Consider the following 288,358-nt stretch of genomic DNA (forward strand, 5'->3'; position numbering starts at 1 on the left):
GGATGGGGGGGAGCAAGGACATGGTACACTCAGGAATCTTGGTAGCAGCAGGATGGATGAAGCAGTCAGCAGGAATACAAGAAGGCCAAGGATGATGGAATAAACAGGATTAGAGTCTTGAATCACAATCCAAAGACACAGGTGTGTGTCCGAATGGGTCTTAAATAGGATCATGGAGATGATGTCACAGATCCATGCCGGGCAATCTGCAAAACCTGACGTGGAGCACAACAGAGGGCAGCAGCCCCAGGAAAAGGGAGTAAAGCAAGGGATAATTGGGACATATGTGTAACATTGTCTAATGTGACTATGCTGGGACCTTCACGGTCGCTGGGTCCCTTCCTGCTATTCGAGCGCTGGAGCAAAGGAGAGCAGCAGCGCTGGAGAGCTGAAGTGCCAGACCTGACTGGGTTACAGGCAGTGCACCAGGTTGCCTTTCCTCTGTCCCCTGTGGATCAGCAGGTATGGGAATTTCTAGTAAAACTTTGTATAAATTAAGGAGTTTTCTCAGTGGCTCTTAAAGGGTTATTTCTAAAATAATAAACTTAGGATTCCAACTGCTGGACTCTTCAGAATCCCTTCTTGAATTTACTTATTTTACTCACTTATATAGTGCCATTAATTCCACAGCGCTTTACAGACATCACCATCATTGTCCCCATTGGGGCTCACAATCTACATTCCCTATCACTATGTCTTTGGAGTATGGGAGGAAAATGGAGAACCTGGAGGAAACCCACACAAACATGGGGAGAACATACAAACTGCTTGCAGATGTTGTCCTTGGTGGGATTTGAACCCAGGACCCCAGCGCTGCAAAACAACCTTACTAACCACTGAGCCACTGTGCTGCCCAAATAAAGCAGAAGTGTGCATATGCCTGACCTCTGCTCCACTCATTATTTATGGGACTGCCAAGATAGTGCCAGTGGTCAGACACCCCCCCCCCTCCCCCCGATCAGTTAGGTGCTCTCATCCTTATGGAAAAAGCTATAGTTGAATTCTATGGTGAAAAATCCATATAAATAAGATAAGAATAGCAATAAATAAAAATGCTTATGCTTAGTGTCTGCACAAGTCGGTCTATCTTAGTGTGGAAGACGTAAAAGGAAGTCCATTACATACATAAACATTCACATGGATAATTCATATAAAAATGAATTAGTAAAATTAATATACACATTTGTTACGTAAAAACCTTTAAGAATAAACGCATACGGTCCCAATTTCCCGGTATTCCGATGCAACAAGCGGTCAGATGACTGCATGTGTGCGATCTGCATACTTGTGATCACTTACTGACTAGACTTGTCCGCACCTCGTCAGCAGGTGATCACAAGTATGCAAATTCAAACTCAAACGGCAAATGCCCAGGAACTGTGACAGTGAGACTGCAGACTTTTATCTGGACAACCCCTTTAATTATACAAGGCATTTATGTGATTATTTGTGTTGCTTTTGTTTAAAGAGTATTTTAAGTGTTTTCATTTTTATTTCATAAATCAATGAACATGAAAATAGGGAACGTTGTAATATATTTTATCAGAGGGATCTGCTCCTCTCTTCTCCTAGCCTGATCATTCATTCTCTAAATTCTCAAGTCAGGGTAAATTCAGTGTTCAATTCATACAGATGTTCCCATTCCTGAGATAGGAGATGACAGCTGGTTCTCTATAGAACTTATAGCACAATGTCTGTCGGGCTCTCGCTCCTCCCCTTTCTATAGACACTTATGTGCACCCAGCTGTCATCTCCTATCTTAGCCGTGTAAATATTTGATTTACTGAATACTGATTTTACCCATGAATTGAGAATGATAGGTCAATCTAGGAGGAGAAAGAAGCAGGTTTTTCTGATATGAAAATAAGCAACTTTGCAATATATCTCATGTACCACTGATTTATGACTTAAAAATTAAAATGAATGTTACCCAGTCAAGCCTTTGGGGAACAAGGTGTCCAGTTGTTAAATCTGTTTTGGATAGAGGGAGGTTTCCGATCTATCATTACAATGGAAAAAAATCTCCAAAGTTTCCTTGATGAATCTGAAGGCAGTGCCGCCATACTCTGTGTAGCCAAAACCTGTTGTGGACATTCGATTGATGCTTGTTGAGCCGGGGCGGATCTGGTTGTGTAGTTTCCGTACAGAATGAACATCATATTGTTTTTGATTAGATATATCATATGATCAGCGTGATACCTCGATAACTCTGTTCTGTACGAGAAGAATGTATCCAGCTTGTGGATGTTTCTTGTTTCACCAATTCAATTTGCCCACTGAGCACTTTGTCATATCTTGATTGACTGCACCCAAGCGAGTGGTGCCTGAACTCCGCGGTTTTGCACCTCCGCATGGAAACTGCAGGGGTCCAGCCGTGTTCAGTGTCACTGTGTGCTGTAATCATTGGTTCCTGTCTGCAGCACCAGGTGGCGGCTGCACCCAGGAGCCAGCAATGAGAGCCTTCACTGACACCGAGTACAAATGGGTTCGAAGTATCACTGCAGAGCAGCTAATTGAGGTCAGACATGACTTACTTGAGAGCTGTCAATCAATATATGACAAAGTGTTCTGTATGCAAAAGGTGTGGGATAATGGTGCACTGAGCCCTTGGCCACACCAAGAGTGCACTGGAGCCTCCTCATTTGCATACAAAATAATTATTTTTTCCAGGCAACAAAATCACTAATATTTAAAGTACAGGTATAATTTTTATAGGGGCTAGGACCCTTAAATACTTGGATAAATGGTTGAATTCGAATTTTGGGGGCGACAGACTCCCCTCAAGTGGCTACTCTGTAAGGCCTCACTCAGACATTCGTTTTTCATAGATGTGTTCTGTTTTTTTCACGGATTGGACACGTACCCATTATATTCTATGATGCTGTTCACACATCTCTCTTTTTCATGGACTGTGTATCGGCAAAAACAAAATCAGAGACATGTTTATTTTTGGTAAATAAACAAAAAAGCAGCCTCATCGTGTATTCCCAACCTGTGTGATCTTTTAAATTATTTTGTAATAAATTGAGGATTTTAATTATTTTTGGGACTCACCAAAATTATTTTCGTATGTTTATTTTTGATCTGAGTTAAGCAGTGTTCCTCAACTCCAGTCCTCAAGGCCCACCAACAGGTCATGTTTTCAGGATTTCCTTAGTATTGCACAGGTGATGGAATTATTTTCTGTGCAGGTGATGTAATTATCACCTGTGTTATAATAGTAAGGAAATCCTGAAAACATGACCTGTTGTTGGGCCTTGAGCACTGGAGTTGGGGGAACACTGGAGTAAAGGATCAAAATCACCTTGATTACAGTTGCCATCCATTTTTAACATTGTAAGGGGTAGGAGAAGCTTTGTATTTTTTGCGGCACTGCTAACCAACACCATATTGAAAGATTTAGAGTCATATTGAACCCCTTAGGGACACCATTTGTACTGGGATTGTCTCTGACAACAGAGAATAGCGACGATTGTGTTTTTCTTTGTATGGCCTTTTTTTGGCATACAAGAAAATCACTGATGGTAAAGTAACATATACTAACAGATAAAAATCAGATCCAGCACACAGTTGAAAAACTCTCAGTTTTCTATGGTAAAACCACTCCCAAATGGATGTCTTAATGAGTTTGTTGAAAACGCGGACAACCGGGTCATTGTAAGTTTTGATAAAGTGGCCATGGTCTTCTATAGGATAAAAATTTGAATGTGGATTTAGATTGGTTGTTGGATTCCTGTGGAAGTTTGGCATATTTCTTGTTGGGTTTGATTGTAAGAGATTTTCTATTATGTTTATCCTGTATAGTAAAAAGTCTCAGGATGGTTAGATGGTGTTAAGGGGACGGTTGCAGACAACTTTATTATGATGGAACGCAGCCGAACACGATGCAGCCTGATGGACTGCTGCCGAACACCTTCTGGGTGTGAAGGAAAAACTAACTGAATAACTACCCTCTCCGTGTTACAGCACACTGGAACGGGTATAGGAATTTGCACTCTCTCCGTTAGCAGCACGAGAGATATGCGGTAAAAACTATGTGTAGTCCTGTTACAGCACAGGCACTACACTGGCGGCGCTAGGATGCGTGTGTGACTACGCCGACGGATACACGTGCCTCCAGCCGGCGTGCTACCGGACTGAAGGGTAATACTCCACATGGCTAACCGTGGATAGGACGTCTGCAGGCTGCTCGGGGTGTTAGGCGACCCCTTTGGCAGAGCCAGACTGCTAGACGAAGCTACCTGCCTATGGAAACTACACATGGAACACAGTCGTCCACACAACAGCATCACTGCTCAATGATCAGAGCGCGCCGCCATGTTTGTGGGTGGGTCTTTTAAAGACTAAGCCCTGCCCACCTTCGCACTATTGGTGGCGTCACCCGCAACCAATCAGGCGGTGCCAGGTCACCGGATCAGCTGACTCCCAAACCACCAATCACGGTCCGCCATGTCACAGGCATGCTCAGTACCGAGAATCCTGGACTTAGGCTCCAACAGCCCTGTCTCCCTCCGCAACCTATGCTTAACATTGCTAGGCACAAATACCCAAGAGACAATCTGTACATCTCGTGGACCAGCTAGGCGTTGGGCTGATGATGATGCTGAGCAGCATCAGCCCCAGCTGGACTGGAATGGGAGACCACAGAAGGTTCTGGACCCATTTCAAATCCAGCAATAGCCCAACGCCTAACAGATGGAGTGTAGCATTCTAACCTAAAATCAGTTGGAAGCTGTTAGCTTGATTTATGGGGCAAAATAAAATTCTCTTTATACGTGGTAATTTGAATTATTAAAATTTTTGCATGTAATATATGGATTCAACCCCAGGGATACAGCAGCAGGCATCAATATCTTGGTTCACAACTACACCTGCAGGGTTGCCCTATGAAGCGCTGTTTGAAATTAGGCTTGAATGACAGAGACCGTGTAGAATATTTAATTTTACTAAAATAAATGAATTTTAGCCGGTGGGAATTGCTAGTTAAAGGGGTATTCAAAGTGATGCCTGAAATCAGAAGTAATAGAAGCAAATGTTTATAAAGTTTATAATGCAGTAAACCTTAATTTACACTTTTGGTGGTACCAGCTGGTTTCAGTTTTTGATCTCAGCAGACATGCAGTGGCCAAGCTTTCTAATTCTAGTTCTGTTTGAATATCCAAGAATCCCAAAGTACCAGAGCATAATCCTTAAAAAGTTAGATCTTTATTCCATATATCTAAAAATACAGCTATGATGAGGCTTGAGAAAGGCCAGATATGATCGAAACGTTGCCTTGTCTTCCTACATATGGTCGAAACATTGCATTGTCTTCCTAGATATGGTCGAAACGTTGCCTTGTCTTCCTAGATATGGTCGAAACGTTGCCTTGTCTTCCTAGATATGGTCAAAATGTTGCCTTGTCTTCCTAGATATGGTCGAAATGTTGCCTTGTCTTCCTATTATTGTGATTATTTTAATATTATGGGATAAAGATGTAACTTTTTAAGGATTATCCTGTGGTGCTTCGGGAATCTTGGATTATCCTGTGGTGCTTCGGGAATCTTGGATATTCTACTGTTTTTGGGCCTAGTGGGAGCAAGCACAGAGTTTATAAATGGTGCATGGGACTTGGACACTGGATTTATTAATTCTAGTTCCATTTGTTACACTTCACTTTTCAGACCGCTTCGCTATATCATTCTCTGTGTTCCTTCGGATGAGACTTATAGACGGACTCGCTTCTCTATCACTGGGAGCGCATTCAGCAGGACTCACAGCTTTCATAATGGACAGAAATAAAATACCGGTATATGTTTTTCTATAATGTCTAGTATGTAAGCTCATAGGGAAAAAAAGCATGCATTTCAATTGCATTTAAGGGAACGTTCCCAATGAACACAAATGCAGCAGATATTTAGTCTGGATTTTCATGTTCATACTCAAGAGAATTTACACAACAGATCTGAAATCTGCAGCTCAATTTATGCTGTGGATACATCTGGCTGCATCATTTTCAGAAAGAAACGTAGCGAAAAAGGCCACCCAAAACAGATAATTGCGGAGCGTGAAACCTACCCTTAATCATGTTCACTGTATTTCTTAGCATTATGGATTATGTGCATTTTTAAAAAAATGTCTCCCCAATGCAGACTCAGAATATGAACATACCTGACAAATGAGTGTGGTCTGTACCCACAATACATTTATTTTAAATGTTATAAACCATTTCTATAAATATTACAATTTATATTTAAAAGCAAAATTTGCCATGTGCTCCAGAATATTCATGGTGTAATATTTTAGCACTTTCACGAGGAGAAAGAATTGTTCTGAAACTAATTCCCAACACACAGAGGCTTCTCTCATTAGTTGTACGCAAACATCTGATGAGTAAAAGTAAATATGACGCATAAGGCTATCACATGTTTGCAAGAAATTGTTGGGAGGACCTAAGAAAAATGCCACCATCACTCCAACAAGGAGAAGACAGACAGCAGCTACTCTTCGATAAGAGAATGAAAATTTCTTTTTCTGTCTTTCCTGCTTTGCGGGTGCTTCCTGTGGCAAACACAGCTTATCCACCTCTCCTAGTTTTATGTTATCCCACATATGAGTATCAAAATTTTTCATGTAGGACAAGACAGTCACATCAGAGGCTGAAGGTAAAGGAACCTTAAGGTAGTCAACTTTTTCTCTAAATTCTTCTATCTGCTGGAGGAATAAAAGTGGATCACAAATATCCTTAAAATTTTTGGCAATGACACAAGCCCTTCTCTGCTCGTTAATAATGGTGTTGAGCTTATTGATTTCAGGGTCATAAGCCTGCAGGACCTCAAGCCTCATGGTCTCAAAGTCAGAGAGGATTTCGTTTTTCTTCTGTTCTAATAATTCCTGCAACTTTTTAAAATGATCCTTTACTCTGTCTGAGTCTGTGGTCAGCAAATGAAGGGTGTTCTTCTTGTTAGTCTCTAGGGTTTCCAGGCGAGCAGTCACATCTTTGCACTGAATTTCCTCAAAACTCTGAAAAAAAAAGTCAAACGAACTTTTTTCCTGCTTGTAGGCCTCATCGATGGAGGAGAAGACATGATCTCTGTGATTGCCATTAGTGGCACAAAAACCACAGATCAGCTTCAGGTCTGTAGAGCAGAAGATGTTCAGAGGTTGTCCAGTGTGGACCTTACACACCAGTGTCTTTGGAGATGCCTTCATCTTATTGTACTTCTCCACAATTCCTTTCAATAAGTAATTCACTTGAGGACTATTCACATCCATTGTAGAGATTTCTTTTCGGCATGTTGGACATTTGAACGTTGGTCTCCATATCTGTCTGGAACTTCCCTCAAGCACACCTTCTAGGCATTTTTTACAGAAGTTATGTGCACAAGGTAAAACCCGAGGATCATCATAAAGGCTGCAGCAGATGGGGCATGTCAGCTCTTCTTCCAGTACCTCCATCACATCCTAAAGAAAACACATAAAAAAGTCAACAATGAAAACATCTGCGGTCTTCTAATAACAAAGACAACTCCTAAGAGTCACGTTGGGAATGTCTCATCATACTTCCTTGTAACTTCTAAGGCTGTTCAACCCCTTATAAACCCTTTAGGCATTTATAAATCTTCCCTATTTGACATCGTATTTGTCCTTGTGCACTTAGGCCATCTAGATGTGAAAGAGTGTGGACCTCACTACTTATGAAGTAGAAATAATGAAATGAGTGCCCCCCTTCAGCTTTCCTAAGAGAGAACTACTGGTGACCATAGCAGAAAGACCTGTACCATTGTGACACCCTTGATGCAACTTTCATATCTAATTACTTTTACATATCAGAAGTATACATCTGGAGCATTACCCAATGAATACATTCAACGTATCAAGAGGCCCCCATTAACCCAGAGTATAGAAAATGTGTTGATGGGCCAGTATTTGTCACCGTATATTTTTTTCACTGTTCAGGAAAGCATAGTCTACTATGCTTTCTACAAAGGGAAGCTAAAAAAGGTACAGCATAGTAGGCTTAAAACAAAAAGAAGGAGCCTATGGTCAATGTATCCCACTGTATGCCTATATAAAAAGATACATTGGGGAATCCTCCAAAAGTATACCTGTAAGGTGATTCTTTACAGTTAGAGCAGTCAGTCCGACCACAAGAGGTAGAAGCAGCAGCCACTATATCAGCACTGTATCAGCTTTCCTCATAACAAACAGCATTAATAATCTAGTGATAGATAATGTATTCTTCATTCAAAAAGGATGAACTTGTACCATTTTCAACCTACTGTACACAACTATGGGCTCATTCACATGTCGGTGATTTTGTAGTAAGGGAAAATCGGTTTGAGTTTCATAAGAGTTTGGCAAAAGTTTCATGAGTTTTTCTCAGATGAGATATAAAAAAAAAACATTTCTCCATGAAAAACAACAGCACTTAAATGGCATCCGAATGCTGTCCAATTTTTTCATGGACCCATAGAATAGCATGGCCGATTTTGATCAGACACTTTGATCAAGATCTGACATGTCCCCACAATTTTGCGTGAACCAGTCAATCTGCAAAAAATCATGGATATGTGAACAGCCCCATAAACGTTCATATTATTAAATTAAATTATTATTTAAATTATTAAAAGGATATATTCCTGGGTTCAAATTTAAAAAAAAACCATCATAAATAAGCAATACTGCCTATTTCCATCTAAAGTAAAGAGGAGCTTCCAATCTTTATATATTAATACAAAGACAAAAATCATCTCCTCCACATCTGCATCTAAATAAACCCTGCTATCAACGTTTTTTTTTCATTAAATGTGTGTATATGTATGTAATGTAGTGTCAGTGTATTAATATACTCACCTACCACAGCTCTCCCCGGGATCCAGAGCCATTCTACTCTGTTTCTCAGTGATGTCACCGCTTTGCAGACTCTCCAGGTTACACTGAACTCTTCTTTAACCGGAAGTTGCTTTTACAATGTAAGTCTATGGAGCATCAGAAGGAGGTTCTACAGACTTACATTGCAACAGAGACTTTATGCGTGAGCCGGAGAGTCTAAATTGAGGTGACGTCACTGAGAAAAGGAGAGAAATCGCGCTGGATCCCAGAGAGTGGCGGTGAGTATATTAATACACTCACACTATACTTCATGCACATACACAGTACAGACCAAAAGTTTGGACACACCTTCTCATTTAAAGATTTTTCTGTATTTTCATGACTATGAAAATTGTACATTCACACTGAAGGCATCAAAACTATGGATTAACACATGTGGAATTATATACTTAACAAAAAAGTGTGAAACAACTGAAAATATGTCTTATATTCTAGGTTCTTCAAAGTAGCCCCCTTTTGCTTTGATGACTGCTTTGCACACTCTTGGCATTCTCTTCATGAGCTTCAAGAGGTAGTCACCGGAAATGGTTTTCACTTCACAGGTGTGCCCTGTCAGGTTTAATAAGTGGGATTTCTTGCCTTATAAATGGGGTTGGGACCATCAGTTGTGTTGTGCAGAAGTCAGGTGGATACACAGCTGATAGTCCTACTGAACAGACTGTTAGAATTTGTATTATGGCAAGAAAAAAGCAGCTAAGTAAAGAAAAACGAGTGACCATCATTACTTTAAGAAATGAAGGTCAGTCAGTCTGAAAAATTGGGAAAAATTTGAAAGTGTCCCCAAGTGCAGTTGCAAAAACCATCAAGTGCTACAAAGAAACTGGCTCACATGAGGACCGCCCCAGGAAAGGAAGACCAAAGAGTCACCTCTGCTTCTGAGGATAAGTTTATCCGAGTCACCAGCCTCAGAAATCGCAGGTTAACAGCAGCTTAGATTAGAGACCAGGTCAATGTCACACAGAGTTCTAGCAGCAGACACATCTCTTCAACAACTGTTAAGAGGAGACTTTGTGCAGCAGGCCTTCATGGTAAAATAGCTGCTAGGAAACCACTGCTAAGGACAGGCAACAAGCAGAAGAGACTTGTTTGGGCTAAAGAACACAAGGAATGGACATTAGACCAGTGGAAATCTGTGGTTTGGTCTGATGAGTCCAAATTTGAGACCTTTGGTTCCAACCACCGTGTCTTTGTGCGACGCAGAAAAAGTGAACGGATGGACTCTACATGCCTGGTTCCCACTGTGAAGCATGGAGGAGGAGGTGTGATGGTGTGGGGGTGCTTTGCTGGTGTCACTGTTGGGGATTTATTCAAAATTGAAGGCAAACTGAACCAGCATGGCTACCACAGCATCTTGCAGCGGCATGCTATTCCATCCAGTTTGCATTTAGTTGGACCATCATTTATTTTTCAACAGGACAATGACCCCAAACACACCTCCAGGCTGTGTAAGGGCTATTTGACCAAGAAGGAGAGTGATGGGGTGCTATGCCAGATGACCTGGCCTCCACAGTCACCAGACCTGAACCCAATCGAGATGGTTTGGGGTGAGCTGGACCACAGAGTGAAGGCAAAAGGGCCAACAAGTGCTAAGCATCTCTGGGAACTCCTTCAAGATTGTTGGAAGACCATTTCCGGTGACTACCTCTTGAAGCTCATCAAGAGAATGCCAAGAGTGTGCAAAGCAGTCATCAAAGCAAAAGGTGGCTACTTTGAAGAACCTAGAATATAAGACATATTTTCAGCTGTTTCACACTTTTTTGTTAAGTATATAATTCCACATGTGTTAATTCATAGTTTTGATGCCTTCAGTGTGAATGTACAAGTTTCATAGTCATGAAAATACAGAAAAATCTTTAAATGAGGTGTGTCCAAACTTTTGGTCTGTACTGTACATAGATTTAATGAACAAAAAATATTAATGGAGGGCTTTTTTAATTAAGTGCATGCCATATAAACCTAACACCACCACATTCAGGTTTAGTCAAATGCAAGTAAGATGGTAATAATGGTGGGTGTTAGTAAGGAAAGAAGGATTTTTTGTCTGTAGAAAGAATAGTGGACAGACAGAAGGTTTGCAGGCCAGCAACAGAAGGACAGAAGAGACACATGTAAATAAACTAATACACTATTCAACACCCCCAATGTACCCCAGCTCTTGTGGAAACATATCCTTTTACATATGGATTTTCTTGATTTTGGGTATCATATTGGGATGTGCGAATAGCATTACTATGCTGACTTCTTGGTTTCTACTACTCTGACCATCGGTTGGGTTGTAAGAATCATCTCGTAATCTTTCAGTGTCAATCTAATTAAATGATGATGGTAAAGAGATTTGCCTAGTACATAACGTAACTCTCAGCCCATCTGGGTTGCTATTGGCCAGACTGAATGGCCTTTTTGTAAAGCATTCACACATTGGGTGCGGTCCCCAACAATAGGGGCAGTTGTGGCAGTAGCAGCGTTTGTCAGCTTACACTATTCCTCATTAAATGGGCAGCACGGTGGCTCAGTGGTTAGCCTTGCAGCGCTGGGGTCCTGGGTTCAAATCCCACCAAGGACAACATCTGCAAGGAGTTTGTATGTTCTCCCTGTGTTTGCGTGGGTTTCCTCAGGGTTCTCTGGTTTCCTCCCACACTCCAAAGTCATACGGATAGGGAATTTAGATTGTGAGCCCCAATTTGGACAGTGCCCATAATGTCTGTAAATCACTGTGGAATTAATGGCCCTATATAAATGAGTAAAATAATTAAATAAATAAAATTAAATGAAAAACACACTGCTTTCCAAAAGGATCCCTGACAGGTAGACATTTGCTTGAACCTCAATTATCAACTTTTTCTTATTCAACTTGACTACATGCTCTACAGCTGATGATTAAAGAGATAATATATCAGTGTACTCATTGTACCAAATCTTCTCCTTCACTAAAAAGAAAGACAATGGATAAAAGTACTGGGACACCTCCACATTATTCCTGCATGAGCTTTTATGACATCCTCTTCCAAAATAAATCATTAATGTGGAGTTGGTCCTCTGTTTGCAGCTAAAATAACTTATTCTGGGAAGACTTTCTGCAAATTTTTACCCATTTATTTAGAAGAGCATTTGTGAGATCAGACACTGATGTTAGGGAAGATGGGATCACAACCTCCGGTGTAGTTCTTCCCAAAAGTGTTGGATGGTGTTGAGGTCATGAATGATAAGTCAAGTTCTTCCACACCAATCTCACCCAACCTTGCCTTTTTATGGACCTTGCTTTGTGCAGTGGGGCAGTCATACTGGAACACAAAAGGGCTTCCTCAAACTGTTCACACAAATTTAGACCTTTTAGGATAGTCCAGAGTGTCTTGTTATGCTGTAACATTAAGAATTTTTAAACAAAAATGTTCTTTATTGGAGCAAAGGGTCCAAGGCTGACAACTGAAAAACAACCCATAGCATTATCCTTTATTCATCAAACTTAACAGTTGGCACAGTACAGTCAGGCAGGTAACAGTCTCCTGTCATTTGCCAAACTCAGACTCATTCATAAGACTGACAAAGAAAAGTGTGATTCGTCACTCCACAAAACATGTTTTTATGACTTCAAGGCCCCGTGGCCATGTGCTTTACACCTCTCCATCAGTCACTTGGCATTGTGCTTGGTAGTGTAAGGCTTGCATGGAGTCAGGGTCGAACAGGCCCACCAGATAATCGGAGGATCCTCCGGTGGGCCTGGGCCCAGGCACCTTAACACTGCGTATCTGTGGTGTAGATCCTACACTGTGCCTGCCCGATATCGCGATCGCATGCACCACTACTCAGAGAGCAGTGTGCCGTGCGCTTTATTCTGCACCCAGCTGCACTGCTCATCGGCACATGTTGGCTTATATATTGATTATCATCAGTCACAGCTGTGCGGCTGATCAAACACAACTGTCAACTCACTTGTGCAGTGAGTCTCCGGCTCCTCTTCCTATTCCCTGGACAGCAGCTCGGTTGTCCTTAGCCTAACAGTGATTGGTTGCAGTGCAGCCAATCAGTGTTAGTTTTATATGTGTGACCTCATAAGCACAGCTCAGGCAAGGAGCTGTGATTGGTCAAGCGCCTGCCCCAGCATATACTATGATTTTCAGATGGAGGAGCAGAGGGAGATTGAGTGCTGCTCCCTGTTTCCTCGTTCGCTGGCTGGAGTATGTGAGTTAAAACATGTGCTTGACTAGTTCTCCAGCTCAGCACTACCATTAAGTGCCCTCAGGGAGTTATTTGGGGGGGTCTCATGGAATTATAGGTGACACAGGGAGGAAAGGGCCCACAGTAAATAAGAGGTGACAGTGGGGGAGGGGGCCCGCAGTAAATAAGAGGTGACAGCAGTGGAGGGGGCCCGCAGTAAATAAGAGGTGACAGCGGGGGAGGGGGCCCGCAGTAAATAAGAGGTGACAGCGGGGGAGGGGGCCCACAGTAAATAAGAGGTGACAGCGGGGGAGGGGGCCAACAGTAAATAAGAGGTGACAGCGGGGGAGGGGGCCAACAGTAAATAAGAGGTGACAGCAGTGGAGGGGGCCAACAGTAAATAAGAGGTGACAGCAGTGGAGGGGGCCAACAGTAAATAAGAGGTGACAGCAGTGGAGGGGGCCAACAGTAAATAAGGTGACAGCGGGGGAGGGGGCCAACAGTAAATAAGAGGTGACAGCGGGGGAGGGGGCCAACAGTAAATAAGAGGTGACAGCGGGGGAGGGGGCCAACAGTAAATAAGAGGTGACAGCGGGGGAGGGGGCCAACAGTAAATAAGAGGTGACAGCGGGGGAGGGGGCCCGCAGTAAATAAGAGGTGACAGCGGGGGAGGGGGCCAACAGTAAATAAGAGGTGACAGCAGTGGAGGGGGCCAACAGTAAATAAGAGGTGACAGCAGTGGAGGGGGCCAACAGTAAATAAGAGGTGACAGCGGGGGAGGGGGCCCGCAGTAAATAAGAGGTGACAGCGGGGGAGGGGGCCCGCAGTAAATAAGAGGTGACAGCGGGGGAGGGGGCCAACAGTAAATAAGAGGTGACAGCAGTGGAGGGGGCCAACAGTAAATAAGAGGTGACAGCAGTGGAGGGGGCCAACAGTAAATAAGAGGTGACAGCGGGGGAGGGGGCCAACAGTAAATAAGAGGTGACAGCGGGGGAGGGGGCCAACAGTAAATAAGAGGTGACAGCAGTGGAGGGGGCCAACAGTAAATAAGAGGTGACAGCGGGGGAGGGGGCCCGCAGTAAATAAGAGGTGACAGCAGTGGAGGGGGCCAACAGTAAATAAGAGGTGACATCAGTGGAGGGGGCCAACAGTAAATAAGAGGTGACAGCGGGGGAGGGGGCCAACAGTAAATAAGAGGTGACAGCGGGGGAGGGGGCCAACAGTAAATAAGAGGTGACAGCGGGGGAGGGGGCCAACAGTAAATAAGAGGTGACAGCAGTGGAGGGGGCCAACAGTAAATAAGAGGTGACAGCAGTGGAGGGGGCCAACAGTAAATAAGAGGTGACAGCAGTGGAGGGGGCCAACAGTAAATAAGAGGTGACAGCAGTGGAGGGGGCCAACAGTAAATAAGAGGTGACAGCGGGGGAGGGGGCCAACAGTAAATAAGAGGTGACAGCAGTGGAGGGGGCCAACAGTAAATAAGAGGTGACAGCAGTGGAGGGGGCCAACAGTAAATAAGAGGTGACAGCAGTGGAGGGGGCCAACAGTAAATAAGAGGTGACAGCAGTGGAGGGGGCCAACAGTAAATAAGAGGTGACAGCAGTGGAGGGGGCCAACAGTAAATAAGAGGTGACAGCAGTGGAGGGGGCCAACAGTAAATAAGAGGTGACAGCAGTGGAGGGGGCCAACAGTAAATAAGAGGTGACACAGTGGGAGGGGCACTCAAGCAATTAGGGTGAGTACATGCTCACGATCAGTATTTGTAGCGTTTTGGACGCAGCTCACCTGCGCTGCGTCCAAAACGCTGTGTTCTACAGTAGAAGCACAGTAGGTGGGATTTATAGAAATCCCATGCCCACTGTGCTTCTATTTGACGCCGCGTAAACTCCGCAACAGGAATTTACCCAATAGAATGTATAGTGTGCATTAATTCTGCATGTGTTCAATTACCTGTGTAATCAGACACAGCGCTTTAGAAGTGGCTATAGACTGATCGTGGGTACGTACCCTAATAATTTAAATGTTGCTGTCAATCTCTGAGAGTCTCTTAGCATGACATGTGCACTTACTCTCGTCATCCCCTGGTGATCCGATCACAGGTAATCGGCAGCTGAGGGCCTACTGAAGACCCCTATAACTGCCATCTTGGTCATCCTGTGAAGCCCATTCCTCTAAAGTAAGTAAAAAAATAATAAAAAGTTTTTTCCTTTTTAAAAAAAAAAAAAAAGTGAAAAATCTAAAAGTTTCAATCACACCCCTTTTGCAATTAAAAAAAATAAAAAATATATGCATATTTGGTGTCGCTGCATTCATAAAAGTCCAATCATGGTTTAACCCGTTTCCAACATCCACTGTACATGTACGGCGCAAGTGAGTAGCGGGTGTATGAATCAGGCTCACAGGCTGAGCACACCCCATATTCAGCAGGTAATCTCTGTGTATTACAGCTAGGACTTGCTTCTAACAACAGTGGGTGGAGTGAAGCGCCGCCCGCAATTGTTAACCTATTAAATGCCGCTGTCTAACTTTGTGGTGTTTGTTGTGTCCCGTGCGGTGCAGTATATAGAGGATGCGTCCCGTGCGGTGCAGTATATAGAGGGTGCGTCCCGTGCGGTGCAGTATATAGAGGGTGCGTCCCGTGCGGTGCAGTATATAGAGGGTGCGTCCCGTGCGGTGCAGTATATAGAGGGTGCGTCCCGTGCGGTGCAGTATATAGAGGGTGCGTCCCGTGCGGTGCAGTATATAGAGGATGCGTCCCGTGCGGTGCAGTATATAGAGGATGCGTCCCGTGCGGTGCAGTATATAGAGGGTGCGTCCCGTGCGGTGCAGTATATAGAGGGTGCGTCCCGTGCGGTGCAGTATATAGAGGATGCGTCCCGTGCGGTGCAGTATATAGAGGGTGCGTCCCGTGCGGTGCAGTATATAGAGGGTGCGTCCCGTGAGGTGCAGTATATACTGTAGAGGATGCGTCTCGTGCGGTGCAGAATATAGAGGATGCGTCTTGTGCGGTGCAGTATATAGAGGATGCGTCCCGTGCGGTGCAGTATATAGAGGGTGCGTCCCGTGCGGTGCAGTATATAGAGGGTGCGTCCCGTGCGGTGCAGTATATAGAGGATGCGTCCCGTGCGGTGCAGTATATAGAGGATGCGTCCCGTGCGGTGCAGTATATAGAGGATGCGTCCCGTGCGGTGCAGTATATAGAGGGTGCGTCCCGTGCGGTGCAGTATATAGAGGGTGCGTCCCGTGCGGTGCAGTATATAGAGGATGCGTCCCGTGCGGTGCAGTATATAGAGGGTGCGTCCCGTGCGGTGCAGTATATAGAGGGTGCGTCCCGTGAGGTGCAGTATATACTGTAGAGGATGCGTCTCGTGCGGTGCAGAATATAGAGGATGCGTCTTGTGCGGTGCAGTATATAGAGGATGCGTCCCGTGCGGTGCAGTATATAGAGGGTGCGTCCCGTGCGGTGCAGTATATAGAGGGTGCGTCCCGTGCGGTGCAGTATATAGAGGATGCGTCTCGTGCGGTGCAGTATATAGAGGATGCGTCTTGTGCGGTGCAGTATATAGAGGATGCGTCTTGTGCGGTGCAGTATATAGAGGATGCGTCCCGTGCGGTGCAGTATATAGAGGATGCGTCCCGTGCGTTGCAGTATATAGAGGATGCGTCCCGTGCGGTGCAGTATATAGAGAATGCGTCCCGTGCGGTGCAGTATATAGAGAATGCGTCCCGTGCGGTGCAGTATATAGAGAATGCGTCCCGTGCGGTGCAGTATATAGAGGGTGCGTCTCGTGCGGTGCAGTATATAGAGAATGCGTCCCGTGCGGTGCAGTATATAGAGGGTGCGTCCCGTGAGGTGCAGTATATAGAGGGTGCGTCCCGTGAGGTGCAGTATATAGAGGGTGCGTCCCGTGAGGTGCAGTATATACTGTAGAGGATGCGTCTCGTGCGGTGCAGAATATAGAGGATGCGTCTTGTGCGGTGCAGTATATAGAGGATGCGTCCCGTGCGGTGCAGTATATAGAGGATGCGTCCCGTGCGGTGCAGTATATAGAGGGTGCGTCCCGTGCGGTGCAGTATATAGAGGGTGCGTCTCGTGCGGTGCAGTATATAGAGGGTGCGTCTCGTGCGGTGCAGTATATAGAGGGTGCGTCTCGTGCGGTGCAGTATATAGAGGGTGCGTCCCGTGCGGTGCAGTATATAGAGGGTGCGTCTCGTGCGGTGCAGTATATAGAGGGTGCGTCTCGTGCGGTGCAGTATATAGAGGGTGCGTCTCGTGCGGTGCAGTATATAGAGGGTGCGTCTCGTGCGGTGCAGTATATAGAGGGTGCGTCTCGTGCGGTGCAGTATATAGAGGGTGCGTCCCGTGCGGTGCAGTATATAGAGGGTGCGTCCCGTGCGGTGCAGTATATAGAGGGTGCGTCTCGTGCGGTGCAGTATATAGAGGGTGCGTCTCGTGCGGTGCAGTATATAGAGGGTGCGTCTCGTGCGGTGCAGTATATAGAGGATGCGTCCCGTGCAGGGCTTCCATATTGCATTAGTGGCATATTCACAGGGTGTGCCATAATAGTAGATGTGGGTCTCACAAATGGGACTTTTATCTGTTTTGCAGCAGCGTGTGACGGGGCCCTGTCATCAAAATAGATGCAGGTTCCATTTATGGGACTTATACTTTAACAGAATGTACCTTGAAAGTATTTATTGTTGCGTTATGCCACTTTATCTAAACGCAATAAATGAGATATAACTGTTTCTCTTTTGCCTGGATGTTTGTTATTCGTTAAGTTAAATTGGATATTTATTGGTTAATAAACACTTTGTTTGATATTATACAACAATATTACCCCATTTTACAACAGAATTGGGGCCTTGTTTTATTTCTATATAATTGCATGGTGGGTCCCAATAACTATTTTTCTCTGCTGGGCCCAAGGAACTCCAGTCCGACACTTCATGTAGCTCCTTGGCCATGAAGCTTGTGGTGCACAATTTTTGCGCTGATGTTAAGGCCAGAGGAGGATTAGATCTCTGCAGTCATGGAGTCAGCAGAGTGTTGGGGAGCTCCTTACACTATGCTCCTCAGCTCTCGGTGACCACGCTCTGTAACTTTACGTGGTCTCCACTTCTTGGTTGGTTTACTGTGGTAAGTAAATGCTTCCATTTCTCAATAATATCATTCACAGGTGATGCAGGAATATTTAGGAGGGAAGAAATGTCATGATCTGACTTGTTACGCTGGTGACTCCTATTACAGGACCACGCCGGTATCTCTTAGCTCTTTAGAACGTCCCATTCTCTCACAGATGGTAGTAAAGGCAGGCGGCATGGCGAGGGGCTGGGATATTATACACCAGTGGAATGGGACTGAATGAAAAACCTGAATTCGGTGATTAAGAGGTGCGTCCTAATACTTTTCTCAATATAGGAGTATGTCACATGTCAGAACCTCTTTCACGCTAGTTCAGATACACCAGAACCTTCTTCAATAGATGGTCTCCCAGACCCCAGTGCTCTGAAATTCCCTGAAGATTTCTCCCCAGAAAATTACTAGCACCAGTGCCGGTTCCCTCAGTCCTACCAGCCCACACGTTGGCCATAGTGTTACTGCTAACCACATTTCTGCTCATAAAATCAGTGAATAAAACAATTCGATGAACGGACAGGCTTAGAATCATTAGATAGCACAGAAGCTTTCTCACCCACGACACTCCTTGGAGAAATCCCAGGCTGTGGCTACATTCTGTGCACCCAGTATCACAGGCAGTGCTTGGGCTGGTGTTCTCCTACAATGTGTCCTCTTCCTGCTCTGTGTGGAAGGCGGGGAACAGGGGTTTTTTACTCCTCCTGCTCCCATTCTCTGGTACTGCCTCCAGTGCTCATCACCCTGTGGGCTGCTGCAGCTCAGATGCTGCTATGTCACTGCTAGCTGCTCCCTCCTCTCTGTGAATAAGTTGCTTCAGAAGCTCCTCCATGGATACTGACACTTCCTCTTCTTGATCCTAAGAAGAAAGCTTTTTAGGTTTTTCACTTTGAATTGGGATTCACCTTCATTGGAATTGATGATCAGTAGAGATTAGTGAACCCGAACTTAAAAGTTCAGAGTTCGTACCGTTGCTAAACTCCGAACACGGACTTCTCCCGGGAAGTGAGAGAGAGAGAATTTTCCAGTTCCAAAGTTCGGATCCCCATTGTTTTCAATGGGGTTCGGATTCAGGTTGAAGTTCGGGTACCTGAATCGAACTTTAGTCCAAAGTTTGGGTTAGGTATCATTACTCAAACTTCCATGGGTCCACTCATCCCTAATGATCAGTTATAACTCAGTTGCCTCAATTGGAAAAATTAGAGTTTGGGTAATGTTGGAGGAGTGAATATTGTATTCATTTGGGTCTCTCTTTTTTCCTCACTCGCTAGTCAGCAACACTTTCTCTCTGTCCACTGTTGTATCTATGGAGAGACTGATCCAGCTTTCCCCGCTAAGGCCCCTTTGGTCAGATTTTCTTGTACATATGTTATCCGTGTTTTCTACAGATAAACACATACCCCTTACAATCTAGGGTGCTGTTCACATGTTCATGTTTCTTTTGGACAAACATGGCATCAGTTTTTTTTAAATGCACCCATTGAGTTTAAAGGGTGTGTCTACGCTGGAAAATGAATCGGACTGGGGTATGCTGGGAAAAACAAAATGAGCAAATACCCTGTAGTAAGTAAATAAGTTAATACGAATAGTACATGCAAATAACATTAACATAAAGAACTTTGTTAATGCTATTTTGATGAAAATGGCTGGGCATTTTGTCTATGTAGCTTTCCATGGGCAGGTGTCTGAAAAGTGAAGTCTTGGTCCTGCTCTGCCCCCATCTATTTTGAAGTCTGTTGACACAGTGAGGTGAACTACAAGAGATAGGTACCGCCTGATTGGGTACACCTTGTCGCGGTGGGATGGCTTTTACGCTTTTTTGATCAAAATAGTGTTAACTAAGTACCCTATGTTATTTTCTTGTACTATTATCATAATATTTCCTCATTTTATTTTTATTTTAGGTCTGTCAGTTAAATGGCCACAGTGTGAATGTGCACTTGCACTGACATATATTCCGGCTCATTTCTTTCATTTCGCTTTAGTGTATGCTGTGATTTCTTTTATATCTAGACCATCTGTCAGTGTGTAAAGTAGTTAAAGGAAAGGCAGCAGCACTGGCAATTTGAAGGGGGGGTGGGTGCATGTCTCGAAGGGCTTGATCCAACAGCCACCAAATATGGAGAGTGCGCAGCACATCCAGTGAAATTAACCTTTTATTAACCCATGCCACGTTGCAGCTCCAGTGAGCTTTTCTGACATTCACTAGAGATGCTTGAGAAAAGCTCATTGGAGCAGAAACGTCACATGGGTTAAAAACCTCGCATTTCTTTGAATGTGCTGCCTCATTCTCCATATTGTCAATGTGTAAAAATATTCATGTGAACTAACCCATTGACTTACTGGTCAGTGTGCTGTCCATATCAGTTTTGCGTATGGACAGCACACGGACCGATTATACACTCGTATGAACGAGTACTAAACCTGATAAGTTTATATGGCATTCATTTGATTAATATCAAGTGTGGCAAAATATGAAATTTGTATGATTTCCTCATTTTCTTGTATATATAAAAAATGCAAGACCCTCTTTAGATTATAAGGAAATACCTAGTATCATTTATAGTGTTCATGGTTTGAAAGTTGAACCCAAGTGTTATCCCTTTAAGACTATGTGATTCTGGGTACTAGAAACTTGGGTATTAAAAGGCACCTGGAGAATATATGTTGGCCAACTTTAGTTTAGAGTATGTAAACTGAGTATTGGGGTGCTACTTGAGTCAAAAGAGCTGCAGCCTAAACCCAAATTTCCTGGATTCTTGATTTTATTTTGCTTTGTATTTTGTTCAAAATAAATAGGAGCCTTGATTGCCAAAAACAAGATGCATGAATGATGGCAATCTATGAAGGCAGGAGTGCTTACATTTCAGCATATGGTGACAGCAGTGGAACTGTATCTTGTATTGGACTATGCACAATGGTCTACTCTGTTCATGACAGGAAGAGAATATGCCAGGAGATTAGAATGGACCAATTCTCTTAGACGGTCTCAGCATACCAAGACGTCTTCATTTTCTATACTGGTAGGACACCTCCAAGCAGATCAAGCTAGCCCTATATCCAAATGGAAACCAACTGGACTGAGGTGTGTAACCCTATGTGGTATTCACCAGTCCAGGCTCCTGTATCAGGCTCTCCTTTCTCCTCCTCTGGAAGCCAGCTCACTCTGCTCCTGTGCCTGTCAGGTTACAATGGTAACCTGGTGCACTCCTCTGATGCCAAGCTTTTAGGCTGGCTCAGATGGCTCACTGCCTGAGTATTCAGGTAGTTTGGCATTTTCACCATTAAACTCTGTGTGCCACAGAGCTCTGATTAATTGCTTCATGTAAGTCTCCTGACACATCCATCTCTGCTATCCCACTCTGCTTCCTGGTGGCATCCAGCATATCCAGCTCTGCTGCCAAGGCACTGTTTGGCTTTTCTGATTGCCGTTCCAATCCATGCTACATATCCAGACCTAACCCTTAGAGAATCCAAATTCCAGAGGAGGGTGATGCAGCTGGGAATGGTACTGATCCACCTGTGAGTGCAACTGCTCAATGAAATACTAGGAGTAACTCTAGAAGGTTGGTCCATTGCCAAGAGTTAAGTGACCAGTATAGAAGGAGCAATATAAAAAAGAAAATGAGGAGGAGCATCGTAAATGTGGGTGGCAGCAAACAAGAATATAAAAAAAGAGGGGAGATGACCTGTTTTATTGGGTGCAGCTGAAAATTTATAACTTACCAAACTAACAGAAATTGATGATAGAGTCGTATCTGAAAAAGTGGCCCAAGCTCATGAGTGGCTTGAAGAACAATGGGTACTTCATGTAGCACCATTTCTCACTAGCAAAGTTCAGCAGTCATACTGGCAAATGAGGACAGAGAATGCTCAAAGCTACCATTTTGAGACACTACAATATGGAAGCAGATTCATCTTGTCAAATGTTCTAGACCAACAGATAACAAGTTGAGGAATGACTTAGAGAAGCTCAGACTCAATCACTGAATTATGCTTTTAGTGGATTTCTCTCGATGCAAGACAGTTCAACAGGTGCTGGAGAATATTCTCCTTCAGCAATTCCTGGAAGTCCTTCCTGTACTAATCTGGGAAAAGAAACATTAGCCTGCCCGGGGAGAGAGCAGTGGCAATTCCAGAAAATGACTTGCAATATACTACTACTGTCGATAAGCAAAGACTTGAGTGTAAAATACAAGAGTTATTAAGAACTGGCTTATTTTGTCTGTGGTAAAATTGGACATTTTGATGAAGTAAGAAGGCAAAGGGCTCAGCAGTAAATTGTGTTGGCCTTGTTAAAGCACTGTGGCCCAATGCATTATTGCATTTTTGTCTATTTTATGGTGTCTTTCATTTATGTCTTATTCTTCTTTTAATTTGTGCTTTATTTAAAAGTCCATTTTATATTTTCATCTGTTATTATTATGTTCGTCATTGCAGGTGGGATTTTTTTTCTCAAAAGGACTCTAGTTCCCCCTTAAAGTGATTTTATGTAAGCTTGCTCAAATTTTTGCTACATTTTAGCCTTACGTGTTTTTGTGCTACTAGTAGTCACGAAAAAGGCTAATGACAGAAATAAAGAGTATTCTTTATTTTGCGCAACATTCATGAACCACATGCACCATTTTGAACAATTTAGTGGAGAAAACATCAAAGAATACTACAAGATTAAAAAAAAAAACTGACTTTGAAAACTCTGCAAATGATGAATAGGTCCCTGTAACTGCGAATAGGGTAATTCCCTGCAGATCACTCTGTGGGGATTCAGGTCCTGAGACCTTCCCTGATTGTTGAAAAGACCATTGAGAAGTGTGCAGTCCAGAAGGACTGAGCGAGCTCACAGAATTAAGTATGGACTCAATGAAAAGTATGGTTATTTACAGATAAAGCTTCAAACGATCAGTCTAGCTCAGATGTAACATGGCGCGGGGCAGCAACCGTGGGTGAGGTACTCTTCTTTCACGCCCCAAGACATTGCATGAAGATGGCGGTCCTGGCTGGGTGCGCAGATTTTGTCTAAAGGGGTGCTATGCCCTTGCAGGTGACATGATGCTGGTGACTTCGGCTGGCCAGGACCAGATGTTGAACAGTTCAATGAGGGAGACCACCACTCAACAGTCTTTTACTTAACAGTATCTTGGTGGGAACCATGCACAATAGATAGCAGGTGCATAACTTCATGAACGTTTCTTTCACAATACGGAGCATCTTCATACACAATGTCTCTACCTCTTCAACTTTACTTGTTCTTGCGTCACGTTTCTCTGTCTTCACCACAGCTGAGCTCAGTACTACACAGTCCACTTAGTGAGAGTCCTATTGTCAATGTGATTTTCTGGATTTTTTTTTTTAAGATTCTGCCTCTTCCAGTTGAAGTGTACCTACGATAAAAATTATAGACCTCTCCATTCGTTGTAGGTGGGAAAACTTGCAAAAACTGGCAGTGTGTCAAATACTTATTTTCCTCACTGTACATGTGACGCGCCCCCTGGGCCTGTGTGTGCGGGGAATACCCGGAGCCGGATCGCTGGGGGTTGTAGTCTCCGTGGCGATGACCCGGTCCGTGCCCAGGGTGGTCAATTCAGTGGCAGTCTTATTAGTGAGATAATAGTCCGACTACGCCACCCGTGGATTGCGGTCAGTGGGGCCACCGCTGCAAGGCAGACCGCTGAGGCCGGTGTTATGTGTGCAGCTAAGAATGGGATGACTCCCCACGGGAGAAGTATAGCCTCAGGGCAGTTAGTGTGGATGATGGGAGTGATGGTGCACGAGCGTCCCAGCACTGGTAGTGCTGGTGCGGCGAAGAAGCACAGAGACGTGTGGTTGCAGTTTCCAATGCTTTACTCACAGTTCTTTACTGGTCCTAGTCACCTCGGTACCGGCGGTGACTGCCCAAGCCGTGCTGCGTCCACCAGGCAAGGGGCTCGACCAACTCCCAGGCAATTCCAGAGCGTGGCACAGGGCTCCCTTCTCTTCCCTTCTCTGGCCGTGCCCCACCAGTGACTCTACGTTTGTCCGGCTGCCTCGGGCCTTCTCTTGGTACGCTGATCTCTGCGTCCCTGACCCTATGTGGTGTGCCTTCCTGGTAGGTGTAGTGAGGGGTCGCACCGAGATATAGTCACGACCGCCGGTCTTTGGCTGAGGATTAATCGCCTCCACCAATTTGGGATCCGGTACCCTGTTCTGCCAACCCGTCACCCGCAATCTCCTGGGCCTATGGGGTTCCTTCTTCTCTCGTGTCTCTGGTCCTCTCTTAATGTGCTGTTCCTTGTTTCCTTTCTCTTCTGTTCCTGTTCTCTCTGCTGTTTCTGGCCTCCACTCCAGGCCTGCCTCGTGGAGCTGGGCCCAGACTGAGCCACAGCTCCCTGTCAGCCCTCACTGGCTGAAATCCTCTCTGAACAGACTCCCTGGACTGAACACTGTTCTAAGATGGTGCCCACCTTATATACCTCCCTCTATGTGTGAGCCCAGGTGACTAGCAACGAATGGGCTCCTACCTTTGCCCAGAGACCCACCCCTATCTGCTCCTACACCACTGGGTTTTCCTCCCCCTCCCCACTCCAGCCAGGGACAGATGCTGTCGTGCCTACACTTCTGTCTAGTGGGAGCACCGTTGAGCTGTCCCTCGGAAATGGGGTGTGTGTGGTGCATGCAGCCTACCGAGTCCTGGTCCACAATCCATCCTTACCCGGGAGTGGAATATCACACCTCTGGTTTGAGGTGCAATACCCCTGTAGCAGCCGAGCCCTCGGGGTGCTACACATGTGTCTTCAAAGGAGAATGTGGGCAGTATGTCCATCTCTTTACACAGTAGTTCTTTCTGCAGTTTCTGTTGCAAGAGGACGCATGCACCAGTCTTTGTACCAGTGTTACTACTGGTTGTGTCGAATGACAAACTTCACTTTATCCAAGACCTGCCAATCCTGTAGAACCTCGGATACAACCTTAGCTTGTGCTGCTCCTGTGCTGTTAGGTATCTCTGGGAACGACAACAACTTTCATTGCGGGTCTGGCTTGCAAACTTTTCCCGTCCCAGTGTACAGTCAGTGGACCACTGCTATTGAAGGACGTTTTGATAGCATTTGCAGCAATCTCTCGATGCTGGTGACGAGCCTGTCTGATAGATTCCCTATTCAACGTGAGACTGTCTGGATCATGGCCAAGAGACTGAGAAGCAGCAGCAAGCAGGTAGGTCGCTTTTCTTTCACTGGTATTAAATCATAGAATGTTAGAGTTGGAAGGGACCTCCAGGGTCATCATGTCCAACCCCCTGCACAATGCAGGATTCACTAAACCATCTCAGACAGATGTCTGTCCAGCCTCCGTTGAAAGAGAACTCACCACCTCTCGTGGCCACCTGTTCCACTCATTGATGCCCCTCACTGTCAATTTTTTTTTTCTAATATCTAATCTGTATCTTCTCCCATTCAGTTTCATGTCATTGCTTCTACAGTCATGGCCAAAAGTATTGAAAATGAGACAAATAGTAATTTTTCCAAAGTTTACTGCTTCATTTTTTGTAATGGCAATTTGCATATACTCCTGAATGTCAAAGAGTGATCAGCTTAACAGCAATTACTGTACTTGCAAAGTCAATATTTGCCCAGAAAATGAACTTTAACCCCCAAAACTCATTTCAACATCAATGCAGTCCTGCCTTAAAAGGAGCAGCTAACATCGTTTTAGTGATTGATCCATTAACACAGGTGTGGGTGTTGATGAGGACAGGGCTGGCGATCAATCAGTCATGATTAAGTAAGAATGACATCACTGGACACTTTAAAAGGAGGCTGGTTCTTGGTATCATTGTTTCTCTTCAGTTAACCATGGTTATCTCTAAAGAAACACGTGCAGCCATTATTGCACTGCACAAAAATGGCCTAACAGGGAAGAGTATCGCAGCTACAAAGATTGCACCTCAGTCAACAATCTATCGCATCATCAAGAACTTCAAGGAGAGAGCTTCCATTGTTGTCAAAAAGGCTCCAGGGCGCCCAAGAAAGACCAGCAAGCGCCAGGACCGTATCTTAAAACTGTTTCAGCTGCGGGATCGGACTACCAGCAGTGCCGAGCTTGCTCAGGAATGGCAGCAGGCTGGTGTGAGTGCTTCTGCACGCACTGTGAGGCGGAGACTCTTTGAGCAAGGGCTGGTTTCAAGGAGGGCAGCAAAGAAGCCACTTCTCTCCAGAAAAAACATCAGGGACCGACTGATATGCTGCAAAAGGTACAAGGAGTGGACTGCTGAGGACTGGGGCAAAGTAATTTTCTCTGATGAACCCCCTTTTCGATTGTTTGGGACATCTGGAAAACAGCTTATTCGGAGAAGAAGAGGTGAGCGCTACCACCAGTCTTGTCTCATGCCAACTGTAAAGCATCCTGAAACCATTCATGTGTGGGGTTGCTTCTCAGCCAAGGGAATCGGCTCACTCACAGTCTTGCCTAAAAACACAGCCATGAATAAAGAATGGTACCAGAATGTCCTCCAAGAGCAACTTCTCCCAACCGTCCAAGAGCAGTTTGGCGCCCAACAATGCCTTTTCCAGCATGATGGAGCACCTTGCCATAAAGCAAAGGTGATAACTAAATGGCTCATGGAACAATACATAGAGTTTTTGGGTCCATGGCCTGGAAACTCCCCAGATCTTAATCCCATTGAGAACTTGTGGTCAATCATCAAGAGACGGGTGGACAAACAAAAACCAACAAATTCTGGCAAAATGCAAGCATTGATTATGCAAGAATGGACTGCTATCAGTCAGGATTTGGTCCAAAAGTTGATTGAGAGCATGCCAGGGAGAATTACAGAGGTCTTGAAGAAGAAGGGGCAACACTGCAAATATTGACTTGCTGCATTAACTCATTCTAACTGTCAATATAACCTATTGGTACTCATAATATGATTGCAATTATATTTCTGGATGTGATATAAACATCAGACAAACACTAATAAAAACCAGAGGCCAGCAGATCATGTGAAAATATAATTTTGGTGTCATTCTCAAAACTTTTGGCCATGACTGTAGTCTTTCTTTGTGCAAATGAGAATAAAGCTGATCCCTTTACAGTGTGACAGCCCTTCAGATATTTGTAGACAGCTATTAAAGAGAATTTGTCATCCCCTGGGACCTATCTGACCTCTAATATGGACATACAGGTGATAGAAATGTAGATCTATACCTACAGTACCTGTATGCCTCATAATCGAGGTCTTGTTGCTGTGAAATGTCTTTTTATTTCTACAAGTTTCTGATGTGTTCCAGTCTCTGAGCCCACAAGGGATCCCCGCATCCTGTGTGAATTATAATGTTTCTCCCCTTCCCTGCTCGTCACAGCGCACTGTGACGTGCAGTCACCGCGGCCAAATCCTGCGCCTGCGCACTTCACCTTTTACGCAAGGCGCTCTTCTTCCTGCCGCCTATGTTCATTGTAGAGCAGGGACCTTGTACGCAGGCGCCGTGAAGTCAGAGTTTTTTGCAGGACGAGTTTCAATTATATAATTCTTTTAGTGTCTGTATGATGAAAAAGCAACATTTTGTTTTGGCGTTTTTATGAGATAAATAATGGGACACTTTTATATATCGGGTCATTCTGAACTTTACAATATCACTTATGTGTAAGTTTTCTTGTTATTCTTTTTATATAAAAACTGCATTATTAGTGGTGAAACAGGTTTTCAAGTTTTTTTTTTTTACAAATTTTATTGAACTTTTTTGACTTCATCTCAATATGGGAATCATACTTTTATTGGTCTGATATACTGCAATACTTTTGCAATGGAGTGCATGAGACCTGTCAGCTTTACACGCACAATTGACCAGTTAAACCAGGCTTATGGCAGGGCCTAACAAGCCATCGTATAGCAAGGCCACCATTTGGCCTCAGGTTGACATTGCAACTATCAGGAACCTGTGATCGCGGGTTGCCGATGTGGTTAAACTAAGAAATTAGGAGAAGCTAATGAACATTAGGTCTCTTTAAAATACATTGCTTATTAAAAGGAAGACAACACTAAGAGAATGACATTAATTACTGGGCTTGTTGGTTATTAGAGCAAGAAATATCCCAATGGTATGGGTGTGCTCGAGAGGTTTGTATTTAGCAACAAAAGGCATGCTCATATTGGGCAGAATAACTCATCATTTTGTTGGAGTTTATTAATAAATTGCTGTTATTAGTTTGCTATTGGACGCTGATTCTTTTCTAGTTTTTGAGATAGTTCATCCATGAAAATAATGCATTCCCCAATGCGACTTGTGTGTGATAACAAATGCAATAGCTTTTGGTATTTTGACTCTAACAGTGTCTTATGTAATGAAATATCCCATATAATTATTTTGTATTTCAATTTGTAGCCTCACAATGCTATAAAAGCCACTTTTTGAAGCCAGAATTCTACTGTAATTAATTAACTATTAAATATCTCAGAAAGTAGAGCCAATCTGGCAAAACCAAAGTCATATTCTTAATCAGCACCATAAACTTAATATAAAACAGTTCAGACATCTTTGGCACCAAAATCACTAAAAAAATGTTAGCAACTTTTCAGGTCAAAGACTATTCATTAGGTGTGATAGCTGTGAAGACAAAAGGAAACTCTTTGGCCTTGGAAAAGAGCACGTGTTGCAGTGTGCACAGCCTATTCTTGCACAAATGTGCTCAGTTATCTCATATGGATATCACAGATGAGGGGTGCTCTGCTCAGGAGAAAATACCAAATCCCGGCCCCCTCAATCATTCAGTGGGACTGTCTTGAGTTTTGGGAGCGTTCCCAGGAGGTCGGGCGTATGTTTCCACTTCGGCTGCATCTGTGTCCTCAGGATACAGATACAGCTGTGTATAACTGAGGCAGATAGCGGACAGGTCCTTCCTCCACCGTCCAGATTGTGTAAAGACTGACGGTCCTATTAGGACTTTTGACTCACGTGACATTCTCAGGTGATGTGACTAGATATTGGAAAAGAGGAGCAAAACAAAGGCAAGGTTTGGGGGGCGGTTAGTGGGGGGCATGAGAATGTGGGGAGAATATACTGTGGAAATGTGATACTGTGTGTGATGGAATGCAGTGTGAGTGCATTATAGTGAGTGGTGGGCACTGGGGGGGGCATCAGACTGTGTGCATGGGGGAAATGTACTTTCGAGACATTACACAGTGTGTGGTGGGCATCTGGCTGTGTGGGGAGGAATGTATGGTGGGACACCATACTGAGAAGGCCATGAAAAGGGTACTATACTGTGTGGAATATTAATGTGCTTTAATGGGAAAATATTTCTCGGTTGGCACATATTAAGGATTGGACAAGGCTAGGGTACTGGCTTAGCGTAAAATAAAAATTGCCGGGGTGTTTTATGCAGTGTGTCCGTATTTTGTATCAGTTAAATGTTACGGGTCCGGGTGGTGGAACCTCTGTGCTTCGGTGCAAGGAGGGACCAGAGGGGCGTAACTAAGTGCCTACTTGGCCTGACAAAGGTCGCACGGCGGCTCAATTGACTCCGTGAACCAGGGAGGGACCGAGCAGGGGGACCAGGTGCCACTCTGGGACCGACCTTGGGTGAGAGCAGGTGACTCCCACGGGTCAGATGGCAGGAACTGACCAGTACAGCGGATGAGCACGGCTGGAAGGCTGACGGGTGGTCCGGGTAGACAACCTAGGCGGCACAACAGGTAACAGGCAGGTGCTCCAGGTAGGCAGGCAGGCGGGCACAACAGGTAACAGGCAGGTGCTTCCAGGTAAGCAGGCTGGCGGGCACAACAGGTAACAGGTGCTTCCAGGTAAGCAGGCTGGCGGGCACAACAGGTAACAGGCAGGTGCTTCCAGGTAAGCAGGCTGGTGAGCACGGCAGGTAACTGGCAGGCAGACTGGCGACCAGGACTGACAGGCAGTGGGACCTGAGGGCTGAAGCAAGTGTTAGCACATGGAATAACAACCATTGCACAGGCACCTCCATATTGGAGGAGGTGCTTTAAATAGGGGGAAGTCCTCCGGCCATTGGTCGGGGACTTTTTAGGACGGCGCGCGGCCCCTTTAAGAGGGAGGGAGCGCGCGTGCCCTAAGCACAGTGCCTGGGAAGCTGCGCACAGTGCGCGCCACAGTAGCTGCAGGACGGGAGCCGGAAGATGCCGGACCAGGGCCGTGGCGGTGAGGGGAACGGCGTCTCTGCCCGGCAGGAGGCAGAGACGCCGATGCTACATTAAAGGTAGGAGGTACGGACTAGCCGTATAATAGCTAGCCAGAGTGGAGAGCTGCTGCAAAGCAGCACCAAGAATTAGAGGACCAAGAATTGGATGTACATCCATTTACAGAATACTACAGTGCGATGCATGTTGAGAAGGTCTTGCGCTCAGTCTACAGCATGCAAACTGTTATTATGCCAGGATGCAACAAACTACACTTGGGTGGATCAAAAGTATCAGTAAAGCTAAGCACACTCATAAACTTCTTGTCTACTTACATGAAAAAAGTAATGTCTTTTCATGTTGGGTGACAGAGAACTAGGAGTATCAGTGGGAGGAAGTTTAGAAAGAAGACATTCTTAGTTAAGTGGGTGGCCAGAAAGCCCTTTTGGCTCTGTTCATTGTAGAGATTGTGGCCTGTTTTTTAGATCTGTTCTAAAAAAAAAATGTCATCAGATCAGTAAAAATTAGACTGAAGTGAAAAGAATAATTGATGTAAAAAATAGCAGTTTGGCATGAGGTTATTTACTACCCATAATGCCTATAGTTGATAACAAAATACATTTTTGCAATAATTAGGATAATGTCGCGGTTTCTATTGCCATTGTGGCCATTCCGTGAATGTAATCTTGAAAATCAAGGAAGTTCTGAGGACTTCTGGTCAAAAGTAGGAACTGATCCCAAAGGATGGTTTTCTGGTTTTCCAGTGATGGGATCCAATCTTGTTTGTGGCAATAAATATACAGTTGGCTTTAAAGACTACAAATCCTCCCCCCACACACGCACACACACGCGCGCACACACGCGCACACACACGCGCGCACACACGCGCACACACACGCACACACACACACACACACACACACACACACACACCTAAAAATATGATTGCCAAGTAAGAAAGATGTTTCCTGTACAGTGTTTAATATGGCAGAAAAAAACAACTCCAAACAGCATCATGACAATCAGATGAATTTTAATACAGCAACAATCCAACTCCAATGAATCTTTCACAAGCAAATGAGTATAGTGTATAACGTAGTAGATAAAGCCTGTATGACATCATTATAATTATTATTCAAAATGGTGCATTACATAATGCGATAACAGATCAAAGTGATTCACATACTGGGACGGACAAGCCGTGAAGCAGGGTAGTCAAACATTCCAGGGTCAGATACAAAGAGAGCACGTCATAAACTAAAGGGGAAACACAAAGGCGTTGTCAGGTCACAGTCTGAAGTCAGAATACCAAGAAGATAGTGGATCAAAGCAAAGGGGCTAGGCAAATGGATGGTCAGAACGAGGTCCAAGGTAAGGCAGCAATAGATCAACAAACAGAGCACAGGTGTCACAGGCATATCGCAACAGAGGGGCCAGAAGATCGCAGCGTCTGGTCACACAAAATCCTGCACTGATTAGAAGTTCTTCACCATCCTATTAAACAGTGCAGGTTTTTCCTTGCTCTGTCATTGCAAGGGTTAATCAGTTCAGTAAATCCCCTAGTGTAAGAGGGTGACTGGGACAGTCATGTTCTTCTCCCTTGATTCGAAAAACGGTTATAAAGTGTGTATGCGAAAAAGTGTTTTATTATTCATAGAACCTTATAGGCACAAAGTTAATGTATTGCTATAATTTGTGGATGACTCGATGTGTTCTGATAAATGTATTAGATATAGGGAAAGGATGAGATTAGTACATAGGACATATGTTTAGATTTAGCTATAAGATAGTATTGGTAACAGTGCATTGGTGGGCACAATAAGTTCAGGAAGTAGACAGGTTTAGGATAGAAACAATTAATGTGTGCAGAAACAACCTCAGTGTGGGAGGGCCAGGGTCAGTTAACAAGGGGAGCACTTTCTGGTTAGTGCAGTTAGAGTGAAAGATTATGTGGAGAGAGAGCAGCAGTTGGAGGTCTTAGGCCACGAAGAGCATGAGCTGTTCAGCAGCAAGAGAACTTCAGCCATAAACTCTGAGCGGGGCTTAAGGTCTAACTGAGGCACTGAGAAGCGTGCCTCAATATCTTCCTAGGAGAGGAAGTCGGACGAGGAATCGCATAAGGGAGTTGGGTTGGGACTCATGGAATCTGCAGAGCCAGATGGAGTATCCCAAGGGCCAGAGGTGCTGTGCTATGGACTTTGAAAATGGAAAAGTTTGTACCCAATACTGCGTGTTTCAATATGATGAAAATGGACAGTTAAGTAAACTTTTTTATTTTAAAATTAATTGGATATCCCCGGATGTGTGTGTGGCAGTTCCTGAAGTGAAAGAACCGGATCCAGCAGAGGACTGCGACCAAAACGTGAGTGTTACACACCACTCGCATAGCACAGGAGAATCGAGACACCGTTTATTTTTAGGGGGTCAGGGTGTAGGAACACAACAGCCCCTTGACCACAACTGCTGCCCTGTGCACCTTACACTAGAGCTCTCCATCCTGAATTGCCTTAGATTTTCTGTGTTGGCCACTCACCTCTGGCACTTGGGAATTGCCAGTGATAGTTTTTACTTCTTGGCTAGGTGGAGGAGAAATTCAGTGTTTGGAGTAAGTGTCTGGAGAGTTGTTCAGGATATTTATGCGTGGAGTTGGTTTGCATGTTTATTATCATCCTCTCCTATTTGGTTAGTCCTACTTATCCCTCCTCTGTGTTCCACTCTGTTTTGGGAGTATATTTGTATGATTGTAGTTTTCTTTCATCCCTGTCTGTCTTCCCTTGTCAGTCTGATTTGTGTAATCCTATAAATTTCAGCCTCACACCTCCTGGGTGGGGGAGGGAACAGATAAGGTTTAAGATAGGAGCATAGCAAGGTAAATGACCCACCTTCCAGGGTAATCTCGGTGTAGGGGGTCAGCCCTTATTGGACATTGAATGATACTGTGGCTTTAAGAAATCATGCTCCCCTCTGATTATTGCTCTTGGACTAGTCGCCTTTTCACCCTGTTTTTTTGTGTGTGCTGTTGAAGGGAGAAAAAACAGGAAGTGAGATAGACCTCGTGTGTGTCTGAGGTAACTGTGTCCTGATAAGGAGAAATAATATGAAGACCTGATATTCCATGGGGAAAAGATAAAGACTGGACTATTGCAAGATTGGTTGTCAGGACTGTGTCCCAAAGTAAAGAGCTGCATCGCTCCTCCGGAACAGCTTCCCTGAAGATTGGTGACCTGAGGTAACGGATAACACAGAGTGTCAGCTATCCCTCATCATTGAGGAGGAAATAAGACTTGCCTGACTGGAAGAGAAAAAGAGACCAAATCTACAGGAGAAAGAACTCCAGCATAACTCATCCAGCTCAGCTACAACAGAACCATGCAACAGCTGCATACCTAGTCCTGAACTGCGCAATTGTGAGTGAAACACTGGTACAGTACTGTGTGAGGGTGTAGCTCAGTTTTCTCTTTAGTTAGGATACTGTAGCAGCATGGCCCGATTAGCAGAAAAGCCAGATAGTGAATTAGCCGAGAGTAGTTTGTAAACTCTGTATTGCACTGTCATTGCCATAGCTGGGGCATAGTTTTTGTGATATACAGTACAGACCAAAAGTTTGGACATACCTTCTCATTTAAAGATTTTTCTGTATTTTCATGACTATGAAAATTGTACATTCACACTGAAGGCATCAAATCTATGAATTAACACATGTGGAATTATATACTTAACAAAAAAGTGTGAAACAACTGAAAATATGTCTTATATTCTAGGTTCTTCAAAGTAGCCACCTTTTGCTTTGATGACTGCTTTGCACACTCTTGGCATTCTCTTGATGAGCTTCAAGAGGTAGTCACCGGTAATGGTTTTCACTTCACAGGTTTGCCCTGTCAGGTTTAATAAGTGGGATGTCTTGCCTTATAAATGGGGTTAGGACCGTCAGTTGTGTTGTGCAGAAGTCTGGTGGAAACACAGCTGATAGTCCTACTGAATAGACTGTTAGAATTTGTATTATGGCAAGAATAAAGCAGCTAAATAAAGAAAAATGAGTGGCCATCATTACTTTAAGAAATGAAGGTCAGTCAGTGCGAAAAATTGGGAAAACTTTGAAAGTGTCCCCAAGTGCAGTTGCAAAAACCATCAAGCGCTACAAAGAAACTGGCTCACATGAGGACCGGCCCAGGAAAGGAAGACCAAGAGTCACCTCTGCTTCTGAGGATAAGTTTATCCAAGTCACCAGCCTCAGAAATCGCAGGTTAACAGCAGCTCAGATTAGAGACCAGGTCAATGCCACACAGAGTTCTAGCAGCAGACACATCTCTACAACAACTGTTAAGAGGAGACTTTGTGCAGCAGGCCTTCATGGTAAAATAGCTAATAGGAAACCACTGCTAAGGACAGGCAACAAGCAGAAGAGACTTGTTTGGGCTAAAGAACACAAGGAATGGACATTAGACCAGTGGAAATCTGTGCTTTGGTCTGATGAGTCCAAATTTGAGATCTTTGGTTCCAACCACCGTGTCTTTGTGCGACGCAGAAAAGGTGAACGGATGGACTCTACATGCCTGGTTCCCACCGTGAAGCATGGAGGAGGAGGTGTGATGGTGTGGGGGTGCTTTGCTGGTGACACTTTTGGGGATTTATTCAAAATTGAAGGCATACTGAACCAGCATGGCTACCACATCATCTTGCAGCGGCATGCTATTCCATCCGGTTTGCATTTAGTTGGACCATCATTTATTTTTCAACAGGACAATGACCCCAAAAACACCTCCAGGCTGTGTAAGGGCTATTTGACCAAGAAGGAGAGTGATGGGGTGCTTCGCTAGATGACCTGGCCTCCACAGTCACCAGACCTGAACCCAATCGAGATGGTTTGGGGTGAGCTGTACCGCAGAGTGAAGGCAAAAGGGCCAACAAGTGCTAAGCATCTCTGGGAACTCCTTCAAGATTGTTGGAAGACCATTTCCGGTGACTACCTCTTAAAGCTCATCAAGAGAATGCCAAGAGTGTGCAAAGCAGTCATCAAAGCAAAAGGTGGCTACTTTGAAGAACCTAGAATATAAGACATATTTTCAGTTGTTTCACACTTTTTTGTTAAGTATATAATTCCACATGTGTTAATTCATAGTTTTGATGCCTTCAGTGTGAAAGTACAATTTTCATAGTCATGAAAATACAGAAAAATCTTTAAATGAGAAGGTGTATCCAAACTTTTGGTGTGTACTGTACTTCAGCTATTTCTCCTTATATTCAGGTTATTAACATCATTGTTATAAAAACTGTTATTTCTATCTTTTGGCATATATCCTTTTTTACTTAATAAAGCTGGTGTTTTGTTTCTGCCTCCTTGTCTGCTGTGCTGTACTTGAATCCTGCCTTGCGGTGTTCTTTGGACGCCGCTACATGGGGACAGGGATAGACTAGGGCGTCCCCTAGTTCGAGGCATAGCCTACAGTCCCTAGTCACTACGTGACAACAGAAATACAAGGCAAAGCACCACCGAGCAATTGAGATCTGGGACTGACAGCTTAGGCAAGTAGCTGGGTAATCACTTAGAACAGGGAACCCCTGAAGGAAGCTCAGTAGTGATGAGTGAGCATGCTCTTTACTCGAGATTTACAAGCATGCTCGGGTGTTTTCAAGTATCTTCAGTGTGCTCGGGTGTTATGTACGCATGATTTGCGACTGTTTGACAGCTTTATTACATGTGTGGAATACCTATTTCTTAGGCATTCCTCACATGTATTAAAGCTGTCAAACAGTTGCAAATCATGGAAACGCAGTGACTAAAACATAACACTCGAGCATGCCATAAATACTGGGCGAGTACTAAAGCTCAGCACCTCCCAGTCTGAGATTAGACCGCTGAACTGTCTATCAAAATACAGGCAGCTCAGCACGCCCCTGCATTAGACTGGACAACTGAGCTATCACTCACTGTGTCCAAGACACACTGAGCGGAGGAATCCTGATCCATACAATGAATATGATATTGATATGTTTGAAAACTAATGTTATAGTACGTGATCACTGGCATGTATTATCTTATTATGTAATGTCATGATTTGAATAATAATTGACATTTTATATTGATGTATTTGTGAGCTGGAGCCGGATACCGCCTGACCATAATAAGGTGGATACTTGATCTACAATGATATATTCTGTGCTGCGGACACTTCTTTTAATCCTATACAGTGGTTCATTTCCTCCCGGCAGCCGGGCTCTCAATGTGGGCACCAGGCAGCTTCAGAACGCTATTAGCCTGCAGATTGACGCCACACCTGCACATTAAAGAGGTGCTCCACTACATGGTATACATCCCCAATCGATTTAAACCTTGTAAATAAGTCTTTTTTTTTCCAGATCTCCTGGATTCTCCCAGGCGTGTCCCAGTTGCATTCATCCAGTGTGCGCTTGCGACCAATGAAAGCAGAGGAGAGAGGGAAAGAGCGCTCTGGATACTGGGCTGTGACGTGCGGAGAAACGCCGTCCACAGCCCAGTCAGTCAGGGGGGTGCCTGCGACTGGGTGACGCCTGGGGTAATCCAGGAGATCTGGAACTTGATGTGATCAGCGGCTGCAGCCAAGGTCACGTGATGCAGAGTGAGCGGTTAGCTATGGGGGTATTATACTATGTAGTGGACCACCTCTTTAATATCGTTTTTTAAAGGACAGATTCCCTTTAATGACTCAGCCCTCTTTTTCCAATCTTTGAAATGCTTTTACATCTTCCAGTGGTTCGGAGACTGTTTTTCATGACATATTGACATGACATGCTATACTTTGTTAATAATAACATTTTATCTTGATGTTAAAATTTAGGTCAATATATTGCGTTTTGAATAAAAAACAAAAAACAAAACATAAAATGATAGAATAAAACAGTTTACATGAAGTTTGAAACCGTTTGGACTTTTGTGTCTGTCCTTAAACCAGACAGTCATACCACACAAAATAGGTATTAATAATCAATTTCCTATAACTACTTTATGTTGGCATCAGTTTTTGCACACGTCTATTTTTTTTCAGATATTAAAAGTTTTGCAACAATTTTTCACATTTTCACGAAACTTTCAAAAACCTATTTTTTTTAGCTGCAATTCAGTTCTCAAGTGCCTTTGAGGGACCTATAAATTGGAAATTCCTGCAAATCGCACCATTTTAGAAAGTGCACCCTTGGAAGGAAATAAATCACCAAGTTTTTGCTTCCTCACCTGAGAACATAATTTAGGGCAGAGACCCCGATTCCAGTGATGTATCAGTTAATTTACAGAGTGCTGCTATTTTAATTAAAAACTTTTATTTTGGCAGATCGCAGAGTACTCTGAATGCCTCAGCACAACCCCACCCACACCATTGATTGGCAGCTTCCTATGTACACTATGCATAGGCAGAAAGCGGACAATCAGTGGTGGGGCATGGTTGGAATTCCTGGCAGCAGGTTTACTAGTCCTCTAGTGATAATCTCTTATTGATAAACAATGATTTTATCAAAACTACAGCAAGCAGCCCAGTGTCATATCGCTGTAATCATGGTCTCTGCCCTTATATTATGCTGCTCTCAGATTAGGTAGCAAAAACCTGGTGACAAATTCCTTTTAAGGTATTTAAAATATTATTTAGGAAGCTTGTTATCCCTTTAGGTGCTTGCCCGGAATTAACACAAAGTGGAAAAAAAAATGAAAAATGTAATTATTTTCCATTAAGGCCTCATTCAAATGTTTATTTTTCACATACCCATACTATCTGGTCATTTAACGTATAGAACACATTCATTATAATCTATGGAGTTGTCCACATGTCCATGACAGTGTGTCCACAAAAATATAATGAAGACATGTCCATTTTTGGTCTGCGTTACAGATCAAAAATACTCATACATCTACGGTTCCATGAAAATCATGGACATATGCTGATGACACTCACATCTACCTCTCTGATCTAGACTTCATCTTTCTGCTATCCAGAATCCCAGAGTGTCTATCAGCCATATCTTCCTTTTTCTCCTCACAATTCTTAAAAGTCAAAATTGACAAAACCGAACTCATCATCTTTCTTCCATCCCAATTAACTCACCCACCTGATATAGCTATCACAATAAATTATATCACATTTTTTCCTGTTCAGGAAGTCCACCCTTGACTGTGCTCTGCCCTTCAAACTACACATTCAAGCTCTTACCATCTCCTGTTGACTCAAGCACAAAAATATTTCTACAATTTGTCCTTCTACAATTTGTCCTTCTCTCAACCCTAAATCTACTAAAATGTTGGTGCATGCCCTCATCATCTCCCACCTTGACCACACCAATATCCTCCTCTGTGGCCTCCCTGCTAACAACATCCTCTGCAAATCCCTTCATTGGCTCCCAATTCCTCAACATATCCAGTTCAAACTACCAACATTGACCTACAAGGCTGTCTATAATCTGTCTATTCCATATATCTCCCGCTATCTCCCTACACGTACTTCCAGTCCTCTCAAGACCTCCCTCTCTCCTCCACACTTGTACGTTTCTCACCCAATCGCCTCCAAGACTTCTCCTGTGCATCCCCACGTCCTTTGGCATTCCATGCTCAAACATGTCTGATTATCCACTACAATTGGAACCTTCAGATGGAACTTGAAAACTCATCAAGAAATTGCAGTCACCATTGGCCCCAATCTCCTCCCTCCCATGTCCTGACTCTGCACTGAAACATTATAATGAAACATTGCAGAGTGTCCTGGATGAAGATGTACCTCCTACACACAGAACAACTCGGCACAGACTGTGACAACCCTGGCACACGCTACAAACACGTTTTCTCCAGCAGTGCTCTAGGTGCGCTGAACATCTGTGGAGAAAATCCAACCTGGCTGAAGATTTCATCCGTTATAAGTTTATGCGTAAAACATACAACTCCGCCCTTCACCTCTCCAAACAAACCTATTTCAATACCCTCATCACCTCACTTTCAAAAAATCTTAAACGCCTCTGACACTTTTCATTCCCTCCTCCATCCAAGAGTGAAAGCCCCGACTACCGATCTCAGCGCTGACTATCTGGCTAATTATTTCAAAGAAAAAATTGACCATATCAGACAGGACATTTTCTTTCAATCCCCTAATACCATGCACGGTCCTCCCTCTCCCATTGCATCTAGCTCACTCTCTGTCTTTGAACCAGTCACGGAAGAAGAAGTGATCAGGCTCCTTGCATCTTCTCGCCCTGCCACCTGCACCAGCGACCCTATTCCCTCACATCTCCTTCAGTCTCCTTCCCCACTCACCTAACTAAAATATTTAATCTTGCTCTCTCATCCGGTATCTTTCTCTCCTCATTTAAACACTCCAGCATACATCCATTAATTAAAAAAACATCCCTCGACCAAAACTGTGCTAACTACAGACCTGTATCTAATCTTACTTTCATCTCTAAACTCCTGGAACGCTTGGTCTACTCCCGTCTCATCCGCTATCTCTCAGATAACTCTTCTTGACCCTCTACAATCCGGCTTCCGCTCTTTACACTCCACTGAAACTGCCCTCACTAAAGTCTCTAATGATCTACTAACAGCTAAATATAATGGTCACTACTCCCTGCTGATTCTCCTGGACCTCTCTGCAGCATTCGATACTGTGGATCACCAGCTCCTGCTCACTATGCTCCGCTCTATCGGGCTCAAGGACACTGTTCTATCCTGGTTCTTCTCCTACCTCTCTGACCGCTGCTTCACTGTATCTTTTGCTGGCTCCTCTTCCTCCCCTTTTCCTATTACTGTCGAGGTTCCTCAAGGATCGGTCCTAGGCCCCCTCCTCTTCTCCTTATACACCACCCCTATTGCACAAACAATCAGTAGATTTGGTTGTCAGTACCATCTCTATGCTGATGACACCCAATTACACGAAGTCTCCTGACCTAACCCCTGAATTATTACAAAACAAGTAACATTATGTCCTCCCTCTAACTGAAACGGAATCCGTCAAAAACTGAAATTCTTGTGTTTCCTCCCTCCACTAACCTACCTATGCCCAACATTGCTATCTCCTTGTGTGGCTCCACCATTACTCCCCAGCAACAAGCCCGCTGTCTAGGGGTTATACTTGATTCAGATCTTTCCTTCTCTCCCCAGATCCAATCACTTGCCCGCTCATGTCATCTACACCTCAAAAACATTTCTAGAAATTAACCTTTTCTTACCTTTGACTCTGCAAAAACGCTTACTGCCGCTCTGATTCATTCTCATCTGGACTACTGCAACTCTGTACTAATCGGTCACCCTCTTACTAAACTCTCCCCTCTCCAATCCGTCCTAAATGCAGCAGCCAGGATCATATTCCTCGCCAACCGCTACACCGATGCCTCCACCCTGTGCCAGTCGTTGCACTGGTTACCGATCCGCTACAGAGTTCAATATAAACTCATCACCCTTACCCACAAAGCGCTCCATGCACCGCCCTACATCTCCTCTCTCGTCTCAGTCTACCACTCTACTCATGCCCTCCATTCTGCTAATGTCCTAAGATTAACATCCTCAATAATCCGGACCTCCCACTCCCGTCTCCAAAACTTCTCACATGCTTCGCTAATTCTTTGGAACGCACTACCCAGGACTCTTCGCTTAACCTCCAATACCCACAGTTTTAAGCATGCCCCAAAAATGCATTTCTTCAGACTGGCCTATTGCCCCACCTCCCTTATCTAACTACCCCCCCCCCCCCCACACACACACAAAATTTCCTTCCAAACCAGGTCCCTCGTGTCATCTGTTCACACACCCCCATGTACTTAATAGATTTATGTGTCTATACTTGTTCACATACTGGTTGGTGACTGGTTCATTTCGCATTAGGTCATTACGCTATTCATTACACTGATGGTTGACCGCACAATACAAGCAATTGTTACCATCCACCTTTCGTGTTTCCCCTATTTCCTCATAGATTGTAAGCTTGTGAGCAGGGCCCTCTCTCCTCCTGGTATCTGTTGATTTATGTGATTACTGTTATTCTCTAATGTCTTATTGTCTGTACAAGTCCCCTCTAAAATGTAAAGTGTTGCGGAATATGTTGGCGCTATAGAAATAAAAATTATTATTATTAGTGAACATATTGACCCAGCAGATTGACCTATTTTTCAATTTTTACAAGAGGTAATAAGAAAAAATATACGCTGTAATTTATTACACAATTGCTTCTGAGTATGGCAATACTATATATAAAAAATTATTTGTGTGTCACCATATTCTAAAAGTCATAACTTTTTATTTTTTTGGTGGAAGGGATGTATTAGGGCTTATGTTTTGAGAGACAAAATTTACTTACACTGACCAGAAAATAATAATGGCTCCAGTTTTTTCCATTACGGCAGGCTAAAGGACATGCTAGTTTTATAGTTTGGATGGTAACGGATGCAGCGGTGATACCAAACGTGTACTTTATTATTATTTTTTCTATAAAAAAGGACTTAAAAAGGGAAGAGGGCAATTTACTTTTTTTGCATTAATTTTTATTTTTCTAAATATCTTTTTACATTGTTTTTACTTCTTCCCAGCATGAGCCTTCAACATTGCTGGTGTAATATACTGCAGTATTTATCTGCTTTTGATTTTATTACACCTGTCAATTGTACTCAGACACATAGCCTATTAGACCCTGCACCTTGGAGGGAGAAGGGGGGGCTGAAGGAGGGTATAAAGGGATTCCCCTCTGTATATACATTATAAAGATGCCACTGTTGTTACTGACAGGGCATCTAGATAGTTAAATGGCCATGGCTGATTCTTGCTGTAGTAGTGTGGATACCCAAAAGCAAACAACGACAGCAACACCCTGGATACACACAAAACTCACATCCAGCCTGTATTACAGAGAGGGACACTCCCACAAGAGAAAAATCTGAAACATGGAACAGGCTGCAAACTGCATATCAAGGGGTATGAAAATGAAGAAAGGAATGAATGAAGATTGCAGACTGAAACTTACTGCAATTTCAATAACTAAAGGTAACCAATAACATATGTAAAAATCTTTTTTTTTCCATGTCAGGAGTCTCTAGAGGCATTCGTGTATGTTACTATTTAGCACAGCTTGTATATCCTCTATATAAAATGTTGTGATAGGCTAAGTGCACAATCCATGTATGCACTTAGATGAACAAATATGCTGAGAAAAGCTATCATTACACATTTGATGATTTGTGTAGTCCCCGATTTAAAGACCACTAATAATGTAAACCAGCCGGCTGTGCTGACACTGAGCCAGCAGGGGATGCTATGAAATTATAATGAACTTGTGGGATGGCAAAAAATAAAAATACTCGCAACTTCACAAAACTACAAATTTCAGGAGGACCCCTTTCACATTCCCTATGTATGCACTAGAAGGCCATCTTGTAAAACAAGATTTGCCGGCCCCTTGTGGTAACATGCTTGATCACATGTAAACTCAAATAGAGTCGGCTGCCCCAACTTAACCAGCTTTTGAGGACTACATCTGTAAAGGAATACAATTAATGGGTAATTATTATTTTCCTCTGGATAACCCGTTTAGCTCTGAAACTTGCAGAATTGTGAATAGACCTCTGAAGTATAATATTGGCTGTAAATCAGGAACAACATAAGATAAGGCTAGGTTCACAACAGGTTTCTGCCATATAAATCTGTGCCTGTAAGAAAAAAAAAATTGACTTTTGAGACTGGGGGTTGTGTACACTGGATGTCGTATATAGTCAGGATTGGACTGGCCCACGGGAGAACAGGAGAATCCTCCAGTGGGCCACCACACTCCTATATGAGCACTACCTGGCACTATATACTGTACTTGAATCACTATGTACAAAGGCAGCATCTTACTCATGTAACAATCTACCCAGGTCATTGTTATATAAATTTGTGGTTGAGGATAATGTCACATTTGCATTTCGCTGAAATGGGGGGCTCTGGGGTTGGTTACTGGTGGGCCCTTGGCGTCCCAGTCCAACACAGTAGTTAATTGAAAAAGGTATCTGACTGTGGAATCATATGCATAGCAGTCTGCGTGTTACATAAGTAGGATTCCCCCACAGCAGTTGTTACAACCTCTACTGGAAAAGGAATGGGAAGAGCATTCCCCACGCTAACCCAAGCCAGAGTCCTAGGGATGATCAGACGAAGACACATTTAGCACTGGGCTCTGATCTGTCATGAGGGCACAAGCACCAGCAGTGACTAGAAGTAGCAGAGCCAGTCCGACAGGTTGTCTTCTGGCAGCTGAAATTACAATGCAGTGCTGGATTTAATTAACTATAAATAGATCTACACCAACGACTTAAAGGAGCAGTAAATAAAGTACAGATCTCAGGAAAACCTATGAACACTTACTTATAACATTTACACATGTAAGGAAAAGTTTACCAGAACTGGAACTGTGGCATATAGAAGTGATCACGTGGGTTGATATTTTCCCAGACTTCATGTTTGCATCTTCAGTGCAGGGGTTCCCCTCTTTCAAAACCCCTGTGCCCTGTGCTGTACTTTCCCCAGGTCCTGTGCTGTATGGAGTTTATAGTTATCCTAAAATAACTTGGATGGGTTCTTCTTTAAGATCAGGGACATGTATGACAACGCTGGCCCAATCACCACTGTGCAGAAGAAATGCCATAGGGATTCCACTTGTTTGGGCTGCAGAATTATAGCATATCTCAGTCATTTGCATTGATGGGAATTGCCCTTTAACCATAAATGAATGCAATAAAAATAAGAATTTATATAATCATCTATTACTTTATATAGTAGTTACATTTATTAAAGATTTAAGGGGAGAGAAAACATACATTGTGCTGGTAGGTAGAAAAGTCTGTTCATTACATCACTAGCATTTACTCAGGAGTACATTAGTGGTCGGTCTGTAATAGACCTTGGAGAGCACTAAACTTAAAGGGATTTTCCATGAATAGTGTTTTTCACCCCAGCGACCTGCACTTGGTAAAAAGAATAAAAAAATAGCTGTTCTGCACCATCCCCGGGCCCAGTGCTACCTCTCTACCGCTGCTCTGGTGATCCTGAATAGGCTGCAGTGGTGATGTCATGATGACAGCATACATTACCACGGCATCCAATCACGGAGCTCGCTGCTCTATGCTGGATACATCTGCGGTGCTCGCTGTGGGAGGATTTCTGGAAGCCTCAGCAGTTTCTATAATTGCTCTGCCTTTCTTCCTCCAGCTTCTCCCCTCTCCATAGGCTTTTACAGGCAGAATGCTTAATTTGCTCTAATCGGTCTACAGTTCTGTCTTCATTAAGGGTTCAGTGTTTTTTTAAGTGAATTATCAGTTCAGCAGACAAGTCATGATTATTAGGATATGCCGACACTAGCGTATATTCTCTCATGTGAGAAAATCAGGTAGATTATGCTAATGACACTCTGCTCAAACACTGTCAGAGTTTGAGCAGAGCATCATCTTACTGTGATCTGATTGCTTCGCATGAGAGAATCTTATCACAGGTGTGGAGAAGGTGGAGAACTTAATATCTCCATCTTCTCCATGTGCGTACATCGGACTGCACTCAGATGATATCCGAGTTTAGTCCAATGTTTTACAGGCACCCATAGACTTCTATGGGTGCGCGCGGTCCGATTTGCAGAGCCAAAATAACCACAGATCTGCACTGCCCCATAGTATAACATTGGGCCGAGTGCTATTTGATAAAACATAAGAGAACACTCCACCGTGTTACACGCCAGTGTGATCGAGCCCTTTAGTGGATAAGGAAGCAACTTTCTCTAATAAAATTATTGCATAGTTATTTTCATTATTGGTTTATAAAAACGAAAAAAAGTGTTACTCTTTATGGTGTAAAAAGCAAACAAACAGTCATTGCAAACAGGGAAGTACCGGGGCCCTGAGAAAGCAAGTGAGCCCCCCGCTTGTTCAGGGCCCAGGTACTTTCTATACTTACCTCTCCCTGTTCCTGCGCAGCTTTGGTGTCTTCTGACACTAATGTGTCAGGGCAGAGGGCGCAATAACATCACTACAGTGCGCCCTCTGCTCAGACAGTGCAGAGAGCCGGAAGACGCTGAGGAGTCCTGACCTGCCACCAGTGAGGAGAGGTATTTGATTTTTTTTTTTTACATATGGAGCAATATATGGGGCCCATACTGTATATGGAGCAATATATGGGGCCCATAATACTGTATGGAGCAATATATGGGGCCCATACTGTATATGGAGCAATATATGGGGCCCATAATACTGTATGGAGCAATATATGGGGCCCATACTGTATATGGAGCAATATATGGGGCCCATAATACTGTATGGAGCAATATATGGGGCCCATACTGTGTATGGAGCAATATATGGGGCCCATACTGTATATGGAGCAATATATGGGGCCCATAATACTGTATATGGAACAATATATGGGGCCCATACTGTATATGGAGCAATATATCTGTATATGGAGCAATATATGGGGCCCATAATACTGTATGGAGCAATATATGGGGCCCATACTGTGTATGGAGCAATATATGGGGCCCATACTGTATATGGAGCAATATATGGGGCCCATAATACTGTATATGGAACAATATATGGGGCCCATACTGTATATGGAGCAATATATCTGTATATGGAGCAATATATGGGGCCCATAATACTGTATGGAGCAATATATGGGGCCCATACTGTGTATGGAGCAATATATGGGGCCCATAATACTGTATATGGAACAATATATGGGGCCCATACTGTATATGGAGCAATATATGGGGCCCATACTGTATATGGAGTAATATATGGGGCCCATAATACTGTATGGAGCAATATATGGGGCCCATACTGTGTATGGAGCAATATATGGGGCCCATAATACTGTATGGAGCAATATATGGGGCCCATACTGTGTATGTAGCAATATATGGGGCCCATACTGTGTATAGAGCAATATATGGGACCCATAATACTGTATGGAGCAATATATGGGGCCCATACTGTGTATGGAGCAATATATGGGGCCCATACTGTACATGGAACAATATATGGGGCCCATAATACTGTATGAAGCAATATATGGGGCCCATACTGTATATGGAGCAGTGTACGGAGGACTATACTGTCCAGTCTGCACTGTGCGTTGTGAGGATTCGCCGGTTTCTGAGCAATTGTAGAATTTACAATAGATATCACTCATGTAATGTAAGAAGTGAGTGAAATCTTCGGCCTTGTACTATATATGTATTTCTCTGCTGTATCTGTGCATCATGAATGGTTGGATGTGTTAAAGGGGCCACTGAGACTCTTTCGCCCATGGCCCACGAAAACCTGGAGCCGGTGCAGCTCTTCAGTGCTCAGTGACACTTTCCCCATCCATCAAAACCTGGTGGTCACATGAGCGCGGCTTCTTTCACTCAAATGAAATGTGAGTGCTGCAGCGGATAAGCAGCTGCTGATTGCCTGCATTGTTTGTGTGAAGCCCCCATCATATTTTGATATCAGGGGATACAGTGTCGGAGATGGAGGAGCAGTGCTTGTGGGGGAGTTTTTTTTTCTTTCTTTTTTTACAATTTCCTGGGCCATTAATATGTTGTCGAATAGTGGACAATCCTTTTAACATTTTTTCAATGAAAAACCATCTGAGATAGTGAAAAAACATTTGTACTTTCAAAAAAATAAATAAAAAATAAAAGCTTAATAAAACATTCCAAAAATACAAGCTAATATGAAGCTGCATATTTCTAATGTATCTAAGTCCCAGTTCTCTCATCGTAGTGGAAACATTTGGCACTTGCACGCCTCAGGAATGGTGTTAGCTGCATTCATTGGAATACGAAATGCCGGCCAAGGAAAGGCAGCTCCGCTCACAAGATATTACTTACATGTAAAGTGCAGTCTCACAAGCAACTGGACTGGAGTCATTAGTTCAGGGAAGAGGTCATCTGAAAGCTATGTATGCCCCTCCATGCTGTGTCATGTGTCTCATTCAACTCTATACGTCTGTTCACACCTTACAGTCATATTGTTGGTTTTGTCAACTCATGAAAATGAAAAGCTGCGTGACTGCAACATGTGAATAGACCCTATTCGTTTATGCTGACGGTTAGGTAAAGTTGTGATTTTTAGCAAAAATCAGTTGCTACAAAAAAAACACAACAAGGAAAACCTTGATCTGAGCATAAAATGAGAAGAATTAGGAAGGAGAAGAGAGAAACCCTAAAGCCCTATAATCAACACTTTAATGCAGGAGGTTATTTGCAGCACAGTGTTACTAAGGGCTCATGCACATGACTGTATTTTCGGTCCGAGCGCTATCCATTAAAAAAAAAAAATGGATTGCACTCAGACCAATGTTATTCCATGAGTGCAGATGAACGATTTTTTGAAGTAACTGACTGTATGTGTGTAAAAAAAAAAAAAATAATAATTATATATATATATATATATATATATATATATATATATATATATATATACACTGCTCAAAAAAATTAAAGGGAACACACAAATAACACATCTTAGATCTGAATGAATGAAATATTCTCATTGAATACTTTGTTCTGTACAAAGTTGAATGTGCTGACAACAAAATCACACAAAAATCATCAATGGAAATCAAATTTATTAACCAATGGAGGCCTGGAGTTGGAGTCACCCCCAAAATTAAAGTGGAAAAACACACTACAGGCTGATCCAACTTTTATGTAATGTCCTTAAAACAAGTCAAAATGAGGGCTCAGTATTGTGTGTGGCCTCCACGTGCCTGTATGACCTCCCTACAACGCCTGGGCATGCTCCTGATGAGGTTGCGGATGGTCTCCTGTGGGATCTCCTCCCAGACCTGGACTAAAGCATCCGCCAACTCCTGGACAGTCTCTGGTGCAACGTGACGTTGGTGGATGGAGCGAGACATGATGTCCCAGATGTGCTCAATCGGATTCAGGTCTGGGGAACGGGTGGGCCAGTCCATAGCTTCAATGCCTTCATCTTGCAGGAACTGCTGACACACTCCAGCCACATGAGGTCTGGCATTGTACTGCATTAGGAGGAACCTGTTATGATCTGCAAAATGTACTAAGGAAAGATAGGGGAAAACTGTCCCTACAGTAAGACTAAGCTGAATCCCTACAATGTAGCGGGCTGCCTGTTCCTACCGAACAGACCCGCATTAGTCCTCGGCTAGTCTGAACGAAGACCTATAGCATAAAGGGAGGGGTCCCTAAAAGAACTAAGTACTGGGACAAAAAATGGGACACCTCCTAAACAGAGAAGTTGTTGCAGAACACAAAAAGACAAACTGACAAAAAGGTACTAGAGGTCCCAGAAGGACCAAACGAACTGACAGAGAAAGGCACAGAAGCACCTGGCTAGCAAAACAAACACTGAAGTCCAGCACAGCCAAAAGGGCAAAGCTGGAATATAAAGGCAGATGGTCACGTGACCGCAAAACACAAGATGGAAAAAACAAACAGGAGGGTTCTAACAGAATCCAGGGCCAACCGCACCAGCATATGGTCTCACAAGGGGTCTGAGTATCTCATCTCGGTACCTAATGGCAGTCAGGCTACCTCTGGCGAGCACATTGAGGGTTGTGCAGCCCTCCAAAAGAAATGCCACCCCACACCATTACTGACCCACCGCCAAACCGTTCATGCTGAAGAGTGTTGCAGGCAGCAGATCGCTCTCCATGGCGTCTCCATACTCTGTCACATGTGCTCAGTGTGAACCTGCTTTCATCTGTGAAAAGCACAGGGCGCCAGTGGCGACTTTGCCAATCCTGGTGTTCTGTGGCAAATGCCAAGTGTCCTGCACGGTGTTGGGCTGTGAGCATAACTCCCATATGTGGACTTCGGGCCCTCATACCACCCTCATGGAGTTGGTTCCTAACCGTTTGTGCAGACACATGCACATTTGTGGCCTGCTGGAGGTCATTTTGCAGGGCTCTGGCAGTGCTCCTCCTGTTCCTCCTTGCACAACGGAACGGCGGAGGTAGCGGTCCTGCTGCTTGGTTGTTGCCCTCCTACGGCCCCCTCCACGTCTCCAGGTGTACTGGCCTGTCTCCTGGTAGTGCCTCCAGCCTCTGGACACTACGCTGACAGACACAGGAAACCTTCTTGCCACAGCTCGCATTGATGTGCCATCCTGGATGAGCTGCACTACCTGAGCAACTTCTGTGGGTTGTAGAGTCCGTCTCATGCTACCACGAGTGTGAAAGCACAAGCAACATTCAAAAGTGACCAAAACATCAGCCAGAAAGCATTGGTACTGAGATGTGGTCTGTGGTCCCCACCTGCAGAACCACTGCTTTATTGAATGTGTCTTGATAATTGCCAATAATTTCCATCTATTGTCTATTCCATTTGCACAACAGCATGTGAAATTGATTGTCAATCAGTGTTGCTTCCTAAGTGAACAGTTTGATTTCACAGAAGTTTGATTTACTTGGAGTTATATTCTGTTGTTTAAGTGTTCCCTTTATTTTTTTGAGCAGTATATACAGTACAGACCAAAAGTTTGGACACACCTTCTCATTTAAAGATTTTTCTGTATTTTCATGACTATGAAAATTGTACATTCACACTGAAGGCATCAAAACTATGAATTAACACATGTGGAATTATATACTTAACAAAAAAGTGTGAAACAACTGAAAATATGTCTTATATTCCAGGTTCTTCAAAGTAGCCACCTTTTGCTTTGATGACTGCTTTGCACACTCTTGGCATTCTCTTGATGAGCTTCAAGAGGTAGTCACCGGAAATGGTTTTCACTTCACAGGTGTGCCCTGTCAGGTTTAATAAGTGGCATTTCTTGCCTTCTAAATGGGGTTGGGACCATCAGTTGTGTTGTGCAGAAGTCTGGTGGATACACAGCTGATAGTCCTACTGAATAGACTGTTAGAATTTGTATTATGGCAAGAAAAAAGCAGCTAAGTAAAGAAAAACGAGTGGCCATCATTACTTTAAGAAATGAAGGTCAGTCAGTGTGAAAAATTGGGAAAACTTTGAAAGTGTCCCCAAGTGCAGATGCAAAAACCATCAAGCGCTACAAAGAAACTGGCTCACAAGAGGACCGCCCCAGGAAAGGAAGACCAAGAGTCACCTCTGCTTCCGAGGATAACTTTATCCGAGTCACCATCCTCAGAAATCGCAGGTTAACAGCAGCTCAGATTAGAGACCAGGTCAATGCCACACAGAGTTCTAGCAGCAGACACATTTCTTCAACAACTGTTAAGAGGAGACTTTGTGCAGCAGGCCTTCATGGTAAAATAGCTGCCAGGAAACCACTGCTAAGGACAGGCAACAAGCAGAAGAGACTTGTTTGGGCTAAAGAACACAAGGAATGGTCATTAGACCAGTGGAAATCTGTGCTTTGGTCTGATGAGTCCATATTTGAGATCTTTGGTTCCAACCACCGTGTCTTTGTGCGACGCAGAAAAGGTGAACTGATGGACTCTACATGGCTGGTTCCCACCGTGAAGCATGGAGGAGGAGGTGTGATGGTGTGGGGGTGCTTTGCTGGTGACACTGTTGGGGATTTATTCAAAATTGAAGGCATACTGAACCAGCATGGCTAACACAGCATCTTGCAGCGGCATGCTATTCCATCCGGTTTGCGTTTAGTTGGACCATCATTTATTTTTCAACAGGATAATGACCCCAAACACACCTCCAGGCTGTGTAAGGGCTATTTGACCAAGAGAGAGAGTGATGGGGTGCTATGCAAGATGACCTGGCCTCCACAGTCACCAGACCTGAACCCAATCGAGATGGTTTGGGTGAGCTGGACCGCAGAGTGAAGGCAAAAGGGCCAACAAGTGCTAAGCATCTCTGGGAACTCCTTCAAGATTGTTGGAAGACCATTTCCGGTGACTACCTCTTGAAGCTCATCAAGAGAATGCAAGAGTGTGCAAAGCAGTCATCAAAGCAGAAGGTGGCTACTTTGAAGAACCTAGAATATAAGACATATTTTCATTTGTTTCACACTTTTTTGTTAAGTATATAATTCCACATGTGTTAATTCATAGTTTTGATGCCTTCAGTGTGAATGTACAATTTTCAAAGTCATGAAAATACAGAAAAATCTTAAAATGAGAAGGTGTGTCCAAACTTTTGGTCTGTACTGTATATATATATATATATATATATATATTATTATATTAATATATATATTATTATATACACACACATACATATATATTATGCAGATATATATTATGCATGCAGTTTTCCTTCCAACATTGTCTGAGACCCAACGATTCAAGTCTATGGGTGCGAGAAAAAAATAAATCAGATGGCACTTTAAAGAATCCATTTTTTTGCGCTGGCTGCCGCCATTTTGGGAATGTAAATTTCAATGTGACACAGAAATTACTAAGTCAGTATGTAAAACAGTAGGCATGTCACTGAAAGCACAGTGACCTGTCACAAGGCACAGATAGGAATACATTAATACATCATAAGAGCACAAGAGCACATGCATATCATTATGGCAGAACTGAAAATAAAGATTATAAAAGAACCACTGGACGGATTTCATCAACAAAGGTATCATTTTACTCAGTGTAACGGCGTCCACCTGATAGTGAATGTGGTTTAACAAGCACAATCCTGCTGACAGGTGCGCTTCAACTTTTTTCACAAAAATTTAACTTTAGACCCATTTTTTTTCCCGCAAGGGTAACAGGAAAAAATGGACCCCAAAATTTGTTGTGCGATTTCTCCTGAGCATGCAGATACCCCATACGTGGAGGAAAACCACTGTTTGGGTGCATGGCAGAGCTCGGAAGGGAAGGAGCGCCAATTGACTTTTTGAATGCAAAATTTGCTGGCTTGATTAGTTGACGCCATTTCGCCTTTTGAGAGCCCCTGATATGCCTAAACAGTGGAAACCCCCCACAAGTGACACCATGTTGGAAACTAGACTCCTCGGGGATCTCATCCAGTTGTGTGGTGAGCACCTTGAACAACTCCCAGGTGATTCACAGAAGTTAATATCGTTGAGCCATGAAAATAAGTAAAAAAATCACATTTTTCCCACAAAAACGTTTTTAGCCCCAAATTATGCATTTTTAAAGGGTAACAGGAGACATTGCACTGTGCAATTTCTCCTGAGTATGCTGATACCCAATATGTGGAGGAAAACTACTGTTGGGTGCACGGCAAGGCTCAGAAAGGAAGGAGTGAAGTTTTAGAATGCAGACTTTGATGGAATGGTCTGCGGGTGTCATGTCGCATTTGGAGGGCCCCTGATTGTCATGGGTGTGTCAAAGGTGACAGACAGTCGCCCTGCAGTGGGTTGCAGGAGATCTCTACTTTTGGAATTGCAGACAGCTCCTTAGATAAGAGGGTGTCTTTAGGACAGAGCGGCTAACTCTGGTGTGTCTGAGAGGGAGTCGACGGTTATACTCATTTCCACTTGTGAAGCTTAGCAGGAGCAGTACTTTGAGGCCATGTGCTTATTTGGAGTACATCTAAAGCTAAGCAGTTTTCCCCGTTTTGTCTACCCTTGTTGTCTATTGAGTTTAGCTGAGGTTGACTAGTGCTCATCTCCTCCCATCCTTATCCGTAGCCATACGCCAGGGAGAGTAGGGCGACATAGGGACGCTAGTTGAGACAGGGTGACGCCAGATCAGACAAGGAGGTCTCCACTTCCCCTTTTCCCTAGTGTCTGGGCTCCATTTCCCTTTTACCTCTGTGTTGCACTAAGTCCTTCCAACACCTGGCGTGACATTATAAAAAAGGGAACTGACTTTTTTTTTTGTGTGTGTGTGTTTTTGGGCATGCAACTTTTTATTTTTTTCCTTTCTCCTTTGGGTATTGGTTCAGTTGCAGAGCGGCTGCACAGGCCGTCTCTGGAGGTGAATGACCTCTGTGGTGAGGTACAGCAGCAGCATCAGCGGTTACAAGTCGCCAATATGGGGGTCTCTGCAGGTAGGCCTGTCCAGCCTGAACCCAAGGTTGCCCTTCCCGACAGGTTTTCAGGAGGTAGGGACAAGTTTTTTGCATTTAAGGAGGCATGCAAATTGTATTTTAAACTTTGTCCCTACTCCTCCGGTAATGAGGAGAAACAGGTTGGTATTGTGATCTCTCTATTGCAGAGCGATCTTCAGTCATGGGCGTTTTTGTTACCGCAGGACTCGGTTTATCTCCAATCTGCGGAGGGTTTTTTCGGAGCTTTGCCCCTCATCTATGATGACCCTGACCGAGTCGCCTTGGCTGAGTCTAGACTACATCGCCTTCAGCAAGGATTCGGTCAGTGGAAACATACAGTTCGGAATTCCGTAGATGGGCAATGGATTCCAAATGGAATGACTCAGCCCTTAGAAGTCAATTTTGTGCGGGGCTTACTGAAAGGTTGAAAGATGCCTTGGCTGTATATGAGACCCCTCAGTCCTTGGAGGCTGCCATGCCTTTGTCCATACATCTGGATAGATGCCTTCAGGATAGACGGGTGCGACCACCTTCTATGGGGCCTTATTGCCGGGGTTGTGTACCTCTGCCAGGGGAGCGGTCTTGGGGTGAACAAGAACTGGGGGAGGAACCCATGCAGTTAGGGGGTGTCTCTACATCATACATCTCCCCGATGCTTCACAAGAAAAAAGGCATATTTTTTTTGTGGTAAAAAGGGAAACTTTGTTGGGACCTGTCCTTCAATTCCTAAACAAAAGGAGACTCGATTAACTCTTGATAGTCTGGAGTTGGATAAACAAGGAGTGGATTTGTGGCCAAACTGCAGTTCCCGCTTTGTCCTGTCAGCAGAGGTGGTGCTAGGGAGAAAAACCGAAAAAATTTCTGTGACAGTGGAGCCGGAGTCAGCATGGTTGATGCCAAGTTTGTGAAAATTCATGGTTTTACTTGCTGTGCTTTAGCTGAACCTATTCCCATCTTTGCCATTGACTCGGCGCCACTTGCACAGAAAGCATTTACTCAGGTTGTCCATAATGTAAAACTTAGGGTGGGGCAATTTCATTGTGAAATCATCCCTTGCTATTTTCTGGACAATCTTCCCACTCCGATTGTCTTGGGTATACCGTGGCTTGTTAAACATAATCCGTTGGTGGATTGACAAACCGGGGAGATTACTACCATGAGAACTGTCAAGATATTTCCATTGCTACTGTCTCTATGGAAATATTACCTGCTTTTCTGTCTGGTTTTGAGGACATTTTCTGGGAAGGGGAGTCAGGATTTGCCTCCTCATTGTGCTTATGACTGTCCTATTAACCTGACCCCTGGAGCTAAACTACCAAAGTCCAGACTGTATAATTTTTCTGGCCCTGAGAGACAAGCCATGAAGGATTTCATTGTGGAAAGTCTGGAGAAGGGATATATCAGACCCTCATCTTCGCTCGTGGTGGCAGGGTTCTTCTTTGTGAAGAAAAAAGATGGCGGTCTATGTCCCTGTTTAGATTTCCGGGAATTAAATCAAATTACCATCCGTGATCCATACCCTCTTCCTCGGATTCCTGATTTGTTCAGCCAGGTTGTGGGAGCTAAGGTATTCTCCAAGTTGGATTTAAGGGGAGCCTACAATCTGTTTAGAATCAAAGAAGGGGACGAATGGAAGACAGCGGTCGTTACCCCGGAAGGACATTGAGAGTCTGGTTCTGCCTTTTGGTTTGACCAATGCACCTGCGGTATTCCAGCATTTCATAAATTATATTTTCCATCATTTGGTGGGGAGGTTTGTGGTGGTCTATCTGGACGATATTTTGGTTTATTCACCTGATTTTGAGACTCATCGGGGGCATGTTAAGCAGATGCTTCAGATATTAAAGGAAAACAAACTTTATGCCAAACTAGAAAAATGTGTTTTCGCTGTTCAGGAGGTGCAATTTTTGGGATATTTGTTGTCATCTTCAGGTTTTCGGATAGATCCGGAGAAGATCTGTGCAGTTCTTGACTGGGAATGTCCCGAGAACCTGAAGGCTCTACAACGTTTTCTGGGTTTTACAAATTTTTACAGGAAATTCATCCAATATTACTCTGTTATAGTGAAACCCCTTACTGACATGACTATGAAGGGGTCTGATTTTTCCAAATGGTCGGATGCTTCCCTCCAGGATTTTTCTTCCTTAAAGAATCATTTTTCCACTGCACCTATACTCAGTCAACCAGATGTTCCTCAATCCTTTATTGTGGAGGTCGATGCGGCGGATGTGGGGGTTGGGGCTGTGTTGTCTCAAGGTTCGTCCCCTGGTAAATGTCTTCCATGCTCCTTCTTTTCTAAAAAAATGTGTTTGGCTGAGAGAAATTATGACGTGGGTAATAGGGAACTTTTGGCGATCAAATTGGCGTCCGAGGAATGGCGACACTGGTTGGAGGGGGCTGTCCATTCTATTACTGTTATTACTGACCATAAGAAACTGTCATATCTCCAGTCAGCTAAACGTCTCAACCCTGGGCAAGCCAGATGGTCCCTGTTTTTTACTAGGTTCAATTTTGTTGTCACTTTTCGTCCAGGGGTCAAAAATGTCAAGACTGATGCTTTGTCCTGGATCTTCCCTGGTGGTGGTGACCATGAGAACCCTGCCACGATATTACAGAAAGGGGTAGTCATTTTGGCTTTTTATCCTGAACTGGAGGGTGAGGTGTTGGAGGCTCAGGGGGACGCCCCTGCCCCCTGCCCTTCAGGAAAGTTATTTGTACCATCTGATCTGCGTCGCAAAGTAATCAAGGAACATCATAACTCTGTGCTTGCTGGGCATCCAGGTGGTAAGGCAACCGCGGACCTCTTCTCTCGTTTTTGGTGGCCGGCGTTGCATCAGGATGTAATTGAACATGTAGTGGCTTGTAATATTTGCGCACGTACTAACGTTTCGCATACCTGTCCGTCTGGTACTCTTCTTCCGCTACCTATCCATAGCAGGCCATGGACACACTTGTCCATGGATTTTATTACTGACCTACCGGTTTCTGCAGGCAAAACAGTGGTTTTGGTCATAGTAAATAGGTTCAGTAAAATGGTTCACTTCGTCGCATTTCCTGCACTTCCCAATGCCAAGGCACTTGCTCAGGTGTTCATAAATGAGATTGGGAAGCTTCACGGGGTTCCCTCCGATATGGTGTCTAATCAGGGGACCCAGTTTGTTTCCAAGCTCTGTAAGGCATTCTGTTCTCAAGTGGGGGTGCAGCTGTCCTTTTCCGCTGCCTTCCACCTGCAGTCGAATGGTCAGACCGAACATGTCAATCAGAACTTGGAGACATACCTCAGGTGTTTTGTCTCCAAAAATCAGGAGGATTGGGCATCCTATTTACAGCTGGTATAATTTGCCATCAATAATCATCGTCAAGAATCCACTGGCAGGTCACCTTTCTTCAGTGGATACGGTTATCATCCACAGTTTGGTACCTTCAGTGGGGGAGGAGCTTCAGGAGTTCCTGAGGAGGAACCGTTTGCTTCGTCGCTCTCCTCGGTATGGCAGGGTGTTCTGTGTAATTTAAAGACCATGGGAGACAGGTATAAACGTATGGCTGACAGAAAACGCTTGCCAGGTCTGGACCTGAATGTGAATTACTTTATGTGGTTGTCTACTAGGAATATAAGATTGAAAGTTCCTTCTTGGAAGCTGGGACCTAGGTTTATTGGTCCCTATAAAATAAATGTAGTCATTAACTCAGCTGCGTTTAGTCTTGAACTTCCTCAGGCCTTAAGGTCCACAATGTATTCCACAGGTCCTTATTCAAAAGGCATGTGGAACCCCTTGAGCCCTCACCTCTTCCACCGCCCCCCGTAATGGTTGATGGTAATCTGGAGTTTGAGATTTCGAAGATTGTAGATTCTCATCTACAACATGGTTCTCTACAATACTTGGTGCACTGTAAAGGCTATGGTCCAGAGGAGAGGATGTGGGATTCAGCGTCAGAGGTGAACGCTCTCAGATTGGTTCGTTCATTCCACACCTCTTCCTGAGAAACCCGGTCCTGAGTGTCCGGGCGCCACTCTTAGAGAGAGGGGGGGGTACTGTCACAGGTGTGTCAGAGGTGACAGACAGTCGCCCTGCAGTGGGATGCAGGAGATCTCTACGTTTGGCATTGCAGACACCTCCTTAGATAAGAGGCTGTCTTTAGGACCGAGCGGCTAACTCTCCCTTGTTAATTAGCTCTCTGGCCTGGGTGTATATATACCTGGTGTGTCTGAGAGTGAGTCGCCGGTTATACTCATTTCTACTTGTGAAGCTTAGCAGGAGCAGTACGTTGAGGCCGTGTGCTTATTTGGAGTTCATCTAAAGCTAAGGCATTTTCCCCCTGTTTTGTCTACCCTTGTTGTCTATAGAGTTTAGCGGAGGTTGACTAGTGCTCAACTCCTCCCATCCCTAGCCGTCGCCATATGCCAGGGAGAGTAGGGCGAGGCACGCGGGCGCCGATTGCCGAAGAGGCAATATAGGGACGCTAGTTGAGACAGGGTGACACCAGATTAGACAAGGAGGTCTCCACTTCCCCTTTTCCCTAGTGTCTGGGCTCCCTTTCGCTTTTCCCTCTGTGTTACACTAAGTCTTTTCCACACCTGGCTTGACCCTGATGTGCCTAAACAGTGGAAACCCCCGACAATTGACCCCATTTTGGAAACTAGACACCTAAAGGAATTTATCTAGACATGTGGTGAGCACCTTGAACACCCCCCCCAGGTGCTTCACAGAATTTTACAACTTTAATCTGTAAAAATATATATTTTTCCCACAGAAATTTTGTTTTAGCCCCAAATTTTTTCAATTTCACAAGAATAACAGGAGAAAATGGACGCCAAAATTTGTTGTGCAATTTCTCCTGAATTCACAGATACGCCATATGTGGTTGAAAACTACTTTTGATTCACAGTGCAAAGCTCAGAAGGGAAGAAGAGCCATATTGCAATCCAGATTTTGCTGGACTAGTTTGAGGGTGCCATGTCACATTGGCAGTCCCCCTGAGGTGCCAGAACAACAGAAACCCCCCCATATGTGACCTCATTATACAAACTACACCCCCTTATAAATTGATCTAGGGGTGCAGTGATCATATTGACACCACCTATGCCTCAGAATTTTATACCATTGGGCAGGGGAAGAAATAATAAATTACATTTTTACCACTAAAATGTTGTTTTAGCCTTAAGTTTTTAATTTTTCTAAGGGCTAATATGAGAATTTTTTACAAAAAACTGAGGTACATTTTTTCCTGAGTGTGCCAATACATGTAAATCGGGAAATACGTTTCAGGCGCAGTGCAAAGCTCAGAAGGGAAGGAGCGCCATACTATAGTGAAGATTTTCCTGCTATGGTTTGTGAGTGCTGACCCACTGGAAGAGCCCCTGAGGTTCCAGAACAGCAGAACCCCCTATAATAGACCCCATTTTACAAACTACACCTCTCTGTGAATTCATCTAGGGATGCAGTGATCATATTGACAAAACAGGTGTGTCATAGAATTTTATACCATTGGGCAATGAAGAAAAAAATATTTACATTTTTACCACCAAAATTTTGTTTTTGCCCCAGATTTTACATTTTCACACTGGGAAATGGGTAAAAATGGCACAAAAACTTGTCCCACAATTTCTGCTAAATGTAGAAATACCCATATGTGGCTGTACAGTACTGTTTAGCCACACCGCGAGACTCGTGAGAGACTGAGTGCTATTTGCCTCCTTGAGCGCAGATTTTTCTAGAATAGTTTGCAGACTCCATATACAGAGCCCCTAACCCCCCTCAAGTGACCTAAAGTTTGGAAATTATACCCCTTTGGGAATTTATCTACAGGTGTAGTGACAATTTTGACTCCATGGGTGTTTTCCAGAAACAAGCAGTAGTGGAATGTTGCTGAGTGAAAATTGGAAACTGCCGTTGTAGTGACCAGTACGTTGTGCCTCATGCTTCTGGAGACATGCACCTGTAAATTAGGCGAGCTCTAACCGCTACAAAAATGCTAAACATGTGGACACTAAATGGTTTAGGCACACTGTGGAGGCTCAGAAGGAAGGGGGACATTCGGATTTTGAAGTGCAGCATTTTTTTTAGGGGAGCAGAGGCCATTTTGCGTTTCCAGAGCCTTTGTACTATCAGAAACGTGGAAGCCCCTATATTTTCGATGACAGACCTGAGTTGTTGTTTTTTTTTCCTGTGGATTGATTTGAAGCTTTTGTTGGGAACATTTTACATAACATTTGGGATTTATCCTGTGCTCTCGCTGAACACTTTCATCGGGGCTTCCATCTAAACCTCAGAATTACGTGACTCAAATGAAACCCCTGAGGAATTCATTCGCTATAATGAGGCAGCAGAGTTACTCTGGACTCTGTCTGGCCTTTTTTTGGCCGTTGTTCAGTAGTGTCTTTTTACCCCAGAGGTGCACAAAACTGTGGCCAATGGCACTTTTATGCACGCCTAAAAATACGGACACCGCCGGATCACCGGTCAGACTGCGTCCACGGTGCCTCCATCTGCCTCATAGGGAATCTTCCGCTGGGGGCTCTGTCTGAATCACATATTTCAGAGATTTACACGAAAACTCCAGTGTAAGCGCTCAGCATATACTGCGATCTTTGGGAGGCAGAATGAACAAATTAACGCTGTTCCTCGTGCGGTTTCCCTGACGAAGGGAAACACCGAAACGCGCGTCGGGGCATCCATATCCCTGCTCCGCACGTGCCGACCCCAGACGGACCTATTACTCCTTGGCTACCCCCTGACTGTTCCGTGCTGAAGCCTGACATCCCTGGTACATATACAATGGTGACTCTAGCAAGTCACTCCTAGCTCTATTCAGTACATGATAGGGTATTTACATCCAGCACGTATAGGACAGTGTGGGTAATCTTGCATATATGCTGTACTATAAAACTATTTATCTATAGATTACCCTCTCTGCAAATTCCATAGAGAGGATAAATAACAGAATCTTTTGTATGGCGATTACCTTTTGTGTATTTGGACATTTTCTCTATATCTATATATATATATCTCTATCTATCTATCTATCTATCTATCTATCTATCTATCTATCTATCTACACACACACATACATATATAATTGAATACTTGTTGTGTCCTGAATTGGGTCTGCCGTGTGTAGAGGGTTGTTGCGGTTTTTTACCGCCTCATTCTTTTTCCGCACTGATTCCTTTATCTGTCTGACCATTTATGTATTAATTAATAAATTTTGATATATACTATTTTTGCAATACTATGGGCTCCTTTTTCGTTTCTTTCTGGTTTGGTTTGTGAATTTATGGCGATGGAGCCTTATGATGTCCGTAATAGGGTAGTATTGAATACAGTAATCACTTAGGTCTATAATATTTGATATGATATATACTACCTGGTCATGATTAGTATGTATTATGGTATAAGTAATTAGACTACTTTATTCTTAGGGTTGGTACGATTACATAGATTCCATATTTATATGGGGGTTTTTACGTTTTGCTGCACAAAAACACGCTTTTTTTCGCAAAAAATAGTTTTTGCATCCCCATATTTTGAGAGCTATAATTTTTCCATATTTCATTCGACAGTCATGTGAGGGCTTGTTTTTTGTGGATGATTTGATATTTTTATTGGTACCATTTTTGGGCACATGACATTTTTTGATCGTTTTCTATTCAGATTTTTGGGAGGCAGAATGAACAAAAACCAACAATTCAGGAATTGTTTTTTTTTTTTTTGTCGTTCCGTTTGTGGTAAAATTGATAAGGCAGCTTTATTCTTCGGGTCAGTATGTTTACAGTGATACTACATTTATATTTTTTTATGTTTTGGCGCTTTTACACAAACTATTTTATAGAAAAAAATATTTTTGCGTTGCTTTATTCTGAGAGTTTTAACTTTATTTTTCTGCTGATCAAGCTGAATGGCAGCTTTTTATTTGCAGGACAAGATGACGTTTTCAGCGGTACCATTTTTATTTACATTCGTCTTTTGGATCGTGTTTTATTCCACTTTTTGTTTGGCGGTATGATAAAGCATAATTTTGTGTTCGTTTTTTACGGTGTTCACTAAAGAAGTTAACTTGTAGGACAGTTTTATAAGTTGGCTCATTCCAGACATGGCTATACCAAATGTGTACTTTTTTAAATTTATCTTTTCATAAAAATATTTATTTATGTGTACAATATATATTATTTTCTTACTTTTCTACTTTGTCCCACCATGGAACTTCACTTTTTTCAGGTTGATCGCTTGTATAGTATAGGAATGCAGCATTCCGATCCTATACAAACGGTCAGCGCTGCACTGACAAACTTGCTAGATCATGCACTGCGCATGATCTACCAAGTTTGCTAGCTCTGGTCACCCGGATGTAGTCACCGGGTCACCATAGCAACGATCGGGCCCCGCGATGACATCATGGAGGCTCCGACCCAAGAGCAGAGGGGCTTCTGTCCCTGTCAGCTCTCTAAATGCTGCAATTGCAGATTTAGGGGGTTAAAGTGCCGGAAGTGGTGCGGGCATCACTCCTGGCACAGAGTGCCGGATGTCAGCTGTCAGAAGCAGTTGATACCCGGTGGTAAGTACCTATTGACCTGGACGTATGGATATGGCTAAGGTTGTGAAGGGGTTAAAGCTACTGCTGTGAAAAACAAACAAACAACGGATCGCACATGGATAAGTGAGAAAAAAAAATGATTCCACTTTTCTGGATAAAACTCTGAATGATCTTTTATATATTCATGTAAACCTACTTTAAGGATCACTGTGCGGTTGCCGTGGCAGTTAGAGGCTGCTAGCAACTCCTGCAAATCAGATCACACGCACCCATTCAAGTCTATGGGTCCGTGTAAAACATTGGACTGCACTCACATGGCATCTGAGCGCAGTCCAATTTACACGGACACAGACAATGGAGAAATTCTGTTTTTCCATCTTCTCTGCACCTGTGATAGGATTCTTTCAGCTGAGAGAATCGGATCACAGTAAACGGACGACACTGATCAGAGTTTGAGCTGAGTGTCATTACCATAATCGCTCCGATTCTCTTGGAATCTATTCAGCTATTCACATGTCCAATTTTTTTTTTTTGCAGACCACGTATGTATATATATATATATATATATATATATATATATATATATATATATATATATATATATATATATAAAAAAAAAATCACGGGAGACATGACTGCCTTTGATCAGAGTTGCGGATCAAAAATTACCAATACAAATCTATGGATCCATAAAAATAAGACAGCACATGGATGGCATCAGAGTACAATCCATGAGCTGATCGTGACCAACATTGTAAAGTATAGGAGAAGCGTTGCAATTTTTTTTTTTTTTTCCTTACGTGAAAAATCACTGATGAAACTGTTGGGAAACTTTAACACTGATGAAACTTGGACTATTTATTCTGTACGTGAAAAATCACAGATGTCTAAATGAGACATGACTTTCGGTGGAAAAAAAAAATGTGTCTGGGTCATGTGATACATACAAGCACACAGTATGTTCCTGTAGTTATGAGAATTCAGTCTTGTGCTATCATGCATTTGCTCAAATCTGTACAAGAACAGTTTTAACCAAACAAAAAAATGAATGGGATGAGCAGACATCTTAATTGGTACAGAAAATTGTGCATTTAACTATACAATAACCTTTAGCTACCAAAACCTTTCGTAGAACTTTCAAGGATAGGTTGACTCCTTGCGTATTTAGTGCTGAATATAAATATAGTTTTTTTGCTGCATGGTTGTATATAATAAGGCACTTGCGTTCTTTGTACAGAATCGTCTAGGACATCTATGTCAAACTCTGGCCCGCAGGGTGATTATATTTGGCCCGCGACACCAGAACCGCGACCCCAACATGGGGCCCATCACTCTGGACGGAGGACTACGTGGGGCCCATCACTCTGGACGGAGGACTACGTGGGGCCCATTATACTGTATACTGGTTGACCCGTGACTTTGTCCAAGTTTTTAATTTCTGTGTGTGTTTGACAGATATGTGGTATGAATTTTTCCACAGCCAATGCAATGTCTGAACCCAGACTAAAAGGAACACTTAGTGCTTGTTCACACTTATTTTTTCTGTGGAAAAAAAGACTGCACTTTACAACACCACAAAGTGAATGAGATTTCTGACATCTCATGCTAATTATTTTTATCTTGAAGATTTTAACCTTCAAAAGAAGTTTTTTTTTCTTCTTCAAATCTGCTTTCAACATTTTTGCAGTACTTTTTGCCCAAATGAATGGGGGGTGGTCAGTAATCCAAGTAAAAATGCTTAAAAAAACTTGCATATTTTACACCTTTTTCCTGCTAAGGCTATGTGCCCACGATGCAGAAATGAAGCAGAAAATTTCTGCATCTCCCTGGCAGAAAAAACGCATGCGGATTGTACATGCGTTTTTCCTGCGTAATACATGCGGATTCACATGCGTTTCCGCATGCGGATTGACAAGCGCTTTCCAGGCGATTTTAGCATCACTTTGAAAGTGCTTGACAACTAGGTCACACTATATAAATCCATGCAAACAGTATGGATTTATATAGTGTGACCTTTAAATGGTTAAAAATAAAAAAAATAAACCTGATACTTACCTTCCGATGGCCCGGGGTGTGCTGCTGGGCTCGTTCCTGGCTGCCGGGATATCGCGATGCCGTGTACTGAAGGACCTACCGTCACATGACTTTGACGTCACCGCAGGTCCTACAGTCCAACGCGATGTGCTGGCAAAGGATAAGGAGCGCAGCGCGGGCCATCAGAAGGTAAGTATAATCTTTATTTTATTCTTTTTTTTTTTTACAGTTTCTATGGTACCTGGGTGTGGAGGAGAGTCTTCTCTTCTCCGCACCCGGGTAGCATCCGCACATTAGAACGCGCCAGTTACGCAAGTACAGATGCAGTCTTGCGTTATTGGCGCGTTCTAATGCAAGTCAATGGCGGCGAAAACGCTGCGCTTCCGCAAAATTAATGGACATGCTGCGGATTTTTGAGCGCAGCATAAACGCTGCGGAAAAATCCGCAGCAGGGGCATTGAAAGTGCGGAATTCATAGGGGACCATGGCAGAAGGCTTACCATGCGTTTACGCTGCGGAAATTTCCGCACCAAAAACGCATGAAATACGCATCGTAGGCACACAGCCTTAAAGTATTAGGAAAGGTCTGGAAATTAAAATATAGTTGTAAAGAGACAAGAAGGATTACAAGACTGAAATGTTTTTTTATTTAAATAAAATAGATTTTTTTCCAGTTTTGTTAAATGGCAAGTCATTGCTTAACACAAGCCTGATGGACCAAGTGGGTGAATACGATTAAAAAAAATTCTAAAATGGTTACAAAAGTGGAAAAAGCAAAAACGCACAAGTAAGCAACAAATGTAAAGGTTTAAAAGTAGCAAAGCTTTTCAGTCCATTCCACTTGTGGATCACACTGAATATGACCTGCGTCTGCTCAGTGCTTTCCACAATAGTAATGGCTGTTCCCAGGCAACTCGTGGACACTGTTTAGTTTATGGTTGCCAGGCACAGGGCCTTTCTTCAGTGCAGTTTGCTGGAAGCTCATATTGGGAACTTTCTAAACCTGTGGAAGGTTGTCCAGCATGAGTAATCCTGAAGTAATTACCCTCAATGTGGGAGGCATGAAGTTTACCACCCTGCCATCAACCCTTCTGCGATTTCCAGAGTCAAAACTTGCACATATGCTGGATGGCAGCGATCGGGACTTTAGGATAGTAAATGGACAATATTTTGTGGACCGGGATGGAACTCTGTTCAGCTATGTTTTAGATTATCTGAGGACATCACAGCTGACTTTGCCTTCAGACTTTTCAGATTATGAAAGACTTCTGAGGGAAGCGGACTTCTACCAGATTTCATCCTTGGCTGAACAGTTGGGTCAGGAGAGCTTTTATCGGCCCAGAATGGAGATCTTAGAAGTGCGTTTTCTTCTTCAGGAGACTCATTCTTTATTCCGTGTCTTTGGTTCGTGTAATAGCACTATCGAAGCTCTTGCTGATCGTATTGTAATGTATGTAGAGCAGCCGATGGGAGTTCAAGGTTGGAACTTCCCATATTCCTCGCAAAAACCCATGGCTCCAATACCTCTACAGCGACCATCACATCATGACTTGATGTTTCAGTGTGGGACGGACTACTCAACCGGAGACCAATTTGGAGCCAGGTAACGTTCCACTTATATTTTGTAGAACCAGCAGCTAGACACATCTCATGTCAGATGTAGCGATGCTACACTGATATCATATTCAGCCATAACTTGCATATACAGGTGCTTCTCACCAAATTAGAATATCATCATAAAGTTAATTTATTTCAGTTCTTCAATACAAAAAGTGAAACTCATTATATAGGAGTCATTACAAACAGAGTGATCTATTTCAAGTGTTTATGTCTGCTAATGTTGATGATTATGGCTTACAGCCAATGAAAAGACAAAAGTCCTTATCTCAGTAAATTAGAATACTTTATAACACCAGCTTTAAAATCTGAAATGTTGGCCTACTGAAATGTATGTTCAGTAAATGCCCTCAATAATTGGTCGGGGCTCCTTTTGCATCAATTACTGCATCAAAGCGGCGTGGCATGGAGGTGATCAGCCTGTGGCACTGCTGAGGTGTTATGGAAGCCCAGGTTGCTTTGATAGCAGCCTTCAGCTCGTCTGCATTGTTGGGTCTGGTGTCTCTCATCTTCCTCTTGACAAAACCTCATAGATCCTCTATGGGGTTAAGGTCAGGCGAGTTCGCTGGCCAATCAAGCACAGTGATACTGCTGTTTGTAAACCAGGTATTGGTACTTTTGGCAGTGTGAACAGGTGCCAAGTCCTGCTGGAGAATGAAATTTCCATCTCCAAAAAGCTTGTCGGCAGAGGGAAGCATGAAGTGCTCTAAAATTTCCTGGTAGACGGATGCGCTGACTTTGGTCTTGATAAAACACAGTGGACCTACACCAGCAGATGACATGGCTCCCCAAACCATCACTGATTGTGGAAACTTCACACTAGACCTCAAGGAGCTTGGATTGTGTGCATCTCCACTCTTCCTCCAGGCTCTTTCCAAATGAAAAGCAAAATTTACTTTCATCTGAAAACAACACCTTGGACCACTGAGCATCAGTCCAGGTCTTTTTCTCCTTGGCTCAGGTAAGACTCTTCTGGCGTTGTCTATTGGTCATGAGTGGCTTGGCACAAGGAATGCAACACTTGTAGCCCATGTACTGGATACGTCTGTGTGTGGTGGGTCTTGAAGCAATGACTCCAGCAGCAGTCCACTCCTTGTGAATCTCCCCAAAATTTTTGAATGGCCTTTTCTTAACAATCCTTTCAAGGCTGCGGTTATCCCGGTTGCTTGTGCACCTTTTTCTACCACACTTTATCCTTCCACTCAACTTTCCATTAATATGCTTGGATACAGCACTGTGTGAACAGCCAGCTTCTTTAGCAATGACCTTTTATGGCTTATCCTCCTTGTGGAGTGTGTCAATGACAGCCTTCTGGACATCTGTCAAGTCAGCAGTCTTCCCCAGGATTGTGGAGACTACTGAAATAGACTAAGGGACCTTTTTAAATGCATCGGAAGCCTTTGCAGGTGTTTTTTATTATTCTAATTTACTGAGATAATGACTTGTGTTTTCATTGGCTGTAAGCCATAATCATCAACAGTAACAGAAATAAACACTGTAAATAGATCACTCTGTTTGTAATGACTATATAATATATGAGTTTCACTTTTTGTATTGAATAACTGAAATAAATTAACTTTTTGATGATATTCTAATTTAGTGAGAAGCACCTGTATGTACCCTGATGCACAAAGCTTTATGTGCACGGAATTGGTGCATTTCTTTATCTCTATTGCTTTCTGGGGTATAGAGTCTGATTCTACCCCAAAAGAGCTCTGCCTCGGAGTTGGTGGAAATGTACAGTTCTCTAGCTTTATAAAAACAACGTCTTATGCTCTATAAAGCTAAAGTCCCTATTTGGCCAAAAAAATGCTGATATGGTTAAGTTATCTACTGAAGTAAATTACTGCCACTTATGAACCCTTTACAATTATGTCTTGGCTTACAAGCTCCACAATCCTTTACAATACAGAGTCAGCAACCTTTGGTGCATGTGCAACAGCTGGCACATTGCTCATGTATGCCTGGCACACAGTAACACACAAAATCCAGCATTTATTGTAGCATCGACCAGTGGGTATTTTGGCCTCCGTGAGACAATCAGATTTTAAAACCTCACAATTGGCCATCGCTGTGGTCATCTTTGCCCGTTGGTGGCCAATAGGTGCACAATTTTGTTGGCCATAGCATTAGCTGGGTGCTCTATCCCGATAGCAACATTAAGGCCACGTGCACACGTTGAGTAATTGGGAAGTTTTTTTGTCTCAGTATTTGTAAGCCAATAGTAAGCCAGGATAGGAACAAATCAGAGGAAAAATATAATAGAAACACGTCACCACTTTTGCATTTCTCACCCACTTCTGGTTTTGGCTTACAAATACTCAACTTGTGCACCTGGCCTTATCAGCAAAATAGCAGGCTGGAGAGGAGCATAATGGCCAAATATTTTTCTAGTCATCTCAAACTTATTTACTAAGCAAGTGCTTCTGAGCAGGGAAGATGTGAGGAGTCCATGAATGAAGGAACCCTGGGGCAGATGTATCAAAACGGTCCCATACACAGGAGCGCTCCTGTGTTCTCTGAGAAAGCTGCTGACCTGTCAGTCCACGGCTTATCTCACAGAGAACAATGATCGGCAGTCTGAAATCAGACAAGCACAAGCCACATCTCTCCCGACTATCAGGCCATCTGCCAAATCCATTGATATACACTGCTCAAAAAAATAAAGGGAACACTGAAATAACACATCCTAGATCTGAATGAATGAAATATTCTCATTGAATACTTTGTTCTGTACAAAGTTGAATGTGCTGACAACAAAATCACCCAAAAATCATCAATGGAAATCAAATTTATTATCCAATGGAGGCCTGGATTTGGAGTCACCCCCAAAATTAAAGTGGAAAAACACACTACAGGCTGATCGAACTTTGATGTAATGTCCTTAAAACAAGTCAAAATGAGGCTCAGTATTGTGTGTGGCCTCCACGTGCCTGTATGACCTCCCTACAACGCCTGGGCATGCTCCTGATGAGGTTGCGGATGGTCTCCTGTGGGATCTCCTCCCAGACCTGGACTAAAGCATCCGCCAACTCCTGGACAGTCTGTGGTGCAACGTGATGTTGGTGGATGGAGCGAGACATGATGTCCCAGATGTGCTCAATTGGATTCAGGTCTGGGGAACGGGCGGACCAGTCCATAGCTTCAATGCCTTCATCTTGCAGGAACTGCTAACACACTCCAGCCACATGAGGTCTGGCATTGTCCTGCATTAGGAGGAACCCAGAGCCAACCACACCAGCATATGGTCTCACAAGGGGTCTGAGGATCTCATCTCGGTACCTAATGGCAGTCAGGCTACCTCTGGCGAGCACATGGAGGGCTGTGCGGCCCTCCAAAGAAATGCCACCCCACACCATTACTGACCCACTGCCAAACCGGTCATGCTGAAGGATGTTGCAGGCAGCAGATCGCTCTCCACAGCGTCTCCAGACTGTCACATGTGCTCAGTGTGAACCTGCTTTCATCTGCGAAGAGCACAGGGCGTCAGTGGCGACTTTGCCAATCCTGGTGTGCTGTGGCAAATGCCAAGCGTCCTGCACGGTGTTGGGCTGTGAGCACAACCTCCATCTGTGGACGTCGGGCCCTCATACCACCCTCATGGAGTCGGTTTCTAACAGTTTGTGCAGACACATGCACATTTGTGGCCTGCTGGAGGTCATTTTGCAGGGCTCTGGCAGTGCTTCTCCTGTTCCTCCTTGCACAAAGGTGGAGGTAGCGGTCCTGCGGCTGGGTTGTTGCCCTCCTACAGCCTTCCACATCTCCTGGTGTACGGGCCTGTCTCCTGGTAGTGCCTCCAGCCTCTGGTCACTACGCTGACAGACACAGCAAACCTTCTTGCCACAGCTCGCATTGATGTGCCATCTTGGATGAGCTGCACTACCTGAGCAACTTCTGTGGGTTGTAGAGTCCGTCTCATGCTACCAAAAGAGTGAAAGCACAACCAACATCCAAAAGTGACCAAAACATCAGCCAGAAAGCATTTTTACTGAGACGTGGTCCCCACCTGAAGAACCACTCCTTTATTGAGTGTCTTGATAATTAGCAATAATTTCCATCTATTGTCTATTCCATTTGCACAACAGCATGTGAAATTGATTGTCAATCAGTGTTGCTTCCTAAGTGGACAGTTTGATTTCACAGAAGTTTGATTTACTTGGAGTTATATTCTGTCGTTTAAGTGTTCCCTTTATGTTTTTGAGCAGTGTAGATACAGTGACAACCAAAAGATTTTCTTTTTTATTTTGAAGTGTAATTACTTCTGTCTGGTTGTTGTGATGCCATTTTCCTGGGGATTTTAGTAAACCGGAAGCAAATAGTTGTCAGCTATAAGGACAAAAATTGTTTTATCCCCTTATGTTAGTTTTCAACATTTGCTGGTCCAAATGTTTTGCATATTTTGTCATGGGCAGTAGACTTGCCTAAAAAAAAAAAAAATAAAAAAAAAAATAATAAATTTTGGACGTTTTTAGGTTAAAACATGGTAAAGACCAAGCCAAACTTATCACCAGATGTCAGGAAGCTTATTATTCTGAGAGTGAAGTCAGGCAAAGGCCAGAGAGGAAGCTATGGCATTCACCTGTTCTCAGAGTCAAGTGTCACGTATATTAAAGATAGAAAAAGAAGGTTATGGAACAGCTGACAAACCTAGAAGTGGTCGACCACGGAAAACTTCCTCCATTGTTGATCACATTATTAAGAAAGTCAGGATATGATGTCCATAAAAGTGCTGTACAGATTTTGCACGAAATGAACGAAGAATATGGGGTCAAAGTGAGTCGCCAAACTGTGGTGCAACGGCTAAGAGCAGTAGGGTGGAATGTACGAGTTCCAGTCAAGAAGCCTTTCATCCCTGCAAAGAACCGGAAGGTCCAACTTGAGTTAGCCAAAGAACACAGCCAATGGAAAGAGACAGATTTGTCTAAGGTGTTGTACTCGGATGAATCCAAATTCAATCTGTTTGGTAGTGATGGCAAGCACTATATATACACCGCCTAATTGGAAAACTTAATGATGTAAGGTACCAAACACCTACAGTGAAACATGGTGGTGGCAATGTCATGGTTTGCAGCTGCTTTTCTGCATCTGTCATTGGCCCTCTGCATAGAATTGATGGAAATATGAATGCTACCATGTACAAGGATATACTGGAGAATGTAATGCTGCCAAATAGTAAAGCCAAAATAGGCAGGGGATGGAAATTCCAGCAAAACAATGATCCTAAGCACACATCCAATTTAGTCAAAAATTGGTTAGCAAAGAAAAATGTTCGCCTGTTGCAATGGCCAGGCCAATCACCTGATGTAAACCCTATAGAGCACCTTTGGGATGAGTTAGGGCGACAAGTTGGGGCCTGTACCCATAGCAATAAAGAGGAATTGTTTGCAGATTTGCAAATGGAATGGAGTAAGATCCCTCAAGATGTCTTGAATACCCTAATGGCTTCAATGCCCGTCGATGTGGTACAATAATTAAAGCAAGAGGTTATGCTACAAAATACTAAGTTATGGCATTGTAAACAATGAATTACTCTCTATGTTGTGATCAATAAATAGTATATGCAAAACTTTTGGCGGTGAGTTTTCTTTAATTAAATAACCATACCTATATGCAAAGCATTTTGGTTAAAATTAAGGTCTTGCATGATGACAACTTCATGGACTTTCAATTCATCACCAGGGAAATGGCATCACAACAACCAGACAGAAATAATCACACTTTTCTTTTTAAAAAATATAAAACTTTCGTTCCCCCACTCTATTTAATCTATTGTGTATGGAGGCCCTAAAGCTACGTTCCCATGATGAGCTTTTGGTGCATTTTTGATGTTGCAGAATTTCTGCACCTATTTAAATTAGGTTATTTGCATTTTTCAATAATTTTTTTGTCTCTTGTTGGTGTATCATGCTTTAAATAAAGCCGCTTTGTTTTTGATACTTTCAGGCATTTGGCTTTAACAAAACTATTGATATAGGCATCTGCAGATCACATGCGTTTTTTATGCGTTTCAGCTGCAGAAACGCACTAAAAACACGTAAATTTTTTACCTGTGGATTTTCCACACCAAATGCAAGTATGGGGAAATTCCGCACATAAAACTCAGCGTACCCACAAGAGAAATTGACATGCTGCGGATTTGAAACACGCACCGCAGGTCAGTTTATGCAGTGTTAAAAATAAGTACAGTGAGCATGAGATCATATAAATCCCATCCACATTGACGCAGCAAAAACACACCAAAAGCTCATGGTGGGAATGTAGCCTAAGGGTATGTGGATATCTTAAAAGGGAACCTGTCACCAGAAAACCAGATATGGGTTTATTCTGCAGGTTAATAGCGTTATTAACCTGCCCGTTACCCACACGGAGCAGAATACTGCAGGGAGAAAATTAACTTTATTCTCCCAGCAGCGTTCGGGTTTCAGTCACCGCTCGGTGGTTGTAATTGAAGCCCCTGACCCTGACTGACAGCCGGCCCCAATGTCGAGCTGCTGTCCGTCATTGCCAGGAGCGTGGTGACAGCCACAGAGTCTGTATTCTCAGAGCGGTCATTGAACCAGCGCAGGCACCGCCCCTGTGACAAATCAAACACTGCTGGGAGGAATAAAGTTTCTCTTTAAATGAGGAAAAAAAGAAAATTGGATTAAATCTCCCCACAGCATGTGGCTAAGTGCGAGAAGATTAATAACACAAATAACCTGCAAATTAACCCCATAGCACAGGTTAATAGCGTTATTGCTGGTGAAAAGTTCCCTTTAAGTGTTTGTAGCAAACATCCGGAACTAAAAACTTGTCTCTTGGCAGGAAAAAACATGTGAACAAGTACTAAAGGGAAAAAAAACGTCCATAGCGACCAGAGCTTAGCTTTCATTTTTTAAAACATATCTAGTAAAATGAAAATTGTACTAATTGTTTGTTATGGGCAACAAAGTTTTATTTTTTTTGACAGTTATAATAATTGATGCTCTACGTATGCAGCACTACGGCTGACACCGAGCACACCCCTATTCTTCCTCACCAAGTAACTTCATTTGGCCATAACTGGTATTTCCCCTCTCTGACAGCAAATTCCATTTAAAATTATATTATGGGAAAAAAAAAACAAACTACAATGTCTTTCAGGTAAGAAACAGCAACCACATACAAATGCCATCATAACCACAAGGCAGCCTGCTAGCCCAATATTGCAACATGTAATACCCATAACTGATTGTTGCAGGACTTTCATATCCAATGCCACACTGATCACTACGGGCATTTGCAGTTTGTTTTTTTCTTTTTTTCTTCAAAAAGGTGCATAAGGTTGTACAATATCAAAAATGATTGTTATTTTTGTCTAAACTTTTTAGCAGTTAGTCAACCTAATAAGGTCACGCAAAAAAAACCCAAACACTCCAGATGGTAACTAAAGTGAATGAGCACAGAAATGTTTTAGACATTAAAGATACCAATTGATGAATCAGCCAGAAACATCTGGAAAAGCCTCAGACCCTGCCCACAACAGAGAACATTAAAAATAAACAAAAACCCAGGCGAACGTTAAAATAGGCGCAAATTAAAAGATCAATGAAAACTTAGCCAAAAAATTAATTAAAAAAAAAAAAAAGTAAATACAATGATGCAAGATGCAGTAATGAATTGGGCCTTCCATTCACTATTTTTTTTGCCTGCATGCTGCACAAAAAATGTTGCCAACCCCTGTGGCGAATAGGGCTTTGCTCAGTCAGTTCGATAGCCAATACAATGGTAGGGTGCAAATATGACTAGTACTCAATTCAATGGTGGGATATGGCGCACAAATCGCATTAGTTTAAAGAATATACACCATCTATCCGGTTAGGAGAAATGTGGTTTGTGGGCAAAACATTCATTCATCGGTGACTGGAGGCTCCCATGACGTAACTGACATCATTTTGCAGGAACCCCTTCCCGACCATGACGTACAGTTATGTCGTGAAAGAGTTTTAAACAGTTGCTTTCTGCTAACGCGCTGCCAGTCACTATATATGTCGAGTGCTGTTCTTGCAGCCCAATCTGTTGATATCACTTTACTACTCTACAGCCCTGATCGTTAGTGCAGCAATATCTTCATACACACTTTTGGCAAATAGGTTTTGCTAGTCGATAATAGCTATAAGCATCGGGGATTCAGTGCACTTAGACGAGTTCTGATCAATGTAGAAGAATAAGTAGAATACCAGGTTGTGTTTTTGGTTAGCACGGACTGCCTTACTGGTGAGCAATACATTAGCTTAGCTCCTTACCTACTGACAAAAATGCATTCATCCTATTAAACTAGGGTTGAGCTTGTTTTTAATTGTGCCCCATTGTAAACCAACGTGCACTTGACAGATTTGCTTCTTTTTAATTACTAAAAGTGTGTTCCCATAACATGGGAATTCCTTCGTCCTTTGGACAATTGGTTTTATAATCGTTCGTTCAGTTATTCCTACCATGTAGCAAGGGATTTTTTTATATTCTTTATTTTAGAATTGTGATATGCTCAGGGCTGTGGAGTCGGTAAGCCAAACCTCCAACTCCCTCACACACGGCTCATGTTTAAGTGATAAATTTACTGTAGCACAGATTCATCTCAGCTAAAAGTCTAGACCCTTAGATCAGGAATAGGACAGACATTTATAGGACATTTCATAACTTTCCCAAATTCTTGTGAAAAAATATTCCCACAAACTGCATTGAACTACTGTACCCAATTTATTATATGTTTTAGTAGTGGGTCTGTTTTATACTGACTCCACAGCCCTGGATATGCTGCTGTTATTCCTCCTGCAAATGCATAAATTGACAATGGAGCTTGTCCCAACACAAACCCTGTCACCAATGAACAGTGCAGGAATAGCATTTGGGGTGTAATCTATTAAAAACACTGCAAGGAGGAATAACACAATGCAGAAACTGCACAGCACTTCCTTAACTTCCATTCACTGCTACAGGAGTTATGCAAGCAGCATAGCACAACATTCTTGGCAGGTTTAGTGATCATATGGACCCCTGGCCATCAGACAGATATTACCCTCTCAGTTTATTAAAGGGGCTTTCATTGCTATTACTTAATGGCGTATTTAACCACCATTTTTAAACTGCTCCATCTCATTGATACATTATTCATAACACAATGTTTTGTAAATCACAAACCCAGTAAATCAGGACCCGTTACCAGGTGAAATCTGGGCAGGTTTTGCCCTTGCTTTATTGCCGCTGCTCCCCCGAGTATTTTGTCTTTTTTCCTCCATTATACAGTTCCAGATTTATGAGCCTTCTTATTTTGTACAAGATTTTATGGTCTTTACCAAGGGGTGTTGCTCGCAGGATTCTCTGCAAAACAGGTTAAAGACATGCCCCCAGAGAATCCTGCAAGCCACACCCCATTGGTAAAGACCATAAAAATTCATCTCTCTGAAACAACAAAACACTGGCCCCACTCTTGACCTGGAGACAGCTTAAGATAGATACCATTACCTAGACATTTAGCATAAAAACTGCATATAGTGGGAAATATATACTGATGCCAATATGAACAGGGTCTTAAACTGCCTTCATCGTTCTTTTAACCCCTTAATGACTGCAAATACTACTTAAAACGGACCTGCGATATAAAGAGACTAACATCCCCCGATGTCAGCTATAGTGTACAGCTATCAGCTGTACACTATAGCTGACAACTTGCTGCATCAGCCACGATCAGTATTGGAACCGACCATGGCCGTTTAACCCCTTAAATACTGCTGTCAAGTGACTACAGCATCTAGATGGTTAACAGAGCGGGGGGGGTCTCCCTCTTTAACCCCATCGGCACTCTGAGATCATGATCGTATGGTCCTGATGTTTGCCATGGCAATTCATGGCCAAATAACGGCCTTAGAGTCTTCCAGCTATAGTGGTCTGTTCAGAAGTCAGAAACATTTAGGTGGTAAAAATAAATTTTTTCATTCCTGTCATGTCACTTTGCATTAATTCCTGAAAAGCATCTAAAGGGTTAAAAAACTACCTGAAAGCCATTATGAATACGTTGAGGGGCGCGGTTTTTAAAATGGTATCACTTTTGGGGGTTTTCAATATATAGGACCCCCAAAGTCATTTCAAAACTGAATAGGTCCCTAGAAAAATGAATCTTGTAAATTTTCTTAAAAAAAAAAAAAGGAAAAATTACTGCAAAATTTTTAAACCTTCTAAAATGCTAACAAAAGAAAACATTTTACAAAGGTGCTGATTTAAGGTAGACATGAGGGAAATGTTATTTATTAACATTGTGTGCTATGACCATCTAGATTAAAAGGATAAACATTCAAAGTTTGAAAATGGCTAAAAATTTTTAATTTGTCATATTTCATATTTTTATAAATAAATGCAACATAACCTAAATTTACCATTATCATAAAATATGTGTCATGAAAAAAAGTGTCTCATAATCAATGGGATATGTTAAAGCATTCCAGAGTCCTTACTATATAAAGTGACACCTCAGATTTAAAAAAAAAATTTGGCCTGGTCATTAACCCTTTAGTGACCTGACCAATTTTTTAAAATCTGATCGGTGTCACTTTATGTAGTAATAACTCTGGAACGCTACAACATATCCCATTGATTTTGAGACTGCTTTTTCATGACACATTATACTTTATGATAATGGTAAATTTAGGTTGATTTTTTTTTTTTAAATAAACGCAAAAACATCAGAAATTTGACAAAAATGTTTTAAAAATTGCAATTTTCAAACTTTTAATGACTATCCCTTTAATCCCGATAGTTATACCACACAAACATTAATAAATAACATTTCCCATGTCTGCTTCACAGCAGCACCAATTGTAAAGTGTTTTATTTTGTTAGCATTTTAGAAGGTTTAAAAATGTAGCAGTAATTTTTCATTTTTTCATGGAAATTTACAAAAAAACACTTATTTTTTATAGAGACCTGTTCAGTTTTGAAGTGACTTTGGGGGTCCTATATGTTGGAAACCATTCAAAAGTAATACATTTTAAAAACCGCACCCCTCAACATATTTAAAATTGCTTTTAGGTAGTTAATTAACCCTTCTGGTTCTTTTCAGGAAGAAATGGAAAGTGGCATGACAAGAATGGACAAGTTTATTTTTACCAGCTAAATTTTGACCGCTATAGCCGGCAGAGTCTAAGGCCGTCATCTGCCGAGGCAAACATCAGGACCACACAATCAAGATCTCAGGGTGCTGATGAGGTTAAAGAGGGAGCCCCAACATTGTTATTTAGATTCTGTAGTTAGTAAGGGGTTAAACGTGCATGGTCGGTGCCAGCACTGATCATGGCTGATGCAGCAAGTTGTCAGCTATAGTGTACAGGTGACAGTTACAGGATTGTCACTTGTAGGGGAACGCTAATCTTATATCGCGGGTCAGTAAAAAGACGTCTAGTGATCACTAAGGTATTAAAGTGTGTTGCGTTTTTCTTTATAAGTACGCTAACATTAACGCAATCCGGTTTTCTGCAGGTATGTCTCCATAAAACCAGACCAGAGGAAATTACTACATGGGAGCAATGTGCTGGGCCTGCTGCTGGACATCCTGCTCAGAGATGGCTTCAGGCTGGTGAGCACCAGGGCCGTGTCGGCAGAAGACAAAGTAGAGTGCTATACATTTGAGAGGAAGAAAAGGGCAGAAGTCCTAAGCATCACAGAGAACAACTCAAAACTAGAGAAAAATGTAATCGTGCAAATGAAACCGGTCAAATCAAACAAAAAGAAATGAGCCAAAGAATCAATGATACAAGAAACAAATTTTGGATGCTGTTACGCAGTGTAAACTTTAAAGGGAGCTATCAGGATGTACATACAGGCCGATCTGTGGACAGCACCGTGGAGAGCAGAAGGAGCTGAGCAGAAGGATATCATTTTGTGATAAAAAATTCAGTATAACTTGTGTTATTTATTGAAATCCCTGATATGTGTGTGTATATAATATAATATATCCCAGTGGGTGGTCCTATTCGTGATTAACAGCTATGTCTTCATGCACAGAGAAAAACCATCAGGACCGCTCACTGAATATGTATAGGCTGTGTGCACATGTTGCAGATTTGGTTCGTTTTTTGCCATGCAGATTTGCTAGCAAAACCTGAAGTAATTGAATGGGAAACTGGAAGTGTCATGCACACGGTGTTTATTTTTGACTTGCAGATTTGGTGCAGAAAATCTACATGTCAATTCTCTGAGTTTTTCACCATTGACTTCACACACACAAAAAAAAAAAGGGCAAAAATGCGCGAAAAACTGGTGTTTTTGCAGCTGTGTTTTTCCTGCCAAGAGATACAGAAATTTTACTCTACGTGTGCACATACACATACAGGGGATTATGGTGAATAAATTACAAGTTATATTGAAACTTTTCCCACATAAAAAGGTATATAATCTGATCCGCTCCTCCTGCTCTAGAACACCCGGTCTGCAGGTCACATACCATTTTCAATGACAGATTCCCTTTAACACACGCAATGTTTCAGGTCTTAACCGATGCATTTTTTTTGCATGTACTTGTCAGTTTTTTATTTTTATGTTCTTCTGTGGTTTTTTTGGGCCATGTAGGGCGTTAATTATTTACCAGTTAGCATTTTACTTTCAGATAAAAGGCCAATAATAAATTTAACTGGAGAGAAAATGTAAAGCACAATGGGGTCTTATCCATGTTATACAGCATGTTATGCTCACCTGATGGGGTTGTGTGACAATCATTAGTATTGTGAAGATAACAGCTGCTGAAGCATTGTGTTGAAAGGATACCAAGGGAAGTGGCTCTATTCGGCAAATATCAGAGACCAAGATTGGAGAAAAAGGGTTCATAGTCAACGCGTTTCAAAGTCAATCCAGTTTCTGCAGTGATAAGACTACTAGGCTCTTGCGTTTGGGTCCGGAGACCTGCGGCCTCTCCGCACATGATGGTCTGTACACTGTGCGCTTCCCCGGACATCCGATTCTGTCAGTACAGGCGCTCAGTGCTATATGGCCAAGAAGTTAGATGATAAACAAGTGGGTGGAAGGTGCACCGTTTGCACCTTCCTTTGGCTCCTGTAAATCCAGAACCATCAATGAAGACAAATGTGGAGAAAGATACATAAGTAGATGGGAAGGAGCGCTCAACTGTTTGGCCACTGAAAGGGTGCATAAGCGTCTGTCTGTCATAAATTATATATATATGTGCACACATATACACAAACATACGTGCATTTAACTAAATTAGAATATCAAAAAGTTAAGGTAATTTATTTCAGTTCTTCAATACAAAAAGTGAAACTCTTATTACACTAGTGGCCAAAATTGAGGCAACACCCTAAAGATTTATGAATTTTTAGCATTTTGCCAAAACAAATACAAATTTCATGAATGTTTTCACAGTAAAGTTTTCACGTAGAAATAACAATCTCATAGAAACACAATATTAGCAGGAAATTTGTTCATTTGTCAACAAACTGGACACTATTGTCACTCAGATGACTAAGAAAAGCCATTTATTTGTCCTATTTTCATATCTAACACTAAAAATGTTACTCAGTTGGATAGCCCTTGATAATGGCCTGGCATCTTCTTGGCATGCTATCTACCAGTTTGTGTAAATCAGATGGTGTGACGATATGAAACCATGATTTGATGATGGCTGCAATGAGTTCCTGCTTGTGTGAAGCCCGCTGTTTTGACGCTGCTCTTTTGAGCCGAGCCCAGAGATTCTCAATAGGATTGAGATCTGGGCTGTTTCCTGGCCAATTCAATAGCTGGATGTTTTTGTCCTTGAACCAAGAGAGACATTTTTTAGCTGTATGGCATGTGGCTCCATCTTGCTGAAAAATAAACTATGTCCCTTCATCAAATACATCACGTGCCAAAGGAATGAGTTTAGGCTGAAGGACTTCCTTGATGTACTTTTCAGCATTAACTGTTCCTTCAATTACCTGCAGCCGACCAACTGCATCTCTGGACACGCAGCCCCCTACCATAACAACACTCAGAGAATGCTTCATGGTGGGTACTGTACACTGTCAAGCAATCCTTTCCAGGTCGTCGAACGTAGCACCGTCGCTGCCACAGATGGATATGCGTGTCTCATCGCACCATAAAACATTTCTCCATTGTTCAATGGTTTATTAGAATGTTCTTTGGCCACTGCAGACGTTTGACGCTGTGAGGCAATCAAAAATGGCTTTTAATGTGGTATTCTGGCTCTTAACCCCGCCAATCGACGTCGAACCGTCCAATCGGACACTGTCACTCCAGTTTTGACAAGCTCCTGGTTGATGTCAACAGCAGTGGATTTCCTGTTATTTAGGGCGATTCTAACAATTCTATCAGTCTGAGGAGTTGTAGCCTTCTTCCTTCCTCTACCTGGTTTATTCTTTATCGAACCAGTCTCTTGAAACCGCTTACACACTTTGAGAACGCTGACCGGTGATATCTCTTTTCCAATTCGTGCTGCAATTTCCCGGTAACTGTACCCTTCTCTTAAAAGTAACAGCTTTGGCTCTCTTCCTAGGTGACCACTCCTGTCTAATACTGCTGGCCATTTCAAAAATCTGAAATTTAAATGAAAAAATTGTGAAAATCACTTAATACACGTCATTATATCACACTGTTAAATAGCAAATTTAATTAATTATTAAAAATTAAGCTGCGATTTTAATTTATTAGCTGGTTACCGTACAAAGATGCAGTCATTAAAGGGGTTTTCCCACAAACAAAAGTTCATTTTAAAAATTGTCTGTCTGACCGTGTACGGAACATTGTCTGATCATACCACAGCTCCTGGGCAGGGGAGAAGGCAAAGGACAATACAGATATTACAGCAGGGGATCACAGAGGATTCATTTTGTGAGATAAAACATTGTTTAACCCCTTTAGCCCCAAGGTGGTTTGCATGTTAATGACCAGGCCAATTTTTACAATTCTGACCACTGTCACTTTATGAGGTAATTACTCTGGAAAGCTTCAACGGATCCCCCTGATTCTGAGAATGTTTTTTCGTGACATATTGTACTTCATGACTGTGGTAAAATTTCTTCGATATCACTTGCGTTTTTTTATTTGTGAAAAAAAAGTTTGGCAAAAACTTTGAAAATTTTACAATTTTCAAAATTTGAATTTTTCTGCCCTTAAATCAGAGAGATACATCACACAAAATAGTTAATAAATAACATTTCCCACATGTCTACTTCACAATTTGAGCCCAATTATTTTTTTTTTTTATTAGGGAACTAAGGGTTAAAAGTTGACCAGGGATCTTATTTTTCCAACAAAATTTACAAAACCATTTTTTTTTTTTTTTTAGAGACCACATCACATTTGAAGTGACTTTGAGGGGTCTTTATGACAGAAAATACCCAAAAGTGACACCATTCTAAAAACTGCACCCCTCAAGGTGCTCAAAACCACATTCAAGAACTTTATTAACCCTTCAGGTGCTTCACAGGAATTTTTGGAATGTGGAAGAAAAAAAAATGAACATTTAACTTTTTTCACAAAAATGTTATTTTAGACCCAATTTTTTTTATTCTCGCAGGAGTAACAGGAAAAAATGGACTCAAATTTCTTGTGCAATTTCCCCTGAGCACGCAGATACCCCATATGTGGAGAAAAAACACTGGTTGGGCGCACAGCAGGGTTTGGAAGAGGAGCGCCATTTGACTTTTTGAATGTAAAATTTGCTTGAATAATTAGCGGACGCCATGTTGCATTTGGGGAGCCCCTGATGGGCCTAAACAGTGGAAAACCCCCACAAGTGACACCATTTTGGAAACTAGACCCCACAGGGAACTTATCTAGATGTGTGGTGAGCACCTTGAACCCCCAGGTGCTTCCCAGAAGTTTAGAACATTGAGCCGTAAAAATAAAATGTTCACATTTTTCGAACAAAAATGTTTTTTCAGCCCCCAATTTTGCATTTTCATAAGGGTAACAGGAGAAATTGCACCATGCAGTTTATTGTGCAATTTCTCCTGAGTAAGCAGATACCCCATATGTGGGGGAAAACCACTGTTTGGGCGCACGGCAGGGTTCGGAAGGGAAGGAACACCATTAGACTTTTTGAATGTAAAATTTGCTTGAATAATTAGCGGACGCCATGTTGCGTTTGGGGAGCCCCTGATGTGCCTAAACAGTGGAAACCCCCCAGAAGTGACATCATTTTGGAAACTAGACCCCTCAGGGAACTTATCTAGATATGTGGTGAACACCCTGAAGCGCCAAGTCCTTTACAGAAGTTTATAACATGGAGCCGTGAAAATAAAAAAAAATAATCAATCTTTTTTCACAAAAATTGTTTTAGCCCCATTTTTTTTTTTTTATTTTCAAAAGGGTAAGAGGAGAAAATGGACCCCAAAAACTTTTGGGCAATTTCTCCTGAGTACGCCAATACCCCATATGTGGGGAAAATACAGTGTTTGGGAGCACGGCAGAGTTCAGAACGGAAGGAGCACTGCGTGACTTTTTGAACGCAAAATTGGCTGGAATCGAGAGCGGATGTCATGTCGCGTTTGGAGAGCCCCTGTTGCGCCGAAATAGTGGAAACCCCCCACAAGTTACCCCGTTTTGGAACCTACACCCCTCAAGGATTTTATCAAGGGGTATAGTGAACATTTTGAACCCAGAGGTACGACACAATTTGATAACATTAGGTCATCATATTGAATAAGACATTAGTCTTGAGCGCAAGTGCTCGCTACTTGAGTTTGCATCGGGTACTCGGGTATGCACCATGTATCGCGGGTGCTTGAGTGACATGCTCGAGTCCCCGCCCGCATGTTTCATGATTAGACACCCCCAAAAAATATATGCAGGGATCGCTCGTGCATGGCAGGCAATCACCGCGAGGTTTTTTATGGCCGTGAAGCATATGGAGCGGAGACTCGAGTACCCGCGATACTCAGTGCATACCCGAGCACCCGATGCAAACTCAAGTAGCGAGCACTTTCGCTCAATACTAGTCGCCATAATGTCATATTTTTTTTTTTTTACTTTTGAAAAAAAATCCCAACCCTAGCCCAACCAGAGAGTTTATTTTTTACGCCGTTCCTCGTGCGGTATAAGTGAGTAGATGACTTTATTCTTTGGGTTGGTGCGATTACAGTGATACCAGAATCATATCGGGCTTTTATGATTGACATCTGTCACACACTAAAAAGACGCATTTTTTTGTAAAATCTAGTTTTTGCATCGCCATATTTCGAGCTATAATTTTCCATATTTTGGCCGACAGTCATGTGACGGCTTGATTTTTGCGGGATGAGTTGACGTTTTTTATTGGTGCCATTTTCAGGCACGTGACATTTTTTGATCGCTTTCTATTCCGATTTTTGGGAGGCAGAATAAAACAAAATTCAGGAATTGTTTTAAATTTTTATTATGCTGTTCCGCGTGTGGTAAAATTTATAAGGTAGCTTTATTCTTTGCGTCAGTACGTTTACAGCGGTACCACATTTATATCGTTTTTCTATGTTTTGGCACTTTTACACAATAAAAGCTATTTTATAGAAAAAAATTTTTGCATCGCTTTATTCTGAGAGCTATAACTTTATTTTTCAGCTGATGGAGTTGCATGGTGGCTTGATTTTTTTGCGGGACAAGATGACGTTCTCAGCGCTACCATTTTTATTTCTATTCGTCTTTTTGATCGCGTGTTATTCCATTTTTTGTTTGGCGGTATGATAAATAAACGAAGCAAAAACAATGCTTTATTTATTTTTTTAAACAGTATTCACTGAAGGGGCTAACTAGTGGGTCAGTTTTATAGGTCAGGTCGTTCCGGACACGGCGATACCAAACGTGTGTACTTTCAAACGCATAGTGGGCACACAGCCTAAGAGTTTCCGCAGCGGCAATTCCGCTGCAGAAAAGCTTAAACGCTTGGTTGAAGGCCTGCCATGTTCCTCAATGATAATAAGCATGTGCTGTGTACATGCTGCGGAAATTTCCGCTGCGGATTATCATTGCGGAAAAATACGCAGCACTACCAGTTATTTTGCGGAAGCACTGCGTTTTCTCCGCAATTGACTTGCATTGGAACGCATGGAATCCGCATCACTGCATCTGTACATGCGGAATCCATGCGTTTCAATGTGCGGATGGTACCCGGGTTTGGAGGAGAAGAGGACACTCCTCTGGACCCGGGTACCATAGAACCAGTATATTAAGAATAAAAATAAATATTATACTTACCTTCTGATGGCCCCCGGTGTGCTTGTCTTGGCTTTCCGGCAGCTCGCGGTAGACTATAGGACCTGCGTTGACGTCATTTAGTCATGTGACGGGTCACGTTACCCCTGACGTCAGCAGGTCCTTAAATCTACCGCGAACTGCCGACAAGCAGAGACAAGGACTCCAGGGGCCATCAGAAGGTAAGTATATATTTATTTTTTAACATTCTTTCGGTCACAGTATATAAATCCATGCTGGTTGCATGGATTTATATAGTGTGACCAAGTTGTCAAGCACTTTCCAAGTGATGCTAAAAAATCGCTTGGAAAGCTCTTGACAACCCGCTTGCGGAAATGCATGTGAAGAACGCTTCACTTCCGTTTGTCCCTGGCAGGAAAAACACATGTGAAATCCACATGTACAATCCACATGTACAATCCACATGTACAATCCACATGTACAATCCACATGTGTTTTTTCTGCCAGGGAGATGCAGAAACGCTCAGGAAAAATCTGGAGCATTTCTGCATCGTGGGCACATAGCCTTATTGTTTTTTTTTCTTTTTTTCATAATATTTAATTGATGGGTACATTATATTTTTATTTTTGGTGGATTATTTTTTTTTTTTTCACTGACTGTTTTTTACTTTAATTCTTTGTCCCACTATGGGACTTTCATTTTTTTTATTCTGATCGACTGTATAGCTCAGGGATGGAGCACCATCCCTGTGCTATACAGGTTGTCAGCGCAGCAGATGCAATAGATACTTTAGTCATGCACTGCGCATGACCAAAATATCTTCCTGCTGTCTGGTGACCCAGACATTGTCATGACGACATCATGTCGTCATGGCAACATCCGGGAAGCAGCAGCAGACCGCGCTGGAGGCCGGCAGGAGAGGCGAGTATCCTGATCACCTCCCCTTGCCCCCGCAATGCTGCGATCGACTTCGATCGCAGCATTGCAGGGGTTAATGTGCCGCTCCCAGCACATTGTTTCAGCTGACACCCAGCGGCGATGGCACATACTAATACGTATCAGGCTCTTAAAGCCCAGGGCGCAGATACGTATTAGTACATCTTGGGCTTTAAAGGGGTTAAAAACAGGCAGCGAAACATTTTTCCTCAAAGTGAATCCTCTGATCCCCTGCTGTAATATCTGTATTGTCTTTTGCCTTCTCCCCTGCCCTTGAGATGTGGTATGATCAGACAATGTTCCGTACACTGTCAGACAGACAATTTTTAAAATGAACTTTTGTTCGTGGGAAAACCCCTTTAATGCTGCACGTGGAATAAAAGTTAAGCAAATGCGCGTCAATTTTCTATCATAAAATTCAGAGACAGTATAACAGAATAAAAACATGCAATTGCTTACCTTTTGATGACAAACTGGCTTTAAAATATAAAAACCGCCATTTAAATCGCACAATATCGGCCTTAAATCACACCCCGGTCACTATAAACAAACAGAATACATATCGCAGAAGAGGGCGTGTGTTCAAGTATGTCAGTCAGTGAAAACTTTCATTAAATATTGGTGAAAAACTGCAGGTGTTGCCTCAATTTTGGACACCAGTGTATATAGTCATTACTCTATATGGCTGTAAGCCATATCATCTACATTAACAAAAATAAACACTTGAAATAGATCACATATACATATATATACACATATATATATATACATATATATATATACACATATATATATATATACACACATATACATATATATATATATATATATATATATATATATATATATATATATATACATACATACATACATACACATACATATATATATATATATATATATATATATATATATATTTATTAGAGTTATTCACCAGTATATCCACACAGGTGAATAGGTTTATGTACAGCAGAAGTAATCCCTGGCCAGATTAGGTTGTAAACCCGCATGATCAGATTCCTCTGACAGAAAATTAGGGAATTATAAACGTATTTTGGCTCTTTCTTTGCTGACAACTCCGTTCAAAAAAAAAAAACACGCACGCGGCACCCCCGCCGATCAGCATCTATCAGTGCCGGTGGCAGCAGCCACCGGCCAGAAGTCCTTACCTGCAGTGCTTGGCAGTCAATTGAATGAGAGGCGGATGTGCAGTTACAAGAGGCGGCCACTACAACTTGACGGCCATGCACCGCAGGCAATGACTTCCGGCCGGCGGCCGCTGCCACCGATAACAGCTGATTAGTGGGGGTACCGCGTGCGGGACCCCAGCCGATCATACATGATGCCCTATCCTACGAATAGGGCATCAATGTCAAAGTAGTGGACAACTCCTTTAAGCATCCCTGTCCCTATAAAACAAGCGAGATTCTTACAACCCAGTAGCATTAATTTTATATTTAAATAGAAGTATTTTTGAATAATACCCACAAATTACTACATGCCCACTGTTTCTGCAAACTGAAATCTGTTCAGGAATTGTTTTATTGAATGTCCCGTATCCAATAGCAAATTAATTATATTAAGAAAAACAAATACTAAAAATGTGTTCTATGGAGGCAGAAAGAAAAAACAGCATACAGATTGCCAGACTAATAACACTTTATTACATCTTATAAATGTACATTATATGTCATATCAAAAATGTTCCAATACAGTGAATAACGTTACATTATCTGCCCTAGACTTCATATTACAGAGGGGAGGCTTGGTTAATGATAAAATACTTCACTGGCTAATATATATCACGGGAACTATTAATTTCAGCGTGAATGAAGCAGTAGTCTTATGGGAGTGGTGGCCACTTGTGCACACTGCCATTGTTTTTGCAAATGGACTCCAACAGATTAGTTAAAGTGGTGATCTGGCACCTAATTTTTTTTTTTTAAACTATCTTTACATCCAACACCCTACACTTTTTCCTATCTACCTAATCTCCATAATGTTTCTTTACTGCACTTCCTGTGATGTTTAGTTTGAGAAGAATCGCAAATATGATGTCACAGGAGGTAGGAGCAACACTAACACCCTGCAGCGTCCATTGCCTCATAAGGGGCAGCACTGAAGTTGCTTACTAGTTTCTTGTATCACTGTTACCTGAAGACGTCCTGGATGATGGACACTGTGGGAGAATTGAGTGCAGCGCCAGCTCTCTGCTTCCATCTCCACTGCCAAAGTAGCTTTTAACTGAGAAAGACTTATTCAGTGGATAGCACTGATATCACTCACTGCTTATATCACAGCTCCCCCACCCCCGACTCATTGGAGGGCAGTGCTAGTGTCACTCACTGCTTCCATCTCCGCTGTTTGATGACATCTTCTTTCACAGAAGCTACAGTGCCAGAGTCAGAAGCAGAGTGCTGGCGCTGCACTCATCTCTTCCACAGTGTCCATCACCCAGGACACTGGGGCAGCGATGCAAGAAACTAGTAACTGCAGCGCTGCCCCCTGTGACCTCCTGTTCCAGGAGAAGCAATGAACGCTGCGGGGTGTTAGTGCTGCCCCAGCCTCCTGTGACATCATGTTTGAGACTCAAATGAAATGTCACAGGAAGTACAGTATAAAAAAAAAAACAAAAAAACACAGATTAGGTAGATAGAGATAAGTGTAGGGTGCTGTGTAATCAACCTCATTACAGAAAGTGATTAGGGTGTAAAGCGATACTTAAACAATACATTTTAAGTACCAGACCACCCCATTAAGTTTCACGAAAAGGGAAACTTACCGGAGTTTCACTTTTAATTTCTATTCTTCACACAAGGACAGAAACATACCTTTTTGCCCCATTAGAAGTCTAGCAGCAGCAGTAGTACTAGTTTTGGCCACTCTGGCTCTACACTGTGTAAACATTCAGTGGTTTTCTTCACAGAAAACAATCTTTAATAATTTAATATCTGCTATAACATTCAGGAAAAATTATATAAGCCGGAGACACAGAATTACATGAGTAAAGGCACAACACTATCCACTTGATGGCGCCCTTCTTGAAGCTTTCTTTGCAAGCCTGGTAATGGTTAGCCTTACTCTAGCAGCACTGTTCATATTGGAAAGATATGACGAGTGAACTCCAATATTTACGTGCTGCTAAGGTACTGCCGACATCTTCAATCACAAACGATGGCAACTTTTTTGGGAGGATGCAACCCTTGTGTTTTGGCGGCAGCACAATATGGCCTGCACCTCTGTGTAATCCACAAACCATTATGTGCTGCTACTGTACGTCAAGGTAAATTAACACTCGGCTCATCACGATTCCTGGGAAGACACAAAACATACGTGGCCTCATTCAATGCGTCATACGTACAAAGAACAGCTCGCCAGTCCCCCAACCAGGACATACACAGATTTGTAGCCAGGTTTTGGTTTTCGATACCTGAAAAATAGAAGAGAATATTTAACAAGTCATGAAGTTATTAAAAGAGCAACTTCATGCAAAGACCAAGAAATATGTGGCCTGTTCTGTGTGATAAACAATTAAGGAGTGGGGGAGAGGAGGTTACATGTTGTATTGGTGGGAGACGACCCCCTTGCCACTCCATTCAACTTTATTAACAGTACAGAATCGGTCAAGGGATGGTCAGTCCATACAAACCCTACTAGTCTGGCTGTGCAGGAAGGATGGGGGTAGGAGGGTGGGGGAAGAATGACACTGTACCCCTTTTTACAAAATTTCTGCAACTTGGATAGCCATTTTTTTTTTTTTTTTTTAAAGACAGCCACTAATGTAAATTAAGAAAAATATCATTGTGCACCTCCCCTCAGCTATGTAGTGAGGACCCTCCTGCAGCACTCCAGTCTTAGTTTAAAGGTAGGTGGCAGATGACTGCTGCAGCGGTCACATGTTGCACTACTGGAATTACTGTTTGACGATGGGAGCCATGTTGTCAGCAATAGGGCACGTGACCACTGTGCTGCCTGGGGGGAAACGAAAAAGACTAGGACGCTGTAGAAGGGTCTGGATCATTAGGGAGTGAGAATAGAGGAGTAGTGAAGATTTTGTTGTTTTACGATGCAGAGTAGCCAGATGACCACCTTATTTAGGACACCTCATTCGGATGCATTTTTAGTGTACATAGCAGGTTTTTGAGATTTGCATAATTAAAAGCTCCATGTGAATCGTTACAGCAGACCATGGTCTCTCCTAGAAACACTTTACTGCTTCTCTGGAGAACATGAACTTCGTGATGCAAAAGTTCTCAGGAAGTTTTTGTTTGTGTCAACCACCACACTGTTAATCTATTGTGTACTTCACCATAACTTGATTCTTCACTATTATACACGTATAAAAGCAAACTAAGCCATAATGACTTCTGGACTTAAAGGGGTTGTCCAGCCCGGCCTTACTATGTGACTACAGACTTGTGAATCCTCAACGCATGCAAACTATGCGGTTTATATACTTTCGGCCCCATTCACGAGACATCTCTGGCCTCTAGCAATACATTTGCATTAAGCGAGGTTACGCACATCTAGTCGGCACATAACTGCATGATGGCAAATCGCATGCTGTCACGCGCCTGCAAGCTCCCAGTGCCAGAGAATCCTCGCAGTGCGAAGTGCACACGGTGTGAAGATTCACAAGTCTGCAGTCACATAGTGGCAGCAGACTTGTAGCCTGAGGCCGGAAAACACCTTTAAAGACGACGTGTCAAAAGAACAGTGGACAGTTTTTGCTCTAATTTTCTTCATCACTACTCAAAGAAAAAAAAAAAAGTATTCATATTATTGCTGATTTTTATTGTTTTCACCAAGCAGGCGGTGCTCACAGGGCAATTATGCAAAGGAGCCTAAAGACATGCCACCAGAGAATATACACACACACAGGGGGGCAGCGGGAATAAAAAGAGCAAGATCTGGTCACTTGACCTGGTGACTGTTCCTCTTTTAACCCCTTTATGACGTGTGTTGTAATAATACGACACACGTCATAACCCCGTTTAATGTGGGCTCCAGCGCTGAGCCTGCACCGTTCCGGGGACATGCAAGCTGACATGTGCCCGCAACAGCCGCGGGTGAAATCACGATCCACCTGCGGCTGTTAACCAGTTACATGCCGCTGTCAATCTCTGACAGTGGCATTTAACTCGTGCTTCCAGGAAACGAGGCATTGGCCCTGCCCATCGGCAACCACATCAGATGATTGCAGGTCGCCGCTGGGTCACCCGGGGTCTGCAGGAGACCCCTGTGGTTGTCTCTACCAGAGTGCTATGAGCACCACCCAGCGGTCGGCGCTCATAGCAAGTGAACAAATCTGATACAGGTGATGATCAGATCGCCTGTGTATGTAATACAGAAGATTAGACAAGTGCTGCTTCTAGTCTTCCATGGAGACTATTGAAGCATGCAAAAAAATAAAAAAAAAATATTTTTTTTTTAAAAAAAAAAATCACCCCCCTTTCGCCCCATTCAAAATTAAAACAAACAAACAAAAAAAAAAACACATTTGGTATCGCCGAGTTCAGAATCGCCTGATAAATATATAAAAAAATTAATCCGATTGATAAACAGCGTAACGAGGAGAAATACAACACGCCAGAATTACTGGTTTTTTGTCGTCGCAACATTGCAATAACGGTCGATCAAAACATTGCATCTACCCCAAAATGGTTATCAATAAAAACATCAGCTCGGCGTGCAAAAGTAAGGTGAAATATGGCCTGTCTCCTGGTAGCGCCTCCAGCCTCTGGGCACTATGCTGACAGACACAGCAAACCTTTTTGCAAGAGCTCGCATTGATGTGCCATCCTGGATGAGCTGCACTACCTGAGCAACTTCTGTGGGCTGTAGAGTCCGTCTCATGCTACCACTAGTGTGCAAGCACAACCAACATTCAAAAGTGACCAAAACATCAGCCAGAAAGCATTGGTACTGAGATGTGGTCTGTGGTCCCCCCACCTGCAGAACCACTCCTTTATTGAGGGTGTCTTGATAATTGCCAATAATTTCAATCTATTGTCTACTCCATTTGCACAACCGCATGTGAAATTGATTGTCAGTGTTGCTTCCTAAGTGGACAGTTTGATTTCACAGAAGCTTGATTTACTTGGAGTTATATTCTGTTTAAGTGTTCCCTTTATTTTTTTGAGCAGTATATATATATATATACACTGATTAAAAGGTTCCCTTTAAAAATTGTATGAATATCACAGGTCACTAGTGTGAAAGCAATGCACATAACCTGCCAACTTCACCCTCCGAAAGCCCTTACATTAACATTAGTTGGCTGTCTGCCACATGATGGTTCTTTTAAGGCTGTGTGCCCATGATGCAGATTTAATGCATTTCCACGGCTGCATTAAACACATTAAAATCGCTTGTTAAGAGGTCTGCCATGTTACCCAATGATAATCCACATGTGCTGTGCACATATGCTGCAGAAATTTCCGCTGCGGATCATCATTGCGGAAAAGTCCACAGCGTAACCAATTTGGACGTGATTTCGCTGCGAAATCACGCCCATAGACTTGCATTGAAATGCAGCAATTTAATGATTTGCTGCGGTTCAATGCGCGGATGGTACCCGGGTCAGGAGAAAAGGAGACTGCTCCTCTCATCTGACCCAGGTACCATCGTACACACAAGTTAAAGAATTATGAAGTAAAATATAAAAAAAATTATTCATATTCACCTCTCCGGCAGCGATCCTCTCTCTTCTGATCGGTGACATCAGCGGTCAGCTGATGGTCGTGTGACCATCAGCTGATAAATGATGTCAAAGCAGTACACCGCAGGCCGCCAAGGAAAGAGTATCGCCGCCGGGAGGAGACCAGGGGCTGCCGGAGAGGTGAGTATAAGTTGTTTTTTTTTTTGTTTGTTTTAAATTCTTTTAATTTACTATAGATGCAACATTTGAAATCAGAACTCTCCTCATAAGTTGGTCACACAATATAAATCCATGCCAGTTGCATGGATTTATATTGTGTGACCAACTTATATTGTCAAGCCCTTTTCCAAATGCATTTGAGTAATGCTCAAAATCGCTTGGAAAACCGCTAGAAAAAAAACATGCATAAACGCATGTAAAATCCACATGCGTTTTCTGCCAGGGAGAGGAAAAAAACTCAGGAAATTTCTGCTTCAAATCTGCATCGTGGGCACATACAGACCCAGAAAACTTGATATAGACAAGGCTATGAAAGACAACAAAAAAGGAAATCATTGCTTTAGTACTTTCAGATGCGCAACACTTTCCTATCTAAGAGTCAAATCTGACAAGAAGAGGAGGCAGGTCTCACAGTATTATGGGCACAAAGACAAGACAACAGTGGCCCGTGATGGCATCCAATCATTTCCCATTCTGACCACGGTAAGCGATTGCACCCATGCTACGGTCAGCCTTTAGTGAATTCAGGCAATGTTTAGACTGGAGCTCAACACGGGTCAGCAAGTGACTACAGTGCGTCATAAACGTCTCAGCAGCTTCCAGCTACTAGCCACTCCGTCCAGCATTAAGCCAAGTTTCTATTATCTGTTTAACGCCTTCCTGACATGGCTATTTTTCAGCTTTTGAGTTTAAATTTTTACCTATTATTCCAAGGGCCATAAGGGCTTATTTTTTTGCAGTACAAGTTGTACTTTGAAGGACAAAATTCAGTTTATCATGTGATGTACCGGAAAGGGTGGGGGGAATTTTAAGTGTGGGGAAATAGAGGGGAAACCCAAAAACGAAAATCTGCAATTGTGTTTTTTTTTTACCATGTTCACTATAATGATAAAAATGACCAGACAATACAATTCTCCAGGTCAGCACAATTACAGAGATACCAAACATGGATATTTAATTTTTTTTCTAACGTGCCCAAAAAATTAAAATAGCTTGTTTCGCCATTTTTCACGACATGCAAGGTTCTCAAACTTTGATCGATTAAGCACTTTGTTTTTAATGGGGGAAGGGGGGGGGGGGGGGGGGGTAATTTTAACATTAAATATATACATTTTTTTTTTAACAGAAATATAATTTTTTTTTTAAACTTTTCACTGTACTAATTAGCCCTCAGTCAGATGATGGTTGAATATCAAAGCCATCATCCGCTGGGAAAGTCAGTAAACCAGAAAATGACAACTGTAGGTCATCAGCTCAAAATTGGCCAGATTTTGCTCTTGTATAATTCCTATTGCTGCCCTGATTAATGCAACTGGGAATTTTTTAGGATGTCCCTTTACTCTGATGGGCGAGTCTGTTTCTTCAGCCTTCATTTATAGTGTCCATGATATCGTATGCTCATCTCTCCTCTTTTTGGACCACTTGGGATATACAAACGATATTGAACTTCTATGATGCCTATGTTTAATTTCTGAAATACAAAGCAGAATCAGAACTATGTTTAAAACATTTGACACGCATTTAGAAAGAAAAAAAAAATGGTTAGAATTACTCTAAAGTCGCACAATGTAAGGAGTACAATCCAGAGGTATAATTCTCATTTAATGATGTTAAAAGTTAATTTTTAACTTCACATTTTTGGTCAATCTCTAAAATGTTCGTAGTGGGTTGAAATGCACTATATACTTCACCTTGGCTGTATTTGGTTTATATTTCAAGGAGGCGGAGCCAACAGTAACAGCGCAGCCGTGATACAAGCCCCCAGAGTATCCCACGAGACACCCCCCCCCTTATAAAGACTGTAAAACATTACCACTAAATAAAAAAGTCCCACATCTCAAACCGTATGGCAGAATTTATATTAAAAAAAACCCCTACAACATGCATACTCAGAGTAGGGGGCATAAGAAAAGCAAAAACTGCCCAATTGACCTGGTGATAAGTCCTACTTAAATGAAACATTGTTGGTTGAGGAAATTTTCAGTAATATAGCGATGCATGAGAGACGTGTATATGACAGATTTTCACCCACCTCAAATCTGTGCTGTATGTAGTGCCGGAGACTTGAAAATCAGAAAGACACTTAAATCTGTGCTGCTATATCCATACTACGTCAATGGGATTTCAATTAGCCCTATTTGCTAGCATATTACTATACTTCACTAGCATACTTCTGAACTTTTTATGCAGAAATTGCAATGAAACTGCAACATATCAGTCATCAGAAATCCTTATAGGGAAATCTGTGCAGAAGAATATTTGTCTTCAGGTAATTTATATGTAGTGCAAATCTGGACCAACATTGCATGCTGAAATGGATAGTTACAGACTTTTAAAAAAAAAAAAATTATATTATATATATATATATATATATATATATATATATATATATATATATATATATATATATATATATATATATATATATATATATATATATATATATATATATATATATATATATATATATATATATATATATACACACACACACACTGCTCAAAAAAATAAAGGGAACACTCAAATAACACATCCTAGATCTGAATGAATGAAATATTCTCATTGAATACTTTGTTCTGCACAAAGTTGAATGTGCTGACAACAAAATCACACAAAAATCATCAATGGAAATCAAATTTATTAACCAATGGAGGCCTGGATTTGGAGTCACCCCCAAAATTAAAGTGGAAAAACACACTACAGGCTGATCCAACTTTGATGTAATGTCCTTAAAACAAGTCAAAATGAGGCTCAGTATTGTGTGTGGCCTCCACGTGCCTTTATGACCTCCCTACAACGCCTGGGCATGCTCCTGATGAGGTTGTGGATGGTCTCCTGTGGGATCTCCTCCTAGACCTGGACTAAAGCATCCGCCAACTCCTGGACAACCTGTGGTGCAATGTGACGTTGGTGGATGGAGCGAGACATGATGTCCCAGATGTGCTCAATCGGATTCAGGTCTGGGGAACGGGCGGGCCAGTCCATAGCTTCAATGCCTTCATCTTGCAGGAACTGCTGACACACTCCAGTCACATGAGGTCTGGCATTGTCCTGCATTAGGAGGAACCCGGGGCCAACCGCACCAGCATATGGTCTCACAAGGGGTCTGAGGATCTCATCTCGGTACCTAATGGCAGTCAGGCTACCTCTGGCGAGCACATGGAGGGCTGTGCGGCCCTCCAAAGAAATGCCACCCCACACCATTACTGACCCACTGCCAAACCAGTCATGCTGAAGGATGTTGCAGGCAGCAGATCGCTCTCCACGGCGTCTCCAGACTCTGTCACACCAATTCTGGTGTTCTGTGGCAAATGCCAAGCGTCCTTGCACGGTGTTGGGCTGTGAGCACAACCCCCATCTGTGGACGTCGGGCTCGCATACCACCCTCATGGAGTTGGTTTCTAACCGTTTGTGCAGACAAATGCACATTTGTGGCCTGCTGGAGGTCATTTTGCAGGACTCTAGCAGTGCTCCTCCTGCTGGGTTGTTGCCCTCCTACGGTCCCCTCCACGTCTCCTGGTGTACTGGCTTGTCTTCTGGTAGTGTCTCCAGCCTCTGGTCACTACGCTGACAGACATCAAACCTTGCCACAGCTCGCATTGATGTGCAATCCTGGATGAGCTGCACTACCTGAGCAACTTCTGTGGGTTGTAGAGTCCTTCTAACGCTACCATGAGTGTAAAAGCACAACCAACATTCAAAAGTGACCAAAACAGCCAGAAAGCATTGGCACTGAAAAGTGGTCTGTGGTCCCCACCTGCAGAACCACTCCTTTATTGAGGGTGTCTTGATAATTGCCAATAATTCCCATCTATTGTCTATTCCATTTGCACAACAGCATGTGAAATTGCTTGTCAATCAGTGTTGCTTCCTAAGTGGACAGTTTGATTTCACAGAAGTTTGATTTACTTGGAGTTATATTCTGTTTAAGTGTTCCCTTTATTTTTTTGAGCAGTGTATATTTCTTAATACGGTCTTAAAAAAATATATAATATACACATTTACACACACACACGTCACTAGCCATTGGTGATCACAAAAAAAAGGCATATTACCAGTCACTAAGGGGTTAAAAGTGGAGCATATAGATGTGTTAATGTGATTGGTCATTGCCTTCACTAACTGTTGCTTTGCAGCGTTTGCAAGGTCACATGAGACCCGTGAGCTGTCAGCATGTAGGGAACGCTGGTAAATTATGTATTCATGACGAGCAGCCATATACAACAGATGAAATATATCCCAACATTATACAGCGGGAGGCCCAAAAAGAAAAACTGAACTCTGACAAACAAATCGTTCCTAACATTCTGTGCACATGGCACACAATCTATGATATTTTAAGCCACAGGATATGAAACTTGCCTGTTAGCATTTTACTTCACAGCAGAGAAACTTCATGTGCTTTTACACCTCACTGTGAAACATGTACAAAAACCAGGGACATGACAAGTGACAACTACAACAATCAACCTTGCTGCTATGGACTCATATGGGAGGAAAAAAAAAATAGCCGTTGTGTCCCTAAATGTCATTTTTATTTATTAACATTGAAAAAAATACAACAATTCATATTAACTGGTGAATGTCTAAAGAGTATGCTTACATGTAACACTAAATGAAAATGATGTCCGCCCGACTGATACGAGTCAAGCTTTACATTTGAGGCCTCTGACAATCAGACATACCCGGGAGATTATATATTTAATACACACAGGCAGATATAACCTATATAAAGTGGTGTAAAAACATCACAACCTTTAGATCTGGTAAAAGGTATAAGTAAATATATCAGTACCATGAGCAGAAGATACACCATTTAACATTAATGACATATTTTTTTGCTTTTGTTTTTTCCCTTCCTTTCTTCCAATTGTTATTTTGCTTTTTCATCTACAAGGACATGAAAGCTTTTTTTTTTTTTTGCAAGAAAAGTTGTAGCTTTCAATTCCATTATTAATTTTCCCATAAAGTGTACAGCAAACTAGGAAAAAAAATATAGACGTAAATCCACCATTGCTTTTCGGGGTTTTGTTTTTATGCATTTAATGTGCAATAAAAATGGCCTGGCCACATGATTCTGCAGGTCAGCAGGATTACAGAAAAATTCTAACTTGAGGTTTTTTTTTTTTTATATATTCAGTGGTAAAAAAAATGAACTTAGAAAATTCTTGCACAAACAATTTTACAAGACCCATAACTTTTGAATTTTTTCATCCATCAATAGTTTATTAATATTTTTTTGGTACATGACATTTTTTAGGTCTTTCTTAAATACAATATTAAGCATGGTGAAGGAAAAAAAAACAAAACCCCTGAATACTACCATTTTTTTTTCTTTTTTGCATTTAACGTGAAGTTTAACCCTTTCATCCCAAGGAGTTTTTCAGATTTTCCTCCCCTTCTTCCAAGAGCCATAGTTTTTTATTTTCACACCCACATAGCCGTGAGGGCTTGTATTTTTTGTCGGACGAGCTGTGCTTTTGAATGACCTCATTAATTTTATCATGTGATGCACTGGAAAGCGGGAAAAAAGTGCATTGAAATTGCATAAGAAAGTGCAATTTCCCATTTTGTTTTTTTTTAGGGGGAGGGGGTTCATTTATCATGTTCACTATATGGCAAGACTGACCTGGCAATTTTATTATCCAGGTCAGTACGATTACGCAGATAAAACTGAAAGCTATGCATGTTTTGTATTTTTTTATTTAACTGGTAAAAAATATTTTGGGAAATTTGTAGAAAAAAAATAAAGACGTTGGTAGTGCCACCATTTTCCGAGACCGCAACACTTTAAATTTTCTGGATATGGGCCTGTGTGAGGACTTGTTTTTTGCGCACTGGGTGAACTTTTTTTTACCGATACCACTTTGGCGTAGATACGATGTTTTGATTGGTTTTTATGGCAGTGCTGCTGCGTCCTTAAAAACAAAAGCAATTCTGGAGTTTTGATTTTTTTCTCACTATGCAGTTTACTGATTAGTTTAATTTACTTTATATTTTGTTAGATCGGACTTTAACGAACGCGTGTGTGCTATTTGAAAAAGGGGGCAAAAGAGGGGCGATCTGAACGAGTTTTATTTTTGTCTTTAACAATATTTAATAGCCCCCCCTTAGCGGATTTGAAGCGGTGATCGCCTGATCAATTGTGCTATATATGACAGTGAATCAACAATGATGTATACAGAAAATCACACACAATCTCCTGTGAGAACCAGTGTTTAGCTGATGTTCATAGGAGAATCGTCATGACAAGCACGGTGGTCTTCAGCAGACCCCTGGCTGTCATGACAACCCATTGAGGGACCCGCGATACCATCACGGGGGTGCCTATGGGCGCATGGAATGACATCTGCCCCTTTCCAGGCACGTGTTAAATTTTGCTGTCGGGAAAGATGTGGGCTCGGTGTGTAAGCCCGCGTCAAAATCAGGGACACTGCATTGGACGCAAACGTAAGTCATATGCCATGAAGGGTTAACTTTTGTATTTTAATAATTTGGTATGTTTGTGTTCGAATGTTTTTTGTTTTCATTTAGATATGTTTTGAATAGGAAAAAGGGGATTTACGCACATAAATATATATAAATTTTAGTTCTTTAGATATTTTTATGATGAGCCTTTTTTTTTTTTTTTTTTTTACTCTCGGGGACGAAAACATTTAAAAAGTCGGTTGCCCCCATTGCGTACAACCCCTTTAACTAGTGCAACACCGCCCCGGAAAAAAAAATTATATTCTACTACAGTTCCCACAGAGCATCACAATGGACTGACCATTCCTGCTCTGAAGAGATCACAAATTCATCCATCTAGCCATCACACAAACCATGATCCACCACTAACTTAAAGGGACTGTCAGCACAGAAATATTAGACATGTCAGGGTGCACCGAGCGTCTGTACTTGGCTTGAACAATCATTTAAATACACCTTCCCACCAGCTCCACCCTCCGCCTCTTTGGTTGACAGTTCTGGCTTTTTAGAGCTAGAGGATGGTGGAGACAGAAAACGAGCAGGTGGGAAGGTGTATTGAAATGTTTGGCCGCACCCTGATGCACATAGTGCCTGTACTTGGTGTGAACTGTTAATCACTTGTTTTTAAAGGGACTGTCAGCATAGAGTATCACAAGTGATGATCTTAGTGCTTTTACAAAAAAATATTGTATTTATGTAAAACTTTGTAAAAGGAAAAAAAAATAAATGTATGTTTTTGTTGCCATTTGCTAAAGGGAATCTGTCAGCAGATGTTTGCTATGTAATCTGAAGAAAGAAAGAGGTAGGGGTTAAAACACTGAATTCAGGGATGTGTCACTTGTCAAAGTGCTGCCATTTACTAACTTATCACTAAGATTAACATTGCTGGCCTAGCCGGCAACTAAGCAGCTCACTGTCTATGGACTTTTTACATGGAGAGCCTGGTGTGGGAGGGGTTAGCTTTCTCAGCTCTACTTCATTCTAAATATAAAAGCTGATTGAATCCAATGATGTATCACTTAGATTAATAGGTGCAGCGCTAATGACACATCATTGGATTCAGCTTCTCTTTACCTACATCAGGCTGCTCTCAGATGAGGTAGCAAAATCCTCCTGACAGATTCCCTTTTAGACCGGTATCTTCATTTTTCCAACAGAACTGTATGAGAGTTGTTTCTTGCGAGCCAAGTTGACGTTTTAATTGACACATAGGGTACAACGCTTTGAGCAAAGGCGGTCAGCTAGATTACTTTGAATGAAAGGCTTCGCCTACAGTGAGGAATTAGAAAAGTTGGGCTTGTTTAGATTAGAAAAAAAAACAAAAAAAACCCCAACATCTCAGGAGATCTCATTTACATGTATTAATACAAGTGTGGTCAATACAAAGAACCAGTACATGGCTAATTCCTTTCAAAGATTGAACAAAGGACCAGGGCGCACTCATTACGTGTAGATGAAAGGCAATTCCAGCAGCTAAATAGGAAAGGGTTCTTTACAGTTAGAGCAGTCAGACTGTGGAATGCCCGACCACAGGAGGTAGTAATGGCAGATACTAGATAAGTACAAAAAAAAAAAAAAAAAAAAAAAAAGGCCTGGATGCCCTTCTCACAACAAAATGGCAATATGGATTAAAAGACAATCTAGAGATAGATAATCTGTAACTAATGGAGAAAGGCATAGATCCCTCAAGCTATAACTTTTTTTTTTTGGGTGGGGGTGTTCACCATATGGGATGGAGGACAGGGCTGTGGAGTCGGAGTAAAATAGACCAACTCCTAAAATATATACTTGGTGCAGTAGTACAGTGCAGGATGTGCTGTAAATGTTTTCATAAGATTTTGGGAAAGTTATGAAATGTCCTATAAATGTCTGTCCTATTCCTGATTTAAGGATCTTGGCTTTTAGTTGAGATGAATCAGTGCTACACTTTATGTACACGCTCAGTAGTGAGGCAGCGCTGTGGAGTCAGGAAAATTGATGTCGGTGGATTGGCTTATCAAACTCCACAGCCCTGGTTGGAGGATGTAAAAAAAATTACAATTTAATATAAATATGATTTATTCATTCTCCATCACAAAAAAAAAAAAATCACTGTCATTGCGTCAGGCTCTGGAGTTATGGCAGCAATGTTTGAGTCCTTTTAAATGCTGCATCACGCTTGACCGAAAAGTCGTATACTGGCTTAGGTAAATCCCCAACAATGTGGTAATGGTGCAAAAACAGACCAGTATACAGAACTACTTCGGGTTTTTTGACATTGTAAACCTGAAAGGAATGTCCCATTATGCCCCGTCTTGTAATATCCACCTACAGTGGGGAGGCGAGGGCTACTACACAATTACTGCTAAATTATAAACCATTAACTAAAGCAAAACTGCATACACAAAGCAGAACACTAAACAGACATATAGAAAATGTTATACAGCTTTCTTCTTATTCCCAAGGAATGACTAAAGGCTTTGTTTATGCGTTTTTCACTTTTTTTTTAATAAAAAAAAAAAAAAATCCAATCTCTGGCAGGTAATTTGAGCTGAAGAGAAAACTAGTCTCAGAGCCTAAATCAAGTCTGTTAAATTTTACCATTATTTAAAAAAAACAAATACATTGTCCTATAATTATCAATCTCCACTCACTAATATATTAGGTTCACAAGAGCATATAAAGAGTCGTCCAGAGCTTCACCCTGAAACGTGGGACGAGTTTCTCATTTGTCTTCTGTATGAATTTTTTATTTTTTTTTTTTTAATAGCAACAGCTAATAATTTCCAGTGTTACAGAATTGCAATATATCTGTAAAGATGATATTATACTGTGGCTCCGCATCCGTTAAGATTGAAGAAACTAGTACATGCTGTGATTTTTTTCACTGTCTGTGAAAGTCAGTGAAAGGGAGGGGTGGGCACAAAATCCACAACTTTTTATTGTCTTTGACCCCCCCCCGCCCCCCCTCCAAAAAAAAATTCCCAGCAAAATCCCTTCCAAAATATAGGTCATAAAAATGCAGCGAGTCAGTATTGCAGTTGCACTTAACCAATTGAATCTGTAGACAATTTTTTATTTTTCCATCCCTTTCTTTCAAGAGCCAGAACTGTTTTTTTCTATCGACATTGTCTGGTAAAATAGATGGTGTCATTCAGAACTATAACTCATCCCACAAAATCCAAGCCCTCACAGCAATTTACTGAAAACCAGGAAGATGACAAAAAAAATAAATAAAATAAAAAAAAAATCTGCTTTTTAGATTGTTCATATTGTATTCATTGTATAAGAAAAATTACCTGGCAACATGATTCTTCAGGTCAGTATGATTACAGCAATATAAAACTTAAGTAAATGTTTTTTAAGTTCAATTTGTGTAGAAAAAAAAAAAAAAAAAAAAATCAAAAAAGTTTGTATCACAAGTTGTTTTTTTCCTGTGTGGCCATTTTTTTTTTTTTTTACCAATTGAGCTATGCGAGGGCTTTGTTCTTTTTTTGGGGTGAGACCTTTTATTCATACCCAGTTGAGGTACATACAATTTGTAATGCAATTTTTTCTTTTTGCAGGGCGGGGGATGGATGGTGACCGAATAACAATTCCCTCACTTTTTTCCTCCTTAAAATTAACTCTTATGGTAAATGCTGTATATATTGATATCTGATTTTTCTGGACAAAGCAGTATCAAATATGTAAGCTTCTTATATTTATTATTGAGGGAGAAGAGGGATTCAAAATTAGATTTTTATTTTTTAATTTAACCTTTTACTTAATTTGTTGGTCCCCTAGGGGGACTAGCACTTGCAATCATTTGATAGTTTCCACTATATACATAGCCATAATATTACTCTATATAGCAAGTATATACACACACACACACACCCACCCATCTATTTACACACACACACGATCTTCTAATTTAGTGAGATGAACATCAAAAAAAGTTAATTTCAGTTCTTCAATACAAAAAGTGAAACTCATTATATAGAGTCATTACAAACCGTGATCTATTATGAAAACACAAAAGTCATTATCTCAGTTAATTAGAATAATTAACAAAAAACACCTGCAAAGGCTTCCTAAGCATTTAAACGGGTCCCTTAGTCTGTTTCAGTAGGCTCCACAATCATGGGGAAGACTGCTGACTTGACAGATGTCCAGAAGGCAGTCAGTGACAAACTAAGTAATGCAAAGTAAATTTTGCATTTCATTTGGAAATCAAGCTCCCAGAGTCTGGAGGAAGAGTGAAGAGGCCACAATCCAAGCTGCTTGAGGTCTAGTGTGAAGTTTCCACAATCAGTGATGGTTTGAGGAGCCATGTCATCTTCTGGTGTAGGTCCACTGTGTTTCATCAAGACCAAAGTCAGAGCAGCCGTCTACCAGGAAATTTTAGAGCACTTCATGCTTCCCTCTGCCCACAAGCTTTTTGGAGATGGAAATTTCATTCTCCAGCAGGACTTGGCACCTGTCCACACTGCCAAAAGTACCAATACCTGGTTTAAAAACAACAGTATCACTGTGCCTGATTGGCCAGCAAACTCGCCTGACCTTAACCCCATAGAGAATCTATAGGGTATTGTCAAGAGGAAGATGAGAGACACCAGACCCAACAATGCAGATGAGCTGAAGGCTGCTATCAAAGCAACCTGGGCTTCCATAACACCTCAGCAGTGCCACAGGCTGATCGCCTCCATGCCACAATGCCGCATTGGTGCAGTAATTGATGCAAAAGGAGCCCCGACCAAGTACTGAGTGCATTTACTGAACATACATTTCAGGAGGCCAACATTTCAGATTTTTCAAATAATTTTTCAAGCTGTTATAAAGTATTCTAATTTACTGAGATAATGACTTTTGTGTTTTCATTGGCTGTAAGCTATAATCATCTACATTAAAGGGGTATTCCCATCTCCAAGATCCTATCCCAATATGTAGTAGGTGTAATAATAATATTAGCAAATACCTCCAATTAGAAATGTAGTATAGTATTTTTGATTCGCTATGCCACTTACCTCATGTACAGGCATTGCAGGACCTTAGGTATCCATGGTTACGACCACTAGCAGCTAACTAACTCACTTTATCAGTGGACGTAACCATGGATACCTAAGGTCCTGCGATGCCAGCACATGAGGAAAGACATAGCGAATCAAAAATACTACACTAATTTCTAATTGGAGGCATTTGCTAATATTATTATTACACCTACTACATATTGGGATAGGATCTTGGAGATGGGAATACCCCTTTAACAGAAATAAACACTTGAAATAGATCACTGTTTGTAATGACTATATACGAGTTTCACTTTTTGTATTGAAGAACTGAAATAAATTAACTTTTTGATGAAATTCTAATTTAGTGAGATGCATCTGTAATAAATTAGAGATTATATATAATAATATCCAGAATGTTCCCTCTGTAGAGCTGGCTCTGCTTCTGAGCCCACCCTAGAGTCCCTGACAAACTTCATGACATAATAGTATATTGTGGAGTGTGAAGTGGTTAAACACGACTCTTTGGTTTTGGAAATTGTTCCTTATCTTTGCTATAACTTTATTAATAGTCATGTGCCGATTACAAGCGGTTTTAAACGTTTCCACTGTGGAAATAAATTTGCATATTTTACACATCTCCTTTAAAAGGGGTATTCCCATCTCCAAGATCCTATCCCAATATGTAGTAAGTGTAATATTAGCAAATGCCTCCAATTAGAAATATAGTATAGTTCTTCTGATTCACTATAATCACTTAGCCCATGTGTAGAGCATATGCAGCAGCTTAGGTATCTACGGTTACGACCACTAGCAACTAGATGTCACTATACAAGTGGTCATAACCATGGATACCTACACTACTGCATATACCCAACACATGGGGTAAACGATTATAGAGAATCAGAAGAACTATACTAGATTTCTAATTGGAGGTATTTGCTAATATTACTACACCTACTACATTTTGGGATAGCATCTTGGAGATGGAAATAACCCTTTAAATCTAAAGGTGAAAGTCTGAAAATAAAACAAATTCTTGGCGGTATACATACACGTTACAGATATCAAAATCTCTCTGCAGGTCAGTTTCCGCAGCGTATATATAAAAGAAAAAAAAAAAGCCATCAGATTTCTATAAATCCCATATACACACTTTGCAAAAATTGCATGAGAAACAAACAAAAAAACCCCAGTGGCTTAGAGTTCCAGCAGAGGCCACTGAAGCTTTTTTAGCCTCATGTCCTTTCAGAAGTTTTCAGCAGGCTCTTTATTATCAGAGGCAGGATTAAAAGGACAGGCAACACCTCTAAACAGCTGGTAACAAAGGATCCACCTCTCAATAGGTGATATCACAGCTGATCCTGCTTGTCCTCGCTTTACAATGAACTTTGACCTTATTTCTGAGCATGTGCAGTGTGTGTTCATTGTGACTAATGTACTCAGTTTCCTGAAACCGTAAGATTGAAGAGAAAAAAGAAAAAAAAAAAACACAAGTGACCAGTGCGAAAATTGCAAGATTTCCATATTTTTTTTTTTTTTAATATAGAATGTGATTTTGCAATAAAACCTTATTTAAAACAGATACTTAAATGAAAGTTATCATAAAATTAAGCAGCAGCATTTTCTGCATATCCGCATCTTCGCTTATAACCTTGTGAGCTGGGTCCGCACACCTCCTGCTTGAATTATTTAATAATGTATTGCTGGGCAATGTCATATTGTCGGTACAAGTCCCCTCTGATTTGGAAAGTTCTGTGAAATATGGTGGCGCTATAGAAATTATTTTGAATGTAAGACTTCCCCCGCTCACCCCCATAACAAATGGGGTTTTAAAGAAGTTGTCCACGACTTGGACAACAACTTCTCACTCCACGCTTGGCCCAGATTAAACTTTTTTTTTTTTTTTACTCCTCTCCCGTGCAGGCACCGTTCCCGCGGTGTCAGCACTCGCTCTGCCCGGGGCTCCTGTTGCGACACGTGACCCCCAATCAGCGCTGGCGTCACTGTCCCCGCCTGTCGAATTGAACATGAAGCGGAAAGCAGATCAGCTGCAGCCCGGACTTCCTCTTCATGTTTGATTTGTCCAAAGGCGGAGACCGTGACTCCAGCGCTGATTGAGCGCCGGGACCACCACGGGTCACAACAACCGCACAAGAGCCCAGACATTGCTGGAACGGTGCAAGCACAGGAGGAGAGTACAGGCTTTTTTTTTTATTTTATTGGGGCCCAATCATTTAGCTCAAGAAGGTGTTGTCCAAGTAGTGGACAACCCCTTTAAGAGAGAGCATTTCATTTTAGCAGTACATTTGATTTTTGTTTTTTGATTTTTTTAATTGGAGGGTGGGGGATGTAATTTTGCCTATTTTTTAAATTGTTACTAAATAATTTGCCTCTAGTCATTCAAAACAAAACATTTTAATTTTTCAGTATGCAAAGCTTGTTTGTGTGAGGCAAATAGTTCCTTTTTATCTCAGTTTGGAGTTAGATAACTTTAATCACTCGGCTTCAAATTTGGAAAGCGGAAAAACTGCCGTTTAGGCACATTTTAGTTTTACGCAGGTCACTATGCAAGGTAAACATTTTAATTCAATCATAAAGGCAAGAACTGATGTGCTGTTAACGTTACTCAATAGTTTTGTTAATTTAGAATTAAGCTTGTTTTGCAGATTAGGCAAAAATGAAAAAAAAAAAATACACACGAAAATCATTTACATATATGGTTTTTATATATGCAAATATAGATTTACATATATATGAATTTTTTAAACATTTTTTATAGTTTTTTTAAAATGTATATATGGGTTATCACATACTGAATATTATTAGAACAAGGGATGTGACCCTGTGATACTCCTGCATTGCAAGGTATTATAGCTTTGTGTGCATGGCATAGCTGGGTTGTTAACCCCTTGTGTCCTGACACTGCAGCAGCCTATTAAAAGGCTCAGTAGTGATGCTGAGGTAGATGTCTACGGCACATGACGTCACTGCTGCAGCCAAGTCAAAGAGCAGGGGCAGCAATGCAGTGGCGATCAGTGAGTAATCCCAATTGTTATTCTTTATTGTTGCTTTTTTTTAATTTTTTTAACAAGGCTAGTGTATGGACTATAAAAGTTAAAATGGACAACCCTTTAAAACCTGAGAATATCTTTCAAAGCATATGCATGCAAAAGTCCTCAGTGCGCAACCCATACTTCAATGTTGCTTTGTTATTTGCCTACTGTTCCTCCCTAGAAGATGAACCATATTGCTAATGAGTCAATACTAATGACAAATGGATATCACAGGATCTGTATTCTGCCTATTGATGCATATACTTGAGATGCTTGCAGAATAGAATAGATTCCCAGTCACAGTGCATGCCCCAAACAACTGAACTCGGACCTGTATGGCAGAATAGCCACAAACTAAAATGGGCAACATGTAGTCAAATGTTTATCACGTTGTATCGCATTTTTTAGATTTAAAAAAAACAAAAACAAAAAAAAAAACACATAAAAACCATAATTGACCAGCATGTAACTTTTTTCTCCGTTATTCTTGATGGGAGATGTATTTTCCCCTTTTACATGCATTCCTCCTCAAAATCCAGGGGAGTAAATCACACCAAGTATTTTTTTTTCTCTGTACTAGTAAAATCTTGCTTAATTTAAAAAAAAAATAAAATAAATAAAAATTGTACACAAAAAAAATCTCAGATTTACCACATGTGAAGATTCAGACATACATAGGTCGACATATGGTACACTCCTGCATAAGTTTTTGACGTATACATCATAGCTGCAGACCTGCAAATGTGAATCTAGCCTAAAGACTATTTTCCAAGGTTTCTTTTTGAAAACTTAAAGGATACTCCGACTTGCCTCTGCACTGAAGTAGTTAAATTCAATTGCGTTTTCACCCAAAACAAACCAACAGTGGGATAATACAAGCTCATCTCCGAGCGCAGAGGAGGAAGGATTTTTGTAGTGTAGGAATAAGGCAGCACAGTAACACAAGCAGCAGAGCTGCCTACATACATCTCCACCAGCTTCTCTCCCACACTCAGCACTACATGACACCTTACATGTAAAATACACAAAACAAACGCCGACACATCCAAGCCCATGGTAGGATGAAATGACTCATTTACTATTGCCCACATCAGATTACTGGGCAGTATTGGTGGAAAGTGAAAGGCTCGTAGTTTTGAGATGAATGCTGTAACGTGTAATATCGTCTGATTTCTCTCTGCAGCTAAAAAAACACAATAGTCGAGACAATACAAAATCAATCAGCCCTTTGTAGAAAGATTCAATACCTTACCTGAAGTGGTCAATTTCACCTGCACTACTTCAATCAGGAATAGGAAAAGCTTCTTTTTTTCTACATTTGGGCATCTAGAGGAATAATTAAAAAAAAAAAATAATAATTAAATATAAATTGTACTCCATATTAAATCGTAAGCTTGCGAGCAGGGCCCTCACTCCTCTTGCTATGCTTTTAACTTTGTAATGTCTGATATTGTTTGTACAAGTCCCCCCTCTGAATTGTAAAATGCTGTGGAATATATATATATATATTTTTTTTTTTTTTTCTTTTCACTTTTTAAATTAAAAATATAACATGCATGCAAAAATGCAAAAACTGCATAGTGTGGATAGGTAGAGTCCAAAAATCTTTTTACTGGTTATAATCTTGACTATTGCACATACCCCACAGCAGTAACACCTCCACATTTTAAATATTGAAAGGTCAAAACCTGCAATGAAAACGCCATGTAACATAGCAAGATGACACTCAACAGATTTCAGAGCCCAGGATTCAAGGATTCATTAGCGATCCTCCAACACAGTGACCTGAGGTTATATGTGAACACTTGACATTAAAATCACATTTTTTTTGGAGTGTTTTCCTCTTTTGTTCAACAAAAACAGCAGCTGTGGATTGTGGAATTTACGGATAACTGTTCATTTTGCAGGGCAAAAAACAACTGCATTACACAATTAGATTCTAGTACTATCGTATGTTAATAAATAATAAAAAAAAATAAGTTTATATCGATGTTTGGTATTTTTTTTTAAATTATGACAATTGTAAATTAATAGGTTGATATGGGGGGTAGTAAAGTGGAAAAATATAAGACACGCACAAATTTAATTTCACTGGCAAAAACTGAACTAAGCTGATCTCTGGTATACTGTACAAAATGTATGTAAAATATCACAAACTTAGCTGCAAATACCGGTATATCCTGTGCTGGATAGGCCCAAATCTACACTGCACTTCAGCTTTTTACAAGGTCACGGTGGAGAACTCGCCCGAAACATTTGACTTTCCAGCAAATATTAACCCTTTTGGTGCATGAGAAAGTCAGTTTCACTCATACTGCTCCAAAATACAGATAATCATTTTTATTTTAGTTTCCTCGATAGTCAGTGGTGTAAAATCCATTTTCAAACATTCAGATGGATCACAGATTATGGTGTGTATTTTGTGTGTTTTATGGAAAAAATGTCTGTAAATTGTCTGAATTGTAAAGCGATGCGGAATATGTTGGCACTATAGAAATAAAAAAATTATTAATTTTAAAAAGGCTAATTGCAGTGTACACTATTCTTACCAGCAAATTCACCTGTTCGAATGGAAAAAAATAAAATATAATATACACACACACATTTATTTTTCATACACTCACACATGCACAGGTCTTTTTAACCGGACCTTTATAGAAAATAAAAACAGAATCTTGCTTTTATATCTGAGACCAGAACACTGCTGCATAATTTAAAAACAAGGAATTCACACAAACTTTCTAAAACCTCGATTATTTTTACAATAAAGCACTAACATTTTGTTACACATGTACAAACTGCGTGACAATTGTTAAATTTAAAAAAGGATTTAATTTAAAAAAAAAAAAAAAAAAACCAAACTATTTACAAACACCACATGTACATACACTTTCTTTAACAGGCCTTTGCACCTCACTGTGAGACCGATATGTGATGAAGCCCCCTCCGATCTGTACAGAAAAACAATTGTGCAGAAAGTGCAACGTCCCACAAAGCAGGAGGAACCTTTCCTTGCTGGGTCTGCGGCTGTATGCAGCTCGCACATCGCACTATGGGGACCACACCCAGGATAACTATACAGAAGCGGCTTCTGTAAGTCAACATCCCAGAATGATAAGAGATGAGAGCAGAGCACCTGCTGCCAGGTAATGAGGCCTGCCACTTTATGACCAGGTGTGGGCTTGCTGGTGCTTGTAGTGTGGCGAGGCTCCTCCACTAGTTACTGTCGCATTGCTGGGCTTATCCTATATTCACACACGTATACAGTGTACAGCCCCACATATAAGTAGCCAGGTGTAACACATCACTACACAATGCAGGGACTGAGACACAGACATAGAAAAACACTAACCACACACTGTATGACAGCACGCACTGACCACCTGAATATGTGTATACATTATATAACGCTCATCAACTACTGGTGTACAACAGGTACATGTATTTATTGGCTGGTAGTAAATAGATCTTTGTGGCACCTAATACATGATGTATATAGTGAGCTCATTATCAGTATAGTGAGGCCTGTCACATGCCACATTTTTATTTATATAGTGAACTAAAAGATGCAAAACGGATCACGACACATGAATTTCAAAAGCAAGTATGTCCTTGTTTTCAACATTAAAAATAACAGATTTAACGAATAAAACAGAAGAGTCAGATCATGGGACTCGTTTTATGAAGAAAAAAAAAACAAAAAACAAAAAAAAAACCATGTCTGCATGAGTCTTCCAGACTGCAATGTTTCAAGAAGCAGATCCATTTTTCTCAAGGATGACTTTTTGCATATTATTTATAATAAATTATATTTATATATACACGTACACACAACACATGGATGAAGACAGATCTGTGCACAAACTTATGTCAAAAGGATTTCCATTTACATAACATACAATGACAAAAAAGAAAGCATTAATACTTTAAGTTACAAAAGAACAACTAAAAAAAGTAGTGTGAGGGGTTGAACAAGCAGCAGAGTACAGCGGTGCCAGTCATGTGTACCATTATCTACACAGTATACAGTAGCTGTACACACGGCACGGGACGTAGATATGAAGTATCGGGACTCATCCAGATGCTGCACACATTACACACTGTGCGGTATATGCGGACGGCAGTGCGACCCCCGGGCTGAGCAGCTCTTCTCCCGCATGTACGGCAGGGACCCCCGCAGTGCTTATACCTGCTGTCAGACTGCGACCACCCCCTGCCCTCACATCGGTGACACACACACCCCCATTCACAGTGTGCGGTTATCGCTCGTCCTGTGCCATGTACGATCACATGCCGCACCGGGGGTCCCACGTGTCGCCGCATACAGAGGTGTGTACACGACCACCGCCGGTGGCTGCTCCTCCATACACATGTAGCGGGGTAGACAGTGACCCGATCCGTGTATTCCCCGCTCCATATGGACGTTATACGGACAGGTGTCACACGCACCGCTCCGTGTTCAGAGCTCCGTATTACCTGTACACGCACCTGTACAGACCTGTCACCCCACATATACTCACTTTTACGCCTTCACTATTGGGGTCCGAGTTCTTCTCCGTCTCGTCCCCCCCCTAGCAGGGCGCTACCATCCGCGCCCCCGGCCCCCTCTGTGTATGCCGGGGCGCACCACTGCCCGGGCGGGGGTGGTGTCAGTTGCAGGTACGGGCTGCACAGATGACAGCGCCGCTGCCTCCCCCTCCTGTAGTGACAGATGCCCCCGCCCACCCCCCTCTCAGTCCCGCTCAAACTGAACGCGTTCCCCACGAGCCCCCCGGAGCCGCTCTCCGCCCGCGGACCCCGCACTGGCTTCGGGGGATTTTTAGGATTTTTTGCAGATTTTTCCGGCCGTCCTGACAGGTGTTATTACAAGAGGCGGAGAAGTGCGCGCAGCCCCCGGAGCTGTCACCGCACACCGGGGAGAAGGGGGCCGGGCTCCGTGTGAGCGCCCCGGTCCTGACACGTCTTATCCGTGCGTCTCCGCTGCCGCGTCCTCCCTTACCTCCCTCACACTGACAGCGCCGGGCACCCGGGGCAGCGCCGTCCTCACACCGGCCTCCCGTCACTGACGTCCCGAGCTCCGGCTGACACAGCACTCCGCAGCGCACTACATGTCCCGTCCTGCCAGGCAGCCATCCCCCCGGACAGCTCCGGTCCAGTCTGGACTCGAAAATGGCGCCGAAAGCGCAGAGCTTCTCATTCAAATTCGTTAGTTCCAGCCCCGCCAGCCCCGGGGCATGCCGGGAAGTGCGCCGGCTGTCAGCAGAGACACGCCCATCCGCACGGACACGCCCATCCGCACGGACACGCCCATCACAGTCCGGAGCGCCGGCACAGACAAGTGTCCGTCATGTGCGAGGACGGAGGGCGCGGAGCTCCGGGCTGTGGGGCCCTGCACACGGCCAGCTGGTCAGGAGGCGCGGACACAGCCAGAATTACAGGGGCACCCGAGCACCGCCATCCACACTGGGCTCAGTGCAAGGATTTAGTTCCAAATGGAAGTTTTACAATTGGGTTTTATTAGAGATGTTGCCTCTTTTTGCCTTACAGACTGTCTCAGCACATGCAGCCGTGATGGGGCAAGTGAGAGGAACAGAAGTGAACAAGGAGGGATGGGAATTGGTAAATTACTATAAAAAAAAAATTACACAAGATCACAGCTTTATAACAAAAAAAAAGCAGCCTCCACTAACCTGGTGCCAAACCCAGCAGCTATGGGTTCTTCTAAGCAGAGGCCTGGCACTCTGAAATGGTGGAGACCACAAGCAAGAGAAGGCCATAAGAAGATAGCAAAGAGTTTACAAGTTGCCCTTTCATCAGTTCGAAATGTAATTAAGAAATGGCAGTTAACAGGAGCAGTGGAGGTCAAGATAAGGCCTCTAAGACCAAGCAAAATTTCAGGGAGAGCTGCTGGTAGGATTGCTAGAGATGCAAAGCAGAACCCTCGCTTGACTGTGTGGCGCCCCTGCAGGTTCAGTCGCCACAGAGGTAGTGCATCTCATCCAGAGGTGTGGTATCTCACTCTCAGGTAAGGAAGGAGTACTTCCAGGGACCCAAACACCTGCATCCAACACTACACTACTCCAGACCAGCAGGAGGGGCAAGGTGCGTCACTCTCCTGCTGAGCCCTGGCTGGAGTGGGGGGAACCATGTAGTGGGTGTGGGTGGAGGAAGACGTGCAGGGGAGCTCTGTAAGAAGTGATATAAAAAGGGATTGCAACATCTAGAAAGAGTTCAGTTACAGTCAGAGGAAGAGGTGGGAGCAGGAGCTCTGCTCAGGGAAGCACGGGCCTGAGTGAGGAGGCCCAGGAGAAGGAGAGGAGGAAAGAACAGGAGCAGAGAGAAGGCTCCAGGAGTGAAGAAAGGATCCCAGGGGTACAGGCAGTGCTGGAGGCCACCCGTACGCCCGAATCTACCAGGCGGTGCAGGGATCAGGTCGTACAGGGGACAGGCCCCTAACTAGTGAGAATTGCAATATTCAACTAGGTAACCGGATGCTGCAGCATTTCAGGTGCTGCAGCCACTATCCACATCTATCTCACCGAGAAGGTGGCCATAGAGGACCCAGGGGACAGAGAAGACGTCGCCCGGCAAGGTCCACGGTCACTGGATTGGGACACTAGGTGTGAGGTGCAGGGAGACGGGCAGAAGGAACACACAGAAAGGGGTCCCGTTATGTACTCCGGAGGTACCTGAGGGTTGGCTGAGCCCCTGCCCAGTGAACGCAACACGATGTGGGAAGTTATGATCTGCAGTTGTAACCAGGAGAAAAGTAAGAACTGTGAGTAAATCCAGAAGACTGCACCCCACTGCCTCTGTGAATTATTACTGCGCCATCATCCCCTGCACAGCAACATCTATAACATCACCATTTACTGCCCTGGAGCTAAGCTCTGCCTGTGGAGAGCTAAACCAACTCTGCTGCATTAACAGCTCCAGAGGATCTGCTCCGCAGCGGCGGCTCCCTTTAGCCGCATACCACAGGTGGCGTCACGAACTGTATATAAAAACTATAAATCCCCTGTAGATAACCCCTTTTATTGACCGCCCTGGGTCACCGCCACTGTGACATCTCCCCTAGCAACGACCAGTCTGGCACCGAATACCCCACGGCCTAGTGGGCGGGTCAACTACAACAGACCTTCAGAAAGATTTGGCAGACTCTGGAGTTGTGGTACGTTGTTCTACTGTTCATAGACACCTGCACAAATATGGCCTTCATGGAAGAGTCCTCAAAAGATAACTTCTCCTGCGTCCTCACCATAAAATTCAGTGTGAAAAAGAACATTGAAACAAGTCCGGTGGACCGATGAGGTTAAAATAGAACTCTTTAGCCACAATAAATCAAAAGATGTGTGGAGAAAAAGGGCACAGAATTTCAGGAAAAGAACATCTCAACCAACCATTAAGCATGGGGGTGGATCAATCATGCTTTGGGGTTGTGTTGCAGCTAATGGCACGGGGAACATTTCACAGGTAGAGGGAAGAATGGATTCAATAAAATTTTAAATTCTTGATGCAAACATAACACCATCTGTAAAAAGTCTGAAGTTTGGGGAGGAAGGTTGAACTTGATGGACCTAGGTCTTTATTCAACCTACGTTACTATGTTGTAAAAAGAGGATGGTTTATACAAATGGGTAATGATGCTAAATGCACGTCAAAATCTACAATGGACTACATCAAAAGGCGCAAGCTAAAAGGTTTTACAATGGCCCTCACAGTCCCCTGATCTGAACATCATGGATAATCTGTGACTAGATGTCAAAATAGCAGAGCATGCAAGACGATCCAGGAATCTCACAGAACTAAGAATTTTCCAAGGAAGAATGGATGAAATGTTGCGGACCTGAAGCATATTTTTTACGCTTCTCCCTGGCGGGAAAATCGCATGCGGATATTACATGCGGTTTTCCCGCCAGGTAGAAGCGTTTGTGAGGCGTCTTTGCATGCATTTCCGCATGCGGGTTATCAAGCACTTCTCCAAGCATCACTTGGAAAAGTGCTTGACAACTTGTTCAGAATGGTAAAAAATAAAAAAATAAAGTTTATACTCACCTTCTGATGCATTCTCTGCCCCGTCCGGAGGCTTGAGCGGCTCACGCTGTTGTGTGCAGGAACTGCGGTGACGTCATTGAGTCATGTGGTGGGTCACATGACTCAATGACGTGGCAGGTCCTTCAGACAACAGCGCGACGGAGGGAAAACATCAGAAGATAAGTATAAACTTTATTTTATTCTTTTTTTTTACAGGTTCTTTGGTACCCAGGTCTGGATGAGAGTCTCCTCTCATCCAGACTTGGGTACCATCCGCACATTGATTCCGCTGCGCTTCCGCAAAATTAATGAACATGCTGCGGATTTATATAGTGTGACCTTAAAGAATGGTAAAAAATATATACTTACCTTCAGATGGCCCCCGCAGTCTTGCTTCGCTCCGTCCTGGCTGCCGGCAGATCGCGGTACACTGAAGGACCTGCCGACGTCAGCATCGCGTGACCCGTCACATGACTATGACGTCAGCGCAGGTCCTCCAGTCCATTGCGATCTGCCGACAAGGGAGGACGAGCGCAGCGGGGGCCCGTCAGAAGGTAAATATATTTATTTTTATTTTTTTTACAGTTTCTATGGTACCCGCATCCGGAGGAGAGTCTCCTGTCCTCCACACCTGGGTACCATCCGCACACTGAACGCATGGATTCCGCATGTGCTTATCTAGTGAAGCAGAATACATGCGTTCCAATGCCAGTCAATGGCGGCGAAAACGCAGCACTTCCGCAAAATAATTGGTAGTGCTGCGGATTTTTCCGCAATGATAATCCGCAGCGGAAATTTCCGCAGCATGTGCACAGCACATGCGGATTATCATTGCGTTTAAGCGTTTCTGCCGCTGCAGAAATGCTTAAAAAACGCATCGTGGGCACACAGCCTAATAGATACAGAAGTGGTGACAAGTTTATCTCCCACTCCTGGTTTTGGCTTATAAATACAGAACGTGGCCATATTCACAGTTATGGAGTCCTCTTTCAGATGTTGATTACACTGCAATCTTTTTAAATATTTTTTTTTTTTTTTACAGACGTCGGATCAGACTGAAGTTTGATCAACTGGCCATTTACAGTTTCCAATCAGTTTCCAATATAGAGATTGACATTGGTCTGAAAGTAGTGAGATCAATACATGTGAAAGAAAAAAATGACCATTTCGCCTAATTAAATGGTCTAAAAAGTAACCTTTTTGTGACTGTATAGATACATTATATAGATAGTAGATATATAAGTGAGGAGGTCAATGACCATTACAAATTTGGTGCCATTTCTGGGGTGGGGTGGGGCGACAAAACACTTCTCCATAGGTTGTGGTAAAATAGCAGCTTATTCCCATTCATTGTAATCAGGTTCGGCTGAAGTACAAGAAATCAGAAGGGCAGACGGACATTTTGGAGTTACTCTATGATGAGCAGAGGACCCACTGTAGTCACCAACAATCCCACCAGTAATACTGAGCCATTAGCCTAGTTAGCCTCCTGCTCGGCCGATGTGCAGCTGTACAGGATGAACGTCTGCCATGTACACCTGAGACAAAGCCCATGGACAAGTGGTGCAGGTTTTTGGGAAAACAAAAACCAGACCATCTTTTCTGGCCCTGGACAACCTCTATTAGGCATTATTTCTCAAATCCTACATTCCCCTATTACTTCTCGCCCTCCTAGTAACTGAATGGGTTTGAGAAGCAGTGAACAAATAGATCAAAAAGGCAGTCAGATCTGACTACACAGGGTTTGTAATCTGTGACCAAGGAAACACATGGGTTTTCATAAGAGCTGCAGTAACAAAATAAAATTTACTACTTTTGTTCCAGTATATCTGAAGTGAAACATCTTAAAAAATAATTATGTACCAAGATGCTTTGCTGGGAGTTCATAAAATTCTAGAATGTATGCAGTATCGGACTGGGGTGTCTGGAGCCCACAGGAGGAATTGATCCTCGGGGGTCCACCCTACAGTTATATGCAAATACCTGTTATAGTGGAGCATCGACTGTAAATCACAGGCGGCTCCTGGACATCTACTGTGCACATGCTATAATTGGGATGTACAATTACAGCAGTTTGCATTAAAGGGGTTCTGTGGTTAAAACAAGTTATCACCGATCAATGGGCTACACAGGATAGGTGTTAATTGATAGTTTGGGTCCGACCATTGCAAAATGCACTGATTGGAAGAATGGGGAAGTTTTATCCCATTAGACTGGAGCTCATGTGCGACTTGACCACTGATCCATTCATTCCCTCAGTGGCTGTTCTTTTTTTTTTCTGGAAGCCCCAAAGAATGAATGGAGCTGCGGTCAGACGTCCCACCTGCTTCTGTATTTTAAAATGGGGATAAGTGTGCTGTTTGGAAGAATGGGGAAGTTTTAGGCTATGTGCCCACGTTGCGGAAATGAAGCATATTTTTTACGCTTCTCCCTGGCGGGAAAATCGCATGCGGATTTTACATGCGGTTTTCCCGCCAGGTAGAAGCGTATGTGAGGCGTCTTTGCATGCATTTCCGCATGCGGGTTATCAAGCACTTCTCCAAGTGATTTAAGCATCACTTGGAAAAGTGCTTGACAACTTGTTCACACTATATAAATCCATGCAACCGGCATGGATTTATATAGTGTGACCAAGTAATAGTTAAAAAAAAAGAATCAGAATGGTAAAAAAATAAAGTTTATACTCACCTTCTGATGCATTCTGTGCCCCGTCCGGAGTCTTGAGCGGCTCACGCTGTTGTGTGCAGGACCTTCGGTGACGTCATTGAGTCATGTGATGGGTCACATGACTCAATGACGTGGCAGGTCCTTCACACACCTCGCGACGGAGGGAAATCACCGGGAAGACATCAGAAGATAAGTATAAACTTTATTTTATTCTTTTTTTTTACAGGTTCTTTGGTACCCAGGTCTGGAGGAGAGTCTCCTCTCCTCCAGACTTGGGTACCATCCGCATGCGGAAACGCAAAATTAATGAACATGCTGCCGTTTTTTGACCGCAGCATATACGCTGCGGAAAAATCCGCAGCATGGGCATTGACATTGCGGAATGCCATTGGGGACCATGGTGTGCGGATATACATGCGTTTTACAAGCGTTTACGCTGCGGAAATTCCACAGCATATACGCTTGTAATACGCAACGTGGGCACGCAGCCTTATCCCTAACAGGACACTTATCCCCATTTTAAAATACAGAAGCAGGTGGGACGTCTGACCGCAGCTCCATTCATTCTTTGGGGCTTCCAGAAAAAAAAAAAACAAGAACAGCCACTGAGGGAATGAATGGATCAGTGGTCAAGTCGCACATGAGCGAAAAAAAAAATCCCCTAACATAATGTACTAATAATATATAAATATATATATTTTTTCATAATAAAGTACACATTTGGTATCGCCACGCCCGGAACGACCTGACCTATAAAACTGTCCCACTAGTTAACCACTTTACTGAACACTGTAAAAAAAAAAAAAAACGAAGCAAAAAACAAAGTCATCCTGTCCCACAATAAACAAGCAGTCATACAGTATAATATTATATATATATATATATATATATATATATATATATATATATATATATATATATTAGTGTAAGGTGATAATAAAAACTTTTATAGAAAAAAATAATTTTTTTGTGTGTGTAAAAGCGCCAAACTTAAGAACCTATAAATGTGGTACCGCTGTAAACATATTGACTGTAAGAATTAAAGCTGCTTTATCAATTTTACTACATGCGGAACAGCATAAAAAAAAACACAATTCAGAAATTGTTGGTTTTTGTTTATTCTGCCTCCCAAAAATCAGAATTGAAGGCGATCAAAAAATGACACATGGCCGAAAAAGGTACCAATAAAAAAGTCAACTTGTCCCGTGAAAATCAAGCAGTCACATGACTGTCGGCCGAAATATGGAAAAATTATAGCTCTCAAAATATGGTGATGCAAAAGCTAGTCTTCACAAAAAAAGTGTCTTTTAGTGTGTGACAGCTGTCAATCATAAAAAAACGATCAGCAACTGGTATCACTAATCGCTCCGACCCAAAGAATAAAGTCATCTAATCACTTACGCAGCACGAGGAACGGCGTAAATAAACAACTCTAGGGATAGGGTAGTTTTGGGGTTGGGATTGTTACAAAAGTAAAGAAAAAAAAAAAGACAATATGGCGAATAGTGTTGAGCGAAAGTGCTCGCTACTTGAGTTTGCATCGGGTGCTCCGCCCCATATGTTTTGCAGCTGTTATATAGCCAAAAAAAACTTTGCGGCGATTGCCTGCCATGCACGAGCGATCCCCGCATTTTTTTTGGGTGTCTAATAACCGTGAAACATGCGAGGTGGGGACTCGAGCATGTCACTCGATCACTCGCGATACATGGTGCATACCCAAGTACCCGATGCAAACTCAAGTAGCGAGCACTTGCGCTCAAGATTAATGACAACTTATTCAATATGATGACCTAATGTTATCAAATTCTGTGTCGTACCTCTGAGTTCAAAATGTTCACTATACCCCTTGATAAAATCCTTGAGGGGTCTAATTTCCAAAATGGAGTCACTTTTGGGGGGTTTCCACTGTTTAGACACATCAGGGGCTCTCCAAAAGCAACATGGAGTCCGCTAATTATTCAAGCAAATTTTACATTCAAAAAGTCAAATGGCGCTCCTTCCCTTCCGAACCCTGCTGCACGCCCAAACAGTGGTTTCCCCCCACATATGGGGTATCAGCGTGCTCAGGAAGAATTGCACAACAAATTTTGGGGTCCATTTTTTATGATACCTTAGCAAAAATAAAAAAAATGGGGTCTAAATTAACTTTTTTGTGAAAAAAAGTTAAAATGTTCATTTTTTTCTTCCACATTCCAAAAATTCCTGTGAAGCACCTGAAGTGTTAATAGGTTGTGGTTTTGAGCACCATGAGGGGTGCAGTTTTTCGAATGGTGTCACTTTGAGGGGCCTTTATGACAGAAAATACCCCAAAGTCACTTCAAATGTGATGTGCGCCCTAAAAAAATGCTTTTGTAAATTTTGTTGTAAAAATGAGAAATCGCTGGTCAACTTTTAAACCTTATAGCTCCCTAACAAAAAAAAAAATTGGTTACAAAATTGTGCTGATGTAAAGTAGACATGTGGGAAATGTTATTTATTAAATATTTTGTGTGACATATCTCCCCGATTTAAGGGCCTGAAAATTCAAAGTTTGAAAATTGCAAAATTTTCACCAAATTTCCGTTTTTTTTTTCCACAAATAAACGCAAGTGATATCGAATAAATTTTACCACTATAATGAAGTACAATATGTCACGAAAAAAGTTTCTCAGAATCAGTGGGATCCGTTGAAACGTTCCAGAGTTATTACAGAATTGTAAAAATTGGCCTGGTCATTAATGTACAAAACCACCTTAGGGGGTAAAGGGGTTAAAATCCGAAATGTTGGCCTCCTGAAATGTATGTTCAGTAAATGCCCTCAATACTTGGTCGGGGCTCTGTTTGCATCAATTACTGCATAAATGTGACGTGGCATGGAGGTGATCAGCCTGTGGCACTGCTGAGGTGTTATGGAAGCCCAGGTTGCTTTGATAGCAGCCTTCAGCTCGTCTGCATTGTTGGGTCTGGTGTCTCTCCTCTTCCTCTTAACAATACCCCGTAGATTCTCTATGGGATTAAGGTCAGGCGAGTTTGCTGGCCAATCAAGCACAGGGATTCTGCTGTTTGTAAACCAGGTATTGGTACTTTTGGCAGTGTGGACAGGGGCCAAGTCCTGCTGGAGAATGAAATTTCCATCTCCAAAAAGTTTGTCGGCAGAGGGAAGCATGAAGTGCTCTAAAATTTCCTGGTAGACGAATGCGCTGACTTTGGTCTTGATAAAACACAGTGGACCTGCACCAGCAGATGACATGGCTCCCCAAACGATCACGGATTGTGGAAGCTTCACACTAGACCTCAAGCAGCTTGGATTGTGGCCTCTTCACTCTTCCTCCAGACTCTGTGACCTTGATTTCCAAATGAAAATTGGAACTCTGGGACCTTATGGGGAAGACTGCTGACTTGACAGATGTCCAGAAGACATTCATTGACACCCCCACGATTGTGGAGCCTACTGAAAGACTAAGGGACCTTTTTTAACGTGTAGAAAGCCTTTGCAGGTGTTTTTTTAAATTATTCTAATTTACTGAGATAATGACTTGGGTTTTTATTGGCGGTAAGCCATAATCATCAACATTAACAGAAATAAACACTGGAAATAGATCACTCTGTTTGCAATGACTATATAATATGAGTTTCACTTTTTGTATTGAAGAACTGAAATAAATTAACTTTTTGATGATCTAATTTAGTGAGATGCACCTGTAGTTTGATGGGTGATTCTCAAAAAAAAAAAAAAAGTCTGAAAATCTTTAGGCTAAGCTCTCATTATGAGTATTTGGTGGTTTTTTGACACGGAGTAAAAAAAATGCAGCATTTTACTGTTCCAACAAAGTAAATGAGAATTTGACCAATAGATGCAAAAATGCAGCCAAAAATCTGCAACAAACAATACAATAAATACTCATTGTAGAAAAGTAGCCTAAGGGTATGGGCACACTGAGTATTTGAAGATTTTTCTGCACTGTAATACGCATTTATTTGCTTTTATTTAAATAGGTGAAAAAATGCTGCAAAAAAAATTCAAAAAGAAATTGGGTCCCACCAGCGTATCACATCTGTTGCGAGAGCATTAGATATGAGATGCTAATGACCCTCGGCTCCAGCTCTTCTGCTAGCGGGAGCCAAGTGTCAGTTCTCTGTGCGCCGATCTTCTCACATGAGAGAATCGCAGCACAGCTGCGGAGGAGACTGAGAAAGTAATTTCTCAGTCTCCTCCATTGCTGGCATCTGCGGGAATCGCGCTGCACTCGTGTGCAGTGCAGTGTTTCACACGCACCCATAGACTTATATGGGTGCGTGCGATCGGATTCACAGGTGCAATTGCAGCATGCTCCGATCGTTTTTTTGAATGTCGTATCTGCATTTATCACCCACTCCTGGTTTTGGCTCCTACTCCTGAGAAAAAATACTGACCGAATACTGACCAAATGCTGATAGTGGGGCCGTGGCCTCAGAGTAATATCCAGATTCCTCAAGAGCGGTGATTTTTATGCTGGTCTTGATGACTGGATATGGTGAACTCAGACCCTCCTGAGTCTTTAATAAGTGCATGCCTCTTCATGAATCCAGACCATCTGTTGAGTGGTGTGCTCCCCACCAGAAATCTTATTCCAATATATTGCGTCTTTTGCATCAAAATTTGTGAATTTTCAAAGTAATTAAAGCCAAAATTCTGATGAAATTTCTTGGAATCGGGGCCTATGACTGCAGGATCTGACTATAGTAGAAAAAAAAAAAAAAAAAAATTCTACGTCTTACTAATGCTCACCTACTGAATGCACAAGAAGCAAGCAAGAAAAGTATGTTTGTGTGGTTAGTAGTGATGAGTGAGCGTGCTCGCTACTGCTCTGTGCTCACCCGAGCATCTCACTGCTCGAGATGCTCGGCGCTCGCTGAGTATTTCCGGGGTTGCTCTGCGGGAGCTCGGGTCCCCTCCCTGCATGTTTGGCGCTCTTTACGGAGTCAATGAACATGCAGGGATTGCCTGCCACTCACTGTAATGCCGCAGCCATGTTGATTGAGGCATTAAAGTGAGACATGATGACGCTGTGCGGCCAGCCAATCAGACCTGGCACCGCCATGCTCGTCACAGTCGCTCTGGAATCAGACATTGTAGGGAGTAGTGCTGCTGAGCTAGGGAGAGATTTCCTTGTGTATTAAGTAGTGTAGGGAGAAAACACGTACATGACACATATCCATCTCAACAAACAGTCCTTCTGAGGACTAATCCATCTGCAAAGATATCAGACAAGCAGTGTACACAGTGTTCTAAATTATTATGCAAATAATATTTTCTCAGATTTTCCCAAATTACCTATATGAATTGCAGTCATTGTAATTTTCCAGTCAAATAACTATTAGAGTACAATTGAAAGGTTTTTGTACAAACTGCCTATGATAACAGGATATTTTTTAAAAAATAAAAAACTCAAACTGCATGTTCCAAATTATTATGCACAGCAGAGTTTTCAACCTTTTCATTTGAATAAAGAACAAAAAAATGGTCATTTTTGAAATTATAAGCATTAACAGGTTATTACAAACTGAAATCAAACAGTTTTCAACTCAAAACTTTATTCTAGGTGATGTTACATTTGCACATAGGAGCAAGATCATTTTCAAGCATGATAATGCCCCGTCTCATGTTGCACATAACACATCTGCATCTCTGGCTGCTGTGGGCATAAAAGGGGACAAACTTATGGTGTGGCACCCATGCTCCCCTGACCTCAACCCCATTGAGAACCTCTGGAGCATCATCAAAAGGAGTGTCTATGATGGCGGGAGGCAGTTCACATCTAAGCAACAGCTCTGGGAGGGTATTCTGTCCTCATGCAAAACAATTGAAGCAGAAACCATCCAAAACCTGACAAATTCAATGGACGAGAGAGTTCAGAAGCTCCTTTCGAACAAGGGGTCCTATGTGCAAATGTAACATCACCTAGAATAAAGTGACTGCAATTCATATAGGTAATTTTGGAAAATCTGAGAAAATATTATTTGCATAATAATTTGGAACACAGTGTATATAGCAGACTGCAGTGCATATAGCACAAGAGGCTTCATTCCAGTTCTGCCTTCTGCTGCTGTTAGATATTTCTTTCTATACAAAGGCCCAGGTCTCAGGAATAATTTTTTTTTTTTTTTTTTGGATCTTAATCCTCATTATTTGCTTAAAAAGCAATCCAGAGAACACGGTTTTTCTGCGCCATTTGCTTGTTGGCACTGCAGAATACAGCCAGGTCGTTTCCATATTACAGCGCAAGAAATCCAGCTATTTAAAAAACTGTTTTCTCCGTCACACAGATCACATAATTGCGCTGAAAATATTACAGTTTCTGGCCTCCATTGAAATTTTGTTTCTGTGTCAGTGAACCTATTGACAGCAGTTTACTGTTTAAAATAGTTACCTAGAGGCCAGGTATTTAAAACTGGTTTGCCCGTCACACGGATCACATAAGTTTGCTCCAAATTCAGCCATTTGTAGTGTGTGGAAGATATTGTCCTCCATTTAAAATGGGCAAGGCACGTGGCAAGGGACGGGGAACTGGACGTGATGGTGCATGTAGACACCAAGGCCGTGGACAAGCTGAAATTGTGCCACAACAAACGCCCACATCTTCTCGCTCGACCTTCCTGTCCCAATTAATAGGGAACCGCAGAACACCACTATTGAACACAGCAGTGTGAAAAGGTTGTTTGGATAGCAGATAATGCTTCCTGTAACTTAGCCACCACCACCACCCTGTCTTCCACACGGTCAAGTCTCAGTAGCCGTGAGTCTGAACCGCATATTTCTCACACTGATCCTCCTTCCACCATGCAGAGTGCCCGGAGACAACTGATCCCACACTTGGACACTCCGAAGAGCTGTTCACTTTTCCATTTATAGATTCGGGCCTCTCACCCGGTCCACTTGAAGCGGGGGCAAGAGGAGATTGCATATAGTGATGCCCAAATATTTGAGCAGCCACGATCACACGAAGGCGATGGTGGGAAAGTGTTACAAGAGGTGGACGATGATGAGACAATTGCCAGAAAGTCAGGAGGAGGACCAGGGTGCGGAAGTGGAAGATGAGGTGGAGGATGATCTAGTAACTAACCCAACCTGGCAGGAGGACATGCAGAGAGAACAGCAGCACACCGGGTGAGGGAAGCAGAGCACCCCAACAGGCAGGAAGAAGCAGTGTGGTGACCACAGAAAGAAGGCAGGCAACTGTTACCCGTAACACCAACACGAAGGAAGTTGCCAGTACAACTGTTAGGTCTTCCTGAGTCTGGTTGTTTTTTAAAGACTCTGCCGATAACCCCAAAATGGCCATTTGCACCACTTGCCAGGCCAGCATCAGCAGGGGTGGCAAAACTAGCAGCCTGACCACCACCAGCATGATCAGGCACATGGCAGCAAAGCACCCAGGCTTTGTGGGCCGAACCCCAGGGTCCAGGAACAGTGTCTGCGGGTGGCACCATTGCTTCTTCCGCTATTGTGCATGCAAGCCAATCCCCAATCCATGGTGCATGCGAAGATGCCTCCTGCCCTGCACACTCTCAAGTAGCAGCATCAGGAAGCACGTCCACGTCCTTGTCCCAGCGCAGCGTTCAGTTGTCCATATTGCTTGGAACGCAAGCGGAAATACGCAGCCAATGCCCCACTACTAAATTCCCACATTTCGCGACTGCTTGCGCTCGAAATGTTGCCTTTTAGGCTCGTGGAGACAGAAGCATTCCGCAACCTGATGGCGGCGGCCGTCCCTCGGTACTTTGTCCCCAGCCGCCACTATTTGTCCATGTGTGCCGTCCTCACATTATACAAGCACGATTCCTACATTAGCCGTGCCCTCAACTATGCAGTTACAGGGAAAGTCCACCTAACCATGGACATGTGGACAAGTGCTTGTGGGCAGGAACGGTACATCTCGCTGACGGCACGCTGGGTTAACATTGTGGAAGCCGAGACCCAGTCTGACCTTGGGACAGAATACGTCCTCCTGACGCCAAGTATTGTGGGCCCTAGGTCAATCGGGGTTGCCCCCACAGTCTACAGCTCCTGCACCTCATCCTCCATCTCCGAAATGACCACATCAGTCACAAGCTGGAAGCACTGCCTCGGCCAAGGGGCAACAGGCTATGCTGAAGCCAACATGCTTAGGTGACAAACCACATAATGCTGAAGACTTGTGGGCAGCTCTGAAAGAGCTGGCAGGTCTGTGGCTCACACCGCTAAACCTACAGCCAGGCATGGTCGTGTGTAACAATGGCCGGTACCTGGTGGCGGCTCTGAGGCGAGGCGAGCTCACACACGTACCATGCCTGGCCCATGTGCTTAACCTCGTGGTTCAGCGGTTTCTAAAATCCTACCCGGAGCTGCCGAATTTGCTTGTTAAAGTACGCCACCTGTGTGCCCATTTTAGAAAGTCACCTACAGCTTCCGACGCCCTTGCCATGTTTCAGCAGCGTTTGCAGCTTCCGGGTCACAGACTGGTGTGTGATGTCCCCATGCGTTGAATTCAACACTGCAGATGTTGGGAAGGATTTGTGAGAAGAGGGCAGTTGTTGAGTACCAGCATCAACAAGGCCGTCGGTATTCAGTTCAGACTCCACACATAAGACCTCAGGAGTGGACATGGATGTCAGACATATGTACCATCCTCCAAAACTTTGAGGACTCCACCAAGATGGTGAGCGGCGATGACGCCATAATTAGCGTCACCATCCCGCTTCTCTGTCTTCTGAAACGCTCTCTGCTCAAAATCAAAGAGGATGCATTGCAGACGGAGCACGATGAGATTGAGCAAGGAACCATACAGGGTGATTGCACACAGCCAAGCCTCATCTCATCCTAACGTGGATTGGGTGACCATGAGGAAGGAGAAGACGAAGACGACGAAGAAGAAGAAGACGACGAAGAAGACGAAGAAGAAGCTACCTGCACAACTGTCATACCGTCTGTTCAGCGTGGATGGCTGGAGGAGGAGAGCATGGTCAGTAATCCTCTTGGTGAGGACACGGAAGTCTTGCCTGTTAGTAGTCTGGCACGCAAGGCTGAGTTTGTTACGCTGCCTTTCCCATGACCCTTGCGTTCTCAACATTTTGGGTGACAGTCATTACTGGTTGGTGACACTTCTAGACCCACACTACAAGGAGAACTTTTTATCTCTTATTCCTGAGGTGGACAGGTCTACAAAAATGGGGCAGTACCAGAAGGCCCTTCTTGCGGAACTATTAAAATAATTCCCATCTGAAAACGCTGGCAGCAGAGGTCACAGTTCGTTAACAAAGTACTACAGGCGAGAGAGACAACTCCAATCCAGCAGAGGCAGGGGAACACTGTCAAAGTTCTGGGAGAAATTTCTCAGCCCCTCCCATCGCACAAGCCCTGAGGTGTGGGGTACTCTCACAAGGAGTGCAAAGTTTGGGAAGATGCTGAGGCAGTACCTTGACGACTGTACCAACGTTCTCCGTGATTCCTCTGTGCCTTATAATTATTGGGTATCCAAGGTGGATACGTGGATTGAACTGGCTCTCTACGCCATGGAGGTCCTGGGCTGCCCTGCCGCTAGAGTTTTATCAGAGCGGGTTTTTAGTGCCGCTGGTGGAGTTATAACTGAAAATGCTGACAGGCTGACTCTTCTAAAAATGAACAAGGCCTAGATTGGGCCAGACTTCTCAACACCACCGAATGATAGCAGCGTAACAAACTCAAATCCAGTGTCTTTTCTTGGGAGGTGTATTCCCATGCACCTTTTCACACCCACACATGGGTATATGCTTCCTGATTTTGGCTATTTGCTCTTGTTCTCCTCCTTCACCATATCACCAGGGTGACCGTGGTCCGTGATGCAACACCCACATAATTTTTTTAATGGGCGTTTATGATGCCCGTAAAAAAAATTTTTTACACAGCATGTTCATGTATACCCCCAGGCGTAAAGGTTTGTCAGCCCATACACTTAGTGCATGGGCATTACAAGTATAGGAGACCCACTCCTTTCTAATGGGAATATATTAAAAAAGAAAGAAAAGAGGCCCTATACATCTCTTCCAAGGGGCATTGGAGTAGGTCCAAATTTTTGGCAGCCCTTGCATTCACTGCATAGGCAAACAGTATGGGAGACCCACTTCCTAATAATGGGAACATAGAGGAGGGCCTCCTGAAAACAAAAGTCTCTTCAAAGGGGTATTGGGGTGCGTCCAAATTTTGGGCAGTCCTGTCACTCACTGCATACGCAATAACAGTATAGGAGACCCACTCTTTAGTAAATGGGAACAACAAAGCATAGCCGGCTGATGGCTCTCTAAGAATAGTAAAGGCCGCCTGATGGCCCTATAAAAATAGGCTTTGTGACTTTCAGAGCCCCTCCTTCATAAATGAAACAGGATGTGTCTGATCAGGTCTCACACACACCACATGGCCAGATAAGGTTGTAAAATGTTAAAATGACATTTCCCTGTGAATGCATTTGTCTTGTTTGAAAGCAACGCAAAAGTGCAAAAACGCATCAAAAACGCTACGTGTGAACATAGCCCAAGGTGTGGAGGAGTATTTTTGTTCTTGTATATTTATTTTGCCTTATATACAAGTCATTACCCTGGAAAGGATGTTCCTTAACATATTTCCCAGGAAAATCCATTTTGGTTTTGTTTTTGTATGTTTTATTGTGTTTGAGTCCGTAAAAGTGGTGTAATACCTCTGACATTGACAGCATTGACCTAGGAGTCAGAAATGCTTCCAGGGGGTCTTCCCCATGCTGTTCCCATGTCATTTGAGCACTGTTCCCATCGATTTGGGCAATAATTAGGCCCTCTGCAGACCGCCAGGGGGAGCCACCTGAAAAATGCTCGAGTTTCCCATAGACTTACATTAGGCTCGTTGCTCGTGTCGAGCACCCGAGTATTCCAATGTGCTCGACCAGAGCATAAAGCACCCAAGTATTTTAGTTCTCGGTCATCACTAGTGGTTAGTTTAGAAACAAGACAGCCTCAAATAAAAAGAAAAAAAACAAAAAAAAAACAACTTTAAATATATAAAAAAGACGCATTAGTTTGTTTAGGTTTCCTCCTTGCAGCAGATTTAACCCTTTATGTTGCACTATATTTAATTCTGATCAATAAATCGAGCATTACACCACACTGAGGAGGTTCCACCCAAGCGTGATCTGAAATAGATGTAGTTTTCTTTCCCACCAAAAACATTCAGTTGCTCTATACAATGTTTGGGATATGTGAGCCTTGCCTTAAGTTGTGTGCTCTTGTCAACTGCTCACTTACTAGGAAATATGCAGTTTTGCAGGTTCGAAACACAGAAGCAGCTCCTGACAGGACATTTTAAAGACAAAAATGAGTCCATTTAAAAAGGTTTCTCTTTTGGAGCTCGGTTGCTTTATTTTTCCAGATGTTGCTAAATCGCTGAGGGAATGACCAGTAGTGTCATTAGCAAACCGATGGGTAAGCCTAGTCTATAAATATGTTGTCAAATGAGTGATAAAACCAAATTATAGAACAGGAAACTCTACAAATAGCCAACACAGGAAAAAGCAGAAGTGGTGAAGTAGTGGCACCCAAATACAGTTCAGAGAAGTCATCAAGTGATTCTCATGTAAAACGCTACAGGCGGTCATTCCACCGGTCTCCATAACACAAAAATCTAAATGTATCTAAAAATCTAATATAATGCAAAAATCTGACCCGCACAGCATTGGTCTCTATGACTCGCCCCCTGGGCCGTGGGGCACTCGAGACCGGACTTCAGGGCAATGCTGGGAGTAATAATGGCGACCCGGTCCCGTGGCTCAGGGTGGTCAGACCAGTGGCAGCCTTTTATATGTTTTAGGTAATGTCCGACTACGCCACCCGTGGATTGCGGTCAGGGAGGACCGCCGCTGCAAGGCAGACCGCTGAGGCTGGTGTTGGGGATGCAGCAGGGAATAGTACAACTCCCCACGGGAGGAGTGTAGCCTCAGGGCAGTGCAATAGGATGCTGGGGGTGATGGTGCAGGCGCAGTAGTAACCACACAGAGTCCAATAATGCAGTCCAGGGTCTTTTACTGCAGATCTTATCATAGACCCACCAGGAGTACAGGGTAGGAATGGACCTGGGTGTCTGAGGGCATTCGGGCGAGCTCCGCTGGTCAGGGTGAGTGGGTAGGCCTACCGTTCTCTCTCTGCCCTTGCTGACTATCTCCCCCTTTAGTGGTATGATAGCCCATGTCCCTGAGCTTGCCGTGTACCACGCCTGTATGGCTTGCGACTCGGGCCTTAGGTGCCTGTAGCTTCTCCGTGCTGTACCGGTCCCTCTGTGTGGCGGAGCCTCCAGGCTTCTTGGCCAAGGGACCTGAAATCCCTTGCGGGTTGGTTATCTGCTGCAGGGCTTGTAACCCTGACAGCCTCGGACCCCAGTGTCCGGTTGTGTAGTCTCTCTCTTCCAGGACCGGCTCTCGTCGCCTCTGTCCCTGGCTTTCTGTTCCTCCTTTGCCTCCTGGACTCCTCAGCTGCGGCTGACCTGTCCCTCACTTCTGGGAACCCTTCTGGATACTTCAGAAGTGGGTCCTGGTCTCCCTAACCCTGCCCTCAGTACCAGTTTTTATAGGGGCAGCCTGCTCCCCCTACTGGCCTGGGACAGGAGGCGCTGCATGCAAATGGTCCATGACCAGAGAACCTCCCTCCTGCTCTCAGACACAGCCTTACAAGTTTGTGGCATCCAGGCCTGGGGTGACACATCTACATCTGTAGTACGGTGCCCATAGTGTCGTGTGCAATGCATGAGCTCTGGGGTATCGGTCAGCCACACAATGGAAAGCAGAACATTACTGCAGCACACCGGCTACAAGAAGAGAGCATATTTACCACCTGTACTCAGCAGTCCTATTAACAATAAAAATGTAGGGCGGCATGGTAGCTCAGTGGTTAGCAGTGTTGCCTTGTAGCGCTGGGGTCCTGGGTTCAAATCCCACCAAAGACAACATCTGCAAGGAGTTTGTATGTTCTCCTTGTGTGGGTTTTCTCCAAAGACATACTGATAGGGAATGTAGATTGTGAGCCCCAATGGGGACAGTGCCGATTAATGTCTGTAAATTGTCTGAATTGTAAAGCTCTGCGGAGTAGGTTTAATAAGGTTATTATTATTATAATGGAGTGGCGGCGAACCATGGACCTCTGATCCCCATACAAGAAAGGAATATAGAGCTTCATTCTAGGGGATCCAAAGCCCTAATCTTGGAATTACTGAGGTCCAAGCAGTCTGATCCCAGTGATTGCCAGTACTTCTATCAATAGGATAGGTGATAACTTTCTGGACACAGACAGAAAAGGGCGCGCAAGAACAATAGCTCATGAAAACACATAATTTCATCTGTTGTGGAAATGGGCCCCTTTACTTTTGGGCACACAGGTTACACCCCTGGATTGAAGGCAACTTGGTTATCCTATGGAATGGTCATCTATGTCAGTCCTGGAAACACCTTTAGTCAAAACTTGTATACTTGCTCTAGTGAAAACCACCAGTAGAAAATGATCCGCACTGCAAATCTGAGATTTTCACAGCAGATTTCACCATCCTGAAACACTGAAAATCCACGAAGGTTCAGCTCCTCCGCATATAGCCTAAAAACGTCACTGCACAGTGAATAGGATACTTTGCATGAACACTTGGTCTAAGATTTGTTCTCAGGAAGGCTAGATATGCATCACAATGCTTTCATTTTGAGGCAAGAATGGCATTCGTGGTTCCCCAAAAGTTTGGTGAAGTGGTAGATATAAGATTCTTGCCTGGTATGAATTTACCTATAAGCAGGATAAAATAAGTTTACCGTTCCTACTATAGAAGTGGAAGGTCTTATCTAGAGTTCCTAGAATAGATGAAAAACTACAGCCTATAGAAGGATAATGTAATGTTAGCCATAGAACCTTTGTGAGTGTTTCTCTTAATAACTGAATTGCATTAGAGAACTTACTATAACTTATACGTTGGAACAGCTAAGGATGAAGGACGTGGAAGCCTCAGAATCACGTTGGATGGACTGTTGGCACTCTTTTGCATCTGAAAGGGCCCGTAGTGAGGTGACGTCACAAAGACACAGGGCAGCAGATTTTTCAAGGTAGTTTCAGAACAGACGTGGCCAGCACCCTGTCTCTACTGCTTGCGGAGTGTAAAACACAGAGTGAAGATATTTAATATACCGCATCTTCAGATAAAAGGAACCATCATCCAGGACAGGACATTTGAACGAGTTAGGCTTCAAGTGAGGTAGTAATTACTAGCGATTTTTAGCACATACCGATTTTTTATTGGAAATCAGACTGGTCTGGTTCCACTGCCAGCCAGCTCTTCCCAGCGTGGCTTTAGGTGAAGAAATGGCAGGGAACCATTGCCAGAGACAAGACTAGCCTGGCTCTGCCCCCAGCCAGCTCTTCCCAGCTCTCTTGGTGATGAACAAGTCTCTCCATTATGTACATAAAGTGACCTGTCAATCATCTGCAGCAGCACTGGGAAGAGCCCGCTGGAGGTGGCGCCAGACTAATCTGATCTCTGGCTATGGTCCCTAGCCAGATCTTTACAATAAGCTTTCCCTGAAATGTTGGAGGGATTCTGAAAACATAATACCTGGCTGCAATAGTGCAGCTAGTCTGCAAATCATGCTGCCTGCGCTTTGGGCAGCATGAATTGTTTGACAGGTTCCCTTTAAGCATTTTTTAAAAAAAATAAAAATCTACAATAGTGGCGATTTACCACTTATTCTTACTTAATCATGTATAAAATTGCTTCCCAAACGACAGAGCTTTATCTAGCCTAGAACAATGCCTCATTATACGTACTTACCATAGGTACAAACAAGTGCACATATTGGCCTCGAGTTTCGACCACAGTAGTTTCTTCCAGTGTGAAAGCCGCAGCTAAGGGCAAAACTTGAGTTGGTGTGTGCATTTGAACTGTTACTGCCATTTTATGTAATATTCTGAAATATTTTTAATATCCTGTGGATATGATCAAAAACACAGCACTTTGAGCACCTGGTGTATCTCCGATTTATCATGGAATTTAAGTCTTTGTCTTTTAGTATGTCTTTTTTGCACCAAATTTTGGAAACCGGCACAAGACAAATTTTACAACTTTTTGAAAAGTTGCAAATGTGAAAACATGAAAAACAGGTGGAAAAAAAGAGACAAATAAAATAGACTTCAAAAAAGGCAAAAATGGAAACCTGAAAAATGGCACGAAAAGTTGAGGGGGCAAAAAAAAAAAAAAAAAAGTGTAAATGCAATGATGAATCAGGCCCTACGGATTCACCCCATCAGGCCCAGCCTTTTACGGATACAGGAAGATTTGGTGACTGATTGATGGTGGGAAGTCATGGGGTTTTCATGGATAGAGTTTATGAAATGCATCCATATAGACAGTGGAGTGAATGACAATAGATTGGGCTGATCCAGAATTGTCTACTGTGACCATTGTACTGTAGAAGACTGACCAACTTTTGTTATTCAGTTGTGTCTTGGGACCATATGTATCTCTTGCAGTGAATGTTTACTTTTATTTTTAAGTAGAAACAATAGGAAAGAACCAAAATGGCTACTGAAATAAAAAAAAAGGTAGATCAAATAAAGCATTCACAGAATCCATGATAAATTTAAAATTATTAGTTTACCATCAGTAAAAAAAACAAAGTTTGAGTGCAAAGTGTTCATCCCTTGTCATAGATGTGATATTAAGTGTTGCAATAACACCCAATTATGACAAAGGGTCAAAACTTGCAGTGAATAGTTTATTGCTTCTCAATCAATATAAAGTGCATCTATGATTATGTTCAATCTGGAAGTGGAAAGAACATAAATTTCACCATAAACCAGAAACAACCAGGTGCTCCCCACAAAATTTCAGACAGAAGAGTGAAAAGAATTATCAGAGTTGTCCAAGAGCCAAGGACCACCTGTGGAGAGCTACAGAAAGACCTGGAATCAGCAGGTACAATTGTTTCAAAGAAAATCATAAGTAATGCACTCAACCTCCATGGCCTGTATGCACGCTCACCACGCAAGACTCCATTGCTGAACAAAAAGCATGATCAAGCGCGTTGATAGTTTGCTCAACATTTAGACAAGCCTGAAATAATGGAAGAATATAGTCTGGTCAGATGAGACCAAAATTTAACTCTTTGGATGCCATAATACACACCATGTTTGGAGGCCAAAAGGCACTGTATATCACTCCAAAAACACCATACCAACAGTGAAGTTTGGAGGTGGGAACATCATGGTGTGGGGCTGTTTTTCAGCATACGGCACTGGCAAACTTCATATAATAGAAGGATGAATGGACAAATGTACTGAGACATTCTTGATAAAAATCTGCTGCCATCTACCAGGATGATGAAGGTGAAATAAAGCTGGACATTTCAGCAAGACAATGATCCCAAACACGCAGCCAAGGAAACTCTCAATTGGTTTCAGAGAAAGAAAATAAAGCTGCTAAAATGGCCTAGCCAGTCACTGGACCTGAATCCAATAGAAAATGTATGGAAGAAACTAAAGCCCAGAGTTCATAGAAGGAGCTCACGAGACCTTCATGATTTGAAGAGTTTGTGTGGAAGACTGGGCCAAAGTCACACGTGAGCAATGCCTGTGACTAGTTTCTCCATACAGGAGGCGTCTTGAAGCAGTCAGTCATCACCAATAAAGGCTTTTGTACAAAGTGTTAAATTACAGTAAGAGTGTTTGTAAATTAAGTTACGCGTAATAATGAGACATGACACGGAAAAAGCATTGAACCTCTATGGTTTGATTTCTTTGCCTATGTTGATTAGACAGGTTGTTTCCGACATCTGATGGAAATTTCACCTTTAGAAATATATTTACTTAGAAAATTGGTGAGGTGTTCAATACTTCTTTCATCCACTATATCCAGAACAGCTCGTCACTGGGACTTTTACAGTCAAGTCACATCTAGCACAGACAATAACAGGGTCTAACAATAAGAATACGACTAGAAAATGGAGTGAATTTATTACATACTGTCCAATTATAGTATAACGCACTGAGGTTCAAGGGGTTATCCATGCTATATTCTGTTAGGGGAAAAGCTGTAGGCCATTCTACAGCAGTCAAGAAATAGCACAAGTGCAGGACTACGTGAGAGAAGCAGCAGACATTTGGCGGGGATTGCTTCCATCATTGTTCTCAAGAAATATGGCAAAAATAGTGTTAGTTCCCTTGCTGAGAATAAGGCCCAGCTATTCCCATGTCTATATATGGTAGCCCAACACTGACTAATTATATAATGATTTTAATAAACCACTCCAAGCACAAATTAACCAAAAACAATGCAAATGGAACAATACACAAGTTTTATCCCTAATCTGCTTTATTCCAGATCACCGAGTATTATTCTTTAGGGTATGAGCACACGACCCAGCCTGGAAAAGCGCTAAAAAAAATTAAAATAAAAAAAAGAATGAACATATGCCCAACAATGTAAAAACAACTATGTGCACATGTTCTGTTCTCTCACCACTTTTAACCACTTCAGGCTTTGAAGCGGCTAAAAGAGGTGACTGGTCCATTCTTCTAATGGCTTCAACTTGGCTGCCGAAAAAATGCGTCTTTTCCGACATCAGGGAAAACACCACCAGTGTTCTGCCTCAAAAACCATGTGGGTACGCCGGCGTCTAAGACGCCATGCGAGTTTAACCCTTACTGTCACCCTTCTTGTAGGTTTTTTTTTTCAGAATTTGCTGTGTACAATAATGTACTCCCCTTCCCTGCACATGACACAGAAAACCACCTCTATGGGGGGAGTGTTGTGAGCATACATTCAGAAAACCTTGGCATGCCACAGAAACATGCTAAAGTCACGTTCCACATTTTTGTCTACCTTTGGGTATATTCATTGTGCTGTACATAGATTCTTTACTGGATATACACATTGATGTAAGGTTTTTTTTCTAAAGAGACTTAAAATTAATTTAGTGATACAGCAGCATATTTTAACAGACTATGTTGACTATCCATACACTTTCTCCTACTTATGTCTTTCCTTGGTAGATTACATCTATAATATAATCGTACAAGCGTCCCTCTGTCTGAAGCCTCTATACACCACGCAAGCGCGACACGCCTGTGCAGTCTGGACCCCACAGAGGAGCGCAACCATATCCTAAACAAGGAGTTTAGGATGACGATTGTGGCCCCGGAGATCGCGGTATGCGTAAGCACTGAACACATACCGCGATCTCCAGCCCCTAACAACTCACCTATCCGGCAGACTGCGCTGTGTCTTTGGGACGGTAGCAGGAAGATGAAGGTGCCGTCGGAATCGGCACATGCACATAGCACTATCCAGCGCCATTTTACTGAAGACACATTTGCAGTGTGTCTTCAGAAAAATGGCGCTGGACAGCACGGTATGGGCACGCGCGTACTCCGGTGCCACACTCCTCCCCCCGGCAGAACAGGACATAGCAACGCTGGAGCACAGGGAAGAAAGGTGAGTATAAGTGGTTTTTTTTTTGTATGTGTGCAGCGTGAAAGGGATGAGGGGTGCCACACATACCAGGATTGGGGGGGGTGAGGGGTGCCATGCATACCAGGATTGAGGGTGAGGGGTGCCATACATACCAAGATAGGGATGAGGACAGCACATAACAGGATGGGGTAACAGGATTGGGGAGCACAAATACCAGGATAGGGGTAGCACATACCAGCACGGGAGACCATATACCAATAAAAATGCTCGCCACCTGGGCGTAGAATGGGCTCAATAGCTAGTATTTATATACACATACATGGCAAAATAAGTATTTGATACACTGTGGATTTTGCAAGTTATCCCACCTACAAAAAAAAAAAAAAAAAAAAAAAAAGAGATCTGTAATTCTTATCGTAGGTACACTTCAACTGTGAAAGAGAATCTAAAAATAAAAACCAGAAAATCACATTGTATGGTTTTTACATAATTAAATTGCATTTTGTTGCATGAAGTATTTGATCACCTACCAACCAGCAAGAATGGTTAGTTTTTCTTTAAGAAGCCCCTTGCTCTGCCCTCATTACCTGTATTAACTGAACCTGTTTTAACTCGTTACCTGTATAAAAGACACCTATTCACATACTCACACTCCAACCTCTCCACCATGTCCAAGACCAAAGAGCTGTCTAAGGACACCGGGGACAAAATTGAGACCTGCACAAGGCTGGTATGGGCTACAGGACAATAGGCAAGCAGCTCGGTGAGTAGGCAACAACTGTTGGCACAATTATTAGAAAATGGATGAAAACATAAGATGACTGTCAATCTTCCTTGGTCAGGGGCTCCATGCAAGATCTCTACTCATGGGGTAAGGATGATTCTAAAATAGGTCAAGAATCAGCCCAGAATTACAAGGGAGGACCTGGTCAATGACCTGAAGAGAGCTGGGACCACAATCTCAAACATTACCGCTGGTAACGCTATGCAGTCATGGATTAAAATCCTGCAGGGCACGCAACGTCCCCCTACTCACGCCAGCACATGTCCAGACCCGTTTGAAGTTTGCCAATGACCATCTGAATGATTCAGAAGTGGCATAGGAGACGGTCATGTGGTCAGATGAGACCAACTTCTCGGTATCCACTCCACTTGCCATGTTTGGAAGAAGGACGAGTACAACCCCAAGAACACTGTCCCAACCATGAAGCATGGTGGGGGAAACATCATACTTTGGGGGTGCTTTTCTGCAAAGGAGACAGGACGACTGCATATGTAACTATATACTATAACAAATTAAAAAACAAAACAAAACATGCTACACATTTTGGGACGATTCTTCCGTTTCAAACATCAGATCAAAGCAACAGCATAGCTACTGTGCACAATGATACAGTCAAGCCCTGAAGAGTAGGCAGAAAGGTTCTCCCTGCACTACAGTAATCTGTTCTGTAGACCGCAGATCGCTTTAGGCCTGCGGTAGGGTGATGAACTGGATGAGTCCCAGGTGGAACAATGTGATGACATTAGATGGATTAATTGGAGAGTGAAACAACTTTTTTTTTTTTTTTTTTAACGTACCTCCAATGACAAAACGGGAACTCACAGCCTCTTGTCTTTAGTCCCTAGTAGTAATAGTCCCTGGAGCCAAAGGCCATGGAAAGTTAGATGGTTCGATGAGTAATCCTCTCTGCAAATTAAGATGTAACAGGTTATTCCCCAAGAGATACAACAGACACATTCATATGTCACTTTGTCTTATTGTCGCGCGCTGTTTAATTTTTTAATGTATTAAAGTTGAACACCAACCTTGTGATTTTATAAGATTTATAACAGCAGCTAGTCAGGAGCTGGGAGGGAGGTGAGTAGATAACTATCGTATAGAAACTAATTGTCTGGAGAGGGGTGGCTGGTATGTTAGTAGTTAACTCCTCTCTTGGAATGCAACTATTGCCTACCCAGACTCTGGCCGAGAGTACACACTAGTGCAGGGATGAGGAGTTGGAGTCCATTTTGGAGGAGTCAGAATAAAATTGACTAACTCCGAAAATATATAGTAAATTGGGTACAGTAGTTCAATGCGGCATGTGCTGGAACTGTTTCCATAAGAATTTGGGAAAGTTATGAAAGGTCCTATAAATGTCTGTCCTATTCCTGATCTAAGGGTCTAGACTTTTAGCAGAGATGAATCTGTGCTACAGTAAATCACTTAAACATGAGCCATGTATGAGGGAGTCGAAGTTAGTGTCATGGAAATTGAGGAGTCGGGAGTCGAAGGTTTGGCTTACCGACTGCACAGCCCTGCACTAGTGGCAGAGCTCCATGAAAACAAGCTGTACGGTATGAAAGATAAAAGCTTTCGCAGCAATTTCAAACTTGCTTATTTTGGTGCTAATAAATTAACCGTAATAACTTGAGAATATCCCTTTAAAATGTAAAATTAGCCAATCTTGAAGGAGTTAATATCCAGACGATAGAGACAGCTGTTTATATATAGCAATTGCAATTATAACATAATATCCTGGTGCTCGAGTCGATGCTAGTGCTGGTGTGGCACCCCAGGGGTCTGGTTTCCCACAGTAATGTAATGTTATGTCTGAGAGCAGGTGGGAGGTCCTTTGGTCAGGGATCCTGTGCATGCCACACCTCCTGCCCAGTCTTGGGAGGGGAAGAACTTCCCCTATATAAACCCGGGGCTGAGGCAGGGTTAGGAGTAGAGAAGAAGTAGAGACGAGAAACAGTCATAGGAAGAAACAGCAGAAGCTCAGTGGGAGCAATACTACTACGAGTCAGGGGCTGGCAGCTGCAGAGCTCGCCCTGACTGAGAAGCTTTCTTACCGGACCCGGTGTCCGAGGCTGTGGGGACTAACTCTTACCCAGCAGCAGAAGCCGACCGGCAGGGGATTTCAGGTCCTCAGGCCCAGAAACCCGAAGGCACGGTCACACGCGTGGGACCAGCACCGCCATCGTGGAGCGGAAGCCATAGAAGGCCCCGAGTCACCGGCCATACGGGTGAGCACCACACGGTACACTCAGGGACGTGGGCTACTTATATCCGCTTCTAGCAAGGTAGCCAGAAGAGTACAGTCAGTTTGGGAGGCCTACAACTCCGCCTGGCCAGGGGAGATCCCATCTGCTCAAGGACTGACCAGGCCCCGTTCGCTAGCAAGTACTCTGGGAGGGTCTATCGTTGTTCCACCAACTGTACCCCGGCTTACCTAATGAGGGCAAGACCTGGTAAGTTACCTGTTGACCTGGAAATGGGAGTCCTGACACCCGAGGACACTTCACCAGAAGCAGACTGGGACACAGAGAGGCAGCAGCAGTACCGGAGAGTACAGGAGAGCGTGGAGCGAAGTCTCTGTCAGGCTAGGGAAAGACAAGAGAAAACTTACAACCAGTATGCTCCCGCTGTTCCCCTGGTACCCGGAGAGCAGGTCTTGAAGAGGAAGAGACGGCTCCACAAGTTGGACGACCAGTGGGAGAAGGACCCGTACACCGTACTGCCCTCAAGCCACGAGAACCCGAAGGTTTGTACCATCAGTAAAGACGGAGGGGAAACCACAGCCATTGTATCCCGGGACCACCTGAAAAAGTGTCCCGAACAACTGAGGAACCCTGAAGAGGAACAAGAAGACCATCGACCCGTAGAGGAAAGGGAAGATATGGTTAGTACTGTGCTCGGGGACTTCCCTCGGTCTTGGACTCAAGTCAATGGTGCAGTTGTGGTACCCGTACTCACCTTCCTCCAACCAGCATCCCAAGCACCTACGGAGCAACAGGTAGAGCTGGAAGAACAGCCGGTCCAGGAGGCAGAAGACCCCACACCAGCAGACCAGGAGGATCAACCCTCTGCTTGCAGTGAGCCTGCCATATCCCTAGTGAGCCAAAGAGCCGGTAGACAGCTGCCCAGTTTACCCTTGACAGCTCCTACACCCTGTAGTTCAGGGCTAGACAGTCAGCTCCGTAGGTCCACTAGGGCCACTAGAGGCCAGTTACCCGCACGTTGGAGGATTTGAAGTGTATAAATTGTTTTATTTATGTTTACCTGTGTATTGTTGCTTGTGTATAATTTTGTGTTTCTAGTTATTTGTAGGAGTCCTTGGTGGATTTACCGGGAATCCCTTGTACATAGTTGGAGCATAACCCAGGATGGACTAAAGACTGTTAAGGACTCGGGGCAGGACAAACCCCTACCTGGTTACGTCTCCCTGTTTTGGTGAAATGGACACCTTGCTTTTCTTCAAAGACTGCACCCGGTTACGGACATGCCGTGACCACCTTTATGTGTTTCTTCTTATTGTACTGTTATTGTTGTCATATCTTGTTATGTTTTTCTAAAATATGTTTAGTCCCGGAGTACTAAATTTCACTAGGGGGGAATGTGGCACCCCAGGGGTCTGGTTTCCCACAGTAATGTAATGTTATGTCTGAGAGCAGGTGGGAGGTCCTTTGGTCAGGGATCCTGTGCATGCCACACCTCCTGCCCAGTCTTGGGAGGGGAAGAACTTCCCCTATATAAACCCGGGGCTGAGGCAGGGTTAGGAGTAGAGAAGAAGTAGAGACAAGAAACAGTCATAGGAAGAAACAGCAGAAGCTCAGTGGGAGCAATACTACTACGAGTCAGGGGCTGGCAGCTGCAGAGCTCGCCCTGACTGAGAAGCTTTCTTACCGGACCCGGCGTCCGAGGCTGTGGGGACTAACTCTTACCCAGCAGCAGAAGCCGACCGGCAGGGGATTTCAGGTCCTCAGGCCCAGAAACCCGAAGGCACGGTCACACGCGTGGGACCAGCACCGCCATCGTGGAGCGGAAGCCATAGAAGGCCCCGAGTCACCGGCCATACGGGTGAGCACCACACGGTACACTCAGGGACGTGGGCTACTTATATCCGCTTCTAGCAAGGTAGCCAGAAGAGTACAGTCAGTTTGGGAGGCCTACAACTCCGCCTGGCCAGGGGAGATCCCATCTGCTCAAGGACTGACCAGGCCCCGTTCGCTAGCAAGTACTCCGGGAGGGTCTATCGTTGTTACCAGTAAAGACCCTGAATTACACCGCACCGTCTCTGAGTGGTTCCTGCTACCCCCATCTTCCACGTCGGCTGCCCTGAGGCCATACCCCTCCCGTTGGGGGTTATACTATCACGCTGCACAATTCTACACCGGCCTCAGCGGTCTGCCCTGCAGCGGCAGCTCCATAGCTGCCAATCAACGGGTGGCGTAGTCGACACTCAAATAACATCTATCAAGACTGCCACACACTGAGTTTGACTCCCTGGGCACGGACCGGGTCCCCGCCACTCGGAGACTACAACCCTCATCTGATCCGGTTCCGGGTAAGCCCCGTGCGCGAGACGCTGCGCGACACAGCAGGCCCAGGGGCGCGTCACTGGCGTTACACAGTCTCCTCAAATACGGACTGAACTTTGTATGAGATCTCGGTGTGTGACACAATTGAATTAACAGATGTGAACGTACGTTACAGATTGCTTGTTACACAGTATGCTTACCTAGAGTAATTTGAGAGCTTAGACGTTAGTTAGGCCAAATGAAATAGTCAATTGGAAGCCACTGGATGTTTTGACATGAAACAAAAAAAATATATAATATATGCTAGAAATATTGAATTTTCTGCACAGAACCACAAGTGAAGGCACTATTGAATTAGCTTCTCCTGGGACGTAAGTGGTGAATGCTGGGGAAGGGTGAAGGCCAATACATTATATAAATTTACACCAGATCATACATCTAAATGGGAACACGGCTTCCGAGATTAAAAACTGGTCACAGTAAACGTACAACGCATAACGCTGCCAGTTAATATTTTATTATATGGATGATACATCACATTAGCTGCTCCTCAGTATCAGCCAAAGTGTCGGGTTCATTACTAGACTAAACATGTACAGAAAATAAAATCCAGATCCCGTCTTCTTACTCACTTTAGGTAGTACTCTGCAGAAATCAAGGAAGATTAATATCCAAAGCTTCTAGGAAAATAAATTGATTATGCCTGTATCATAGCTCATTGCATTCCATGACCAAAAATAGGTCAAACTGGATCACCCTGCCACAATCCACAATCCAAGCGTCAGCTGGAGAACCTCATGTAGTTAATGGTTGTATACTTCCATAGGGGTGTAAATATTAGCAACCATGCCACAGTTCAAGTTCCCTAGCCTGTTTCTTAGAGAAAGGTGCAGAATTGAAACCCAAGTTTATGTACTACATCAGAGAGCATCCCCAGGGGCTAAAACCTTGTAGAACTACTTCGTTTAGAGGATTTCCTAGACTCCATACTGATGCTTAGGCCATATTCACATGTTCAGTATTTGGTCAGTATTTGACATCAGTATTTGTAAGCCAAAAAACAGGAGAGGAACAAACAAACATGTCACCACTTCTGCATTTATTATACTTTTCCGATCACCCACTGCTGGTTTTGGCTTACAATTACAGATCAGAAAAGTATAATAAATGCAGAAGTGGTGACATGTTGTTTCGCTCATTGTTCCTCTCCTGTTTTTGGCTTACAAATACAGATGAGAAATACTGACCAAATACTGAATGTGTGAATGTGGCTTAAAAGCAAAAATCTGTCCTCTGTATCAAATCTGTTACATGTGAGCAGACACCAAAGTTAAACTCGCATGATGCATTTTTTGTATAGCATAAAATAAAAAAAATAAAAAAAAAAAACCACAACCAGAAGCTCATCTTACAGTTCCAACAAAGTGGATGGGATTTATAGAAGTCTCATGCCCACTGTTTTTATGCTGTCAAAAAAAAAAAAAAAAACACAACTGACCTGCGCAGCGTTTTTTTGAAGGCCACAATATATGTCAAATTTCTCTTGCGGGTTCAGTCCCAGTCTGTAAAAGAAACAGACAAAAACCTTGGTCGCCTTTAATGCCAACATGTAAATCACACTCTTTAAGGGGTTGTCCACTAGGTGGGTACCTTCTCAATACCCATGTTTCCCCCCCTTGTAAAATAACACCTATACTCACTTATGCTGCCAATGCCGTTCCAGCGGTGTCTGTACTGGCTCTCCCAGGGATCACGTCACATTGTTATGTCACGCAATCCCTGCAGCCAATCAACAGCTGTTTCACTCTCCTCACCTTAGGATTAATCACATCTATCCAGAGGAAGTGAGCATGAAGTGGCCGCTGACTGGCGTCAGGGATGGTATGACCGTGTCACACGACCCCTGGGAGAACCAGTGCCGACCGACACCGCTGGAATGGAGGAGAGTATAGGTGTTATTTTACTGGAGGGAGAGGGCGGGGGACATGGGGATTGAGGAGGGGTTGTCTGAGTAGTGGACAACACTTTCCAGGCCCCCATATAGATTGGTCAAACGTTTGCCCAACCCACCAACATGGACAGGTTCAGCAGACAGTCTAATGTGTACAGGACCGACTCACATCCCCGGCCAACAGTCTAATGTTTACAGCGTGACCCACCCACCTCTCCTGATATAGTTTAGTTACCACAAGTTTGCCTAGACTTGATACAAATATTGCAACCCCATGTGTGTAGTTTTCAGGTTTTATATGTAAAGAATATTGCTTTTAGTTAATAAATAGGAAAGAGCCCGGAAACTGAGGAACTGAACACAAAAGTAGATTAGAAGGGTGCATACATTTATTAGGTTTAAGGAAAACAGATCAAAGTGATGTTTTATATGACAAGATAACCTTGTGGTCAATAATAGAATCAGTTTGGATGGGATTTGAAAAACCTAGGGCCTGCTTCATTATTGCACTTGTGCTGTTTTTTTTGTTGAGTTTTCGGTATTTTGTGCCTTGGTTTACACCTCATTCCACTTTCCATTTGCCTCTTTTGGAGGTTTTTTTTCCCCTCTCATTAGCCATTCTGATCATGATTTAAGGTTTCCAGATGTTTTCTCACAATTAATCATTTGTGATTTTTCAAAACGTTGCAAAATTTGTTGCAAGTGTACTACAGTCCAACCCTGATTGTAAGTCAGCAATTTTTGCGACATTTTGCAAACTAAACATTGTTGCAAAAAGTCAAAGACTGAAAAAAAAAAATTTATTGCAAAATTCATCAACATGTACCATGTTGAGGACTGTCGTACCAAAAAAAAAAAAAAAAAATTGAAAAAAAAACCCCAAACATACTTCAGACCATGCTGTGCAGTGTAAAAGTGTAGATTTTAGGAAATCCTGACTCATTAGGGAGTGGAAATAGAGCTCCATTTCTCTAGACTTTACACAGCAGCTCTGCTCATTTTCAGTTGCTGCTGTATGCAAGCATAAAACCATTGAAAACTCAGATTGCTGTGATGGGTGTATGGATACAAGAATTATACTGAGGCAAGCCTCAGGTGGGTATTCAATTCTTCTAAAACTAGATAATTTATTGCTTACTTCAAGGTGCCATAACATCACCCACACACAGGACTGATCACTACTAATCATTGTTGTATCCACTGGCAGACACAGACCGAAAAGGACCCCTGTGCAAGAATATATGGGTCCTTAGCAGCCCAAAAGCTCGTAAATGCAAAATTGCACCTGCTTTGGAGGTAGAAGTGGCCCTCTTGGGCCCCTGTGTGGCAGTACATGTTGCACCAATGATATGTCCACCCCTGGTTAGATCATTACTTTGCTCCAAATATCCTTAAAAGGATCCCGGCTGCGGATACATGCTGCTCCTGGATCGCGCAGCATGTATCTGGCACTGGTGGCATGATTTCAGCTGCGTAAGTTGGACTCTGAAACAAGCTGCCGATGATTGAGCCTCAACAAGAAGGACCCCGCCAGCTTCTCCCTGCCCTCTCACCTTGAGTGACAGGTCCCTCCCTGCATGTGTGGCACCCCAGGGGTCTGGTTTTCCACAGTAATGTAATGTTATGTCTGAGAGCAGGTGGGAGGTCCTTTGGTCAGGGATCCTGTGCATGCCACACCTCCTGCCCAGTCTTGGGAGGGGAAGAACTTCCCCTGTATAAACCCGGGGCTGAGGCAGGGTGAGTCAGACAAGGAGAGTGGAGACAAGAAGCAGCATAGGAAACAGCAGAGTTACAAGGAGTCAGGGGCTGGCAGCTGCAGAGCTCGCCCTGACTAAGAAGATTCTTTACCGGACCCGGAGTCCGAGGCTGTGGGGACTAACTCCTACCCAGCAGCAGAATCCGTCAGGCAGGGGATTTCAGGTCCTCTGGCCCAGAAGCCCGAAGGCACGGTCACACGCGTGGGACCAGCACCGCCATCGTGGAGCGGAAGCCATTAGAAGGCCCCGAGTCACCGGCCATACGGGTGAGCACCACACGGTACACTCAGGGACGTGGGCTACTTACATCAGCTTCTAGCAAGGTAGCCAGAAGAGTACAGTCAGTTTGGGAGGCCTACAACTACGCCTGGCCAGGGGAGATCCCATCTGCTCAAAGACTGACCAGGCCCCGTTTGCTAGCAAGTACTCCGGGAGGGTCTGTCGTTGTTACCAGTAAAGACCCTGAACTACACCGTACCGTCTCTGAGTGGTTCCTGCTACCCCCATCATCCACGTCGGCTGCCCTGAGGCCATACCCCTCCCGTTGGGGGTTATACTATCACGCTGCACAATCCTACCACCGGCCTCAGCGGTCTGCCCTGCAGCAGCAGCTTCCTGGCTGCACTCAACGGGTGGCGTAGTCATCAACTATTTACTACTAATAGACTGCCGTCTAGTTTGACTCCCTGGGCACGGACCGGGTCACCGCCACGAGACTACAACCCTCCACTGATCCGGCTCCGGGTAGGCTCCCGCGTGCGCAACGCAGCGCGACACAGGCCCGGGGGCACGTCACATGCATAGGGAGATGTCTCACGCCAGAGCAGCAGATGGGAAGAAGCCAACGTGGACCCCCTTTTCAGACAAGTCGCTCGTGCAGGTTGGTCCCCGGAGGATTTTAAAACGTTGTAGCCTTTCAGAGTCAAACATGCTTGGCTGAGATAGTAAAGCCAGTGTCTGATGCATGCTGCCCAAACCACTGCTCTGCAGTTTCTGGACATATTAGGATAGTAAGTGCACAAAAACCACTTTTAAACTTGTTATGGGGAATGAGGGCTGCAAGACCAAGCTTTTCTACAGCTTTTGTATAACAGAGGTTCGCTTCAAAACTTGACAAGGACTGCGTGTCCAGATTTTCCAACCCTCTAATCAGCTGCTGCCAAATCAATGACAGACCATGTAAATGCATGGACAGACTTACATTTGAAGGAATGTTTAAAACAAAAGTAAAAAAAATATATAGGAGAACTTTACTTTCAATACTGCACCCAAGAAATTAAGATATCGAAAAAAAAAAAAAAAAAGGCTATATTTAGTCTGGGCATCTATATCAGAAGTACAGACAGAGACCTTGTAATTTAAGGACATTCTTCATAAGAATACACCATACCTAACACATTTGCAGTACGTTGGGTCATTTGTCTACAAAACACTTTTTAAACACTGCAAATTTTGGCAAAATGTAAACTACCTTTTTATTTTCGCACTAGTCCACAGATGTGCAATACACATGTTTTAAATCATATATACTTTTTTTTGCCTGTGGTTGGACTTGAAAAATCTGTTTGGATATATTGCTGAATTTTAACGGACCACTTACTTAAAAACACAAAAGCACAGATCTTTTGCATTTAACTTAAAATATTCAGGCAAATATGTGTTAAAGGATATGTTTAAAACATTATAGACAGCAGAAATCCTCAGATATGAAGGGTTTCCATTTGAAGGAATTAAACCTTATCTGAGCAGTCTAGAGATACAAGAATAAAGCAGTCCATCAGACTGTAGAAAGTATGTTGGGTGGATCACGTGGATTTTAGCTTGATTAACAAACAAAGCAGCACACTGCAACGATAAGTATGCGAACATGAAATATATGAAATATGAATAGCATTACTGCTGTAGAAAAATAGAAATAAATGAGAAATCTTAGCGCATAAATTGGCCAATTCATGTGTACCTGGTAGCCACGGTAAGGAGTTTCTCAAAAAAATACCAGGACCCTATCAATCTGAACTCCTCTCTAAGTGACTGTCTGCTTGTGTGTGGGATAATAGGATTCTGCTGTAATTAATGCTATTCAAATTTCATATATTTCATGTTCGCATACTTTGCGTTGCAGTGTGCTGCTTTGTTTGTTAATTGTATATGGAGGTAGCTGCTCCCAGTAAGCACCTGTTCACATCTATTTCTTGTTTTGGAAGTGCCGGACAGTTTTTTCCGTTTCTGTGGATTTTAGCTTGGACATTTTTTTAGGCTTTTGACCTGTCAATTGACCTCCCCTCCCTAATTCATAGATAGATACATTTGTAAAACCATTAGCTGAACCAGCCTTATCAAAGGGCTCTGCTGACAATTTAATTTGTTTGCCCCCTCCTCTCCCCGCTCGTCTCTGATGGTGGCTTATCTCTTAAAAAAAAAAAAAAAAAGGATCCACAGTCCAAAATGATATGTCTCACACTGGCTCTCTCGCAGAGACCACAGGAACGCTCAAAGAGTATCTATGTATTGGAGAGTTGGGTTTGATAGCTGCTGGCTCACCCGGACACCGGAGTCAGAGATTGCTATTAATTTAGGAATAGCATAGAAAACCCAGACAGATCAGGAGGATCTATTCGCCCTGAAGAAGGGGAAAGAGTTGCCAAACTTGACCAAGTATAGGACCAGGGGCTCAAAAAGAGAATTGGTAGCCCCAAGGAAAGGTCCTCATTGTCAGTTGTGGAGAAGGACCCCAAAGAAAGTCAAGGTGGCCGGTTCAGCTTAAGGCAGGACTGACCCCAAACAACGCACACAGTGTTAGAGGAGGCCTCACAAATCCACAAGGTGAATAACTACCTGCACCAAAAACCTGGTTACCCTCCTGAACTGTACTTGTTACCGGACATTAGTATAAAAAAAAAAAAAAAAAAAGGTACTGAAACAAAGACTTAATGTCTGTGTGTGTGCCTACTTTGTGATTATTGCTTATAGCATTCGGACAAGCCGTATGCCGATCACCTCAGCGACCATTCACGTCGCTGGTAACCGATTTTATCAGTTACCACAGGAGGTGCACAAAGGCGGAGGTAGCGGTACTGCTGCTAGGTTTTTGCCCTCCTACGGCCCCCCTCCACGTCTCCTGGTGTACTGGCCTGTCTCCTGGTAGCGCTTCCAGCCTCTGGACACTACGCTGACACAGCAAACCTTCTTGCCACAGCTCGCATTGATGTGCCATCCTGGATGAGCTGCACTACCTGAGCAACTTCTGTGGGTTGTAGAGTCCGTCTCATGCTACTACGAGTGTGAAAGCACAACCAACATTCAAAAGTGACCAAAACATCAGCCAGAAAGCATTGGTACTGAGATGTGGTCTGTGGTCCCCACCTGCAGAACCACTCCTTTATTGAGGGTGTCTTGATAATTGCCAATAATTTCCATCTATTGTCTATTCCATTTGCACAACAGCATGTGAAATTGATTGTCAATCAGTGTTGCTTCCTATGTGGACAGTTTGATTTCACAGAAGTTTGATTTACTTGGAGTTATATTCTGTTTGTGTTCCCTTTATTTTTTTGAGCAGTGTATATTGAAAATAGCCACTGGACTGTAGTGTTCCAGCGGCCTACACCATACCGCCAGTGGCCAAACGACCTGCAAACAACTGATTGGGGGGTAGCTGGTGTTTGGTAACCTATTCTTGGGATAGACCCCCCACTGATTTGATATTGTTGACCTAATATTTTAGTCCTGGACAGCTCCTTTCATAATGGCGTTCTTTATTTGCATTGACATTTTTGGACCACATATGGAGTTCAAATGAACAGCTACCAACAGCTAGCTCCAGGTCCGATATCGCTTTACGCCTGAGTCGTCAGTCTGTTTTTTTGTTGTTTTTTTTATGTACAAGAAAACTAACAACAAAAAAAATAATAATGTAGTGATCAGTGATCACCACAGGTTGGTCAGTTACATCAGTTTTTTTCACAGATGAGGGGAAAAAAAAAAAAAAAAAAAAAAGTTTCTCCACCTTCTATCAATCGGTAAAAAACGGACAACACATGGATGGTTGGTTGGTTGGATTTTTTCACTGACCCATAGACACTGATTAATATTGGACATGTCTCTGTAATTTTGCATGGACCACTTAGGAAGTGAAAAAAAAAATCTGACAGACACGTACAAGTGCCATCTTTGGAAAAAAACAAACAAGCAAAAAAAAAAAAAACATATCGCACTCGTGCATGAAACTGATGTTTGAATGAGGCCTTAGTCATATAATGGACAACTGTTTCCAGGTTTGGTGCAGCCGGTTACCTCATTATTCCATTTGAGCTCATCATTTAGGATTAAAAAAACACCTAATGTTAAGGGGGCACAAACAAAGCTATCAAGTATGTATTGAATGGTACGAACATTTTCTTGCGATACCAATTTATCATTTGTGACCCATACCATTATAGACACCGTGTTAGATGTACCAAATTTTAAAAATACATTTTTTCTTCAAATTTTAGAATTATAAAAAAAAAATGAAAATGTAAATTATATCTAAGATATACTAAATAAACTAAAGAATAGGCTCCTATTTTTGTAGGTTGTTTGACATATGATCTCAGATTATTTGCAGTTTGGTGACTGTTGGCATGGGCAGGGTCTTTTATTTTGTGTTTTAGAATGTACTGGACTTTTTTGGCATTTTTTTCCACGGAAATTGTGGCATCCACAGACACCCATCATGATATCAGGCACTAGCATAGAGTCTTCTAGGACCCAGGGGTTCTGCCATGCTGGGGGGACAATCATTGATCATGCGATTGCCATGTCCAATAGAGGTAGTGAATAGGTAGGTAGTGCCGCTACATGTAGGCTTGAAATTTGTCAGCAACTGTTAGCCTCTCACCTAGCCAAATCAGTTCTCATACTTTGCACTGACGAAGGCCAATAGCCCGAAACACCGTGTCTGCAAATTGAGATTCTGATTTGGCTATTATCCTAAGTCATATTGCACGACTTGTTAAAGGGTCAATTGGGACTTGTAGGATTGCTGCTTTCAATAGGTGGCGCTATAGAGTTTAAGTCCTCTTCCTCTCTGAAGAGGCAATTTGCATCAGCAACTGTTAAACCGATTGTCTTCTCCATGGGGGTTCCATAGAAAGCCAGGATCCAAATCTGCTGCTACACTGCAGGAGCCTCAGGCCATATCCAATGGCCCAGGAGCCAAGATCAAGAGCAGTACATGTAAAATGCTTGGTTATTAGATTAAATCCATATTACTGGGGTACAGGGTATCTGGACAGGGACAATTTCAGAATGGAGTTTGTGTATAATGTGTGCATGTACCCATTTCCAGAGTTGTATATAAAATATAAACAGTATGTGATGATCGAGGAGCCCAATCTGATCTCTAATATGACTGCGGTTTTCAGCCTTAGCCCGCACGTCACTCGTGTAAGAATCTGTAGGGTGAATAAGGGTTCCCACATATCTAGGACAGAAGGGTTAAATGGACATCTGTTGTCTCTTTATTTTTAGATCAGTGCAGAATGGCTTCACTACAGTATAGTTGAAAACATATGTTCCATCCCGGCTGCCTTGTCCCTGTGACTGTGGAATAGAATGATATTTCTTGGAGGTGACACTACTTCTGCAGTTTCTGGAAGCCAAAGCTCGGCTGGAGTAAGCCTTAACCACAGCGTTTGTTTATATAAAATATACCTTTAAGCAAAACATTACAAAACCAAATTACAGCTTTCACTTGTAATCACAGCGCTGGGCGGACGCAGCAGCACAATTTCATGTAAAATGCAGCCATTCTGTAACTTGAAGACACTGTATGTAAAGCGAGGCAGCGAGCTGAAGCAGTAAGGGCACGGAGGCGGCGTGCAATCAGTGCCCGCACCACTACATCCATGCTAGAAAGGTAGCAGCTACTATTCCATTAGGTCACAAATCAGTAAATTACACAAAATGTGTACGTGGACAAACGGTGGAGTCGCTGTGACTAGGACACAGTGCGTTGTGCCATCGGCCCAATATCCGTGTGCGGTAATAGATTTAAAATCTGCCCATTAATGGTGTACTGTATCTTAATCCAACATCGCCAGGAAAGTTTACATGTTCTGAAGGTAGAAACCCAAGGGAGCTAGAAACAGGACACTCGCCTTGATTCTTAGGGTATTCCCATCTCCAAGCTAATACACCATTATGTAGTAGGGATAATTATAGCAAATATCCTTAATTAGAAATGTAATAGTTTTTCTGATTCGCTATGTCTTTCCTTATGTGCAGGCATTGCAGGACCTTAAGTATCCATGGTTATGACCACTAATATAGTGACAGCTAGTTGCTAGTGGTTGTAACCATACATACCAAAGGTCCTGCAATGACTGGACATGAGAAGAGAGGGAGAGAATCAGAAAAACTATACTACATTTCCAACTGGAGGTCTCTGCTAATATTACACCTACTACATATTGGGATAGGATCTTGGAGATGGGAATACCTCTTTAAAAGGGAACCTCTCATGTCCTGTCTACTATGTAAACTGCCCCCATTTCGTTGTTAGTGATGCAATGTGCATCACTAACACGCTTTTTTCATTATATAAAGTGCTATATACTCATGATTAGCGCCAATTTTAGTTATATCAAACTGGCTCGTCTAGTCATAGGGGTGTGATTCTCGCATTCAGTCAGGGCTGGCGCTATTTTCCTGGAGGAAAAAGAAGTTTGCCTGCAGCAATATGGCACCGCCCGCCGCACTTGCGCAGTAGCATCTCACGGTAACAGAGATGCTACTGCGCATGAGCGGGCCATTTTGGTGCATGTAAATTTCAGGTTTCGCACACAAATTACACAGGCAGTATTTAAAATATTAGGCACGTAACTGAAAGCACAGTGACTTGTCAGAGGCCAGAGAGGCATACATGAATACATAATGAGAGCACCAGTTACAGCCCCTCCCCAAAGGCCGCCCCGAAGCACGAGCAGATCATTATCTCAGGAATGAAAATAAAGATTATAAAATAACCACAGGATGGATTTCATCAACAAAGGTATAGGGAAAATATATATTCTTGTACTGTGTTAGACAGTAGATAAAAAAATATTTAGATTTGAGAGTCCTCAGTGGTTGATACCTTTTAATGGCTAACTGAAAAGATGGTAACAAATTGCAAGCTTTCGAGACTACTCACGTCTCTTCAACAGGCTAGTATAACAAAATCTGAAGAGTCACATATTTATACACAATAAGACACAAGAAAAAAAAATGCAATAGGTAAGTCAGGTGATGAAAAGCAGAGTTATTATGGAAGAAATAAACAGTTCTGGCTATAAATATTTTAGCAGTTAATAGATAAGGAGTGTGAAGGTTTTATTGTCCTGTGACCAGGTCCAGTGTTGTGATGACCTCACAGGTCTGAGAGTCTGAGGAGCACATTCCTTAGTTGATGTAGAATGACAAATCCATGCGACACATTCATTCCTGCTCTGAAAGTGTTAAAGGTCATCATCAGTTTATATTCTGAGACTCTTCTTTCTCTTTGAGATTTGAAGTTACCTTTTAATACCAGTAATTTCATATCTTTTATGCTGTGATCAGGGGAACAAAAATGCTTGGCTACAGGCAGATCTATTCTTTTTTCTTTTATTGTGTGGCGATGATGATTCATCCTTGTTCTGAGTCTTTGCCCTGTCTCCCCTACATAAAGACCCCCAGCTGGACATTTGGTACATATAATTAAGTACACTACATTAGATGTGATACAGCTGAACGTACCTGGGATCTTATAGTCCTGATGTGAGTTGGGGATCTTTATCTTGTCTGTGGTCGTCATACATGGACAGGTTTTACATTTTTTCTGGTTGCAAGGAAAGGTTCCTGTAGCTGGTGGAGATGACAGGGAGCTTCTGACAATCATGCTTCTTAGATTTGGGGGCTGCCTGAAACACAGAAGTGGGGGGTCTGGAAATATGGATTGTAAATCGGGCATCTTTTTGTAGTAAGGGTTGTAGTTTCCGTGCAGCTCTTCTTAGCGCCTCCAGATTTGGATTGTAGGTGACTACTAGAGGCACCCGGTTGCTTTCTTGTTTCGTTTTGTAATGTAGGAGATGATTCCTTGATATTCTGGTGGCTCTCGTAATCTGGTTCTCAATTGTTCTCGGATGGTAGCCCTGTTTCAAAAAGGTCTTTCTGAGGCCATCAAGGTGTTTGTCTCTATCCATCTGGTTGGAACATATCCGATTGTATCTGATGGCTTGGCTGTAAACAATAGAGTTTGTGTGTTTTGGATGGAAACTGTCCCATTTAAGGTATGTAGGACGGTCGATTGGTTTCCGGTACAAGGATGTCTCTATTTCATTGTTCTGTAGCTTGATGATGGTGTCCAAAAAGTTAATTTCAGTACAGGAGTAGTTGAGTGTTAGGTTGATGGTGGGATGAAATTGATTAAAGTGTTCATGGAACGTCTTCAGCTGTTGCTCAGACCCCGTCCAGATGATTAAAATATCGTCAATGAAACGATAGCAGGCCAGAGGCCTGATGGGACATGAGGACAAAAAGTCACTTTCAAGCTTGGCCATGAAAAGATTTGTGTACTGTGGAGCCATTTTACTTCCCATCGCTGTACCAGTTTCCTGTAGATATATGTTGTTATCAAATTCAAAGTAATTGTGGGTGAGGATGAATTCTGTAAGTTTGACCACAGAATCAGCAACAATTCCTGTATTTTCTATGAAGATTTTGCAGGCATTTAATCCATCCTTGTGTGGGATATTAGAATACAACGATTCCACATCCATGGTGGCCAGGATGGTTCCTTCTGGTAGAGGACCTACTGCTGCTAGTTTATTCAGCAGGTCTGTCGTGTCCTGAATGTAGCTGGGTGTACTCTTTACCAGGGGTTTAAGAACACACTCTACTGACGCGCCCCCTGGCCTGTGTTGTGCAGGGGATACCCGGAACCGGGCCTCTGGTGGGATGTAGTCTCCATGGCGCTGACCCGGTCCGTGCCCAGGGTGGTCAATTCAGTGGCAGTCTTAGTGTAATAACAAATGTCCGACTACGCCACCCGTGGATTGCGGTCAGTGGGGACCGCCGCTGCGCTGCAGACCGCTGAGGCTGATGTAGTTTGCGCAGCCGAGTATGGAAGTATTGCCTCAGGGCAGCTAGTGTGGATGATGGTAGGAGTGATGGTGTGAGCGTCCCAGTACTAATGGTGCTGGTGCGGTGATGAAACACAGACGTGCGGTTGCAGTTTCCAATGCTTTACTCACAGTTGTTATTCATGTCAATCCTGCAGGCGATGACTGCCCAAGCCGTGCTGCGTCCACCAGGTAAGGGACTCGACCAACTCCCAGGCAATTCCAGAGCGTGGCACAGGGCTCCCTTCCTTTCCTTTCTCTGGCCGTCCCCACCAGTGACCCACCTTTGTCCAGCTCCCTCGGGCCTTCTGTTGGCGAAACCTATCTCCGGTTTCCCTGACCCTATGCGGTATGCTTTCCTGGTGGATGTAGTGGGGGGGGGGGTCGCATCAAGATGTGGTGACGACCTCCGGTCTTTGGCTGAGGAATCTGTTGCCTCCACCAATTTGGGTTCCGGTACCCTGCTCTGCCAACCCTTCACCCTGTATCTCCTGGGCATATGGGGTTCCTTCTTTACTCGCGTCTCTGGGCCTCTCTCTGTGTTCCTTGCTTCCTTTCTCCTCTGTTCCAGTTCCTTTCTTACTTTCCTTTCCGTTCCTTCTCCTCTCTCTTTCTGCTGTTTCTGGCCTCCACTCCAGGCCTCCCTCTGGAGCTGGGCGCAGACTGAGCCACAGCTCCCTGTCAGCCCTCTCTGGCTGAACTCCTGACTGAACTGAACCCTGTCCTAAGATGGTGCCCACCTTAAATACCTCCCTTATGTGTGAGCCCAGGTGACTAGCAACCAATGGGCTCCTACCTATGCCCAAAGACCCACCCCTATCTGCTCCTACACCACTGGGTGTACTTTCCCCTCCCCACTCCAGACAGGGACAGATGCTGTCGTGCCTGCACTCCTGTCTCGTGGGAGCACCGTTGACCTGTCCCTCGGAAATGGGGTGTGTGTGGTGCATGCAACTAAACGAGTCCTGGTCCACACTCCATCCTTACCCGGGAGTGGAATATCACACCTCTGGTTTGAGGTGTAATACCCCTGTAGCAGCCGAGCCTTCGGGGTGCTACATTCCCCCCTGGTAAATCACAGCACGTCCTCGGGCTTGAAAAGAGCAAAACAATTTAAAAAACACACAAAAATTTTAGAATGCATTCGTATATAAGACATTAACCAAAAACTCATCCCTTTATGGGAGGTACTCTTCTCTTTTTAACGTTACAGGTATAAAACATTTTACTAATGCCACCGGAACTCTTTTATGAAACACTATATAAACTTTGGCATTTCTATTTTAGCAGCATATTAAACTTTTCACATTCAGGCATTTTCAAGTAAAACATTTTCAAAACATATTTTTGAGTTCTGGCAGCTGTGCAACTTGCGACCAGGTAAAGGTGCAACAGTCCAGTTAATCTTGAAGTAGACGTTGCGGTTTTTGTATAAAACCAGTAGGGGGCGCTTTAAGAAGCGCAACTATTTAGAGGATGGCCGCTCTCAGTCCTCGGCCAGTGGGGATAGGGGAATGGCTGCTCACAGTCCTCAGCCTGGTAATGGTTATAAGGGCAACTTTGGCAACAGTTCGTATACCCAGACGGGTAACTATATACAGTTAATTTTACTGTTCATTCAGTGACGGGGTCCTTCTGATGCTCCTTCCTCGTAATCTTCAGACAAGTCCGGGCCCTCAGGGTAGTCCATGTCTGGGCGGTACCGCAGTTCCTCCTCCGTTAGACGGTGGACATGGAGGGCGTACAGTCCCTTAGCGCCCTTGTGCCGGGTGTAGGTGACCACGTCGCCGGGGTACAGGTCACGGCCGTGATGTCCAAGTGGCTTTCCACGTCTCTCCTGGTGACGAAGACGTCAGTGTCAGCCTCCGGGTCTCTGATGAAGCCCCAGCCATGCTCTAGCTGGAACTTTACTACTGTCCCGGTGGCTCGGGGACCGCGAATGGCTTGGGAGTCCTGACGGGTCCTCCTCTTCTGCTCCGCGCTTGGAGTCGCTCCTCCCTGATGCGCCTCTGCCGCCGCTCCCTTTCATAGGTGGCCAGCTGTTGACGGCAGCAATCCAGGCGATGGGCTGCTTCCGCCCGGGTCTCCTGGGTGAACCCCATGAGATTCTCGCAGATGGGATCCCATGCCGACTGGGCATCCTCCAGCGGGGGTGGAGCGATGTTAGCGGGCTCCGGAGCCGGGATCAGAGGCTCACTCAGGGGTTGTTCTCTTCGGAGACGGGGGTTGACAAACTCCGGTGGCCACTCGAAGGGCAGCCCGTCCGGGCTGGTATGTTGTGCATAGAGGTCCGCACCCAGGGGTGGCACCACGGGCTTTGGGCAGGTGACAGCGCCCAGGGGCACTCGGCCTTGCGACCAGGCCTGTCGTCGTTTGTTGGTCGCGCCCGGGGGTGGCACCGCCAAGGTAGGGGGCGCTGGAGAGGCAGCGGCGCCCGGGTGTGCTGGGCCTTGCGTCCCGGCCTGTGACGTCTCCCGCTTTACGGCGCCCGGGTTCAGAGGGCACAGCGCGGGGCGGGGCGTGACAGTGACGTTTGCAGCCTGAGGCCTAGCTGGCGGCGGTGGAGGCATGATGTCAGGTACGGTCCCCGGGGCTTCGGGTCCCGCAGTGGAGGGTAAGGGCAGGCTGGTGTTCCCAGGGCTTGGGGTGATGGTGTCCCCATTACCTGCCTCGGTCTCCGTGGCCTCCTCCGCAGCGTCGTCTGCAGCTGCCGGTCCCTCTTCTCTGCGCCCAGCGGTAAGCACGCTGCCCGGTCCCGGCGGGATCCTCCACTGGCTGCCTTCGTGCTGCCGGGCCATCTCCTCTCTCCACCCGGCAAACACATCCCGCTGCGCCCGGACCATCCGTCTGTTCAAATCTTCCAGCGCTGCGCACGCACAGTCCGGGTCCCTGGGCAGCTGGGCTAGCAACTCTGTCAGGCTGCAGGGTGGCTCAGCTTGCAGCAGGCTGCGGGCCAGGGTGCTGGTGGGGTTCGCTGCTCCCTCCATCTCCGGGTGCAGCAGGTCCAGACTGATCCAGGCCGCGCCCGGCCCCAGAGTTTTCTGTCCTATACGCCCCCATGGGGGGTGGTCTTGGGGGCATCTGCTGACAATCACCCTTAGGGGCAGCCCCCCCACGCTGATGGACATCTCCACTGCTGCATTCATGGCTGGTGGTGGCGGGCTCCTTCTTTGGCGCCATTCTGGGACCTGGCCCATGATGGGAGGTGGCTTCCTGCTGTCTTTTGGTGCGCACATAATGGCGTCCGCTCTGCCAGGGCGGGAAAAACGGATGAAGACGGCGGGAAACGGTCCAAGATGGCGTCTGATGGCGGGAAACGACTCCGGACGGCGGGAAACTTCTGGAAATGGCGGGAGACTTCTTTTCAAGGTACATGCACAATCTTCTTCAGGCACGCAATACCCGCTTGTGGCGGGTTGGTAAAGATCCTGCCGACTACGCCAAAAGTTGACGCGCCCCCTGGGCCTGTGTTGTGTAGGGGATACCCGGAGCCGGGCCTCTGGTGGGATGTAGTCTCCGTGGCACTGACCCGGTCCGTGCCCAGAGTGGTCAATTCAGTGGCAGTCTTAGTGTAATAACAAATGTCCGACTACGCCACCCGTGGATTGCGGTCAGTGGGGACCGCCGCTGCGCTGCAGACCCCTGAGGCTGATGTAGTTTGCGCAGCCGAGTATGGAATAACTCCCTACGGGAGAAGTATTGCCTCAGGGCAGCTAGTGTGGATGATGGTGGGAGTGATGGTGTGAGCGTCCCAGTACTAATGGTGCGGCGATGAAACATAGAGACGTGCGGTTGCAGTTTCCAATGCTTTACTCACAGTTGTTATTCATGTCAATCCTGCAGGCGATGACTGCCCAAGCCGTGCTGCGTCCACCAGGTAAGGGACTCGACCAACTCCCAGGCAATTCCAGAGCGTGGCACAGGGCTCCCTTCCTTTCCTTTCTCTGGCCGTCCCCACCAGTGACCCACCTTTGTCAAGCTCCCTCGGGCCTTCTGTTGGCGAAACCTATCTCCAGTTTCCCTGACCCTATGCGGTATGCTTTCCTGGTGGATGTAGTGGGGGAGGGGGGGGGGGGGGTCGCACCAAGATGTGGTGACGACCTCTGGTCTTTGGCTGAGGAGTCTGTTGCCTCCACCAATTTGGGTACCCTGCTCTGCCAACCCTTCACCCTGTATCTCCTGGGCATATGGGGTTCCTTCTTTACTCGCGTCTCTGGGCCTCTCTCTGTGTTCCTTGCTTCCTTTCTCCTCTGTTCCAGTTCCTTTCTTACTTTCCTTTCCGTTCCTTCTCCTCTCTCTTTCTGCTGTTTCTGGCCTCAACTCCAGGCCTGCCTCTGGAGCAGGGCCCAGACTGAGCCACAGCTCCCCGTCAGCCCTCTCTGGCTGAACTCCTGACTGAACTGAACCCTGTCCTAAGATGGTGCCCACCTTAAATACCTCCCTTATGTGTGAGCCCAGGTGACTAGCAACCAATGGGCTCCTACCTATGCCCAAAGACCCACCCCTATCTGCTCCTACACCACTGGGTGTACTTTCCCCTCCCCACTCCAGACAGGGACAGATGCTGTCGTGCCTGCACTCCTGTCTCGTGGGAGCACCGTTGACCTGTCCCTCGGAAATGGGGTGTGTGTGGTGCATGCAGCTAAACGAGTCCTGGTCCACACTCCATCCTTACCCGGGAGTGGAATATCACACCTCTGGTTTGAGGTGCAATACCCCTGTAGCAGCCGAGCCCTCGGGGTGCTACACTACCCATCCAGAAACTTGCTCAATAAGGGTGCCCACACATGAAATAATTGGTCTTCCTGGATTTCCAGATTTGTGGATTTTGGGGAGCATATAGATTTTCCCTATTCTTGGACTCTCTGGTATCAGGTCATCGGCTCTTATGGATTCGTCAGGCAGACAAGATACCAACTTTAGTTCCTTGTAATAGTCCTGTGTAGGATCAGACTCCAGTTTTTTGTAGCAGCGCGTGTCCACCAGTTGTCTGTTTGCTTCCTTCATGTAGTCTGATGTGTTCATCATGACTATTGCACCACCCTTGTCAGCAGGTTTAATGATGATTTCTTTGTTGGTCTTCAAAGATTGTATGGCCTTTCTCTCCTGGGCACTGATGTTGGATGCTTGTCTCCTGTTTGCGTCTAGGATGGTGGATTTTATCACATGTCTGAAGGAGTCTATATATGTATCCAAATGAGCGTTTTGTCCAGGTGGAGGTGTCCAATCTGACCTCTTCTTGGTTGTCAAGATCCCTTTTCCTTCAGTTCGGGTGGGTTCTGAATCTTCTGTAGCATTGAAGTATTCCCTCAGGCGCAGTCTCCTGAAATAATTTTCCATATCACTACAGAGTTCAGTTTTATCTAGGGCCTTTAGTAGGACAAAATGAGAGTCCTCTAGAAAGCACGGTCAGCTCTGCTTTGTTTGGTGTATAATCTGAGAGATTGATGACACAGTTACAAAGGTATCATTTTACTCAGTGTAACGGCGCCCACCTGACAGTGTATGTGGTTTACCAAGCACAATCCTGCGCTTGTTCTGGGACCCAGTGATCAGTTATTTATCATCTTTTGGGACATTACTTATAAAACCTTTTCATGCACTGCTAAAATGGAAGTGACATGGTAGATTGGACTGTACAATGTGTACCGTAACTGATTTATTTAGAGAATATAATATATTTTGAGACTGCAGCTTATGGGGCTCATTAAAAAAAATAAAAAAAAAATAATAAAACAGGATACAGTTCTATTTGTTTGCATCAGCTGATACTATTTTTTTTTTCGCCTGGAGCTGGGTGTAATTCAATATTGTGAGATTTGTTATAATGCCAGAGCAGCTGGGTCTAAGAAATGTCAGAATCAGCTCGCATGAAAGTGAATATGGCCAATTGCCAGTCACCAAAACCTGCAGAGTGATGTGAGCAGGAAGGGTCAAGAGATCAGGGAAAGTTTAAATAACATCTAATTTGGGTTTCAATGCCCAGCCCTACTACTATAGCTGCAGAATTTGCAAAACCATAGCAAAGCTATGCACCTTCTAATACACTGGTTTTCAATGCATTACCATTTCCAAGATCTCCACTTGATTCAGGGAATGGAAACCTGGTACTCCTCAGTTTCTATAGACTAGGGTTCACATAAAGTTCTGGCTGTGGCAGAACATGCATTGTAAATATTGGATCCAGTCTATACGATTCAGTTCCCACAAAGTTTCAATATAGAAGTCAAGCTGCTTTGATTAGAGCAGGGGGATCTGTGATTTTCACTTGCAATTATATCCAGTCAAGAAACTGCTCTTTCAGCAAAACTATTTGTAGGGAATCTGTCAGCAAGATTTTTTTACCCATCTGAAATCAGTATGATGTAGGGGCAGAGATCCTGATTCTAGGGATGTATCAAAAAGGTCTTTTCAGGTAGATTCCGCCTGGTACCTGCCTGAAAAATTGTAAAGAAAATAAAAAGCCCCAGAAGAGAATGAACATACAGTATGTAAGAACGACTTACAAAGCATATATTCCATTCTTGAGGCAGCTCCTGTTTGGAAGGCACCACTATCTTATGAATGGGGAAAAAAAATGAAAAAATATTAAGTGGGCATGAGATTTCTATAAAGGGCATCCACTTTGCTAGAACTGTAAGCTACTGCATTTTTGAAGCAGTCAAAAACTTCTCTGGGCACACAGCCCAAGGCCTCATTCACACATCCATGTTTGACACTAGTAATATTTATTGTTTCGGAATAGTTTTTCACGCATGGATAAATTACTCTTCTCCTATACTTTGCAAAGTTACAGTATTTTTCGTATTATTTTAAATTATTTAACAGGTACTATGGTACCCGGGTCTGGAGGAGAGTCTCCTCTTCTCCAGACCCGGGTACCATCCGCACATTGAATCGCTTAATATCGGCATGTGCACATGTAGTCATGCGGATATTAAGCGATTCAACGCAAGTCAATGGCGGCAATTACGCTGCATAAACGCAAAAATAATGGACATTCTGCGGATTTTTCCACAATGATAATCTGCAGCGGAAATTTCCGCAGAATGTGCACGGCACATGCGGATCATTGGGGGACCATAGGGCACGTATTACCAAGAGTTTAAAGCGCTTTTGCTGCTGAATTTCCGCAGTGAAAACTCTTAAAGACCCATAGTGGGTACACAGCGGCAATGGGGGATGAAAGGGGCACAGGAGGCAGCAGCCGCCTGTCGCAGCCTACACTGTGCCCACTACTAAAGAAAATGAATATTCACTGCTCCCACGCCCATGGGCAGCACTGGAGCAAAGAGGAGGTGAGTATAATCATTTGGTTTTTGTGTGCAGCGTGATGGGGATCAGGGGGTGTCTTGCATACCAGGATGGAGGGGTGCCAAGCATTCCAGGGAGAGGGATGAGGTGGGCCATGCATTCCAGGATAGAGGGGTGCCAAGCATACCAGGAAGAGGGATTGGGGTGCCATGCATACCAGGATGAGGGACATTACCCCTATAACAGTGTTAACATAGCCATAGACTCGTATTGGCACTTTTCATCCATGATACTGAAGAAAAACGGACACATCTCCGTGATTTTTGCACTGACACGTGTTCAGCACCATAGATTATAATGGGTATGTGATTTATCCAGTAAAAAACAAAACACACAACATAGAACACATGTGCAACACTGACGTCTGAATGAGGCCTAAATATGTATAAAGCCATCCAATCTACATAAACCACCACATTACAAAAATGCAAGGAGAATAAACACCAGTAATTTAGCATTAGAAATTAAGAATTGCAGAAATGATAAACGTGTCCATTTGCACTGATCACACATTACTGGTGCCCCGTGAACATTAAATACAGATTGAAACATTCAAATTGTTCCAAAGTTATATTCATCTATACGATTTGCATTGAAAATAATTTTTTCAGTAACCACGTCCAGAGTCTTAAAAGTCAATGTGGATATGGAGGTTCTATGAAAACATGAGATGATACGGTCACGGGTTTACCGCTAAAGAGGAGCCATAAGACCGCAGCGTCTGAGTTTACGTACTCCTGCATTGAGTAGAAGCACTTCTACCTCTAATTAAATTGTGCTAGTTTCTTTCAGCAGTGCAGAGAGTTAATCTGCTCAGCTTTGAGTCTCTGTAGCTTTCTTCTTGGAAGTTCTGTGCAGTATCAGCCACTTGCTTCTCCTATATAGTCTCTGCTCTGGCAATTTGGATTGCCAGTGTTAAGTCTTGTACAGCCTGGTGGAGTGGAGGATTCGGTGATCGGTAGAGGAGAGTTGTTCTGTGACTGTTGCTTGAGGTTTTGGCTTTGTGCATAGTCCCATCCTCTATTTTTGTTTACCTTCTTAATTCCTTCGGTGTATCCCTCTGTTGTCTGAGTGCATATTTTGCGTGTTTGGTGTTTTGATTTATCCCTGTATGTCATTTCCTTGTTTGTCTGCTTTGTGTATTTACATACACTATTCCTCTCCACTTCCCTGGGTGGGGGAGGGGACAGATAAGGGCTCATTCAGGAGTACAGCAAGGTACGTGGTCCCAGCACCTTCACCATCAGAAGTAAGCTGGGGAGCAGGGTTAGCTAGGGTGCCCCTAAATTTAGTGAGAGTGTAAGATCCCTTGGTCCCGGGTTATCAGACAACAGTATCGTGACCGATACCTGAAAGTTTAGGCATTTTATGTGCAAGTCCACCTGCAAACATCACTTTACATGGCATTCTACACAGACTATATGATAAAACAGAACCGATTGCAGCGCTAGATTTTAATTTTTTTTTTTAATCAAATTTTAGTGAATTTCTTGCTGGTTATTTTTACATAAATCCTGCTCTGATATGCATTTTGGAAGCAGAGCAGGTGCTAGAACATGGGGTCCTGTGTAATAAGAAAATAAGCCCCCTCTTAACCATTTTTTTGGATGGCTTCTCATTATTTTAATATCCCTAGAGGTGTAAGGCAGTGACGGGGATTAGTTTGTCTTGCATTCCCTGGTAAACTAGGACTGTAAAGTATCAATGGTAAATTAAGGATATCCTATGGGGGATCCATCCTCAAGAAGTCTCCTAGGCAATCACTTATTTGCCCCCCTCTCCTTTAAAGTAGGCCATACAAATCAGATGGCAATTGGCTGAACATTTGTTCTGCAGACAGCTTTCTCCAATGAAGGAATGCTGGTATGTGAGAGATGAGAAAGCCGCTGCCAGACACTCCTGGCAGCAGCTCATATCCCTTAAAAAAGAAAAGGATTGGGTGATGAAATTCCTACTGCCCAAACCTTCTATCCCCCAATATCTGTCCAAAAATCACCTGTCCACATAATAAGCTACTGCCGATATAGTAGTTATTGCCTGAGATTTGTGCCCCCCATGTGAATGGAGTGATGGACCTGCTGCTCCATTCATTCAAACCCTATGGAAGTGCTGGGATAACAGTACAGCACAGCTCTGTAGAGCCACTAGGGAAGTTACTGATAAATTGGCCGAGAGTTTTTATAGTTCCATACAAAGTGGACATATTCTAACAATTTCTTGAAAAAAAAAAATAAAATAAATCACACAAGATCCCTTTCCACTAAGCAAAATGAACAGAAAGATTGTGGCATAATCAGGACCTCCTAGTACGTACCGTAATTTTCAGCATTATGTCCAACACGTTAGCTCCAGAAAAGCACATACCTACACTGAAATCAGATGAATCTAATGGGAAACATGCAAGAATTTGGTGTCCCTGCATTACTTCTCTAGGGAAAAATTAAGTGTCAGATGATTACAATGATCCCTGCAATATTCCACTTTTCTGTAGCGGGGAGAGGAAAAAGAAAAAACAAAAAACGAGGAGAGATACCCTAAAAAATTATGGAATGCCCTTGAAAAAGATGTTTTTGTACTTCTTTTGACAATATATGTATACACACACACACACACACACACACACACACACACACACACACACACACACACACACACACACACTAAAATAGTGACAGTATCCAAGCAGAAGTAGCTAAAAGAATAGAGTGGTCACCTTTTAAACTTATCCATGGCTTTCAAAGCCCAAGAGCATTAAAAGAAGTGACAAAAAGGAGGAACATGTATACATCAATGTCAAAACTACTTGTGCATATGTTCCTTTTTTTGCACCATTTCAGGCAGAATTCCCCTGAAAAAAAAAAAGTTATGTGCACACACAGTGGTATGTAAAAAGTTTGGGCACCCCTGGTCAAAATTACTGGTGAACAGTTAAGCAAGTTGAAATAATCACTTAAAGGCCTAAAGTTAAAGACACATTTCTTTTATATTTTAGGCAAAAAAGATAATATAATAGAATATATATATATAATATATATATTTTAAAAACTGGAGATTTGTGTGCTCAGATGTCTGAAACCTTGGGTCAAAGTTCTTAATTAGCCTTTTAGGGTTATGGCTTGTTCACCATCATCGTTAGAAGAGACAAAGTGATGCAAATTTCAAAGCTTTCTAAATGCCCAGCCTCCTCTAACTTTGTGCCAAAAAACAGCAGCCATGGGTTCTTCTAAAGAACTGCCTAGCACTCTGAAAATACAAATGGTGGAGGCCCACAAAGCAGGAGAAGGCTATAAGAAGATTGCAAAGAGTTTTCAAGTTGCCCTTTCCTCAGTTTGATATGGAATTAAGAAATGGATTATGGTAGTTAACAGCAACAGTGGAGGTCAAGATAACGTCTGGAAAACCAAGCAAAATTTCAGTGAGCTGCTTGTAGGATTGCTAGAGAGGCAAATCAAAACCCTCACTTGACTGCAAAAGACCTTCAGAGAGATTTAGCAGACTCTGGAGTGCTACATTGTTCTACTGGTCAGAGACACCTGCACAAATATGGCCTTCATGGAAGAGTCCTCAAGAGAAAACCTTTCCTGCGTCCTCACCATAAAATTCAGTGTGAAAAAGAACATTTAAACAAGCCTGATGCATTTTGGAAACCAGTCCGGTGGACCAATGAGGTTAAAGTAGAACTCTTTGGCCACAATGATCAAAAGGTATGTGTGGAGAAAAAAAAAGGGCACAGAATTTCAGGAAAACAACATCTCACCAACCATTAAGGATGGGGGTGGATCAATCATGCTTTGGGGTTGTGTTGCACCTAGGGTTGAGCGAGTATGTTCTGTCCGAGTATGCTCAGGCCGAGCTCAGAGTATTTATAGCTGCTCGGTGATAAGGTTAAATCGCTCCGTGTGCATGATTTGCAACTGTTTGACAGCTTTATTACGTGGGAGGAATGTCTATTTCTTACACATTCCTCACATGTAATAAAGCTGCCAATGTGTAAGAAATAGACATTCCTCCCACGTAATAAAGCTGTCAAACAGTCGCAAATCATGCACACGGGAGCGATTTAACCTCATCACCGAGCAGCTGTAAATACTCGGAGCTCGGCCCGAGCATACTCGACGAAAGGGTTAATAGAACATACTCGCTCAACACTAGTTGCACCCAATGGCACGGGGGACATTTTACGTTTAGACGCAAGAATGGATTCAATTACATTTCAACAAAATTGATGCAAACATAACACCATCTGTAAAAAAGATGAAGTTGAAATGAAGATGGCTTCTACAAATGGATAATGATCATAAATACATGTAAAAATACCTCAAAAGGCACAAGCTGAAGATTTTACAATGACCCTCAGTGTCCCCTGATCTGATTATCATTGAAAATCTGTGGCTAGACCTAAAAATAGCAGTGCATGCAAGACAACCCAGGAATCCCACAGAACAGGAAGAATTTTCCAAGGAAGAATGGATGGAAATCCCTCAAACAAGAATTTAAAGGATCTTGTCTGGCTACAAAAAGTGTTTACAAGCTGTGATCCTATCAAAAGGGGTTGGTACTAGGTACTAACCATGCAGGGTGTCCAAACTTTTGCATCGGCCCATATTCCTTTTTGTAATTTTTAAAATAGATAGATAAATAAAAAACATATTTTTTGCCTAAAATACAAAGGAAATGAGTCATCTTTAGCTTTTGTTTTTTTAGAGATTATTTCATCTTCACCTTGCTTAACTGTTCACAATAACAGTAATTTTGACCAGGGGTGCCCAAACTTACATGCCACTGTAAGCCAACAGTCCCTCTGCCACATTAGAGAACACCAGCATTTTACTTTGCATCAAAATTTTAGGAACCCAATTTGAAGTTTTCATAAAGCTCATGAAACTACTAGTTATGCCTCAGCACCCCCATATGGTCACCGTGACAATCAAGTGTACCCACATACTAAATGCATTTAGGAAACCCCAAACTACTGAAGTAGTAGTAAAAAGCATCAAGTAGCATTGCGTGTGCTTTTGTCCTTTTCCAAGGAGATACTGATGGCTTTAACTACAGTAACTTACTTAGAATGAAGTCCAGCCTTTCAGATCCCAGTCTAGGCTCTGCACACATGTCCATAGAGTTGTGAAGTTTGTCATTATGCATCTTCCAACAAGGAACTGCAAGACTACTGGTGAGTTTTAAATAACCATTACCACTTCTGGAGAGCAGAAGATAAAACTTGGTCAGACGCTCGTGCAACCGAGCCCTACAATCTCTGTGCTTCAGCCCTAGCTTACCCAAGAATACAGCTAGAGATAGGGATGTACAGCACGCTGCTATGTAAACCGATGCATACACTATGCTTTCACAAGGTCTTAATATTAAAGGGGTTGTCCAGTACTTTACTGCCCCCCCCCCCCCCTTTTCTCCCCGGGGCCCCAAAGGATTTTTGTAATTAGTTTACGTTGCAGATAATGCCTGTGAGCGGCGCTATCCTTGGCCGCTCACAGGCATCATGTGACCCCGCGCTGACGTCACGACAAGTGAGGCGTGACTCAGCGCTGGGGTCCCTGTGGTGGCTGCTGGGTGTCTGAGTCGGCTGCAGGTGGGGGTCACGTGATGTGTGGCACCCCAGGGGTCTGGTTTCCACAGTAATAGCAATATTACGTCTGAGAGCAGGTGGGAGGTCTCTTGGTCAGGAATCCTATGCATGCCACACCTCCTGCCCAGTCCTGGGAGGGGAAGAACTTCCCCTATATAAAACTGGGGCTGAGGCAGGGTTAGGGAGTTAAGAAGAGGAGAAGAGGAGTCCCAGACAGAGACGTAGTCTGGTCTGGAGAGGAGCAGCTATAGGAAAGAAAGATCAGGAGCTCAGTGGGAGCAGTGCTACAAGGAATCAGGGGCTGGCAGCTGTAGAGCTCGCCCTGATTGAAGAATTATCACCGGACCCGGAGTCCGAGGCTGTGGGGACGAATCCTTACCCAGCAGCAGAAACCGACCGGCAGGGGATTTCAGGTCCTCTGGCCAAGAAACCCGAAGGCACGGTCACACGCATGGGACCAGCACTGCCGTCGTGGAGCGGAAGCTACCAGAAGGCCCCGAGTCACCGGCCATACGGGTGAGCACCACACGGTACACTCAGGGACGTGGGCTACTTTTACCCGCCTCTAGCAAGGTAGCCAGAAGAGTACAATTAGTTGGGGAGGCCTACAACTCCGCCTGGCCAGGGGAAATCCCATCTGCTCAAAGACTGACCAGGCCCCGATCGCTAGCCAGTACTCCGGGAGGGTCTATCTTTATCACCAGTAAAGACCCTGAACTACACCGCATCGTCTCTGAGTGGTTCCTGCTACCCCCATCATCCACGTCGGCTGCCCTGAGGCCATACCCCTCCCGTTGGGGGTTATACCATCTACGCTGCACAATCGTACCACCGGCCTCAGCGGTCTACCCTGCAGCGGCAGCTCCATAGCTGCATTCAACGGGTGGCGTAGTCATCCAACATCTACTGCTAATACTCAGCCACACAGTTTGACTCCCTGGGCACGGACCGGGTCACCGCCACGAGACTACTACCCCCAACAGGCCCGGCTCCGGGTAGTCCCCGCGTGCGCAACGCTACACCAAGTAGGCCCAGGGGCGCGTCAGATGCCTGTGAGCGGCCAAGGATAGCGCCGCTCACAGGCAGTATCTGCAATGTAAGCTAATTACAAAAATCCTTAGGGGCCCTGGGGGGGGGGGGATACATTGGGGAGGGGGGGGGGGTAATCTAAAGTACTGGATAACTTCTTTAAATGTTCAAGAGACATGCGAGTGCTGAATGTTAGACCCAAACATTGACACATCATGGTCAATTGCTCCACTCCCAAGAGACAGAGCAATCCTTTACAGATTTTTCTGTGGATAAATATACATACACACGATAAATGTGGCATAATATATATAGAAAGTAGAATGTAAGCCCACAAGGGCAGGGTCCTCTTCCTTCCATACCAGTCTATCATTGTTAGTTTGTTTACTGTAGTGATATTCTTATTTTGTATGTACAGCACCATGGAATCAATGGCGCATAATAATAATAATAATAATAATAATAATAATAATAATAATAATAATAAAAGTCAAAAGGTCTTAAACAGAAATTAAACTTTGAATAATGCAAACTAGGTCATAACTGGACTTGCATTTCCAAGCATTGCCACCACCCAAGACACAAAGTATTTGATCACCCCTCCATCTCCATTTCCAGTAAGTATTTGTAGTCTCAATGTAATAAGACTTGAAGAATTTCTTATAAATAATTTCTTCTTCCTGGAAACTTATGAATAAATTAACAAATGCCTGTTACCATTCCCCCAGTCAATGGGGGGTGTATGAACTCACATTATGACACGGTCCTATTAATGTTGGCAAATTTGCACATTTTTTAAAGCGATGCCTCTAGTGTAAGGCTGCCATATGCCAGTCTTTGTGGTTGTAAATTACCCAAGTGTGTCTTCAGCATAAGAATCCAGTTCAAAAGAAACAGTCTGTGCTTCTGGTTGTAATTTTAACCATTTAGAAGTGGTGGGAAAGGTCTCCAAGAATTTTTTTGTAGCTTTTCAGGGGAAACTGATAGTCACCCATTTGATCAAGTGAGGTTCCTGTCTAAACTACACATCGAGCCAGGTCACTAACCAGTTCAATGATATAAGCACTGGGAATATTACACGGTGTACAGAGCGTACTCTTGTCATGTTCCTAACTGTTCTCTCCATTTTTATTACAGTAAGAATGCTACTTATCACAAAATTGCATGTTATGTTATCTGTCCTTCAACACTTAGGGCGGCTGTATAGCGCTGATAGAAGGTAATCACTTGGAGACATGACACTACATTTATGAAGCAATTCTGTTGCCTTTGGATACAGCGGTGTCCTAATTTGGCCTTTTATTGGGATAGACGAGAGTGAAGCCACCGGGGACCTGCTTCGGACTACTCATCCGAGATGCGTCGGCTTTACAAAGTAAACATCCTCTAAAATGCCATAGTGTTTCAAGAGTAAAATATAGATGGCTGCAATAAAGTATCTAGTACCCCATTCATGCTGCCTGTGGTTTGGGCAGCATGAATCGCAGTTACTGTCAACTGAATGTACTGTAGTGTTAATTAAAACAGTTTATTCACATGAAAAGATTAATTCCAGTTTCGTAGATTACAGCCATATAATTAATGCCATTCTAAAAATAGAAGTCAAGTTTCCCTATACATCACTGTGGTTTATGCATAAAGACTGAATAACACACAGTGCTGATGAGTCACCTATCCACTAAAGACGTTGCAGCATGATAATGAGGTTCCATTGTGTAAAAGAATCATCCCCAGTGACATGCATTTCCGCCTCACAATTTTAATATCCATCTGGGAGCGAGGGCCGGTGGAAGAGAACTAAGGGTATATGCACACAGGTGGGTTCCGCTCCGTAACCTGCCGGAAAAAAAGCACTAAAATACTAAAGAGAATGGACATTTGTACTGCAATGCAAGAACAACTTGCTGTTCAACTATTCAGACTTTAGCTCCTTTTAACCGCTCCAGGGTTCCAAAAATGAGGAGAGGTAAAAAGTAGTGACTTGACCATTCTTTAGGCATCTTCTGCTTGGAATTCATTTTGTTTCTATCTCAGGTTTTGTCTACTTAATGGCCAATGTGAACATACCTACTACATGTTGCATGTACACAAACTTGTACTTTAGTTAATTTCTTTTGGTTTTGCTTTAGGTTCTTGCACTTAGTGCAGTTAAGTGTACTTTCACATTGCGTTCTGTGTACCCGTCGGGGCATGCGCCTGAAATCCCCCGCAAAACAAGGTCAGAACGTGTGCGCCGATTGGTCCATAGACTAATGATGCATATGTGGCACCCCAGGGGTCTGGTTTCCACGGTAACAGCAATGTTATGTCTGAGAGCAGGTGGGAGGTCTCTTGGTCAGGGATCCTATGCATGCCACACCTCCTGCCCAGTCCTGGGAGGGGAAGAACTTCCCCTATATAAACCTAGGGCTGAGGCAGGGTGAGTGAGTAGAGAAGAAGTAGAGACAGAGAAGAGAAGCAGATCTAGGAAAAGAACATCAGGAGCTCTGTGGGAGCAGTGCTATAAGGAGTCAGGGGCTGGCAGCTGCAGAGCTCGCCCTGACTGAGAAGCTATCACCGGACCCGGAGTCCGAGGCTGTGGGGACTAATCTTTACCCAGCAGCAGAAACCGCCCGGCAGGGGATTTCAGGTCCTCTGGCCAAGAAACCCGAAGGCACGGTCACACGCGTGGGACCAGCACCGCCGTCGTGGAGCGGACGCCACTAGAAGGCCCCGAGTCACCGGCCATACGAGTGAGCACCACACGGTACACTAAGGGACGTGGGCTACTTATACCCGCCTCTAGCAAGGTAGCCAGAAGAGTACAGTCAGTTTGGGAGGCCTACAACTCCGCCTGGCCAGGGGAGATCCCATCTGCTCAAGGACTGACCAGGCCCCGATCGCTAGCCAGTACTCCGGGAGGGTCTATCTTTATCACCAGTAAAGACCCTGAACTACACCGCATCGTCTCTGAGTGATTCCTGCTCCCCCATCATCCACGTCGGCTGCCCTGAGGCCATAACCCTCCCGTTGGGGGTGATACTATCACGCTGCACAATCCTACCACCGGCCTCAGCGGTCTGCCCTGCAGCGGCAGCTCCTTCGCTGCATTCAACGGGTGGCGTAGTCGTCCAATACCTACCGCTCATACAACGCTACTTAGTCTGACTCCCTGGGCACGGACCGGGTCACCCTCAACAGATCCGGCTCCGGGTAAGCTCCTGCATGCGCAACGCTGTGCGACAAAGGTCCAGGGGTGCGTCAACTTTTGGCGTAGTCGGCAGGATTTCGTGCCCGCAACCACCGGGTACTGCGTGCCTGAAAAAGACTGTTCAAACTTACCAGTGGTGAAGATTCCCGCCATCCGTGGAGGTTTCCCGCCATCCGGCGCCATCTTCTACCTTCTTCCCGCCATCCACGAAGTTTTCCCGCCATCCGGCGCCATCTTCTGCCTTCTTCCCGCCATCCGTGGAGTTTTCCCGCCGTTGGACGCCATCTTGAAGACGCCGCGCGGGAAGAAGAGGGGCGTGAACTCCGAAAGCGCGCGAGAACTGAAGCCCCGCCTCACGTCCGGACGTTGCGTAAGGTCCTGGAAGGAGCCCAGCAGACGCCGACGTCACAGGAGCGCGACGGAAGGTCCTCAACCCTGACGATCCACTGCGGAGCCGCGGCCTACGGAAGAGGATCATCGCAAGGTAGGCCACGGTCCACTAGGGGGGAGGAAGATGTCGGATACGGAGGAGAGCTTCACTGCCTCAACCCCCGCCAGCGCCACCGCTGCTGCAGTCATGCCTTTCACCATGCCCTATACCCCGGGAGCGGCCTGGCTACCCCAGTACTCAGGGGAGTCACATACCCTGCATGACTTTAGAGAAAAGCTGGATAGCCTCTTCCAGGTGTATCCCCTCACAGAAGAGCAAAAAGTGAGCATCCTGGTGGCCCAATTAACCGGGGCAGCCCAAAGGGAGGTAAAGTCCTGGCCACCTGGGGGGAGGACTGTTGCAGGGATACTAACCCGGCTGAGGGACACCTTTGATACCCGCACCTCACCCGAGATCAAGCTTAGATTCTACGGGTGCAAGCAGCGAGCACACGAGAGTATAAGGGACTATGCCCTGAACCTACAAGAGGCCCTGAGAGCTATTAAGCAGACCGACCCTGACGGCGTGGGAGACGAGGACAGGCTGTTGACTGAACAATTTATAGAGGGTTTATATTGCAATGCCCACCGAACCCAGTTGCGGGCAATGGCCTTACAGGACCCTCATCTGGGATTTGCACAGTTCAAGGACAGAGCCATCCGGGTGCTCCGAGAACCGGCACCAGGTGGCGTTGTGACCCACAGACGCCCCACTACCACTTACCACCAGGAGGCGGCGCCCTTGTCGGCAGGGCCTGTGGGAGCTGATGCGCAGGCTTTGAACAATGACCCGGCTCCAGACCTGCACCATCAGGTCCAAGAGCTAGCTAAAAGCGTTGCCGCGCTAACCCGAACTGTACAGTCTTTACAGGTTTCCACTCCAGGGAAGATCCAGCTGGCATCCGGACCGGAGGACATCCCGTGGCGTCGACCAAGGAGGACCCCACCGGCCAGAGGAAGACCCAGCGACCGATACAACGAGGACGGACAACCCATCTGCCGCCGCTGCAATCAACCCGGACATATGGCAAGGTACTGTCCTTTAAACTGGCACAACCTGGGGTAGGTTACCACTATCCCGTACGTGCTCTTCAAGCAGTACTGGAATGACTCGGATATCACCCGCTACCCTGACGACGACTTGAGTATCATCGCCAGCAATGGTCAGCCCGTGCCACAGATTGGATTTAAAGAGGTGACCATTAAAATCGGTAGAGTCGAATTGGCGGCACAGGGACTGATCATTGTAGACATTGACAAGCACGAGAGTCACCCAAAGATAACTCTAGGAACTAATGTAATTGAAAATTGTCTTGCAGAGGTGATTTTCCTTTTACAGCAGGTTGCCAAGAACGCCAGCTCCGGCCAGCAGCGAGTGCTCCAGAAAGAGATCCGGGCACTGATGCGACGGCAACAGATAGAACTCTCCGGTGGTGAGATTGGTAGCGTAAGAATGTGTGACCCTTTCCCTATTGCCATGCCCCCAAAAAGTGAAATGATGATTTGGTGCCGGGCAGCTATTGGTCTGAGAGGTAGAGATTACCAGGCAATGGTAGAACCAGTTTACTCAGACAGTAGGCCCACCATTTTGACAGCACGGGGGGTGGTCAATGTACGCCATGGGAGGGTGCCCGTTCGCATAATAAATATCGGGAAGAGGGAAGTGTACCTGCCCCGGTATGCCACACTAGCCAAATTGTATACCATCAATCAAAATTCCATACAGTCCGTAGAACCCTTGCCTCCATCTTCCCCGGAGGAAAGTAACGGCTCTAAGGAAACAATGGAGGACTGGTGTCAGCAACTACATTTGGGTACTGACTCCACTCCCTCACACCAGAGACAGGGAGTCTATCGGGTGGTTCGAGAGTACGAGAGAGTGTTTAGTAAACACCCGTTAGACTTCGGGCGAGTCAAGGGGGTAGAACACCACATCCCCACGGGAGACCATCTTCCCATAAAAGAGAGGTATCGACCCGTACCCCCTGCACACTACCAACACGCCAAGGGGATGCTTAGGGACATGAAGGAGGCTGGGGTGATCAGGGATAGCTGTAGCCCCTGGGCAGCTCCACTAGTCTTAGTCAAAAAGAAAGACAACACCATGAGGATGTGTGTAGATTACCGGAAAATCAACCGTATCACACACAAGGATGCGTACCCCTTACCAAGGATAGAGGAGTCTTTGGCTGCTTTAAGATCTGCCAACTTCTTCTCTACCTTGGATCTCACTAGCGGGTACTGGCAGGTTCCTGTAGCAGAGGCGGACCGGGAGAAGACCGCATTCACCATCCCGATGGGACTTAGCGAGTTTACCTGCATGCCGTTCGGACTCTGTAATGCACCAGGAACCTTTCAACGATTAATGGAGTGCTGTCTGGGCCACAGAAACTTCGAGACGGTCCTGTTGTACCTGGACGATGTCATCGTATATTCCAAAACTTATGAGGACCACCTGAAACACCTGGCGGAAGTGTTCGAAGCTCTGGGAAACTACGGCCTAAAGGTAAAACCCTCCAAGTGTCACCTCCTAAAACCAAAGGTGCAGTACCTGGGACACGTGGTGAGCGCTGACGGAGTGGCTCCCGACCCGGATAAGATCACCGCAATTAAGGAATGGCCAAGTCCCTCCAGTGTAAAGGAAGTGCGGCAGTTCCTCGGGTTGGTAGGCTATTACCGCAGATTCATCCCCGGTTTCACCAAAAAGGCAGCTCCTATGCAGGACCTCCTGATAGGCCAGTCCCGGAAGGCCAAGAACCAGAAGCCACCCTTCAGATGGGAGAAGTTAGAAGAAGAGTCCTTCCGCCAGCTGAAGATGGCCCTCACGGGGGATGAAATCCTGGCGTACCCTGATTACAGCCAGCCCTTTATCCTCTACACTGACGCAAGTAACATCGGGCTAGGAGCCGTACTGTCCCAGATCCAGCAGGGGAAAGAACGAGTAATCGCTTACGCCAGTCGGAAACTGCGACCCACCGAAAGAAACCCTGAGAATTACAGCTCATTTAAGCTAGAGTTCCTGGCAGTGGTGTGGGCAGTCACCGAACGCTTTAAGCACTACCTCGCTTCTTCCCGGTTCACCGTGTACACGGATAACAACCCGTTGACACACCTGGACACAGCAAGACTCGGTGCCCTAGAGCAGAGATGGATGGCCCGTCTGTCCAACTACGAGTTCACAATCAAATACCGGGCAGGACGCTCCAATACCAACGCGGACGCCCTGTCCAGGATGCCAAACCTACCGGACGTAGGAGAAGATCCAGAGGGACTGGAAGAAGTCGAACTCCCCGCGTTCCACCGTCATGGGACTATCCAGTATTCCCATCGGGTAAGGAGTAAGCAAGCCGCTACGTTTAACCCCTTGCCTCACTACAACTGGGAGGAAACGCAAGACAGTGACCCTGCCGTCCGACTGGTGAAGGAGATGCTGACTCGGCCAGAGGCTCGCCTTGACCCAGACGCTCCGGAGGAAGCCAAACAACTGTGGGCTGAGAAGAGTCGACTGTTCCTTTACAAGGGGAAGTTGTGCCGCAGAATGGTCAACTCCCGGACGCATGAACTAATCTGGCAAGTAGTGGTGCCACGAAGAGACGCAGCCATGGTGATGGAGGCATACCACGACGGGGCTGGACACTTCGGATGGAAGAAGCTGGAGTTCCTGCTGCGCGGGCGGTTCCACTGGGTAGGCATGAGGGGAACCATCGAGAGGTGGTGCAGAGACTGTGGCCCGTGCAACCTAAGAAGGAAGGACCGTGCCAGCCAGAAGACCCCCCTTCAGTCCATCGTCACCAAGCAGCCGTTGGAACTGGTAGCCTTGGATCATGTAAAACTGACCCCAAGCAGAAGTGGCTACGTCTACGCGTTAACCATTGTGGATCATTACTCACGGTTCTTGGTTGTCGTCCCCGTTAAGGACTTAACAGCTCAAACAGAAGCTAGAGCCTTCCAGCAGCACTTCTGCCATCCACACGGGTACCCGGACCAAGTGCTGACGGACCAGGGACCTGCCTTTGAAGCGGAGGTCTTCCAGGAATTCTGCAATCTGTATGGCTGCCGGAAGATAAGGACGACACCCTATCATCCGCAAACTAATGGACTTTGTGAGAAAATGAACCAGGTGGTAATGGATCTTCTGAAAACGTTGCCCCTGGAAGAACGCAGTCTGTGGCCTGAGAAGCTGCCCGACCTGGTGGACCTATACAACTACATCCCTGTAGGTTCCACCAACTGTACCCCGGCTTACCTAATGAGGGCAAGGCCTGGTAAGCTACCTGTTGACCTGGAGATGGGAGTCCTGACACCAGAGGACACTTCACCGGAAGCAGACTGGGACACAGAGAGGCAGCAGCAGTACCGGAAAGTACAGGAGAGCGTGGAGCGAAGTCTCTGTCTCGCTAGGGAAAGACAAGAGAAAACTTACAACCAGTATGCTCCCGCTGTTCCCCTGGTACCCGGAGAGCAGGTCTTGAAGAGGAAGAGACGGCTCCACAAGTTGGACGACCAGTGGGAGAAGGACCCGTACACCGTACTGCCCTCAAGCCACGACAACCCAAAGGTCTGTACCATCAGTAAAGACGGAGGGGAAACCACAGCCATTGTATCCCGGGATCACCTGAAGAAGTGTCCCGAACAGCTACGGAACCCAGAAGGAGAGCAAGAAGACCCTCGACCCGTAGAGGAAAGGGAAGATATGGTTAGTACTGTGCTCGGAGACTTCCCTCGGTCCTGGACTCAAGTCAATGGTGCAGTTGTGGTACCCGTCCTCACGTTCCTCCAACCAGCATCCCAAGTGCCTACGGAGCAACAGGTAGAGCTGGAAGAGCAGCCGGTCCAGGAGGCAGCAGACTCCACACAAGCAGAACAGGAGGATCAACCCTCTGCTCATAGTGAGCCTGCCGTACCCCTAGTGAGCCAAAGAGCCCGTAAACAGCTGCCCAGTTTACCCTTGACAGCTCCTACACCCTGTAGTTCAGGGCCAGACAGTCAGCTCCGTAGGTCCACTAGGGCCACTAGAGGCCAGTTACCCGCACGTTGGAGGATTTGAAGTGTTTAAATTGTTTTATTGTGGTCACCTGTCTGTTACTTGTAAATAATTATGTGTTTCTAGTTATTTTTAGGAGTCCTTGGTGGACTTACCGGGAATCCTTGTACAATTGGTTGGAGCGTAACCTAGGAATGGACTAAAGACTGTTAAGGACTCGGGGCAGGACAGACCCCTACCTGGTTACGTCTCCCTGTTTTGATGAAATGGACACCTTGCTTTTCTTCAAAATTGCACCCGGTTGCGGACACGCCGTAACCATCTTTATGTGTTTTTCTTATTGTATTCTAATTGGTTATACCTTGTTATGTTTTTCTAAAAAAAAAAATATATATATATATGTTTAGTCCCGGAGTACTAAATTTCACTAGGGGGGAATGTGGCACCCCAGGGGTCTGGTTTCCACGGTAACAGCAATGTTATGTCTGAGAGCAGGTGGGAGGTCTCTTGGTCAGGGATCCTATGCATGCCACACCTCCTGCCCAGTCCTGGGAGGGGAAGAACTTCCCCTATATAAACCTAGGGCTGAGGCAGGGTGAGTGAGTAGAGAAGAAGTAGAGACAGAGAAGAGAAGCAGATCTAGGAAAAGAACATCAGGAGCTCTGTGGGAGCAGTGCTATAAGGAGTCAGGGGCTGGCAGCTGCAGAGCTCGCCCTGACTGGGAAGCTATCACCGGACCCGGAGTCCGAGGCTGTGGGGACTAATCTTTACACAGCAGCAGAAACCGCCCGGCAGGGGATTTCAGGTCCTCTGGCCAAGAAACCCGAAGGCACGGTCACACGCGTGGGACCAGCACCGCCGTCGTGGAGCGGACGCCACTAGAAGGCCCCGAGTCACCGGCCATACGGGTGAGCACCACACGGTACACTCAGGGACGTGGGCTACTTATACCCGCATCTAGCAAGGTAGCCAGAAGAGTACAGTCAGTTTGGGAGGCCTACAACTCCACCTGGCCAGGGGAGATCCCATCTGCTCAAGGACTGACCAGGCCCCGATCGCTAGCCAGTACTCCGGGAGGGTCTATCTTTATCACCAGTAAAGACCCTGAACTACACCGCATCGTCTGAGTGATTCCTGCTCCCCCATCATCCACGTCGGCTGCCCTGAGGCCATACCCCTCCCGTTGGGGGTGATACTATCACGCTGCACAATCCTACCACCGGCCTCAGCGGTCTGCCCTGCAGCGGCAGCTCCTTCGCTGCATTCAACGGGTGGCGTAGTCGTCCAACACCTACCGCTAATACAACGCTACTTAGTCTGACTCCCTGGGCACGGACCGGGTCACCGCCACGAGACTACAACCCTCAACAGATCCGGCTCCGGGTAAGCTCCTGCATGCGCAACGCTGTGCGACACAGGTCCAGGGGTGCGTCACATACAGAGCTAACCATTTTTTGGGAGTGTTCGGCTACTGGAGGCGGACACTCAGACGTAGTAGGCTGCGTCTGAATGTCCACCTCCAGTAGACGTGCATAATTTTTGGGAGTGTACGTCAGAGCGCACGTTCGCTCTGCCTGCATCATTACAGTCTATGGCTGTTTTGCAGGGGATTTCAGACATTAGCCCCGAAGAGGACAGAGGCTGTGCAGGTGAGATCGTTGCCGGGTGTCAGCTGATCATGACAGCTGACACCTGGCACTCAGTGCCAGGAGCGGTGCCACACCCCTCTGCAGCATTTTGGGGGTTAACATGCTGGATCAAAATTGACTGCAGCATTTAGAGAGCCAGGCAGAGGGAGGAAGCCCCTCTGCCCTTGAATCAGCGACCCCCGTAGTTTCTATGGTGACCCAATATAGTCATGACGACATCCGAGACACCAGAGCTAGCAAAGTTGCTAGCTCATGCAATGTTGAAACTGCAAGGTTATGCAAACTGAGGAAGTAGCAGGTATCACAATCACTGAAAATGATCAAAATTTCAAGCATCTTTCTGTGACACGTAGGAGGAACAAAGAGCAGATTGAAGGCAATTTTTTTTAGCCATATGAAACCTCAAAAATCAGACCAAGTCTTGACATGATTGACACATTGATGAACAGGAGACATTGCACAGTTATCACCACTAGTCGGAAATTGAAATATAGAAGCCTTGGTTTATCACACCGGCAGATCGCCACATGTGTAGGCCCACTTCTTGAGAGAACAATTATGAACTTGAAGGTGCATAGAGGCGAACCTTAGCATGAATGTATTGTCAGATTAGTGAAGTCAAATTGGACAAACCTAAGGAATCAGTGTCTACACAAACTATAAGGTGTTTGCATGACATTTGGGCTATGAGCCAGACGTCCAGCTACAAGTATTATACTGACATCACTCCACTTATCGCCAAGACTCATGGTGCAGAGCATGACAGAATTGGAGGCTGGAAAGGAGGCCTATCCTCTTCAGCAATAAGTCCCACTTTTCTCTTGGATAGCCCGAGAGTGATCCTCCTTTTGGGATTATGGTGTGGGGTAGCATAGTGTATGGTAACCAGACCCCTCTACTCTTAATTCCTAGGTACACTAACAGCTCGGCATTACACCGATTTGCGCATGTAACCAGTGTTGCAGCCATTTTTCCAACATAAGGATGCCAGGCCGCATGTTGCTCGTGCCACTGAGCAACCTACGAGGCCTAAAGCACATCTGGACGTCATTGGTTGGCAATTGCAAACAAAGGGAGCTGCCAGCAGCGGGTCTTGATGATTTCCGTTCTGAAGTGCGTTCAGGGTGGCAGAGCATTCTTCAGACAACCGTTAATAACCTCACTGAGAAATACACGCACGTACATGCCTTGGCTGCCGAGTGTGGTGCTTACACTCCATACTTAAGCGAGATGGTTTGAAAATGGTTTTTATTTTTCAGAATTTAAATATCATTAACAGATCTAACCATCATGTGATTTCCAAAACTCCATGACTTTTCCTTCTTGGTGTTGAAATTTTAATATTACGTGTATATCTTTCGATTTCATATCCAAAGACAAATTTCTGTAAAGGGATTGTGCAGTTCGAAAAAAAGGCTACTGTTTATAATCCAGCCATGGCCTTGGTCTGCACAGTCATAACTGAATTAACCGGAGAAGTGCTTCCTGTGGAAAATAAAAAAATAAAAAAAAGTGTCCGCGACATGGGAAAAGGGTTCCCGAAGGGCTACAAAGAGGAATGTGATATGGTTGAAATTTTCACAATTTTTAGGGAAAGTCCCAGGCTCTTCTTGGAAATTCTGGTCTGTAAAATAGCACCCCATTGTCTAAGACAAACTGCACGCCTCTAAGAGAAAAAAAGCCCACAACTAATTTGTGGGAAGTGATGGGGATATGAACTGATTAAATACATTGAGGTAATGAATCATGCAGCGATAAGACAGGAACGGCACCAGACAATACCTCATCTTCAATTTCATATTCATTGTTGGCAACCACCTACAAATTTGGATTCCCAGATTTGCCATTTTTCATAGGGTTAGCGCTGAAACATGAGGAACTTTCATATTAGTATGCGAAAACTTACATGGGCATTTAAAAAAAGCTGTAAATACTGATTTCAATGCATAATGTCACTGTGGTTACTGCATAAAGGCGAGAAGACTTCATTCAAAATGATTCCTAGCCATGGTTACATATGCATCTTAAACCTCAGACTTGGTATGAGTATGACCGACCAGAGCAGCAAAATAAAAAAAAATATATTTTTTAGGTGAACTTCGTTCTATGACAATATATTGTTAAATAGCTCAAATACAGTTGCTCTTAAATTTAATATCATGGTGCATGCTCACAAAACCGTAAAGTACCGTATGTGCGATGCACCTTTATTCAAAGTTTATGGGAGTGTAAGAGACTGCTGAACTTTAAGGTTATGTGCGCACGTTCAGGATTTGCTTGCAGAAATTTCTGCACCTCTTGGCAGCAAAATACGCTGTGAGAATTCCGCGCGTTTTTGGTGCAATTTTTGTTTTGCATTTTCACCATACGTTTTTTCCATTGCATTGTATAGGAAAAACGCAGGCAAAAAACGCACCATGCTGCTTCTTTTTCCGCACATGAAATTCTGTAAGGAAAAAGCCCGATCATGAGACAGATCTTACAAAACCTCATAGGAAATTCTGGGATAAGGTTTGCAATGTGTTTTTTGGGCCAATTCCGCATGGGTTTACTGCATCAAAAATACTGCAGTATTCAAGTCGCTTTTTGTCTTGTTTTTACTTTTGCATTGGTGGATTTTACACCAAATTCTGCACAATGTATTAAAGTTTGCATAAATTCTAGTTGGCTTTTTTTGCACCTTTTTAAAGTAAAAAGTCACAAGATACTTTAAAATGTAACTTCAACTGAGCAAAAAAAAAAAAAAAGGCTCAATACTGATTGTTATGCATTAGGTGAAAAACAAACAAAAATCACAAATTGAGAAATAATGATTCGCTTATACAGCGGGTGAAACCTTATTGTTGCAAAACATACTGATGGCATTAGTATCAGAAGAATTTCTAACTGAAGGCTCCAGTGAGCCCTGTTGGGGCAATAGTCTGGGTGTGGAAACAAGATCATTTCACCATAAATCGGCCACGACCAGGTGCTCCCCGCAAGATTTCAGATAGAGGAGTAAAAAGAATTATCAGGAGAGTTGTCCAAAATCCAAGGACCACCTGTGGAGCGCTACAGAGAGACCTGGAATCAGCAGGTTCAATTGTTTCAAAGAAAACTATAAGTAATGCACTCGTCTTCCTTTGCCTGTATGCACGCTCACCACGCAAGACTCCATTGCTGGACAAAACGCATGTTCTAAATGCGATTAAAGTTTGATCAACAACATTTAGACAAGCTTGTGAAATACTGGGAGAATATAGTCTGATGAGACCAAAATTTAACTCTTTAGATGCCATAATACACACCATATTTGGAGGCCAAAAAGCACTGCATATTAACCCCAAAAAACATACCAACAGTGCGTTTGGAGGTGGAAACATCATGGTGTGGGGCTGTTTAGCATACAGCACTGGCAAACTTCATATAATTGAAAGAAGGATTAATGGGCAAACGTGGCGAGACAATCTTGATAAAAATCTGCTTACATCTACCAGGATGATGAAGGTGAAATGAGGGTGGACATTTCAGCAAGACAATGATCCCAAACACACAGCCAAGGAAACTCAATTGGTTTCAGAGAAAGAAAATAAAGCTACTAGAATGGCCTAGCCAGTCACTGGACCTGAATCCAATAGAAAATGTATGGAAGAAACTAAAGCTCAGAGTTCATAGGAGCAGCCCAAAGAACCTTCAGGATATGAAGAGTGTTTGTGTGGAAGAATGGGCCAAAGTCTCACCAGAGCAATGCATGCGACTAGGTTCTCCATACAGGAGGTGTCTTGAGGCTGTCATCACCAACAAAGGCTTTGTACAAAGTATTAAATTTCAGTAAGCGTGTTCAATACTTTTTCCTGTGTCATTATTCATTACACATGATTTATAAAAATCTATGGTTTAATTTCTTTTCCTGTGTGGATTGGATGGGTTGTTACAGACATCTAGTGAGAATTTCACATCAATAGCACCTTTAGAAATACATTTCCTTGGACAATTGGTGACGTGTTCAATACTTATTTCACCCGCTGTAGGTCATGGCAGTACACATGCTCAACTGACCCTAAACAGGATATTGTTCTTGTGATCAAAGAGGAAACCCGAGCAATCAACATATCAACTGTGCTAGGTTACATCAGAATTGTGATTGAGACTATGTTATAAGTACAAAGTAGGAGAGATTGTGTAGTAAAAAGGCTTCAAAATGCTTACTCACCACCAGGACAAAAAAAAGTTTCAGAAGCAGTGTAGTATTAAAAAAAGAAAGTTATGTAGGTCCAACAACCCATTAGAAATACGTTTTTCATATGTAGAGAAAAGAAAGCACACTGAAATTCTGATTAGAAATACTAAATATTTGAATTCCGTGTTGAACGTACGTAAAATTTGTGACGTGAAAGTATCACTTCCTCATAAAAATGGTCAACCATTGCACATAAATATACAGTGATACTCTTAAGTTTGGGAGTAAGAAAAATATCCAGTATATGAACAAGCAAGAGGTCTGTTTTAGGAAATAAAGAATTATGTATATCACGTGAAAATTATTTTCCTTTAACTCAGTTTTGTTATGTTCCTGTTATTCCTTGTAGAAATGTCTGAATAATTTGAGGTCCCAACAAAGTGACACCGATAGCAGTCATTAGGCATGGTAAGGACAACCCCCACTCTTCCCCCAACACCGAATTGAGAAGTTATTTCACGATTACTGGTGGGAACAGCACAAATTTTAAGTAGAGATACTCTAAAATGGTTATAGAAAATTGGGGAAAACAAAGGTTTACTAAAAAACACTCAACAGGAGCGACATCTTTAATAGGACCCAATTTGTCAAAACCTACAATGGACGGGAAACTTAATTTATACATGACGATTGGAGATGCAAGTCACAAATTTATAGCTCTATGGGCATGTGCACACGTTTGGTGCAGAAAAATCTGCCGAAAGTCCTCCGGTGTTGACCGGAAGATTGCTGTGTACAATACACACGTTTGCCCAATTCATTTGAGTGGGTGAAAAAATGTTCCATAAGCGCCTTCATAAATGCCATGCTGCAGATTTGAAAAAGAAACACATTGATGGTTAAAATAAGCAGCAAGTGCTTGACATTGAGATAAATTCATTTTGCTGGCACTGGAAATTGCTGCTGTTTTTACCTTTGAAAAAAGCTATGTGTGAACAAGCACCTTCACTCTCCAATGACCGTACTGAAAACAATTAGGATAATCATGTTATTTCCCTAGACTTACTGCAGATCAATCTAGGATGTTGCACTCCCCAATAAGCAATGCATGTTCTCCACTATTGAAAAGCGAATCTGTCAGCCTATAGTCTAACGTTTAACATTCATTGAACATTAAAGAGGTTGTCCTCTACTTTTACATTGATGCCCCATCCTTAAGATAGGTAATCAACGTCTGTTCAGCCGGGGTACAACACCCGGCACCCCCCGATCAGCTCTTTTTGGTGTCGGCAGCAGCCGGCTGGCAGTATTCAGTTGTCAAACTGCCCCATCTACTTGTAGTGGCTACTGCACATTCGTCTTCTATTGATCTGAATAAGAGGTGGATGTGCAGTACAAAGCCTCGGCCACTACAAGTAGAGCAGCTCACCAAGTAAGTACATGCGGCCGCTGCCTCTGATAACAGCTGATTGGCGGGGGTGCTGGGTGTCGGACCCCGGCCGATCAGACATTGATGACTTATCCTAAGAATAGGCCATCAATTTAAAAAGTAGTGGACAACCTCTTTAAGGGGGATCTCAGTGACAACCCATTCTCCATATATTCTACAAGAGCATATAGATGTTATAAGGGACTTCACATGGACAGCTGATCGTTAGATTGGCCACTTTACAGTGCTACATCAAAGGTCCCATCTCAAAGTGACCCTGGACACGAGGTGGTCTGCACAATTGGCAAGTTTGCCTCCTCCATGAGTGACATGTATATACAGTTCGTGGAGGATGCTGACACTTTTCTAATCTCGCTGTAGTCTTTATAGGAGAACTGTAAAAGATTTCTAATAGAACTTTGGACATTATAACTCTCAAAATCCCGAGCATAAAATGACCGAGACACAGTTGTCTCTCAAAGGATCCATCATTTTAAACAGACAAAGAAGAACAAGTTATTAATTTTGTCCACATCTGAGTTAGAGGAAGATTCCTCCAAAAATGCTGAAAGGCCTTAAACTTTCCACATCCAGAAGACAGAATGTGTAGCTGTTCTGTTGCTCCTCGTAGCATAAATAATGAGAAACCGCTCCATTACTGTGCAGGGAACAGCTGATGGCCACAATGACGTCTGCACCATAAATGAGGCTAAACGCAGACAATGAAATCAAAACTGCTGCCATTTTGAGTGGTTTATTAACTTGTGGTAAAGAAGTCAAAACTACTAATAAAACAGAACTGTAGTGGCTCATCTAATTTATACCCTTCATATATAGTGATCCTAATGAGGAACAGATGCGTTCGCTGCATGAATCAGACTCCGTATATATCGATGTGAGGATGTCAGCGCACCACTGGATTCCTCCATTCCAGTCAATGATGCTCTCCAATAAGTACATTTTACCAGCTTTCGTCTTCACTAATTAGCAGCGACCATGATTATTACCCAATGTGTGACTCAAGCCTGTAGGTGGCTGTGAGAATAGTACTCGGCTTCCTCTGATAGAGATTATACAGCTGTTAAGCCCATGATACATTACAAGGTTAACTGAAAAAGTGAGGCAAAGTGTAGCGGTGTATTTAAAGAATTTGGAGAATTCATTTGTTAATATGCGATTCAATTCTTCTGGGATAAGTTTCTTTATTATGTGCCAAGAAATACCTAAAAAAAGGTGCCCATCGATCATTAAGAGCTGGCATCTGTAAATTATTGCACTAGTGTTCCTTTACCAGTTAGCATGCAGATCTCGGACTAAGGCCAAGGCCCCACTAGCAGTATTTTTTCTCAGGAGTGGGAGCCAAAACCAGGAGTGGGTGATAAATTCAGAATTGGTGACTTGTTTCTATTATACCTTTTCTCTGATTTTTCCTCACCTGGTTTTGGCTCCCACTCCCGAGAAAAAATACTGACCAAATACTGATAGTGGGGCCGTGGCCTTAGGCTGGAATCACATCAGTGTATGGCATCCAAAGCGATATACTAATAACCCTCGGCTCCAGCTCTACTGTGAGCGGGAGCAAAGTGTAAGTGCTACGATTCTCTCGCATGAGAGGATCGGAGCACAGCTGCGGAGGAAATGGAGAGAATAATTTCTCCATCTCCTCTATGGCCTGACTGTGTATATCGGGCTGCACTGAGCTGACATCCGTGTGCAGTCCGATGTTTCCCTCGCACCCATAGACTTGTATGGGTGCAAGTGAATAGAGTCACTGCAAATCGCAGCATGGTGCCGAATCGGCATGAGAAAATAATCGCTGATCTGAGCTGCCCCATAGAATTACACTGGGCCGAGTGCTATGGGATGTTTTATCACATAGCACTCGGCCGTGTTGTACAGTAGTGTGACCCCAGCCTAATAGTCGTAGTACTAACCAAAACCATTTGCCCTTGATATGACAGTGATAGACATTTTTGATGCACTGCACTAAAAAGAAAATAAATCCACATCCAATTAATTTTTTTTTTTTTTTTTTTATAATTAATGCTTTGTTATAAGGAAACTTAAAGCACACCTGTCAGCAGGATTCTGCTCAGTAAACTACATACACTGTAAGGTGGGCGATATTACACTGATTTATATGATACCTTGGTTAATTAAATCAGTTTTGTGGTTCTTGTGTCATCTTTACTTTGTTTGGAGATAATGATATGCTCGTGCTCCGGGGCGGCCTGTGGGGGGGGGGTGCTCTATCTGGTGCTCTGCTTACTTATTCATCTGTATGCTCTTAAGACAGGTCACTGACCTGCCTCTTATTTTACATAATGCATCTAGTAGTGCAGGGCTAGGTAAAATAGTAGGCAGGTCAGTGAAGGCACAGTGAGCCGTCATAAGAGCATAAGATAGAGAACCCCCCACAGGCCGCCCCGGAGCACGAGCATATCATTATCTCCAAAATGAAATTAAAGATGATACAAGAACCACAGGACCGATTTCATCAGCCAAGGTATCATTTTAATCAGTGTAATGGCACCCACCTGATAGTGTATGTGGTTTACTGAGCACCATCCCACTGACAAGTGCGCTTTAAATGTTTCTGCTCAAAGACAACAAATACACATTAGTGGTGCTCATTTCTAAACAGTCCTGTGTACAAACTTTGGGCCACATTTAAAATCAGGGCTTCAAGGTAGGTGGGGGGAATGGTAGACTATACCTCAACCCTTAAGACTTTATTATTAATGCCCCTACCTAAACATGGAGGTTGGCACCCTAATAAAGAACATAAGTTGTGGTGGCCCCGCTCACCGTTGTCTCACCCTGGTAAACCCTAGATAATTCTAGGTACTGGAAACCCTCACTGGAGGAGAGATGATGGTTGGCAGGTCCCACAAAAAATTGGCAGATTTCGTCAACTTTGATCTAATGTGCATAGGGGTCTTTAGCTCCTCCCCCCCCCTCCTTTCTGGCTATTAGAAATGAATCTAAACTGATGTCTCCTTCCACATGCAACTAGCAGCAATTCTAATTGAAAAAGTACCTTTTGTACAAGTTTTGTATTCTTTCCTAGAGCAAACCAATTTTACTTCTTGTGGGATTATGTCTGATCACGTATTTCCAGTGGTAAATTTGGGAAGCAACCAAGTTTTTAACTTTCCAGGGCTACATTGTCAGTCAGAACAACATAAACCTATCCTTCAATCAGTAAGTACATGAAACCTAAGCAAGCATGCCAAAAATCTGACCTACCCTCTGAATGCAACCCAAGGTAAACAGAGCCATTAAAACAAAAAACGTAAAATCCTGGAAATGCTTCATTGCTAAAAATGAGCAACTCGCCCAGGACAGATGGAGCAGGTAGTCTGCACTTGGAATCTTTAAGTCAAATCACCTCAGCTGGAGTCCTGATGAAAATTTTGGTTACAGCAGAGTTCTATTTAGCAGTTAACCTATTAAATGCCACTATGAATCTCTAACAGTGGCATCTACAGTGTTCCGGTAGGGTGGGATGGCATTCCATGAGCCAATCAGTGCCCCATAATGTGATCACAGAGCGCCATTGTGTTGCCATGATGGCCGGGAGTCTGCTCAAGGTGATGTCATGACCTGTTAGGATGATATTCCTCTGAATGCCAGACTTTTTTTTTTTTAATCTACAGAAGTACTATGGCATTACTGAATATAGCACAACTGATCGGATTGTTGCAGGTTCAAGCCCTTTAAGTGGACTAACAAGTAGAGTAAAAAGTAAAAAAAATAAATAAATAAATAAATAATGTTCTTACATTCGTAGAAGTCTGAGCTATAAAAATATAAAAGGTAATCAATCTGGTCGGTAAACAGCATAAGAAAAAAAAACTAGATGCAAGAAGAGGCGATCAAAACATCATATCTACCCCCCCCAAAATAAAAAAACACAGCTCCATCAACCAAAAATTGAAAACGTTATGGGTTTTGGAAAATTGTTAGAGCAGGGATAAGCAGATCCGTGGAAGTTTATTCCCAAGTTCGGTTAGGGTACCAGAACCCGAAATCCATTGAAAGCAGTAAGCACGCAAACTTAATCTGAAAAATATTCTCTCTCGGAACTCCGAACATTGCAATGGACTTCTGGAAGAAGTCTGTTTGGCGATCATCACCGGACACTAAGGGTATGTGCACATGTTGAGTATTGTGTGTGCAGAAATTTCTGCATCTCTTGGCAGGAAAATGCAGCCTCAAAAACGTTGCTTTTTGGAGCGTTTTTGCCAGAGTTTTTTTCAGTGCATTCAATGGGTGGAAAAACGCAGGCAAAAAACGCACCAGGAACTGACATGTTGCAGATTACTTTCTGCACCAAATCAGCAAGTCAAAAATACTCAGTGTGTATGACATGTGAAAAGTCGCAACATTTTGCGGTGCTGAAGGGCCGGAGCGTCAATAGGCAAGTAATGCCCAGGTTGTGATGGATAAAGCATCATTTACCCATCCTCTGATTGTTACTAAGACAACTCCTGTACGTCTGAAACTTAGAAATCAATGCTCTGCAGTTTGTTGACAGTATATGTCGCATTATCAGATCTCGCGCTTCTTTAATTTGCTGGGTTTTCCTTGATCCAGATTTTGTGTCATTACTCATTAACCAAAAATGGCTCACAAAAGTGAAGGAAAAACTTTGGAAACTAAAAAGTGAGAATTGAACACAAACCAAGTAGGGCCTTACATACTGCAGAGCCGCACAATGACAGATTATTCAGAAAGCAGAATAAGTTCATTTGCCGCTCTTACAGGTCTCCAATGAAAAGTTTAAAAAACATCCAACACAATGTAATTGAAGTGAAAAAAAACAAACAACTCTTCATGTACAGAACAGTGACCTACATGTCAGCACTGTCCATGTTGTGCAGTAGTACTATACTAATTATTCTAACTAGTTAGTTACTTTGCCTTCAGAAACCGTACATTTAGATTCATGTTTATGGCCTCATGCACATGAAAGAGCAATAAACACAAGTCCAACAGCTCTGTACTATGGAGCCACGTTGCTGTATGGTGCCTCTTAGTACTATGGAGGTATTCTCCACTGTTGTACATTTAGCTTTTTTTGTCAAAAGGTTATAAAATTTAAAAAAAAAAAAAAATCTGCTGCATAGTTTGCCTTTAGTGTTTTATGAATTTAATATATAGTGCCATCATATTCCATAGTGCAGTTCAGATGTAAATTTTTCAAATTAGCATATCAGTATGTGATTTTTGATTTTTTGAGTAAGATGAAACCTACAGAAACACAGGAAGAAAAATAAAAAGCTGAATCCAGATGTAGACATCAGTTGTATTGTAGCCTGGTGTCCAAATCCAACCAAGAACAGTGCTAGTCACAGTCACCACTGGCATTTTATATTACAACATAGGATGCCAACGTCATGGCATGTTATTTCATGGTTGATCAAAAAGTGCATCAAGAACCCCATATTTGTGTAGCAAATTTAGAAGGCATGCAGTTGTAAATATATTTATTAGCATGCACAGGGTGCTGTTGCCATTTGCTGCCAGTTTTTCTTCAACTTTTTTGGGTTGCTATGTGCATCAAAGCCATTTTTTTTTTTTTTTTTTTTTAGTGGGCAACACCCTTAAGACCCATCTATACATCAGAGTAGAGACAATTTTTTTCTCTTTTAAATTGAACAGTTTACATTTTTTTTCTGTTTTATATTTTAGTTTTTTTTTTTTTTTTTTTTTTTAATTAAACATTAGTTTATATAAAAAGGAAAAGGCCAGCACAAGTCAGTATTAAACCAAACACCACCATAGCTACTCTGGCCTTACTAGCATAGAAAGGAGACAAATATTGAAAGGGGGTGGGTATATGTAAAAATACTTCTAACAATGTAGAAATACACATCCTGACATTAGAGGTCAAGTAGATTGTTACACAACACATTAAGCTACATGGGCTGTACTCCACATTGTTGCTTTGCAGTCCTTGGTTCAAATCCCACCAGCATCATCTGCAAGGAGTTTGGGGTCAACACAAACACATTGAGAAGATACAAAGACATACTGATGGGGACTGTAAACTGTGAGCCCCAATGGGGACACCGATTATGATGTCTGTAAATCGATCTGGAAATTAATTGTGCCATATACAGTGGTATGCTAAAGTGTTTGCCCCATTCCTGATTTCTTATTCTTTTGCATGTTTGTCTAATATTTAAATTTATTTTGTGATCTGAAACATTTAAGTGTGACAAAGATAACAGAATAATAAAGACCTTCATTTAAAAACTGCATTTTAAGGGAAAAAGAAATCCAAACCTACAGGGCCCTGTGTGAAACAGGGATTGCCTCCCCTAAAACAAACTAGTTAATTTATCACATCTTTGGGAAGCGGAGTTTGATGTTCCTAGCGACAACAGTTCTCAATCAAGAAATCACTTAAACAGGACCTGTCTGACAAAGTGAAGTAGACCAAAAGATCTTCAAAAGCTAGACATCATGCTGCGATCCAAAGAAATTCAGGAACAAATAAGCAATAAAGTAATTGAGATCTATCAGTCTGGAAAATGTTATAAAGCCATTTCTAAAGCTTTGGAACTCCAGAAAACCACAGTGAGGGCAGAAACACGGCCGTATTTCTCTTGCAAGGATCGCATCATAAGCCATGTACCGGCCGGCACCTCTCCTGACCCGAGCTTGACAGCTGCATAGAAATCCATCATGCCATCATGCTCAGGACAGGATAGATGTTAGCCTAGTCCATTCAGTGCGATGCGATCATTGCACGAGTCATACGGCAGTGTGTCCCTGCCCTGAGAGCAATTATCCACAAATGGCAAAAATATGGAACAGTGGTGAACCTTCCCAGGAGTGGCTGACTGACCAAAATTACCCCAAGAGCGCAGCGACTACGCATCCAAAAGTCACAAAAGCCCCACAACAACGTTCAAAGAACTGCAGGCCTCACTTAAGGTCAGTGTTCATGATGCCACTATAAGAGACTAACTACGCAAAAATGGCATGCATGGCAAAGTTCCAAGACAAAAACAACTGCTGAGCAAAAAGAACAAAGGCTCTTCTCAGTTTTGCAAGAAAACATCTGGATGATCGCCAAGACTTAGGAGAATACATTGTGGACTGAAGAGACAAAAGTTGAACTTTTTGGAAGGTGTATGTCCCATTACATTTGGTATAGAAGTAACACAGAATTTCAGAAAAGGAACATCATACCAACAGTAAAATATGGTGGTAGTCTAATGGTCTGGGGCTGTTTTGCTGCGGTAAATGGAACCATGAATTCTGCTGTCTACCAAAAAATCCAGAAGGAGCATGTCTGGACATCTGTGACATCAAGCTGAAGCAGATTTGGCTTATACAGCAGGACATTGATTCAAAACACCAGCAAGTCCACCTCTGGATGGTTTAAGAAAAACAAAATTAAGATTGGAGTGGCCTAGTCAAAGTCCTGACCTTAATCCGATTGAGATGCTGTGGCATGACCTTGGGGAAAAAAATAAAAATAGGTTCATGCTCAGAAAACCCTCCAATGTGGCTGAATTACATCAATTCTGCAAAGATGAGTGGGCCAAAATTCCTCCAGAGCGTTGTAAAAGACTCATTGCCAGTTATTGCAAATGCTTGATTGCAGTTGTTGCTGCCAAGGGTGGCCCAACCAGTTATTGGGTTTAGAGGGCAATCACTTTCACATAGGGCCCTGTAGGTTTGGATTTCTTTTTCCCTTAATAAAGACCTTCATTTAAAAACTGCATTTTGTGTTCACTTGTGTTTTCTGTGTCGAATATTTAAATTTGTTTTGTGATCTGAAACATTTAAGTGTGACAAACATGCAGAAAAATAAGAAATCAGGAAGGGGGCAAACACTTTCACACCACTGAGTAAAATTAGAAAATAAATTCCACTACAGTCCAATAGGGTCAATGCTTCGTAAAAAAAAACAAAAAAAAAAACAAGTGGATTAGTGCTGTGTTTCTTAACTCCAGTCCTCAAGTATCCCAACAGGTCATGTTTTCAGAATTTCCTTAGTATTACACAGGTGATGCAATTGTCAAATCTTCAAAAATAGCCACAGGCACTCTATAGGCTATCTGCAAATCATGACCTGTTGGTGGAGGTTCTTGACGACTAGAATTTAGAAACCAATGGGTTTGTATTAGCGCTTTGTTTGAAAATGACCATGCAGGTAAAATAGGGTGCATGAGAGAACTGAACAATTGAGATCAAGTATACTTGATTGTAGTGAGGCAGTGCCACTCTACTATTGTGCCAAGAATAATGCGCTACAATGAGGTAGAAAAGGTAGTATGAATCCTCACTGAAGGTTATTCATGGCCTTATTTACATATGGGAACCACTGTATTAAAGTGTCGAATTCTAGGGACTCTACCTCCAAAAAGTTTGTCACTGTTGGAAATGGTTCTGTAGCCATTACAGAAAATAAAAATGTAATATCTGAGGAATCCAAGGCCGTTTTGAATTAGTGCTGGGTCCTATCTGCTCTTTAAACTGTAGGCTTATAGCCTGAGAGAGGCATATTTGATACATTTTAGGTTCAGGGTCCCATCATAGGAAGGTATGCCTTGTTGCAGCTGATGGGCTCATTAATTGGCCACGTTATGAGCCAAGTATACCTTCATTTTGTAAGTATATTCTATATAGCAGTAATGCAGTCCGAATTTCAGATATTCAGTGTTTGATAATCTATGTGCTTACAGAGGCTGCTGTATTCTTTCGTAGACATGTGTATAATGTATATAGCCATCTCCATATCCTCTCTTGGAATTTTTCACATCACTGGGTCTCGGGATGGCTATAGACTGTCTTAAAAGTCACTTAGGTGATCAAGTAGTACACAGCTTCTAAGAGAGCCCCTAGAATATTCTAAAAAAAAAACAAAATAAACCTGGAGTGACAAACCAAGCAACTCGGTAAGAAGAAATGGATGAATGACTGAAGGGGTCTCAGCTCAGAATCTGCAATCATCCTTCATTTTGCATTGTAATCTGGTTAATTAGGTAGAACAGAGTTTTAACAAAAATGACAAATGACAATTGAACTGAGTCTTTACAGCCACAATATTTCACTTTCCTACATCTAGCCATGACCTCACCCCTTTTGTGTGCAGAGTCATCACTCGAAAAACATTACTCAGACTCATTGCTGGTTAATCAAAGACCGACAAGAAGGTGACGTGGCATGGATGACCTCCTAAGGATCTCAAGCTGCCAGGCCTATAGATGGCCCTAATTTAGCTCATAATGAATCCCTGTCTTGATAATTAGTGTAGTAGCCGGTGACATTCTTTCTTGACCGCTCATTGAGTAGTATCTCGTTTATTCACTGAAGATGTGAACTAAATGTATTTAGTGCTGGAGTCGATATTTACTCAGTTAGAGGATTTCTAGCCAGAAAAGGGCAGATTTTTACCATGAATTGAATATACGTTTATACTTTGTTCTGTTATGGTAGCCATTTTTTGCCAATCTGCGAGTTACATCACTCATATTGGATGTTACTTTTATTGATTTTTTAAAGGGAATCTGTCAGCAGGGTTTAGTTATGTAATCCAAGAGCAGCAGCATGTAGAGGCAGAGACCCCGATTCCAGCGATGTGTCAGTTACCACACTGCTTGATGCAGTTTTGATAAAACGCTGTGCTGTATATAACCCCACCACTGATTAGCAGCTTAAAGCGTACACTGTCAGCAAACTGCTAATCAGTGGTGGGTGTGGTTACGAGACTGGACTGCACGGGAAACCTAGTCCTGCAGTGATAATCTCCTGCTGATAAAACATTGTATTGAAACTACAGCACACAGCCTAATAAGTGATACATCCCTGGAATCAGCCTCTCTGCCCCTACATCATGCTGCTCTCTGACACTGGACAAGTTGGGCAGCATCAGACCATGAATTCTCAAGCTGTGGCCCCTAAGCCCACTAAGTCCTCTCTATTTGACAAATTACAGTTTCCTTTACAGGACCAGTGCTGTGTGAAGGGGGCTGGCTGCTCATTTCAATAGCTAAGCCATTCTTTTCTGTCTATATATCAGCCATGACAGCTTTTAAAAAGTGCAATCAGACCCCTTCACAGAACTCTGGGCACATAATACTGGTGTAATGTATGTTACACAAACCAGCTACAACCTCTGGTTATAGCAGGTTGGGTCTGAAAGGTGATCCTAACCTCCAGGGACAAAGAATATTAGAAAGTTTCAATACAAACTAATTTAAATGCCTTTAACTCCAATTCTTTAGCTGGAAAGAGTAATGGCTAAATAAATTTGATAAAAGTACTGAAGGGATTCAGAATGCAAAACCGAAATCATGTCAGTACATGGAAACCCCCAGTCATAAATAAATCCATGTTTACAAGTTAAAGGGCGTAAGATCAACCCCAATCCACATAGACCGTCATGCAGGTCCTTGAGTTGTACACCCAGTGTCACCTTTATATCTTCTATCTGTTAATGTATTCCTAGGTAATTAGTGTTTCACTCATACAAATGAGGTGTTCAATGCTCTGGGTATGACAGCACTATTAGTCGCTGCCTTTTGAGGTTGTTTCCCTGCACAGCACCAAGTACTTTTTGATGATTTTTTTACCCCCCCCCCCCCCCCCCATCTTGCAGAAATTAGCTAAATTAGGCCATTTGTATTTTCATTGTGTGGAGTACTTTTTTTATATTTTTAATCACGTTTGTCTCCTTTTGGTAGGTTATTTTTAAATAAAACTGCCTCATTTCAGATACTTCCTGTTACTTAGCTTTGATAAAAACTATTGATAGATAAGGTCATTTGCGGATTATATGCGGTAACTTGTGAATTTTCCTCATCTCATTCAATTCTGAAAATAAAAAAAATGTATATTTACTGCAAGCAAAGTTGACATGCGGATTTAAAAAAAAAAAAAAAAAGTGGGAATGAACTTTCTATAAATCCCATATACTTTGCAGGAAATCTAAAACAGTTTTTTCTAGAAGTGAAAATACGCAGCATTAAACTAAATACTCATTGTGGGAACTTCTTAGCTAAATTGATAACTCACTGATTTCCTTTTTCTGGCACCTATCAAGATAAAGAGGCTGGTGCTAGGTGGGTAAAAGAGCTCAGAAGGCGGAGACTAGTTACGTGCTTTGTCCCGCCTAGAGCACATAACACCTCATTTGCATATGATGAAAACCCTAATTACTAGGGAATGCAACAAATTGTATAAAAAAGGACAGGGGGAGGGATTTTAGCATCACTTGGAGTGCTTGTCAACTTGGTCACACTATATAAATCTATGAAACTGGCATGGATTTATATAGTGTGACCATAAAGAATGGTAAAAGATAAAAAAAAATAAATCTATACTTGCCTTCCGACGGCCCCCGGAGTCTTGCTTCGCTCCGTCCTGGCTTGCCGGCAGCTTGCGGTACACTGAAGGACCTGCCGTCACATTACTGACGTCAGCACAAGTCCTTCAGTCAACCGCGATCTGCCGGCAAGGGAGAACAAGCGCAGCGGGGGCAGTCAGAAGGTAAATATAATTTATTTTATTCTTTTTTTTACAGGTTCTATGGTACCCAGGTCTGGAGGAGAGTCTCCTGTCCTCCACACCCAGGTACCATCCGCACATTGAATCGCTTGGATTCCGCATCACTGCAAGTCAATGGCGGCGAAAACGCAGCGCTTCTGCAAAATTGGTAGTGCTGTGTTTTCCCGCAATGATAATCTGCATGTGCGGTGCATATGCTGCGGAAATTTCCGCTGCGGATTATCATTGGGGAACATGGCAGGCCTTCTACCATGCGTTTAAGGGTTTCTGCAGCGTTTTTGCCGCTGCGGAAACTCTTAAAAAACGCATCGTGGGCACACAGCCCATCAGTGGTTGCCCTGGATAAATATTGTTTTGTTTGATCAAGCTGGGTTAGCTTGGCTGTATATGAGTAGACAGGATCTGTCCTATTTAGTCAGATTGGACAAGACCAGAAATATTAATGTTTATGACTTCTGTGCAACCTGTAAAAAGCAATAAAACTGCACTCGATTGGACCAAACCCACAATGGCTGTATGAGCACTACATGATGCCTCCCACCTTTAAGAGTGAAACCCTACAAAGGTTTATTAAACCTGCACAACTAAGGAAGCACTCTTATGGTCACCTGCCCCCAACCGACATTACACCGAGCCAGCTGAGCACCAGCCAGGAATACTGCCACCCTCTGTTTCAAAATAGAGGCTAGGATATTTTTCCCCCTGAATTCAGTAAGCTTGCCATGCATAGTTTACAGTCGCTGAACTTGGTTTTGTCAGACAAACTTAGTTGTGGAACCAGTACCTTTACAAAGAGGGACTATGAGGCACAGGGGCACCCTGAAGTACCGAGAGACACTATGAGGCTTCGTAAGGCACTGTGAAACGCTATACGGCACTATGCTATGACATGCCATGAGGCGCTATGATGTGCCATGAGGCGCTACGATGTGATATAAAGTGCAAAGAGGTTTTATAAGGCACTGTGCTCAGATTTTTATTTAATAGAGTAATCATCTGAACGAAGGAGATTTACCACCCAAACCTTTCCTTTGGGTGGTAAATCTCAACTGTCAGACTAGCTCCACCTGAAGGAGCCAACTGATGACACACAGCTGTTCAGCAGACCAACACCATGTGCCGTCCTACGGATGGAGTAAACAGACTGGAGGACAACAGTAAAAATCTGAGTGTTACTTTAACATTTACTGAGCAGATGGAGGCTCATTTTTGTGGTCAATTCTGAAGGCCAATCATGAGGCTCTGTGCGGCCCAGACATGTGGCTAACTTTAGCCTAGAGGTCTAAGGTCCAGCTTCCGTCCTGAAGCCAAATTTAAAGCACAAGGCTCTTGGCCAAGATGGGGTTTTACAGAGCGCACACACATCCATTTTTGAGTTTTGCGCCAACATCCTTCAGCCTTTCTTAGTAACCATAACAAGGAAAGGGCCCCATAAACAAGGTAAACATTCACGAAGATCACTACTCACCACCAGCTGTACGGATTCGGAGGCTGGACCAAGTCACAGGCCTGTTCCTCTCCATCCAGCCATGCCCGAGCAATACTGGGGTGGTCAATCCCAGGCAGGGGCGCCTCCAATAGTGTGTTGATCAAAGCTGGAGCTGCTGACCCCAGACAGGGGCGTAGTTCCACAGCTGCTCTCACTGACGTGCAGAGCTGGATCTGCTGACCCCAGACAGGGGCGCAGTTCCACTGCAGCTTTTCCACTGATGCACGGAGCTGGAGCTGCCGACCCCAGGCAGGGGCGCTGCTCAGTCATATCCAGATCTTCAACAGGTAAGCCTGTCTAAGGTTCTCCCATCAAGGACCCTCCGGTACGCTCGTCATCAGGGCCTGCAGGCTGGTACAAAACAGTAGCCGGTAACATGCTGGAAGACATGGGTCTCTGCTACTTCTTTTTTCACAGTCATGCGTCTTAGGGCGCGATTTCCTGGATAGCATCCTGCGCAACCGGGATGCGCAGCTGCCAGGCCACCATAAGGTAATGGTGCTTGCGCAAGTCCGACGGAACAGGCCCCCCTTGGACCCACCATGGCACTTGGACACCGACAGGCCCAGGTCTGGGAATAATTCATTTTCGCCGCAGTTTTAACAAGGTTCCCCCTCAAGGACAGAAAACCAACTGAGGTGGTGGAGAGGCGCCACCCTTTTATTCTTTAGGTTTCCTGTCCTGGAAGGGGCGGATCCACTCTCTCGTTGTAGGTGCTGTCATGGGTGATTGTAAAATTTTTATGTATATGTTATTTTTCCTTAGGAAACTTTTGAATATCTTACGACAATCCAGAGCCTAGAGAAATCGTTCTGTAGCAAGTTGCTGTATGTGTCAAAACATAAAAATGAGTCATTTCATTTGGACACAATTGAACATACATATACTACTGTCAGTTCTCAAATGTGTAACAAATACCTCAGAATTTCAGAATGAGTTGATAAAACCCAATAGATTTGTTTGTATACAAAAAGATATTGCAAATGCTCCTAGAGTATGGAATCAAGTCGACGCAAATCAAATTAGTGTAGAATTTTTTGGAATTTGCAAAACCAGATTTCGAACAACTCACTTTATGCAAATCGCCACCTCCATTTTACACATTGTAGAAGATTGTATGAGTCAGAGGAGGATCAAATGACCTTGGGTCAGTCGGGCTTCCCCATAATACCTTGCATTAATCACATCACTTCGAGCAACTAAGCGTGAGAATCAGTCTGTGGGCAGCACGGTGGGGTTCTTCGTTCACCAAAGACAACATCTGCAAGGAGTTAGTATGTTCTTCCCATGTTGGCGTGAGTTTCCTCCGGGTATTCCCAGAAGTTCATTGTCTGATCAGTCATGGGACAATGATCAAAAATAAGCACTCTTACGGATCATTGTTCAGCTACTAATTGGTCCAAGAAAATAAAAATGACATTAATGAACAGACAGTACCTGTAATTGGTCTACTGAAAAATTCTGCAAAGCTCTACTTGGATTACAGGAACTAGTGACAGAATTGGGTTTTGGTTTATAAAAACCTCGGAAAGATCTAGCGACATCATTGAGGGTCTAAACTCAGAAGAGCAAATGAAGATCTTTGGATAACATTTTCTCAGTCTTTCATGCCGCTTTATAAATTGTCTCAGATGCCTCAAAGAAAGTCAGTTCTAGGCTACATTCCCACAATGAGCTTTTGATGTTGCAGATTTTCTGCACCCATTAAGTAAAATAGATTACTTGCATTTTTTTTTTTCAAAAATATGCAACGTAAAAATTCACCAACAACTCATCGTCCACACTGAATTTTTTGGTGCAATTTGCCAAACATGACCAACCTCCAATTTAGCATGTCTTATTTTTACAAGCCGAAAGATATAAAAAATAAAGCAAGCCATCATACTCATTGGTTTTAGCCCCTATGGATTAAGTATAGACAAGTAGGCATCCAGTTATTAGGTCAACTGACCACTAAGGGCTTGATTGGTTGCAGAAATCAAGTGTCCTGCCCAAGCCACATGACCGTTGCAGTCACAGTCCAAAGAGCAAAATGTGCACTTTCAGTCATGGTGTGGAGCGGCCTGTACTGGATCCATAGGGATAAAAGCCTGTCAGTGAATATGGCTTGTTTTATTCATTTGAGACCATTGCTGATACGCCACTTCATGACTGACGTGCTTTAGAGTATATTGCATCCTTCATAAACTTGCTGCATTTTACATCTCCATTTGGTTTTAGACACTTTAAAAACTTTAAAGAAACAAACTATTATCCACTTTGTCTCAATATGTGCCTGAATTCAGTTGAAATATTTGAAACTTCCTGTAGCTTATTTATTAAGTGCTTTGAGTAGTGCTTGAAAGTTTGTGAACCCTTCAAAATGTTCCATACTTTTGAATAAATTTGACCAAAAACAAATCAAATTTTTTACAAAAGTAGATAGTGGGAATTAAAGCAAACAAGCGAGTAAAATATAATAAACGTGATAATTTTACTCACTTATAAATGACAGTGAGTGACAAAAGTAAGTGAACCTTTACATTATATACTAATTTTAGAGAGTCTAGTGTTTCCAGTCAATGGGATGACAATCAGGTGTAGTGGGAGACCAGTTTTATTTAAAAGGAATTGTACATGCAGTCTGATCTATGGACTGCCTGGTATATAGAAGCTGAATCTTTGCAAACAAACCTGTATATCATTCTGCTCAATTTAACTTTTATTCTATTCATTGAAATCCATGATGTAAGAGTAGGACCGCCACTGGACTATGTATACAGGGATCGATAGTCTCCCCTATATGACTGCATGCAGAGCTACCTGTATCACTGATTAGGACCACCCAACAGACCCATCTGCATGCAGAGATTTCAAAGAAAAAAAATGAAAGTTTTAATTAATTAAATTTCCTCGCAAAATATATACCATTCTGATAAGTTCCTTCTGCAAGTCAGAAACCATTTTTCAACATGACAAGGTTCCTTTAACGAAAATGGATCTATCAAAGTCTGATCTTCATAACATATGTTTTTATGGAAGTGTATCATCGCACAATCAAATGAGAATCAACTCTTGAAGGCCTCTGAAATCTCATCAGGCTGGAAAAAGTTAAAACCATCTTTAACCCCTTTACCCCCCCCCCCTCCCAAGGTGGTTTGCACGTTAATGACCAGGCCAATTTTTACAATTCTGACCACTGTCACTTTATGAGGTAATTACTCTGGAACGCTTCAACGTATCCCCCTGGTTCTGAGACTGTTTTTTCGTGACATATTGAACTTCATGATAGTAGTAAAATTTCTTCGATATCACTTGCGTTTAGTTGTGAAAAAAAAAAAAAAGGAAATTTGGCGAAAATGTTGCAATTTTCAAACTTTGAATTTTCATGCCGTTAAAAATCAGAGAAATGTCACACAAAATAGTTAATAGATAACATTTCCCACATGTCTACTTTACATCAGCACAAGTTTGGAACCAAATTTTTTTTAGGGAGCTATAAGGGTGAAAAATTGACCAGCGATTTTTCATTTTTACAACAAAATTTACAAAACCATTTTTTTTTTTTTAGGGACCACATCACATTTGAAGTGACACCATTTTAAAAACTGCACCCCTCAAGATGCTCAAAATCACATTCAAGAATTTATTAACCCTTCAGCTGCTTCACAGGAATTGTTGGAATGTGGAAGAAAAAAAAAAAATGAACATTTTTCACAAAAATGTTACTTTAGACCAATTTTTTTTTATTTTCGCAAGGGTATGATAAAATAAAAAAAAAAAATAAAAAAAATAGACCCCAACATTTGTTGTGCAATTCCTCCTGAGCAAGCCAAACAGGGGAAAACCACTGTTTGGGCGCACAGCAGGGTTCGGAAGGGAAGAAGTCATTTGACTTTTTGAATATAAAATTTGCTTGAATAATTAGCGGACACCATGTTGCATTTAGCGAGCCCCTGATGTGCCTAAACAGTGGAAACCCCCATAAGTGACCCCATTTTGGAAACTACACCCATCAAGGATTTTATCAAGGGATATAGTGAACATTTTGAACCCAGAGGTACGACACAGAATTTGATAACATTAGGTCATCATATTAATAACTTGTCGTTAGTGCTCGCTACTTGAGTTTGCATTGGGTGCTCGGGTATGCACCAGGTATCGCGGGTGCTCGAGTGACATGCTCGAGGCCCTGCATGTTTCACGGTTATTAGACGCCCAAAAAAAAAAACCACACGTGGGGGATCGCTGGTGCATGGCAGGCAATCCCAGTGAGGTTTTTTTGGCTGTATAACGGCTGCAAAACATATGGGGCGGAGACTCACGCACCCGCGATACTCGGTGCATACCCGAGCACCCGATGCAAACTCAAGTAGTGAGCACTTGCGCTCAACACTAGTCCCCATATTGTCGTCTTTTTTTTCTTTACTTTTGTAAAAATCTCAACCCTAGAGTTTATTTTTTACGCCGTTCCTCGTGGGGTGTAAGTGATTAGACGACTTTATTCTTTGGGTCGGTGCAATTACAGCAATACCAGATTCATATCTGTTTATGACTGACAGCTGTCACACTAAAAGATGCTTTTTTGCAAAGATTAGTTTTTGCATCACCATATTTTGAGAGCTATAATTTTTTCCATATTTTGGCCGACAGTCATGTGATGGCTTGTTTTTTTTGTGGGACAAGTTACTGTTTTTTTATTGGTACCATTTTCGACCATGTGACATTTGATTGCTTTCTATTGATTTTTGGGAGGCAGAATTTTTTTAAATTTTTTATTTATTTTTTTTGTATGCTGTTCCGTGTGGTAAAATTGATAAGGTAGCTTTATTCTTCAGGTCAGTACATTTACAGAGTTACCACATTTATATAGTTTTTTTATGTTTTGGCGCTTTTACACAATGAACTATTTTATAGAAAAAAATTATCGCTTTATTCTGAGAGCTATAACTTTATTTTTTGGCTGATGGAGCTGTATGGCAGCTTGTTTTTTTTTTTTGGCGGGACAAAGTGACATTTTCAGCGGTACCATTTTTATTTGAATTAGTCTGATTGCGTTTTACTCCATTTTTTGTTTGGCGGTATGATAAAGCATCGTTTTTTATTTATTTTTACCATGTTCACTAGTGGGACAGTTTTATAGGTCAGGTCATTCCGGGCGCGGCGATACCAAAATGTGTGCTATTGTGTTTTTTTTTTTTCATAATATTATGGGTACAATATTTCTACAATCCCCCCCCCCCCCCCCCCCCCCCCACACACACACACACACACACACACACACACTTTCTGTACTTTTAAACTTTGTCCCACTATGGGACTTTCACTTTTTGTAGCCCGATTGGCTGTATAGCATAGAGAGCAGCAGCTCTCTGCTATGCAGCCTGTGAGCACTGCACAGGGATAAGTTACTTTGGTTGCGCACTGCGCAAGACCAAAGTAACTTCCTGCTGTCTGGTGACCCGGATGTTGTCATGACGACATCGGGTCACCATGACAATATCCGGGAGCCACCGCAGACAGCGCGGGACACCGGCAGAGGAGATGAGTACCGACGCTTACCTCCGCAATGCTGCTATCAACTTTGATCGCAGCATTGCAGGGGTTAATGTGCCAGCAGCGGTGCGAGACTGCTCCTGGCACATATGACCGGGTGTCTGCTATGACAATTGGCTGACACCCGGCAGCGATCGCCCCACACGTGTGCTGGCACAATCGTATCACGCGTAATAGTACATAGCTGCTCCATAAGTCCCAGGGCACAGCTACTTACTATTACTGATCAGGTCGGAAAGGGGTTAAAGATTGTGGACCTCAACAATCCAGTCAGACAGCTTGTATACAAATGGAGGAAAACCAGGACTACTATCCTCCACAGGAGTGGTTGACCAAAGATAGTGATCAAGACGTATAAAATTCTGAGGGGTCACATAGGAACCCAAGTTAACCTAATCAACTAAAGGCCACTCCTCTCACATTAGCTTATATTAATGTTTGAGTCCGCTATCACAGGACTCTATTATATAAACACCATTGTATTTCAATCTTTTTATTTATATAGAGCCAACATATTCCACAGTGCTTTACAATTCAGACAATTTACAGACATCGCTGTCCCCATTGGGACTCGCAATCTACATTCCCTATCAGTAGGTCTTTGGAGTGTGGGAGGAAACTGGAGAATCCAGAGGAAACCCAAACATGGGGAGAACATACAAACTCCTTGCAGATTCTGTCCTTGGTGGGACTTGAAACCAGGACCCCAGTGCAGCAATGCTAACCACTGAGCCGAATACATACAGGATTTCAAAAAGGAAAAAGCCACTGCTCGCAAGAAAAAAAAAAAATAAAAAAAAAAACCCCAAAAAAACAAAACACATTGCTGTCTCTGCAGTTTGCCACAGATCTGGACATCCCAGAAGACTGCTGCAACAATGTTCGGGACATTGGACATGTCATCAGGACATCTGTTCGTGAGCAGAATCTAGAATGTGGATCATGCAACTAAACAATGACCCAAAGTGCACATGTCATTCTACAAAAGATTGGTTTAAGAAGGTTAATATGATCATGGCTGAAAGTGTTGGCACCCTTGAAATTGTTCCAGAAAATGAAGTATTTCTCCCAGAAAATTGCAATTACACATGTTTTTTTCCCCTTGTGTGTACCACCTGAGTAAGCCAAAATTCTTCCGGGAAAGTTGTGGACGGCAGAGACAGAGCTTTTTGGTAAAGCACATCATTTTTCGGTTTACCAAAAACAGAAAAAGGCCTACAAAGAAAAGAACACCGTACCTACAGTCAAATATGGCGAAGGTTCAAAGAGGTTTGGGGTTCTTCTGCTGAGTCTGGTACTGGGTGCTTTGACTGTGCGCAAGGCATCATGAAATCTGAAGATTACCAAAGGATTTTGGGTCACAATGTAGTGCTCAGTGTCAGAAACCTGGGTTTGCATCCTAGGTCATGGGTCTTCCAGCAGGAAAATTACCCAAACATACTTCAAGAAGCACCCAGAAATGGATGGAAACAAAGCGCTGGGGAGTTCTGAAGTGGCCAGCAATGAATCCAGATCTAAATCCCATTGATCACCTGTGGGGATATGGCACCCTTCACATAGGAGATACCTGGAGCAGTTTGCAAATGAAGAGTGGTCCAAAATTCCAGCTGAGGTGTAAGAAGCTTGTTGATTGTTTTAGGAAGCGATTGATTGCAGTTATTTATGCCAAAGGATGTGCAACCAAGTATTAAGATGAGGGTGCCAACAATTTTGCCCTGGCCATTTTTGGGGTTGTTTGAAATTATTTCCAATTTGCCTCGCCCCATTCGCCCCCCCCACCCCTTTTGTGTTCCAATATAAACAAAGGAAATAAAACATGTCTAATGCAGTAATTTTCTAGATCAATTTAAATTTCAAGGGTGCCAACACTTTTGGCCATGACTATTTTAGAATGGCCATGTCAAAGTCCTAACCTTATTCCTATATAAAAGGTTGTAGAAGTGAGCAGTTCATGGAAGAAAACCCAACAGTTTAAGCTGTTTCACAGGCTGGAATGGGCATAAATTCATCCAAAACTAAGCAATTAACAACATTTACATGTAATTAAACCAGATACTGAAAGCAAAGGTTGATATACTTTTGACACGCACATAGATGGTATATTGGATTGTTTTCCTTAGAAAAAAACACAACACACACACACACGTCTAATATTTGACTCATTAGTTTCACTTGTTTCTCGCTGTTCACTTTTAAGACCTGTGCGAAAATCTGATGTCATTTTAGCTCAAATTTATGAAGAAATATAAAGCATCCTAAAGGGTTGACTTTAAGCACCATCGTATGCCCATACTTTCAGATTTATCCTTGTAAATGTTCCATATAAAAGACAAACCACAGAAATAAAAATTGCACAGCACTTATTTCTGCAAGCACTGCACTTGTGCATGGAACAAAGAGTCACCTATACTAGCAGCCCAACTCACCCCATTCAGTTCATTTAAATAGTCATACATGTCTAAATTGGCACGCTTAAGAATCCCCAGAGTGTCCCAGCGACAACCTATTTTTCAGCAGCAGCCAAGTCAAATACAATAAAGCCATTATGTAAGCAGAGATCAAAACCAAAGAAGCTACGCAAATCAGCACAGTATCAGAAAGATGATCAGCTCTACGTTAATATTGCACAGACTCATTTTTTTCTTAAAAGGTGTAGCCTCAAGTTGTTAAATTGCTTTAGTTAGACAGCATGAAAATAGAAAAAACAAGTTAATTGCAAACCTGCCTTTAGTATCTGCTTTCATCCTCCTACAAATCAGAGCTTTTATCTTACATAGTGCACAGCTCGTTTCCATGGAGTTTAGCCACTTGTGCCTGCCCAGACCCTGGCCAAGTGTGTGAAGAAGTTACATTCCAGGAGAGGAGTGTATTTAACTCCTAAAATCCTAGCCACCTCTCCAGTCCACTGATTCCTATACAGCAGTTAGCTACTCACCTCTCCCCCCCCCCCCACCTCAGCTGCAATCAAGCTGCCATTATAAATCCTGAAAAAAACTCAGACCCCAGTATTAGCTTCTCCCAGAGCAGGTCTCCTAATCAGTCTCTCACTGTCTGGAGCCATGTGCTTGTACAAAAAACACTGTTATCTTTATGTGTGCCTTTAGGGATACATAGTGTACATTCCAGAATAGACCCCTTATAGGTCGACATAGCTGAATGTGCTACAGCATTACTTTTCTGGTTCTACTAACACTACTGTTCTGCTACTCTCCAGAACGGTCACTCGAGGAGGAGCTGCTCAAGAAACAACTTGAGAATACCCTTTTAATCAATACATATAGCTTTGACTGTCTTTGGAAAGTACAAAGTGAAGTCATGCAGATAACCAAAAATAAAAAAACCTATGTTATTGCGCTTAAGACTATTGCAACTCCGGTGATCTTCAAACTAGATGTTTGCAAGGTCCCTCCATATACTTTATAAAGCTTTTGTTGTAACACTCAAACTCAAGGCACTCCCCATTATATCATACTTTAACATTGTGGTTACTCTACTACTCGGTCGTGCTGTATACCCAACTGCTCCAGTTGTCTACATTGATCCTGCAACTATGACCAGAGTTCACTCATGTGACTGTTGCAGTCAATATCAGGCCGCAAGGGGGCATTTGCATGCACGGCATAGGACTGCAAAAGCATCTACAGGACATCAGTGCAGGACATAAGGTGACTTCCAGAGCAGTATGCGATTGACGTTTGCAGTCTGGGCCACAATATAGTACTTTGGCTGCAACAATACTCTACCTCCCCCGCTGCCGAGCCAAGTAAAGTGGGGAGGTTCCTGAGAGTTTCCCTAAACTTGCATCACTGTAATGACGTTAGTAATAAGATGTATAAATATATAAACCTGTTGTTATCTGTGCCAAACTACAAGAAATGCAGAAAAATATGGACATCGCAAATATTTTTCTTCCATTGGATAGATACTGCATGCCCATCATCGCATTCCTATGGCCATTTGCATGAACAGTGACTAAGGGCTCTTTCACACATTAGTATGTCCAGGATGTGTGGTGACAGTTTCCACACGTACTAGACACTGACACACGTAGAACCAAATGAATGGGTCTGTGCACATGTCAGCGTGTTTCTATGGACCGTTTGTCCGTGGGCAAAACACGTTGACATGTCGTTTTTGTTTACCAGTTGCACGGGCCGCAAAATGTTCCACACTGATGACACATACTGGCGCCTAGGAATCAGCAGTACAGTTAGCGTTGTTCCCAAGCGCCGGGTGCTGAAGGCTGCCCTCATTGTCCCCTACTGGTGCTACGATCAGCATCGGCAGGGGACAATGCTGAGAGTAGTAATCTGCTCCCGCACTGTACAACTGTACAAATAAGAACAAAATAAAAAATGCAAGAAACCGCTCACACTGAGATGCTGGGGAGAAGGATTCCTATAGCGAGCGGGCCTTGGACCTCTGCTGAGCGGTATCCTGTCACTCACTGAGTGTAGCTCCGGGGCTCGCTTGCTGCAGGAGTCACTCCCCGGCGTGAGCGGTCACATGGATTACAGCAGGGGACACTTAAGAATAAAATAATAAAGTCTCAACTATCCTATTTTTACAGTTGGACACTGCGGGAGCAAACTGCTAATCTCAACATTGTCCCCTGTTGGTGCGGATCACAGCGCCGGAAGGGGACAATGATAAGGGCAGCGTTCAGCACCTCGTGCTTGGGAACAGCGCTAACTGTAGTGGTGTTGGCACTGCTACTGCTAAAGTGGATGATGTCTTTCAAGATCTCACTGTTGAGATCATTAAATTACATAGATCGGTCACAAAGACTTAGTGGAACATCAGAGGCTTGGAGGAGTACCTGAAACTAGGCATTGTGCCAAGAGGACTCCAAGTACAGATCTTCCCAGCTTGGGAGGCGGATAGTGGCTTTAAGGATACCTGGGAAAATGGCCTTGTCAAATGTTCCGATATACTCATCAACATGCTCATTGAACATGACAAGGTTCTATTGATGAATCTAAAAGTGCAAACTAGGGGCCAAAGAAAACAAATTGAGAACTTTTGATCATGACTCCCAGGTTAAACCATTTCAGTCACGTCTAAAAGAAATCATTGATCGCTATGAAAGGGAGATCATCAGGGGCAAAAAACATAAGCTTAATAGGGATAAAATGTATTTTGATAATTCTGCCTTCAAGTCGTCTCATATGGGCAATCGCCAATTGACTTGTTTTGCCTATAAGGACAACACTCTCCCCTCTGCTCCATGCGATGTATCCTCCAGTGATTTTTTTATCTTCAGACACAAGAGATCTGGAAAACCCACCAGGAGGGGCACATGCAAGCCCACGGAACAAAGTGAAAAGCTCGCCAATTCCCTGTTTGGTCTCCAACCTACAGAAGGGAAACTAGAAGGAACCAGAAACTCTAAACAGCATCTGTCCACACCGGAACAAGGTAATCTCCAAGTCATTAATTTGTCAGCTTATCCCCTTACTGAAGTTGAAACTAACCTGCTATCTAGGGGTCTGTCCTTTTCTCCTATGCATGTTCTTGACAAGTTTGAATTTACCAAAGATCTTTACTTATTCTTCCGACAGCTAACATTTAAATTACTCTACCATCAACAGTCCATTGTAGACACTTTACCTGCCGAGGATCGTCAAACTTTTCAAGACCTCTTGGAATTACTAGAAGAGAACTCTAATCAGACAGGTAAGAACACAAACTCTGCACTCCATTCACCTTCGCAGGCATCTCCCTCTTACGCTTTTTCAAGCGGTTCAGATTTATGAGACTTGCCGTGATAGTCAGAACTTAAAGATAAATAAAAATAAAGTGCAATAATCTGAGTGCTGCTGAACAAAGGCCTCTGATAAACCTCAAACATAATGATTCCTTTCTCAAAGAGGCTGACAAAGGTGGGAATGTGGTCATTTGGCCTACGGATTTATACATCAAAGAGGCCAAGCGCCAGCTTTTAAATCCAAATTTCTATAGACTACTCCCCTCGGACCCAACAACTGTGTTTAAGACCAAAATTGACAGACTTATTAGGGCATTGAATCTGGGCATTAATAAAAAGGAAAAAGACTTTAAAACTACCCTACATCTGGTGGTTCCCACATTTTATTTACTGCCCAAAGTTCATAAATCTCTGCTTGAGCCCCCGGGAAGGCCCATTGTGTCTGGGATTTTTGAACACCCTTGCTCATACTTGATTTTTATCTGCAGCCGCTGGTTTTTGCCTTGGATTCTTTTGTACGGGACTCCTCACATCTAATCTTGTTACTTAACAGTCTGACTCTCCCCACTAACATTAATGATAACAATGGATGTGGAATCTCTTTACACCTGCATTGACCACAATTTGGGATTGAGGGCAGTCTTTCTGGACTCCAGGAGCACGGGGGGGAAATCGGCTACATGACTCTTATTCTGGACCTGCTAAGAGTAGTACTTGAAAACAACTATTTTGTTTTTGACTGGCAATTCTACAAACAAGTCTCTGGGACCGCAATGGGTGCCCAGTGTGCCCCCCTCCTACGCCAACCTATTCTTGGGGTGGTGGGAAATGACACATGTTCAACAGCTGTCATCCTTCCAGTCCCATGTGTTTCGTTGGTACCGTTACATCGATGATGTACTACTTTTTTGGACTGGCACAATTGACGAGGGAACCAATTTTATCTCTGAACTCAACTCTAACATCTGGAATATCTCTGACCTAGAGCTTCTCTTCCACAGAGATTAACTACCTGGACTTGGACATCTCCCTCGGAGACGGGTCAATCACATCATCACTGTATTGCAGAGAGACTGCAACAAACAGCCTTCTACATTACAACAGCTTCCATCCACCACACGTTCGGAATGGAATCCCCAAAGGTCAGTTTTTACGTCTGAAACGTAACTGTAGTGACCGCCACAACTTTTTTGCCAAGGCAAAAGGAATTAACTGGGCGCTTCAAGCCTAGAGGGAACCCCAAGAAGATGATTGCGCAGGCCTTTCAAGCATCTACACATCGTGACCGTCTGGCACTTTTACAGCCACGACAGAAAGATAAACTTTCCACTATTAATATAATCACCTTGTATAACAACCTTCGGGGGGGGGGGGGGGGGGGGGGAGGGGGCTACGCTACCAAATTCTCAAGCAGAATTGGAATATTCTGCTCAGTGAAGCAAAGCTTGCTCCTTTTCTTAATGAGAATCTGAAACTGATCGCTAGAAGGGCAAAAAATCTGGGTGACTCACTTTCTTCTAGGTCATTTTCAAACGCCCTACTCAACCTCTCGGTCGAGGCACCAGATTAGTGGGCACATACCCCTGTGGCAGCTGTAACATTTGCCCCCACATGATTGGGGGTAATTACATTGCTTCTCCACAGTCTTCCAACCCAATCTTTACACGGGTTTATTCCAATTGTCGTACTAGGCATGTTGTCTATGTTTTACTCTGTAGCTGCCCTAAGATCTACGTTTGACAGACCACGCAGGAACATCGAGCACCACTTTTCAAACATTATAAGAGCCAGCAAAGACCAATCAAAAGGTAAGCCTCTCACCTCTTTGGCTGCACATTTTTTGGAGCATCACTCCTGCTCTCCAAAACATAAAAATCATTGCTGTTGATAGAGTTTACTACCATTAGGGGTGAACACCCCACCAATGAACTTTTGAGACGAGAGACCAAATGGATCTTTAATCTCAAAAGTTTGACACCCTTGGGTCTTAATGAAGAACTACTTTTCTCGGGCTTCTATAAAAAATAAAATATGAAAATGAGAGTACCTGCGTCTATTTGGGATGATATTTGTTTGTCTTTATAGTATTCTAACCAGGGCTGTGGAGTCTGTAAGCCACAGTTGCGACTCCGACTCCTGGATTTTATCAGGTTCCGACTCCTTCATAAATGGCCAATTCGTAACAATAAATTTACTGTTGTAAAATGTTAACATCGTGCTTATTCAGTTTCTCACCATCATATAAGTAATCAGACCACTTAGAGCAAAAACTATATTTATTAGAATACAATTAGAATATAGCAAATAACTTTTATAAACTTTTCTAAACTCTTGTAAGTAAATATGCAATAAACACTGTTATGCAGTTAATAAGAAGAAATCTATAAATTTGTCCTCAGAAAAAGTATTGCCTCTGTCAGATCTTCCTTCATGGATGCCCTCAAATCTGATCAAATTATTTTGAGAGCAGAGAACAACCTCTCTACACTAACTTGGGTTGGTGGCAAAGCAGTAACCACTCGGGCAACATCTCTGACAATGTCAGGATACAGCGGAATCGCTTGTTGCACTGTTATTTTTGATGAATGGTCAAATTTCTCAATTTCTTTTAGTGCACATGAAAAATTCTGCTGAAATGTACTGGCTGTGTTCTTTGATGGGGATGACTCTTCTATGCGGGAACGCTTTGCACGGTCCTTGTGATCCAAATATTTTTCGAAATTAAATTCTTCATCAGTTGATGAGGGTGAAGATGTGGCAGGACGACCAAATTCTTCTTATTCCTCCTGACTGTTCTGCAACCCTTTCATCCTTACTGCTATTTCAAACAAAGCTTCTTTTCCTTTAGTTAGCTGTTGATCATCTAGAAGAATCCGATGCATTGGGTCTACATAAACAGCTGCCAAAAGAATGTTATTTTGTAATAGTAGCTCCTCTCTCCGTTTCATTGATGTAGTAATGCGACTTGCAATTAACCCTCCTCTTTGGGACAGGCGAATCTGGTTCTTCCACTCCTTTAAGAAAATACCTGGAGTTAAGTCCTCTGCTTGTAATTTTTTAATCACTGTAAATGGGTGCTCTAGCAATTTTTCCAGCTCAGTCACCTGATTCCACTGACTTTCATTTAGCGTCAGTTGAGGGTTAGCCATGTCTACAAGAAAGGTTTTCAGTTCAACCAAGCGCTGAATCATTAAGCAAGTACTGCCCCATCGTGTGGCTTGATCAATAATTGCCCCTTTTCCAGCATGTCTCTTCAAAATTGAGTCAACTTTAGGGGTTCTGGCAACAGTAGCCAATTTTCTCACCTTGCCAATCAGTGCAGCAGCATGTCCTTCTTGCAGACTGTCTCTTCTAGCCAGCTGTAGCGTATGCACAACACAGCGCATGTGATGAATGAAAGAACGTATTGACAGTTTCAACAAGATCATCTAAACTATCATGTTGCTGTTCATCTGAAGCAACTTCAGTTTGCTCCTCAGTTACAATACTGTGTTCCTCTATTTCAAACATTTCTGTGTCTGTGGACCCAGAATGTTCTTCTAGCTGCTGGTCACCATCATTACTCTCATTCATTAGCTTAATAGTACTTATCATATTTGAAGCATTGTCAGTTACGACAGAAAGAACTTGCTCTTTTTTAAGTTCATAGTCTTGCAGAACCTTTTCCACCAAGACCTGGAGAAACTCACTGGTGTGATGAGCTTTGGTGTCTTTTACTGCCAATGTCTTGGTAACTATTTCATTTTTGTCACAAACAAATCGGACATTGATGGCAAAATAGTTCACTCTGACGTGTGCAGGCATCCATTTTAAGAAATAGAAAGCGTGCCTTGAGAGTTTTTTTAAGTTCTTCCTTTTGTTTAAAAGCTTCTTCGATTACTAATTTTCTAATACTCTCTCTCCAGAGAAACACCAAGCTTGCGGGCCATTTCCCCATTCAGACACATAAAAGCTGGTCGTGAAAATAATGAAATAGGCACACTATCCTTTACAACAAGCTCTATGATCTGTTTTTTTTAAATGTATCTACTGTCATTGTCACAGTAACTGTCACTGACAAAATATCTTGCAACTGATGGCTGCAAAGTTCTCTGCTCCTTTGTTTGGCTGGAAGAGCTGGGCACTGGTTCATTGGTTTGGATGCAGTCTCTCTCATCCACTGCTTTCAGTACTTCTGGATGAAAGCGCTGTAAATGTCTCTTTAGATTAGAAGCTCTGGTAGGAGCATTTTTATCTTTGCCCGAATATGCACTGATCTTGACTTCACAGCATTTGTTTACGTCTGGATCATTTGTTATACACTGATAGACATAATGTTTTCTATCTTGAGTGATGGTGAAATGTTCAAATACAGCTGATTTAATGTGACGCTTCTTTGACAGTCTCAGGTTTTTAATTCTGCATTCACAATCCAAATGACAATTGTTTTTCCTAAAAACAATTGTACAAAATTATTGCCAGGTCGTACAACTGATATAGTGGTCAGTAATACTGTTATTCCTCATGTACTCACAGTTAACTGATGCAAACTTTGTTGAAAGGATAATACTTCTTACAGTCTTCCTCTTCTGAGTAGCAACTGTGAGATGCTTGGAAGACGCACACCTAGTAAACATCTAGTCTAGAGGAGGAGCTTTACTACTAAGAATTTGCAACACATTTTCACTTTGTTTCATACATTGTAAGTAGGGGGGTTGGGGCAGCATGAGGTTAACCAAGTATAAGATTAGATAAGGGCAGTGGAGAACAGTGACACACAAGAAGTAAGAAATGTCTCCATCTCCAGCAGAACTGCTTATCACTGTTGTTCATAGTTTGATAGAACATATATATTTGAGTAACATTTAAAAAATTCATATGAAAGTTCAATTATGAAATATTAATACATTTTTTTTTTAAAGCTGGGGTCGGAGTCGGTACATTTCTACCGACTCAGACTCCAACCAAAACTAACTCCGACTCCGACTCCAGAGCCCTGATTCTAACATCTAGCGATTACATCCTCTATGGACCTTTCACCCAAGTGTGATTCACCGTTCTTGCTTCTGCTAATCCTCTCTGCGCCAGCATCCCCATTCCATACGGACTAACATCTGGTAGCCCGGATATCTCTTCATCCTACTAACATCGCCGATAAAGATTGCCCACTACAGACTAACTCAACCCTTTTCTGTATGTCATCTAATTGTTATGTTGATCAAGTTTTATGGTTTTGACTCTTGCCCATTTTACTATCATCATCCATGGAGATTCTCCTTTCCTCCGAATGATGTGTTCATATGCATAGTCTTCCATATGTATTTTCATTATTTTTTTCTTCTCTGTTCGTTTAATGTTTATTGTTTAATATTCACTACTGTGGATGTTTTTTTTTATTATTTGTCTTTTGATCGCTTCCCTGCAGTATAGTTTTACACCATGTGGTTAATATATAATAATCCTCCATTACACCACAGATCTTAAACTTCACCATGATTAATTTGTCGTTGTTGTGTTAATACCATTTACTCTGTGATACTTACCTGTTTTTTTCTTGTGGGGTATGCAATTTTGCAGTGGATTATATCTTTGGTTTATATGTGTATTTCGGGCTTATCTCGCCTGCGTTGTATCGATGACGTCCTTGTGGGCGGCCTCTCATTTGCTTGGTGGTCATTGTCACAACATTACCCCCTGTTTCATCATAGCGCATGCGCAATATTCGTTTACATGGCTTTGCTTTGTTTGCCAGTCTTATACACCTGTTACAGCGCATGAGCAATACTTACCTGTATGGTTTTGTATTATCCGCTACATAGGATTGGCCTTTGCCATGGCACCTGCGCACTGTATATTTACTTGTTAAACTGTTTGGTATCAGCCTCTTGATAGGCTCACCTTGTTGCGCAGGCGCACTAATATCCTTAGAGTTGCCGGACTCTATATACAACGCTGTCTCCATACTTTTGTGATACGCCGTGTCTGATTGGTCCTTTATTGAGCTTGTGCAATACCATCCCTCCAGCTGACCAAGCACAGTCCGATAGGCTGATTTTGCAGCGCAGGCGCATTGACACCTTCTGGACTCACTTCCTAGCACGCCATCCCTAAGCTTCATCTCTGCATGTGGTAAATCTTACTTTAATTATCTTTGTATATAAATGAGGAATTGTGAAACTTCCTCTTGTGCTTCCCTCCCCTGATGAAGCCACACTAGAGGTGGCGATACGCGTGGAGTTTCCAACTCCTCCACACCTATTGACCTTACTTCCCTTCAGGTATCCCTCCTGGCTGCATTTTGCCTATTCTTCCACCATGCTCATGTGACCTGGTCTATGGCTTGCAAAAGAGTTTTTTTTTTTCTTTCCATATATAATGGTTAGTTTTCACTCTAACTTGCCTTCGTCATATCCTGAGGGTGTAACGGGTCTGGGAGGCAGAACCTCTGAGCTACTATACAAGGGGGCAGTCCTTGTAAGGGAGCGGGTGGCGACCAGGGAAGACGGGCAGGAGGTCACAGCAGGTGACCGGGACAGTCTCTGGATAAAGGGTTGGTACGACCTGTGGCGGCTGATGATAGACGTGAGTTCCCAGGTGAGCAGGCGGGAGTCTCTGGATGAACGGGTGGTCACAGCATGTGACGGCGGAGCCTCCAGGAAGACCAACAGACAGGCGGCAGATGAGCGCTCCCAGGTGAGCGGGCAGAAGTCTCTGGACAGGAGGGTGGTCACAGCACGTGACGGCAGAGCCTCCAGGTAGGCTAGCAGACAGGCAGCAGATGAGCGCTCCCAGGTGAGCGGGCAGGAGTCACCGGACAGGCAGGTGGTCACAGCACGTGACGGCGGAGCCTCCAGGTAGACTAGCAGGCAGGTAGCTGGTGTGTGCTCCCAGGTGAGCGGGCAAGCTGGTCCATAGACAGACTGACAGGAGATGGAAGGCAGACCGTCGGACCTCAGGCAAGCAGGCAGGTGGCTGATGTGCGCTCCCAGGTGAGCGGGCAGGCTGGTCCTTAGACTGACAGGAGTAGTAAGGCAGACCGTCGGACCTCAGACTAGCAGGCAGGTAGCAGATAATCAGGCAGGAATCTGGCAGGTAACTGGCAGGTAACTGGCAACGGGACCTGAGGGCTGAAGCAAAGTAGTGAACAGTGCAACAACATTGCTCGGGCACCTCCATTTTGGAGGAGGTGCCTTATATATGGTGAAGTCCTCCGGCCATTGGCCGGGGACTCCTTAGGACGGCGCGCGCGGCCCCTTTAAGAGGGAGGGAGAGCGCGCGCGCGCGCCCTAAGCACAGTGGCCGGGAAGGAGCGCGCGCTGCCAGCAGAGCGGGAGGAGGACGCCGGGCACGGAGCAGGGAGGTGAGGGGAACAGCGTCCCTGCCTGGCAGAGGGCAGGGACGCCGGCGCTACAGAGGGTTACCATTTATACTATATGGTTTGTGGTTTTTGGAGGGGTGTTTTGTCCTATTATGGACTCACCTGTTGGAATGAAATTAAGACAGCATGTGTTGCTTTTAAAATGTTTTTAAATTGTTCCTGTTCATTTTTTTGTTTAATAAAATTACATGATCATATTTTGTGGTGATCAGTCTTCATGTAAAACGCTTTGCCTTTTGTTGTCTACATAATTTTTTGGTGTGCTTCTGACCGATCCCCGTTTATATTCAGGTAGTGCCCTCGGTTTAACATATACAATTCCCAGGAGCCGGTACATGTGCTCATGATGCAGCACATTGTTGTCACACGGACATCTCCAGTACAGTTTCAGTACCGAAAATATCAGGACGTGTGAAAGAGCCCTAAATCTGTGTTCATATGCTTGTCAGTCACTTGATTTGTGGGTTAGTTGGATTAATGGCTGGGAAAAAAAAAAAAAAAAGTTTGTCAAGATTTTAGACAAGTTCCTAAACAGTCCTGGCAGAGAAGACTGGGGCCACGATAGTCTGCTGCATTCAAGTCTGTCTCCAGCTGTGGGACACAAGATTGTTAGCTTTAGTTCACAGTAGTAAAATCACCCTTACATGTTCCCTTTAAAAGGGAACCTGTCACCCCCTGGGACTTTTCCGACTTCTAATATGGGCATACAGGTGATAGAAATGTAAATCTATACATACCTGTATAGCCCATATTAGCGGTCTGCTTGCTTTGATATACAGGTGCATCTCACCAAGTTAAACTAACTTTTATGATATTCCATTTCAGTTCAATACAAAAAGGGAAACTCATTATATAGAGTCATTACAAACAGAGTGATCTAGTTACAGTGTTTATTTCTGTTAATGTTGATGATTATGGCTTACAGCCAATGAAAACACAAAAGTAATTATCTCAGTAAATTAGAATACTTTATAACAGCTTGAAAAATGTTTTTTAAAATCTGAAATGTATGTTCAGTAAATGCACTAAATACTTGGTTGGGCTCCTTTTGCATCAATTACTGCATCAATGCGGCAATGTGGCATGGAGGCGATCAGCCTGTGGCACTGCTGAGGTGTTATGGAAGCCCAAGTTGCTTTGACAGCAGCCTTCAGCTCATCGGCATTGTTGGGTCTGGTGTCTCATCTTCCTCTTGACAATACCCTATAGATTCTCCATGGGGTTAAAGTTAGATGAGTTTGCTGGCCAATCAAGCACAGTGATACTGTTGTTTGAATACCAGGTATTGGTACTTTTGGCAGTGTGGACAGGTGCCAAGTCCTGCTGGAGAATGAAATTTCCATCTCCAAAAAGCTTGTCGGCAGAGGGAAGCATGAAGTGCTCTAAAATTTCCTGGTAGACGGATGTGCTGACTTTGGTCTTGATAAGACACAGTGGACCTACACCAGCAGATGACATGGCTCCCCAAACCATCACTGATTGTCGAAACGTCACACTAGACCTCAAGCAGCTTGGATTGTGGCCTCTCCACTCTTCCTCCAGACTCTGGGACCTTGATTTCCAAATGAAAATTAGAACTGGGACCTTGTGGAGTTTGTCAATGACTTCCTTCTGGACATCTGTGAAGTCAGCAGTCTTCCCCATGATTGTAGAGCCTACTGAAACAGACTAAGGGACCCTTTTAAATGCTTAGGAAGCCTTTGCAGGTGTTTGTTAATTATTCTAATTTACTAAGATAATTACTTGCATTTTCATTGGCTGTAAGCTATAATCAACATTACCAGAAATTAACACTTGAAATAGATCACTGTTTGTAATGACTCCAATACAAAAAGTAAAACTCTTATATTAAAGAACTGAAATAAAGTAACATTTTGATGATATTCTAGTTTAGTGAGAAGCACTTGTATCTTTTATAAAATGTATTTTCCTATGCTTACCTACTCAATTTAAATATGCCCCCCACCCCTGCACGTCACAGGGCCCTGTGACGTGCACTCTTCACTGTGTGCAGAATTATTAGGCAAGTTGTATTATAGAGGATTTTTACTAGTGATCATCAACTATGTTCTCAATCAACCCAAAAGACTCAAATATCAAAGCTTAATATTTTTGGAAGTTGGAGTGAGTTTTTTTTTTTTTTTTGTTTGTTTGTTTTTAGATTTGGCTATCTTAAGAGGATATCTGTTTGTGCAGGTAACTATTACTGTGCAGAATTATTAGGCAACTTAATAGAAACCAAATATAATCCCATCTCACTTCTTTATTTTCACCAGGTAAACCAATATCAGTGCACAAAATTTAGAAACAAACATTTCAGACATGCAAAACCCCCAAAAAATTAGTGATCAATATAGCCACCTTTCTTTATGATGACACTCAACAGCCTTCCATCCATAGATTCTGTCAGTTGCTTGATATGTTTTCGATCAACATTGTGATCAGCCGCCACCACAGCCTCCCAGACACTGCTCCGAGAGGTGTACTGTTTTCCCTCCCTGTAGATCTCACATTTTATGATGGACCACAGGTTCTCTATGGGGTTCAGATCAGGTGAACAAGGGGGCCATGTCATTATTTTTTCTTCTTTTAGACCTTTACTGGCCAGCCACGCTGTGGAGTAGTTGGATGCATGTGATGGAGCATTGTCCTGCATGAAAATCATGTTTTTCTTGAACGATACAGACTTCTTCCTGTACCACTTCTTGAAGAAGTTGTCTTCCAGAAACTTGCAGTAGGTCTGGGAGTTGAGCGTCACTCCATCCTCAATCTGAAAAGGTCCCACAAGTTCATATTTGATGATACCAGCCCATACCAGTACCCCACCTCCACCTTGCTGGCGTCGGAGTGGAGCTCTCTGCCCTTTACTGATCCAGTCTCTGGCCCATCAAGAGTCACTCTCATTTCATCAGTCCATAAAACCTTTGAAAAATCAGTCTTAAGATATTTCTTGGCCCATTCTTGATGTTTTATCTTAGGTTTCTTGTTCAAAGGTGGTCGTTTTTCAGCCTTCCTTACCGTGGCCATGTCCCCGAGTATCGCACACCTTGTGCTTTTTGATACTCCAGTAACATTGCAGCTCTGAAATACAGTTATATGAAAAAGTTTGGGCACCCCTATTAATATTAAGCTTAATGTTTTATAAAAATTGGTGTTTTTGCAACAGCTATTTCAGTTTGATATATGTAATAACTGTTGGACACAGTAATGTTTCTGCCTTGAAATGAGGTTTATTGTACTAACAGAAAATGTGCAATCTGCATTCAAACAAAATTTGACAGGTGCATATGTATGGGCACCTTATCATTTTCTTGTTTTAAATACTCCTATCTACTTTTTACTGACTTACTAAAGCACTTTTTTTGGTTTTGTAACCTCATTGAGCTTTGAACTTCATAGCCAGGTGTATGCAATCATGAGAAAAGCTACTTAAAGTGGCCACTTGCAAGTTGTTCTCCTGTTTGAATCTCCTCTGAAGAGTGGCATCATGGGCTCCTCAAAACAACTGTCAAATGATCTGAAAACAAAGATTATTCAACATAGTTGTTCAGGGGAAGGATACAAAAAGCTGTCTCAGAGATTTAACCTGTCAGTTTCCACTGTGAGGAACATAGTAAGGAAATGGAAGAACACAGGGACAGTTCTTGCTAAGGCCAGAAGTGGCAGGCCAAGAAAAACATCAGAAAGGCAGAGAAGAAGAATGGTGAGATCAGTCAAGGACCATCCTCAGACCACCTCCAGAGAACTGCAGCATCAACTTGCTGCAGATGGTGTCCCTGTGCATCGGTCAACTATACAACGCACTTTGCACAATGAGAAGCTGTATGGGAGAGTGATGCGAAAGAAGCAGTTTCTGCAAGCACGCCACAAACAAAGTCGGCTGAGGTATGCAAAAGCACATTTGGAGAAGCCAATTTCTTTTTGGAAGAAGGTCCTGTGGACTCATGAAACCAAGATTGAGTTGTTTGGTCATACAAAAAGGCGTTATGCATGGCGGCAAAAAAAACACAGCATTCCAAGAAAAACACTTGCTACCCACAGTAAAATTTGGTGGAGGTTCCATCATGCTTTGGGGCTGTGTAGCCAATGCCGGCACCGGGAATCCTGTTAAAGTTGAGGGACACATGGATTCCACTCAGTATCAGCAGATTCTTGACAATAATGTTCAAGAATCAGTGACAAAGTTGAAGTTACGCAGGGGATGGATCTTTCAGCAAGACAATGATCCAAAACACCGCTCCAAATCTACTCAGGCATTCATGCAGAGGAACAATTACAATGTTCTGGAATGGCCATCCCAGTCCCCAGACCTGAATATCATTGAACATCTGTGGGATCATTTGAAGAGGGCTGTCCATGCTCGGCGACCATCAAACTTAACTGAACTGGAATTGTTTTGTAAAGAGGAATGGTCAAAAATACCTTCATCCAGGAACTCATTAAAAGCTACAGGAAGTGACTAGAGGCTGTTATTTTTTTGCAAAAGGAGGATCTGCTAAATATTAATGTCACTTTTCTGGTGAGGTGCCCATACTTATGCACCTGTCAAGTTTTGTTTGAATGTAGATTGCACATTTTCTGTTAGTACAATAAACCTCATTTCAATGCAGAAACATTGCTGTGTCCAACAGCTATTACATATATCAAACTGAAATAGCTGTTGCAAAAACACCAATTTTTATAAAACATTAAGCTTAAGATTAATAGGGGTGCCTAAACTTTTTCATATAACTGTATGGCAAAACTGGTGGTGAATGGCATCTTGGCAGCTTCATGCTTGATTTTCCTCAATTCATGGGCAGTTATTTTGCGCCTTTTTTGGCCAACACGCTTCTTGCGACCCTGTTGGCTATTTGCCATGAAACGCTTGATTGTTCTGTGATCACGCTTCAAAAGTTTGGAAATTTCCAGACTGCTGCATCCCTCTGCAAGACATCTCACAATTTTGGACTTTTCAGAGCCCATCAAATCTCTCTTCTGATCCATTTTGCCAAAGGAAAGGAAGTTGCCTAATAATTAAGCACACCTTATATAGGGTGTTGATGTCATTAGTCAACACCCCTCATTACAGAGATGCACAGCACCAGATTTACTTAATTGGTAGTTGGCTCTCAAGCCTATGCAGCTTGGAGTAGGACAACATGTATAAAAAAAAGTATCAAAGTGATCAAAATACTCATTTGCCTAATAATTCCGCACACAGTGTAGATCTGCACATCCGACGCATTCACTATGCGCCAATAACTTTCTCTCTGCCTTATTTTATGGCTGTGCTCTAGTGTGCAGGTGCTGGGTAGTCACTGACTTCCACTCCAGTGACCTGTTGTGCGCGACAATGAAGTCTGGTCCCCACTTCCTCCCAGATAGTTGGCAACTATCAGGATGCCGGGAGAAAAAACAAAACAAAACGTGGCTTAAGTTATAGGCGCATTGCGCATGCGCGGGATGTGTAGATCTACAGTGCACATCACAGGGCTCTGACATGCAGGGGGGGGGGTATATTTAAATTAATTAGGTAGGCATTTCTTGGTGTCCCCCAGTCACCAAGCCTAGGAAAGAGTAGTTACTTACCGGTAACGAAATTTCTCGGAACCTATGACGGCACCACGGAGAGAGGGGATCCGCCCTTCAAGGACAGGAAGCCTACAGATAAAAAGGGCGGCACCTCTCTCCCGCATCAGTTGGTTTACAGAGCACCGAGAGGACCGCCAGGTTAGTAACACCAAATATGGCATTTTTAATATATTATATATATATATATATATATATATATATATATATATATATATATATATATATTTTTTAGACACACCCTGTGACTAAACAACAGGTAGTAACGATTGTGCACACCCATGTGTAAGAAAAAAGGGGAGGGAATGTACGGGTGCCGTCATGGGTTCCGAGAAATTTCGTTACCGGTAAGTAACTACTCTTTCTCTTTCCCCATGACGGCACCACGGAGAGATTGCAGAGCAGTGAAGATTAGGGAGGGACCACCGCTTCCAGAACCCTTCTGCCAAAGGTAAGATCTGAAGATGATGTTAGATCCAGCCGGTAGTGTTTAAAGAACGTGGAGGGAGAAGACCAGGTCGCCGCTCTACATATCTGTTCGATTGAAGCTCCGGCCTTCTCCGCCCAGGAGGCTGCCACTGCCCTTGTCGAGTGCGCCCTTAAGCCCACCGGCGCTATTTCCCCGCTTGAGGAATAAGCCAGGGAAATGGCTTCCCTTATCCACCTTGCCAGGGTTCCTTTGGAAGCTTTCTGTCCCTTCAGAGATCCCTGGAAGCACACAAAAAGAGCCCTGTCCTTCCTACACTCCCGTTTGGCCTCTAAATATTGCATAATGCACCTCCTGACGTCCAAGGTGTGAAGGGCCTCTTCCCCCTTGTTTTTTGGGGCTGCGCAGAAGGAAGGGAGGGTAACCTCCTGTGACCTGTGAAAAAGGGATCCCACCTTAGGAAGGTACGCAGGGTCGGTCCTAAGCGTCACTCTGTCGTCTAGTATTTGTGTAAAAGGGGGTCCTGCGGATAGTGCTTGGATATCACTAATGCGGCGAGCCGAGGTGAGGGCTACCAGAAGGGACGCTTCCCCTAGAGGTTCAAAGGGGCCTCTGGTCAGGGCTGAAAGAACAAGATTTAAATCCCACGGAGGAGCCTTCCGGGAGGGGATGGGCCTGGATCTATGAGATGCTCTGATGAACCTTGAGACCCATCTATCCCTTGCCAGGTTGCAGTTATACAGGGCTCCCAGAGCTGCCACCTGAACCTTCAGCGTGCTCCTGGCCAACCCCAGTTCCAACCCCTTCTGAAGCAACTCCAGAATGGTAACCACGGGGGCCTCCCCTACTATATCAGTACCTGCAAAGGAAAGGAATTTCTTCCAAGTTTTCCCGTAGAGCCTAGTAGTTACAGGTTTCCTACTCTGCAGCAAGGTAGAGATTAGATTGGGGGAAAACCCTTTATCCCTCAAGAGTGACCTCTCAAATTCCAAGCTGTCAAGTGCAGGTTTGTTACCTGCGGGTGTAGTACTGGACCCTGAGACAGCAGGTCCGGAACTTCCGGAAGGACCCAGGGGTCGGAGACGGACATGATCCTCAGCCAGGAAAACCAAGGCCTTCTTGGCCAGAAAGGGGCGATCAGGATCGCATTCGCCTCATCTTCCCTGATCTTCCTCAGAACTGCCGGAATGAGAGCAATCGGAGGAAAGGCATATACTAGCTGGTGGCCCCATGGAATCAAAAAAGCGTCTAGTGCTACTGGGTTCCCCCTGTGGTCGATCGAGCAAAACGTGTCCACCTTTTTGTTTTTCCAGTTGGCGAATAGGTCTATACATGGGATTCCCCAAGCCCTCGTGATTTTTTTGAACACTAGCTGGTTCAACTCCCATTCGCCCTGTCTCAACTGGGTACGGCTTAGGAAGTCCGCCGTGACGTTCATTGACCCTTTTATGTGCAGTGCTGATAAGGACTCTAGATTCCTCTCTGCTACGTGGAGGATGGAGCTTGACGCCTGAAGAAGGGAGATGGACCGGGTACCCCCCTGGTGATTTAGATATGCCACCACTACTCGGTTGTCCGAGAACACTCTCACGTGGTAACCCTTTAACACGTTTAGAAATTCCAAGAGGCCATACTTCACCGCCAGAAGTTCTTTCATGTTGGAGGAAGAACCTTCCACCCCCTTTGCCCAGACTCCCTGAGCCACTCTGTCGTCTAGATGAGCCCCCCACCCCCTGGGGCTTGCATCTGTCGTCAGAATCTGGGGTGACGGTATTGTCCATGGGACGCCCCTGCCTAGATTTTCTTTCTTTGTCCACCATGTTAGGGAAAGTAAAGTTTTTGAGGATAAGGTCAGTCGCCCTTCTAAGTGCCCTCTTAGAGATTTTTCCGCCCTCAAAATCTCCCATTGTAAGACCCTGGTGTGCAACTGAGCCCAGCGGACACCCGGGATGCAGGCAGTCATAGAACCGAGGAGGGACATTGCTCCCCTTAGTGTCATAACCGGATGCTTCCTCACATAGGACACACGGGCTATCATATTTTGGACTTTCTCTTCCGGAAGACGGCATTCCTGACTTCTTGAATCTAACAGGATACCTAAGTATTCCTGTAGCTGAACTGGCTCCACTCTGGATTTTTTTAGATTTAGAAGCCATCCCAAACTTGTCAAAGAATCCATGACTACTGCTAGCTGGTCTTTGCAGTGGCTGAACGAGTTGCCTATAACCAGTAGATCGTCCAGGTATGGGACTATCAGGATGTTCCTCTCCCTCAGATGAGCCATGACTTCCGACATCACTTTCGTGAAGACTCTGGGGGCTATTGCTAACCCGAAGGGAAGGGCCCCATACTGGAAGTGTCTGATTGTGCCCCTTATTGGTATGGCTACCCTCAGGAATTTCTGGTAGTCCCTGTGAATGGGGACATGATAGTAGGCGTCTTTTAGGTCTAAGACCGTCATGAAACAGCCTGGAAACAGTAATTTCACACAAGTTTTTATTGACTCCATCTTGAAAGGTTGTATATTTAGAAACTTGTTTAATTTCTTCAGGTTCACGATAGTCCTGAGTGTACCATCCAGTTTTCTCCTGAGGAATAGTGGGGAGTAAAACCCCTCGCCTGCTTCCTGAGCTGGGACCTCCTGCAGGACTGCTCTGTCCACTAGGTCTAGGACTTCCTGTTCTAGAACCAACTGTTCTACCGCTGAGGACCTTACGGGGGTTACTGTGAAATTTCCTCGGGGAGTGGAGAGGAACTGGAGTTTTAGCCCAGATCTTATCAGGCCCAAAATCCAGCCCACATTTGAAATCTTTTCCCAGGCTGGGAGGAAATGGAGCAGCCTTCCCCCCACCTGGGGCTGCGTTTCATTGGGCGGGCTTCTTGCTGTCACTAAGGGGCCTGTTGAACATAAACCCCTTGGCTTTCTTCTGTCTCCTATCTTCCCACCTGTCCTGATCTTTGGGGGGCCTCTTTCGCATGAATTTTTTGCTCCGAAAACCCTTCCTGAATGATGAACCGGAGAGGACCGGGAATCGTTTTTTTGTCATCCCCGGCTTTATCCAGGATGTCATCCAGGGTAGGTCCGAACAAAAATTCTCCTTCACACGGGATGGAGCACAGTTTGGATTTCGTTTGGAGGTCGCCTGGCCAGCATTTGAGCCATAGGGCCCGTCTAGCTGCATTTGAAAAACTCCCTGCTCTGGCTGCCAGTCTGACGGAGTCGGCTGAGGCGTCTGCCAGAAAAGCCGCTGCGCCTTTCATCACAGGGATGGTCCCTATAATTTCCTCCCTTGAAGCCTTGTCTTTTAGCTGAGATTCCAGCTGGTCCAGCCAAACTATCAAGGATCTGGCTGTGCAAGTGGCTGCCACTGCCGGTTTTAACCCCCCCCCCCCTGCCGCTTCCCAGGCTCCTTTCAGAAAGGAGTCCGCTTTTTTGTCCATAGGGTCTTTAAGTACCCCCATGTCTTCAAACGGCAGGGAACATTTTTTAGAGGCTTTGGCTACCGCCACGTCAATTTTTGGCGCTTTATTCCAGAAAGAGCATACAGGGTCCTCAAAGGGGTATTTCCTTTTTGGGGTCAACAACCCTTTTCTCTCTGGCTTCTTCCATTCTCTCTTAATCAGGTCGTGAACCTGATCATTAAGAGGGAAGGATCTCTTTCTTTTCTGACCTAAGCCACTGAACATTATGTCTTGGATGGACATTTTGGGATGAGGGTCTACAAACCCCATGGTGGCCCTAACTGCTTTGATTAAGCTATCTGTTCCGTCTATAGGGAAACAGTTACGACCACCGTCCTCTGAAGATGAGGAAGCAGATGATGAACAGGATGATTCAGACCCCGCAACTTCCTCATCTGATTTACTAGACTCTGACTCCGGGGAAAGGTGCCTAGTTTTTTATGCTTCTTCCCCCCCTTTTGGAGGGATTTGAAGGTATCTTCGACTTGTGATTTTATCAGGGATCTGAGCTCGGTAGCAAACTTAGGGGTCTCCTCACAGATGGTTTGCTCGATGCATGAGCTACATAGTCTCTTTTGCCATGTGGTGGGTAGATCTGCTGCGCAAAGTGCGCAGGCCCTGTTTTTAAACTTCCCCGTGCTCTTCCTTCCCTAAGAAGAAAAGAGAGGGGGGAGGGTCCAAATTACAAGTGAACTTTCACGAAGATCACTTACCGTCTATACGAAAGAGAGAGGGAATACCGAAGAGGAACCTGCTCTGGTAGCTGGGTCTTTCGCCGAGGCTGATGCCGTGCCGGAATCTTTGCCACGCTGAGAAGACCTGCCGGACCGACCGCTTCCTCCGTCACCTTGATTATGTTGACGCGGAGGGCCGTTGGAGGGTCCTTTCGTGCGTTTCCTCTGAGGCGATGGTGATGGAGATGGTGAGTGGGGGCGCAGGGACTGCACCAACCGGGGCTCCTGGTCACTCATACTGCTGATTTTCACGTATGCCAGGAAGCATTTTCCCTTTGCTTCCCTGGCAATTTAAGCTATGCAGGTGACCGCCCCCTCCCCCTCCAACACCGCTGTGGGGAGCGCCCCCCTCTGGCCAGGACACCGCTGTGTCCTCCATGTTAGGCCTTTCCCGCGCGCGCGTTTGAATTCGCCGCTCCTGCGGCCGCGTCACTTCCGGGCGCCTCCCGCGTCACTTCCGGCGCGCGTGCGAGCCCAAACGCCGAATCGCTATCCGGCAAGCATGCGGGGCGCGCGCTGCACAAGGCCCAGACCCTGACCCAGGGCTCAGGCCAACCCGAGCCCTGAGCCTTCTATACTTACCGCCTGGGCCCTACGTCACAGGAGACCGCGGCTTGCTTCGCGTCTCCCTGCCACCCTAGAGGCCCGCTGACCCCAGCTGTGGCGCTTCAGGACACCGCACCAGCCGAGGCAGGGAACCCCCGCTGCCTGAGCCAGACTGGTCGGGCCTGGTAAGTAAAATCTTCTTTCTTCAGGATTTCATCCGTAGGTCCCTGTCAAGGACAGGAAACCAACTGATGCGGGAGAGAGGTGCCGCCCTTTTTATCTGTAGGTTTCCTGTCCTTGAAGGGCGGATCCCCTCTCTCCGTGGTGCCATCATGGGGAAAGAGAAAATGGATTTTATAAAAAGATATATCAGAGCAATCAGACCTCTAATATGGGCCGTACAGGTATGTATAGATTTACATTTATCACCTGTATGGCCATATTAGAGGTCTGAAAAGTCCCAGGGAGTAATAGATTATTTTTAAATAACTGAGAAATCAAACTTTGAAGCCAGATGCAAATTAGCCTGGAAGAGCACTGCAATCCATTGCACTTCCAGACAGCCAATTTGCATTTGCCTCGCTCTCCCTGGGGCTCTTGTGCCGTTGTTTTGACACATGATGCTGGCGCCCAGTCAGCACTGGCATCACTGTCCCTCTTCATGTTCAATTTGTAGGAAGATTACAGGTGTGTATAAGGGCAGTTTAGGGACCATCAGACATTTAAAAGTCCAGTTTTCTCCTTTTGAAGCAGGAGGTACTTCCGATTTACACTACACTCCATGGAGAAGAAAAAAAAAAAAAAAAAAAATTTCCCCATTCTTGCATTACTATTGAACCAGTTTGACACTTGGCCGAGTACCAAGTCATTTTAAATACAATTTCCAACCCACAATTTCCAACCCACTCATGCACCAAGCTTCTATCCAGGAGGATTTTCTACTGTTCTTGTTTTGTGGCTCATGGCAAAAATAATTTTAGGGAGAAAAGGAAAAATACACAGGGTGAAATGGAACATTGTAATTGCATGGAGGGTGCCATTCACGCAGCCATTTCAACATCAAGTTTTTTGGAGGATGAACACAATATACCAAGCAAGAATAAAACGCTAAAAAAAAGCTCAAACAGTGATGTTTAAGCTTGATAATTATAATTGGTAATAAAAATTGGGGGTGGGCTGTTACGGTATTTGAGGAAATTCTAGACAACTTTTGTAATAATTCACCAAGGAGTCATGAAAGGATGTGGTGAGACCAGTAAAGGTTTGAGGAGAAGTGTAGGAGGTGGTTACGGGAAGATTTTCCAATTGGAGACTAGACTTCCACACCATTGTTCAGATCTTCAAAAGATAAAGGAAATATGAATGACTGCAATTAAATACCTTTGACTTGACGAGTTGTGTGGTGGAGATATTACAATCATTCTACATCATCCACAAGGATTTTGGAATATTCTTAGTTTATAATCTAAAATTCTTCACATTTTTGAAATTTTATGGCAGCCCTGACTAGCTTTACCAAAGTAGGTAGAGCATGGTCGGAACAGAGCGTGGCTAAGTCCGCCCATCACTTTAGTGGCACAAGTTTCACCAGCAATGCACTCCATTACATGAATCGAGTACATCTCTGGTGAAGGTGCACAACACTCGAAAGATGAGCCCAATTCATTAAATGGCACAAATTTTAATGAATTGGATGCATCTTATTCCTGCACACCCCTTCATTAAGACTGGCATGTGCAACGCTGGACCTACTGAATCGGCCACTGTATGTTTTCCACTTTTTTTACTTAAGATATAGGATTTAACAAAAAATAAAGTCCGTAGTCACCTGGTGACTGCAGAATCGCCAATTCCCCTGTATTCCACGTGTGAATCAGCAGTCACGTGACTGCAGCTGTGCCATTTGCCATGCCAACTAGTTTCCAGTGTCTCTCAATTCTCTTCTGTTGAGATAAGAATTGGATACATGCAGTCACATGATCTCCAACTCACATGTTAAGTACAGGGGTTCACATCGCACACGGTCACATTTCAGGAGTTTTGCAGACTTTGCTGGGCATACCAGATATCTTTCATATAGAAGGAGGGATTAATATGTTGAGTATAAAAAAAAAAAAAAAAAAAAGAGGAGGAGCTTGACAGATTGTTTCCCACATTGTAAAGTTGTATAATTTAAAAACTGGGAGAACGAATTAAGCATATTACAATTTAACAATTTGATTCATCCAACCCCCAACATCTGCCATTAGGTTGTAGCTCTCAAGTTTATGTCTGACTAATTATCTTGAGTTTTGCCACCTCTTAGGCCATGTTCACATGTTCAGTAATCATCCATTAGAATGGATCCAATAGCAATCAGTTAACAAAAAAGTTGCGCAGAAACAACTTTTGTATGCCTAAAAAAAATTTTCAGCTGAATCAGTTTTTTTCTTAATATTGACGTTTATGGAACACAGATCCATTAAACTGCCATCTGCTTTTCTTCCATTTGTTAAGGATCCTTTTTTGCTTACTGGATCAGTCTCAAATGATTACTTGAAAGTTCACATGGTCAGTAGTATATGTTAAAGGGAACCTGTCAGCAGGATTTTTCTAAGTAAACTACAGGCAGTGTCATGTTGGAGCTGCTGCACTGATTAATATGATACCTGATTTGAAGAAATCAGTCTTGTGGTTCTTGTGTAATCAGTGTTTACAGTTTTGAGTTCATGAGATGCTTGTGCTCTGGGGCAGGACTGTTGGCAGGTTCTTATTCTGGTACTTAAAGCTACATCAGCAAGATAAGACCTGTCCACAGGCCACCTCAAAGCACAAGTATGTTCCTCATTATAAAGACAAATAGGGGCAGCCTGTGGACAGGTCTTATCTTGCTGTTCTGGCTTAGAGCATCAAGGAAAAATCCTGCCTACAGTTCAGCCCCAGAGCACAGGCATCTCATTAACTCAAAACTGTAAACACTGATTACACAAGACGGATTTCTTCCCCTCAGGTATCATATTAATCAGTGCAGCAGCCCCAACATGACACTGCCTGTAGTTTACTTACAAAATCCTGCTGACAGGTTCGCTTTAAAGGGAATAGTCCAATCTCAATATATAGTGGTTGTAATATTACATTAATAATAATAGCAAATACCCCCAATTAGAAGTGTGGCATAGTTCTTCTGATTTGCCATGTTGCTTCCCCCATGTGCAGAGAATTGCAGTATCTTCAGTTTGGCTCCAAACACTCATTAGGGACAGTAGTTGGTGGTCAAAACCATGAATACCTAAGCTACGGCAAAACCCTGCACATGGGGTAAGCGACATAGCAAATCAGTAGAACTGTACTACATTTCTAATTGGAGGCATTTGCTAGGGTGTAATAGTATAGGCTCTTGGAAATGGTAATATCCTTAAATATTTATTTTTCCACCTCCAGTAAGCAAAAAAAGGGATCCTTTTCAAATGGGAGAAAAACTGATGTTTTCCATAGACTTCAATGTTAAAAAACTGATCCAGTTGAAGTCAGTTTTTTCAGGGGGATGAAAGTTGCGTCTGTACAGCTTTTATTTTATTGTCAACGGATTTCTGCTAGGTCAGTGACCAACAGACATCTTTACTGACCTGCGATATAATAGACTAGCGTTTCCTCGACAGGTGACAATCCTGTATCTGTCACCTGTACACTGTAGCTGACAACTTACTGCATCAGCCATGATCAGTGCTGGCACCGACCATGCACGTTTAACCCCTTAGATTCTGCTGTCAATAGGGACTACAGAATCTAAATAGTTAACAGTGTGGGGGCTCCCTCTTTAACCTCATTGGCACCCTTAGATCTTGATTGTGTGGTCCTGATGTTTGCCTCGGCAGGTAACAGCCAAATAACGGCCTTAGACTGCCGGCTATAGTGGCCTGATTAGAAGTTATGAAAAATTTAGGTGGTAAAAAACCTTTTCATTCTTGTCATGCCACTTTCCATTACTTCCTGAGAAGAACCAGAAGGGTTAATGAACTACCTGAAAGCAATTTTAAATACGTTGAGGGGTGCGGTTTCCAACATATAGGACCCCCAGAGTCACTTAAAGCTGAACAGGTCCCTATAAAAATAAGTTTTGTAAATTTGCTTGGGAAAATGAAAAATTACTGCTACATTTTTAAACCTAAAATGCTAACAAAATAAAACGCTTTACAAATGGTGCTGATGTAAAGCAGACATGAGGGAAATGTTATTTATTAATGCTTGTGTGGAATGACAATTGGGATTAAAGGGAAAATCATTCAAAGATTGAAATTGCAATTTTTAAACACATTATTAAATTTCTGATATTTTTATAAGCAAAACAGATCAACCCAGTCTCCCAGTCTCCAAAATCAATGGGATATGTTGAAGAATTCCAGACTTACTATATAAAGTGACACTGGTCAGATTAAAAAAAAAAAAAAAAATTGTCTGGTCACTAAGGGGTTAATATTGTGAATATTAGTGACAGCCGTTTTAAATTTACCAACAGAAAATAATTGTACTTGTCAGAGTATATTGGAATTAATGTTTTGGCATAATTTGTGTACCTGTGGCAAATTTTTGCTATACAATTTACAGCTGAGAGATTAAAAACTGATAAAGGGACCAATGAGGTATTTAAATCAGTATATTGGTTTGTTGGGTGATGACAAATACTACATTTGCCACAAAGCAATGGATATGTAAGGCATCTGAATATATTATACTCTTGATTTCTAAACTAGGGCAAATACAAAACGTGGTAAATCAAGTCAAATGGGATTTACAATAAGATAAGCAGGAGGAGACCCCATAGTTATGTACACACTTTTTACTGCAATATTTAATATGCTATAATGTATCATTTTAATGAATTCTAAAAGTTCGGATTGTTTAAATCCAGCATCAATTGTTTGGAATGCCTGCTAAATGGGGAAGGAGGAACGGTCATTCTCCGAGCCTGTGTGCAGTCTTTTCATGCCGTACTAGTATGCAGACAGAGCGAGTACTGTTCGTGCCTTTATGTCTCTACAATTTGTAAACCTTCTAAGAAAGAAGAAAAAAAAAAAAAAGTGTAAATGTTACTAATGAATATCATTATTTTTCAACTATGATGCACATGACAGCACATAAAAAAAAAGAATCCAAGTGGAGCAAAAAAAAATAAAAAAAAATTTTTATAGCGGCCAGCCCATGCACGCTAAACAAAGAGGATTCTATTGCCTCATTCCAGACTGCTGAGCCAGCAACTTTACAGGCAGAACTTCTCTAAACTTGGGAAATGCAGAATCTCAAAATCTCTTCTTCGTTTCTTTCTGCTTGCAAGTTGTGAACTATTTCCAATACTAAAGAACTAAACATTTCAGTACTGATGACAAAAGGATCTCATCTTTCTGTATTATGGAAAATATAAGTCATCTTTGTGAGCGTGCGCTGGACATGGAACCTAAACATCAGAAAATATCGATAATGTGTAAAGTTAAATACTGTACTGTTCCTTATAGACACTTAAGGGCATAGAAGAGAGACTAGTCCTCAATGAATATGCAAATAAGTACAGAAAATTGAGTATCACAATAGCCAGCAAGCTTCATAGATATCAAATAAGTCACATTTATTAATTGTCATGTCACCATGAATTTCCACTGCCTTGGAGTTTATGGATATTTGACTATCCTTCGTAATACATTTTTCTGGATGTTTTGAGACTCTGCAAATATTTTTTACCTTTGAGTACTTGTCTCTTGTTGGCATGTCAGGTTTTAAATAAAGTGGTTTTGTTTGATACTTTCTAGTATTTGGCTTTGATAAAGTCATATGTGGATTACATATGTAATCCACATGACTATCAATAAACTTGTCAAAGAACGGTGCAAAATGCTTGTGAAGCCCTTTTATAGCACCTTCATAATTTGGTACATAACTTTTGTCCATCATTGATCTAGATCTTTGAGTCTGTACTAAAAGGGAGAAGACAAAATCCTTCGGCGGAGGACAGTATGACAGAACCAGGCAGGAGTGTTGGTGACCAGGAGAGGCTATGAAGCCCTTATCCATTAGCATGCTTACAGACACTCAGCCGTCTGCCACTACCTCAGCATGCTCTAGTAACTAAAGACCTCTCCCACATCTCCGGGGACGTTTTTGTGGAGTGATTTGTGCCTGTTCTTTGTTGACAAGTCCAAGGCTTTTTAAAAACGTAAAGCCTTAAAAGCTCACGTGTGGTTCTAATGTCAACAGGGCCCATCGGGGGTTTGATTACTACTCAGTAATCCTTTACATTGGTTCCTTGAGAAGCAGTTAATCTGTGAGTAACCCAACTCCTGCAATGCCTCAAAAATAACAGATAGTAGACAGCATTCAGCTATGTATTATACGAGTTATGTCAGGTCTCCAGCTGAAGTGGAGTAAAGGTTTTGGTATACAACAGTACACTACTCAACTGGTAAAGATTGAAATGTCAACCATAGTAAGATATCTGCATTTTCTTCACTCTTAAAGGGGGTGTCCGACCTTGGGGTACAAGTCTGTGGTCACTCTGACAGCAGACTTGTGAATCTTTACAGCACTCGCAGTTTTGAGGATTCTGTTGCCAGGAGCGGGCGGTCATGTGACCGTAAGCATGCGATTTGCCTACTTCCAGCTACATGACGACTAGACGTGTCCGGAGAAGCTCAATACACTTGCATTGAACGAGGCCACACGTCTAGTCGGCATGTGACCACATATATGCAAATCACATACTTGAGGTCATGTGCCCACCGCCAGTACTAGAGAATCCTCACAGTGCATGTGCTGTGAAGATTCACAAGTCTGTAGTCAGAGTGACTGCAGACTTGTACCCTAAGGCCAGACAACCCCTTTAAGGCCCATTTACGAGGAATGATAGTTATCTGCATGAATATCATCCTGTTAAAACATGTTCGAGTTATGAAAGGGCAAACATTAGTCGTTGGTTATTTTTATGTCCACATAAAATGCGATCATTTGTTGGCAGCACATCTTCGGGTTAAAGGGTTATTCTGAGAATGGTGGAAATATAGTACAACACTCAGCTTCTCAGATACAATAAATCCTGATTGGAGCAGAGGAGTATATGCTCAATCAAAATGAGACTTCAGAGACCAATGATTGGGGTTCTAGAGGCCTGATCTCAAGGTCAGCAAGTCATCCCCTACTCTATAGGACAGGGGATAAAAGCTTCTCATCCCCCCCCAAAAAAAAAAAAAAAAAAAAAGTTGTGTTGCCACCTACTATAATGTAAACTGATGATCAGGGTACTTGTGTCAGAATTATTTTTGGTGGAGCTGAAGTCTGTAAATTTAATTATAGAAAAGTAAAATTAATGTAATAAATATTGGTTGTTGCATATTTACTTTCATAGAAAAACAGCTTGTCTAGTAATTGTATTTAAATACTGTATATTTTGTTTTAATTAGCCCAATTTACATGATGTGATAAAAAGCCTGTTATTTTACAACAGTAATACTTATTAGCTGAAGATTAAGCAATTGGAGTGGGACTGTGGAAGAAAGGAGTTGGATTGGAAGTTCTGCTTCATGGACTCCAAAGACTTGAGGAAAGTCTCAAAATCGTTGAAGCACGTGCTGATAGACTAGCTAGATGCTAGCAAGTCACAGTACAGCAACCTCAATGCCTGTGTGAAGAATTCCATCATGATTGTTACACATCTGTCTGGGCTCCATCGCTGGGCCTTGCTCCCTTCTATGGCAGGCTCACTTTGCAGTAGTTGATGACAAGTTTCTCAAGTAACCCAGCCAACTAATCTGACAATCATACTATGCCTTTTAAGACAGACTCAGACTCTGGAGGAGCTTGGATATTAAGTTGCATTGTCAGTACTTGCCTCAACTACAGCCAAGTGTCCATCTTCCATTCTACAACTTGTCATTTCCAAGCTTAGTCCAGCTTACTATGGAATCTACACACCTACCACTCCAAACACAAGTTACCAACTTCTCACAACTCCGTGTTCTCAACAGGCCTCTGCAATCAAATACATCGCTTCAAAAGAGTCTCCAGTTTGCCCATACTTTATTGCGGCCCTGCTGTTAACCATTTCCTTACTACAAGTACCAGTTTTCAAACACTGCTGCTATTAACCAATGCTCTGCTGGAAGACACCATACGCCATTTGCATATATGTATTCCTGTAATTTTCTATATAGACAATGGGCATCTTCCAGCAAAGATGTAGTTAATTCCTGTTCCCATGTGTATCCCAACAATTAGCTCAGCTTAGTCTGCTGCCCTGTATACCTTGCTGTCTGAGGCCTTAGGGAGTCATTGTCAGGATGATTTGCTCTGCTGTACCATTGCCTCCAGATAGTGATGCTCACACAGACCTACAGCTTAGAGAATCAATCTTACCATTAATGATTAGAAGTAGCATGCAGGTTTTCACTTATAGACAAGCATTGGTCAACATATGGACTGCACAAGTCCTCTGCCGTTCCATAAACTGGAGGTTTTGTCAACACCTTGAACCCTTTGCAAAAATTGTTCAGGAATGGGTTGAAGCACATGGTAGTGTTCTTGTAAATCTGAAGACCATATACACCTATATTACAAAGAAAAAAAAAACACAATCTTATGCAGCTGCATATCTTTGCTTCCTATCTCCAGAAACAAATATGGGTGGCATGTAGCCAGATCCCTCAGTGAACTGAAGTCATTTTAGTACTTTAAGACCAAATTAAAGGGGTTGTTTAATACTTCCATACTGATGGCCTATCCTTAGGCCATCAATATCAGATTGGCAGGAGTTACAGCCCTACCAAATCAGCTGTGCCCTCCGGATGAGGTCAGTTGTGTAGATGCATAGCTCCTTCACCTGTATAGTGGTCTGGTACTGCACATCTGACCCTAATTGGATGATTAAAGGGTGGATCTGCAGTACCCTTCTGCAGCCACTATACAGTTGACGGAGCTGTGCCGTTTTGCCCTGCAACTGATCACATCCAGCAGACACAAGACACAGCTGATTTGAGCGGGTGAAAGGTGTTGCTCCTCCACTGATTTGATATTGATGATCTACTTTAATAGGCCATCAATAGAAAAGTAATGGACAACCCCTTTAACAGATCAGCAAGCAGGGTAAAGAGAAATATCCTATAGTTAGAGAAAAAGCCATAGGTATATGTTATTGCAGATATTGGAATTTTACATTTATACTATAGATTTCAGCCAGATTTGTAAAAACCACAGTGCCAGCTGAGAAAAAAGAAAAAAGGGGGGTGCGTCATGTAACTGTTCTTTGCATGATGGTTTGAGGATTACACAGGCTCTCCCGAGAGTCAAACAGGGCGAACTTTTATTTGCACAAATTAGCAATGTATTTTCCAGCATAGGATATTCATGCAGATGTCCAAAGGTATATTTTTTTTTATCCCCCACTGTAAGGCTATGTTCACACATGTGTTTCAGTGTTTTTTTGCTGCAGACTTATGCAAATTTGCTGGTCCTGCAAAACGCAGCTGAAAAGTCTGAGGAACCAGAATTCTCTGTTCACACATTGTTTTTAGTTGTTGCTTATATTGAACCTTGGTTGGGTTTATGGAAACTAGAGCATTTCACTTTCAGCATTTTCACCCATAGGAAGTAATGAGTGGTGAAAAAAAAGCACCAAAATTTGCATCAGCATTTTTAATAGCAAAATAGAATTGGGTTCTTTTTTTTTCACAGAACTTCATGTACATGCGTAGAGACAGAAGGACCGTGAAAAAAAAACAAAAAAAAAAAACACCACACACACGTGTTAACATAGCCTAAGTTTTTCAATACCCTATATTCTGCAGCGTACAGCAAGTTCGACAACAGGTATATACCATAGAAATCAGTGACATGGCTGGGTAGAATACAGAATTCACCCTGGTCTGCTCTTTCCATTAAATCACCACTTCTCCCGGGAACACTCATTTGTGGAAGGTCAGGAATTGGGCGACACATGAACTAAACCTAATCTCGTATTTTCTGACCTTCCCAGAGTTCAAGACTCAGTTTACTGTGTTTTCTCATATCATCTACAGTAATCTCAAGTGACACTAGATAAGCATCATGAATGGGGATAGACCCGTACATGTAACATAAACCAGGACTTAACTCTACAACTGTATCAGCAGCGAGGAATCACATTGGAAACAGTATACACATGGCATCTGATTAATACCGGAGATCCCCAGGGGCCACTTGTCAATGCTCACTAATGCCGTTTGTTCACATACTGCACCATACAAAGAAAAACCATCTGACAATAATCAACTGGGGTGTCTACACAGTAACAGCTACAATTACAGCCCAATTCTAAGGTTTAGATCTGTGCCCATATAAAAATGTGGTTTTTGCATGGTGTTTACCACTTGATGTAGATAGGAAGAAATATGTACTATAAAGAGATATCTTCTATTTGATATTTGCAAGAGAAAGACAATATAGAATAAGGAAGATAACTCAAAGAAATTCAATGCAATTTTTAATATAGAATATAGGAGGAAAAACGTGACAAAAAAAATAAAAAAAGATATAGATCTACATCTCATTTTTTTTTTAGCACATTTTTCCTACATCATGTTGCCTAGAGTATTGGGTGATCATCTTGACCACAATTTATATATTACACACAATTTATAATTGACTTACTTTTCTTTTTCTAACTAATTGAAGCAATTTCGAGACTTCAGAATACCCCTTTAAGCTAAGGCCAAGTGTGGAACCCACAGAGGGTGGATAAAGAATAACACACGCTAAAGACTCCTACTCCTTTTGTATTTGGACTTACTAACCAGCCCGTTCACAGTGGTTAGCACTGCAGTCTTGCATCGCTGAAGTCCTGGGTTCAAATCCCACCAAGGACAACATCTACAAGGCCTTTGTATGTTCTCCCGGTGTTTGTGTGGGTTTCCTCTGGGTTCTCCGGTTTCCTCCCACACTCCAAAGACAGTGATAGGGAATCTAGATTGTTATCCCCAATGGGGACAGTGATGATAATGTCTGTGAAGCACTGTGGAATTAATGTTGCTGTATAAATGAGTAAAATACATTAAGTTGTGACTTCATGATCACTGCAGCAAACACCACTGGAGATTTTATAATACATGAAGTACAGACCAAAAGTTTGGACACCTTCTCATTTAAAGATTTTTCTGTTTTTTAATGACTGAAAATTGTACATTCACACTGAAGGCATCAAATCTATGAATTAACACATGTGGAATTATATACTTAACAAAAAAGTGTGAAACAACTGAAAATATGTCTTATATTCTAGGTTCTTCAAAGTAGCCACCTTTTGCTTTGATGACAGCTTTGCACACTCTTGGCATTCTCTTCATGAGCTTCAAGAGGTAGTCACCGGAAATGGTTTTCCAACAATCTTGAAGGAGTTCCCAGAGATGCTTAGCACTTGTTGGCCCTTTTGCCTTCACTCTGCGGTCCAGCTCACCCCAAACCATCTCGACTGGGTTCAGGTCTGGTGACTGGAGGCCAGGTCATCTGGCGTAGCACCCCATCACTCTCCTTCTTGGTCAAATAGCCCTTACACAGCCTGGAGGTGTGTTTGGGGTCATTGTCCTGTTGAAAAATAAATGATGGTCCAACTAAACGCAAACCGGATGGAATAGCATGCTGCTGCAAGATGCTGTGGTAGCCATGCTGGTTCAGTATGCCTTCAATTTTGAATAAATCCCCAACAGTGTCACCAGCAAAGCACCCCCACACCATTGCACCTCCTCCTCCTCCATGCTTCACGGTGGGAACCAGGCATGTAGAGTCCATCCGTTCACCTTTTCTGCGTCGTACAAAGACACTGTGGTTGGAACCAAAGGTCTCAAATTTGGACTCATCAGACCAAAGCACAGATTTCCACTGGTCTAATGTCCATTCCTTGTGTTCTTTAGCCCAAACAAGTCTCTTCTGCTTGTTGCTTGTCCTTAGCAGTGGTTTCCTAGCAGCTATTTTACCATGAAGGCCTGCTGCACAAAGTCTCCTCTTAACAGTTGCTGAAGAGATGTGTCTGCTGCTAGAACTCTGTGTGGCATTGACCTGGTCTCTAATTGTAGCTGCTGTTAACCTGCGATTTCTGAGGCTGGTGACTCGGATAAACTTATCCTCAGAAGCAGAGGTGACTCTTAGTCTTCCTTTCCTGGGGGGTCCTCATGTGAGCCAGTTTCTTTGTAGCGCTTGATGGTTTTTGCAACTGCACTTGGGGACACATTCAAAGTTTGCCCAATTTTTTGGACTGACTTACCTTCTGCACAAGACAACTGATGGTCCCAACCCCATTTATAAGGCAAGAAATCCCACTTATTAAACCTGACAGGGAACACCTGTGAAGTGAAAACCATTTCCAGTGACTACCTCTTGAAGCTCATCAAGAGAATGCCAAGAGTGTGCAAAGCAGTCAAAGCAAAAGGTGGCTACTTTGAAGAATCTAGAATATAAGACATATTTTCAGTTGTTTCACACTTTTTTGTTAAGTATATAATTCCACATGTGTTAATTCATAGTTTTGATGCCTTCAGTGTGAATGTACATTTTTCATAGTCATGAAAATACAGAAAAATCTTTAAATGAGGTGTCCAAACTTTTGGTCCAATATGTATTTCTGTACTGTGAAAAGAGATATCAACAAGACACTTTAGCATATGGATACCATACCCTATATTGCTATATGGTCACAGGCTCCAAAAAGAAAAAAAAGCCATCCCTATAGCAGAGGCACACACTAAAAATATATATACACTGAGCAAAAAAATAAAGGGAACACTCAAATACATCCTAGATCTGAATGAATGAAATATTTTCATTGAATACTTTGTTCTGTACAAAGCTGAATGTGCCGACAACAAAATCACACAAAAATCATCAATGGAAATCAAATGTATTAACCAATGGAGGCCTGGATTTGGAGTCACCCCCAAAATTAAAGTGGAAAAACACACTACAGGCTGATCCAACTGTGATGTAATGTCCTTAAAACAAGCCAAAATGAGGCTCAGTATTGTGTGTGGCCTCCACATGCCTGTATGACCTCCCTACAATGCCTGGGCATGCTCCTGATGAGGTTGCGGATGGTCTCCTGTGGGGTCTCCTCCCAGACCTGGACTAAAGCATCCGCCAACTCCTGGACAGTGTGGTGCAATGTGATGTTGGTGGATGGAGCGAGACATGATGTCCCAGATGTGCTCAATCAGATTCAGGCCTGGGGAACAGCGGGCCAGTCCATAGTTTCAATGCCTTCATCTTGCAGGAACTGCTGACACACACCAGCCACATGAGGTCTGGCATTGTACTGCATTAGGAGGAACCCATGGCCAACCGCACCAGCATATGGTCTCACAAGGGGTCTGAGAATCTCATCTCGGTACCTAATGGCAGTCAGGCTACCTCTGGCAAGCACATGGAGGGCTGTGCAGCTCTCCAAAGAAATGCCACCCCACACCATTACCAAACCGGTCATGCTGAAGGATGTTGCAGGCAGAAGATCGCTCTCCACAGCATCTCCAGACAGACAGTCATGTCTGTCACATGTGCTCAGTGTGAACCTGCTTTCATCTGTGAAGAGCACAGGGTGCCAGGGGCGACTTTGCCACAGAACACCAGGATTGGCAAACGCCAAGTGTCCTGCACGGTGTTGGGCTGTGAGCACAACCCCCATCTGTGGACGTCGGGCACTCATACCACCCTCATGAAGTTGGTTTCTAACCGTTTGAGCAGACACATGCACATTTGTGCCCTGCTGAGGTCATTTTGCAGGGCTCTGGCAGTGCTCCTCCTGTTCCTCCTTGCACAAAGGTGGAGGTAGCGGTCCTGCTGCTTGGTTGTTGCCCTCCTACGGCCCCCTCCACATCTCCTGGTGTACTGGCTTGTCTTCTGGTAGAGCCTCCAGCCCCTGGACACTACGCTGACAGACACAGCAAACCTTCTTGCCACAGCTCGCATTGATGTGCCATCCTGGATGAGCTGCACTACCTGAGCAACTTCTGTGGGTTGTAGAGTCTGTCTCATGCTACCACAAGTGTGAAAGCACAACCAACATTCTAAAGTGACCAAAATATCAGCCAGAAAGCATTGGTACTGAGATGTGGTCTGTGGTCCCCACCTGCAGATCCACTCCTTTATTGAGGGCGTCTTGATAATTGCCAATAATTTCCATCTATTGTCTATTCCATTTGCACAACAGCATGTGAAATTGATTGTCAATCAGTACTGCTTCCTATGTGGACAGTTTGATTTCACAGAAGTTTGATTTACTTGGAGTTATATTCTGTTTAAGTGTTCCCTTTATTTTTTGAGCAGTACACGCACTTCTAGATCTGCCAGAAAATGGAAGTGTGGATAGTAGATACTGCAACATACATTAATTTTATAATCCCAATTTTATAAACCACTGTACTGTCCGTAGCTTTTTGCCTTAAAAACAGAAGTGTACAATTTTCTTGGACAGAATAATTTTATCCGATTTTAATGTTGCTGGAGGTAGGACTGAGAAATCATACGTTCCTTATGGTTCCCAGTAGATCAGTTTGCTATACTCTATGTTCATATTTTCAGGACATTGTGAAATCAGCGACATTGTTGCTATATTTAATAAGTCTTCAGCGATGACACAGATGGAATCAGCACAATAACTTTTAATTGCCTACTTTTACGAGTCCCCTTTCATGGCGTGTGCACCTGTGTTTGTAGCTCCCTATAGGAAGCAGTACAGGTACATCTGTAGGCGGCTACCTGCCAATGAAGTCTATCCAGCTAATATGTGTGATTTTTACACTGAAGCAAGCACACGGGCCTGCAGAAACAATTGAGTTGCGTTCACACACTGCACCCTGGTCATTTTACAAGAGTTCACATTCACCCTCAATGGATTATATAGAAATTTGCTCCACTGACAGGAAATTGCCATTTTAACCCTTGGGCTACTGGTTGTGACAGTAACCGATCTCGAATAGTGTTACTATGAATTCTTAAAGTTCTTTTCCACATTATAGTGTTTCCCAACCTTAAGTCATACTAATGTTTGGGACAGTAATTGTGCCAGGACCCACAGAACCAGGAAATGGGAAAATGCCACAACCCTTTGGTCCTAGGAGACGTCCATAAGGCCTTATTCAGACATCTGTTGCATCAGGGGTTTTTTTTCTCATGGATACATGCACCCATTATAATTTATGATGCTATGCTCGTGGCCGTTTTTTTTTTTTTTTTTTTTTTTTACAGTCCATGAAAGACATGTACATTTTTGCTTTTTTTTTTGGGCAGCACAGATGACAAGAGCCAATGCAAGTCTATGGGTCTTTATAACAGATGTACAGCACACAGATGGCATCAGAGTGCAGTATGTGTTTAACATTACAAATTATAGGAGAAGATTTGTAATGCATTTTTTTTTATCCATCCATAAAAAAACAGTCATGACACACAACACCTGTACTATTTTTTTCACACATGTGTTTAAAACACAGATGTGTGAACGGGGCCTTATTCCAAAGAAACTCTGTGCCCAAGACTACACTTCAGAAAATCTATTAGTACTGAGGGACTCTGCTGCCAAATGGTGTGCAATAGTCAGTTTGTTCCAGTATCGGACACAATTAATGGAGTCGGCTATTAGACAAAGTGATAAGACATTAAATCACCATGGCCTAATGATCACATGAAAAAAAAACAGCATTAAAGAAACAAATTTACAAAAATTCCAACATCATACTGTTTTATAGTCTGATTTTCCTTTACAGACAGTGAATCTCACAAGTACAACAGTGTCAATGGCATTTGTAAGAAAAAAACAAAAAAAAAGACAAGTTTTTCTACAGTAAAGAGGGAAAACACTACTGTGTAAGAATATACACCATACATTGTGTATGGGATGAAACTGTTGAGTCTGCAAACAGGGTTTTCTCTGAGTACTTTTTTTTTTTTTTTTTTATGTACAATAATGTGCCAATAAACCAATCTGCTTCTTCAGAATAAAATTAGCCCCAATGAGTAAACCTGAGATTACGTTACAATCCCTATGTGGGTCAGTGACCGACTCATGAGAGAATACAATCCGAGGGTCATTCATCACTACAACCCCAAAAAGGGGAGCATTGTTCAGAGCCATCAAAGTAGCAATTGACCAGAGATCCAGAGCTCACAACATCTTGTAGATCCTTCATGTGTGTAAAGAAATAATTTGTGTTTCATGGATACATTGTATCAGAAGCATCTAAGCTACACAAGGAAACTGCGGATTGCCACCCCAGAAAGTTACACATTGATATTCAGCCTGTGATGTATAGATACAAGTTAGTGTCACAAAACAAGGAGCATTCACAGATAAAACTAGGGAAAAAAAGAAGTGATTTTTGCCTTTATGTTGCTATAAGTCATCAAAACCAACTAACAAAAATGCATCTCTGGTCCCTGCGAATTCGTATGTAATTTTTCATTGAATCCATCCCAACCACATGAGAAGATCTAACCGCAGCAGAAACAATCGGAACGACATGGCGGAAGCCTTCCCAAGTGTGTTCGCTCTTCCACCACAAGTGTCGCAGAATATAACCCACTTTTTATAGAATGGTGTAGTATGCAACAAATGCTTTGTGCACTCATGTCAGCGCTGCATCTTCATCAAGTAGGGCACCTTACTGATACTAGCATGCATGAAGCTGCACCAATGTACATCCCAGTGTTAGATGAGAGCAGGAGACCAATGTGTCAGGTGTCACAAAGCAATAATGCAAACACTTACACAAATCGTGACTTAATGAATTTTAATTGCTCCACTCCCCATTAAAAAAAGTGGGCGTCCAATGTCAGATGTCACCCCTTCATGCACAGGTTTGCACACTTTTTTTGCAAATTAAATGGCTGTAACATAAATAATTGTTCCCAGCCTCTAAAGCATGCTGTAGAAAGATCAACTTGGGGAAGTCCTGGTGTAGACACTAACAAGTGTGCAAGAAAGGAGAGTAAAGTACTGGGAAATTTGGCTAAGGCATGTATGACAATGACATCAGTTTGTGCAAAAATGTGAATAAAAAATACAAATGACATTCTATAGCCATCGCTCTCCATTAGAGAGGCAGCTCGTGTCGCCTCTATGGAGATCCATCATGGCTGCAGAGATGGAGGAGTTGTGCCCAGTTGCTCCCTCTCGGGAAGCATTGTCCCCCAGGCTGTCACTTCTGGGTCTCACATAAAGGGATGGGGACGATGGGATGAGGGCGGCAGCGCTGCCTCTACTGTTGTCAAGGAGGCGATGACGTCACCTCTGCTTAAATTAGCCCGTTGTCAGCCGCTGGCGACTTTTCCCTCTGGCAGAGCGACCTGTCAATCAAGTGACGTCACAATACGCCTGTTGTAACTGTAAACAGAAGCTCCTGGCCGTGTCGTGGCCGTGCTGTGGCCGTGCTGTGTCCGCTGCACGCGCACCTCCCGCCCCCTCCGGGCTCCGCTGCCCCGTTACCTGCCGGCTCCAGACCCGCTCATCCCACGAGCATTAACCCATAAAGGACTATTCATTGAGAAGCGCTGGGGAGGTGACGTCATGGCCCCAGTAGCAGCGGCTCCACCAATGGGGTTGCGAGCTGGGGGGGAAAGACAAGTGGATATTAACCCCTCCGCCGCCGGCCCGCGACCCATCTGGTGCACGGAGGTGATGGCTATAGCCCTCTGGTGCATTGCACGGTGCAGCAGAGGATGGAGCAGCAGCAGCGGTAACATGTACACAGTCCCCCGCCGTAATAATGCAGCGTCCACTCCAAGTGTCACAGACAAGAGGCAGCAGAATGACACTTACGTGGGAAGCCGGCTGTCCTGTGGCGAGAGCCCGTGCAGGTCCGTGCTCCCCGCTCTCCGGGCACACGCCGCTCTCCCGCCCCGCACACCGGGAAAGCTTCTAGGAAGTTGTCTTTGTTCCACTATTTATACATTGCGTCAACATTACGAAGAGAAGGGGCGTGGTCACAACACAACACACGGCCCCGCCTCCGCCCGCCGAGGATCACACGAGTCACGTGCCCGGGGATCTCCGGTCCCGCCCACTCCTCCGCCCGCCTGCTGTCACTAGTAGTAGAGCCGTGCGGGACGAGCTTGCTGCGGGGCTGCACCGCGAGCCTATGCCGGGATACGGACGAGTCAGCGGGGGCTGATGCTGCGAGAGCCCTCATAGTGCCGCCATTCATTGCATCGATTAGCGCTGACATGTCGCGGGCGCCCTGCGCGGTCCTAGATGAGCTATGCTGCCTCCACACTGTCATAGTTAAAGGGGTTGTCCACAGGATGGGTGATAACGTGCTGATCTGTGGGGGCTGAGCGCAGGGACCTGCAGCGATCAGCAGAGGGGGGCACTTTTTATATACTCCTTTAGCGCCATCATACTCCACAGCGCTGTACAGACATCACCACTGTCCCCATTGGAGCTCACAATCCAGATTCCCTATCAGTATGTGTTTGGAGTGTGGGAGGACACCGGAGAACCCGGAGGAAACCGGGTGTTAACCACTGAGCCACCGTGCTGCCCCAATTCAGGGGTGGACAAAATGGGGCAACCTGTAAGCCCAGGTGGTAAGGGGGCCCATTTACCCCTCCAAAACAGGTGGAATGGGACTGCAAAGGGCCCATATACTATTCTTGCACAGAACTATCTGCTAATCAGTGCAGTCCCCCCCCCCCCCCAGTCGGGCCCCTCCGATCAGTAAATTATCACTTCTCCTGCTGAAAGGTGATGACTTGTTTCAACTGGACAACTCCTTTAAATGGGTTTTCTCATCAATCTCAACATTGTAAAGTGCTTTTAATATCAACAAACTTTGCTATATACATGTTATTAAAAACCCTCTCTGGTGTTAGAAACAAAGAGATTTTTAATGTTACTGTTTACGGCTTCGTTGCCTAGGTTACCGGCCACCGCTGTAGTTTACAAGTGGATGCTGATTTCCTAGGCAAAGCTGCCTTGTATAACAGCACTAGAGAACACACAGATCTGGCCACTGAACTGTCAATCATTTAGGAGCTGGAAGGCAGAGGAATGGTTTGTTTAACCCCTTTAAAGAGAATCTGTTACCAGGTTTTTGCTATCCCATCTGGGGGCAGTATGATGTAAAGTGGAGACCCTGATTCCAGCGATGTGGTCACTTACTGGGCTGCTTGCTGTAGTTTTGCTAACATCACTTTTATCTGCTGCAGATCTATCAGTTCTCTGAATGCTGAGCTCTGTATAACCCCTCCCACACCAATGATTGGCAGCTTTCTGTGTGCACTGTGCATAGGCCGAAAGCTGCCAATCAGTAGGGTGAATGGGGTTATACAGAGGTTATGAATATGGAGCACTACATGGCAGCAGGTTTACTAGTCCTCTAATGATAATCTCCTGCTGATAAGTGAATGAAAACTACAGCAAGTAGCCCATTAAGTGACACATCGCTGGGATCAGCTTCTCTGTCTCTACATTATGCTGCTCTCAGATTAGATGGAAAAAACCTGATGACAGATTCTTTTTAAAGAGGACATGCAGCCCCTCTTGTTATAAAATACTTGTATTTCCCTTCTCTTTACAATTTTTAAACATTATTTCTTAGAATTCTGCATTGTATCGTCCTTTTTTATTTTTCATGAAAGTTTATAACTATATTAACAACTGGGTGTTACCATTTCCGCTTGTGAATCACTTGTGTCCTTAAACAACACTGATTGGACAGTGTCAGAATGTGCAGGGATCCACCGCCATCGGGTAACAGTTATGAACTTATTTAAAAGTTTCTAGAAGAATAGCAGAGGAGCAGCACGATATAAGTAACATGTCCAATAATTCTTATTTAATAGGGAATACTATTGTTTGCTAACACATATCAGGAGAGGTGACAGACTCTCTTTAATACTAACAAGTCACACTTGTTGCTAAAGTTCAGGGGCCCTAGATACAAGGTGGCCATTTATACCTCCAAAGCAGGTGGAAATATGCACTATAATGAGCTATTGGATTGCAAAGGGCCCATATACTGTTCTTGCAAAGAGGCCCAAATCTGTGTCTGATCTAGCAACAGATAAATAGTAATCATTAAACTTGAATATATAGGAGACGTATTACTAGGAAATCTGCTACTTTTTAAAATGAGAACATAGATTACTAGAAAAAAAACTTGACATCATATTTTTCAAAACTTTTATGAATGAAAAAGTGTTCTATATAATCATGACCTAGTAGTGCTCCAGGCAGTCCTGATCTAGTAGTACTCTACATAATAGTACTAGTAGTGCTCCAGGCAGTCCTGATCTAGTAGTACTCTACATAATAGTACTAGTAGTGCTCCAGGCAGTCCTGATCTAGTAGTACTCTACATAATAGTACTAGTAGTGCTCTAGACAGTCCTGATCTTGTAGTACTCTAGATAATAGTACTAGTAGTGCTCCAGGCAGTCCTGATCTAGTGGTACTCCAGATAATAGTACTAGTAGTGCTCTAGGCAGTTCTGATCTTGTAGTACTCTACATAATAATACTAGTAGTGCTCTAGACAGTCCTGAATTAGTAGTACTCTAGATAATAGTACTAATAGTGTTCTGGACCGCCCTGATCAAGTAGTACTCTAGACTGTCCTGATCTAGTAGTACTGTACATAATAGTACTAGTAGTGCTCTTGACAGTCCTGAATTAGTACTCTAGTTAATAGTACCAGTAGTGCTCTAGGCAGTCGTGATCTAGTAGTACTCTACATAATAGTACTAGTAGTGTTCTAGGCAGTGCTGATCTAGTAGTACTCTAGATAATAGAACTAGTAGTGCTCTGGACAGTCCTGATCTAGTAGTACTGTACATAATAGTACTCATAGTGCTCTAGACAGTCCTGATCTAGTAGTGCTCTACATAATAGAACTAGTAGCACTGCAGGCAGTCCTGATCTAGTATTACTCTAGATAATATTACTAGTAGTACTCTAGACCATCCTGATCAAGTATTACTCCAGATAATAGTACTAGTAGTACTCTAGACCGTCATGATCAAGTAGTACTCTAGATAATAGTACTAGTAGTGCTCTAGGGAGTAATGAACTGGTTGTCCTCTAGATAGTCATGAACTAGTAGTGCTCTAGACAGTCATGATCTAGTAGTACTCTACATAATAGTACTTGTAGTGCTCCAGGCAGTCCTGATCTAGTAGTACTCTACATAATAGTACTAGTAGTGCTCCAGGCAGTCCTGATCTAGTAGTACTCTACATAATAGTACTAGTAGTGCTCTAGGCAGTTCTGATCTAGTAGTACTCTACATAATAATACTAGTAGTGCTCTAGACAGTCCTGAATTAGTAGTACTCTAGATAATAGTACTAATAGTGTTCTGGACAGCCCTGATCAAGTAGTACTCTACATAATAGTACTAGCAGTGCACTAGACAGTCCTGATCAAGTAGTACTCTAGATAATAGTACTAGTAGTGCTCCAGGCAGTCCTGATCTAGTAGTACTGTACATAATAGTACTAGTAGTGCTCTTGACAGTCCTGAATTAGTACTCTAGTTAATAGTACTAGTAGTGCTCTAGGCAGTCGTGATCTAGTAGTACTCTACATAATAGTACTAGTAGTGCTCTTGACAGTCCTGAATTAGTACTCTAGTTAATAGTACTAGTAGTGCTCTAGGCAGTCGTGATCTAGTAGTACTCTACATAATAGTACTAGTAGTGCTCTAGGCAGTCCTGATCTAGTAGTACTCTAGATAATAGAACTAGTAGTGCTCTGGACAGTCCTGATCTAGTAGTACTGTACATAATAGTACTCATAGTGCTCTATACAGTCCTGATCTAGTAGTGCTCTACATAATAGAACTAGTAGCACTGCAGGCAGTCCTGATCTAGTATTACTCTAGATAATATTACTAGTAGTACTCTAGACCATCCTGATCAAGTATTACTCCAGATAATAGTACTAGTAGTACTCTAGACCGTCATGATCACGTAGTACTCTAGATAATAGTACTAGTTGTGCTCTAGGGAGTAATGAACTGGTTGTCCTCTAGATAGTCATGAACTTATAGTGCTCTAGACAGTCATGATCTAGTAGTACTCTAGATAATAGTATTAGTAGTGCTCTAGGCAGTCCTGATCCAGTAGTACTCTAGATAATAGTACTAGTAGTGCTCTAGACAGTCCCGATCAAGTAGTACTCTAGATAATAGTACTAGTAGTGCTCTAGACAGTCCCGATCAAGTAGTACTCTAGATAATAGTACTAGTAGTGTTCTAGACAGTCCTGATCTGGTAGTACTCTAGATAATAGTACTAGTAGTGCTCTAGACGGTCCTGATCTAGTAGTACTCTAGATAACAGTACTAGTAGTTCTCTAGGCAGTCCTGATCTAGTAGTATGCTAGCTAATAGTACTAGTAGTGCTCTAAACCGTCCTGATCTAGTAGTACTCTAGATAATAGTACTAGTAGTGCTCTAAACCGTCCTGATCAAGTATTACTCTAGATAATAGTAATAGTAGTCCTCTAGGGAGTAATGATCTGGTTGTGCTCTAGATAGTCATAAACTAGTAGTGCTCAGGGCAATAATATCCTGGTAGTGCTCTAGGCGGTAGTACTAATGGTGCTTTAGGTAGTCCTGATGTCTCTAGACAGTCATGAACAAGTAGTGCTATAGGTAGAAACTTTTAGCCATCTAGCTAGTCATGAACTAATAGTGTGCTACACAGTACTGAACTACTAGCACTCTGGGCAGTCATAATCTAGTTTTGCACTAGACAGTCATAAAGTAATACTTTAGATAGTCAAGAACCAGTGGTGTTATAGATCGGAACTAGTAGCACTTTAAGCAGTCCTGAACAGGTAGTTCTCTAGACTGTCATAAACTAGAAATACTATAGGGAGTCAGGAGCTAGGAGTGTTCTATATAGTCATGAACTGGTACTGCTGTAGGTAAGCTTGAACATGTACTGTTCTAGACTGTCAAGAAATGTTGGGGTTCTAAGTAGTCATGCATTGATAGCGCTCTAGGCGGTCATGAACTGGTAGTTGTCGAGGCAGTCATGAACTGATGGTGTTTTAGGCAGTCATGAACTGATGGTGCTTTAGGCAGTTGCGAGCTACTAGTGATTGCGGCAGTTATGAACTAGTAGTGTACTAGACAGTCATAAACAAGTAGTGCTCTAGGCAGTCTTTAACTAGTGGTGCTAAAGGTAGTCAGGAACTCATAGTCAAGTACTAATAAAGCTCTAGGCAGTCATGAACTAATAGTGTTCTAGGCAGTCATGGAGTAGTAATGCTAAAGGTAGTCAGGAACGGATAGTGCTCTAGCTAGTCATGAACTGGTAGTTATCTAGGCAGTCATGAATTAGTAATGCGCTAGGCAGTCATGCAATAGTAGTGTTCTAGGCAGTCATGAACTAGTAATGCTCAGGCAGTCATGCACTAGTAGTGTTCTAGGCAGTCATGAACTAGTAATGCTCTAGGCAGTCATGCACTAGTAGTGTTATAGGCAGTCAGGATCTAGTACTGTTCTAGGCAGTCATGAAGTAGTAATGCTCTAGGCAGTCATGCACTAGTAGTGTTATAGGCAGTCAGGATCTAGTACTGTTCTAGGCAGTCATGAAGTAGTAGAGCTATAGGTAATCAGGAACTATCAGCGCTCTAGCTAGTCATGAGCTGGTAGTTGTCTATACAGTCGTAAACTCGTAATGATTTAGGCAGTCATGAACCAGTATTGTTCTAGGCAGTCATGATTTTGATCATTTACTCGGCAGTCATGAACTAGTAATTCTCTAGGCAGTCATAATCTAGTAATTTTGTAGCCAGTCATGATCTAGTAATTCTCTAGGCAATCATGAACTAGTAGTGCTCTAAGTGGTCATGAAATAGTAGTGTTCTAGGTAGCTTCACCCCCCCAAAAAAAAAAAAATTGACAAGATTTTGTACCACACTGGAGTTCTGTACTTTAGAAAAATAGTGCTCCTTCATAGTCAAAATAATACATTTTTGGAAATTTTTTAAGGAAAATCTCAGCTTCCCGGGCACATGTATGTGTGACATAAAAATTATTCAAGCTTTTTGATTGTATGAAATTCCTAATCTCTGTATAACAAAAAGTTTATTGGTTCATATAAAGTTTGCGTTTAAATAGTTTAAATCTCGGCTTGCTCTCAGGGAACGGAAACATTTGTGCTTACATTCAGAGGCTGAAAACCTGTACTGAGTTAATAATTATTTGTGAATACAATGTTATCCAGTCTAAACAATTCTGTAGGTTTAGTAACCTGGACTTTAAGCTCATAAGTATTACCTTATACAGATTTATGTAATTTAGTATCAACAAAATTGTTCTTACATTCTCTCAATGGTGAGTTTTTTACATCAGTATTTGTAAGACAAAACCAGGAGTGGAACAATCAGAGGAAAAGTATAATAGAAACACGTCACCACTTCTGTATTTATCACCCACTCCTGGTTTTGGCTTCCACTCCTGAGAAAAAATACTGACCGAACACTGATAGTGGGGCCGTGGCCTAAGGCCATATTCACTCATTGAGTATTTTGTCACTATTTGTAATCCAAAATAAGGAGTGGAACAATCAGAGGAAAAGTATAATAGAAACACGTCACCACTTCTGTATTTATCACCCACTCCTGGTTTTGGCTTACAAATACTGATGTAAAATACTGACCAAATACTGAATGTGTGAATGTGGTCTAAGGAACATTTACTAAGCAGAATACAGCAGAATTCTGGTGCTATTTACACCCAAAACTGTTGCATGTCTTACATAACATTTCTTTTTTTGTTTTTGACAATTTTTTCCAGTTAATTTGACAAAGGGGCGTGGTTTGTGTAAAGGGTGTGGTATCATGTAAAAAGGCATGGCTGAAGATCTATTGTTTTGGTGGCAAGCACATAGATTTCGCAAACCTCATACACATAAATGGTACAGATACAGAGATTTCGCCAACACGTCTGGCATATGTGAATTCACCCTAAATAGGAAAGTTTACCATTTTAGGACCTGTTGGACTGAGCATATGAAGTACGGCAGATTTTCCTTAAAATTATTTTTGAAGCTGTCCCAAAAGCACATGTTTGTGGTTACGGCTGAGGATGTGGTTATATTTATATAGAGCCATTAGTTTATGAAGCTATTAGGATAAACTGTATACATATCTGGATTCATAATTAGATATAGTTATGGAAAAACAGCAGTGTCCTCAGCTGATATCACCCAAAAAATATTTTTTGGGACCATAGTCAGAATTCTGTCTAGAAATCTTTTAAGGTGTCTTAGGTAAGCTACTTCTTTAAGGGTACGTTCACACGTTCAAATTTACTTCTGCAGATTTTATTCTGAGATGTTGATGTATTGCATAATGTCAAATCTGCTGCGAAAATCTGCAGTGTGTGGATGACATATGGTAACATCTCATCAACTTGGCTGCTACTCCAATAAGCTGCAGATTTTCCTCCGACGACTCCAGACGGAAAATTTGCAGCATATCCACCGCATGGAACATTCCCTTAGACGTGTAAGGTTTTCTGATATGTCTGTTTTAGTAAATACTCATAAAATAACAATTATGGCTCCTTTTAAAAAAAATTCTGGGCAGATATTCTATAACTTTTGACTAACTAGTTTGAATTTAGGCTAGACAGTCTTACGATGCACCAAACTGATGCTGATTGATAAATCTGGCACATCTTTAGGGCACAGTCTGACGGCCGAATAAATCGACTGAGATCGGAACACAATGCATGGACTGACCGGCGGCTCTCCCCACCCGTGCGTGACAGCTTCATGTATTTCTATGCATCTGTCACGCTTGGGTTAGGAGAGCCGACAGCCAGTCCGTGCACTGCGTTCCGATCTTGGTCTGATTTATTGCGCCGTCTGGCTACATCTTTAGACTAACTAGTCTAAGTTTACAACATTTGTATGTTGGCTTACTTTCGTCGCTAATCGACGACAATTTCAGTGTATTTTTGTTACAATGGATCATTCTTTAGACCACGCCCCTTTATGAATAACTTCCCAGTAGGCCACTCCTCCTTGTCGTACATTTTCAAAATTTGTCTGGAATGTGTTTTAAAAAAAAAAAAAAAGTGTTGCAAAGCATGAAAGACAATTGTGTTTTTTTTGGGGTACAAGTTAAGTCTCCATTAAATGTAGGAATAAATTGACAACTGGGTGTTGCCATTCCTTTTACAAGGGAGCACATCCCTAAACAATCTCACACTATTCATTGCTGACGGGGAGTTTTTCACATTATTCATGGAGAGTATATGAAAAAGCCATTCAGTAAATCAGTAAGTTAACAGGAGGAAAGGGGTGATGCATTACTCTCTACCTTAAACTTCATTTAGACGTCCATTTTTTATACATGCATGAAAAAAAGTACCAATTTCCATCAGTGTTTTGAATCAGATCTTCATCAATGTTTGGTCAGTTTCATTATTGATATCTCATATAAAAAAGAAAAAGAATTGGAAAGCTTCTCCTTCCCATTACAATGGCATCCGTGTGCTGTCCGCGATTTTCACGGACCCATAGACTTGTATGGGTGATTGTGATCTGTGACTCGAATCTAACACAGTCCTGCCTCTGTGATTATTCTTGCAGACACGTGATCTGTAAAAAAACATGGACATGTGATCGGCCCTATAAACTATGATGGGTTCACAGATATAACTGGATCCATCATATGACAGACATCAATGGAGCCCTATGGACACCCATTGACTTATAATGAGGCTCGTCGGGTTCCCTATTGGTGTCCCATCATTTTAATAGACAGAATAATGCAAAATGTTTTTTTATTTTTGTTCTGAGAAATATAATAAAATCTGTGACAGAGGCTATTGGCATATTTATGGCTGACTACAACATTGTTTAAAGACAGGTACTATTTATTTCTTGTTGGGAAAATTCCATAAATTTTCAGATGTAACATAAAACTGTTAATTGCAGTTGTGTAATTGTTACATGTATTTAAAAAGCTGAGAAGTTTTGTATGATAAGTGACTATGAGGCACACGGAGCATGATACTGCATTTTCAGTGCATAGAATTCGTGATTAAACGCGTTGTTCGGCCTTTGGCCACGGCCCCACTATCAGTATTCGGTCAGTATTTTTTCTCAGGAGTGGGAGACAAAACCAGGAGTGGAACAATCAGAGAAAAGGTATAATAGAAACAAGTCACCAATTCTGATTTATCACCCACTCCTGGTTTTGTCTCCCACTCCTGAGAAAAAATACTGACCGAATACTGACCAAATGCTGATAGTGGGGCCGTGGCCTTAGACTACAAGTCTGCAATCTCTGTATGTGACTGCAGACTTGTGAATCCTCATATCACATGCACTGAGCACTGTGAGGATTCTCCGGTGCCAGCGCCGAAAATGGCGGGAGCGTTACCGCAACTATATAATTTTTGCATACATGCAGTCACGTGTCGACTAGACGTGTGCCGCCTCGCTTAATGTGAGTGTATAGAGTGAGCCCGGATACATCTAGTCGGAATGTGGCTGGAAGTATGCAAATCACATACTTGTGCTCCCAGCGTAATCACTGGAGAATCCTCACAGCGCACAGTGCACAATGTAGGGATTCACAAGTCTGCAGTCATATGCAGTAATTGCAGACTTTTAGCCTAAGGCCACGGCCCCACTATCAGTATTTGGTCAGTATTCGGTCAGTGTATTTCTCAGGAGTGGGAGCCAAAACCAGGAGTGGGTGATAAATGCAGAATTGGTGACTTGTTTCTATTATACCTTTTCTCTGATTGTTCCTCACCTGGTTTTGGCTCCCACTCCTGAGAAAAATACTGTTTGAATACTGACCAAATATTGATAGTGGGGCCGTAAAACTCTTTTAAGGAGACTCTAGGTCATTTAGTCATGAGACTTTAGATATAACTTACACTATGGGATTTGGTAACTAAACATTACCTGGAGGGTTTAGTGCCACATCATCACATTCACATTGTTTCCTGTAACTCCAGGTGATGATAATGACAATAGGATGAACGTCTGGTGCTTTGTTGCATTTTAGTTGTTTGCAAGCTATAGACAGTAGTGCTGAAGATTACATCTAAAGCCAGCCATGTACAGGCAGCTTTAGGCTAGGCTCACAATAGTGTCGCTTCTTGTAATGGTTTGACACATATTTTCTCACAAACATAAAGGGATGCATACATTGATGGATCTGGATCCCATTACCTTCTATGGGGAGCAAATTGTTGTGAAAATGCTTTATATTATTACAGAGTAGGTTCATATTATTTGAACAATATTAGAAAAACGAGAATGATAATATATGTGTATGAATGGTCAGATTCAATAATGACAATTATTATTCTGTTTTTATTGTTTGATACTTCAGGCCATTTACAGAAAGTGAGCAATGATAGCAGTGACCAGTATAATTACATTAAATCTATATGTACATGGGCTTTAGAGTTGTTGTCAATAACCTCTACATGGAGGTAATAGTGTAAAATAATCCATTAATGATGTACTTACAGAACCTCATCAGTTCTTGCCCCTTCTCCCTCCACCCCTTCCTGCTGATGCCTTGTTAATAATCCAGTTCATACACAGGTCATCCATTCTGAAGACAGCATAAAACTGCCAAAGGGTATGATATAACTTTAGATTATGGCGTCATGTTGGGCAGTAATTGATCCTTTTAGTATTTTTTTCTTTACATTTACACACTTATACACTTTTGTTACCCACAAAATGCCACTCACTGGGATGTTTGTCCAGCAGGCAAGTTATAGCAGCTACATTTCTAGTGATATAATGGCTGGGGCAGGGTTCTTAATTTCTTGATCAGTATACATTGTGCTGTTTGTAGAAAATGTGTCAAATCAAACTATATGTCAGTTATATGTTAAAACGATCAATATGTCATATAAAAGTGAATCTGTCAACAGATTTCACAAAACAAAGTGCATACATTTTTAAATAAATCTCTTAGACCTGATAATGCTGGTGTACTTACTGTAAAAATCCATGCCAGAATGGCTGTAAAATTCTGATATTAAAATGCTCAGTTTAATGTCAGGCATGACAACTTTCCAAAATGATTATACTGCCATTCTGACATGGATTTTCAAGTAAGTACAATAGCCTCATCAGGGCTATGAGATCTATTTAATAATATATACAGCTAGTTCTGATGACATATGAAATTTAAAGGGATCTGACACAATAGTATGCAAGCTTCTACTACCCACAGTCCTTTTTAGAATAAACAATTTCCAGAGGAACACATATATGTTCTGATAATAAAATTGCAGATAGAAATCAAATCAAAATACTTGGTGTTTCTGGGGGACTGAAACAATACAGAGTGTTGTAAAAGCTATTGCCACCAAAGAGGAGTCTAGAGGAGAAATGTTCTGCAGTGCTGCACTGAGCTGAGCTCTGACTACCTTTGGTGAATCCCAATGACTCCATTAGGTAAAGCTCTGTAGTATCTGCCTCACTATCTAGATAGGAGAACCTTACAAGCACTATACACTCCTGTGAATTTACACACAGTCTCTTTTTAGTTCTAATTCACTATTTCCTTCCCTTTCATTTTTGTTAACCTCTTTTTTCCTTGTTACTTTCTAGTCTTTCTCTATTTCCTTTTCTCTTCCTATCCCTGTCACTGTTGATACCAAGGTTGTTACCAGATTTCACCTAAAACATGCGATCCGATTTATTTCTCTCAGCTATATTCGGTTTCCTTCTCTTATGCTTTCTTTTCTTCATTCTTATTCCTTTCACAAATTGTCTCATTCACTTCCATTTTTTTTTATTACTTAATAGCTTTTCTGTTATGCTGTTACTCATTCTTTCTTCCATTCTTCATTTCACACACCATTATAAATTGTTATTTCCTCTTAGTCATCCTCTCCTTAGAGTCCTCCTAGTATCTTCATCACTGTATCGTCTATTCTCACTCATTCCTTCTGACATTCTATCATTCTCACTCATTCTTTCTTGCCTTCCTTTTTAATTCTTGCCCCTTTTATCCCCTTGCTATTTTTTCTTCAGTTTTCTGCCATCCTCCCTCTCCCATCCTAACACTTTCTACCCCTGACTCCTTATATTTGGCTCTCCTCCTTCCTCACTGTTCGCTTCCTCTGCTCCATTCCTTCCCCCATCCACTGTCCTTCTTTATCTCTCCCCCTTAGTTTTTTCTTTCCATTTCTCCCATTTACTTACTCCTTTATTCATCTCTCTTTCACCACTTACTATTCACTTCACTTGGCAAAGAATATCACAAACAGAATACAATTAGAATGTGTAAATAACACAAAAGAAAAGAGGAAACATTGCACACAAGTGATACATAGTATGACATTCTACCATTTATCAAAGCTTTGAGCACAATGTGCAGTGTTTCACCAGATTAGATTTATCTAGTGCAGTACAATACATCTATAGTCTTGCTCTTGTCCTTATAACCTTACATAACATGCACCAGGTGTAATATCCTTACACTTCTATAAGCTTCTAAGCAGGGATAATGCAGAATCCACAGACATCCCCTGAACATAGCTGCATATATTAGGATATAAAACAGGGTCATCCTCTCTCCTCTAATATGTTTAGTACTATATACACCATTATCACCAGCCTCAGCCACCTATAGTCTAATGCCACAGACATGAATGTGATAGAAATGTGTAATGTGGTTGCAGGCAGAATGTGACACTTGTCTTGTCAGGCTGCATTTCTCGGTCATCTGCATTGGAGAGTAATGGACTATTCATGACTGGCAGCACAATAATGCTTCTCACATGTATAAATGCTCATATTGTCTAAAGACTTGGTAAGGGAATGTCAGCCATACTCTGGGGAATCTATTGCCCCATGCTATAAAGAACAATTACATGCATGCAGCACTTATTATAACCCCTGTTTTTGCTATTATTACAATACTAATAAATATTATATTGGCAATACTTTTATGATTATTACTAATAATTATTTATATCAAATGTTTTGCTTCCATTAATCTATTTATCTTTATTTTTTATCACTTTTTTGTTGGCTCTGGGTTATTACTACAGTTCTAAAATGAACCTGGTAAAGGCAGTACTCTCAGTGCAGTCCCCACTACAGCTGCACCTTATCCATGATGATTCACAGAGACTCAATTCATCCACTAAGTTCTAAAATGAGTCAGTGCAATAGTCTGATGCAGCTTTATATATCCAGCAGATGAGTTAATGCCCAGATCCCAGTGCCCAGAGTTCTTCCTTTGTGACTATGTGGAGGATCTGAGCTGTAGATTGTGATGGAGCAGAATACATGATCACCACTGCTGGTTTACTAACTCTTTACCTTCTATACTGCAGGGATCGCTTGCATTTTCCGAAGAAGGAGGAGAAATGAAAGATTTGCTGTCTTCTGCCAAGTCCTCAGCACAGCAAGAAAGCACTGAAGGCAGTAATGTGGAGGTAATAAGAATCTGGGCTAACAGGATGCAAATACTACACATGTAAAATATATATACCACCATAGTATATACAGTGTTTGTGTCTGTTACTTAATATGTATCCAGAATGTCATAAATAGTATTACAATGACAAGTATATAATCTTCAGGATCTCAAAAAGGATATAGAAGCACCTGTAAAATTATATATATATATATATATATATATATATATATATATATATATATATATATGTGTATATAAATATATATATATATATATATATATATATATAGCAGATAGAGAAGTGGATAGAACAGATGTCAGCTAATCGTTTGGCCCAGCTCATTCTGTTGCTTGTCTATAGGTTTCAATAGAATCATACTTCTCAATAGATCATTATAAAATTCATTGATTATTAAAATGTTCTATTCCCATTTTTTTTTCCAAAAAGCTTCATTGACATTTCAGTGGGAAACTGCAAATGTTAAGGATAAAAAAATAAATAGTAAATAATATTGCACAACATTTTACAAGGATCACTGTAGGTTACTATTCCATAATTAGGTTGTTCTATTTATTACATCTATTCTGAGTATATAATTCTGATATGCATGGAATGGAAGAAAAAAAAGGAGAGACATGGGTAGAAATCCAGCTTGTATTATACTGATTTACATATGTTATTTCTTTATTAACTGTTTGTAAACATTTATTTTGTAATCCATGAATTATTTGTTAATTTAAATTAAATAATGTAATATATAATATAACCTATGTAATGTGTAATTGGCATTAAGTAAATGGAATGTCACTAATATATTATACTTTTATTATATATATTACTTATATTATTAATTATTATATATTTATTTAGTTATTTATTTTCCCTTATATTAAAGAATTCGTATTAGCTTTAGTTATATAGCATATAGTTATATAGTTATTTGTCCTAACTTGCTAGCTAGATAGACAGATTAATTTAGGAACCATCTATCTAATCAATTTATATATCTTAAATAGCTTACTTTTAAAATTGCTCCTAATATTCTTGCTAATGAGAATAATTAAAATAAAATTAATAATTTAAATATTAATTTGTTCTTTAAAAGCACTGCCAATATTTATTTTAACATTGTATATTGGAATTTATTAGAATCAGATTTATTTTTACCAAGCATAATTTATTTTGTAAAATTACTATTGTAACATATTAAAATGAATGAGAGACAATGAAGTGATATTTGAAACTGCTTCATTTTATTCTATAATGCTTGACTTTTTACCTATGTTGTAAATTATAACATGAAGTAAAGTAGTAAAGACATTGGTTAATGATCCCAATTCTATTGTCTGTTATCCATTCATTTGACATATTTGTTGCTAACTACTACTGGAGGTGAAGTAATTTGCCTTTACATTGATTTTTTGTGTTCAGGGCTTTAATATTCTTTGTGTTTAAAGTGCCAATGACAAGACAAGACAAAGTGATCAGACATCCCAACAAAAACCTTTGTACTGAGTGAAAAGGAATGCATGTCTATTGTGCAGATAACAAGCACATGGATTCTTGCTACATTTTATCCATTTTGTTCTCAACACCTTGTACTATTCACATAAATTGAGTGTTTTTGTACATAATTTTAAGATCATGTTAATTCATTTTTCTGCAGCTGTTTCATTTTTATTTACATTTTGCATGAACAAGTTAAATATTTCACTTAATAAAAATAATCTATTTTATTAACATATAAGTGCATACTATTGATAATATTACTATTCAAACTAAAATTAACTTTACTTAATCAACAATAAGGAACTACAGTAAAGTAATGTAATCATATTAATACAATTATATGGATTATTATGATGATATTCAGAGTTTTTTTTTGTTAATATTGTCATTCACAAATATATAAAAGGAAGACGAGTATATTATAATTTTGAAGCACAAAATGGGAGTTTTTGTTGCAGAATTATTTGTATTATCAAAACTAAAATTAAACTGGACATTTATCCAATAAGTTTACTTTTAAGAACTATATGAAAGAAAAAAGAGGAGAAAAAAAATATATATACTTTTGTATATATATATAAACTTATCTGTATGTTCTCTCAGTATTTGTAATTTTTAGGTTTAACACAGGATGAACATTTTTTAAAGGCATCAATTATAAGGCTGTAAGTTATTTATTGGAAAATAACTAATAATCTAATAATAGCTATCCAAATGATAAACAGAACAGCAATACTAAAGAATAAATATTTTTCTAATCTATTTATTTACATTGTGCTTTAAATTAAGGCAACAGATACATAATTATACACAATGCAATAGTTTTATAAGGCAGCAAGTATAAAGTGATTAAAGTGATAGAATAAAAAAGTGAAATGATTTGCAATGATTTATTTCAAATGTTTAATTTCTATTTCATATATTAATGGCATGAATATCCTATTATCAATTATGTTCCAAAGCTGTATCACTACTTATCATACAACCTGTTTGTGTATGGCTAAATTCACACAAGTGTATAAAAAATTTCATCCAGAAAAAAATGGACGATTTTTCGTCTGCGGTCATCATCATACATCTATATGGAATTTATACAGAGTCCGTTTTTATACAGCGGCAGTTATTAAAATTTTTTAGAACAAGTACAGTTTTCTATGTTAAAATTATAATTGTGTGAACGTAGCCTTAGTGTATATATATTAGCCAGAATAAAGATGTGAGGGAACTAACTCTAAGTGTTAATTGTTGCGTGTTTAATATTATTTTTATTTAATAAATAAACTATTTAAGAGTTTGGGAGAGAATCAATCTATATTATGTAAATGCAAATTATCTATCTGTGTGTCTGTGAATAAGACACTTGACATTTGCAAAGTTTAAGTTTACAAGGAAGATGCCACAAACTAAGCAGATGCCACTTACCATGCAACCAAAGTAAGAACTTTTTTTATTGACCCTAGTCATGCTATGAACATTCTACTGTCATATATCTTATGTGGAGCATGAATCAATGTCTGTATGTCTGTATCTATGTGTTATATATGTATCTATTTCTTTTTTTTTTATATGAGGTATATTATCAAAATATTTAAATAAGGTTATTAACATTTGCAACATATATGTTTGTACCTACAGTAGTGGCTGTCTTGGGTGTTGCAGCATTCTATTCACTTATATGAACAAGTGGTCTTTTAGGGTAATAGTTTTCTCAAAGATGTCAGTATCCATAATATGGTTCCCCCTCTTATTTCAAGGTCCTGGCGAAAAGAGAAATGCAGCAGTCACCCAAAAGTATTTGTGTTATTCTTATTTATATAGCACTGCAGGTAAGGGCATAAATGGGAGCTAACGGAAAAAAAAAAAGATTAATATTTTTACAATATTGACCCTCTTCATCTGTTTTTCTCTATGTATCACATAATACATGGTGGAAATAATAGTAATAACTCTTTGATTATATAGCGACAAAATATTTCCCAGTACTCTACAATTCAGAGGATACGTCTACAAACAAATATCAGAGTAAGAAATAACTGAACAATTCAATCAAGAGGAGTGAGGACCCTGCTCACAAGAGCTTACAATATAATGAGGAAATAAGGGGGGACACCACAGGTAAGAAAATTTACTGAACTAAAAGTAATAGGAAATCTGGGGTGAATAAGAGGTGGCCTTTTGGAGCGTTTCACTAAGTCTAATTCTAGGTTATGTATAACAGACGCAAATATAATATTTTGATTTTATGAAAAAGCAGTGTACATGCTTTTTGCAAAGTAGGCAAAAATTAGCTTAACCCTTTCAGCAGAATATAACTGCTGTCACTTACTCATCTCAATGTAAGTCTATGAAAGCCAAGACACTGTCAGAACTGTGGTGACCTGGTGCAGAATGAGATAGGAATTGTACTGTGAACAGAAGGCAGCAGCAATTTTTAAGTATTTTAATGCATGCAGTGTACTAGTAGTAACTATGGCTAGGGGGTAGATAAAAATAAATCTCCAGAGTACTTCATCTTCTAGACTTTTGGACTAAAATTATGTTTCTAATATGGTTTCAATAGAGTTAGCTTCTATAGCCTTAATCATAAGTTGAAAGTTTAACTTTCTATCTGTCATTAATCAAATTAAAAGAAAGTTCAAAATAATGCCATCCAAATGAACTTACTGACAGATTCACTGCTGTCCAGGAGATTTATATTGATGGCCTATCCTTAGGATAGGTCATCAATATCTGATTGGCGGGAATGCAACACCTTGTAGCCCACCGACAGCGGACGGATGTGCTGAGTTGTGGAGTTGTCCAGCACTACTTCATCAATGGAATAGTGGCTGCGGCCGGGTACTGCAACTCCACCCGCTATTCGAATCAACAGAGGGCAGATGTGCAGTATCTGGCCACGGCCACTATATGGCTGACACAGCTGTGCTCAACTCAGCACATCTGGCCACCGCTGGCACCGGGAACAGCTGATCAGTGGGAGTTCTGAATATCGCACACCCACCAATCAGATATTGATGACCTCTGCTAAGACTAGACCTTCAATATGAAATTTCCGGACAACCCCTTTTAACTCAATCTGCAGTTTGCTATGCACTGTGATCCATAGTGGCTATAGAAGACAAATGAAAAAATATTACAAAATGTATTTAGCCAAAAGTTTTTCATTTAAGTGAATAAAAAATGGCCTCAAAGGTGCTTTTAAAACAGAACAGAACTTCTCTTTATCACAATTTCTTTTTTCTAAATTATGCACTTGACAGGAGTCATCCTAATATACATCAGATCTTTTTTCTGTTGTAAAGCTACAAATTTCCCGCTTGTCTTCACACGGCCATGGAGTTAATAATATTGTGTCTGCATGTAGCTACTACTAGAAGAAGCCTAGGAGTTTACAGTGTATCAACCTGAATAACATTGATAAGAAAAAGCTGCCAGAGTGGCCGCTACATGGAAATAGATTTTATCTTTTAACTATGGCTGACTAGTGAAATGGGATTCGGGGACAGGAAAATAGGGATACTACTCTTATACACATATTTCATGACAATAAATAGTCTGTTGGCAATTTTGAGCCCTCATAACTGCTGGAACATTCCCTTTCATCTCCCGATACCAGTGTTGTTTATGTAGAGATTGGAGATGACTCTGATCTTGGCCATTTACCTATTAGATGCTACAGTCGTTGTTGTTTAAAAAATGTGTCAACATAAAGTTGCTAAAATTTGGGTGCTTTTAATTTCAGGTTGATTGAATCTTACTAAAAGCGACTTCACTGTGTGGGTTGTTCGACTATACTAGTCTTAGCTGCCTATTCACTGAGGCCCATAGAGTTGGACATGCCATTGGGCAACCCATTATGTGAAGCAGAACACTGGACCACTATGAATATTAAACTATTTATCTACCTGAACCATGAATTGGCTTGGACAATGGCATTATCGCTGGCCACCGAGTACTGAGATGCTAATTGTCCAGATAATGAATGGTTGGTATGCTGAACACATGATGCGCTCCTTAAAGAGAATCTGTCAGTAGAGTCAACCCTCCTAAACAGTCTATATGGGCATGTAGGTCCTAGGGAGCTAAATAATATGATACCTTGATAGTATCCAAGTTTTACTTATATGTAAATGAGCTGTACCAGGCTATGGGCCAGACACTGATTTCCCTGAGATTATTTTTAATAAAAGGGGGAGTTACCAGTGTGAGACAAGTGACTAACACAGAAAAGAAGAAATTAAATTTGTCTCCTTACAAACACATTTTTTCTTCTCTCTGAGCTCTGCTGTATTGTAACAATATAACAGCCCTATCTATCTGTGAGATGGAAGTTGAGAGGAACCTGCAGATGTGTCAGGTATAATCACACACAGCTCTGCAGTGAGATCAGGAGAGCAGAGAGCGGCCATCACACATCACACTGGTAACTCCTCCTTCATGTAAAATAATCTCTGGAGTCAGAGTTATCTTCCAGGCAGCGTCCTCCCCTCAGCCTGGAAGAGGTCATTTATATAAAGTGAAAAAAGACGATTTCTCAACAAGGCATCTGATATAAGGTATACAGGGATCACTCTCCTCAGCAGTCTATAACCTGTATGCCCATATTAATAGTTAGATAGGTCAAATATGGTGACAGATTCCCTTTAAGAAACATGCTGAATTTGGAGGGTGGGGCTGGATATCTCAGGTTGTGATAATGGGATCTTCTTAAAGTTTCATTCACACTTCCAGTTTTTCCATGCATGAAAAAAATGGACTGATTATTCTGATCAGACCTTGGTCAGAGTGTGGTATGAATGTTGTCCGTTTTTTTCATATGTGGAGAAATTAAAAAAAAAAAGTTTCCCCACCTATTCCATTCTGACAGTCCGTGAAAATCGGACCACACTCAAATGTCATCTGAGTGCAGTCTGATATTTTCCCGAACCCATTAACTTGCATTACTGATTTTGATCCATCCCTCGGATCAAAATCCGATATGTCTGAAATATTTTACTCCGACCTCTTAGTCCTAGGAAAAAAAAAAAATCGAACATGTGCAAAGCCCAATAGAATATCATAGTTACGATCGCTGTTGGATAACACTCACACGCGAAAATCGAACGTGTGAATAAGCTCTTACTTTGCTTTTTAAACCAAGGTTTTTGAGACAGCTGAATTTTCTAGTATTATGAATCTTTAGGAGACCACTGATGAGCCAAGCCTCTGATTTGTCCACTGACCAGTCTCCCTAAATTATACAGTGTTTGTTACGCACTGAGCAAATGAAGACTGCTAGTATGGCAACTGCTGGTAGAATAATAATAATACAGAAGTGTAGGATGGCATTCACAATGCTATTATTAAAGGGGTGGTCTTATCCCACACAATCTCTTTAAAGCAATCTTCTCATGTTTCTTCAGCATCTCCGAACCGCAATGTGATTTTGTACTGCATAAAAATGCAACGTTTGATCCCAATTTTAGGATCATCTGTAAAAATGACCTTGTGTGTAGATCTGAAATAAATATGTGCATCTATGTTTTATTAGACAATTGCTATTCGGGTTTATATTATTGTAAATATATTCTGACCTGTTCACAATTAGCTAAAAATCCGAATCAGCACAATCGTCGCTTCCCCTGATTTCCTTACTGGAGATAAAAAGTCCCTATTACAGGAGTTCTGAAATGAAATGTATGATGTCATTGTTGCAATGCAAGTTAAATGCATGAGTATGCTGTAGTTATTTATAAAGTCTGATGCAATGACAGGAGAGGCTAGTGGAAGAATCCGCAGGGCGGGTAATGACTCAGATGTGGTGGGGGAAAGAGCAAAGTCCAGTAGTGAGAATAAACTAGTGAGCATTCAACTGTAAAGATATGGCAAGATAAGTGGTTACTCCTCATCATCTTAAAATGTAGGTTCAACTGGCGGTTATCACAAGAACTTGTTAAAGGGAATCTTGTACTCCCTAAATCCTGTCCTATTAAGGTGCTATCTCTGAAAAGAGGTTAATTAAAATGTAGCCTGTAATCCCATACATAGAAGTTGCCAGCAGATCTAAACGCCCCATTCACATAAGAATGATCCTTGGTCCAGCAGCTATTTCCTCCTACTCCCGCATACAGGAACGTGCAGCTTAGCTGAGCGCTCCTGTGTTCTCTATGAGAGGCGCTGCCAAACTCCTGTGGCAGCGGATTATCCCCCGAAGAACAAGATGATCGAATGTTGGGAATCCAAAAGGCTGAAACCTTTCCCCTGACATCATCTGTTGGGACAAAGTTGGGAGACCCCATACACATTACACCAATATTGGCGGGTATGACTGACTATAGTCTAATGTGTATGGGGACCTTAAATTGGTTGTCCGGTTGAAATTGATAAGTGTGTTGTCACTCTGTGTGACTGCAGAGTTATGAATCCCCCCAGCACACGCACTGTGCACTGCAGGGATTCACCAGTTTTCTGAGCTGGCACCGGAGGATATGTATGTGTTATACATGCTCCCGCTGGCCAGGACCCATCGGAGGGCAGGGCTCATGGTCTTGTAAGGAGACAAGACACTGTGGAACCAGAACAGCATGGAGGCATGGCAGAGGAGAGCAGTTTGATCAGTCCTCTAGGGACAGCGTTATCAGGGAAACGAGCTGAGGAGAAAAACAGCACGTGTGCAAGTTCTGAGGTAATTCTGGTGCCGAAGAGAGAGACGGTAGGAGCGACAGCAGCATCCGGAGCTCCTGTCAGGAAGAAAGGTGCCGCGTATCCACCCAGCCGTCGACGGTTAAACCCTGAAGATCCAAGCGATGCCAGTCAAGGTTCCTCACCCGAGTGACGTCGGTCGACAGAATGGGAACAAGTTGCGGCAGCACGGTTCTCAGACGTGTGCACCAGTGACAGGACGTCGCAGAAGCTCCAGAGGTGTCAGATCGGAGATTCACGGTCGGGTTGGCGACCAGGAAGGATGCGCGAGACGGGCCGTTACCTCTGGCAGGGACATATGGTACCGGGCACGGATATAGGGAAAGACAGTAGTCAGACGGGGACCAGCAGACGCCAGAGCGGCATCCAAAAGTGGATAGAGAGTTCCGGGGTAAACAGGCAGCAAGTTGTGATAAGACCAGAGTATTGCCAAAGCTTCAAAAGACTGCCCCTTGCCCGATATAGTTAATGACAATCTAGTTCCCCTTCCCTCCAGTAGATCATTTTAAACTACAAGCCCCTGAATTCTACTGTATTCTGATAAAATAAATTATGTGATTTATTGCTTATTTTACTGTCAAAAGTTGTAAAGAAATTCTTACCATATAATACTTGCTTTACAATTAATTTTAGTTGTTAAATAAAATAAATATACTTTTGTTACGCCTGTGTCTCTGCTGTTGCATTCTGGTACCTGCTTATAGTCTTGCTCCATACACTTGTATGGAGCAAGGCTGCACCCTGTCCAGAGACGCGGCCGTCCAGGGGGCGTGGCGGACTAGAGTGTACAAGTGTATGGAGCGAGGCCGCACCCTGTCCAGAGACGCGGCCGTCCAGGGGGCGTGGCTGACTAGAGTGTACAAGTGTATGGAGCGAGGCCGCACCCTGTCCAGAGACGCGGCCGTCCAGGGGGTGTGGCGGACTAGAGCGTACAAGTGTATGGAGTAAGGCTGCGCCCTGTACAGAGACGTGTCCATCCAGTGGGCGTGGCTGACTAGAGTGTACAAGTGTATGGAGTGAGGCTGCGCCCTGTACAGAGACTTAGCCGTCCAGGGGGCGTGGCTGACTAGAGTGTACAAGTGTATGGAGTGAGGCTGCGCCCTGTACAGAGATGTGGCCGTCCAGTGGGCGTGGCTGACTAGAATGTACGAGTGCATGGAGGAAGGCCGCACCCTGTCCAGAGACGCGGCCGTCCAGGGGGCGTGGCCGACTAGAGTGTACAAGTGTATGGAGCGAGGCTGCGCCCTGTCCAGAGACGCGTCCGTCCTGTGCGCGTGGCTGACTCTAGTGTACAAGTGTATGGAGTGAGGCCGCACCCTGTCCAGAGACGCGTCCGTCCTGTGGGCGTGGCTGACTAGAGTGTACAAGTGTATGGAGTGAGGCCGCGCCCACTAGACAGGCCCTGGTTGGGAGTATGTATGACACATACATACCGGTCCCGGCTCAGAAACTGGCGAATCCCCGCAGGCCACAGTGCGTGCGCTGGGGGAAATCATAAGTCTGTAGTCACACAGAGTGACTGCAGACGTATTGATTTGGACTGGACAACCCCTTTAAGTTAGTAAAAAAGGCACCTGTCAGCTTGAAAATACAGTGCAAGCATCATGTTATTGAGAAGGAGGAGCTGAACAGATTGATATATAGTTTTGTGGGAAACAACTCAGTAAAACTTGTATTTTATTCAATGAAATCCCTGCTTTTTCTGTGCACACCGGTCCAGTGGGTGGTGATTGACAGCTACCTCTGCACGCACACTTAAAGAGAATCAGTCAGCCGTTTTTTGCTATGTAATCTGATGACACTATGAGATAGAGGTTAAAACACTGAACTCAATGATGTGTCACATTTCCGGCTGTGTGCTAATTTTTACTTAGACTGAAGGATTAATCACCTGGTGATTATCATTGCTGTGACTATCTTTTTGAGAACAAGGGGATCAACAGTCTGAAAACGGACATGCCGGATCCTTATCTGCCCTGAAAATGATCTGTCAATAACAATCGGTCAAAATAATGATAACATACTTATCCAAAAGAAAGGAAACTTGCTAAACATAGCCAATAGATCTGGGAACAATTCATTCTAGTTAATTTTATTTACTAACTCCATTCGAATGTTATCAGGACCCAGAGTTACAAGGCAGCGGTGCTAACCACTGAGCCATTGTGTTGCCCAGTTGCCATTTTTTTAAATCTTTACTTCATACATTCCACCTAAAATGTGCTCATACCTTCATCCAAGTAATAGAAAAACATAAAAAAGAGCCATTTATAATGGTATTGTTAGCTTAAAATGGAGTACCAGTCAGGCTTTGTTTAATCCAATCGGTTTTCCAGAATCAAATGGGTATGCTCACAAAGAATTTTTAAATGAGGATTTTTGGGTCTGAAAAATCCAATTCAAGTCCAATAAACACGTCATGTTTTTTGTGGCTTTTTTTGGTGTTAGTCTATGGGGCACACCAACTTTGTTTTAACATACTCTTACAGGGATCTACAGTGGGGAAATTAAGTATTTGATACACTGTCGATTTTGTACATTTTCCCACCTACAAAGAATGTAGGTGGGAAATACAGGTCTGTAATTTTTTTCGTAGATACACTTCCTGTGTGAGACAGAATCTAAAAATAAAAAACAGAAAATCACATTGTATGAATTTTACATAATTAAATTGCATTTTATTGCATGAAATAAGTATTTGATCACCAACAACCAACAAGAACTCTGGCTCTTACAGACCTGGTAGTTTTTCTTTAAGAAGCCCTCCTACTCTGCACTCATTACCTGTATTAATTGCACTTGTTTGGGTCATGGTTGGATCTTCCATAATGAAAACACACAGTGAGAGCGACTAAGGAGTGGCTCCGTAAGAAGCATTTCTAGGTCCTAGCCAGTCTCTAGATCGAAACCCAATAGAAAATTTTTGGAGGGAGCTGAAACTCAATGTTGCCCAGAGACAGCCCCTAAACCTGAAAGATCTGGAGAAGATCTGTATGGAGTAGTGGGTCAAAATCCCTGCCCGTTCATCCTCAAGGACATACTTGTACTTCAACAAATTAGTGGTAATGGTTTTCTAGAATTGACAGTCCACGTAAAGTTTTTTTCCCATTGTTTGAGCCATTTCAAAATGGACTTTTTTTTTTTTATAATTCTTGGTTGAAAAATTAGCTGAATATCATATTATTTACTGTAAAGTTTGATATTTTTATATAAGTTTCAGCGATGGCAGATTTGTCATGTTCCTGTAGTAGAAAACAGTCTGAAACCATTAAATGATCACCTCCGCTTTCTCTAGCTGAGGTGAGGTTTCCCAATTTGAATATAGTGTTTATTTTTCTCTACCTATAATGGTCATCATTTCAACCAAAATATTATGTCTTATTTAAAGGACCTCAATCCGAAAAACATCACAGAAAAAAAGTGGCCATACATACCAACACCTGGTCATAATACTGCTCATAATACTAATGCACTACAGGATGCAGCTGGCCCCCATGATAAAAGGTACAATATACTAATAAGCAACACAACCCCTCACACACCTACCATCCATGGGGTGTGAGAGGTAGGGTTGTTTACTTTTATAAATGTACACAGGCAAGGCGTGATGCTAGTCACTACTATGGACGTGAGGCATGGTAGTCAAACGTTCCGGGGTCAGATACCAAGAGAGCATGTAGTAAACAAAAGGGAAAAGACAAAGGCGTGGCAGGTAACGGTCTGAGGTCAGGATACCAGGAAGACAGCGGATAAAAGAAAAAGGGCTAGGCAAACAGATGGTCAGAATGAGGTCCAAGGTCAGGCAGCAATAGATTAACAAACAGAGCACTGGAATACAAAGAAAGCACCACCGAGCAAATGCTACCATTGGCAGAGATCTGGGGCTGATAGCTTAACCAAATAACTGAGTAATCATCTAGATCAGGGAACACCTGATGGAAGTTCAGCACCTCCCAGTCTCAGATTGGATGGCTGAGCTGTCTATCAAAATATCAACAGCTCAGCATACCCCTGCACTAGATTAGATGACAGAGCTATCACTAGACATACTGAGCGGAGGATTTGTGACACAAGGCTTGTATAAGGTGCCAGTCACACAGATACGTGTAGTGCAACAAGCCGGCTTACAGCCTATTGGTCATGTCCATACTATTAGATCAGGTGGTCTGGCAAGTACTTTACAAGTGTAATGTTGGTGTAAGGAAGTGGGGTCTCTGTCCTTGTGGGGTGCACTTATATACTGCTGGACAGCCCACCTGATCTAATAGTATGGGCGCATGGGTGTACCCACCGTGGGGCAGGGGGGGGCAGCTGCCCCCCCCCTAGAAGCTGGGACGCACACATAGGCGGATTGTAATGAGGGCAATGTGGGCTACCGCCCGGGGCTCCGGGGTGTCTATGGCCAGATTGCCCTCATTATATGTGCAGCGCCGCGGCACATACCGGCAGACAGTGGCTCCCCCAGCAGCGGCGCACGGCCGCTACTTCTTCTTCGGCCGGGCCAGCACTGCAGCTGTTAACTTCCCTGTGCTGGCCCGGCCGCGTCACAGCTAGGAGACACGGCCCTGTGCGCGGCCGTGTCTCTTAGCTGTGACGTCACGCAGTGCGTGCCCGGCCTGCACTGCTGCACCGGAGAGAAGCAGGAGGACTGGAGCCGGGGGGATGGTGAGTGTGTGTGAGTGAGTGAGTGTGTGAGAGTGTGTGTGAGAGTGTGTGTGTGTGTGTGTGTGATTGAGTGAGTGTGTGTGTGTGCAGGCAGATATCATTGTGTGATGTCTGTTTATATGTATTTTTGTGTTTCAGATGTGTTTATGTGTGTATGTATATGTCTGTATATGTTTGTGTGTGAGTGACTGCGTGCGGCCTCCCGCTGTCTCTGGGGGGGGCGCCGTGTGGCCTCCCACTGTGTATAGATGGCTACGTGCGGCCTCCCGCTGTGTATAGATGGCTACGTGCGGCCTCCCGCTGTGTATAGATGGCTACGTGCGGCCTCCCGCTGTGTTTAGATGGCTACGTGCGGCCTCCCGCTGTGTATAGATGGCTACGTGCGGCCTCCCGCTGTGTATAGATGGCTACGTGCGGCCTCCCGCTGTGTATAGATGGCTACGTGTGGCCTCACGCTGTGTATAGATGGCTACGTGCGGCCTCCCGCTGTGTATAGATAGCTACGTGCGGCCTCCCGCTGTGTATAGATGGCGCCGTGCGGCCTCCCGCTGTGTATAGATGGCACCGTGCGGCCTCCTGCTGTGTATAGATGGCTACGTGCGCCCTCCTGCTGTGTATAGATGGCTACGTGTGCTCAATATTGAGTCATACAATTAATGTAAGGCTATGTGCCCACGATGCGGAAATGCTTCTGATTTTTTCCTGAGCGTTTCTGCATCTCCCTGGCAGAAAAAACGCATGCGGATTGTACATGCGGATTGTACATGCGGATTGTACATGCGTTTTTCCTGCCAGGGACATGCGGAAGTGAAGCGTTCTTCACATGCATTTCTGCATGCGGGTTGACAAGTGCTTTCCAAGTGATTTTAGCATCACTTGAAAAGTGCTTGGCAACTTGGTCACACTATATAAATCCATGCCGGTTGCAGCAAGCCCTGCCCTGGGAAGATGGGGTACTCGGAGCGGGGTCAGATGTTGAGAACGGGGATGCAGTCGTGGCCTGGACCCGTTCCGTGCCCAGGGCCGTCACATTGAAAATGATGTTAGGGCTTTCCGGGTTGAGTGGTAATTGTCGACTACGCCACCTGTGGTGTCTGGTGATGCACCACCAGCGCTGCTACAGTCCGCTGAGGCCCGATGTCATGGCGGCTAAAGTTCTCGCTGCTCCCCACAGGCGGAGCGCGGCCTCAGGGCAGGCAAGGCAGGATGAAGGGGGTAGTAGTAGTAGTGCGGGAGTAGGGACGCGGCGTCGCACGGAATGGCGCGTAATGAACAGTCCGGAGGCCATAGGGATGAATTTCCAAGGCTTTACTCACAGTTCTCATAAGCAGCGCAAGGCTTCTCCTGCTCCTCGCGGAGTCCTGCGGCCACCAGGGACGGGGGTCCGACTACCTCCGAGGAAGTCCAGTGTGAGGTAGCATCCCTACACCAGAGTGTTCCTGCACTACAGACTTTACCCTTTCCCGTCTGTGCGTGTGTAGATAGGCCGGGTCTCCCTCTGAGCTCCTCTCAGGTGTAGGGCTCGGGTGGCAATTCCTCTCCGTCCGGTACCCGCTGGGATCCCCTGGGCCTAACCGGGCTTTCCCGTCCTGGACATAGAGTACGAGGTCGGGTGTCGGGGGCCAGTACCCCTCTTGCAGCCGGAATCCCTCTGAATAGATCAGGTAGGCGAGGACAGGTGGCGTACTCCGCTCCGTCTGCATCCTCCCTGGGACCCATTTGCTAGGGAGCCACACTCTAAAGCTCCCGGGCCTTCTTGATCCTGGTCCTTGGCCGGGTTGAGACATTCCTTGTCTGCAACCTCCCTCTCGTCCCATAGATCGGGGTACGAGGGCTGTGTCCCATGCCGGTGCAGGCCCACACAGGATCTGCGCTCCCGGAGGGAAGTCCTTTACACACAGTATTTTGACAGCAACCAAGACCACTTAGAAGGACAGGTCCACACAGAACCTAAAGGACCAGCAAGAGACCGAAGGACCAAGATCAAAGATGGCATTCTATTAAATATGAAATTAGAAGTGTCACTAACTAACTGTTCCTCCACCCACACCCACTAACTGGTTCCTACTACTTTGTGTTCCCCAGTCTCCCTGTAACCAGGGGAGCAGCACCTAGTGCATACTAGCTCCCTCTGGTGGAGAAATGTGGTGTTGGATGCAAAAACTAGGTAACTACCATCGCACCGGACTTACCTCAGAGGAGGAACACCACACTCCATTGGAGAAGTGCAGCATTCCTGTGGCGGCCGAACCCTCAGGGGCGCCACATGACCGTAAAAGAATGGTAAAAAATAAAAAATAAATATATACTTACCTTCTGATGGCCTGCCGATGTCAGCGGTCGCGTGACCCATCACATGACTAAATGACATCATGGCAGGTCCTTTTTAGACCATCGTGAGCTGCCGGCAAGCCAGGACGCATCGGATAAAGACACCAGGGGCCATCAGAAGGTAACTATAATATTTATTTTTTATTTTATTCTTTTTTTACAGGTGCCCGGGTCCGGAGGAGAGTCTCCTCTTCTCCAAACTCGGGTACCATCCGCACATTGAAACGCATGGATTCTGCATGTACAGATGCAGTGATGCGGATTCCATGCGTTCCAATGCAAGTACATGGCGGCAAAAACGCTGCGCTTCCGCAAAATAATTGGTAATGCTGCGGATTTTTCCACAATGATAATCCGCAGCGGAAATTTCCCCAGCATGTGCTCAGCACATGCGGATTATCATTGGGGAACATGGCAGGCCTTCTACCAAACGTTTTTTAAGCGTTTCTGCAGCGGAATTGCCGCTGCGGAAATGCTTAAAAAACGTATAGTGGACACACAGCCTAAAAAAAAATGATAATTAATATTGTGCTAAATTAATTTCACGTGAACTATCACATGATCTATCACAGGGGATCATGTGACATGTGATACATCAGGTGTCTGTGTGTGTGTGTGTGTGGGGTCTGCGCCTTCTAAACTGCCCGGGGCCCTTTCTACTCTTAATCCACCCCTGCACGCCGCACACTCACACTTAGATCACCGGCGGTCGCGGCCAGCGAAAGTTCCCTCTGGGGCCGGCCGCAGGTGACTGCTCTGCTCTGCACCCGGCAGCCGGAACTGCGCAGTGTCACTGCATGGGGTCCGGCCGGGATTACCTTTAACGCACACTGAGTGACACAGCACGCCACAATGCCGCATGTCACCTGATCAGGGTCCTGACTCCTGAGGCATGCTGACGTAGCACGCTGCCTGCCTCCCCTGTTTCCTATCTCTGAGAATCCCGCCGGAGCGGAGCGCTTGTCCTGTTACCGTGGGCCGGCTGCCAGTGACTGTGGCAGCCAGCCAGTGTAAATTACACAATACACTCACTCACTGTGTAATTATTGAAATTTGGAAGGGCCTGGGGCCTGGGCCTTGGGAGTAGGAACCGGACCTGGAGAAAGGACAGGTGGTTAATGCTGGGCCAGCTGGGGGGACGTTAATTATTATAGCAATAGCACTTGACGCGCCCCCTGGGCCTGTGTTGTGCAGGGGAACCCGGAACCGGGCCTGTTGTAGAATGCTGGGGGTTGTAGTCTCCGTGTGGCGGTGACCCGGTCCGTGCCCAGGGTGGTCAAACCAGTGGCAGTCTTAATGTATAGCAAATGTCCGACTACGCCACCCGTGGATTGCGGTCAGTGGGGACCGCCGCTGCGCTGCCGACCGCTGAGGCTGATGTTGTTTGCGCAGCCGAGTATGGGATAACTCCCCACGGGAGAAGTATTGCTTCAGGGCAGCTAATGTGAGAGATGATGGGAGTGATGGTGTGAGGGTCCCAGTGCTAATGGTGCTGGTGCGGCAAGGAATCACAGAGACGTGAGGTGCAGTTCAGGGTCTTTACTGATGGTACAAGGCAGACCCTCCCGGGAGTACTGGCTAGTATAAGGGGCCTGGTCAGTCTGCGAGCAAGCAGGAGTTCCCCTGGCCAGGTGGAGCTGTAGGCCTCCCCGTTTATCTGCACTCTTCCTGGCTACCTTGCTGTCAGCGGTTACAAGTAGCCCACATCCCTGAGTATACCGTGTGGTGCTCACCCGTATGGCTGGTGACTTGGGGCCTTCTGTTAGCCTCCGCTCCTGGATGGCGGCGCTGGTCCCTTCTTTGTGACTGAGTCTCCGGGCTTCTATGGCCAGAGGACCTGGAATCCCCTGCCGGTTGGTTTCTGCTGCTGGGTATATATCAGTCCCCACAGCCTCGGACTCCTGTGTCCGGTTTTAGTAACTTCAGCCAGGGCGAGCTATATCTCTGCTCACAGCCCCTGGCCTTCTGCCTCTGCTCCTACAGAGCTCCTGATGTATCTTTTCCTGTGTCTGGAACTTTACTCCAGGCTCTGACTGCTCTGCTTGTTCTGCAGGCTCTGTCTCACTTAATCCCGCCCCAGACCCAGTTTATAAGGGCAGATTCCTCCCCTCCCAGGTCTGGGTGGGCCGTGTTGCATGCTTAGGGCTCCTGACCAGTGAAACCTCCCACTTGCTCTCAGACATAATATCTCTATTACTGTGGCAACCAGACCCCTGGGGTGTAACATTCCCCCCTAGTAAATTTTAGTACTCCGGGACTAAACACATTTTTTTTTTTAAAGAAGCATAAATACAAGGTATAACAATAACAAGACAACATATTTACAAGAAGCTTTAGTACTTTAAAGGTCACGGCGTGTCCGCAACCGGGTGTCCATATCACCCAAGGTGAAACTTTAAGCGAAGTAGGGGACCTGTCCAAAGCAAACCCCTTGCGTTGGCCTTGGGCGTGGCTGCAAGGGTAGACTAACTACTTTGGGCCGCAAGGAGGCCACGCCAGTCAGGTTTTCTCTTCCGCGGCCGTCTTCGCAAGAGGCACCAAGGTGCAACTATCTACAAAACTGTTCCGGTTATCCAGCGTCCATAACCTGTTAGTCCATAAAAATCTGCAGGGTAACTGAGAAACATAATTAATAACAGGCAACAAACATAAACCATAAACATTTTCAAGAAACAGGTAAATTTACAGTGCATTAGTTTAGATTCTCCAGTGAGCGGGCATCTGACCTCTAGTGACTCTAGTGGACCTACGGAGCTCACTAACTGGTTCTGCACTACAGGGTGTAGGAGGTGTTATGGGTAAGCTGGGCAGCTGTCTGCGCACTCCTTGGCTCACTAGGGGCACGGCAGGCTCACTACTAGCAGAGGGTTGATCCTCCTGTACTGCTGGTGTGGACTCTTCTGCCTCTTGGGCCGGCTGCTCTTCCAGCTCTACCGGTTCCTCTGTAGGCACTTACGGGGCTGGCTGGAGAAAGGTGAGGACGGGTACCACGACAGCGCCGTTTACTTGTGTCCAAGACCGGGGGAAGTCTCCGAGTATGGTACTGATCATTTCTTCCCTTTCCTCTGCGGGTTGAGGGTTTCCTTGATCTTCTTCAGGGCTTTGCAGCTGCTCGGGACACTTCTTCAGGTGGTCTCTGGAGACAATGGCTGTGGTTTCTCCTCCATCCTTACTGATTACGCAGATTTTTGGGTGCTCATGGCTTGATGGCAGTACGGTGTACGGGTCCTTCTCCCACTGGTCGTCCAACTTGTGGAGCCGCCTCTTCCTCTTCAAGACCTGCTCTCCAGGTACCAGGGGAACAGCGGGAGCATACTGGTTATAAGCCTTCTCTTGCCTTTCTCTAGCTTGAGACAGACTTCGCTCGACGCTCTCCTGTACTTTCCGATACTGCTGCTGCCGTTCTGTATCCCAGTCTGCCTCTGGCGAGGTGTCCTCAGGCGTCAGGACTCCCATTTCCAGGTCAATAGGCAGCTTACCAGGTCTTGCTCTCATTAGGTAAGCCGGGGTACAGTTGGTGGAACCTACAGGGATGTGGTTATACAGGTCCACCAGATCGGGCCAGTTTCTCAGGCCACAGACTGCGTTCTTCCAGGGGTAATGTTTTTAGCAGATCTATCACCACCTGGTTCATCTTCTCGCAGAGTCCATTGGTTTGAGGGTGATAGGGCGTTGTTCTTATCTTCTTGCAGCCATACAGGTTGCAGAACTCCTGGAAGACCTCCGCTTCGAAGGCTGGTCCTTGGTCTGTCAACACTTGGTCCGGGTACCCGTGTGGACGGCAGAAGTGCTGCTGGAAGGCTCTAGCTGCTGTTTGAGCCGTTAAGTCCTTGACTGGGACCACCACCAGGAACCGGGAGTAATGATCTACGATTGTGAGGCCGTAGACATACCCAGATCTGCTTGGAGCCAGTTTCACATGGTCCAGGGCTACCAGTTCCAGTGGCTGTCTGGTGATGATGGGCTGCAGGGGAGTCTTCTGGCTGGCTCGGTCTTTTCTTCTCAGGTGGCACGGGCCACAGTCTCTGCACCACCTCTCGATGGCTCCTCTCATGCCTACCCAGTAGAACCGTTCACGCAACAAGAACTCCAGCTTCTTCCATCCGAAATGCCCTGCTCCGTGGTGGTATGCCTCCAGAACCATAGCCGCGTCTCGTCTTGGGACCACTAACTGCCAGGTCAACTCATGTGTTCGAGAGTTAACCATTCTCCGGCACAGCTTCTCCCTGTAGAGGAACAGCTTACTTTTCTCCTTCCACAGTTGCTTGGTCTCCTCCGGAGCATCTGGGTCAAGACGGGCATCGGCCTGGGTCAGCATTTCCTTCACGAAATGGACTGCGGGATCACTGTCTTGCGTCTCCGCCCAGTTGTAGTGGGGCAAGGGATTGAACGTCACGGAGCGCCTGTCCTTCACACGGTGGGAATACAGGGTAATCCCATGACGGTGGAACGCAGGGAGCTCAACTTCTTCCAGATCTTCTGGATCTTCCCCTACGTCCGGTAAGTTCGGCATTCTAGACAGGGCATCCGCGTAGGCATTTGAGCGTCCTGCCCGGTATTTCAAAGTTGGACAGGCGGGCCATCCATCTCTGTTCCAGGGCACCGAGCCTTGCAGTGTCCAGGTGTGTCAACGGGTTGTTATCCGTGTACACAGTGAATTTGGAGGAGGCAAGGTAATGCTTGAAACGTTCGGTCACTGCCCACACTACTGCCAGGAACTCCAGCTTGAATGAGCTATAATTCTCAGGGTTCCTCTCCGTGGGCCGTAGCTTTCGGCTGGCGTAAGCGATTACCCGTTCTTTCCCTTGCTGGATCTGGGACAGTACGGCTCCTAGCCCGATGTTGCTTGCGTCCGTGTGGAGGATAAAGGGCTGGCTGTAGTCTGGATATGCCAGGATTTCATCCCCCGTGAGGACCATCTTCAGCTGGCAGAAGGACTCCTCTTCCAGCTTTTCCCACCTAAAGGGCGGCTTCTGGTTTTTGGCTTTCCGAGATTGACCTATCAGGAGGTCCTGCATAGGGGCTGCCATTTTGGTGAAACCGGGAATGAATCTTCGGTAGTAGCCTACCAACCCGAGGAACTGCCGCACTTCCTTTATGCTGGAGGGTCTTGGCCAGTCCTTAATCACGGTGATCTTATCAGGGTCAGGAGCCACTCCGTCAGCACTCACCACGTGTCCCAGGTATTGCACCTTTGGTTTCAGGAGGTGACACTTGGAGGGTTTCACCTTTAGGCCGTAGTTTGCCAGAGCTTCGAACACTTCTGCCAGGTGTTTCAGGTGGTCTTCGTAGGTCTTGGAATAGAGGATGACATCGTCCAGGTATAACAGGACCGTCTCGAAGTTCCGGTGTCCCAGACAGCATTCCATCAACCGTTGGAAGGTTCCTGGTGCGTTGCAGAGCCCGAACGGCATACAGTTAAATTCGCTGAGACCCATCGGGGTGGTGAATGCGGTCTTCTCCCGGTCCGCCTCTGCTACAGGAACCTGCCAGTACCCGCTAGTGAGATCCAAAGTAGAGAAGAAGTTAGCAGATTTTAATGCAGCTAAGGACTCTTCTATCCTTGGTAACGGGTACGCATCTTTGTGTGTGATACGGTTGACCTTCCTGTAGTCTACACACATTCTCATGGTGTTGTCTTTCTTTTTCACTAAGACTAGTGGAGCTGCCCAGGGGCTACAGCTGTCCCTGATTACCCCAGCCTCCTTCATGTCTTTAAGCATCCCCTTGGCGTGTTGGTAGTGTGCCGGGGGTACGGGTCGGTATCTCTCCTTTATGGGAGCATGGTCTCCCGTGGGGATGTGGTGTTCTACCCCCTTTACTCGCCCGAAGTCTAGCGGGTGTTTACTAAACACTCTCTCGTACTCTCAAACCACCCGATAGACTCCCTGTTTCTGGTGTGAGGGAGTGGAGTCAGTACCCAAATGCAGTTGCTGACACCAGTCCTCCATTGGTTTCTTAGAGCCGTTACCTTCCTCTGGTTGAGATGGAGGCAAGGGTTCCACGGCCTGTACAGAGTTCTGGTTGATGGTGAACAATTTGGCTAGCGTGGCATACCGGGGCAGGTGTACTTCTCTCTCCCCGATATTTATGATGCGAACGGGCACCCTCCCATGGCGTACATCGACCACCCCCCGTGCCGTCAAAATGGTGGGCCTACTGTCTGAGTAGACGGGTTCTACCATTGCTTGGTAGTCTCTACCTCTTAGACCAATAGCTGCCCGGCACCAAATCATCATCTCACTTTTTGGGGGCATGGCAATAGGGAACGGGTCACACATTCTCACGCTACCTATCTCACCACCAGATAGTTCCACCTGTTGCCGCTTCATCAGTGCCCGGATCTCTTTTTGGAGCACACGCTGCTGGCCGGAACTGGCGTTCTTGGCAACCTGCTGTAAAATGAGAATCACCTCTGCAAGACAATTTTCGATCACATTAGTTCCCAAGGTTATTCTAGGGTGACTCTCATGACGGTCTATGTCCACTATAATCAGTCCTTGTGCCGCCAGTTCGACTTTACCGATCTTAATGGTCACCTCTTTGAATCCCACCTGCGGCACGGGCTGACCATTGCTGGCGATGATACTCAGGTCGTCATCTGGGTAGCGGGTTATGTCCGAGTCATTACAGTACTGTTTAAAGAGCACGTACGGGATGGTGGTCACCTGTGACCCAGTGTCTAGTAGGGCACTCATAGGAATGCCATCCAGTACCACAGGCAAGATTGGACGTCCCCCTACCTATTTATCACGCCAGTTTGATGGGCCTGATGGTCTTATGCCTGGGGGTTGGCCCTCTACCCCAGGTTGTGCCCGTTTAAATGACAGTACCTTGCCACATGTCCGGGTTGATTGCAGCGGTGGCAGATGGGTCGTCCGTCCTCGTTGTATCTGTCGCTGGGTCTTCCTCTGGCCGGTGGGGTCCTCCTCAGTCGGTGCCATGGGACGTCCTCCGGTCCGGATGCCAGCTGGATCTTTCCTGGAGAAGAGACCTGTAAAGACTGCACAGTTCTGGTTAGCGCGGCAACGCTCTTAGTCAGCTCTTGGACCTGATGGTGCAGGTCCGTAGCCGGGTCACTGTTTAAAGCCTGCTCATCAGTTCCGACAGGCCCTGCAGACAAGGGCGCCGTCTCCTGGTGGTAAGTGATAGCAGGGCGCCTGTGGGTCACAGCGCCACCTGGTGCCGGTTCTCGGAGCACCCGGATGGCTCTGTCCTTGAACTGTGCAAAGTCCAGGTCAGGGTCCTGTAAGGCCATTGCCCGCAACTGGGTTCGGTGGGCATTGCACAGTAGACCCTCAATAAATTGTTCAGTCAACAGCTTATCTTCATTTCCCACGCTGTCAGGGTCTGCCTGCTTAATGGCTCTCAGGGCCTCTTGTAGGTTTAGAGCATAGTCTCTTATACTCTCATGTGCCCGCTGTTTACACCCGTAAAATCTGAGCTTTATTTCGGCTGAGGTGCGGGTATCAAATGTGTCTTTCAGCCGGGCTAGTATTTCTCTGACAGTCCTCTTCCTCCCAGGTGGCCAGGACTTTACCTCCCTTTGGGCTGCCCCGATTAATTGGGCCACCAGGATGCTCACTTTTTGCTCTTCTGTGAGGGGGTACACCTGGAAGAGGCTATCCAGTCTTTCTCTAAAGTCATTTAGAGTATGTGACTCCCCTGAGTACTGGGGTAGCCAGGTTGCCCCCGGGATATAGGGCATGGTGAATGGCATGACTGCTGCAGCGGTTGCGCTGGCGGTGGCTGTGGCAGTGGAGCTCCCCTCGGTATCCGGCATCCTCCTCCCCCCTAGTGGACCGTGGCCTACCTTGCGATGCTCTTCTTCCGTAGGCCGCGGCTCCGTAGTCGATCGTCGGGGTTGAGGACCTGGCGTCGCGCTCCGATGACGTCAGCGTCGCTCTTCCTCCCTTCCAGGACCTTGCGCAGCGTCAGAGCTTGGGGCGGAGCGTGGGGCGGAGCTTCGGATCTCGCGCGCTTTCGGCGTCCACGCCCCTCTTCTTCCCGTGCGGCGTCCCGAAGATGGCGTCCGAAGGCGGGAAGCAGCTGCGGATGGCGGGAAGAAGGCAGAAGACAGCGGGAAACAGTCCAAGATGGCGTCTGATGGCGGGAATCGGCTAAGGATGGCGGGAAACGACTCCGGACGGCGGGAAACTTCACCACAGGTAATTATAAAAGCCTCTTTTTCAGGCACGCAGTACCCGGTGGTTGAGGGCACGAAATCCTGCCGACTACGCCAAAGTTGACGCGCCCCCTGGGCCTGTGTTGTGCAGGGGAACCCGGAACCGGGCCTGTTGTAGAATGCTGGGGGTTGTAGTCTCCGTGTGGCGGTGACCACGTCCGTGCCCAGGGTGGTCAAACCAGTGGCAGTCTTAATGTATAGCAAATGTCCGACTACGCCACCCGTGGATTGCGGTCAGTGGGGACCGCCGCTGCGCTGCCGACCGCTGAGGCTGAAGTTGTTTGCGCAGCCGAGTATGGGATAACTCCCCACGGGAGAAGTATTGCCTCAGGGCAGCTAATGTGAGAGATGATGGGAGTGATGGTGTGAGGGTCCCAGTGCTAATGGTGCTGGTGCGGCAAGGAATCACAGAGACGTGAGGTGCAGTTCAGGGTCTTTACTGATGGTACAAGGCAGACCCTCCCGGGAGTACTGGCTAGTATAAGGGGCCTGGTCAGTCTGCGAGCAAGCAGGAGTTCCCCTGGCCAGGTGGAGTTGTAGGCCTCCCCGTTTATCCTCACTCTTCCTGGCTACCTTGCTGTCAGCGGTTGCAAGTAGCCCACGTCCCTGAGTATACCGTGTGGTGCTCACCCGTATGGCTGGTGACTTGGGGCCTTCTGTTAGCCTCCGCTCCTGGATGGCGGCGCTGGTCCCTTCTCTGTGACTGAGCCTCCGGGCTCTATGGCCAGAGGACCTGGAATCCCCTGCCGGTTGGTTTCTGCTGCTGGGTATATATCAGTCCCCACAGCCTCGGACTCCTGTGTCCGGTTTTAGTAACTTCAGCCAGGGCGAGCTATATCTCTGCTCACAGCCCCTGGCCTTCTGCCTCTGCTCCTACAGAGCTCCTGATGTATCTTTTCCTGTGTCTGGAACTTTACTCCAGGCTCTGACTGCTCTGCTTGTTCTGCAGGCTCTGTCTCACTTAATCCCGCCCCAGACCCAGTTTATAAGGGCAGATTCCTCCCCTCCCAGGTCTGGGTGGGCCGTGTTGCATGCTTAGGGCTCCTGACCAGAGAAACCTCCCACTTGCTCTCAGACATAATATCTCTATTACTGTGGCAACCAGACCCCTGGGGTGTCACACACTATTATATATAAATAAATAAAATATAAATAATATCCCTTACCCCGAGTGTCAGCATCATTATCCCGCACCCCGAGTGTCAGAGTCATTATCCCGCACCCCGAGTGTCAGCGCTATTATCCCTTACCCCGAGTGTCAGCGCCATTATCCTGTACCCCCAGTGTCGGCGCCACTATCCTGCACCCCGAGTGTCGGCGTCTTTATCCTTTACCCCCAATGACGGTGTCATTCTGTACCCCCAGTGTCGGTGTCATTATCCTGTACCCCGAGTGTCAGCGCCATTAATCCGTACCCAGAGTGTCAGCACCATTAATCCGTACCCCGAGTGTTGGTGTCATTATCCTGTACCCCCAATGTCGGTGTCATCCTGTACCCCCAGTGTCGGTGCCATTATCCTGTACCCCGAGTGTCAGCACCATTATTCTGTACCCCGAGTGTCAGCGCCATTAATCCGTACCCCGAGTGTCAGCGCCATTAATCCGTACCCAGAGTGTCAGCGCCATTAATCCGTACCCAGAGTGTCAGCGCCATTAATCCGTATCCAGAGTGTCAGCGCCATTAATCCGTACCCCGAGTGTTGGTGTCATTATCCTGTACCCCCAGTGTTGGTGTCATTATCCTGTACCCCGAGTGTCAGCGTCATTATTCTAGGCTATATGTAATTACACTACGGGAAGGCCTCTATATGTGATTACCTGGATTGGTGCTCTAAATGTAATTCTCCTGCTCCATCTTATACTCACCCTCCGGTGTCTTATCTGTTTCCAGCGTTGCACCTTTTTCGTTTTAAAATTTTACAACCTGAACGACCATAGCTTGCCCCCCCCTAGTTTTGATCCTGGGTACGCCCATGTATGGGCGTGACCATTAGGCTGTAGGCCGGCATATTGCATGACACCTACTGCATCTCTGTGACTGGCAACTTATACATGCCTTATCCATGTGCTTTTATAAAACTAAGCAACTGCCCACGTTCCCATCCATGGTACATATGTTAGTGATTGTTCATCAGTATTTTACACCTGTGCAGCCTCCGCCTTCTATTATGGGGACTGGCTGCGTCGTGCAGTGCATAAAGCCCCCGTCTCACATAGCGAGATCGCTAGCGAGATCGCTGCTGTGTCACGGTTTTGGTGACGCAACAGCGACCTCACCAGCGATGTCGCTATGTGTGACACTTTGCAGCGATCAGGCCCCTGCTGTGAGGTCGCTGATTGCTGCAAAGTGTCCTGGACCATTTTTTGGTCGTTGCCCTCCCGCTGGTCAGCACACATCGCTGTGTGTGACCAGCGGGAGCAGCGATCAGGCTGGTAACCATGATAAACATCGGGTTACTAGGGGCACACGCGCACTTAGTAACCCGCTGTTTATCATGGTTACGAGCCTGCTAAAGTGAGCGGTAACCTCCCGCTCACCGTAGCAGAGTGGTAACCATGATAAACAACGGGTTACTAGGTGCGTGTGTGCCCCTAGTAACCCGATGTTTACCATGGTTACCAGCCTGCTCCTGCTTCAGCAGGCTGGTAACCAGGAGCAGGACATCGTGGAAAGATTCTTTCCACAATGTCGCTGCTCCCCTGATCGTTGGTGAGCCTGCCTGTTTGACATCTCACCAGCGACCACATAGCGACGCAGCAACGATCCCTGACAGGTCGTATCGTTGTCGGGATCGTTGCAGCGTCGCTAAGTGTGACGGGGCCTTTAGATTAAATTCTCCCCTTGACTTAGATATAATAATAGATAATTTGCTATTGGAAATCTCTCGGATGGACTCCTGGGGAGGGAACAATGGAGTTTTCACCATTTGAACACTAAATCAGTCAAGATTTTGAAGATGTATTTATATTGGATGATCCGTCAGATTCTAAAAACCCATCATTCACGATACTTGTGTAATGTGAATGGGTTGAGCGACTGAACGATGTGACCATCTTTGCTTGTTCATTGTGTATGAAATTGTTTAGGCGAGCAAAAAAATTCTTCTTCTACTTCAGAAAATTGTGTAACGTAGATGGAGATTGTTCGCTTGTTTAATGATTAGACCATAAAAAAGGAGGAGTGGGAATTCAGGCCCAAAATAGGGTTTATCATGTTCAACTGCAATAAATAGTTTAGTAACAGTTGGAGCATTGGAAAGAGTACATATTCGTGATTATTGATCTATTTTTTCACTTTGCTAATTTGACTACATTTTCTGCGGAAATATGTGTACAACTCTTTATCAATTCATGCACCCGAAATAAATAGTGTTACTTATGGGATTTGAACGTTGAACACATCTACACTTCATATATCTGTCTGTGTGACCACAGTGCACAATGTTCAATGTTATGATGTAACGATCACTATTCAACCATTTTACACTTTTCTGACATCGTTAGCTAGTCATGAGTTACGATCGCATTGCTCTTCATTGCAATGATTATCTGCTCGTGTAAACAAACATTTAGGCTGTGTGCCCACGATGCGTTTTTTAAGCGTTTCTGCAGCAGCAAAAAAGCTGCAGAAACGCTTAAAAAACTCTTGGTAGAAGGTCTGCCATGTTCCCCAACGATAATCCGCATGTGCTGTGCACATGCTGCGGAAATTTCCGCTGCGGATTATCATTGCGGAAAAAAACGCAGCACTACCAATTATTTTGCAGAAGTGCTGTGTTTTCGCCGCCATTGACTTGCATTAGAAAGCATGGATTACGCATCACTGTATATGTAGATGTGCATTCCATGCGTTCTAATGTGCGGATGGTACCCAGGTCTAGAGAAGAGGAGACTCTCCTCCGGACCCGGGTACCATAGAAAACTGTAAAAAAAAGAATAAAATAAAAAATAAATATATACTTACCTTCTGACGGCCCCCGCTCTCCTTCTCTCACTTGCGCTGACGTCATAGTCATGTGACGGGTCACGCAAAGCTGACGTCAGCAGGTCCTTCAGTGTAACGCGATCTGCCGGCAACCGGGACGGTGAAGCAAGACTGCGGGGGCCATCGGAAGGTAAGTATAGATTTATTTTTTTATTTTTTTACATTCTCTCGGGTCACACTATGGCAGGAAAAACACATGTACAATCCGCATGCGTTTTTTTCTGCCAGGGAGATGCAGAAACGCTCAGGAAAAAATCCTGAGCATTTCTGCATCGTGGGCACATAGCCTTAAGCTGCATTTACACTGAAAGATTATTGTGAATGAGTGTTCTTAAGAACGTGCGTTCCTGATAATCCTTCAGTGTAAACAGGCTGCCGATGACCTGATGAGCGAGCAAAACACTCGTTCATCGGGTGAAATGATCTTTTGTGAAGTGCAAAAGATCATCGTTCTTGGCATGCATCATTCGATGTAAACAGGACTTGCACTGCCAAGAACTATGGCTGCCTATGCGCACTGAATAATCTATTATAGATCACTCAAAGCGCATCATTAAACCACTTTACAGCCTGTGCCGTATTAGTACACACAGGCTGTAATCCCCCAGTTCAGTGAGGGCTCCGGCGCACATGTCAGCTGATTATTACAGCTGACATATGCCCGCAACAGCCGCAGATGGAATCGCGATCCACCCGCGGCTGTTAACATGTTAAATGCCGCTGTCAATCTCTGACAGCGGCATTTAATAGCGTCGCGCTGGAAGCGCGTCACTTACCCCGCCCATTGGTGACCCCGTCACGTGATCGCAGGTCACTGATGGGTGGTCATGACAACCCTGGGTCTGCAGCAGACTCCAGTGGTTGTCATGAGCTGGTTGCTATGAGCGCCACCTAGTGGTCGGCGCTCATAGCACAGGACCATTTGTGCTACATACAGGTCATCTGCTGATCATCTGTATGTAGCAGAGGCGATCAGACAAGTGCTGCTTCTAGTCTCCTATGGAGACTATAGAAGCAAGCAAAAAGTGAAAAAAAAAATGTTTTTAAAAATATTAAAAAAATATAAAAGTTTAAATCACCCCCCTTTCGCCCCATTCAAAATAAAATAATAAAAAAATAATAAAAAAAACCCCTACATACACATATTTGGTATTGCCGCATTCAGAATCTCCCGATCTATCAATATAAAAAAAGAATTAATCCGATCAGTATACGGCGTAACGAGAAAAAAATTCTAAACGCCAGAATTACGTTTTTTGGTCGCCGCAACATTGCAATAAAATGCAATAACGGGCGATCAAAACATCGGATCTACCCCAAAATGGTATCAATAAAAACTTCAGCTCGGTGCGCAAAAAATAAGCCCTCACCGGGCCCCAGATCCCGAAAAATGGAGACGCTACAGGTCTTAGAATATGGCGCTATTTTTTTTTTTACCAAACTTTGGAATTTTTTTTCACCACTTAAATTAAAAAGAACCTATACATGTTTGGTGTCTACGAACTCACAATGACCTGGAAAATAATAATGGCAGGTCAGTTTTAGCATTCAGTGAACGTGGTAAAAAAAATAAAAAAAAAACATCTGTGGTATTGCACTTTTTTGCAATTTCACCGTACTTGGAATTTTTTTCCCGTTTTCTCATACACGATATGGTAAAACTAGTAATGGCGTTGAAAAGTACAACTCGTCCCGCAAAAAATAAGCCCTCATACGGCCATATTGACCAAAAACTAAAAACACTATGGCTCTGGGAACAAGGGGAGCAAAAAACGAAAAATCAAAAACGGAAATGCCAGGGTTGCGAAGGAGTTAAGCATGATATGCCTGTGTAAACAGGCTGCTAAATAACCGCCCATCAGTGAATGCTCATCGATCGGTGGTTATTTAGTGACTTTGGTTGGATCGTGTAAACACACCCTTAGTCCATGGCCCCACTATCAGTATTTGGTCAGTATTTGGTCAGTATTTTTTCTCAGGAGTGGGAGCCCAAACCAGTTGAGGAACAATCAGAGAAAAGGTATAATAGAAACAAGTCACCAATTCTGCATTTATCACCCACTCCTGGTTTTGGCTCCCACTCCTGAGAAAAAATACTGACCGAATACTGACCAAATACTTATAGTGGGGCTGTGGCCTTAGGCTTGATATGCAAGTTAGATATCTATGGGCCAAGGCTCAGTTAGCTGACAACTATTTCTCCTGATCACACCATACCTTCACATGCATTCAAAAGAACATGTCTTCTGAATTTCTGAATAGGGAAAGGAAACTAAGCCAGACACATCTGGTGACTACGTATCCTATAAAACAAAAAGATAGGGTCTATAGCAATTCAGCTACCTGTTTCTTTTTTTTCCATTGACATCTATTATTGGTGAGAGTTGGGTGGCCCTCATACACATTAGATTGTCTGCTGGTCCAACCAAAATTGCCTAGTTTGGCGAAGATTAATTCAATGTGTTATGACCAGCTTTACAATTTCCAACCTGACCACCATTCCGATTCTGATGCCCTTTGAAAACCTCATTTTTCATATCATAATTTGAAAGTGAAAGCTTAAGTTTATTCTTTCTGAATTTTAGTGGTCTATGAAAGTTTATTCAATTTCATGCATTTAAAACAAAAAAACAAACAAACTTATAGCTACCCCTTGTTTCAATGTTAACATTTCAGTGGTCTCTGTTGAACTGGAAGAGATGACATTTTGACAATGATTCACTTGACCCTACAGCCAATCAGTGATCTGAGCAGTCAGGTCACTGATGGTCATCATGACGTCATCTCTTCCAGTCCACTGGAGACCATCTGAGCCGCAGTGCTGGAGCGTAGGGTACATTCTTGTGGCTTCTTTTTGTCTTTCAGAAGCTTGGCTTCTCACTGTAGGGCCACATTCACACGTTCAGTATTTGGTCAGTATTTTACATCAGTATTTGTAAGCCAAAACCAGGAGAGGAACAATCAGAGGAAAAGTATAATAGAAACACGTCACCACTTCTGTATTTATCACCCACTCCTGGTTTTGGCTTACAAATACTGATGTAAAATGCTGACCAAATACTGAACATGTGAATGTGGCCTTTAGGTGATTTCTGTGCAGACATGAATATTCACTGAAGGTGGTGGACTGCTTGCCAGATGGATGTTGAAGGATAAATTTTGAGCTTCTGGTGTTTAAAATTTTTTTTTCAGCTATTTTGCTTTTGTGATGTGAAAAACATGTTAGTTTCAATTACAGTTTTGTAAAAATCTATAAACCACTAAGACTTACCACATAAATTATTAGTCAGATGTTTTTCTGTGTGGGCCCGTGCAAATGGAAAGAGCTACTTACTACACCGCGTGCAGAATTATTAGGCAAATGCGTATTTTGATCACATGATACTTTTTATACATGTTGTCCTACTCCAAGCTGCATAGACTTGAGAGCCAACTACCAATTAAGTAAATCTGGTGATGTGCATCTCTGTAATGAGGAGGGGTGTTGACTAATGACATCAATGCCCTATATAAGGTGTGCTTAATTATTAGGCAACTTCCTTTCCTTTGGCAAAATGGGTCAGAAGAGAGATTTGACGGGCTCTGAAAAGTCCACAATTGTGAGATGTCTTGCAGAGGGATGCAGCAGTCTTGAAATTTCCAAACTTTTGAAGTGTGATCACCGAACAATCAAGCGTTTCATGGCAAATAGCCAACAGGGTCGCAAGAAGCGTGTTGGCCAAAAAAGGCACAAAATAACTGCCCATGAATTGAGGAAAATCAAGCGTGAAGCTGCCAAGATGCCATTCGCCACCAGTTTTGCCATATTTTAGAGCTGCAACGTTACTGGAGTATCAAAAAACACAAGGTGTGCGATACTCAGGGACATGGCCAAGGTAAGGAAGGCTGAAAAACGACCACCTTTGAACAAGAAACATAAGATAAAACGTCAAGAATGGGCCAAGAAATATCTTAAGACTAATTTTTCAAAGGTTTTATGAACTGATGAAATGAGAGTGACTCTTGATGGGCCAGATGGATGGGCCAGAGGCTGGATCAGTAAAGGGCAGAGAGCTCCACTCTGACTCAGACGCCAGCAAGGTGGAGGTGGGGTACTAGTGACGCGCCCCCTGGGCCAGTGTTGTTTGGGGAATACCCGGAGCCGGATCAGATGGGGGTTGTAGTCTCCGAGTGGCGGTGACCCGGTCTGTGCCCAGGGTGTCAAGCTCAGTGTGTGGCAGTCCTTATAGATGTTACTAGATGTTCTTTTATGTCGACTACGCCACCCGTTGATTTGCGGTCAATACGGCCGCCGCTGCAGCAGGGTCCGCTGAGGCTGGTGGTGTGTGTGCAGCTTCTGGTAGTATAACCCCCAACGGGAGGGGTATAGCCTCAGGGGGTCAGGTGTAG

General features: G+C 43.5%; 2 protein-coding genes across 12 annotated transcripts; one reads left to right on the forward strand and one right to left on the reverse strand.

Moving 5' to 3' along the window:
* Positions 1-5,997: 5,997 nt before the first annotated feature.
* Positions 5,998-243,201, reverse strand: TRIM13 (tripartite motif containing 13). Of its 11 annotated transcripts, XR_012269627.1 has the most exons (6): positions 242,998-243,190; positions 141,748-141,811; positions 136,524-136,632; positions 107,061-107,134; positions 87,796-87,864; positions 76,487-79,902 (listed from the first exon to the last, which is right to left on the reverse strand). XR_012269627.1 is itself a non-coding variant. In XM_073662680.1 (5 exons), the coding sequence occupies exon 5, from the start codon at positions 7,435-7,437 to the stop codon at positions 6,220-6,222; it is 1,218 nt and encodes a 405-aa protein (XP_073518781.1). In that variant the 5' UTR covers positions 7,438-7,443; positions 107,061-107,134; positions 136,524-136,632; positions 141,748-141,811; positions 242,998-243,178; the 3' UTR covers positions 5,998-6,219. The 11 variants fall into 11 exon arrangements, 7 of the variants coding, with proteins under 7 accessions (XP_073518781.1, XP_073518784.1, XP_073518782.1 ...); XM_073662680.1 differs by lacking the exons at positions 76,487-79,902; positions 87,796-87,864 and adding an exon at positions 5,998-7,443 and having other exon boundaries at positions 242,998-243,178; XM_073662683.1 differs by lacking the exons at positions 76,487-79,902; positions 87,796-87,864; positions 242,998-243,190 and adding exons at positions 5,998-7,443; positions 165,457-165,550.
* On the forward strand, positions 64,662-79,902 carry KCNRG (potassium channel regulator). Its single transcript, XM_073662687.1, has 2 exons — positions 64,662-65,336; positions 76,838-79,902. Exons 1-2 carry the CDS (start codon positions 64,756-64,758, stop codon positions 77,091-77,093), a joined length of 837 nt encoding a protein of 278 aa, XP_073518788.1. The 5' UTR covers positions 64,662-64,755; the 3' UTR covers positions 77,094-79,902.
* Positions 243,202-288,358: the final 45,157 nt, after the last annotated feature.

The sequence above is a fragment of the Phyllobates terribilis genome, unplaced genomic scaffold (genome assembly GCF_046119375.1).
Source record: "Phyllobates terribilis strain yellow unplaced genomic scaffold, ASM4611937v1 Scaffold_2__4_contigs__length_985480577, whole genome shotgun sequence".
NCBI classification, from domain to species: Eukaryota; Metazoa; Chordata; class Amphibia; order Anura; family Dendrobatidae; genus Phyllobates; species Phyllobates terribilis.

Excerpts from the sequence above, each read along its gene's own strand:
- TRIM13 (XM_073662681.1), bottom strand. The coding sequence starts at position 7,437 with ATGGAGGTACTGGAAGAAGAGCTGACATGCCCCATCTGCTGCAGCCTT.
- KCNRG (XM_073662687.1), top strand. The coding sequence starts at position 64,756 with ATGAGTAATCCTGAAGTAATTACCCTCAATGTGGGAGGCATGAAGTTT. Across the intron at positions 65,337-76,837 it reads GGAGACCAATTTGGAGCCAG|GTATGTCTCCATAAAACCAG; the intron begins GTAACGTTCCAC and ends GGTTTTCTGCAG.